Raw genomic sequence first — 235,000 nt, 5'->3', positions numbered from 1 at the left:
TGTGTGTGTGTTGTAGTTTTATATACAGTACCCAGACTGACTCTGACAGGTGACACCCGCCTTCAGAAACACACACGTACACACCCAGACCGACTCCGACAGGTGACACCCGCATTCAGACACACACACACGTACACACCCAGACCGACTCCGACAGGTGACACCCGCCTTCAGACACACACACGTACACACCCAGACTGACTCTGACAGGTGACACCCACCTTCAGAAACACACACGTACACACCCAGACTGACTCCGACAGGTGACACCCGCCTTCAGAAACACACACGTACACACCCAGACCGACTCCGACAGGTGACACCCGCCTTCAGAAACACACACACGTACACACCCAGACTGACTCCGACAGGTGACACCCGCCTTCAGAAACACACACACACGTACACACCCAGACTGACTCCGACAGGTGACACCCGCCTTCAGACACACACACACACACGTACACACCCAGACTGACTCCGACAGGTGACACCCGCCTTCAGAAACACACACGTACACACCCAGACCGACTCCGACAGGTGACACCCGCCTTCAGACACACACACACACGTACACACCCAGACTGACTCTGACAGGTGACACCTGCCTTCAGAAACACACACACGTACACACCCAGACCGACTCCGACACAGTGACACCCGCTTTCAGAACACACACACACGTACACACCAGACTGACTCTGACAGGTGACACCTGCCTTCAGACACACACACACACGTACACCCAGACCGACTCCGACAGGTGACACCCGCATTCAGACACACACACACGTACACACCCAGACCGACTCCGACAGGTGACACCCGCCTTCAGAAACACACACGTACACACCCAGACTGACTCTGACAGGTGACACCCGCCTTCAGAAACACACACGTACACACCCAGACCGACTCCGACAGGTGACACCCGCCTTCAGAAACACACACGTACACACCCAGACCGACTCCGACAGGTGACACCCGCCTTCAGAAACACACACGTACACACCCAGACTGACTCCGACAGGTGACACCCGCCTTCAGAAACACACACACGTACACACCCAGACCGACTCCGACAGGTGACACCCGCCTTCAGAAACACACACACGTACACACCCAGACTGACTCCGACAGGTGACACCCGCCTTCAGACACACACACACACACCTACACACCCAGACTGACTCCGACAGGTGACACCTGCCCTCAGAAACACACACGTACACACCCAGACCGACTCCGACAGGTGACACCCGCCTTCAGACACACACACACACGTACACACCCAGACTGACTCTGACAGGTGACACCTGCCTTCAGAAACACACACACGTACACACCCAGACCGACTCCGACAAGTGACACCCGCTTTCAGACACACACACACACGTACACACCCAGACTGACTCTGACAGGTGACACCTGCCTTCAGACACACACACACACGTACACACCCAGACTGACTCCGACAGGTGACACCCGCCTTCAGAAACACACACACGTACACACCCAGACTGACTCCGACAGGTGACACCCGCCTTCAGACACACACACACGTACACACCCAGACTGACTCCGACAGGTGACACCCGCCTTCAGAAACACACACACGTACACACCCAGACCGACTCCGACAGGTGACACCCGCCTTCAGAAACACACACACGTACACACCCAGACCGACTCCGACAGGTGACACCCGCCTTCAGAAACACACACACGTACACACCCAGACTGACTCCGACAGGTGACACCTGCCTTCAGACACACACACGTACACACCCAGACTGACTCCGACAGGTGACACCCGCCTTCAGAAACACACACGTACACACCCAGACCGACTCCGACAGGTGACACCCGCCTTCAGAAACACACACGTACACACCCAGACCGACTCCGACAGGTGACACCCGCCTTCAGAAACACACACGTACACACCCAGACTGACTCCGACAGGTGACACCCGCCTTCAGAAACACACACGTACACACCCAGACCGACTCCGACAGGTGACACCCGCCTTCAGACACACACACGTACACACCCAGACCGACTCCGACAGGTGACACCCGCCTTCAGAAACACACACGTACACACCCAGACCGACTCCGACAGGTGACACCCGCCTTCAGACACACACACGTACACACCCAGACCAACTCCGACAGGTGACACCCGCCTTCAGAAACACACACGTACACACCCAGACTGACCTAACCCCTAAAACCTCTAACCTCTAACCTTTACCCTAACCTTACTCTGTTTATAGCCATATAAACTAAATATTGATACTAAAACTAGTATTGAACAAGTACTGATAAAGGAGAAATCACATAAACAGTTGAGTAATAAACAAATACTTTTATTTAGTATTAGAAATTTTAAAATGATCATTTAGGTATCAAAATTGGTATTGAGTATATTCTTTAGAAATTGAGACTGAACTGTGTGTGTGTGTGTGTGCAGTTATGATGGGGAGAACGGCGTGTCCCCTGGCCACACCCCCATTGGCTGTCAGAGTCCCGGGCTCACCCTGCACCCCTCGTTCCCCCAGGGCCAGAGGAGGGAGTCCTTCTTGTACCGCTCCGACTCGGACTACGACATGTCTCCAAAGACTTCACGTAACTCCTCCCTCGCCAGTGAAGGGTGAGAGGGGCGGGGCTTTGCACCTGAGTGTGACAAAGAGATGGATCATTATTCTGAGTCTGACATGAGTGGAGCCGGAGCCTTTTCAGTCAGTTCTCTAGAAAAAACTGCTAGTACATTTGCTGTAATTATCATATGACAGATTTTCAGATGGAGTCACCTCAGAGAAAGTCCAAATACTTATTATGTTTGCTTTGCTTAAAGGCGCTGCACAGATTGTTTATGGTTTTAAAATGTAAAAAACTGTTTTAACCATTTGCAGTGCAGGCTCTGTCTCACTATAGACTAAAATAAAAGTATTCAAATACCAGTGCAGTGTACTATGAACTGGACTTCCAAAAGTCACTTGCTTTTTCCATAGAATATTTTCTGTGTAATACAGTGCAATAACGGGTGCAGTACACCCCGTGTACCTGTCCTGTCATGGTAATAAATGTGGGTTCTTTTGTTCCTCAGACACACAGCAGAGGACTTCATCGTCACTCCCTTTGCTCAGGTCAGTCCTCTCTTTCTCACTGGCACACTTCACACTGAAGGTACCCGCTGTACCACCTGGAGGGGTCAAGGAGCAGGAGATGGTCCTCCTGCAGGAGTCCACTGAATGTTCTGAATGAGCCTAAAGGAAAAGTGTGAGCTGTAGAACAGCTTTAGTCCAGAATCAGTGAAGAGAACACAGCTCATATTAAACCACATATAGCATTCTGCAAACACACTGTCTGGTGTTATTTTATATAAGACACACTGTGCGTTGTAGTTTTATATACAGTACACTGTGTGTGTTGTAGTTTTATATACAGTACTCTGTGTGTGTGTTGTAGTTTTGTATACAGTACTCTGTGTGTGTGTTGTAGTTTTATATACAGTACTCTGTGTGTGTGTTGTAGTTTTGTATACAGTACTCTGTGTGTGTGTTGTAGTTTTGTATACAGTACTCTGTGTGTGTGTTGTAGTTTTATATACAGTACTGTGTGTGTGTTGTAGTTTTATATACAGTACTCTGTGTGTGTTGTAGTTTTATATACAGTACTCTGTGTGTGTGTTGTAGTTTTATATACAGTACTCTGTGTGTGTGTTGTAATACAGTACTTGTGTGTGTTGTAGTTTTAGTATACAGTACTCTGTGTGTGTGTTGTAGTTTTATATACAGTACTCTGTGTGTGTGTTTTTAGTTTTGTATACAGTACTCTGTGTGTGTGTTTGTAGTTTTTATATACAGTACTCTGTGTGTGTGTTGTAGTTTTGTATACAGTACTCTGTGTGTGTGTTGTAGTTTTGATATACAGTACTCTGTGTGTGTGTTGTAGTTTTATATACAGTACTCTGTGTGTGTGTGTTGTAGTTTTATATACAGTACTCTGTGTGTGTGTGTTGTAGTTTTATATACAGTACTCTGTGTGTGTTGTAGTTTTGTATACAGTACTCTGTGTGTGTGTACTCTGTGTGTGTAGTTTTGTATACAGTACTCTGTGTGTGTGTTGTAGTTTTGTATACAGTACTCTGTGTGTGTGTGTGTAGTTTTGTATATACAGTACTCTGTGTGTGTGTTGTAGTTTGTAGTTTTATATACAGTACTCTGTGTGTGTGTGTGTTGTAGTTTTGTATACAGTACTCTGTGTGTGTGTTGTAGTTTTATATACAGTACTCTGTGTGTGTGTTGTAGTTTTATATACAGTACTCTGTGTGTGTTGTAGTTTTATATACAGTACTCTGTGTGTGTGTTGTAGTTTTATATACAGTACTCTGTGTGTGTGTTGTAGTTTTGTATACAGTACTCTGTGTGTGTGTTGTAGTTTTATATACAGTACTCTGTGTGTGTGTGTAGTTTTATATACAGTACTCTGTGTGTGTGTTGTAGTTTGTGTAGTACAGTACTCTGTGTGTGTGTAGTTTTGTATACAGTACTCTGTGTGTGTGTTGTAGTTGTGTGTGTGTAGTATACAGTACTCTGTGTGTGTGTTGTAGTTTTGTATACAGTACTCTGTGTGTGTGTTGTAGTTTTATATACAGTACTCTGTGTGTGTGTTGTAGTTTTTATTACAGTACTCTGTGTGTGTGTGTTGTAGTTTTGTATATACAGTACTCTGTGTGTGTGTTGTAGTTTTATATACAGTACTCTGTGTGTGTGTTGTAGTTTTGTATACAGTACTCTGTGTGTGTGTTGTAGTTTTATATACAGTACTCTGTGTGTGTGTTGTAGTTTTGTATACAGTACTCTGTGTGTGTGTGTTGTAGTTTTGTATACAGTACTCTGTGTGTGTGTGTTGTAGTTTTATATACAGTACTCTGTGTGTGTGTGTTGTAGTTTTATATACAGTACTCTGTGTGTGTGTTGTAGTTTTATATACAGTACTCTGTGTGTGTGTGTTGTAGTTTTGTATACAGTACTCTGTGTGTGTGTTGTAGTTTTATATACAGTACTCTGTGTGTGTGTTGTAGTTTTATATACAGTACTCTGTGTGTGTTGTAGGTTTTGGCCAGTCTGCGGTCAGTCCGGAGTAACTTCACCATCCTCGCCAACGTCTCCACACCACAAGTCAAGTCAGTGACATTCTGCCTTTTTATTTGTGTTTTTATCAAGATAATAATGCCTCATTTATAATGAATGAAAATATTCTTTATTGTTGACGAGTAACATTGATGGCAACATTTTAGTCTCATGGACTTTTACTTCCCTTGAGCAGTGAGTTCCTTCTACATTCTGTTAGAATCTAGAAGGTTCTGGATGCAGAATTCTGTCTCACAAATTCAGAAGACATCTCCTCACCAAAACACTCATCATTCAGAACAAAACTCATCACTTCTCTTATCTGAGATAAATACCAGTTTGGTGCTTCCATTGCTGATTCTGCAGAAATCTGCTCTGTTTCTCAGCACCTTTTTACGTGTAAGGAGCCATGTTTGTTCTGGTGTAAACGAAGAATGTGTCTCTCTGATTAGTTAATCAGTCCAATATGAATAGATCTTATTAAATAAAAAGAAACTCCAAGAACAAGAAATATCACAAACAAATGTATTCCATGACTGCGTTAAAAGAAGACAGGAGGAGTTTCTGCATTACATCTTCTACAGTTAACAAGTGAACACTCCTGGTCCTCACGTGACCCTCTCTGCTGTTTTGACCCTGCAGACGCTCTCCCATGGGTGGGGTGTGTGTGAGCCCGCGCCCCTCCCTCTCGGAGCAGCAGTACCAGCAGCTGGCCCTGGACACTCTGGAGGAGCTGGACTGGTGTCTGGACCAACTGGAGACCATCCAGACACACCGCTCGGTCAGCGAGATGGCCTCCAACAAGGTGCTCTTCCTCTGTCTTATGAGTCTTATCTCCAAAGCTCAAAATACTCTGTTCCACCTTCTGATGTCATGTAGTGGTAGTTTTCAAGTGAACAGTTTTACCTTTAGTTCAGTAGAGATTGTCACTATCCAATGATTCTACTGAAGGTGTGTGGATTTAAAAACACAGTGGAGCACTTGCTGTTGACATCACAAAGTAGAACAGAGTGTTTTCTGTTTCAGAGAACACAGCCTAAATATACTCTGTTTGTGATGAGGAAAGGACATTAGAACACAGGTTACACGTGAAGAAACGAGTCCTTCCTCCATAAATGCTGTAGACTCTGTGCTCCAGATCTGCTGAGGCTTGGAGAACATTGTGAATAAAATGTGCTGTTGTTCGTGTTCTTCCAGTTCAAGCGTCTGCTCAACCGGGAGCTGTCGCACCTGTCGGAGATGAGCCGCTCGGGGAACCAGGTGTCAGAGTACATCTCCAGCACCTTCCTCGGTCAGTTCTCCACACCTCCACACCTCCAGCACACCTCCACCACACCTCCGCATCTCCAGGACACCTCCACCACACCTCCACCATCTCTCCGCCACACCTCCTCAACACCTCCACCATCTCTCCAGCACACCTTCACCACATCTCTACCACACCTCCTCAACATCTCCTCCACACCTACACAACACCTCCTCCACACCTCCACCTCTCCACCACACCTCCTCAACACCTCCTCCACACCTCCACCTCTCCACCACACCTCCTCAACACCTCCACCTCTCCACCACACCATCTCCATACCTCCACCTCTCACCACCTCTCCACCACACCTCCTCAACACCTCCTCCTCACCTCCACCTCTCCACCACACCTCTTCCATACCTCCACATCTCCACCACACCTTCTAAACACCTCCATATCTCCAAAACTCCTCCACCGCACCTCCTCCTCACCTCCTCCACACATCCACCTCTCACCACCTCTCCACTATATCACCACATCTCCACCACTCCTTGACCACACCTCCTCAACACCTCCTTCACACCTCCACCTCTCCAGCACACCTCCTCCATAACACCACATCGCCACCACACCTTCTAAAAACCTCCACTTCTCCACCACACCTCCTCCACACCTCCACCTCTCCAGCACCCCATCTCCATACCTCCACCTCTCACCACCTCTCCAGCACACCATCTCCATACCTCCACCTCTCACCACCTCTCCAGCACCCATCTCCATACCTCCACCTCTCACCACCTCTCCAGCACACCTCCTCCATACCTGTACATCTCCACCACACCTCTTCCACACCTCCTCAACACCTCCTACTCACCTCCACCTCTCTACCACACATCCTCCACATCTCCACCTCTCCACCACCACACCTCCTCAACATCTCCACCTCTCCAACACCTCTCCACCACCCCGCCACCACATCTTTTCCACAGCTCCACGTCTCCACCAGGGACAGGGTCTGGAGGTGTGTCTAGCATTATCCACATTTCAGACTCCGCCCCTGCAGCCAGATGTTTGTATCATAAACACGTGTCTGTAATCAGGGCAGCTCTGTGTGATGTCACCAAGCGCTTAAACTTGCAGTGGCTACTGGAGACACAGTACATGCACTTTTATAAATGTTTGACCAGAAAGCTGCCAATGTAACTAGTTTGTCAAAAAAACAACAACAAAAAACAAAACAAAACAAAAAAATAATTTATTCTCCAGCAAAGTAAAGGAAGTTCATGTAATGCCTCCACAAAGCATGGAGAACCTAACATGTGTGTGTGTGTGTGTGTGTGTGTGTGTGTGTGTGTGTGTGGTGTGTGTGTGTGTGTGTGTGTGTGTGTGTGTGTGTGTGTGTGTGTGTGTGTGTGTGTGTGTGTGTGTGTGTGTGTGTGTGTGTGTGTGTGTGTGTGTGTGTGTGCGTGTGTGTGTGTGTGGGTGTGCAGACAAGCAGAACGAGGTGGAGATCCCGTCCCCCACGCTGAAGGACAAACCCATGAGTCACATCAGTGGAGTGAGGAAACTGTCCCACAGCTCCAGCCTGTCCAGCACCTCCATGCCCCGCTTCGGAGTGACCACAGACCAGGAGGACCAGCTCGCCAAGGTGCAGACCTGACTCATACGCACGCACACCAAGAAATGAAGCCAAGAAACCTTTCCCGAAAGTCTTTAGAATAATGTTGAGCTGTATCAGAACAAGTACAAGAGCACATAGACTAATATACACACACAGTGTTTTTGGAGTAACAGATTACATGTACTGGAGTTACGTAATCAGAGTACAAATTATGAGTAACTGTAACTGTATTCAGTTACAGTTACTGTTTCTATGTGTGGTAATTGGATTAGTTACTTTGTTGAAATAAATGGATTACATGGTGGTATTTTCCTGTTTTCACATTTTGGGCTATTCCCTTTTTTTTCCCCCTCTGTAATTTCAGTCATTACCAGACACTAAACCAGGTCTAAACCAGGTCTAAACCAGGACTAAACCAGGTCTAAACCAGGATTTAACTGCACTAAACCATACCATGCGGGCCATGTCTCCTCCTCTTCTATCAATAATATTTTTAATTTGGTTAAGTAAAATCTGGGCTTTTTATTTTGTTTTAGCAGACAAAACATCTTATGTGAAGATTTCTGAATCTTTGTTTCTCTACAGCAAATCAAGTAATCCAAAGTATTCAGATTACGTTACTCACTTTAAGTAATTTAATGGATTATGTTACAAACTACATTTTGGGATATGTAATCTGTAATCTGTAGGGGAATACATTTTAAAAGTCACCTTCCCAACACTGTACACACATGGACCAATATGAACCTACTAGACCACTGAGGATTACACACACATAAGGACACTTGTATGTATATCAAATGTAAAAGTAGTTAACCTAAAGGAAAATAAAAAAAAAAACACTGAATGAGATTGTGTGTTAGATGTTTGCCTGGTGGTGTAGGACAGAGGGACTGACTGTTGTGTGTCCCTCAGGAGCTGGAGAGCCTGGACAAGTGGAACTTCAACATCTTCAGAGTGGCAGACCTGACCAACAACCGGCCCCTCAGCTGCATCATGTACGCCATCTTCCAGGTACGCACCACTCTGCCCTCACGCCCCGCGGCGAGAGAGGGCGCCCCCTACTGGTGAGGGTCAGCTTGGTTTGAGGCCACAGCTGCCCTGGGGTAGACTGATGGAAGTGAAGAGCAGGAAATGATTACAATGAAATCACTTACTGTGATGTTCCTGGTGGAGTTGCTGTGATGTTCCTGGTGGAGTTGCTGTGATGTTCCTGGTGGAGTTGCTGTGATGTTCCTGGTGGAGCTGCTGTGATATCTTGGTGGAGATTGCTTTAAACACTAGAGTATGTTGTTCAGGAGAGGGAGCTGCTGAAGACCTTCCGGATCCCTGTGGAGACGTTTGTGACGTATGTGATGACCCTGGAGGACCATTACCATGGCAACGTGGCCTACCACAACAGCCTGCACGCTGCTGATGTCACCCAGTCCACACACGTGCTGCTGTCCACGCCTGCACTGGATGTAAGCTCTGTACACCTCCTCACTACAAAACCCTGTAGTACACATAGTCATGCAGTACACACTCAGGTAGTACACACAGTCCTGCAGTACACACTCATGTAGTACACAGAGTCATACAGTACACACTCATGTAGTACAGAGTCATGCAGTACCAAACATTATACACAAGTAAGAGTAACGTTACTTTACGATTAATCAAGCAGAAGTAGTGTTCCAAGAAAATACTTATATATACTTATAATTATAAATCCTCCACTCTTTCTTCTAGCCATTTCATCTCCCACCTTCCTCTGCTCCATCTCCACCGCAGCAGCAGAACCATGGGCCTTGTCAGCCTCTCCATCTCCTCCTCTCCCCCACCATTAGTATCCCATTCAGGTCTTAAAAAGGATGTAACTAGAACTTGTCTTTTAGAGCTACACCATCATTTCAGTGCCCTGGGGTCTTGCATGTGTCACTGTGTTGTACTGTATGTTTGTGGTGGTTTGGTAAACTTCACTTGGGCTGGACTGGACTGGACTGGACTACTCTCACCTCTGTCTGTGTCTTACAGTACTGTTGTGTTGTACATTTGCTCTGACGGATGATCTTCTGGTGTTCTTCTCCGTGTAGGCCGTGTTCACAGACCTGGAGATCCTGGCTGCTCTGTTCGCTGCAGCCATCCATGACGTGGACCACCCCGGAGTGTCCAACCAGTTCCTCATCAACACCAGTGAGACAGACATTCTGTTCTTTCTGATACACAGAGGACAAACTTGACATTATGCTCATTAATTTATGGAGACAAGCCAAGTTTCCACCAGCCCCATTTGGCCCTACTCGACTCTCTCCAGCCCGACTTGGCCTGGTTGTGTTTCCATTGCTCTGTAGAATCCAGGACTGTATCCATAGAAACTGATTTCACCAGCACTCTGACCAGTCTTGGCTGGTTAGAACCTGGGCTGAGCAGATACTCACAAAGTACCTGGTGCCAGTTAAGAAGGACCTACTCTATACATGCATCCTGAATTTTAGACTTCTGGTCATAGTGCAATTCATACTGGGAAGAATCCTCCGAAAAAGTGAGCATCAAATCTCCATGTTTGTTTCCCAGTGGGATGGGTCTATTGTCAAAGTCGATCTATTCTAGTCTTTTGAACCATATCACTTTTGTTTCTGGTTCTGATATTGTCATATTTTAGCTTTGAGATCGTAATCGTGTGGTTGGTCCTCACAGTGGAAAACGGAAGTTTGTGAACTCCCTAACTGCAAAAGGGAATCAGATGTGTGCAGTGTTGGGAAGGTGACTTTTCAAATGTAATCCCCTACAGATTACAGATTACAAACCCCAAAATGTAGTTTGTAACGTAATCCATTAAATTACTTAAAATGAGTAACGTAATCTGAATACTTTGGATTACTTGATTTGCTGTAGAGAAACAAAGACAAGGAAATCTTCACATAAGATGTTTTGTCTGATAAAAGAAAATAAAAAGCCCAGACTTTACTTAACCATATTAAAAATATCATTGATAGAAGAGGAGGAGGAGGAGACACGGTCCACACAGCACGTTCTGGTCCTGTTAAATCCTGTTAAATTCTGTTTTAGTCCTGGTTTAAATCTAGGTTAGACATGGTTATTCCTGGTTTAGATCTAGTTTAGACCTCATTTAGTCCTGGTTTAGATCTAGTTTAGACCTGGTTTTAGTCCTGGTCTAGTCCTGGTTTAGATCTAGTTTAGACCTGGTTTTAGTCCTGGTTTAGTCCTGGTTTAGACCTGATTTAGTGCTAGTTTAGACCTGGTTTAGTTTCCAGCAATGAAAAAAAAAAAGAAAAAAGCCCAAAATCAGAAAAACAGGAAAATACTGCCATGTAATCCATTTATTTTAACAAAGTAACTGTAATCCAATTACCACTCACTGAAACAGTAACTGTAACTGAATACAGTTACTCATAATTTGTACTCTGATTATGTAACTCCAGTACATGTAATCTGTTACTCCCCAACACTGGATGTGTGTGACTGCAAACCTCTGTTCAAACTGTTTCTCTTCCCAATGGAATTGAAAAATAGTGAAAGGTGAAGGTGATGAGCAGGACTGATCCACAGGAAAGACAAAAAAGGAAACATTTGACTGCCTAAATTATCCTGAGTTTGCAATGAACATTTTGTATGTGGAGCGACAACAAAGCAAAATCCCGTTTGTTAAGTGAGAGGAGCAGAAGACAAACAGACTGAGTTGCACTTTCTTGTTCTTGTGGTTTTACAGCAACATCACGTCTTGGTCTCTTTGCAGCTGAAGGTGTTTCTTGGTGAACAGTTGGTGCCTTTTGCTTTGGCATTGACTTTTTAAATTCGTAAACGAGGTTGAGCGAAGGATTGGGATTGTGCTTTGAAGGCGCTCCACATACAAAATGTTCTCTGCAAACACGGGATGATTTCTTAGGCAGCCAAAGCCAAAATCAATCCTGCCTATCACCTTCGCCTTTCACTATTTTTCAATTCCGTTGGGAAGAGAAAGAGTTTGAATGGAGGTTTGCAGTCTTACACATCTGACTCCCTTTTGCATTTATCGAGTTCGCAAACTTCCAAAGCCCATTTCTTGTGCCGCTTTCCGCTGTTAGGATCCAACAATCACACAATTACGATGTCCAAATCCCAAAGCTAAAATATGACGATATCAGAACCAGAAACAAAAGTGATATGGTTCAAAAGACTTTAAAAAATCAGCCCTGTCAATAGACGCATTCCAGTGGGAAAACAAACATGGTGATTTGATGCTCACTTTTTCGGAGGATCCTTCCCAGAATGGATTGCGCTATGACTGGAAGTCTGAAATTTGGGATGCATGTATACTGATTTGAAGTATTTCCACTAGTCCAAGAAAGGGTGGTAGAAATGCAGCAAAACAACAAAATGCTTTTTTCCTGAAGTATTTTTGAGATTCAAAAACACCTGCAACTAAATAAAGTTAAAACTAAAATATCCCTACTGTTGAACATTTCTGACAAACATCTCCATGGAAACAACAAGGTGACTATACCCCAAACAAAAAAGTTACATACTGACACTTTTAATTTTCCAGTGCTACCACAAAACTGCATTTTAATAAAACCATGAAAATAACAATCACATTTTTTACAAACACAAAAGGCAATAGCACATTTTCCTTCCTCGTACTGATGTGCGTGGTCTCCACAGACTCGGAGCTGGCCCTCATGTACAACGATGAGTCCGTGCTGGAGAACCATCACCTGGCCGTGGGCTTCAAACTGCTGCACCAGGACAACTGTGACATCTTCCAGAACCTGACGAAGAGGCAGCGCCAGAGCCTGAGGAAGCTGGTCATCGACATGGTGAGACGCGCAGGGGACGAGGGAGGACCAGACACAGCGTACGGTTAAAGAGGGGCTACTATGCAAAACAGATTTTTAAAAACTTGTTCCCTCATCAAAAACATGCCTGAAGAGGTTTTAGATGTCATCCATGCATGTTTGAGTAATCATCACATTAAATGATACGATATATTGATATTTTGATATTATTGTACACCCCTAATGGTTAGCCTCAAGATTCTGTGCAATTCTTCGCCCACAAACTAACGTCAGCCATGCTCCTACATGACAATTCTCCATAAATATACAAAAACATGATACAAACCTGTTCACAAGGAGAGCAAAGGGGGTGGGAAATGAATGTGAAAAATATATTACGTTGTTTTGGGTGAATATAAGCGAGTTTCCTTGTTGACAAAAGCGCGCGTTGCATGCTGGGAATTATTTTGGTATTGCGGCAAGAAACACTAATTCAACATGACAGACGGAGCGAGAAAGCACGTAAAGGGTATTGATCCCGGTTATTTATCCACTCTAACGGCAGAGGACCCAAGACCATTTGAACAGAAATTGGTCATAAACATCGACGGAGCCAAATCACCCTTTTCAACCCCGACAAAACCTTGTACCAAACTAAATTTCTGGTCAGAATCGCCAACTACCTGGACAAATATTCACTTTGGCGATATCCACAATGACTTGGTGGAAACTCCTGGGCCATTCACAGCAGAAAAGATGCAAACCTCCAAGAGTCTCGATGTGTTGTTGAACTTGTTGGAGTCTTTAACACGCTTTGTTAGGATCTTCTACATTGGCTCTGTGGATGTTTGAAAGACATTTAATTCACCGTTAGTGGTTCTTTTCACTCAGAATACGAAAAAGACATTTTCCTTCTTCCGTGCTTCTATTTGTGCATCCGATAATGCAGCAGGAATTTACCATTATCGGGGAGAAATACGCGAGGTTACGCACTGTGTTTGATGCTACCGTGTTTCTTGCCTCCGACCAAAATATTTCCCAGCAGCAACGCGGGCTTTTAATAACAATGACGTCAGCTGAAACTCGCCTATAACATTTTCAAAACAAAAGGTCACATAATGATCTAATTATGTTTAGAGAGAGCAGTAATGCCTCATAAGTAACTGTTGGCTTTAAACCACTGCAGCCCTATGCACACAATATATAATAGTAAAGTAAATAATACAAGTGCCAAAAAGAACACTGTAAACCCAAATAAGTTACCAGAACTTAAAATAATTGAGGCAATCGATTGAATCAATTACTTTGAGTTGATAAACTTAAAAGTCAGAAATTCGCCGTTAATATGACTCATAGGTTTCTGTTAAGGCAACTCAGTTATTTTCATTTATTATGACTTAAAAATAAATTAAAAATAATTATGTAAAATAAAATAATAAAATAAAATAATACATTCTGTCACAGACCTTGATCAAATTATGTTGTGTGATTGCAATTTATTTGTTATGATATATTTTAGTTCTTATTTGGTGAAGAGCTTTGAAATTTTATTGCATTTTAACATGTAGTGTATAAAGTAGGGATGATTTAAAAAATAAACCATCCCTATTTGAAACAATAGGAATAACAGGACTTCATCCCCAGCGTTTAATTACTTAAAGGTTGTATAGAGGATTTTCCAAGGAACAAGAAATCCAGCGACTGTTTGTCCTTTTTCAAATGTTGCGCATGCGTGAAACCACCCCCCCTCCCCTACAGCTCCCTACATAGAAACACCTCCTCCCGCCTCCTCTTTACGCCAGAAACAGGTTTGTTTACAGCCGGTGCGCTGCACATGACTTGTAAACAACTAACTACAGTGTTGGTTAGGCAAGACGGAGAAGTGAGGAGCGGGGGGAGCGAGTGCGCGGACATTTCGTGCGCAGACAAGAAGTGAGGAGCAGGGAGAAGAGCACAGCAGGGAGAGAGGAGAGAGGAGAGGAGAGAGGAGAGGGGAGCGGTGCGCCGAGATTCCGTGCCCGGAGAAGTGAGGAGCAGGGAGAAGAGCGGAACGGGCAGTGGGGACAGGAGCAGGAAAGGGGAGCAGAGAAGAGTGCGCGGAGATTCAGTGCGAATGAACTAGCTACAACACGCAGCAGCAAGCGGACTCTTTCTTTGCATTGAAAATTACGTTTTCAGACATAGGATATCGCTTTCGTGTCCTGAAAAACGTTTGTCTCGCTCTTGGAAATAAAGTACGTTTTCATAATAAGCAGAAGTGACCTGTCCAGGAGTAATTTGGCGACCAGTGCGTCAGTCTTTAAACCCTGCGTCTGCTTCAGTTGCACCATCGCTGGAATGAATCTTCAAGAATCACCTTAGTTTGGCTTCGCTGCTTTTCCCCTTGTCTTCTTCTTTCAGCAATCTCAAAAACGGACTTTCTTTTGCGGCTAACTGCTCCTGGATTCTTGTCTGCCATTGCAACAAACTTTGTGCGAACTGCGAGGAAGATATAGGTCAAAAAAAGCCGCTAAGAACTGTTGTGTTGGTGGAGTCTGTGCGTCTTGCGTCTGTGGACTGCGTGACAGACGTACGTAAACCACGTAACAGCAGCGCGCAGGCAAGTCAGTTACGCTAGAAACGTAGGGAGTTTGATTGACAGCCTGTCAGCTCACAGATAACGAGGCAGTGTCGTTATCTATTGGCAAATGTTTAGCCCCACCACGTCCAGAGTTGATGAATTTTTATTCTCTTTATTTTGGTCATCATAATTACAAGGCTACTGCATCTCTATAATGCTATCATTGACAATTTGAAACAAAAAAAATATCCTCCATACAACCTTTAATTCTACTAAGTTGTACCTCATCTATGTTTCTGAGTTATGCCTCACTTATACCCACAATAGTTTTCTTTAATAATAAAAAAAAAATAGGTAAAATTACTCAAAAAGAAGAACATGTTACAGCTACTTGACAAAATTAAGTTAGTCGGACTATTTCTAAAACTTTGAGTATACACAAGTTAATCTGTTTAATTACTTAAAATATTCTGGGTTTACAGTCAATGCTTGAGGAGAACCACACTAAAGACCAGGTCTAAACCAGGTCTAAACTACTTGAAAAGGAGGAAATTGTTCTTGGTGGCACAGAGGTTGGCACTCTCAACTCAGTGCTAGTAGGTTCCATGTGCAGTTGGCATGTTTATTCCTGTGTCCGGTTTCCTCCATCAACCCAAAACATGCACAATAGGTCAAATCGTATAAAAGTTTATTTGGTCGAATATGTTTCGCAGCTCATCCAAACTGCTTCTTCAGTCCTGAAACATATTCGACCAAATAAACTTTTGCCCAGCCAACAAATTGATTTTTTCCTTTTGCCATGGATTCTACCTGGACGACTGAGGGATTTTACACAATAGGTCACATCCTCCAGCTAAGGTAGTCCTGACCAAGACTGGCTTACGATCTGGAGACGGGTCCCACTGCTGGTCCAGAGACAAGGAGTCAAAGGACAATAAAGTGTACCTTAACCTTAATACAGACTGCAGATGTGTCCAAAATGACAAAAGGATGAAAAAGCTACAGATGTGTGTAGGACAAAACCACTGTCGATTTGAGCTCCCTAACTCTACTGTGCATGTGCGCATCCCCCAAGCGCTGTTCCAGTTTAAATGTCCGTCGATTTGAGCTCCCGAGGCAGCAGTGGAGTAACAAATCACATGTCAAAAGTGTATTGGTTTTATTGTCTGTTTTGACCAGTTAAGCATGTCAGCATCGCTGTGTGTGTTAGATTTGCGGCAGAATCCCTATGTTAGATGATTGAATAGTTTGAATTTAATATTTGATTTTATCCTTATCATTTTCATTACATCATATTTTATTTTGTTTCCATGTGTAGAAAACATTGTAACTTTGTTTAGAAAGTCACTATATAAATAAAATACCACAATATTATAATAGTAAATTCACACTGTAGCCTATGATATTTATTTAATATAAAGACTTTCTAATCATTTCTTTCTCTGATACAGTGGGAGTCTTATTTGATAGAAGATCTGGGCCTGTAGAAATAAGCTCTGCCCAAATTCATCTAAATGAGTGAATAATGGTGATTGTACAGTGGGAGCATTATTGGATGGTTAAATTGTCCTGTGGATATGTGCTCCCTTTAGTCAGAGCCCTGTTTGAGCAGAACATGACTGTCCAGATGAACTACGCACATTAAGATAAATGAGTTGAAATTTGGCATAACTAAGGTATAAAGTGTGATCAGTGTGTGCAAACAGAATCAAACCCGTGTCTCTAATCCAAAGAACTATGTTGTCAAAGGTCAGGGTTTGGCTTTATTGGATCTATACAACTGTAAATGAAAAAACGTAAGGTCTTTTATTTCAGTGGGGTAGTGTGAATTGTTAGACGTTACGAGTTAAGCTGCTGGGAGCTCCTTTTGCCCATTTCCACAAAACACTGGGACTAAAGCAGGACTGAGCTGTTGGAGAGGCAGAAGAGGCTGATGCTTCTGCTGTGACGGAGGACGGAGGAGGGTTGTGACTGTAACAGCAAAACAAACCTTTATATTTGACGAGCTTGACAGGTGATTGGTTGAGAGGAACTGTGATTGGCTGACAGTGACGGTGATGGTCCTGAGTGACAGTTGTGGTGTGTCCAGGTGCTGGCCACAGACATGTCCAAACACATGACCCTGCTGGCTGACCTGAAGACCATGGTGGAGACCAAAAAGGTGACCAGCTCTGGAGTGCTTCTGCTGGACCACTACACCGAGCGCATCCAGGTAACCCTACACGGACTGACCACTACACCAAGCACACTGACCCCTACACTGAACACACTGACCACTACACGGACTGACCACTACACCGAGCACACCCAGGTAACCCCTACACTGACTGACCACTACACCGTGTGCACTGACCACCACACTGAGAGCACTGACCTCTACACAGAGCACACTGAAAACCACACCAAGCACACTGACCACCACACAGAGCGCACTGAGCTCTACCCCGAGTGCACTGACCACTACACTGAGCACATCCAGGTAACCCCTACACCGACTGAACACAACACCGAGTGCACTGACCACTACACTGAGCACACTGACCACTACACCAAGCGCACTGACCTCTACACCGAGCGCACTTACCACTACACTGAGCACACTGACCTCTACACTGAGCACTGACACACACCAGGACACTGACACACTGACTACACTGACAGATACACACTGACACTGACTGACACTGACCACTACACTGAGCACACTGACCTCTACACCGAGCGCACTGACCTCTACACTGAGCGCACTGAACACTACACTGAGCACACTGACACTACACTGAGCACACATCCAGGTAACCCCTACACCGACTGACCTCTACACCGAACACACTGACCTCTATACCGAGCACACTGACTACTACACCGAACACTCTGACCCGTACACCGAGCACACTGACCACCACAACTAGCACATCCAGGTAACCCTTACACCGAACACACTGACCACTACACCGAACACACTGATCACTACACCGAACACACTAATCACTACACCGAGCGCACTGAGGTAACCCCTACACCGACTGACCACTACATCGAGCCCACTGATCCCTCCACCGAGCACACTGACCACTACAGCGAGCACACTGACCACTACACCGAGCACACTGACCATTACAGCGAGCACACTGACCACTACACCGAGCACACTGACCACTACACCGAGCACACTGACCACACGAGCACACTGACCACTACACCGAGCACACTGACCATTACAGCGAGCACACTGACCATTACAGCGAGCACACTGACCATTACAGCGAGCACACTGACCACTACACCGAGTACATCCAAATTCAGTGAGAATCCACAATGTAAAGAGTCCTACAAATAAAGCAGACATGTGTCCAGACTCTTGACCGCTGGTGTGTGTTTGAGTACATATTGTCCATGTGGTTGACGTAGGTGCTGCGTAACATGGTGCATTGTGCGGACCTGAGTAACCCCACCAAGCCCCTCCCCCTGTACCGCCAGTGGACCGAGCGCATCATGGAGGAGTTCTTCAGACAGGGGGACAAGGAGAGGGAGAGGGGCATGGAGATCAGCGCCATGTGTGACAAGCACACGGCCTCTGTGGAGAAGAGCCAGGTACATGCACACACACGCATGCACACACACGCATGCACACACACGCATGCACACACACGCATGCACACACACACATGCACACACACGCATGCACACACACGCATGCACACACACGCATACATCGACATCCACCATTGTTTCCTGTTTTAATTTTCTGCTAACAGCATAATTACTACTTGTGCAGCCTTAACCTAACCAGAACCTAAATGAACCCATGAGCCAATAAGTTTAAGTTAAGTGTAGGCCTGTAAAGATAATCAAGAAATCAGTTAATCGTAAGATAATTTTTCCGGCCATGATAATTTCTATTTTGCATTCTTGTTTGTTTTCCTCTTTTCTCTTTATGTCCATTTAAATACAGTCTATGTTTGCCAGTCACATGGTCATGTACCACTGAGTAGAGATCACCACGAGGAGTAGAAAGTCACAAGTTAGTTGAGATTTGAAAACAGATGGAATTAGTTTCAGAGCTGAACACGAAAGCTTTGGATTCCACCCGAATGAACGGGGTGAACCACTTAACCTGTGCAGGCCAGCATGTCACATTTATAGTAAAACAGCAAACATGCAATTGCACTTAAAACTAGTGCTGTTAAGAGATTTTTAAAAAAATGGAGAGATTAATTAATTATGATCTGTAATTAAATAATCTAATTAATCTCTTTTTTAATCTCACCTATAATTTGCTGAGAAACGCCTCAACATGAGGTATTTTCATTTAAATTCATTATTAAATTACTGTGGCCGATCAAAAGACTGATATATAACAAGAAAGTGACTTTATAAAGTCATTTATTGTTTAATGTTTCATTTATTGTTTTTATATAAGTATCATCATTACTATTACTATTACTAATCTGCATAAATAAATTCAACTTTACAACATATAACCCAAAACCACTCTAGAGCCACATCAACCTGTTTGACATTAGAATGTGTTTAATGCAGATTTGTGCAAGTCTCACAGAAACAAATCTTAAACCACATGGCTAATTTGCATAAACTAAGTGGAGAAAAGAAAAGAAATGCTCTTGTGTCGCTGATGTGATTCAGCTTCTGTCGGACTAAAGGACACGACTCAGTGGAATATGAGTGTTCTTTCTGTGACAGAGGGATGTTCTGCTGATGGTGAGTCTGTTCTGTGTCTGGGTCGTGATGTTTTCAGAGATCAGAGGTGTGCAGGTTTATCACAGATGCGGTCGAGAACGGGAATGAAAATTACAATTCTTTGCGGAGCAGGAGTGCACAGTGTCCCAACAACACATAAAAACAGATTTTAAGGCAACTCACATACAGAAACAGTAAAGTTAGAGACTAAAAATGAGATTAACGTGATTAAAAAACATAACATGCTAAATATGACTGTAATTAATTAATCACAATTAATGCAATAATTTGACACCCCTGCTTAAAACATTATCACCCGGTGTTTTCCCGGCCTGAGCCTAATGTTGAATCACCGTTAAGGGCAATTTTGTTACAAAGACATAATAATCCATTTTATTGTTGTTCTGGTTGTGTTTGGTTCAACAGTGGTTTATTCAAGTGCATTTTTTGATAATATGTGCTTGCTATAAGACACACTACACTGCACACTACAATGTTAACAATTGTTTTTGGTTGTCTTGAAGTTCCTTATGTTCTTTAGAAAGTAAAGTGTATTGGTCTTTGAAAGGGTGTATTTGGATATTTATTCTGTTATTAGTTGAAAATTGTCTCAAAATGTCAATATTAATCATCCAGGAAAATCTGTTATTATTACAGGCCTAGTTAAGTAAGTCACTCCCCCTTCAGAGCACTATCACAACACAATCAACATGCATCTAACTAATAAAACCACTGCACATCACATCAGGTTAGTGAAGTTATAGTGTAGTGTTTTGTATCATCATGTATAAATATACCTGATGATACAAAAGGGTCCGGTCAAGTGGTAACGGAGGGAAACGGGCAGATTTTTGACACTTTCAAATGTCTCTTATTCAGAAACTAGAGGGACTATTGAAATAAGTAAAGTATCAGAATGTAGGAAAGAGTTACACTCCAACAGGGTCAAGTTAAACCTGTGATATTCTTTCAAGTTGTTGACAAAAAATTTTAAAACTCATGTCGGTAACGGAGGGAAAGAAATATGCAGCACTTTTTGGGCAATAAATCCAAACAGTGATAACTCTTGGTTCTCACTTCCATATCCTTAACAAACTGGTTTGAATATTTACTTCATATAGTTTTCTACCATATGGTACAAGATTAGGTTGAAAAACCTCTGACTTTTTGAGTCATGAGATTTTTTATTAAGAAAGGTCATGGTAACGGAGGGAAAAGTAACGGAGGGAAAATTGTGCAAACAAGTAGAAGGTGCAGGATTTTACATCATTTATCGCTTTTTTCTTCTGAATACTTTAATATTACGTCAAAATGAAAGGAAACTATTTCTATAAAATATGTCAGTCCTTCCAAGCAAATTTTTATCATTTTAAATACTTAAAAAAAAAAAAATCATGTACCTTCATCAACAGTTCAAAGATGGAATAACACAAGATATGATGAAATACATTTATTTACATGATTTGCAGGTCTTTGAAATTTGGGAAATAATTTTTGTTCCATGTTTCATACATGGTCTGTTTAAAACATATGGAACTTTAGAACCAAAAATGGTAAGAAAAAAGGTCAACAGTTTCATAAACTAGAGTACATATGTATCTGTTCAATACATTTTTATATCAGATGCATTAACTTGAATTTTTGGCCTTGCTGTTTACTTCTGCTTGACCGGGCTCAAAACACTAAACTATAACATGTGAATGACATTTAAAAACTCTTCAGGCCTGTTTTTGATGAGGGAACAATGTTAGAACATGGGAGAACGCTCAGTCAATGGGCATAATACCTCCTGTTACAGTAGAAATGCTTACCCGTGCAGAAGTGTGCTCTGATTGTGTGTTTGCTGCTTTGCCTCTCACAGGTGGGCTTCATCGACTACATCGTGCACCCGCTGTGGGAGACGTGGGCTGACCTGGTGCACCCGGATGCTCAGGAGCTGCTGGACACTCTGGAGGAGAACCGGGACTGGTACCTGAACGCCATGCCCCAGTCGCCCTCTCCGCCCCCGGACAGGCACCTCCAGCACGACCGCTTCCAGTTTGAACTCACCCTGGAGGACCTGCAACACAATAACCACAACCATGTCCCAGTGAGGAGGCCCCGGGGCCGAAGGGGGAACTGTGGGGCCCCCGAGAGCAACGGGCAGCCAGAGACGGAGCCCGCCAGGGAGGACGAGGAGAACCATAACAGCCAACACAATGGACTGCAGGAGGACGAGCCGAGTGGAGACGCCGACAGGGAGGAGGGGCTTAAGGAGGAAGGGGAGGGGCTAGGGGAAGAAAAGGCGGTGCTAGAGGAGGAGAGGGAGGAGCTAGAAGAAGATAGAGAAGTGATGGAAGAATGTAAGGGAGAGGAGGTGTCAGAAGTAGAGACAGAAGAGCAAAACAGGGAGGAGGGGCTTAAGGAAGAAGGGGAGGGGTTAGAGGAGGAGAGGGAGGGGCTAGAAGAAGAGGGGGAGCCAGAAATGACAGAGGAGGAGGCAGTGGAGGAGGGAGACGGGGAGGAGCTGGGGGGTGAAGAGGAGGAGGAGCTTAGGGAAAAAGAGGTGGAGCAAGGTGAAGAGGGAGGAGGAGGAGCAGGAGGAGAGGAAGAAGAGCAAAAAGAGGGAGAGGATGCAGAAGGACAAATGGAAGAGAAGGAGGAAGAGGAGGAGAGAGAGGAAGAGGAGGAAGGGAGAGATGAGGAGGATGTAGATGTCACAGAGATGGACGGAGGAGAGGAGGAAAAGGAAGAGGGAGAAGAGGAACAAAAAGAGGAGGACACAGAAAGAGAAACTGAAGAGACTAAGACAAAGGAGGAAGAGGAGGAGAGGGAGGAAGAAGGTTAAGCTCGGACTCCCCCAGGTGGCGCGGTGGTCAGTTCAGTACCCCACAGGGCAGTACAGATGTAGCAGCGTCCGTCCCCTCTCACTCGTCCACAGTGTTGGTCTGCACACAAACCAATGCAATAACCATTCAACTCAGGTCCAGCTCATATGTGTATCTCATGTATCTGTGTTCAGCAGCTGCACCGTGAGGACCACACAGCAGAACTGCTCACTGTGTACTCATGTATCTGTATGTGAGGACCACAGAGTACTCATGTATCTGGATATGAGGACCACAGAGTACTCATGTATGTGTATATGAGGACCTCTGTGTACTCATGTATCTGTATATGAGGACCACAGATTACTCATGTATCTGGATATGAGGACCTCTGTGTACTCATGTATTTGTATATGAGGACCTCTGTGTACTCGTGTATCTGTATATGAGGACCACAGAGTACTCGTGTATCTGTATATGAGGACCACAGATTACTCATGTATCTGGATATGAGGACCTCTGTGTACTCATGTATTTGTATATGAGGACCTCTGTGTACTCATGTATCTGTATATGAGGACCACAGAGTACTCGTGTATCTGTATATGAGGACCACAGAGTACTCGTGTATCTGTATATGAGGACCACAGAGTACTCGTGTATCTGTATATGAGGACCTCTGTGTACTCGTGTATCTGTATATGAGGACCTCTGTGTACTCGTGTATCTGTATATGAGGACCAGAGTACTCGTGTATATGAGGACCTCTGTGTACTCGTGTATCTGTATATGAGGACCTCTGTGTACTCGTGTATCTGTATATGAGGACCAGAGTACTGTATCTGTGTATATGAGACCTCTGTGTACTCGTGTATCTGTATATGAGGACCTCTGAGTATCGTGTATCTGTATATGAGGACCACAGAGTACTCGTGTATCTGTATGATCTGTGTATCGTGTATCTGTATATGAGGACCACAGAGTACTCGTGTATCTGTATATGAGGACCTCTGTGTACTCGTGTATCTGTATATGAGGACCTCTGTGTACTCGTGTATCTGTATATGAGGACCTCTGTGTACTCGTGTATCTGTATATGAGGACCACAGAGTACTCGTGTATCTGTATATGAGGACCTCTGTGTACTCGTGTATCTGTATATGAGGACCACTGTATATGAGGACCACAGAGTACTCGTGTATCTGTATATGAGGACCTCTGTGTACTCGTGTATCTGTATATGAGGACCTCTGTGTACTCGTGTATCTGTATATGAGGACCTCTGTGTACTCGTGTACTGCTCTCATGTCCTGTGTCCAGGAAACAGAAAACATGATGTCATGGTTCCAGATGGAGGGCTTTGGTCATTATAAATAGGGATGCACCGATCCAGCTTTTTCTGTTCGATACTGATTTTGATATTGATACTGAAGCTTTAAGTATTTTCAGATAAATTGGTATTAACAGATCAAATAAGGCAGAACTGATGCAAAAGTGTTATGTAGCTGTTATGTTATTATGTAGTTCAAATATCACAAAACTCTCTGGGCCAACTACAACCAGGACCAGGCCGATTTCTTGGCCCGATCTGGATATCGGCTGAACCAATATTTGGAAAATGATATCTGATGTGGCACCAATATCCAACACCAGTATCGGATTGGTGCATCCCTAAAATCAAGTAACTCCAGAACAACTTTGGAAATATTATGAGGTATTTATCGACCAAAATGGATATTGACTGAGCCGATATCTTGGAACCGATATCTGATCTATCAAAATTTTCAACATTGGTGCAGATTTCTGATACCGGTGTTGTATCAGTGCATCCATAACTACTTGTGTAATTGTGAGGGAGATTTAAATTTAAAACAAGGAAAAACAGAAAGTTGAACCTTATCATTATTTTATGTCATTTTAGTTTTGTGTTTTGTGTCTTAGTCCTTTCAGATGAATACAGTGTCACCTCTCTGACTGAATCATCCTCAGTTTGAAGCGATTGTTCAGGAAACAGAAAAGAGTTGGTCCATTTGTGCGGACAGAGAAGACGTTGAACTTTGTGTCAGTTTCATGTGCGTAGGTCCAGTAGTTCCAGAGACATGAACCATAAAGCAGATGTGTTTGGACAGGTGAAAGGTCAATTCTTCCATACATGTCTGAGCTGTTACGTATGGACTCTTTACACTGCTGTGACGTCATACCTGTGGTGGGCGGGTCACACCTGTTTGTCATCATGTGATCTGTGGCCATTCCTCGATTTGGACCCTTACCTGATCTGGCACCGCTCCTCAAACTGAGCATGTCCACATAGTCTACATTCAGACTGGAGCCTGAAGTGACCCAAATTTGATCTTTTGACATGTGACTTCAGTCTGAATGACCAAAGTGCATTCATCCACCTACACGTTATCAACAAGCCACAAACGTCTCTATTCTGCACTGAAGTAGGCGAAAATTGTTAATGAACTCCGTGTCACTGAAGTGAAGCACATCACCACTCACCACTCTTGGCTCCGTCTCCACATCCACACATTCCTTTCAACTGACGTCGCTGCCGCTGCCCTACAAAACACCACGACCAAAAACCTCGTCCTTCTCAATCTCCTCCTTAAAACAAGTAAGTTGTTCATGTTCTGGCTCTGGTACGAGAGGAACTTTAAAATCTCCAGGTGCTCAATGCTCGCGTCCATGTTTGGACAAACACAGAGCACGCTCGCTGCGGTTGGCGTCGTCGTGTCTCCAGTGCACATGTGGGACACTTTTGGGCCGTTTAATGTTCGCACTGGAGACACATACAAATCGCATTTAATTGGAAATGTGAACGACCTCACAAAAAAATCGCATTTCACAAAAAAATCTTGAATTGATCGTTAAGCCCTGCAGTCTGAACGTAGCCATAGTTTGGTGCAGACTCTGAAGTTGCTGTAGAAACTTTGGACAAACCTCATTTTTGAGATTGGCTCGATCAAACTCTTGGAATATAAACTATTTTACTTATAAATACTCCCAGTCTGTGAAAATGTAGTATTGAAATATTTTAAGACAAAACAGAGCTGAATAAAGTCCGGTGTCCTGTCGATTTGAGCTCCCTAGTGCTACTGCCCTATATGACAGCAGAATACAACTGTAAAAATGAACTACCTCTGCCCAAATTCATATAAATGATTATTATTTGATGGCTATATTGGCCTTTTGATATGTGCTGCCTTTAGTCTGAGCCCTGTTTGATAGCAGAATATGACTGTCGAAATGAGCTACCTATGCATATTCATTCAAGTGAGTTGAAACTTGGCATAACTAAGAAAACAGAAACAGCAGCAAACCTACGTCTCTAAACCAAAGAAATGTGTTGTCAGACTGGGGAGGTCAGGGTCAGAGTTTGGCTTTACTGGATTTAAACTGTAAACGGAAAAACGTACGGAGAATGCAGCGTGAATCGATAGATGTCACTGTCGATTTTAGGCTGCGGGGAGCTCATTTCGATGGGGCAGCCCATTTCCAAAATGGGTTACTTTGATGACTATGATGAAATGCGATTGTTTTTCTTTATATTTCTAAGAATAAACTCTTAATCCTCTTAAACAAATGACAGAATCCCACATAAACACTTCTAAAAGAGTTCAACACGTTCAATTCAAAAGGTGCCAAATCAGGGAATGACAGAGTACGAGTGTTTGTCATGTGACCCGTGGTGGGCGTGGTCATAAACTCACCTATATGTAAACAGCGGTGGGCGGGGTTACACTTGTTTGCTGTCATGTGATCTGTGGTGGGCGGGGTTACACTTGTTTGTGTGTGATGAGGAAATGCCAAAAACTCCTGAGTTGGTCCATCCTCCGTGTGTGTGTGCTGTACGTGTGTCGTGCCCAGGGAAGCCGCTTTGGATCTCCTGTAGCTGCACCTGTCCTCCGCACCTGTCCACTCCTCCTCTTTATTCTACACCATCCCAGCGTCTGTTACTGCCTCTGTACTGTCCTCGAGTGTCCGCTGTTTGTCAAAAAAAGCAAAAAAAAACTCTACTAAACTGGAGTGAATTTCAATAAAGACTCTGCAGACTTCCTTCACGTGGGAGCGGGCTCTGGTCTGGTCCTGGCGTATACTAACCCGACCGTGGATTTGTCCCCTTGTCCCCTCTGTGGACACACTGTTGTCTGTGTCCCCCGTCTGTCCACATGCGTCCTAACACTTGTCTTAGATTGGACACAGCGCCCACTCTCTTTCTCTAAAGCAATGACCAGTGGGACCAGACCACTCGGAGGGGCTTCCACACCACATCTCCTCTTTGGTTTTGTACAATGTCTTTGGCACTTTAACTCCAGCGTGACACGTGTACATAGCAAACCTGTATTTTACTCTGCTGATGTCACAATAAATATGATCTGTAATGTTCACTCTGGTGGTTTCTTAAAGAGATGAGAAGATAGTTGTATTAGTAGTAGATATGTTATTATATTGTTATTTTCATCCCTGACAGTTTGTTCTGCTCCCTGTGCTCGTCCTCAGAGTCACGTGATGTTGCTGTGACGTGTCTGTTCATCTGATTTAAATACGTTTTGGCGCTGTCTTCCTACCGGTGAACACAGGACGACAGTGACAAAGAAAACTTACTCATCCACCCAAAAGACAAAATAGAACCAGAGCATAAATGTAATGTCATATACGAAACACCTGCATGTTCTGCTGTAAAACACATCAGGGAAACAGGGAGGATGTTCAGTTCACGAAAAAAGGAACATAGGACAGAATGTGGGAAGGAAACAGCGAAGATGAAACACGAGCAACAAAACACAAAACAGAACAGGAACAACTCAAATCATCGGTTTGTGACAGTGTAAAAGAGAGAAGCAAAATCTGGACTGAGACGGAGCAAACATCACTGGGACGGAGGAAAACATACAAAAGTGAAAAAATGCATAGCACACTAAGATTGCCGATGTCCAAAAGCTTATTTATTTACAAAATAATGTTTCTGCCAAAAAATTCTTCATCAGATATTTTTCTTGTCTTGGACCACAGCACACAAAATGCTTGCCAGCCCAAGTGCCCATATACCCCCTCAATGAATGGGAGGTCCCAAAGTGAGGTCACCCAGTGAGGTCACCCACTCTACAACAAGAAACAACAGTTTAGATATTTACATAAAAAACATTCTATAAAATACAGAAATAGTATATCACAAAAAGCATCTTCGATCAAACTCCACAGTCAGTCCATGAGGAGTTAGAGTCTTAAATTGGTGAATCCAGAAGTTTCTTTTTGACAGGATCATTTCTAGATTCCCACCTCTAGGGGGCAGCTCCACATGTCCAATGGATGGTTAAAACCAACAAAATGAGCCGCCACAGGATAGTTCATGTTTTTACATCTGATTGTGCTCCTATGCAACACTAAGTCTGTTATTTACATGATCACCTGTCCCTGTGGTAAAACCTCTGTGGGTAAAACAAGCAGGGCTTTAAAAACATGCATTGCAGAGCATAGGGATGTAAACCACATAATCCCTGCACGCCGGTGAGTCTGTTACACTAGAAATGTAGTGAGTTTGATTGACAACCTTACAGCCAATAGATAAAGAGGGAGCCTTGTTTTTTATTGGCTGATGTTTATGTCGCCTCAATATGTCCACAGTTGATAAATTTTCATTCTTTTTTTTTTTTTTTTTTTGGTCATCATAATTACAAGGCTGCTGCGTCTCTGTAATGATATTTTAAATTTTCATTGACAATTTGAAACAAACAAACAAAAAAAATCCTCCATACAACCTTTAATGTGCCTTATAGTCCGGTGGGGTTTATATGTGAAAAAAGTTTGAAAATAGACCATTCAATGACAGTGTGCCGTATAATCCAGAGCGCCGTGTAGTGCAGAAAATACGGTAACAAAGGGGTCCATCGGAATTAGACTGGAATCTGTTCCACTACTTAGGAGAACGACTTTAGCTTTATACCTTTCTAAAGACACCTGATGTAACGAGCTGGTGATTTTGGACAGTTTTATGTTGTTTGTGCTGTTTAAAGTTGCCACGATGATATTGTAAACTGAATAACACCAACCCGAATCTTTACCTCCAGTATGGCTGTCAAAACATTAAATCACGTGACTGACACATCACACTCAAATCCTCAATAGGGAATACCCTGCATGTCTTATAATAAAACATACATGGGAAACAGAGGGCTTTCAGTGCACGGAAAAAAGAACATAGGACAAAATGTGAGTAGGAGACAGCGAGGGCGCAACACCAGCAACAAAACACAAAACAAAACAGGAGCCACTCAAACCGGCCATTTGTGACCAGTGTAAAAGAGAGACCCACGGGACTGTGAACCTTAATGATAGGATGACCCGGAGAGGAAGAGCGCAGCAAAATCTGTGTACATCAGCTGAGCAGACGCATCACAGGAACATCATGTGACCACGATGATGAAGACAAGTGACAAGTCCAAACTGTCAGGTGTAAAAACTAAACATTGCTCTGCCGTAATCCCTCAGTCATCCAGGTATGACCCAGTTGACATATTTAGTTTTTTCGTTTGTTATAAATGTTGATCTGAAAAAGAATCAACTAGAACTAGGAAGGTGGATTTAAGACTTGAAAAGAAGTAAACATGACAAACAAACATGAACCCAGACAAAGTACAGGTTGGCTTTTTTTTTAGCAAGTTTATTTCTTCTCGGCTCAGTGGCTCAGATGACAGTTCATAAAAGCACATGTAAAAAGTGTAGAAAAGACCAAGGAACCTTCACTTCAAAATAAATATAATAAAAACATGTGTATCATGTCACAACAAGGCACTGCGGGTTTGGAAAGGCACAGCTCCACAAAACAAAACCATTTCTACAGCATACAGAGCCCTCCACTAATACTGCCTGTGTTCACACGCACGCTCAAGTCTGATCATGATCAGATTTCTGGAGTGATCAGACTACTGAAATGTCATAAACAGTTCTAGCTAATGTGAGTGATATGATTTGTTCTCGCCTGTGCAGGTTTGTCTTATATTACAGAAGAGTGACTCTTGTGAGTGTTAAGACACATGAGAATGTTGTTACCTTCTCAAAAACAGACCTGGAGCTGTGTTTTGTTTCATTCACACATTTCAGTAATGTTGATTTATTGGTTTATTATTTTGTCTACATCTCCAAAGCTCAAAATGCTTTGTTCAACCTTGTGATGTCATGAAGTGGTAGTTTTCAAGTTAACAGCTGTGGGGATAAGTGAACAAAGTGATTTTTCTGCCTGTTTGTGGTTCATTTACATTCAGAGATTTGATTCTGAGCCTGTTTACACTGAAGCTCATCTCTGATGGACTGCCATAATACTGTTTGAATATTGTCACTGGAATGATAAAAAGTGTACTCTGACTGACTGGTGCGTAGGATGAGAGGTAGAAACAGAACCTGTGTGCAGCCCACCAGCAGGTCTGTGCTCCAGCGCTGGTTCAGACTCGTAGTATGAGCGACAACAGGTTCACTGACCAATCATACGTCTCCACTCGGGGAAGGTGCTGATCTCTCCGCTCTCGTTCACCTGCTGCTCTCCGTGAGTCAGGGTCAGTTTGTAGCGCAGACGCACCGCTTTCTGACAGGGAGGACATGGATATTAGACATTTGACTGGAACTGTATGTAGTCTGTCTTACGAAGGCACTTTGATCACAAGTGAACAGGGGTTGTCAGTAGGGTTGGCAAAATATAGAAAATCAGATACGATAGAAATGTTTGCATATTTAATGTAGAAAATCACATTCTGTTACTAAAGAAAGACGGGTTTTTTATTATCATTGTAGTATTGGAATCGGAATTGAGTATCAGTATTATAGAAATTTGACATTTTACTATCATGACAAAACTAGTTGCCAGTGCCTTAACCTGCAGATAAAGAACACAAGTTCTCCTTGTGTAAAAAACCAGAAGTACTTCTGATCAACAAGTTATATTTGATTCGAACATGTTTATCTCATATTAGAGGACACAGTTAGACAGATACATGCAGTATATACATACTTTACTAATTCCAAAGGAAATTCATAATGATCAACCTACTGCTGCTACTACTACTACTACTACTACTACTACTACTACTACTACTACTACTACTACTACTAATAATAATAATAATAATAATAATAATAATAATAATAATAATAATAATAATAATAATAATAATAATAATAATAATAATAATAATAATAATAATAATATTATGTGCAGACTATTGCTGAGAGAGTATTTTGATTGTGGGCAAAAATGATCAAAAATAAGAAAGATGCAGAAACAGGTGATTAAAAATAAAACAAATCTATGCACACCTAAAAAACATGGTATTTGTGTATTTTCTACTTAATCCTACAGCCTTCTGGTGTAACACTTTCAAAGGCACATGTAAGCCTGTTTCTCAATGTTTTATTAAATATTCTGTAACAGAATAAAAAATTCAAAAAGCCACTTCAGCTAAAATAAGAGACTTATTATGCACTAGAAGTACAAACATACAGTACTGTCCTCCAACAGGCCTCAGTGAAATCCTCCTCCACACAGAGCCCTGGGCTTGAGCTGTGTCTCACCTGTTGTGGGTTGTCCAGCAGCAGGACCTGGGAGAGGGCAGCAGGGGGCAGCAGAGGGCTGTAGGGGGGGAGCTCTGAGCCAGAGGCAGGCTGCAGCTTCACACACATGCTCTGAAACACAAACAGCATATGTGACGGAAAAGGACACAACCATGAAACTATAACACAAAAAATCTAGTTATTTATTATAGAAGAAGTGTCACTATGACAGAATAGTTTCAGATGACACAATCTGATGCTCAAGTAAAGAGCACATGGAGAGGCCCAGCCCCATCACCAGCCAATGCCTACACAGGCCTCTCAGAGGGAGGCATTATTCAGTCACTCCTTGGTGGTGGTAAGCTACTACTGTAGCCACAGCTGCCCTGGGGCAAGCTGATGCAAGTGCAGCTGCCAATCTGCACCATCGGCCCCTCCCACACCACCAGCACTCACACACCACATTCATATTAGGCTAAGGACAAAATGACTGAACATGGTCAGAGTGGGGATTGATCCTCTGACCTCCAGGTTGGGAGACTGCTGCCTAACCACCAAGGTTAAAGCACTTTAAAAACACAGAGAAACATGGATTCCCTCTTGATAAGACCAGAGACACTGACTCTATCCTGACCCTTGAGGTTGGAGCAGTGGGAGTTTATAGATTATCCCCAACAAATAGCTGAGTGCATTTTTGTTGATCTGATGTGATTCCTATCCCCATACCTGATACCTGATACCTGATACTCGATACCCGATACCGGTGCCTGTACTGGTGCATGTGGACCTAATCCCTGTTAAATAAGATACTCATGTAAAATAATAGAGCTTTAAATATCTATGACACTTATATACGCATCTTTCATCTACACACTTTTATATAAATACCTTCCTGCAGAAGTGTTTGAAAGGTTTGCTGACTGTGTTCACCTTTGGGACAGCAGCCTGGAAGCAGAAGCTCGAGACCCTGAGTGCAGAAGTGTTGACAGTGGATAGGACCAGCACAGCTACAGAAGGACGTCCCACTGGAGGGTCTCTGGAGAAGTGCAGGGACACGTGCACCCCTGCCCTGTCCAGCACCGGGACAGGCTCCAGGTGACCTACACAACAGAAAACACACAACCCAGTGATCAGAGTGATCAACCCAGTGTCATAATCATCATCTAAGCACTGATACAACAAGTGTCATGAAGGTGTACAGACTTTAGGAGCTTCATGGATCAACTCTAGCTCTTCCTCTACCAGTGAGACCGACTCTGTTGTATTCAATGTATTTCAGTTCAATTTAAGACCGATTTTTGTATTGCTTTTCATCTTGCTGCTGTTCTTTAGTGGGCTGGGGTCCAAACCTCTCATGTGTGTCTGCAAAGATATTCAGAACTAATAATAAACTACAACAACAAGTGTGTCATACTTTGACATGACTTGCTTTATATAGAGCTTTACAGAGTATTATTCACTTTACAAATCTGAGCACCTCTTCGCAGGTCAAATTAGATTAACCCGTGGGTCTCACTTTAGGAACCAGTTATAAACATAAATATACAATATTCAGAGTGATTTCTGCATGTTTCAATACTCCTGTGTCCTCCTCCATCTGAGGCTTGAGCGCTCAGAAAATGTGTGTTCACCTACCCCCCATCCCCAGCACCAGCCAAAAATAACAATCACAGCATCACAGAACATGCCTCTGTGTTATGTGTGTTACATGTGTGTGTGGTATATGTATGGTATGTGTGCGTGCGTGTGTGTGTGTGGTGTGCAGTATGTGTGTGTGGTACGTGTGTGTGGTACGTGTGTGTGTGGTACATGTGTGTGTGTGTGGGGGGGGGTATGTGTGTGTGTGGTATGTGTGTGTGTGTGTACGTGTGTGTGTGTGTGTGTGTGTGTGGGTGGTATGTGTGTGTGTGTGGTACATGTGTCTGTGTGTGTGTGGTGTGTGGGGGGTGGTACATGTGTGTGTGTGTGTGGGGGGTACGTGTGTGTGTGTGGTACGTGTGTGTGTGTGTGTGTGTGTGTGGGTGTACGTGTGTGTGTGTGTGTGTGTACATGTGTGTGTGTGTGTGTGTGGGGGTATGTGTGTGTGTGTGTGTGTGTGTGTGTATGTGTGTGTGTGTACGTGTGTGTGTGTGGGGGGTACGTGTGTGTGTGTGTGTGTGACGTGTGTGTGTGTGTGTGTGTGTACGTGTGTGTGTGTGTGTGTGTACGTGTGTGTGTGTGTGTGTGGGGGGGTATGTGTGTGTGTGTGTGTGTGTACGTGTGTGTGTGTGTGTGTACGTGTGTGTGTGTACATGTGTGTGTGTGTGTGTGTGTGTGTGTGTGTGTGTGTACATGTGTGTGTGTGTGTGTGTGTGGGGGGGGGTACGTGTGTGTGTACGTGTGTGTGTGTGTGTGTGTGTGTGTGTGTACGTGTGTGTGTGGTACGTGTGTGTGTGTGTGTGTGTGTGTGTGTGGGGGGGTGTACGTGTGTGTGTGTGGTACATGTGTGTGTGTGTGTGTGGGGGTATGTGTGTGTGTGTGTGTGTGGTACGTGTGTGTGTGTGTGTACGTGTGTGTGTGTGTGTGTGTGTGTGTGTACGTGTGTGTGTGGTACGTGTGTGTGTGTGTGTGTGTGTGTGTGTGTGTGTGTGTGTGTGTGTGTGTATGTGTGTGTGTGTGTGTGTGTACGTGTGTGTGTGTGTGTGTACGTGTGTGTGTGTGTGTGTGTACGTGTGTGTGTGTGTGTGTGTGGGGGTGGTATGTGTGTGTGTGTGTGTGTGTGTGTGTGTGTGTGTGTGTGTGTGTGTGTGTGTGTGTGTGTGACGTGTGTGTGTGTACGTGTGTGTGTGTGTACGTGTGTGTGTGTGTGTGTGTGTGTGTGTGTGTGTGACGTGTGTGTGTGTGTGTGTACGTGTGTGTGTGTGTGTGTGTGTGTGTGTGTGTGTGTACGTGTGTGTGTGGTGTGTGTGTGTGTGTGTGTGTACGTGTGTGTGTGTGGTGTGTGTGTGTACGTGTGTGTGTGGTACGTGTGTGTGTGTGTGTGTACGTGTGTGTGTGTGTGTGTACGTGTGTGTGTGTGTGTGTACGTGTGTGTGTGTGGTACGTGTGTGTGTGTGTGTGTGTGTGTGGTACGTGTGTGTGTGGTCCGTACTGGCTCGTATGGAGTGGACGGGCACAAAGACGTTCTGCAGTGAAGGTTCCTCTGTTCTCACTGGAGATGAGCTCTTCTCTGAGAACATGGAGGTCTCCAGCTCCAGATAAGGACGACTGTGGGACTGTGACCTGAGGAGAAGAAGAGAACGGAGAGGAGGGAAGAGGAGGGAAGAGGAGGGCAGAGGGGGAGATAAGAGGAGGGGGGTATTTTACTGGGACTTACGGTAACATGGGGTCATGCACAGTCATACATCAGTCTAAAGCCTGTTTATTAAGCGTCATCCAGATATCTTTATGATAACAGTTTTTTACGGAGCTTTTCCCAGGACCCTGGAGGCACTCACTGAGGAAAAGTCATCATAAATAAAACTCAAAACGTGACGAAGGTCTTGGGAAGTGACCACCTGACTGTAGGAGAGGTCTGCTCCATCAGCTTTAACCCACCACAAGATGAGATCTTTTTTATATGGATCTGATCAAAATGTGTCTTGCCCCAGTATATATATATATATGTATATATATATATATATATATATATATATATATGGGTGTCAAATTATCGCGTTAATTGCGATTAATTAATTACAGTCATATTTAGCGCATTGTTTTTTAATCGCGTTAATCTCATTTTGAATCTCTAACTTTACTGTTTCTGTATGCGAGTTGCTTTATTATAAAACCTGTTTTTATGTGTTGTTGGGACAACAGCACACACACACACACACACACAAAAAAAAAACACATTTATAAATTTTTTTATTTCGGTAATTCCACTCATTGTCGGAAACCCACACAAACCGCGCGCAGTAAGAGCGATGTAAACGTCACGTTGGCGGCGTCAGTCGCACAATGGACGAGGTCGAACAGCCAGTAGAACAGAGCAGCAGTGCACAGGTAAAAACGCATTCGTGTTTTGGAAATTATTCTCCCGACGTGAAATATAAAAGAAAATAACAAATATAAAATCGCCTACAACTTAAATGTCACTGGTGAAAACAACCTGCATAGACTCATGATGTCTGCACTACTGTCCTATAGTGACCTGCCACACACAAACACACACAAACACACACAACAACACACACACAAACACAAACACACACAAACACAACACACAAACACACACCTTCATCATCGTCATTAACCTGAGAACGCGCGGACCACGTTTCCTTCCGTAGACACTGCGTGGACACCGACCTGCTCCCGTGAGCCGCGTGTGGATCGTGTTTTCTCGCGTACGCTGCGTAAACCGCGCTTCCTCCTGTGCGCCTCTAAACCAGAACTAACACCAAGACTAAAACCAGGACTAACCCAGTCCAGGACTAAACCAGAACTAAACCAGAACTAAACCAGAACTAAAACCAGGACTAAACCAGGACTAAACCAGGACTAAACCAGAAACTAAACCAGGTCTAAACCAGGACTAAACCAGAACTAAACCAGGACTAAACCAGGACTAAACCAGGTCTAAACCAGGACTAAACCAGGTCTAAACCAGAACTAAAACCAGGTCTAAACCAGAACTAAACCAGGTCTAAACCAGACTAAACCAGGAACTAAACCAGGACTAAACCAGGTCTAAACCAGGACTAAACCAGAACTAAACCAGGTCTAAACCAGGACTAAACCAGGACTAAACCAGGTCTAAACCAGGACTAAACCAGGACTAAACCAGAACTAAAACCAGAACTAAAACCAGGTCTAAACCAGGACTAAACCAGAACTAAACCAGAACTAAAACCAGAACTAAAACCAGAACTAAAACCAGGACTAAAACCAGGATTAATCCATTCCAGGACTAAACTAGGACTAAAGTAGGACTAAACCAGGTCTAAACCAGGACTAAAACCAGTGATCTCATATATAAAGCATTTCTCTATCAATAATATTTTTAATCTGGTTAAAGAAAGATTGGACTTTTTATTGTCTTTAAGTAGACAAAAGTTATTATGTTCAGATTTCCTCACCTTTGCTACTTTACAGCAAACAGTTTCTTATTCTTGGGCTCAACAGCCAATTTGGAGAGATTTGTTAAACAATAAATGACTTTATAAAGTCACTTTTTTTGTTCTATATCAGTCTTTTGATCTGCCACAATAATGTAATAATGAATTTAAATGAAAATACCTCAAATTGAAGCTTTTCTCAGCAATTTTTAGATGAGATTAAAATGAGATTAATTAGATTAATTAATTACAGATCATAATTAATTAATCTCTCAATTTTTTTAATCGCATGACAGCACTAATTGTCCAATAGTTAGGGAGTGAACTTTAGCATGCTAGTTGTTTTGTTTATCACAGCAAACTCCAGTCTGGTCTCTAAGAGTTGTGATAAGCACTCATAAACTGATCGTGGTGGATGATTAGGATGGTCTGAATGCAGAAGGTAAGTGGGGAATAACTCTGGACCAACTGTTTAAAATAAACTAGTCCTGTTTTTCTCATTTTTAAACCCAGTATAAACCAGGTACTTTAATCCTATTTTAGACAGTCCTGTTTTAGACCTAGTTTAAACCTGTGGTACCAGAAACACAGGCTGTAGTACTGAGAAGGGATGTAACATAAACCAAAATATCGTGATACTGTAACGTAAAATAATCAAAATTATCTAACAATAAATAATTACAATAATATCATGGGCCATCACAAATTATCGAATTACAAATCTCTCCGGTTAAATTAATAGTTATAGTGCAGCAATACAGCTAAAAAAGAGAGAGAACTACTTAGACCATGATCCTTTGCTCCGTTTCTGTACAAAAAAAACTATTAACCACTTTTAAATCTTAATTCTTTGGATTATGCCAGAACAAAAGGTATCAAGGTATTTTAAAAGAAAAATGTCGAGTATTCACAGTTTGGTTAGCCTCCACAAAATATCACAATAAATATCATATCGTGAGATGTAGTATATCATGAAAGTATCGTACAAAGAGATTTGGATATTGTTACACCCCTACTACTGAGCGTACACTGTGAAATATGTCCTCACCATCAGCTGAACAGGATGTGACTCTGAGGTATCAGGTCAAAGAATACAGATCACATGAGCACAGAGAGCTGTACAGTTGTATTTTTCACTGTTTAATCTGTGATTTGTGTAAAATCACTATGAGCTCACATGGGCCTGAGCGTAGAGATGTCATTAGACCATGTTTCCCTCCATTTACAAGGTCCTATATTATGCAAAACTGACTCTTGAGAGCTCATGTTAGAATGTTGTTATCTCCTCAAAAACAGACCTGGAGTTGTGTTTTGTTTCATTCACACATTTGAGTAACACTTTATTGGTAAATGGTCACATTTTTATACAGCACTTTTCCACCTTTAAGGCGCTCAAAGCGCTTTACATCAAGGAACCCCCAACTAGTGTCGTCGTACTCGAGACTGTCAGCAGTAAACTTCTTACTGTGACATGTGGCTGAAGTTTGCCTAATAAAAGTGCACAAAAGCATCTGTATTTGTCACAGCGTGCGTTTGGTAAATGTGCAGAGGCTAACTCCCACTGTAAAAAACACTTTCTTCAGAGTTTTCTGTAAAGTGCCAGTGGAAATTCTCTTAAAGAAGGGGTTCTCAAACTGTGGATGAGGGTCTAAAAAAGAGACGCAGAGTGTTTCAGTGCAGTACAGTTAGCTTGACTAATTAGGCCTTAGGCCTCAATTTGGGCCTTAGGCCTCAATTTGGTCTCGATGGGCCGTGGTCTTGGTCTTGTCTTGGTCTTCACCTTTAAAAGTCTTGGTCTTGTCTCAGTCTCGGGACTCTGTGGTCTCGGACTGGTTTTGGTCTCGATAAGTGCGGTCTTGACTACAACACTACCACCCACCCATTCACACAAACATTCACACACCAGTGTACACAGACACTAGGGGCAAGGTGGGTTCAGTGTCTTGCTCAAGGATACAACAAGAGCATTCATCTGTAGGAGCTGGAATTGCACCGCCAACCTGTAGGTCAGTGGATCTGACCCTTCAACCAATGATGTTTTATGTCAAAGGCAGGATTCAAACCGCCAACCTTCTGATCAGTGGGCAAACACTTTTACCTGTTGCCCTGTAACCATTTATTATTAGTCTGTCAACATCTCCAAAGCTCAAAATGCTCTGTTCCACATTGTGAACAGCTCCTTTTACATTTTACCATCTTTTGCGATGACAGGTTCCATCACAAAAGAACATGCTGTAAACTGGTCGTGAATTAACATTAAAAATAAATAAAAGAACATGTTTCACCATGTAGCTTCATCAGTTTTGACAGGGTTCTGCAAATGATGACATAGGTGACAGTTCACACCTTAGGGCACTTCAATGGACTTCTCCACTCCTGACTGTAGAGCTCAGTAGAGGTTGGTAATTCCAGGACTGAGGACATCCAGATGATTCTAGTGACGGTGTATGGAGTTTAAAAACACAGTGGAGCAGTTTCTGGATTTCTGTTTAAGAACTCAGCCTAAATATAAAGGGTTCGTGTGAGACGTGCAAAAGAAACAAACCACAACTCCAGGTCTGTTTGTGATGAGGAAATAACCTCAGAACACAGATCAGAAAGTGTGAAGCTGTGAAAAACTACAAACTAAATATATATATATATATGATATATTAAGATATATCTGTCCTTCAGCCATCCTACAGGTTTCTGTTTCTGAACCATCTCCCCGTCACTCACAACTACATGCTCAGACGAGTCATAGAACCAGTCAGACCAATAAGATGACAAACTGCAAACAGTGAGCTGAGACAGGTTCAGGGGCGTCGGTAGGTTCCATTGCAAAAGAAAATTATGTAAACTGATCTTAAGCAACAAAAAACATTAAAAAGATATGTTTCACCATTTACCTTCTTCAGTTTTTCAGCTACTTTATATTGTAAACAACTAGGGTGTGTTTGTTTCAGTGTAGTCAAACAAAAGGCAGTGACATGTAGAACCCTGTCAGAACTGAAGAAGCTACTTGGATAAATGTTGAAAAGTTATTGTCTATCCCTTGGTGATCAAAACTGAGTGAATCCATGACATAACACATGTCCAGAATTTTCCTGGTCATTTCTTGTTCAGTGCAGATGAATGTCTCTCCAGTACTAACCAAATGAACTCAAACTGAAACTAACTAACCAAAATTACAACATGCTGGTTGCCTAGTTACCAGTGCTGTGTCCCGTTGGTGGTAGGCTCACTCTGGCTCCTCCCCTCCCAGGACTCATCAGAATCCAAGACGTCATCCAGCTGTCAACAACACACAACACGTTACACACACTCTGCAACATTTTTACACTATAACATGTAACCGCCTCTAAACCACACCTGGATCAACTCCTCCAGGTAAGACGCCTTCTGAGAGGGACACTCTGAAGGGACCAGCCCCTCTGTGTGACCTCTGACCGGCCCTGACCCCTCCCCTTGTACAGGTGAACGCTGTGGCTCCTCCCCCCGCACAGGTGAGTTTGGTCTGAGCTCAGGGTCCAGAGAGGAGAGGTCTATCAGGTGGTATGACTTCACTTCTCTGGGGCTGGACACTGGAAAACAACATTTTAAAGCAGGGGCATTACTCTTCTATGAACTTTAACACTAAACATATTTAGATCACCATGTTATGTTTTATTGCTCTGAAACTATTTACCCAAAACAACATCATTAAAATGTGTATTAGTTTAGTTAGTATTAGTTTCAGTTTAGTTTTTGATGCTTTGAATTCTGCCTGGGAATGACTAAAGTCCCAAACTAACTAAATATAACTATGGTTCTATGAATCTCAGATGACGCCAGGTAAAACTAAATTGGGATGGGGCTTAATATGAGAATAGATGTGACTGTCATTGTTAGCCAGTTGCAGCCTTAGTGTTGCCTCTCGACCAGAGGAAATGCAGTGTTTATGGTTCATGTTTAATTTGAGCTTGACTGTTCATACGTCCTGTTCTCCAGCAGAGTCTGACCTGGGCTCCGGTGCACAGTCTTCCCCTCTGCTGCTTCACTTGGTGTGCTCACATGGGCTCTGTAAGCCTTTATGGCTAGTGTTAGCTCGTCGTTAGCCTCCAGGACCTGAGACAGCGCCACGTCATCCTCCGCCGTCTCACTGGCCAATCGGAACAGAGTGGGGCGGAGCCGGTCACAGCGCTCAAACACGCCCTGCACAGAGACACATGCACAGAGTCACATTTTAAATCCTGGTGTAATGTTTGCACCTCATCTGTGATTTTAAAGTCAGTGTTTCAGTGTTTACATTAACACCACAAAGCAGCTTGGCAACTTCTGAAGTTCTTAAAACTGCTCCATGTGACAACAGTGGCACTGCTAGTGCCCTCTAAAGATCCCCTGGATGCATTTCTATACACATAAAAAGGTTAGGGGTGTAACTATGGTTCTATGAATTCCTTTTTACTAGTATAAAATAAATGTCATTGTTGGAATAGCCATAGAACAGAGTTCAAATATATGTTTACATGTACACATGTACATATACATGAAGTTATAAAAGGTCCAATGTGAAGGTGCTTCATGTGTCACAGAAAGCATTAAAAGTTGTGTATGAGTAAGGAGTATGCAGTATGGAGTATAGAGTATGGAGTATGCAGTATAGAGTATGGCAGTATGACAGTATGCAGTATGGCAGTACCTGGATGTCCTGGCTGGGCTTCTTGCTCTGTGCCTCTCTCTCTAACATCTCCTGGAGCTGTCTGCTGGTGCTGTGGGCCTCCTTCAGAAGATCCTCCCTCCTCTTCACTTTGGCGGCTCGCTCCTGCTCCTGTACAAACACAAGAATACAGGATATTTTAGAAGATATTAAGATATACTCTTTTGTCCTGGTAGAGGACAATGCAGTCCTACAATGGCCCTGGGGTCTGATTTTGGGTTCATGGGGGAAACTGGAGGACCCAAAAGACACTGGGAGCACAGTCCACAAAAAAGCACACAAGCATAAACCTTCTGTCTGTGTGGTTGAGACAAGCCACTATACAATACCTGTGTTGTGTAGTTTGATGATCTGTCACAGTACCAGGCACAATTCCCTTTGACTCTGAAATGTTGTACTCTATACTTTGACCTCTTTTCCATCTGACTGTGACACTGTTCACACTGTGTGGTTGTGACACTCACTGTTTACACTGTGTGTGACTGTGACACTGTTTACACTGTGTGGCTATAACACTGTGTGTGACTTTGACACTGTGTGTGACTTTGACACTGTGTGTGACTGTGACACTGTGTGTGACTGTGACACTGTGTGTGACTGTGACACTCACAGCTTGCATGGCGCTCTTGATGAGTCGGTTTGCAGTCTCCAGATCTTCAGGTCGTCCGCTCTTCAACAGTCTGTCCAGCAGCTACAGTGAAAAACACTGTTAGGATTTCAAGCTTTCACATGAGCTGCATGCAGAGGCCGTACCTTGGTGGTGTCGTCCTGATCAAATATGGAGGCGGAGCTTCTGTTGGGGGCGGGGGGCATGATCAGGGTGCTGGACAGCTTGGGGTCTTTCTTCACTATATCTGTACAACATGTGCCATGTCAGAGTCAAGAAAATGTGTAGCAAAAGTGGCTGTTCATCGTCCATATGTGGACCATAGCTTTGATGTCTTCAGTAAAATAATAATAATGAAAATAATAATAATAATAAACATGAAAATAAAGAACAAACATGAATGAAAAAGTGTGTCCAAACTTTTGACTGCTGGTGTATGTACGAGATGAAGCCCTTGCACCACATTTTCAGAACAATCGATATCAGTAAAATCTATTCAAATCCTGATCCATATGTTGAAAGACACAGACATAGAGTCTAATCGGCTGTGCATACTGGTGGCTCTTATGGACAGACTCAGGCCTACCCTGTGTCGACAGCAGGAGGGGGGCAATTATTTTTTTTCCATGGGGCAACATGAGAAACAAAAAATACTGTGGAGGCCAAAACGCTTAACACAGTTCTGCATAATATGAATTGTATTTCTTTATAAAAAGTAGTAGATAGAATTGTTCTGAAAAGCTGGTCAGGCTGGTAAGAGTTTATGTTATAACTGAGCAATGAAAAGTGAGGCTGCCTTAATAACATGGCTGCACTTGGTCCAGCAGGGGACAAAAGATGGAAATTAGCTTTGGCTACAGTCCTGTGTTTTTACAAGTATGTGTGTGCCTCTTGCATTATCTTGCTTTTAATATGCATTGTCCCTTGAATAAATAAATATAAATATCAATACAAATACAAATAATTTCATTTAAAAAACTAAAAAAATCTAAAATAAAAGCAGTGCAGCTTAAACAAGGAAAAACAGTAATCAGTGTTTCCCTCAAAAAGTCAATTAGGCAAGGCGGTGCTGCCGAAAAAGTCAAGAGTGTAGATTCCATGCATGTCCCACCTGAGGGTCATGACCCAGTCTTTGGGAAACAATGGTCTAGCATGTGGTCAAGGCCTACCCTGCTTCTTGAGCATGTCGTAGGCCTCCTGGATCTTGGGTTGGTCTCGGAGCCACAGGGTCCACCCATACAGCACCTCCACCAGACGCTCCTTCACTTTCTCTGGACTCCACGCTCCATAGTACTGCACACACAGATACACACACACACACACGCACACACACACACACACACACACACGCACACACGCACACGCACACACGCACGCACACACACACGCACACACACACGCACACACACACACACACACACACGCACACACACACACACACACACACTAGGGCTGTCAGGTTCATCACAATCAAATCTACCCAATAAGGTTCATTAAGTCTACTGTAATGATTATTCTTTAGATTCTTACATAAGCCATAAGCTCACCAAGAACAACTTGAGTCTGCAATATCAGATCACAGACCACATAAGAATCTAAAGTAGAATCATCCCAGTCTAATCAAGAGGACTGGTGAAGAGGTGAATGTTTGGAAGTGGAAAACAGCAATAGTACTCTTGAAATAGTTTAGTTAGTTTAGTTAATTGTTTGAGCAGGTCTCTAATGACTTCTCTTAGCCCTGGACTTAAGGGGGTATGGCATGTTTATGGGATACTTTTTATTAAAACAGAAGTTACTGAGTAGAAATACCTTTAGCAGAGTCATATTTAGCATTAGAATCCAGAGACAGATACCTGGATTAGTAAATCTGGGTAAGAGAAAAGTATCCAGGATAAATTCAGCCAGTGTTGTGGTACAGGCATCAGGTTTGTGCAGTTGTAGTATATTGTTTTGTATCCTACTTTTGTATATATATATTTTTATAAGACAGTTTTGCATAATGCCCCCTGTTTAATAAAACATGAATCAGACTGTCTCTCTGATGCAAGTCTCTGAAGTGGAGGTAACACTGGCTGTTGGTCAGTGTCTTCTGTGTGTAAAGTTACAAAAGTGTGTGCTTCTGTTGCAGCCAGAGGAAGTGTAAGAAATTGTGTGGTTAGACTTACACACAGTTACACAGACTGTCACAGAGTCTGTAGGCTCTCGAGGTCCACAGCAGAGGAGGAAACCCTCAGCCAATGTGCTTTATTATGTAATAAAGACTGTTAGCTTCAGGGATGTGTCAAGAGCTGCTTTACTGCATAACCCAGGTTATTTGGACTTGTTGTCATTTCAGTTTCATAAAGCAGGCTGAGGCTCACCCAGACTCTGGGTCACTCACTGGAAACTGAAACTTATCTGGTCAAACACTGAGAGTGCGTGCTGCCTTCAGTGGCCACTTCAATTTTAAGTACTATGTGACATCACACTACAGAGTTTAGCAGCTCTGTTTGAAATGTAGTTGTGTGTACTTTTGGAGACATACTGTAGTATCTGCAGTACCTTTGGAGAGAGCACTTTGATGAGCTCATTGAGGAACCTGAACTTGGCCACCTCACAGTGGAACTTCTGCCCACACTCATTCATGCATGCCTCCAGGACCTGAAGATGAGGGTGAGAAGAAGAGGGTCAGAGTGTTTTTATGTATAAAGCAGATTGAAGGTGATTTTCACGTTCCTGTCTCTGTGAAGCAGCTTCATTGAGTTAGTATTAGAATATTAAGTTGGTCCAAATGTCCTTGTCAGACAAACACGTGAAACAGCAGCTCTGCAGAGCCCAAGCACACAAGTAAAACTTTTTTACCCAATTCCACTTTTACGTCACCATAGACTGTGTAGGTCAGCCCCATGTCAGCTGTGTCCTTCACACACACCACACACACCCTGCTACAGAGACAAAGAGACAGACAGACAGACAGACAGACAGAGACAAAGAGAGAGACAGACAGAGACAGACAGACAGAGAGAGACAGACAGAAAGAGAGACAGACAGACAGAGAGACAGACAGAGAGAGCGGAACCACTCAAAAGAGAGAGAGAAGCCGCTGCCTAGACAGAGAGAGGAGCCATTCCAGAGACGAGCTGCTCTGATACGTGGTGTTTCTCTGGGAGCGTGTGTTCACTGTGGAGCAGAACGTGCTGGTTGGGGTCACAGTGGGCGAGCGATCACACAGAATGCTCTTTTACATCCACCCAACTAGTGACAGTGTGAAAACCACTTGTAAAAACCCCCGATGACTAAAGTGCTCTGAATAAACTGCATAAATAAAAATGAAAAATGATCACATAGATTATAGTGTCACATGAGAGGGGGCAGAGTGTCACATGACCAAAGAGGCTTGTCTGATTGGACACGCTCCGTCACAAACAACGAGCACAGGAGACGTGAATGAAGCAGCGTGTTTCTCAGAGCTTCATAAGAATCACACTTACACACACTCACTCACACTCACACACACACACACAGTTTAACAGCTCTGCTCTCACTGCTGAGGTCAGTCACACAGAGCTTGGACACACGGCTCATGTCAGCACCTCTGGATGTTCAAACAGTGAACACAGTAAAACACAAGGAAAGCAACACAAAAACAGTGACACACCTTCATCTTCAAATTTTCTTCACAATTTATGATTGAGAGAAACAAAAATGGTATGCTAGTGCTGGACTTATTTACCATCAAATGTAAATAGATGGTTTTGATCGCAAAAACAGAGTCCACATGAGCACAGCTGAAACCTTCACTGAAACACTCTTGAATGAAAAAGGGTTTACAACAGGGGTGTCAAACATCTGGCCCTCCAAGACCTTTAATCTGGCCCTCGGCTGATTTTCTACTAAAATATTTCAATTATATTTTCTATTAAAATCTTGTTAATTTTCTGTGTTGTTTATCACAGCAGAGTCTCCAGCGTCTCTGTACGTGGCCCCTCCCACCAGAGCAGCACAAATGAAGACTTGTCTCTTTCCAAACGCTCTTAAAGGACGATCGTTTTGACTGTTGACCGTGACACCCTCATCAGAAAAATGTCCAACATGAGAAAAGTGGAGCCGAGTGCAGGATTTTCCAACAGAAATTGACTTATTCCTGAACATTAATAAAACAAAGCCACACTCAAAGCTAAAACACACAACACACAAGCACTTGAATGACATTCTGAAGACAGAAGGTCCTCAGGACATGGGGCCTGATATTGATGCACTTGTGCAGGCTAAAAAATGACAAGTTTCAAGAGCAAAAAGAAAGCATGACTAAACTGTATGAGATGCAATCAAGTTAATGTTAAAACATTGTGTTGTAAAAAATTTTATTTTTCTTAAAGTTTCAGTTTGTTCATAATATTATAATATTTTGTAAAAGAAAGAGTTCATCAATTCAAAAAGATTTCTGTAATAGATTTGTGTTTCTCTGCATAAATATTTGAACTTATTGTTATTTTTGGGGTTTATGTGACATGAGTTTTCTGATCCTGCCCCTTTGGGATCAAAGTAGGTTGGATACGGCCCCTGGAACAACATGAGTTTGACACCCCTGGTTTACAGTCTCTACACACATGTTCTGAAAGGCATAAGGCAATTACAATATAAAGCTGTGGAACCTGATTTTCAAACCATGAAAAAGGGAAGTATGAATCTGAATCTATCTGACTCATCCTTCATTCTCACAAACCCTTTATGCGGATTATTGGGCCAATATTATAGCTTTAGAACAGATTTTTTTTTTGGACACAGAGGTGAAGCAAGGTACAAGTTGAATCTTCATATTACCGTATTCTCCGCACTATTAGGAGCTCTGGATTATAAGACGCACTGTCATTAAATGGTCTATTTTGGAACTTTTTTCACAAATAAACCGTGTGGGACTTTAAAGGAAACACAACAGTGTGATGGGTGAGTGGTTTTGTTTGTTTGTTCGTTCACGGTGACTCTGGGCTTTGTTCAGTTGTGGCGTGTAGGGAGGGTCTGTCTGGGACCAACAGATTGTTGACGTGTTCGCAGTGACTCAGTTGTTCAGTTGTGTCTAGAAGTGGCACATTGCACTCGCTTTTTCGGTTTGTTCCTCCGTTCCGTTCCTCGTCGGCGTGGAGTGATGAGTGTGTCTGTGGGTGTGTTTCTCTGTGTGGTCGCTGTCTGCTCCGTGTGTGTTTGCGTGCGCTGCAGGTGGTGAGGCTTTGTAGTTTACTGAAGTCGTGTTGGGACACCTGAGTGGATTCATGTATAGGGCGCTCTGGATTGTGTTTATGCGGTTGGATTCTTAAGAGCGCGTCTAATAGCCCGGAAAATACGGTAAATACACTGTTTCCTAGTTCTTTTTTCTGCCTAAATAGTAGTTTTTGCCTGAACTCCTCCTGCAGGTGTAGTCTGGGTAGTGGAGTTTGGGTCAGATACACACGTACAGAATAGTTTTAAGAGCTTTTTTGGTTATTTCTTACAAGTTTGTGAGTGATGTTTTAATATTACATTCATTATTAAAGTACTGGTTGTGTTAGTGCAATACCGACTCACCGTGAGCGCCTTGAGGGCCTCTCGCTCCTGAGGGGACTGGATCTTATGAGCCAGGAGCCGCAGCGCCACCTGTGGACTGCAGACAGACAGCACAGCGTCAATGTACACATGAGTGGACTTCTACAGTATTATTTTAGTCCTTTAACTTTAGATTTTGTTCATTTAAAAAGGCGTTATTACACTTTGATGAGGTATTAACATATTTAGACCTCCATGTCACCTTTTATTTTTCTGCTATACTCACCAAAAACAATGTAATAACATGTTTTATAAGTATGACTCTTGTTTTTGACAACTTTGACATCTGACTCACCCCTTCCTGCTGCTCCCTATGTTAAGTCACTACCCTTTCAGAGCGCTATCACAACCCGCTAACTACTGCTCATCACATCAGCTTTATCAAGTTGCTGTATACAGTTTTGTGTGTTTTGGTATATTTCTGTACAATTGTTATGTCTTAAAGAGGGTCCAGGAGAGATCGCTAGATCACTGTATTTTTCAGACTATAAGTTGCACTTTTTTCATGGTTTAGGTGTTTCCTGTGACTTATACTCTGGTGCAACTTATATATTAAAATGTTCACACTGACAGCCTCGTGAGGTTCTAGTCTTGTGTGTGAGTATGTGCTGCTCCTGTTCCTCCTGTACCACTGTCACTTCACTCTACTGCACATGTCTCCTGCAGAAACAGCCTCTGTTCTGTCTGTATCATGTCAGTCGATCGCACCATTACTTCTGCACCACTCAACAAGTTAACATTTAAACAAATGTATAAAGACACTGAGAAAACTGAACACAAATGTTCCCAAAAACAAAATCAGGGTCAGTCCATGTGAAATCAGCCACTTTCAAGGAATCTCCCCTATGAGCCATCTCAGATTTGGCAGAAAAATGTTTAAAAATGTTCTAAAATTAGCAAATGAAAGAATCTCAAATTTCAGCTCAATCCCTTGAGTGGTTCCTGAGTTATGGGCCGTTGAAATTTTGGGGCCATGCTCACTTTTTCAGTAGCCTTAATTTATAAACATGTCTGAGAGACCAGAACTTCATTAAAAATAGAGCTAGGAAATGAAAATGTGTATTATTGTAGATTCTTGGTCATAGATTCTGAATCAAATATTGTGTATCTTTATTGGGGGGCGCTGTGGGCCCCAAAATCTCACATTTGGTTTCAATTTTTAAGGTCCAAGATCTATTTACTCCAATCAGATATTTACAAACTAATTGTTGAACCTGAATATTTGAGCGAATGACCATTTCTGACACAAATCTCACACTTTTCTGAGCTTTCATGTGGATGGTGTAGAGTCCCAAATCTGGTCACAGACCAAATGTGATCTTTTTGGCCCCTTCTTTGGAGCCTTGGTTCCCCATGTGGCACAGTTAGATGTTGATCAAATTTTTACCAGAGAAACTTTGGCATATTCTGATTAGTTTAAAGTAATAAAGACATCTACTATTAACTTCTTTCATTTCAAACTGAATTTTTGAAAATGAGCTCTCATGGGTCATTTTTGGTGGAGTTTAGGGACTTTTCCACCTAACAGAAAGTTTCAATTCTCTTTAATAGACTTAAACATTATTTGCTTGTTTTAACGGAAGACAATACAATAATGCACATTTTCAGCTTCCTAGCTCTATTTTTGATGAAGTTCTGGTCTCTCAAACATGTTTATAAATTAAGACTTCTGAAAAAGTGAGCATGGCCCCAAAATTTCAACGGGCCATAACTCAGGAACGAATGAACTGAGCTAAAAATGTAGATTCTTTCATTTGGACATTTTAGAAATTTTCAGAAAAATTTTCAGCCAAATCTGAGATGGTTCATAGGGGAGGGCAGCTGATTTCATATGGACTGACCCATCATATTTTGCAGATTACAGGATACCGTTGTGAAGTTGTGAAATCTGCAGCTGAAAACAATTATCGAGCAGCAGAATGAAAGTTTGGAGTGAGAGAGAAACTTGTGACTCCAGGAGGATGCAAAATGAAACATTCCTGAAGTCACTGGATGGATGGACAAAGTCTGGACTTCAGTGACACTGAAACCATCCTGTCGGGATTCAGAAAGACCCGAATAATTCTAACTGGAACTGATGCTGAGTCTGACGACAGCGACACAGAAGAGTTTGCGGCGCTCTGTTTACCTCCGGAGGTCGAGTTGTTCAGAAGTGACACCGAGGATGAAGAATTGAATGGATTTAGTGATTTGGAGTGAGATGGAGAGTTTGTTAAACTTGTTCTGTTCTGTTGTTTATGTTATTGCTATCTGAAGAATTGTGAAATATGTGACGTTAACAGTCTGTTCTTCTATTGTTTTTACTACAACTTGACTTTTACACAGGAAATGTCTGTTCCTGGTCACTGATTTTATAAAATAAATTTACCACAAAAAGTGTGACTTATTACGTTTTTTTCTTCATTACCCATTTTTTGGCTGGTGCAACTTACTACTTACTCCGGAGCGACTTATAGTCCGAAAAATGTGGTAGTCAAACCTCTTCAGGCATGTTTTGTATGAGGGCACAGTGCTAGAGCATGGGAAACTTTAAACTTTAAAACTATAAAAAAAAAAAACTGATAAATTGCTTTCCCAGATGCTCAAAGTCACTTTACCATTTCATGCATTATTCACTTATTCATTCACTTTCAGTTTGATGCTGGTAAAGATATTGTAGCCACAGGTGCCCTGGGGTAGACTGACAGAAGTGTGACCATTAATGTGAGTCATCAGTTCCTCTAACTACCGCCATCACACACACTCGCACTCGCACACACACACACACACACACACAGCACAATTTGTCGCTATCAAATCAAAATCACAAACTGAAAGGAGACAATTAGCAAATCTCAAATGTGGTAATTTTTCAAGTACCACAATTTCCTCCACAAACAACCACATCTTCAGCCTTATTCTGCAAAAAAGCTGCTAACCCTGTAGGTTTATTTGCACAAGCATGTTCTGAAATGTCACTGTGTGTCAGAAGTCCTCCCCGTGTGTCAGGTGTCCACCCTGTGAGTCAGATAGGGCCCTCCCCGTGTGTCCATGGGCCCTTGTATTCTGCATGAAAACTGTTATCAATGTTAAGATCTGCACAAACATGTTCTGAAACGTGGTTCTTGTTTTAATTTGTCAGATTTCAGTCTATTTTTTCTGGACGTGTTTCAAATGTGAACTTTGAACAGAATTCTAGTATTAAAACATGAACTGCAAATCTAATCACAATGCAGCAGTGCAGCTCTAACACACACCAGCAGAGCAGATGAAGTGTCTTGTGGTGTGTGCAGTCCAGTGTAGCGGTGAGTGTGGTGCTTACCCGTCCGGCTGCTGCTTGACTGTCTGGTAAAAGGCCTGGATGCCCTCCCACCTCTCCTCAGGGTGCTGTGGGTCTGTGGCCTGGTCTGAGCACAGGTACAGGTACATTTAGTCAGTTACACTTGAGTTATTAAAAAAAAAAAAAAAAAAAACTCTCACATGACAAGAGCATTTAGTTTTCTTTTAGTTTCAAAACTATTCTTCCCGTAGTGAGCATTAGACACAGGTCAGAATATAAGTGTACATACTAACTGTGGATAACTGACTTATGCGCTGAAGGTGTGATGCATGTATTACTATGGCAGAATGTTCAGCAGTTACCATGGTGACACAATGCATACATTACCAAAACATTTTAAGTCTGAAAACTCCATAAAAAATGTTAAAAAATAGATTCAAATAAAACATTTTCAGGCGTCTGTGATCAGTCTAAATGTTCTTTGGTCCAGTTTAAGAGTTTGATTTTCAACAAAAACGTGAGAGTGACAAACTGAAAAACTGTTAGCTGATGCCAACGAGGTTATTTGAGAGTCTGACTTGTTTAACAGCTCTAATCAGCTCATCTGTTGTAGTTCCTTCTAAGTTTTTCTTGTCAGATTGTGATCAAATGAAGATCAGATTAAAGTTAGACAGAGCAGTGCTCACAGTTAGCATCACACTCTCAGGGAATGTTGATGACATCAGTTACAAAGTGTCAATAAAACATCAATAATCCATGTCCAGGTCAATAACAGATATGTGACAGACGTGTGCAAATGGACAAAGTAACACCAGTGTACACCAGGCTCATTCAGCTCAACTAAAGCCCAGACAGAAATACTTCTACTACAGTGCTGACTGAGTACTGTATACTGTGTGTGGTAGTACTGTATACTGTAGTACTGTATACTGTAAGGCAGTACTGTATACTGTGAGGCAGTACTGTATACTGTAGTACTGTATACTGTATATATTGTATAGAACATATGTGATTATTACAGCAGTACTCAAAGACTACTGAGGTGTACTTCCAAATCATTTACTCACAACCCAGAGACATTACGGCATTAAACTTATCTCCAAGGAGACAAGAGGCAGTGTCAGATCTGCGAGAAGGCAAGTCTCTCCCAGTAAGAATGTTTTTCCAGAAATCTTTTAAGCAATAAAACACCAGTAATTGAATACATGAGAAAAGGTAATTGTACTCGAGTACATATTTGAATAGGCTCTCCTCCTCCCACCTCTGTGTGTCACTTCAGCTTTAGTGAGCGTTTCTCTGAAGGCTTCAGTCACATCTGCCCATCACATGAGACACATGTTCCACCATCACAAATTGTTACAGGTCAATATTTGTGAATAAACCTATTAGATAATTTTTATGAGCGCAGAATGAATTCATAAGGAAATCAAACTATTGTATTGTATCTGAAAAACACCAGTACAGAGGAGTTCAGTCTTGTTTAGAAAGTTACTCAAGTAAATACAGGCAGTTCTGTAGTGTTCAGAAGGCTACATGTAACCTAGTACTACCCACCTCCATCTATAAATATAACATGCAATATACTCTAATAGAATCTTATAGAAATGTTTTTAGAAGACGTGATTTCAAAATAAAACTTTCCAACTCCGTGGATCAGTCAGCTGTGACGCTGCGCCAAAACAAAACAGCGCGTCATATTCATCGTGTTGAGTCAAAGAAGACATCTGTGCAATTTGTTCAGTGTTTTTATGCAAAAGATGTGCACGAAAGATAAGCGTGCAAAATCACCTAAAAGCACGCGCATCAGTCCCACAACAACTTCCTGTTACTACTTTTATGCACAATTACGCACGTACGTGAGTCAATGCAAGTCACAAGAAACGAGTTAGAAAGCGCAAAGCTATGCCCGTTTCCTCTGGCGTTTAAAATCGTGGTTGTGTTTGTTTCTGAAAGTTACTGAAAGTTCTGAAGACACTTACTGAGCAGGGTCTCCAGAGAAGCAGGACTGTCCGCGCTCGCCATTGCCGTGGACTCCACTCGAAGTGCGTCTGGACTCGGGTGCCGCCGGGCCGGGGTGTCGCTTATAGGGGGAGACGCAGCAGGGGCAGTGACAGGGGCTGAAGTGTCAAACTGTCACCGGGACATGTGACAGTCACGCCCCGCCCGTCAGCAGCACCCTGCCCCCCCTCCCGTCCCTCACCGCGGGGGAGTCACGTGCTTCTCTTTTACGCGCAACTAACTCGGGGACAATTTGAAAACAATTTGAAGACTTGGAATCGAAAAAAGAATGCAGTTGACTATGGTTTTAAATACATACTTAGAATATCAGAAAGGTGTTTTTAATGTTGTTTGTCTAGTTTATCACTGATACTTTTAACAGTGAATTCAAACTTGTCATAAGACCCAATTTGTCCAAAATGTCACTGGAGCCCTTTAGACTGTAGGAGCCTGGGCATCCTGCATAAATAAACTCAATTTACTTAAACTTTTTTTTTTTCCATCTTAATGATCTTGGTCGTTTTGCTCGGAAGGCAGAGGAGTGACACACTGTTCAACTGGACAAAGCACTGACCTCACTGCGGTCTGCGGCATCTCAGGTTTAGTTGTTTAGTTCACAGGTTTAATTCACACTTGACCACAAATGATCTGCAGAAATGTCACACATCATTTCTGTATCCCACACATCACAGACAATACAGCTGTGGAACCCTTTAACCCTTTGCCCTGGATTACATAAAACAGTTTCCTTGGCCATATATGGACATGCTATACATTGTAGTTCCCCCCCCCCAAATGAACAGTGGCTCTTGTTCTTTGAATTTAATTGTGAAAATTGTAATTGTAATGATCAGACATTTTACATTTTGAAAATACATTTTTAATATAAAAGATAAAGATTGAAGTGTCCAGAGAGTGTGTGTCCAGAGTCGAGTCAGGTGTGTGCAGGCTGCAGCAGCCTGTGGAGTCTGTGGACTGTCTCAGACGCTCCTAAACACACGATCATCTCCGCCACACTGGGGCCCTGCTGTGGCACAACACAGGGAACTGTTAGCATGTGAGTATTAGCATGGACAGAGGAAGTGGCTCTTGTCACTGCCTCACACAGCGCTCTGTTTAGAGCGCTCTTCTGATTCACTTCTTTACTCAGCTAAAGAAAGAATACTGAGCTATTTAAGGAGACAGGACTAAAAAAATACAAATACTTTGGAGAGTTGTTGGACATGGATTTTTGATTTTCTCATTTTAAAGTATGTATGGAAACTAAAAATGGCAAATGTTTCCAGGTCTCAGTGTGTAATCTGAGTTAAAACAGGCATTAGCAGGTTCAAATTAGTAATAATGTTTGGTGTTCTGGACTGAAGTATACATGGGTGTGGGCTATGGCAAAGCCTGTCTGGGTGGATGTGTACTTGACTTGAGTGTGTAGTTACCTGCAGGCCGCTGAGAGCCAGCCGCAGCAGCCTCATCACCTCTCTGTACTGAGTGCACTGACTCTGTTTGGCCACAGCCTTCAGCTCAGAGTTCACACGCTCCACTGTCAGCTCTCCGCTCTGCTCCAGCAGCCTGCACACACAAGCATGGATGGGACTTGTAATATTCAGATGAAGTAACAATCAATGTCGTATGATAAGAGCTAGAGATAATGGATGCTATCCATGCCATCACACTATTCATCTAAAACAACTACAAAACAAGTCCTCTGACTTCTGCGTTAGAAAACTACGGTGCCCAATGGGAGCTGACGCTGTAAATGTCGTCATAACAAAGCCAAAATGACTACACTGCCTAAAAAACAAAACTGAAGAACAAAGTAAGTAGAGAGCTTTGTGTACTGATGGTGGTGAAAATGGGTTGATCAGAAAATCTTGTTTTGAAAATACGCAATTAAACATTTACGAATCACGCCAAAGACAAGTTTGAAAGAGAAAATGAAAAAGGGAAAAAACTATAACATGGATAAAGATCTGAAAAGTCCTTTTAGCACCATAGGCCTGCTTTAATGCAGTATGGTAACACATGGGTATTAGATCAAGTAAATAAAGTCATACAAAAAGCTCAGTCACTTTAGATAAAGTTGATATTAAACAACCAACTCCCCATTCGGCTGGAAGAGTTCTTACAGTCAGAACATGGCTGCTACAACTGGATATTACTATGATGTTACTAGAGGTTCCCATGAGGATGATGTCTTGAGCCTTTATAAAACCTCAGTGCTAACTGTACCTGATGACTAGAGAGGCGATGTGGGGGGCCTCACTAGTGACTGCTGCCACCTGCTGGGGGGTGTAGGAAGGTCGGATCCACAGGTAAGAGTACTGTGGGCTGAGCAGCTCCTTCACAGAGGAGATGTGTCCCTACAGACAGACGAGACAAGAGCCTGGTTAGAACTTCGATGGGAGACACTGGGAAAATCAGGAGCCACAGGAGGGCGCCAGTGGCAAAAACTTGTTGTATCCATAGGCACACTTCACCCATGTTGCCTGGTATGAAAGTGGTGTGCGTGTGAGTGATGGTGGTCTGAGTGGCTGATGGCGCAAATTGGCAGCCTTGCTTCCTTCAGTCTGCCCCAGGGCAGCTGTGGCTACAGTAGTTTACAGCACCGGGTGTGGAGTGAATGAATAATGATCTGTAAAGAGTCTTTGAGTGTCCAGATAAATGCTGTATAAAACTGATGCACTGTTATTATTATTATTATTAAGTGCAAAACACATGCACTAAACACTGTATTTTCAACATTAATGAGCTTAATAAATCTTTTATTCACTAAACCAGGAACTCTTATGTAATACAAGGAGAATAAATCTGAACAATGTATGTAGCTTGTATGGAGGTCACAATTATTTTAGTAGTAGAACACAAATCAGCTATTCTTTATCATTCTATCAAGTCAGTTATTTATTTTGGTGATTTTTAAATACATTAGTAAATAATGGTTGAAAGATGGTGACTGAAGGTTCCTAGATCCACTTTATTCATAAATATTCTCTATTATTAAAGAAAGTCTGAAATTGCATATGACATTTTTTTTATTTTGATTTTATAATGCTACAGTCTTAGTCCTAAAAAGTCTTTTGGCATGGATTTTAGATTCAGTATAGTGACTAATAATAAATAATGACTTTGATTAAATATGATTATTTTAATTATTCTGTTTAATAGTTGTAGCCCTTATGTCTTAAATATCCCTTTGTTGAAGCTGAAACAAATAAAAACTATTTGTGAAACAAGATGAGAAAAAAATTTTAATCTAAAGGAGACTGTTAAGCTACAACAACCTGATATATTTGCTTCATTTCAACACAGCAAACAAAGACAGGACTCTTACACAATGTCAGTGTAATTCCTCATTCAGTCAAGAGAGGTCCACAGAGAGTATGCTGCTGTTCAGGGTAGAGCCCTCAGACTAGTGAGCCCTCTTACCACAGTCAAAACATCTTCAACTTCAAACCTGCTCAGCAGACTAACTCTGAAGTACTTGCACACACTTTGTGCCACTTGTCAATGGAACATTTTGAAATGATCATGAATTTGCTTATCAGCCATTATGAGGTCAAACTCAATTCAGCATTAACATACAAGTGCCAAGAATTCCAGGAAATATGTGTTGTTCAGAGGTTGTGTTGATGTTCTAGAATTTAATGATGTGAGAGTTTCCAGGGCCAGGAGCCTGACCAGCCTGTGACCATTCACTGCTTTTCAAAGAAATATCAGAAAGTATACATATGTTGAACCTTATCATTATTTGTTTGGGATTGGCTCTACAAACTTGTCATATTAATCTTATGACTTAAAGTCCTTTCAAATGAAAGCAGACACACCTCTGGAGTTAAATAACACCAGCCTTCTGAAGATGTTGTGAAAACATCTTATTCAGTTTGTTCATGAGGTGGGTTGTTACATTTACTTATGTAACTTTTTGAAGAAATGTTATTTTTACAGCATAATTTTCTACTGTTCCTATAATATTTTATTGAAGTAACAGTACTGTACTAGTCTATAAAGGAATTCAACAGTAAAAAAGTATATGGGAAAACTACCACTCAAGTTGTGAGTAATATTTTGAAGTAACATTATTCTTACTTAAGTAAAATGTTTGCTTTCTCTACGCACCACTGCTGTAAGCCTCTTTATGCACTACTATACACTACTGAAAACTACCTATACACTACAGTGTATATACACTACAGTGTGTGTATATACTACAGTGTGTATACACTACAGTGTATACATTACAGTGTATATACACTACAGTGTGTGTATATACTACAGTGTGTGTGTATACACACAGTGTGTGTATATACTACAGTGTGTGTATACACTACAGTGTGTGTACATACTACAGTGTGTGTACATACTACAGTGTGTACATACTACAGTGTATATATACTACAGTGTGTATATACTACATATAATACTGTATATACTACAGTGTATATATACGTATATATATACTACGTGTGTATATACTACAGTGTGTATATATACTACAGTGTTTGTATATACTACAGTGTATATATACTACAGTGTGTATATATACTACAGTGTGTATAATACTGTATATACTACAGTGTATATATACTACAGTGTGTATATATACTACAGTGTGTATAATACTATATACTACAGTGTATATATACTACAGTGTATATATACTACAGTGTGTATAATACTGTATATACTACAGTGTATATATATACAGTATGTATATACTACAGTGTGTATAATACTGTATATACTACAGTGTATATATACTACAGTGTGTATATACTACAGTGTGTATAATACTGTATATACTACAGTGTATATACGACACTTAGTTTTCACATTCTACACTGTGATGATGTCATACTCCCATACGGGGGCAAGAGACAGATTTTCCTTTAGATGACATTGTACTTTACCATGAAATCTCCAAAATGTAAATTCACTAATGTTGAACCTGATCATTTCTATCAGTGTCTAGACACAAGAACTCACTGTAGTACAACAAAAGTCTGAATTTTAACCATTTTAATTTTAGCTGCCTTCATCTGTATTAAATAACACTGGTGTACAGGATGCTGTGACGTCATCTGATACCCAGCAATAGTGTACAGACTCCCCGTGTGTCTGTGTGTGTGCATGTGTGTGTGTGCGTGTGTGTGTGCATGTGTGTGTATGTGTGTCTCACCTTCCTGTGATGCAGCACTCGTGTGATGTAGTCAGGCTGCAGGACATCCTGGTCCAGACTCAGCTCGGAGTACTGCAGCTGGAGCAGGCTCTGGAGATGTTCCACCAGAGAAGAGCAGAGGAGAGGGTGGTCCACACGCCGCTGCAGGTGGATCCTACACACACACATACACACACACACACAGAACTACTGTTAGGCCTGTCATTATAACAGATTTGTGAGACACATTGCTGAAGTTAATGCAGACAATGAATAATATTTATATTAATGTATGCGTCTGTCTCTAAAGAAGAATTATCCTCAAAGTATTCTAAAAATACCTCATAGTTAAACAAAAACATGAGCTGCTTTAAATAAATAGCAGAATGAAACAGTCCTTAGCCTGTATCTATAATGAGTCATAGAAGTGATTTATTCCACCCTCTACATCTCGAATGCTATTGCAGTTAGGCCCGTCACCAAAATGACTTTACTGACTTCTCTTTCAGTACATGACAGATGGAACAATATCCTTCAGCTCAATATTTATTGTGGGGGCATTTTCTTTACACTAGTGGAAAACTTTATTATTTTTCTGTTCTACAATAAGAACTGAGGCTGAACTTCTATGACTCATTACAGATACAAACTACTACTAAAATGTTGCAGTCTGTTATTTATTGCAATTTGTGTTATAAACATTATAGAATTTTTATTTGAAGATAATCCTGTTTTAGGGTTTTAGTGTCAGCAGCATACATTATCGTTTACCATCTATATTTACTTCAACTATAGATTGTACTTCAAAATGTGTTATTGTGGCAGACCTCACTGTAGTACCACAAAATAACAAAAAGTTCCCCACTAGTACATCCATTCCATCGCTCATATGTTGAACGTAAGTTGGCATGGTATTTATCGTGACAGGCCTACTGCTCGACACATGGGCTGTACAAACACCAGCAGGGGGCGCACCGGTTAAACTCAGGCAGCTTGTCCAGGTCCATGAGAGCAGAGTGAGTGGTGATCTTTGACGGGTTGAACTCTGCGATCAGCTCATCCAGACTGCGGCCCATGCGATTAGCTGCACGACACACATGGATGAGTTGGACTGTTAAGAAATATCACTTGTTCAGTGCACTTAAGTTGACAGTAATTGTCTGCTCTTGTTTTGTCTTGCTAGTTTTAAAATGATACATTTAAACAAAACTGGCCCCCTGATTATCCACAGTATTGATCAAAAACAACTCCATAAAACGAGTTAATAAGTTTGGCCTTTTTACACTACGTCACTGTCAAACATCATAGCAACAAAGCACCACGCCCACAGCCCCACTATGTCTAACTGGAGTTTAAAGTAATGAGCAGCAGAAATAAAGATCTGTGAAGTGGCTGTGTAATCAATGACGTCTTGAATGAAAGAGAATAATGCTTACTCAAGCATGCATAAATCACACTAAATACAACTTCAAGTGGGAAAACAATCATGACATTGCTAGATTTTGCATAAAATGTCTTATGTTTTATGTGCCAAATTGCAAAGCCCTTCCTACCTGACTCACACCAGACTGATATACAGATGTGGGCAAAATTGTTGGTACTCTTCTGGTAATTTAAGAAAAATTAACAATGGTCACTGAAATACCTTGAAATTAAGAAAAACAATAATAAATAAACATTTCCTGAAAAATCAGACACAGTTTTTGAATTGTTGTTCAACAGAATTATTAAAAAACAAACTAATGAAACTGGCCTGGACAAAAATGATGGTTCCCCTAAAAAGATTGTAAATAACTGAACAACAGGGACATGTTAAACTTCGGTGTGTCTCTAATCTGCATCACAGGTTCTTCAAACTTGTCCTCAGTCAGTCTGTCTGTTTAAAGGGGACATGTGTCATTGTGCTGTTTGGAGACATGATGGACACAACACTGAACATGGACCAGAGAAAGAGAAGAAGAGAACTGTGTCAGGAGACTAGAAAGAAAATGATAGACAAGCAGGATAAAGATAAAGACAATAAGACCATCTCCAAGCAGCTTGATGTTCCTGTGATTACAGTTACACATGTTCTTCACAAGTTTAAGGTCCACAGGACTGAAGCCAACCTCCCTGGATGTGGCTACAAGAGGAAAATTGATGACAAACTGAAGAGACGGATCATACAAATGGAACCAAAGTGCCCAGAACAACCTCCAAACAAATTAAATGTGAACTTGAAGGCGAGGTACATCAGTGTCAGATCACACCAGTCATCAGTGTTTGAGCCAAAGTGGACTTCATGTGAGGACACCACTGCTGAGAACAAATCATAAAAAAGTGAGACTGGAATTTGCCACGATGCATATTGACAAGTCACAAAGCTTCTGGGAGAATGTTCTTTGGACAGATGAGACAAAACTGGAGCTCTTTGGCAAGACACATCAGCTCTATGTTCACAGATGCAAACATGAAACAGACCAAGAAAAGAACACTGTCCCTACTGTGAAACATGGAGGAGGCTTGGTTTTGTTCTGGGGCTGTTTTGCCGCATCTGGCACAGGGCGTCTTGAATCTGTGCAAAATACAATGGAATCTCAAAACTATCAATGTATTTTGGACCGAAATGTGTTGCCTATTGTCAGAAAGCTCAGGCTCAGTCTTAGGTTATTGGTCTTCCAACAGGATAATGACCCAAAACACACAGCTAAAAACACCCAAGAATGGCTGAGAACAAAACATTGGACTGTTCTGGAGTGTTTTTCTGTGAGCTCAGATCACAGTCCTATTGAACATCTGTGAAATGAGCTGAAACATGCACCTGGAGAATACCTGTTGACCAGGGCAGAAGTTACATAAATCGTTTGTTTGCAGAGTTTGCCTCAAAAGTTTGTGCAACAAAATATTAAGTTAAGGGAACCATCATTTTTGTCCAGGCCAGTTTCATTATTTAGTTTTTTCTAATGATTCTGTTTAACCACAGGTGAAAAACAATGTTTGATTTATGGACCATTTTCAGTAAATTTTTATTTATTATTGCTTTTATCAGTTTGAAGTTATTTCAGTGATGAATTGTCGATTTTTCTTTCATTATAAGAGGGGTATGGACAATTTTGCCCAATCTGTCTATGTGTCACTCATATTATCAATCTGGAGCGACTCACTGAAAACGTTCAGAAAAATGCAGAACGTTAAGACAGCTATTTGAATTTGATTGGTCAAAGTGTCACAAGAGCAGAACAATGCAAAAAGTCTAACTTTTGTTATATGCAGTTGAGAGAAAAGCACAGACATCTTCTCTGTCCACAAATGCACAAAGCTCTTACCTTCTGCATGTTTTTCACAAACTAAACACTCTGTGTTTTCACTGAAATAGATATCTGTCAATGTCGCCATGTTTCTTTTTCTGCTTTACCTTTGGCTTCTGTATAAACCATAAACCATATGTAAAGAGGGAGTTTATGAACTCACAAATATTGCGAGAAACCATCGTACTGCACAAGATTAAAGCCATACCACATCCACCAGATCAGTCCAAAGTTTTGGTGTCTGAGTGTCACACTCACAGTCGAAGCCTGAGCCACAGTTGGTGGTGATGTCCAGCAGAGCCTCGGGCAGGACCCCCTCTGCTCTGAACCTCTGGATGAAGATGTGACCCTGACGCTTGGACAGCTTGGAGCCGTCCTTGTTGGTGAGCAGGGGCAGGTGTCCGAAGGCCGGGGGGGTCCAGCCCAGGGCGCGGTACAGCAGCAGGTGTTTGGAGGTGGAAATGAGCCACTCAGAGCCGCGCAGCACGTGGCTCACGCCCATGTGGTGGTCGTCCACGATGTTGGCCAGGTGATACGTGGGGAAACCGTCTGCCTTCAGGATCACTGGGTCTCCCTCCACCTGCACAGTACACACAGCAAACAGAACACTCCCATCACTCCCATCACTCCCATCACTCCCATCACTCCCATCACTCCCATCACTCCCATCACTCCCATCACTCCCGTTTGGAAATATCACTAACTAGTTTTAGCCTTTGTCAACACTACATCCTCTCTTGGCTGACAGAATTCACACACAGAACTCAACTGAACTTTATTTTAGTGCTTTACTCTGAAAGGTGGATTTCTGTGGTTTACATGTTCTCCCACATGTCTGGGTGTTTTTTTTTTTCCAGGCACTCCAAATTCCCACATATAAAAGAGCAGAAGTTAAAAAAAATGTTCCAGATGTTTAAGAGTGCGGTACCTGTGCCACATCATGACGAGTCCATCCAAAGACCAGGTCCTGGAAAGGCTCCGCCCCCTCCTGCAGACGGAAGCGGACCACATGACTGAGGCCCTGCTCCAGCCTCTGCTGCACCTGTGCAGGCTCCAGGTGCCGGCACCGGTTATCATACCTGCACACACCATTATTATGCAGAGAAAACACTTCTCTATGAGGCGGCACAACACACTAAAGAGGTGTCTATTCACTAGAAACAAAAGACGGTTTGTGCCACTGATGCTAAGATTTAGAAAGTCATATTTATAAAAACTAAAATGGTCCGAGTTGTAACATGATACATTATTCAGCTTTAAAAACTGAACTGTGACTAACAGTGATTTCATTCTAATTCAACCTTCTGTTTTTAAATCAGCTACTACAGTTTGTTAGAAATTGAAACAGCTTTGACAACTAATGCTTAAAAAATATTATAGTTTCAATTGAAATGATAGGTGCATGTAAGTTTTCCTCATATTCTGCAGCCTCAGGAGTCCTTGAGTACATACAATGATAAGTATTAATAAAGTGGTCTTTGGAGGGGGTTACCTGGGTGTGTGACCGCTGCGCAGAGCCTCCTTCTTGAGCAGCTCCAATCTTTGGGGGCTGCAGAAGCAGTGGTAGGCGTGTCCAGACTGGAGCAGGCGCTGGGCTGTGGAGGAGTACAGCTGCAGCCTCTGGGACTGGAGGTAGGGCCCCACAGGTCCGCCACGCTGGGGGCTCTCGTCTGGAGGAATGCCTGAGTCACACACACAAGTGCTATGTCAGGAAAACATAAAAATATGGTACCGAGATGAATTATTACTCGTAACTAACTCAATTTACAAATTATTATTTTTTTATTAATGTACATTATCTCTGTTAAACCAATAATAAAGTAATAATATAATAAAAATGGTGAGTGTATGGAGTGAGAGTACTCTGCTGTGGTGAATACCTGCCCAGTCCAGCATGTCCTCTATGGCTTGGGCGGCCCCTGGGACCAGGCGGCTCTGGTCAGTGTCCTCCAGGCGCAGGATGAAGGTGCCTCTGTACTTCTTGGCAAACAGGTAGTTGTACAAAGCCGTGCGCAGGCCTCCCAAGTGTAAGAACCCTGCCATGCCAGAGCACACACACCGAGTTACACACCGAGTTACACACCGAGTTACACACCGAGTTACACACCGAGTTACACACCGCGGGGTGCTACACTTGTATTTGGCCTATGGCATTTAACAGGGCAGAAGTGTCTATAGGCCACAATAGGTGTTAGTTCAATTTGCATAAGTGGTGTCACTGAAGATGTGCCTGTGCTCTCTGACACCTGCAGTAGATCCTGTTTCTGATCTTCATTCTTTGTTTGGCTGCAGTTAAAATCTTGAATAAGCTGCATCCCCTTTCAGCAACATCATTGATATCTTTCCTGGAATGCACAGTTTGAGCACCTTCTGAAAGTCTCATCATCAGCCCAGTCTGCTGCAGGGGATCTGCTCAAAATGTTTTTGGCAGATCAAGAGCTTCGAAGAAATGCATCAAAATCACTGATCTGCTTCATAATAAAGCATCACATGGCTTAGCTGGAACCTCTGAACCTTCCTTTTCCATCATATTGTGAATCATCAGCTTCTTCTGTTCTTCTGTCACACTGGAGTGGAAGAATGCCAGGCCAAACATTTCTTCACTCAAGTACCAAAGATGTCGGCCCAAAGCTGTTAAGGCAACTTTCTTGATAACTGAATTTTCAGACTGTGACAGCTTCTTAAGGAAAACCAAATCATTTAAAGGAGCTTCAAAACTTCACACAGAAACTTCATGCAGTTGAGCAACCTCTAAAACATCTAATTTTTCTGCCAAATTTCTTCTTAAACCAACTTTTGGATGCTAAAACCTAATGCAGGGTTCTAATCGAGGTTATCTGAAACTTTTTTTTTTTTTAACATGCTTTGATGGACCAGCCTAGTACACACAGTCTATGATCAGTGTTGGGGAGTAACAGATTACATGTACCGGAGTTACGTAATCAGTGTACAAATTTTGAGTAACTGTATTCAGTTACAGTTACTGTTTCAGTGAGTGGTAATTGGATAACAGTTACTTGGTTGAAATAAGTGGATTACATGGCGGATTGATTTCCTTGTCTTTGCTTCTCTACAGCAAATCAAGTAATCCAAAGTATTCAGATTACGTTACTCACTTTAAGTAATTTAATAGATTACGTTACAAACTACATTTTGGTGTATGTAATCTGTAATCTGTAGGGGAATACATTTTAAAAGTAACCTTCTCAACACTGTATATAGGGCTGGGTATCATTAAGAAGTTGGCGATACGATACACACCTCGATACACAGGCCACGATACGATACATATCTCGATACGCTGCACTTTCGATTTGTTATGATATATTTCAAATCGATTCGATACGGTTCAATAAAAAATAAAGGCTAAATCATGGCTGTTATACTAAAAGTCTTTGTTAAACCACTTTTTGTGCAAAGTTCATAAGAAACACAAACATTTTAATAATCAAAACAGTAAAAATATCAAATGTGTTGAATAAATGAGTTTCCTTTCACTCCACAAGCAACAAAACTGTAGCTCTGTAACAAAATAATTTAGTAAAACACACCTAAAAATACTCTTGGTGATATATCGATACAGTAGCCCATGATATCGATACTGTATCATCACATTAAACGATACGATATATCGATATTCCGATATTTTTGCACACCCCTAACTGTATATGATACTACTGCGTCCAGAGGCACGTACTCACCTGTGGGGCTTGGGGCAAAACGCACTCGGACCCCTGCGCCCTCCTGCACCTGCCCCGGAGCCGCGGAGCCCCCGGACCCAGCCTGTCCAGGACCCGCGGAGAACCCGGATCCAGCCTGTCCCGGAGCCGTGGAGCACCTCCGGAAAGCAACCGTGCAGCCTCCACCCACAGCCCGGCGAACACGGATCCGCAGAAAGAAGGACATGTCCCCGGAACCGGCTCTGCTGCGGCGGGTCACCGGGACACCTTTCACGGGCACAGCTTCGACATCATTCAGCAAGACACTCGGACATGCTCGTTTAGCTAGCTGCCATTTTCTGTGGCCGGTCTGTTAAATAATTGTCTTTTGAGTGTGTCAGTTATATTTTAAAGATGTCAAAACGCTGTGTTTTCAGACAAAACGTGCAGCCATGAAGTATACACTTCCTCCAGACATAAACATCCCGGTGAAAGTCGCTACCCGATTAGCGTCAGTCATGCCTCCGCGGGGCCGCCATCTTGAGTACGGTAACTGCACGTGGACAATAAGTACTAACCGACTTGAATTGAAAAACGTTAAATGACACACACGCACGCACGCACACACACACACACACACACACACGCACACACACACACACACACACAAAAACAAAAACAATACTGTCCACGGTCCATGGAATTATTGTATACGCGTCGAAAACGAACCTTTAAGATGTAAAGTGTAATATGCATTTAAAAAAAAAATAACTTTATTTACAGACTCAGAGTTCAAAGTGTACACAGTAGAACACACCCCCACAATCATATATAAACCCACAAACACACACAGACACACACTCTTACCCCCCACCCACCCACCCACCCACACACACACACACACACACACACACACACACACACACACACACACACACACACACACACACACACACACACACACACACATAAAAGTGACACGAGCACGAGCACTTTCCCACCTTGGAGTCTTTAGCAGAATTCTGAGAGCATCATTATTTGCCACCTTAATCTTCTTCATCTTTGCTTTGCTGTAATGACACCGTAGGTGAGCTGTGTATCCTGGGGTACAGTATGATCTAAAAAGAGCATTTTAACATCATTTGTACAGATATGGAATTTGTATGCCAGCATATTCGCTTGTAAATAGAGTTTGCAGCACTGACGCTGGATGTCATCATCATCACATGAGTCATTTCTAATAATATGGCCTAAGTGTTTTGTTTTTGTTACATTAGCCAGCTAATTCTCATTTAAATAAAAAGAGGGGAAGCTTAACTCTTGATCTTTCTTAGTCCTGGCAATCATGACAACACTCTAAATCATTTTAAATCATTTTAAATCATTTTTTAAATGTATTTATTTATTTATTTTATTACATTGTAGTGACTATTTGTGAACGAAAACTAACAAACAAAAGTAGTGAGCAAACTCAGAACTAAACATAACTCAAATAATCACTTTTGTGGTTGAAAAAACTAAATCAATGTCCATGTCCAGAGCTGCATTTTCCAGGATTAACAGACAGATTAAACCAAATACAGAAAAGGTGCTAAGGTAAGTAAGGCAAATTAGACTAAACACATGAGCAAATATAATATTAACATAGAAAAAATGTATATTAAATTAGTACTAACTACTGTTGACAAACAAAAATAGTGAACTCATCTTAGAATAAATAAAATAAACAAATAGCTCCTACATATATATTATACATGTTTATTGTGTATTATTCATTTGTGTATCATCAAAACCAACATTTGTTTAAAAATGCATTATATATTATATGAAATTGATGTATAGCAGTTTTATCATTGGCTTTCCTGGAATTTATATAGATAGATCAGAAAATAAGCGAAACTGGTTGGACTTGATGTTTTTGTTAGAGTCATATACGTGTCCCGCCCACATGTAGGTAGTGACAACAGAATCCCATTGTCTCCTGCCTTTGTAAAGCATTGTAAAGACTTCAGCACTTTACATTGATGTTTAATGGAAATACCAGCTTTGACTTTGGAGTAGTTTAGCTTGTTCAGTCAGAATCAATTTCCTCTTCCTTCTCTTTTCTCTGTATTGTTTTATATATGAACTTTTACATATTTATTTCCCCCCAAATAAATCAATAGTAAAACTTACAAATGCATATCACCTACATACATCTCTTATAAGGCAGTAATAGTGCTGTGTAAATTGCTGTTTGTGTTTTCCAGGCTGCTTCATCTCACTGGAGGACTCTAACAGCTCTGCTCCCTATTGGCCCCAGCAGGGAAGAGCCTTCCCCCGGGAGCGCTGCCACACCACGCCCCGGAGCTGGAGGTAGGCTGGAGGTAGGCTTGAAGTAGGCTCGCACAGCACCTGAGGCTCTTTCACACACTCTTAGCAGTCAGCACAACACGGCTCTACGCTGATGACAGGTAAGACATTCACTTTAATACCACAGATTTGTACTACTAGAATAATAGAAATATAGACTGGTGTTAACAGTTACCAGTAAGACAAATATTGGTATAGATTTTTCTACTAACAGACATGTTTATTTTCTGGGCTAATTTGTCCTTTTTTGTCAGTGTAATATTTTTGCTGGTAAAAACTAAACAAATGAAACAGTCACTATGATTTTTGTACAGAAAAAATCTAATTCCTTGTCTAAATGAACGCTGATACTTGCCAACTCAGGTTTGCTACATTTATTTAACCCTAATTGCCACTATGTCAAAATGTTAGTAAAATATCAGTAAAGAAAATTAACTAGATACAAGATAAATAGGAATTAAAAAAAAAAAAAAAAACAAAATAATATAATATGATTTCCCATGGTCATTGTTAAATTTGTGGTAATATCGTCATGCGGGTCCCTTTTATCACAGGACCATAAGTCTTGAAATAAATGTAAGTTTATATCTGTTTATTTTAGGGAAGACTGAAAGGTGAAAGCTGTATGTTCTTCTTTAGATGCAGAGGAAAGTGTAGTGTGACCATGTCGTACTGTTGTACTGTTGCATTAGCACTGTGGGACATGTGCTGTGATTTAAGAGGAGGATCCTTAGAAGATGCTGCTAATGCCGGTGTAGAACTGAGTGTTTTATTTAATCATTTTTATATGTGTGTGTGTGTGTGTGTGTGTGTGTAGTTTTTTTCCATCCTCAGTACTTGTTTTAGTTTTATCTGAATATTGTAATAATTCGCTTTTAGTTTTACTTGTACTCAAGTAACTTCATGTAACAGATCTTTGTTCAGTGTACACAGGCTGGTGGTCTGGTAATCCTTGGAATAGGGTTTAGATTAAAACTGAATTGTGATCTGCTGCGACAATGTGCAGAAAGCAGATGACTTTTTTTTATACTTGAATTGTGACATACTCAAAATCATGATCCGTCTCCAAGAAAATCGTGTTTTTGTTTGATTGTGGCTACCAGAAAAAAAGTCTTTAATCTTTAAAGATTCATCTGACATGGACCTGGTTTAGATCTGGGATAGTCCTGAGATAGTCCTGGTTGAGGGAGCCTGTTTTAGTACTGGACACTGGAGATGGTGGTGATGATGAATAATAAAATGTTAAAGGCACAACTGTGCAAATGCTGGAATATTTCATTGTGTGGCATTAACATTATCTATCTCCATGGAGACATAGATATTACTATTATTGTTCAATAAATAATAGGTGAAATTATGTTTTGAAGTCAGTGTACTGTATTTTGTGGGTACTATGATTTGAGCTGTAAAAACATGAAAAATAATATTCATGAGCAAGTTACGTCACCAGGCCAACTTACCAGTCAGGTCTTTGAGGAGACCACCCCCACTCTCAGGTGTTTTTCAAGGTATTTAAAAAAAAAAATCCATAATGAAATGAATGCTAGACACATACATTAATCTGTCACTCAATCAATCAAACTATATTTATCCTCAATGACAAATGAAACATGTGGAGCAGAAGGCACTTCTGAACTTATAGCAGTGATTTATTAGAATACCACAGGAATACTTTAGGTATGTGAAGAATACTTATGGACTGCTGCAAACTGTTTAAAATGAACTACTTTTTACTTTTTTCTCTTAATATGAAAATGTTTTGTAATCTGTAAATATTAGGACCATAGTTGATCCGGTTATGATGTGAAAGTGCAGACAGAGCTTTCAGGCACCAGGCCTATGTATGTCTCATCTATTGTGAATGTTTCCTTGACAAATATAGAGATATAGCCCAAGCAAAGGCCCAAATATGAAGCAATAGACACACATACTTCTCTTGCCTGGATAAACAATCTAAGGAAGTTTAGTGTGAGGTGTGTGTATAAGTGTGAGGGCTGGTATAAGAAAATAAAGTTAAGTATGTAAAGTCCCAGTTCTTATTATTTGCACATACTATTTGACATTTTTGGAAATCCAGTTATTCATCAGCTTATCATTGCCTACATTTGAACTGAAAAGTGTACATTTCAAATAGTACCACTGCCATAAACTCTGTCAGACTTTTCCCATGAGCCTCACTCTCTCAGTACTAACAATAGGATGCAGGTTACTGAGTTCTCAAACCATTGGCCCAGCGAATCATACTGGGGCTCCACATGTGAATACTGTCACTGTGTCCTTCAGCAAGACACTAAACCTGCTTTGGCCCCCCCCCCCGTCCGTGTACATGATGTGTGAATGTGTGTGTGTGAATGGTGAGTGGCTCTTTCATGTAAAGTACTTTAAGTCTTCTTCTGTCTAATGACCTGCATAACTGATCACAGCATTAGGAATGGATGATGGACAGTGTTTATAAGTATGGAGGGTATGGATATATGGAGTGTATAAGTGTATGGATATATAGAGAGTATAAATATACGGAGTGTATAAGTGTATGGATATATAGAGAGTATAAATATACGGAGTGTATAAGTGTATGGATATATAGAGAGTATAAATATACGGAGTGTATAAGTGTATGGATATATAGAGAGTATAAATATATGGAGTGTATAAGTGTATGGATATATAGAGAGTATAAATATATGGAGTGTATAAGTGTATGGATATATAGAGAGTATAAATATACGGAGTGTATAAGTGTATGGATATATAGAGAGTATAAATATACGGAGTGTATAAGTGTATGGATATATAGAGAGTATAAATATACGGAGTGTATAAGTGTATGGATATATAGAGAGTATAAATATACGGAGTGTATAAGTGTATGGATATATAGAGAGTATAAATATACGGAGTGTATAAGTGTATGGATATATAGAGAGTATAAATATATGGAGTGTATAAGTGTATGGATATATAGAGAGTATAAATATACGGAGTGTATAAGTGTATGGATATATAGAGAGCATAAATATATGGAGTGTATAAGTGTATGGAGTGTATGGATATATGGAGTCTATTTGTAAATAACATAAACATTTAACAGATTTGACCAGTACATTTCAAGCCATATGTTTGGATTTGTGTTGCTAAGTTATATGCTTTTTTTACTCCTTTAAAGTAAATAAAAGGCTCTACCCGTGTGTCTTGAGTTTAACCTGACTCTATCTGTACATGGATGAATAGAACTCAAACAGGTTCACACCGAGCTGATGATCCCATAGGGGTCTGCTGAGTGTGTAGCTCTCTCTCAGATGTAGGACGACACACTTTGAGCACTAACTCTGAACTATTTTATTGTATTGGCCTAACCTTAGCGTTTAGTCCATAAAGATATCTGGGCAAATGCAAACATTGATTTTCTGACTCCAACCTTTCCAAAAATATATAGTTTAGCAAATCCCCCAAAAATTCCCACTAAGGTTAAAAAATGAATATAAGGAACCGGACTATTTAGCCTGGTTCGCCCATTTAGTATGACTGAATGATTTGGAGGATATTTAGTTGTTTAAGGCAGAAATTATATAATGATAATAATAATTTACATTTATAATGTGCTTGACAGACTGTTGAAGCGCCTCAGAATGCTGCCCTGTGTCATTCTTCATTTAGTTACTACAGGCTCCAGTCACCCTTTTGTCACAAACCAGGAAGATGTTGGGAAAGACGTGATTACAACTTCCTGGGTAGTTCCCAACAATGGGCTCACCTAACTGGATCTGGATCTATTAAAACCCACTGTGATCAAAGGCACTGAAGTAAATGCAATGTAGTTTGTAACGGAAATCCATTAAATTACTTAAAGTGAGTAACGTAATCTTAATATTTTGGATTACTTGGTTTGCTGTAGAGAAGCAAAGACTAGGATATCATAACATAAGATGTTTTGTCTGCTAAAGACAATAAAAAGCCGAAAAAAATATTACTGATAGAAGAGGAGGAGACACGGTCCATACAGCATGGTTTAGTCCTGTTAAATCCTGTTAAATCCTGGTTTAGTCCTGGTTTAGTGTTGGTTTAGTCCTGGTTTTAGTCCCGTTTTAGTCCTGTTTTTGTCCTGTTTTAGTCCTGGTTTAGTCCTGTTTTAGTCCTGTTTTAGTCCTGTTTTTGTCCTGTTTTAGTCCTGTTTTAGTCCTGTTTTAGTTCTGGTTTTAGTCCTGTTTTAGTCCTGGTTTAGTCCTGTTTTAGTTCTGGTTTTAGTTCTGGTTTTAGTCCTGTTTTAGTCCTGGTTTAGTCCTGTTTTAGTTCTGGTTTTAGTTCTGGTTTTAGTCCTGGTTTAGTCCTGTTTTAGTCCTGGTTTAGTCCTGGTTTAGTCCTGGTTTAATCCTGGTTTAGACCTGGTTTGAGTGGAATTACTGAAAAAAAAAGAAAAAAAGGGATATAGCCCAAAATGTGAAAACAGGAAAATCCCGCCGTGTAATCCATTTATTTCAACAAAGTAACTGTAATCCAACTACCACTCACTGAAACAGTAACTGTAACTGAATACAGTTACTCATCATTTGTACTCGGAATTTGGCGCCTGGTTGTAATTGTGTTTGTAATTGTTGATTAGCCGAACATAACAGAGCACTACAATGACATTTAGATGAAGAAATTAGATGAAGACATTTAGATTGACCTGGGAAGTTTTGTTTTTTTTTGGCCTGAGAAGTTGTCATCTCATCTTTCCAAACATCTTCCTGGTTTGTGACGTAAGTGTGAATAGAGCCAATTTTAGCCACAGACGCCCTGGGACACTTCAATAATTGTCGCCTTTGTGATTTGCTAATTACAATGAACGATGATTGGATTGCAACAAATTGTGCAGCTCGATCACTTAGTATAAGTGTCCAGAGGGCAGAGATCATTCCGGGGGAACTTGGTGTGAGCCTTACAATCCGTTCTGCTCCCTGTACGAGGAGCATAGAGCACAAATCTGCTGCATCACCGGCTCATGTGAGTGCGGAGAATCTGAGGACGCAGTCACGGACCCAGCCCTAATACCCAGCCCTAATGCCCTTCTGAATGAATCATGTTAAATCAATCAGCGTGAATAATCAGTCAATATTAGTCGTGTTTTTGATGCTTTCTTTGGTGGTGCTGATGTTTGCTGTGGCATGTGTGCACAGTCACCCAAAGCAAACTCACTGTGTTGACTCTGACTGAGGAGTGTGTGTGTGTGTGTGTGTGTGTGCGTGTGGGGAAAATCAGACTGGGCCGGGGGAAAGTGAAGCAATGCTAGCATGTGTTTAAATCTCACAGGTATGTAATAATTTGTCAGGAAGCTCCTATAGTGTTTCTCATAAACACTGGAATGGTGCTTTGTGTCCTTCATTCTGCATGTCTAGTCCGCCTCTCTCTTGACTCTGATCTGGATCTGCGCCGTGTCTTGGCCTTAAAGTGGAACGAAGCACCAAAAGCACTTTTCATGACCAAACTGTGTATATGGCACTTAATAGCATTATACTGTATACTGTTCCTGGTCATTTGTTTGGCAACTTTAGTGCAAACCAGGTACTTCTGCAGCTTTCTGGTCACAAACACATCCTCCTTCTCCTCCACCATATCTATGACATAGATGTCCAATCAGGTTTGTCTATTTCAAAATAACGCTTCCTCCACTGATTCTGCAGAAATGTGTGATGTGTTTCAGTCCTGTGTAGTTTATTTTGGACTTTTTTTTTTCCTTATAAGCAGCTTGTTTGTGAATGCACCATGCAAGTCCCTGACTAGCTAATCTATCTGTCAATCTCCCCCGTCTGAAGGGAGATAAACGGGTCTTTCAGAAGCATTAGAGGAGCGTGTATGCTCAGCTGGTCACATGAGTCCTTCGTGCTCTCCTGTGCTCTGTCCTCTCTTATATTATTTGACTGCTTTGTTCTTTGATTGATCAAACTTGAATCATTTGAGTTACAGTTCACTTCCTCATGTGTCTGAACCCGTCAGACCACTCCACATGTGTGCTCTTCCTGCTGCACGTACAGCATGTGTCACCCTCTGACTTCAAGGTGACACAGCATGTTTAGGCTCATTATCATATAATGATCATCTGGGGTGGGTAGTACTCAGTTACATTTAAAACAGAAACTTTTACTCATACTCTCTAAGGTTTATTCTATAGTGGCTTTTTGTGAACAACACAAAAGAATTCAACATTTGAGCTTCTTACACCTTATTGTCATAAATCAGATTAGAATTATGTTCAAACAGTTAGTTAGTACTAGGGTTGTCAAACGTACTTAAGGATAAAGCTATATTAAAACTTATCTAAACTAAATTTTCATGTGAGCAGGTATTGATATTCATATCCACAGAACAGAAATGAGCCTTTCCTGAATGTCTTTAGAATGAAGCTGAGCTGTATCAGAACAAGTAAAAGGGCACATAGACTAATACACACACATGGACCAACATGAACCTACTGCACCACGCAGAGTTTACACACATATAAAACACATGGGAATAGAAAAGAAAGAACCACCGTTTAATGTTGAAAATCACATTCTATTGTCTAAAGAAAGAGGATTTTTTATTATCATTGTGGCATCAGAATTGGTATCGAGCATTAGTATTAGTACTGAAATTGAGTTTGAAATGTTTGTATTGTGACAACACTACAGTACTCAAGTTGTACTTTTTATCATCTTACTTGAGTAATTATTTCTTCTTGAGTAGTATTATTTTAAAGTACTTTTTCTCTTACTCGAAAACAAACCCCCCTCTGCTCTGATGATGGTATAATGAAAGTATTGTAACAGGTCTGACAGCCACATTCTTCCACCGTATTGACAGTAAATATGAAATAATCCAGTGCAGTACTCTGTCTGCTGTACAGGATTGTGATCTGCTGCATTTTTGTGTCAGGCTCATTTTTCATGTTCACACAATAGTTGTGTAAAGTGTCCTGGCCCCTCCTCAGTCTTGGCTTCTCATGTGAATAGAGCACTTACTGCTTTGACTCGAGGAGGTGCACAGTTTCTGCTCTTCTCCTAGAATTCTTTTCACTCTATTCTTTGCCATCTTTGAAACACTGAACCAAAGGTCATTTGTGCCAGTACAATGTGATGGAGCCACACCCTGATGCAGATCAGTCTGCACTCAGGAGCTGTCCCCACACTACCCTGGTGCTCAGGGCAGTGGGACACCATGTGGGCAGAATAAGATCTGGAAGATGAATCAAAGATGCTGTTGCATTGTTTTCAATGGTCTGTACTCACATGGGCCACGTCCACAGACCGTATATGAAAGGACATAGCTAAGTTCTCCAGGAGGCTCTTATGGCTCCTTCTGACGCTGACTCCAATTGAAGTGAAGGGTCAAGAGACTTGAGCTGTCCCCCATACTCCAGGAGTCACTCAGTCCATACTCCATATGGCCTGTGGCTAAATGGCAAAGTCAGACATCCGGTATGTAGCGACAGCCATTGTTGATTATTTTGATTCTAAACACAAAAGGAGATGTGTCCTCCACCTCCTGTTGGACCTGTTTGTTAGCAAAGGGCAAATTCTGTAAGATGATGCCGGACATAGAAATGATTTTAAAGTGTTATTTCTGAATGATGATGATTGGACTGACTGCACAGTGTGGCTTAAACTGATCTCTTACACATTTACTCAATAACTTGTTTTTAATGGCTAAAATATAACTTGCATTCTTACAGTGAGCTGTGCCTCCTCCTCGCAGATCTAACCTGTAAATGGCCCACTGGCCTCACCTGCTGTCTTGATGGACATAGAGAAGTTTAATACCATACTGTGGAACATTCCAGTCAAAGCAATAACATCTCCATGGAGATGGGCAGCTCCTGAATTTTCCACCAGGAAGTTGCATAGTGTAGCTTTAAGTTGATTTGGGGTGATGGTGGAATATTAACGTGTGTGTGTGTGTGTGTATGTGTATGTGTATGTGTGTGTGTGTGTGTGTGTGTGTATGTGTGTGTGTATGTGTGTGTGTGTGTGTGTGTGTGTATGTGTGTGTGTGTGTGTGTGTGTATGTGTATGTGTGTGTGTGTGTGTGTGTGTGTGTGATGGGCCTCTGCTGCTCACAGCTGGAGGTCAGGTGCACTCAAGTCACATGGTGTAGTACAGGAAATGTACAACTGTACCTCTAAATATTCTGCCAAATATGGATCTTTTACACCAGCAGTAGGCAACTTCAGGCCTGGGGGCCAAATGTGGCTGCACTGCAAATAACTCTGGTCCCTCTGGCAAGTTTCACTAAATCACAGCTCACGACAGGGATCAATACCTGATTAAATCTTCTCTTATCAGTTTAATGACTTCAGTCTGCCTCCAGAAACATGCCCACCCAAGTTCTACTGTAATGTTTTCCTCTTAATGATGCTAGAATGAATAATGCACAGTAAAACATTCACAGTACACAACACTTGAGCTTATCAGTGAGCGTCATGTTTGTGTTGGCTTGATGTTTTGTGATGCGATTGTGTAGGTAACAAGGTGTGTCTCTCTCCACAGCCCATGAGAGCAGTCACATGACCCGCTGTCACATGATGAGATCACATGGCCTGTTCCTCCTGCTCTACCTCCTGTGGCTCTGCTGGGGTATGACACACACACACACACACACACAAGCACACACACGCACGCACACACGCAGACACACACACACACACACACACACATTGATGTATATCTCTCCATAAATCTTTCAGTCATCACTTTCTGAGGATTTTCATCATCACTGCTGACGGTTTTCATCTAAAATCATATAGTTGGAGTCTTCACCGCTCGTCTATATCAGTGTTCACAAACTGTATGATCTATTTAATAATAAAAAGAGTAAAATGCCTTATAGATAGCAAAAATCACATTTAAAATTGTTACTATACACCTTTTATACATATTGTATATTCCAAAGTCCAAATTTGGTATGGGGCCAAAATGAAATATTACACACATCAACAGAGAAAAACAACCATAGAGCTAACTAACTTAAAGGGGTTATAACAGATTTTTACTGTCTTCAGAAAAAAAAGCAGACCTAGTGTATTTGCAGTTTGCAGACACCTCACACACACACACACACACACACACACACACACACACACATACACACACACACACACACACACACACACACACATATCCACACACACACACACACACACACACACACATCACACACACACACACACACACACACACACACACACACACACACACACACACACACACACACACACACACACACATAGAAAGTCGACTGAGAGGATACATATTGTGTACATTCTAAGAACATATATTATAATGAAAAATCTCCAGGTAACAACTATACGATAGATTCAGATCTCAGTTTGATCAATAGATTGGACCAGCAAGAAATGTTTTTGGTTTTTGCTCCGTGCATTCGAGCAGCAGAAAACTCCAGTTGAACGATTTCTCTGAAAGATAAGAGCCATTCTGTCACAGTCAGAGGTTGAACTGATTTCCATCAGCATATTACCATTTTTTTGGCAGCTGTAAAACCTGCTAGTAATATACAACAATCGTTAATTGTCAGATTTAGTTTGGCCATGTCGTTTAGCAAAAGAAACCTCTGAGTGAAAGGTATGGTTATTCCTGTTAATTTAGACATTGTCTTTGTGACGTTTTCCCAAAATTGTGCCACCTCCGGGCACTCCCATATCATATGTACAAGGGCTCAGAGTTTTTTCTGTGCAAAAATTGCAGCATGGATTGTCTTTTATTTTCATTTGGTGTAATTTTCTAGGGTATAAATAAGATCTAGGAATAATTTTGTAATGAATCATCTGGTGATTGGGATTCCTTGATGAAGCCAAAATGTTGGACCAAATCTGGTTCCAATCCCACTCCGAGTGATCCCTCAATTCAACTGCATTCCGAGCATTTTAATTGTTCATGTTTGCAGTGATGGTAAAGCTGACTTTAGACATTATGGGGCAGTGAAAGGCTTTTTAATTAGATGCAGACAGCACACAGCAGACTTATTTTGACCTGCTTATACATTATATCAACTCCACGGAGAAAAACGAGTGCAGGAATAAGCACGAGGAAGAATCACTGTACTTGTGTAACATTTCGTGTCACTCTGGGCTGACATGTGACTGTACTTGTCCATCTGTCCACAGGGACGTCAGAAGCTCTGAGGTAAGACGACTATTATGGCTGTAACAACAAAAAGCATAGTTAAACGCTGTGTGTTCTGAACGCTCCTCTCATCACCCTTTTGTCTCTGCATTTGTGAACAGTCATGGATCCTGCCCAACTGGAGTCACATGTGCGCAGGTGAGCAGCCCCTCCACTAAAAGCCTCTCCAAACTATTATGCATCTCTATTATCTATTATGCATCTATAAGAAAATGTACTTGTAAACAATGTATATTTACGTATATTAGTACAGTATGGCCGTCTGAAGGGGAGTGGTAAAAGCTCTCAAAACTATCTCTAACTAACTGTATCTGACCCAAACTGCACTCACAAGACTACAGAAAAGTACTAGGAATTTAGAAAACAATATAAAGACAGATTAAACTTCAAGATCATCAGTTTAATTTGCCTTTTTACAGAGAAACCAACTCTTCAGCTCACTCACTTCTCCTTCCTGCTGTTGTCCCATGCAAATCCTGATCATCTCCATAAAATAATGAGTCCACTAATACAAACATTGGTCACCAAAGACATAAAACAGACATAAAACATAGAGTCACTCAATGTTAAAATATCATATGATGATAAAGATCTCATCCATCATATCTGAAATGACAGTAGAAATCTTCATCTAATCTGTCACAGAATGTCAGATAATGTTGAAGGTGTCCAAATAGAAAATGTAAATGAAAATAAATTCTTGGGAGATATAATAGACACTAAATGCCACATGAGACACATAAAAACAAACATTTCCAGAAGTCTTGCTGTAGTAAACAAAGTGAAATATGACCTTGATCAAAATGCCCTTCCTACATTCTACTGTTCATTGGTCCTCCCTTATTTCAGACACTGTGCTGAAGTGTGAGGGACACTTACTAACAGTGTTGGGAAGGTGACTTTTAAAATGTAATCCCCTACAGATTACAGATTACATACCCCAAAATGTAGTTTGTAACATAATCCCAAATCTCCATGAACAGACTTTTATTTACTGTAGAGAAGCAAAGACGAGGATCTGAACATAAGCTGTTTTGTTTTATCTGATAAAAGAAAATCAAAAGCCCAGTTTTTACTTAAACATATTAAAAATATTTCTGATAGAAAAATGATTTTCATATGAGATCATTGCTGCTTTAAATTATGTCCACCTACTGTTAGTGTCATACTGTTTAGACCTGGTTTAGTCCTGGTTTAGTCCTGGTTTAGTCCTGGTTTAGACCTGGTTTAGACCTGGTTTTAGTCCTAGTTTTAGTCCTGGTTTAGTCCTGCTTTAGATTTGGTTTTAGTCCTGGTTTAGTCCTGGTTTTAGTCCTGGTTTTTGTCCTGGTTTTAGACCTGTTTTAGTCCTGTTTTAATCCTGGTTTAGACCTGATATTAGTCCTGGTTTAGTCCTGGTTTAGACCTGGTTTAGACCTGGCTTTAGTCCTGATTTTAGTTCTGGTTTTAGTCATGGTTTAATCCTGGTTTAGACCTGATATTAGTCCTGGTTTAGTCCTGATTTTAGACCTGGTTTTAGTCCTGGTTTAGTCCTGGTTTTAGTCCTAGTTTTAGTCCTGGTTTAGTCCTGGTTTTAGTCCTAGTTTTAGTCCTGGTTTAGTCCTGCTTTAGATTTGGTTTTAGTCCTGGTTTAGTCCTGGTTTTTGTCCTGGTTTTAGACCTGTTTTAGTCCTGGTTTTAGTCCTGGTTTTTGTCCTGGTTTTAGACCTGTTTTAGTCCTGTTTTAATCCTGGTTTAGACCTGGTTTTAGTCCTGGTTTAGTCCTGGTTTAGTCCTGGTTTAGTTTTAGACCTGGTTTTAGTCCTGGTTTAGTCCTGGTTTTAGTCCTAGTTTTAGTCCTGGTTTAGTCCTGCTTTAGATTTGGTTTTAGTCCTGGTTTAGTCCTGGTTTTTGTCCTGGTTTTAGACCTGTTTTAGTCCTGGTTTTTGTCCTGCTTTTAGACCTGTTTTAATCCTGTTTTAATCCTGGTTTAGACCTGATATTAGTCCTGGTTTAGTCCTGGTTTAGACCTGATATTAGTCCTGGTTTAGTCCTGGTTTAGACCTGGCTTTAGTCCTGATTTTAGACCTGGTTTTAGTCCTGGTTTAGTCCTGGTTTCGTCCAAAATGTGAAAACATTAAAATACCGCCATGTAATCCACTTATTTTGACAAAGTAACTGTAATCCAATTACCACTCATTAAAACAGTAACTGTAACTGAATACAGTTACTCATAATTTGTACTCTGATTACATAATGCTGGTACAAGTAATCTGTTACTCCCCAACACTGCTTACTAATGAACACTTCATCCATTCATTATATTACAGAAACGAGCTTTGCCAATCATCCATAAAGTTGGATTTTTAGAACACACTCATAATCTTTTTATTCAATTCAAGCTCCTAAAGATTCCTGATCTTGTCAAATATTATCCACTGGTAATTTTATTCAGAGCATGCAACGATTTACTACCAAGTCACAAAAGCTTGTTCAAAATGAGAGCGAGAACTTATCATTTTAGAGGATATGGAAATTTCAAATTGCCCAATGTTTGAACCACTCGTAAAAGTTTGTGTGTGTCTGTATGTGGTGTAAAACTCTGGAACAGTCTGGATACACATCCAAAGCAACGCCAAAATATCCATAAATTCAAGTTGTTCTATAAACATATGGTCTGGTCACAATATATACAGAGTGTGTCTTAATATCAGAATAATACTTCTGTCTGTAGCGCTGGTTTATACTTGTTGTTTTCTTACCATTGCTGGTTTGTGCCGTCCATTACATGACTTGTATCTGTTGTCTGTTCCTCTCTTCCTTCTCCTTGATTCCTCTCCTCAATCCTCCATTTTTCAGTTGTCAATCAAATGCACCATATTAAGCTTGTCCCAAAGCTCAGAGGAGGTGAGGGAAGGAAAGCACAGAGGAAACCTGAGTGAGAGTTCAAGAGGCGCACATCAGATACAATCATCAAAGTGGATTTGTCTCACAGTGAAGAGTTTGTGTTGTCATAACTACACAAGATCAGGGACAGAAGCAAAGCGGGTTTCACGTGTTACATCATCCTCAATCTGACATTTAAACAAATAAACACACATATTTTAAAATAAAGACATTGGTCTGACTTTGATTTAATAGTCCTGGACTAATAATCTAAATGAACTTCAGTGTAGTCCTCATTATAGGTTCATTTTGACAGAACCAGCACCTGAGGAAAGACTGTCCCATTCACCCTCCTCCTGCCTCTGCTCCTCTGCTCCTCTCTCCTCTCTCCTCTGCTCCTCTCTCCTCTGCTCCTCTCTCCTCTCTCTCTCTCCTCTGCTCCTCTCTCCTCTGCTCTCTCTCTCTCTCTCTCTCTCCTCTGCTCCTCTCTCCTCTGACTCTCTCTCTCCTCTGCTCCTCTCTCCTCTCTCTCCTCTGCTCCTCTCTCCTCTGCTCCTCTCTCCTCTCTCCTCTCTCCTCTGCTCCTCTCTCCTCCTCTGCTCCTCTCTCCTCTCTCTCTGCTCCTCTCTCCTCTCTCCTCTCTCTCTCTCTCGCTCCTCTCTCCTCTCTCCTCTGCTCCTCTCTCCTCTCTCCTCTCTCCTCTGCTCCTCTCTCCTCTCTCCTCTCTCCTCTCTCCTCTCTCCTCTGCTCCTCTCTCCTCTGCTCCTCTCTCCTCTGCTCCTCTCTCCTCTCTCCTCTCTCCTCTCTCCTCTCTCCTCTCTCCTCTCTCCTCTGCTCCTCTCTCCTCTGCTCCTCTCTCCTCTCTCCTCTGCTCCTCTCTCCTCTGCTCCTCTCTCCTCTGCTCCTCTCTCCTCTCTCTCTGCTCCTCTCTCCTCTGCTCCTCTCTCTGCTCCTGTCAAATAAGACATAATTATATAAATGTAAATGTACAAGTCAAAATAAAATAGAAAAAGACGATTGACAGGACACAGGGTTATCTGTTCCATAAGGGTGAGTTGTACAGTTGTAGGGAGTATGAATCCTTGTATATTGTTGGTCTGCTTGTGTTATACTACCAAACTATAACAGTGACTCATTATCCACACTTGTAAATAGTTCATATAGTTTACTGCAAAATGTCTGAAAATGCAAAAGAAAGCTCATTGTGTAAGATTAGAAAAGTGGAAGTGGGATTAAATACATTTTCTTCTCCCCACTCCTTTTTGGGCAAACCTTTTGTTGTGGCTATTTTTATTTCTATTATGATTTCACTTATGTTGTATGTTCCATTCTATAAAGAATGTAAATCTGTACTTGCCCAAAATAAATAAATAAATTAATAATACTGTTATGAAATGAAAAATGACACTATTTGTCCCCTAACAGCAGAGTGCTCTTTAGATGTTATTGTGAACTTTTGCCAATATTAGTCATCTGGGAGAGGCCCTGTGCCCTCTGACCCACAATCACACTGGCATCCACACCCCGAGGCAATCCAGTCAGTCCAGCTGCTTTTATACAATCCAAAATATGAGCGACATGTCATTGGAATGGTGAAGAACACTCAAATCATTAGATCTCAAGAACTTTGGGTCTGAAGCAATGTACCACTCTTCCCCGACATGATGGTACTTTATATTACCACACAGGAGGAGCCTGTTAATCAGCAGTGCCATTGTTATGCAAATACTTGTGCAAGTAGTTTTTTTTTTTCTTTTTCAAAAGTATAGTTTAAATGTGTTATATAGGTTATTATGTAGAGTCAAATATAGAATCACACTTTGTAGGGTGTCTAATGCTCAACTTTATTCACAGATTAAAATGTTTTTACACATAAATTTCCATTGACTTAAAAAAAAAAAAAAAAAATCGCCTACTCCACCATAATTTTCTTTTTTTTTTTTTTTTTTTTTACTTTAGTGACACTTAAGTGCATTTTTAAAAATATAATACTTTTACTTCCTGGTTGAACTTTCTGGTTGTTTTAGAACTCGGTATTCCTTCCTGCATTTTTGTTCTTTTCTTCTAAACTTTTCTCTTTACAAACTGCCACTTAACTGATGTAAACTTAAATTTTTGTTTCAACAGGGGTGAAAAACTGTCACGTGCACTTTGACTTGTAGTTGAGCTGTTGTTGCTGTTGTTTCAGATGGAGCCTGCAGAGAAGTTCCTGCAGTGTGTAGGGCTGCCCCCCACAGACACCGGCTCTGACCACCTGCACAGGCTGCACTCCATCATGGAGGCTCTCATGGACATCTACACCTTCATGGTATCTCACTGCTTTACTGGGGAAGCTTCACATAACGACAGGTTGCATGGTGGCAGAGTGGTTAGCATCCCATATGATAGATGTATGAGTGGACATGAGCAGGGGCAGCAGTGGCTTTACTGCCTCAGTGACATGACAGTGTTGTTTATGTCTGTAATGTCAAGTGGAGATGAGCACAGGTAATGTTTTGATTGATGATATGTTATTATAAGCGACAGTAGATCAGGTGACTCATTGTTTGTCCTCTGATCCAAAGCTTAGTGTCTGTGTACACTGTGTCAGTGTGTGAGTGTGTGTGTGTGTGTGTGCACGCGCGTGTGTGTGTGTTTGTGTGTGTGAATGGGTGAGTGGTTAATTGATATAAAGCGCTTTGAGCCTTGAGTGTGGAAAAGTACTATATAAAACGTGACCATTTACCATTTACCACAGTATATATAGTGAGATCAAACCAGGGTAAAGTTTCTTATGATAATTGGACAATTTTTATTTGAAAGAGAATTAGATAGACTTGAGTTGTCTGAAAGTGTAGGTAGAGTATTTGCACTCTGACCTGAAGATCTCCTCCTCTGTTCTATGAGTTCATGGTGTGAGTTTCTTCTTGGAAAGGAATGCTGTTATGATTCCACTCAAACCAGTCCTGTACAATTCCTTATATGTTAGTGTTTCATTTGCAGAGGCCCACTAAAAAGGAAAATATTAACAACTAGAAAAGCACTCAGAGAGCACAGACCTCCGCCAAGGACTACAGTCCCCCTCATATTAATTGTGTTTTCCATAAATATTTGTCTCATATCTTTCAATTTGGAATATGAAAGAGGATCCCATTGTCCATCGCTGAGTCAAATTTCATGGGGTTTGGTCAATAATTAACCGAGATATTGAGAACAAAATTTTTGGTCCCATTTACCACAATGTTAACTAAAATTTCAAAGTGATCCAGAATCCAGGATTTCTTCCGGATCATCCCCAAAATGAAATCAGTTCTTCCTTTTCACATTTCCAACAAATCCTGAAAATTTCATCAAAATCGGTCCATAACTTTTTGAGTTATGTTGCTAACAGACAAACAAACAGACAAACAAACAAACAAACAAACAAACGCCGGCAAAAACATAACCTCCTTGGCGGAGGTAATAAACATGCTCAAGCTCAATGCAATTTGTTAAAAACTGAAAATTCCATGATAGAATTGTGACCTGACCTCCTGCTCTGCTTTACCTTAGGCATTTTAGAAAATTGGGATGTCATGTGAGCCCAGTCTATTCAGTTCCTCAAATCACCCATCACAAACTGACAATGGCCCTTTGAGTGACTCACATCTGACACATCTAACAGAAAGGTTAGAATCGAGCTGATAATAAAAGGCCTTCAGAGAATTACAAGACAATGAGAACAATCCTTGTTCCATGTTAACTGGTCCCAGTGGATTTAAGTAGGTTTGGCTTCACCGCTGAACAAACAACATGTACTATATAACCTAAAGTCATTATATACATATATACAGCTTCTTTTGAAAAGGAAAATAAAAGACTTTTCTGTCTTCAAAATGTGAAAAACAGAACTAATTCATTTTAAAGAAGACCTGTGGTGCTTGTGTTTGTTATAATCTAGTTATAATCTATAACACTCATAGCTCATTATGTGGACATTTTAAATCACAATATTCTTCTAAAAAGACTTAAGAAAAGAAACAAGTCCACTCACTTCCACATTAAAAAACTGTGGTGCCCAGTGGAAGCTGAATTATGGTATGGGCATCACACTAGTAAGACTTATTATTTTATTTTTTTTATGTTGATTTTGCAGAACAGGTCTACTTTAAAGGATTTGCAGTGGTCCAAAGTTATTCCTTACTTCCTTCATTCCTTCTGCATTCTGAGCATCCTAATTATTCAGCACCATGAGTTTAGAACATGTAGAGTACATATATTAGATGCAGATGGGTCTGGTTATGGGGAAAACACAGACTTAACTCGCTGATCTTGATCGGGTCTGCTTTGTGCATGGATGGGAGACCGCAGGGAATGTCAGATGCCACAGTAGGACTGTTGTTGTGTCATCATGCAAGGCACCTCACGCAGATTGTCTAGTGTGAAAGTGCTGTGTGCGTAGGTGTTTGTGGTGGTGGGAGGGGCCGCGTCACTTCTGTCAGTCTGTCCCAGGACAATAGTATGTTACTGCCTGTGAGTGTGGAGTGAAGGAGGAATGCACTGTAAAGCTTTGGGTGTCATGGAAGGTGTTATATAAATCCAATGATTAATTAATGAATTCATTTATGTGTAACTGGCTTCAGACCATCGTAAAACCATGGCTCAGCTAAAAGACTAAAGCAGATTTTAGAGTGGTCAAATCTAGTGATGTCCAATCCAGCCTTTCCATTTCCAATACCAATTTCTATACTAAAGTATCTGCCAATCCCCAATATCAACCCACACCAGTGCAGAGAGTGAAACCAGCCTATTTCATTCATATATCTAACCTGGATATCGGCTGAACGAATCTTTGGAAACTGATCTCTGATCCAGCAAATTTTTCAGCATTAATTTCAGCAACTAATGAATTGCATATTGTGCCAAGAAGAACAGCAATATGACAATATCTCCTGCTGGAAAATGTCTGAACCCTGTCACTTTAAAGCAATGACCACAACAATGATTTGCTAATTCAGTATTTTTTGACATTCACTGTGATATTTGGAAGAAAGCACCACCAGATCCTCTGGACTCATCGCTTTTGATATTTGCGCTTCCATCTCCAGTGTTCCTTCCTTTGTTCAGACTCAGGATCCTGCAGATCTTTGAATGCTGTTGGTTGAACATCACCATGTTGTTTATTTTTAGACCTTAAGCTTAGATTTTAAAAGACACCAGTACTTCAAAACCTGTCTGTGTCATGCACAAATATTTGAAAACATTGATGCTCTTTCAAAGGCCAAAATTCCTTAAAATGCCGCTGGTCGTGGTAAAGTGGGGTCATGACAGGCTTCAGTATTTAAACATGTAAGCCATTTCTTCTTATTATTCTCTTTCTTTTTTCTTTGGGGTTGGGTTTAAATATCTATCTAAAAAAATCATCATCCCCATCACTGTTCATGTGCTCGCAAAGAAGCTTTGAAAATGCTTTGAAAAGATGTGTCTCTAAAATGTGCTTCTCCTTGGGTTCAGTTTAAAGTTATCTGTGTCTTCCATCGGCCCATCACTGGTTCTTTGACTTTGGGCAGATCTTGTGTTTTCTTGCTGTTCTTGTGTCCCTGTTTTCCAGTGTTAGTGGTTGAACTGCCACCTTGGTTCTAACTGAAGGCTCCTCAGGTTTGTGAGCTTGTGTGTTGTTTGTTCTATCTGCTCTGCAGTTATAGTGCGGAGAAGACTTCTCTTGGACATTTTTGTTCAAATGGAGAGTCATCAGTTTTCAGTGCATCTTCACTGCACTCCAAAATGCTACGTTTGTCAAAGCTCTTCTTTTTCCTAATTTACCTTTTTGTATTTTGTTGCCTTTTCCCATTAGCCTGGTCAGGTTGGGGCATTTTGGGCAAGCGTAAAACAGTTGAAATCACCTTGGACATCATGTCTCACCTGTAGATCTAATTCAGTATCTCAGACATTTTGCAGAGACAGATGGTAAGACCTTGAGACAATATGGACAAGAGCCTGGTGCTGAAGTTGGATGCAGCTGGTCACTCTAAACCCAGACAAACCCAATCTTATCTTATTGACGTCCCCAAGCCAGGACTGGTCACGACCAAGACCAGCTGGAGTCAACTCAGCCTGGAGATTACAATAGTGACAGGCTCCCCAAGACCCAACCCCTCGCAGCCTCGTAACCCCGGCCTGGTGGGCAAGTCTGGTGTATCCAGAGACAATGACTGCAGGATCCAAACGTTGGATTATTTCCATTCCCTTCCCAAACCCGGCTGCTATGTGGAAATGTTTGTACTGTTTTTGACTGTGTGCTGATGTCGTGTAGGTGTTGTTTTTTTGTGTACTCATACCATACTATGACGATTGGAGCTTGGTCTGGGGGCGGTTCTCTCTTTTTTTGATTCCTTTGTATGTCCAGTACATGTGAAGAAACTGACAATAAAGGCCATTATTCATAAGGTGCTCAGGTCATTAGACACCTTTTAATTCAAGATTCTTGGGTGCAGCTGGTGCAGATGAACTGTGAGAACAGTGAGTAAGAAGTCACGAGCCTGACTTTGTCCTGTTTATTGTTCCACAACAGACACGACTAAAAGTAAAGGCAAAGATGTCACTCACCTACACAACAGAAGTGCACTTTGAATTGTCTGCACTCAAGGACCCACAGAGATCAGAGGATCACTTCTCTGATCATTTTTTAAAAGAAATATCAAAACTTGAGATTGTGACTGGGTGTCATTAAGAATTTGCCGATATATACCTCGATACATATAGGCCACGATGCGATACATATCTCGAAACTGTGAACTTTCGATTCGATGCAATATATTTCAAATCGATTTGATACAGTTCAATAAAAATAAATGCTAGATCATGTGTGTGCTACTAAAAGTTTTTGTTAAACCATTTCTTGTGCAAATAAAAAAAGTTCATTTGAAACACAAACATTTTGATCATCAAAACAGTGAAAATGTCAAATAAACAAGTTTCCTTCCTCTAAACCAGCAATAAAATTGTAGCAATCTAACAAAATAATTTAGTAAAATATACCAAAAAATACTCTTGGCAATGTATCGATACAGCAGCTCAAGATATCGATACTATATCATCACATTTAATTTATTTTGCACACCCCTACTTATGATCCACAAACATTAAAAACATAATTATTTGTTTGTCATATTAATCTCAACTAACAACAGTCATGTGCTTGGGGTTGCATAATGGCACCACTTTGTGAAGATGTTGAACTTTGTGCCAGTGTTTGTTTGATGTGAACAGGCCCGGGAATTACAGACATGTGAATCATAAACCAAGTCAACAGATCTGCATGTGACACTTTATTCACAGCAAATTCCACCATAGAATTCGGGCTCAGGTTAAACTAGAGGGATTGGAGAAGTTGTGACGTCACATGAACACAGCCTGTTGTGTCCCCAGCGCACCAGCGTGAGGGGAGTGCCCGTGCTGAGCCTGCAGGGGGCGCTGGACGTGAGCCTGACAGCAGAGCCTCTCCAGAACGACGCGCTGGTGCACATGTGGCTGCAGGTCAAGATCAAGCCCCTGCTCCACTCTGTGTCCAAACAGCTGCTCTCCTGCCTCAGCGTCAAGAACTTCAGCTGCTCCACCTACCAACTCATGTAAGCACTCACACTCACACCAGCTCATGTACGCACTCACACTCACACCAGCTCATGTACGCACTCACACTCACACCAACTCATGTACGCACTCACACTCACACCAGCTCATGTACGCACTCACACTCACACCAGCTCATGTAAGCACTCACACTCACACCAACTCATGTACGCACTCACACTCACACCAGCTCATGTACGCACTCACACTCACACTCACACTCAGCTCATGTACGCACTCACACTCACACCATCATGTACGCACTCACACTCACAGCAACTCATGTACGCACTCACACTCACACCAGCTCATGTAACACCACACTCACACTCACACTCACACTCACACCAACTCATGTACGCACTCACACCACACTCATGTAAGCACTCACACTCACACCAACTCATGTAAACGCACTCAACACTCACACCAGCTCATGTACGCACTCACACCCACACTCATGTACGCAGCACTCACACTCACACCAACTCATATACGCACTCACACCAACTCATGTAAGCACTCACACTCACAGCAACTCATGTACGCACTCACGCCAACTCATGTACGCACTCACACTCACACCAACTCATGTAAGCACTCACACCAACTCATGTACGCACTCACACAACTCATGTAAGCACTCACACTCACACCAACTCATGTACGCACTCACACTCACACCAACTCATGTAAGCACTCACACTCACACCAACTCATGTACGCACTCACACCAACTCATGTACGCACTCACACTCACACCAACTCATGTACGCACTCACACCAACTCATGTAAGCACTCATACTCACACCAACTCATGTACGCACTCACACCAACTCATGTACGCACTCACACTCACACCAACTCATGTAAGCACTCACACCAACTCATGTACGCACTCACACCAACTCATGTAGCACTCACACCAACTCATGTACGCACTCACACCAACTCATGTAAGCACTCATACTCACACCAACTCATGTACGCACTCACACCAGCTCATGTAAACACTCATACTCACACCAACTCATGTAAGCACTCACACCAACTCATGTACGCACTCACACCAACTCATGTAAGCACTCACATCAGCTCATGTAAGCACTCACACTCACACCAACTCATGTACGCACTCACACCAACTCATGTAAGCACTCACACTCACACCAACTCATGTAAGCACTCACACTCACACGCAACTCATGTACACTCACACTCACACCAACTCATGTACGCACTCACACTCACAGCAACTCATGTAAGCACTCACACCAACTCATGTAAGCACTCACACTCACAGCATCACACTCACTCATGTAAGCACTCACACCACTCAGTAAGCACTCATACTCACACCAACTCATGTACGCACTCACACTCACTCATGTAAGCACTCACACACACACTCATTAAGCACTCACACCAACTCATGTACGCACTCACACCAACTCATGTAAGCACTCACACTCACAGCTCATGTAAGCACTCACACTCACACCAACTCATGTACGCACTCACACTCACACCAACTCATGTACGCACTCACACTCACACCAACTCATGTACGCACTCACACCAACTCATGTACGCACTCACACCAACTCATGTAAGCACTCACATCAGCTCATGTAAGCACTCACACTCACACCAACTCATGTACGCACTCACACTCACACCAACTCATGTACGCACTCACTCACAGCAACTCATGTAAGCACTCACACTCACACCAACTCATGTACGCACTCACACCAACTCATGTAAGCACTCACACTCACACCAACTCATGTACGCACTCACACCAACTCATGTAAGCACTCATACTCACACCAACTCATGTACGCACTCACACCAGCTCATGTAAGCACTCATACTCACACCAACTCATGTAAGCACTCACACTCACACCAACTCATGTACGCACTCACACCACCTCATGTAAGCACTCACATCAGCTCATGTAAGCACTCACACTCACACCAACTCATGTACGCACTCACACTCACACCAACTCATGTATGCACTCACACTCACACCAACTCATGTACGCACTCACACCAACTCATGTACGCACTCACACCAACTCATGTACGCACTCACACCAACTCATGTAAGCACTCACATCAGCTCATGTAAGCACTCACACTCACACCAACTCATGTAAGCACTCATACTCACACCAACTCATGTACGCACTCACACTCACACAACTCATGTAAGCACTCACACTCACACCAACTCATGTACGCACTCACACCAACTCATGTAAGCACTCATACTCACACCAACTCATGTAAGCACTCACATCAGCTCATGTAAGCACTCACACTCACACCAACTCATGTAAGCACTCACACTCACACCAACTCATGTACGCACTCACACCAACTCATGTAAGCACTCATACTCACACCAACTCATGTAAGCACTCACATCAGCTCATGTAAGCACTCACACTCACACCAACTCATGTACGCACTCACACCAACTCATGTAAGCACTCATACTCACACCAACTCATGTATGCACTCACACTCACAGCAACTCATGTACGCACTCACACTCACACCAATGCATGTACGCACTCACACCAACTCATGTAAGCACTCATACTCACACCAACTCATGTATGCACTCACACTCACAGCAACTCATGTAAGCACTCATACTCACACCAACTCATGTACGCACTCACACCAACTCATGTAAACACTCACAGCAACTCATGTAAGCACTCACAGTCACACCTCACACCTACGAAGACACTGCCTAAACTAAATAAAATGTGCGCTGTGCTGTCCAGGGTGCAGGAGCTGAGTGTGCACTTCTCCGACATGGACCCAGTGCGACAGAGGTGGATCTACGACTTCTTCATGTACCCCTTCCTGTCCCGGGATGACGTGGCAGGTGCGGCCCTGTCATACTTTTAAACTAAGTGCTGTTTGTTTGATTGGCACCTGCTGACACGTCTGTGATGTGTTCAGGCTGTGTGGACCCGCAGCAGAACAACATGGAGTGGCTCATGAAGAACTTTGGTGCGTTCAAGGCCATGGCCCAAATGAAGGACTTCTCCACTCTCAACATGTACTTCAGTGGAGTAAGTGTGTTTAACTCTCCTTCTGAACGTCCACATTTAACAAGATTATTTCAGATCTGATCGATACAAATGGTGGGGTCTGGAGGACTAAAGGGGAGAATGAGAGGGAGGCGGGGTCGTCGTGAGGAAGACTAAAAGGGAGAGGAACAGACAGACATAAACATTATAGTTTGTGAACCATGAAAAGGCAAAAAAAAAGCACAAGCCATTAGCAGCTGACAGTAGATGCTACTTAGTAAAGACACTTTAAGCTTGAGTTGACATGATTCACATTATTCAAACAAGAATGAAACAAAAACGTTTTCACTTTTATTTAGGTGGTATTAAAATGATCAGAGCTCTGAAGTCAGTTTATCAGAATATGTCCCTTTAAGCAGAGCTGATAGTGTTATAAACTTGCTGAATGACTGTGTGTCAGTTGGAGGTTCTGGATCTCCTGACCCCAGAGCAGAAGGCTGGGCTCCTGCTTAGTCCAGAGGTGGCTGGGCTGGACAACGGGACCCTGCACCTGGTGTTCAACAGTATGATGGGACGTCCACACCCCACCTCCACCAGCAGCCCCGGGACCCACTCCATGAGGACCACTTCTGGATACAGCTACACTACAGCACCTTCATTCGAATGGTATCAGAAGAGCACCACCCAGCCCTCTATCAGCCAGGTACTCTTTACTGTCAGGCAGGAAGTGCACCTGCTAGTACTTCTCACAGTCTAATTTAGAGTACACCACAAGTGTTCAGAGGAAACATCTGATCAGTAGAAACAAAATTAACAAAATGTACTATAAAAGCCTATAAAAGTCTACACATGCTGTGAAAAAGCCAGAAACTCTTAACCTAGTGATTTACTGGAAACTGTCAGTTATGAAAACAAACTAAACCTTGGCCTGAAAAAAGAATCTAATAAAGTAAATGATCTGAAAACCAAATGAACTTCATTGGACTATTTAGAATTGTACTTGTCTGTGTTTGGAGCTAAAAACAATGATACGTTCTTTTGAATGTTCCTTGTTGTACTTGACTCCTTCTTTGGACAAAGACAGTTTCTTAGCAGAAGCCTGCACAGAGGCAGAGCTAAGCAGAACAACCGGCCATTATTGCTAAAATGAAAATATAAATTTATTATTTGCATTCTCCGATAATAATCAGATTATATTTTAGAATCAGAAATGTACTAAAGCACGTGTGTAAATGTCTTGATCAATCACATAAATGTTGACTAATAAGGGTGCAAATATTTTCAGTCATTTTTGTCGTTCATTATTAATTTAAATATTAAGCTTTTAATATAAACCATGCAGATGATTTTTCTGGGATTTCCAGGTGGTGAAAGGATTCATGGGAGCATTCAAGCCCATCAGCAGCTTTGTCCATGAGTTTGTGTCCTTCACCAATCAGGTATCCACACCACACTCCCTCACACCCTCACAGACAGACCGATGGTGCAGACTAACCCCCAGACTTCTGCTGCTCCTCCAGAGGGACGTGTCCCAGATCCGGAGCACCTCTCTTGCTCAGTTCCTGTTAAACTTCACGATATCGGAGGTAGCCTCCATGTTCAAGGCCCCCACCCCAGAGTCTGCTCCAGTCTTCAACCTGACCAGTGTGGAGGACTGGTACCTGCAGGTGGTGGTGCCAGTGCTGAACAGGTTTCTCCCCAAAGAGGTCATCACACAGACCAACGTGTCCATGGCCTTCTACTCTCTCTTGTAAGTTTAGGAGTGCTGTTATGGATGAGGTCTTTGAGTCTTGTTTAGTTGTGATAGAAACTCCACTTCCAGAGCAGTCCGGAGTTAACTGTGTGACATTTGATCCTTGCTGTCCATGTGTTTGTGTGCAGTTACCTGGAGCATGGCATGAATGAAACCGCCTCTGAGCTGGAGGACGTGTGCAGTCTGATCTTGGACCAGGGCCAGTGTGGGGTGAGCTTTAGACTAGAGCATTAGACCTTAGCTCTGTATTATAACAGTCATTCTAAATGTGTGCATGTGTGCAGCTCACAGACGTGGTGCAGGATGTGGCCCAGGTCCTACACTGTGCTGCTCAGACAGATTTCACCATGACGGAGGAGAACGTCCTGAGTCTGTTGACCGGACTGGCCCACAGGTCCTCCTCTCTGCTGCAGGAGCTCTCCTCTATGGTGAGACCAGCCCCCAGCACACACACTGATACACATACTGCTGCACACATACTTGTACACACACCATCACACACCAGTACACACACCATCACACACCTGTACACACACCATCACACACCTGTACACACACCATCACACACCTGTACACACACACCTGTACACACCAGTACACACACCATCACACACCTGTACACACACTATCACACACCAGTACACACACCATCACACACCTGTACACACACCATCACACACCTGTACACACACACCTGTACACACACCATCACACACCTGTACACACACCATCACACACCTGTACACACACCAGTACACACACCATCATACACCAGTACACACACCATCACACACCTGTACACACACCATCACACACCTGTACACACACACCTGTACACACACCATCACACACCTGTACACACACCATCACACACCTGTACACACACCATCACACACCTGTACACACACCAGTACACACACCATCATACACCAGTACACACACCATCATACACCAGTACACACACACACACTGTACACACACCATACACACACCATCACACACCTGTACACACACCATCACACACCAGTACACACACCATCACACACCAGTACACACACCATCGCACACCAGTACACACACCATCACAAACCAGTACACACACCATCGCACACCAGTACACACACCATCACAAACCAGTACACACACCATCGCACCCCAGTACACACACCATCGCACACTAGTACACACACCATCGTACACATACCACTAACCACACTGTCATACACACTAGTACACACACCATCACACACCTGTACACACACCATCAGACACCAGTACACACACCATCACACACCTGTACACACACCATCAGACACCAGTACACACACCAGTGCACACATCTTCACAGACACCAGTACACACACCAGTACACACATCTTCACAGACAGCAGTACACACACCGGTACACACATCTTCACAGACAGCAGTACACACACCGGTACACACATCTTCACAGACAGCAGTACACACACCGGTACACACATCTTCACAGACAGCAGTACACACACCGGTACACACATCTTCACAGACAGCAGTACACAGGGCCTTTCAGTACTCTGCTGTTGTCCTTGTCCTGGAGAAAGTCATATGAGCTGTCTCTGGATCAGTAGTTCTAGTGTTCAGTGAAGTCCAGGTTCTCTGTGGAGCTGTGAAACTCCTGATTTTGTTCACACACAGCATCTGAACTAAGAGCACCTGCGGCACATGCACATGCACATGTAATATATGTTCAAATCTTACCACATGTTTCATGTGTGATCAGGCAGTAGGTCTTTCACCTAGACCTCTGTCGCCCAAACAGGCTTCAAATATCACAGAGTCACACAGTGTGTCCATGTTGTGATTTTTTCTTGTTCACATTCTGTTCAAGTGCACACACGTGTTCTCTCCTCACTTGACAGCTATTTTAACATTGACTTATATAAGCATGCACATGCATCAGCCATTAGCCTAAAATCACATTTCTTTATTTTTTAGTAGGTATTACCACAGCAATAACTGCGTGTATACGTGTGTGCATGTGTGTGCAGGACCTCCGTGTTGTGTCTGCAAACATCAGGCAGATCTTCAGTGGTACCACCTCTCCAGCTCTGATGCAGAAGCACATGTCTGATCCCGCCTTCATCCAGACTTGGTTCCAAGTCAAACTGCTGCCCCTCCTGCCGGACGTGTCCCCAGAGCTGCTGTCCTGTCTGAGCCGAAAGAACTTCTCGTGCCCTGTCTACTACACCATGTGAGGCCTCCCTCTGCTCTGTGCACTCTACTGTAGAGCAGCGACACTTACAAACCATTACACTTACATTCCAAAATCATCTGCTGCTTCATCAAGGTTTTTGGTGACACTTTTTAAAAACTACACATTCATTGGTCTTTGGAAAGCCTGAACAAAACTGAATTCATAATGAAGAAATAGATAATAAATCATCATTCAGGCTTGATTTTAATATCCTAACTCCTAACGTCTTAACTGGGTGGTTTGGGCCATTCCGAAAGTCCCAAAGTAGATTTTTTGGAGCTTCCTACCATGTTATTCTGTCATCAAAAACATGTCTGAAGAGGCTTTAAATGTCCTCCATTCATGTTTGAGTAACCTCATGTTTAGCAGAACAAAACTGTCCAATACTCCGCTCACAAGCTTGCGTCACACTTGTTCTGGTCATTATTCATAAATGTTAGGGATGTAACTGAAAAAACTGAAATATCCTGATATCGTATCTTCAAAGGTCTCACAATAACATCGGAGGCCATCACACTATATTGATTTACAAGTCTCTTTGCCTATCTGAATAGTTATGGTGACACCAATGTCTTTATATATGATTTTATAGTGCATTTCTTATTCTGTAATTACTTACTGAAATAAACTTCCTATGCCTTATCGTGGTGCAGCAATAGAAAAACACAGAGGGAACTACATAGACCATGATCCTTTGGTGTTGTCAGTGCAGACTCAGTGCAGATTGAAAAATGTTATGAAACATTTTTCAATCTTAATTCTTCATATTATAACATTACCAAAGACTTTTAAAAGGAAAAAGTTGCATATTTGTAAGTTTACATAAAATATCCCAATAAATATTGAACCATGAAATGCGTATCGTGAAAATATTGTATCGAGGGATTTTGATATTGTTACACCCCTAAAAAATTTACAAAAACATGATACAAAACAATACACTACAATTGTGTTGTGATAGTCCTCTGAAGGGAGGGAAGGAAAACAAAACTGAAATTTATTAAATATTTTAATATAGCATTTTCAAAACAATAAAATGTAACATGGTGATCTAAATATTTAAGGAGTTAACAATGAATACCTGTAATAAAGAAATCTATAAAAACAAACACAAAATAGATTAATATTGTAGGTCTAAAATGCACATAATTCCAAACTGTAAAAAAGTTCAGATACTGTTTCACTTCCAAAGATCAGTGTTAGAAAAATCATGCACGTTTTCAGTCAGTCAGAATGCCAAAAGACAATGACAAATGAGTTGTAAATGTTATTTCCCGTTATTACCACATACACGTTTTGAACAGTGAAAGTGTGAGATGTGACTGTGGTGTTTTGTGGTGTGCAGTGTGCGGGCCCTCAGTGAGCACATGGACATGATGGAGGCCAGTCCTGAGGCTGGTCAGAACATCTACGATAACTTCATCTACCCCTTCCTCATGCTCCACAACTCCTCTGGTACGCAACCGCACAGCCTTTTACCAGCTTTTACCAACAATGATAGTTGTAGGGAGTATTATCTGTTACATAAGGGAGAGTTATTGTACAGTTGTAGGGAGTATTATATGTAATAGTATGTGTGTATGTGCTGTTTTGGTGTATAATGCTTGTGTATGTGTGTGTGTGTTGTTTTTGTGTATAATGTATGTGTATATGTGTGTGTGTGTTGTTTTGCTGTATAATGCATGCGTGTGTGTGTTGTTTTGCTGTATAATGCGTGTGTGTGTGTGTGTGTGTGTTGTTATGGTGTATAATGCATGTGTATATGTGTGTGTGTGTTGTTTTGGTATATAATGCTTCTGTATGTCCGTGTGTGTGTGTGTTGTTTTGGTGTATAATGTGTGTGTGTGTTGTTTTGGTGTATAATGTGTGTGTGTGTGTTGTTTTGGTGTATAATGTGTGTGTATGTGTGTGTGTGTTGTTTTGGTGTATAATGTGTGTGTGTGTGTTGTTTTGGTGTATAATGTGTGTGTGTGTGTTGTTTTGGTGTATAATGCATGTGTGTTGTGTTGTTTTGGTGTATAATGTGTGTGTGTGTGTGTTGTTTTGGTGTATAATGTGTGTGCGTGTGTGTTGTTTTGGTGTATAATGTGTGTATGTGTGTGTGTTGTTTTGGTGTATAATGTGTGTGTGTGTGTGTTGTTTTGGTGTATAATGTGTGTATGTGTGTGTGTTGTTTTGGTGTATAATGTGTGCGTGTGTGTTGTTTTGGTGTATAATGTGTGTGTTGTTTTGGTGTATAATGTGTGTATGTGTGTGTGTTGTTTTGGTGTATAATGTGTGCGTGTGTGTTGTTTTGGTGTATAATGTGTGTGTTGTTTTGGTGTATAATGTGTGTGTGTGTGTTTTGGTGTATAATGTGTGTGTGTGTGTTGTTTTGGTGTATAATGCGTGTGTGTGTGTTGTTTTGGTGTATAATGTGCGTGTGTGTGTTGTTTTGGTGTATAATGTGTGTGTTGTTTTGGTGTATAATGCATGTGTGTGTTGTTTTGGTGTATAATGTGTGTGTGTGTGTTGTTTTTGTGTATAATGTGTGTGTTGTTTTGGTGTATAATGTGTGTGTGTGTGTGTTGTTTTGGTGTATAATGTGTGTGTTGTTTTGGTGTATAATGTGCGTGTGTGTTGTTTTAGTGTATAATGTGTGTGTGTGTGTTGTTTTGGTGTATAATGTGTGTGTGTGTGTTGTTTTGGTGTATAATGTGTGTGTGTGTGTTGTGTTGTTTTGGTGTATAATGTGTGTGTGTGTTGTTTTGGTGTATAATGTGTGTGTGTGTGTTGTGTTGTTTTGGTGTATAATGTGTGTGTGTTGTTTTGGTGTATAATGTGTGTGTGTGTGTTGTTTTGGTGTATAATATGTGTGTGTGTTGTTTTGGTGTATAATGTGTGCGTGTGTGTTGTTTTGGTGTATAATGTGTGTGTGTGTGTTGTTTTGGTGTATAATGTGTGTGTGTGTGTTGTGTTGTTTTGGTGTATAATGTGTGTGTGTGTGTTGTGTTGTTTTGGTGTATAATGTGTGTGTGTGTGTTGTTTTGGTGTATAATGTGTGTGTGTGTGTTGTTTTGGTGTATAATGTGTGTGTGTGTGTGTTGTGTTGTTTTGGTGTATAATGTGTGTGTGTGTGTGTGTTGTTTTGGTGTATAATGTGTGTGTGTGTGTTGTTTTGGTGTATAATGTGTGTGTGTGTTGTTTTGGTGTATAATGCTTGTGTATGTGTGTGTGTGTTGTTTTGGTGTATAATGTGTGCGTGAGTGTGTGTTGTTTTGTGGTGTATAATGTGTGTGTGTGTTGTTTTGGTGTATAATGCTTGTGTATGCGTGTGTGTGTGTTGTTTTGGTGTATAATGTGTGTGTGTGTGTTGTTTTGGTGTATAATGTGTGTGTGTGTGTGTTGTTTTGGTGTATAATGTGTGTGTGTGTGTTGTTTTGGTGTGTATAATGTGTGTGTGTGTTGTTTTGGTGTAATGTTGTGTATGTGTGTGTGTGTGTTGTTTTGGTGTATAATGTGTGTGCGTGTGTGTTGTTTGGTGTATAATGTGTGTGTGTGTGTTTGTTTTGGTGTATAATGTGTGTGTGTGTGTGTGTTGTTGTTTGTGTGTATAATGTGTGTGTGTGTTGTTTTTGGTGTATAATGTGTGTGTGTGTTGTTTTGGTGTATAATGTGTGTGTGTGTGTGTGTGTTGTTTGGTGTATAATGTGTGTGTGTGTGTTTGTTTTGGTGTATAATGTGTGTGTGTGTGTGTTGTTTTGGTGTATAATGTGTGTGTGTGTGTGTTGTTTTGGTGTATAATGTGTGTGTGTGTGTTGTTTGTTTTTGGTGTATAATGTGTGTGTGTGTGTTGTGTTTGGTGTATATGTGTGTGTGTGTGTGTTGTTTTGGTGTATAATGTGTGTGTGTGTTGTTTTGGTGTATAATGTGTGTGTGTGTGTTGTGTTGTGGTGTATAATGTGTGTGTGTGTGTGTGTGTTTTGGTGTATAATGTGTGTGTGTGTGTGTGTGTTGTGTTTGTGTGTATAATGTGTGTGTGTGTTGTTTTGGTGTATAATGTGTGTGTGTGTGTGTGTTGTTTTGTGGTGTATAATGTGTGTGTGTGTGTGTTGTTTTGGTGTATAATGTGTGTGTGTGTGTGTGTGTGTGTTGTTGTGTGTGTATAATGTGTGTGTGTGTGTGTGTGTTGTTTTGGTGTATAATGTGTGCATGTGTGTTGTTTTGGTGTATAATGTGTGTGTATGTGTGTGTGTGTTGTTTTGGTGTATAATGTGTGCGTGAGTGTTGTTTTGGTGTATAATGTGTGTGTGTGTGTTGTTTTGGCGTATAATGTGTGTGTGTGTGTTGTTTTGGTGTATAATGCTTGTGTATGCGTGTGTGTGTGTTGTTTTGGTGTATAATGTGTGCGTGTGTGTTGTTTTGGTGTATAATGTGTGTGTGTGTGTGTGTGTGTGTGTTGTTTTGGTGTATAATGTGTGTGTGTGTGTGTGTGTTGTTGTGTGGTGTATAATGTGTGTGTGTGTTGTTTTGGTGTATAATGTGTGTGTGTGTGTGTTTGTTTGGTGTATAATGTGGTGTGTGTGTTGTTTTGGTGTATAATGTGTGTGTGTGTGTTGTTTTGGTGTATAATGTGTGTGTGTGTGTGTTGTTTTGGTGTATAATGTGTGTGTGTGTGTGTTTGTTTTGGTGTATAATGTGTGTGTGTGTGTGTGTTTTGGTGTATAATGTGTGTGTGTGTGTGTGTGTGTTGTTGTGTGGTGTATAATGTGTGTGTGTGTTGTTTGTGTATAATGTGTGTGTGTGTGTGTGTGTTGTTTTGGTGTATAATGTGTGTGTGTGTGTGTGTGTTTTGTGTGTATAATGTGTGTGTGTGTTGTTTTGGTGTATAATGTGTGTGTGTGTGTGTTGTTTTGGTGTATAATGTGTGTGTGTGTGTTGTTTTGGTGTATAATGTGTGTGTGTGTGTTGTTTTGGTGTATAATGTGTGTGTGTGTGTGTTGTTTTGGTGTATAATGTGTGTGTGTGTGTGTTGTTTTGGTGTATAATGTGTGTGTGTGTGTTGTTTTGGTGTATAATGTGTGTGTGTGTGTGTGTTGTTTTGGTGTATAATGTGTGCGTGTGTGTTGTTTTGGTGTATAATGTGTGTGTGTGTGTGTGTGTGTTGTTTTGGTGTATAATGTGTGTGTGTGTGTGTGTTTTGGTGTATAATGTGTGTGTGTGTTGTTTGGTGTATAATGTGTGTGTGTGTGTGTGTGTTGTTTTGGTGTATAATGTGTGTGTGTGTGTTTGTTTTGGTGTATAATGTGTGTGTGTGTGTGTTGTTTTGGTGTATAATGTGTGTGTGTGTTGTGTTGTTTTGGTGTAATAATGTGTGTGTGTGTGTGTTGTTTTTGGTGTATAATGTGTGTGTGTGTGTTGTTTTGGTGTATAATGTGTGTGTGTGTGTGTGTTGTTTTGGTGTATAATGTGTGTGTGTGTGTGTTGTTTTGGTGTGTATAATGTGTGTGTGTGTGTGTGTTTTGGTGTGTATAATGTGTGTGTGTGTGTTTTGGTGTATAATGTGTGTGTGTGTGTGTGTGTTGTTTTGGTGTATAATGTGTGTGTGTGTGTTGTTTTGGTGTATAATGTGTGTTGTGTGTGTGTGTTTTGGTGTATAATGTGTGTGTGTTGTTTTTTGGTGTATAATGTGTGTGTGTGTGTTGTTTTGGTGTATAATGTGTGTGTGTGTGTGTGTGTGTGTGTGTGTTTTGGTGTATAATGTGTGTGTGTGTGTGTTGTTTTGGTGTATAATGTGTGTGCATGTGTGTTTGTTTTGGTGTATAATGTGTGTGTGTGTGTGTGTGTTTGTTTTTGGTGTATAATTTGTGTATGTGTTGTGTGTTGTTTTGGTGTATAATGTGTGCATGTGTGTTGTTTTGGTGTATAATGTGTGTGTGTGTGTTGTTTGGTGTATAATGTGTGTGTGTGTGTGTTGTGTATAATGTGTGTGTGTGTTGTTTTGGTGTATAATGTGTGTGTGTGTGTGTGTGTTTTGGTGTATAATGTGTGTGTGTGTGTGTTGTTTTGGTGTATAATGTGTGTGCATGTGTGTTGTTTTGGTGTATAATGTGTGTGTTGTGTTGTGTGTTGTTTTGGTGTATAATGTGTGTGAGTGTTGTTTTGTGTATAATGTGTGTGTGTGTGTGTTGTTTTTGGTGTATAATGTGTGTGTGTGTGTGTGTGTTGTTTTGGTGTATAATGCTTGTGTATGTGTGTGTGTTGTTTTGGTGTATAATGTGTGTGTGTGTGTTGTGTTGTTTTGGTGTATAATGCTTGTGTATGTGTGTTGTTTTGGTGTATAATGTGTGTGTTGTGTTGTTTTGGTGTATAATGTGTGTGTGTGTGTGTGTGTGTTGTTTTGGTGTATAATGTGTGTGTGTGTGTTGTTTTGGTGTATAATGTGTGTGTGTGTGTGTTGTTTTGGTGTATAATGTGTGTGTGTGTGTTGTTTTGGTGTATAATGTGTGTGTGTGTGTTGTTTTGGTGTATAATGTGTGTGTGTGTGTGTGTGTGTTGTTTTGGTGTATAATGCTTGTGTATGTGTGTGTGTGTGTTGTTTTGGTGTATAATGCTTGTGTATGTGTGTGTGTTGTTTTGGTGTATAATGTGTGTGTGTGTTGTTTTGGTGTATAATGTGTGTGTGTGTTGTTTTGGTGTATAATGCTTGTGTATGTGTGTGTTGTTTTGGTGTATAATGTGTGTGTGTGTTGTTTTGGTGTATAATGCTTGTGTATGTGTGTGTGTTGTTTTGGTGTATAATGTGTGTGTGTGTTGTTTTGGTGTATAATGCTTGTGTATGTGTGTGTGTGTGTGTTGTTTTGGTGTATAATGTGTGTGTGTGTGTTGTTTTGGTGTATAATGTGTGTGTGTGTGTTGTTTTGGTGTATAATGCTTGTGTATGTGTGTGTGTGTGTTGTTTTGGTGTATAATGCTTGTGTATGTGTGTGTGTGTGTGTGTGTTGTTTTGGTGTATAATGTGTGTGTGTGTGTTGTTTTGGTGTATAATGCTTGTGTATGTGTGTGTGTGTGTTGTTTTGGTGTATAATGTGTGTGTGTGTGTTGTTTTGGTGTATAATGCTTGTGTGTATGTGTGTGTGTGTGTGTTGTTTTGGTGTATAATGCTTGTGTATGTGTGTGTGTGTGTGTGTGTTGTTTTGGTGTATAATGTGTGTGTGTGTGTTGTTTTGGTGTATAATGCTTGTGTATGTGTGTGTGTGTGTTGTTTTGGTGTATAATGTGTGTGTGTGTGTTGTTTTGGTGTATAATGTGTGTGTATGTGTGTGTGTGTTTTCAGATGCTCAGTGTATGTCCAACAGCAGTGTCTTGTGGCTCCAGCAGAACTTTGGCTTCTTCTCACGCTTCGCCTCCATCACAGACTTCTACCTACTCAACCCATTCTTCTCTGAGGTACACTCACACTGCATTTGTACGAAGCCTCAACCATTTGTTGTGAATTCTGACTGATTACTAGTATATGTATATTGTACCCAGTACAGTAAATACAAGTACAGATTTAAAAAGGTACTACTGTGATTACCCTGAAGCACTGTTTCAGTTACACTAACATGAGTTTTTGTAAGTACTTTCCACCTATGAAAATGTTTGTAAAAGTCTAAACTACAGGGTTAGCTGCTTCCACACAGAGTGAGACCCCATGGACATGCAGGGAGGGCATCTGACACACAGGGACATTTCAGAATTTCGAATTTCAAAAGTCTATGTGGTCGTTTTTACATAGGCTGAACAAAACCCAAACTGAAAAACAGACTGGCTGAACACAAACAGGCTGTAAGGGCCTGTGACCCTAATGTGATCCTATGGCCATGCATTACAAAGAGGCCAACCATGGCAGCTGTCAAAGCCTAGAAATCTGTGCAACTGAACATATCAAACAATAAGCTACTACAGAGAGAGTCCTACTGGATTTACACTCTCAAGGCTGCCCAGTTTCAATGGAGAGTTAGATTTCTTCCCCTTCCTTTAAAACCACAAGCTTTAAATGTGCAGTCAATTCCTATTTTTTGAACATCTTTGTCTCCATGAAACGGTTTAAGTCTAACCCTGTAATATATTATACATTATACATGTTGTACCTGTAGCACTTTTGTATTTTTTGCACTATATATTTTTATACTATGTATTTTTCTATATATTTCTTGTTGGGAATTTGACTATTTATAGCTTGCATCTTGTTTTTTATCTGATCTTAAATAGCTTGTAACTAAAATCTGTTCAGCCTACATGTCCCATCATGCACCAGGGGACTGTGGACAAGCCCACTGTCAACATGTGACATACACCTATGACTTTATATGTGCACAGTGTTGGCATCTGGAGTTTGTCCTGATGAGGCTGAGAGGCTGAAACATGTTGGTGTGATTTTAACTTGATCTGCCATGTGCTATGAAAGACTTTTCATTATTCTGTTCTCTTTGGGTGTTTCAGTTTTTTCAACTTTGTATTTGAGATTGGTCCCTACACTGAAGAGCACCAAAAGGACAATTTTGTACAATCTCTGTACATCCAAGTAGCTCCCTAAAGTTTTGCACATTTCAGAATGTTTGTAGAGCTCTAAACTACAGGGTTAGCAGCTTTTACACAGAATGAGACCCCACAGACACACAGGGACCTTTAGTTGTCAAGGAGGAAATAATATCACTTTAATGATAATGCTTTCAGTCTAAGTATTCAAATGGTGTTTCAGTCTGATGTGAGCACTGATCCTGTGTGCACCCTGTGATGTTGTGTGTTTTTGTCTTCCAGCTGGAGGTACTGTTCTTCTTGAGTCCTGCGCAGACGGCCCAGCTGCTGCTCCTGCCTCTGCCCTCTCTCGCAGACAAAGCCCAGGTGGTGGAGGAGGTTTTTGACTTCCTCCTCTCAGCCCCAGCCTCACACTTCAGAGAGGTGATGAAGGCCGTGCTCACACTGGCCTCACAGGTGAGGATCAATGGTGCTTTTTTCCTCACAAAGCCACTTAATAATAGGGATGCACTGATACTGATACTATTGAATATCGACACTAAAATCCTGACTGAACATATACTAGTAAATGAATGTAATAAGACTATTTGCTGTTCACTCTTAAATGTGTGAACTTTTATTTAGAAAGATGCAGAGGCACTGACTGAATATATTTAATGTCCTTTATTGCATGAAGGGACACCAACGCGTTTCAACCAGCGAGATGCCCTGACGAAGACCATCTCGCTGGTCGAAACACGCTGGCATCCCTTCATGCAATAAAGGACTTTTAATATGTTCGGTCAGAGTGCCTCGGGTTTGTACCTTATCCACGTTTACATTTTCCAGTAAGGGCACTTTTCTGTTCAAGACCTCGAGTTGTCTTTGTCATTCACAACAAAACATACAGGAAATGCTCCACTCTCCAATTTCTAAAGATAGAAGAAAGCTGTTCATATGAAAACTACCACGTCATGACATCACAAGGTGGAACAGAGCATTTTGAGGTTTGGAGAGGTAGACAGACCAAAAATGCAGCACATGGTGTATTTTTGTGGAGGTAACATTATAACATGGCTTAGAGCTCACAAGAGTTCATTTTCTGTAATATAGAGCCTTTAAATCTCTCGTATCGGAGTCTGTATCTGTGCAATATCGACACATCCATACTTAATAACTGTAACTTGTTTTCCATACATACAGATTATTTTAGGCAGGAAAATGTGAAATTCTAAAACCAATTCATCTCAAAGCATGTTGCAAAGGCCTGAATAATGCATAATATGAGATGTTTATAGATTAAAGTGCATTTTCTGCTTGTCTCCTATCGTTAGTTTCTTGCAATTATTCAAAAACAGGTTTCTTTATTGTTAGTGGGGTCACCTCTCCACAGATCTACCTTCACTGAAAAAAATAACTATAAGATTTACTAGAAAAAATCCTCATAACAATTTGCACTTTTAAAGTAAATTTTACTTTAGTGTCATACAAAAGATGAATAAGTAAAAGCTACTTATTTGTGGCTGGGGTGGCAGTAGCTCAGTTGGAAAGAGCGTTTGTCCAATGATCCGAAGGTTTACAATTTGAATCCCACTCTAGATATAAAAAAACCCAAAACCCTGGTGTATGAACGTGTGTGTGAATGGGTGAGTGGTTCTGTGATGTAAAGTGCTTCGAACCTTGACAGTGGAAAAGCTCTATAAAACCATTTATTATACATCAGTAAATACTAGACATATAATAATGATTTATTTATTTCATCACAGCAATGCAATTAATTCTGACAATATTTTATATTTTTTATTTGTATTGTATTTACACAAATATGACTTCTAACTTAAAAAAAAAAAAGAGTAAATTCATGACTGTTCATCATGGTGGTAAGTACATTTTAGCTCGTGCATTTTTAACTAAGTTGTTATTGATCACTATTTTGGGTAACACAACAATTTGAATAGAACGTTCCTTTATACAACATTCACACTTAGTATGAGAGAACAGCAGGACTTTCCTATGAAGATGAATGTGTTAAGTCTGTGTTATGAGCAAGTGTTGAAATGTCTGACATCATTGTACCATTGTGTGTTTTTAGGTGGACGTGCCATGTCCTCTCTACACACAAATGTGAGTTGTAAACCTGTCACCAGTGTAACATGTTATGATGACTGTTGTAGTGAACAGTGGGTGACAGTGTGTTGGTAACATGGTGTTTGTGATGCAGGTTAGTGCGTCTGTACGGCTCTGTCCCCTCTGTGTCCCCGGATCTGGAGCCTGAGGTGTGGGCTTCTATAGAGGAAGTCATGAACATCGCACCACAGGGTTTGTATCTGTGTCCATCTCACCATTCAGAAACAGGAATACCATGGTTTATTATTGTGAGAATGTGGAACTAACTCCATTTGTGTCTCGATTTATGTCTCTTTCCTCCTGACAGAATGTGTTCCAGAAAACATGACGGTAGGTTTTCATCTGTTTCTTTTATATTTCTGATATAACCACATACAGATCAGTGGGTCATTTCTTTAATTGTCTCCATTTTCCCCACAGTGCCCAGTCACACAATTCAACAGTAAGTCTGTCCACTGTATCAAAACTTACTTTGAATGCATGTGGTGTTCTTCTAACTGAACAAACTGACCCGGGACAGTCCCAGTTTTGAGCCCTGTGTCCCATGTTCCAGCAGAGTTATACAAATCCTGTGATTTGTCCCGGTTTTATACAAGCAACGTCCCAGGTGTCCCTATTTTTTGACCAATTTGATCTGAACGAGGACTAAACTAAGACTAAACCAGGACTGGTTTAGTCAGGACTATCACAATTTTTGACTGATCTGATCCCTGCTAACAGTAAAGAGGAGCATAAATTGTCATTTGTTTAGCCAAAACACTAAAAACCGTGACCATTAAGCAAAAAAATGTAGCAACAGAAGTCTCTCAGATCATGACTGACATGAGAATGCACAATGTTACACACTCTTTTCATCGTGCTCTTTTCACCATTCCAGGTGTGTCCCAGTTTTGAATTTAGAAAATCTGGTCACCTTACAATAGATGCACAAGGGAAATGATTTGTTCACAGTACCTCAGGTGATGCTTTACAGTGATACTGGGCTGGGAGTGTTTTACATGCATGTGTATGGTGGAATGTTCAGCAGTTACCATGAAGACACAATGCACACAAACACTGTCAAAAAGCTTTTAAGATTGTCTCACAACTCAAGAAAAAATACAAAATAGATTTAAACAGCACATTTTCAGGAACCTGTGATCAGTTCATTGTCCTGTTTAGGTGTTTGAGTTTGTAGTTCCAGCTAAACCAGCTCTTTATGGTCATATTGTGTTAAAACTTTGACAGAGTAGTGCCCACAGTCAGTACCACACTCCCAGGGATTGTTTTCCCATGTTTGTTTAACATTAATTGGAAAGAATCAATTAAAAATAATCTAATGTTAAATGTTAAATGTTAAGTCTAAATGTTAAAACTTTAGCAAAAATCTAATACAAACTTGAAAAATGCAGTAAAATGACCATTCTCCTGATGTTGGACTGTTGCAGGTACAGAAGTGTGTGGACGTCTCAATGTGTAAGTCCATCCTGTCTAAACTGCATACACACACATGATGTTGTAGAGAAGCTCTGAGCTCCTGTGTTGTCCTCCACAGGTCCTGGACCTTCTCCAACTTCTCTGTGGACACTATGTGTGACTTCCCTCTAGAGCAGTACGCCTGTCCTCAGGTCAGCACAGCTCCTCTGGAACTTTCACTCACCTGACTGGGACTTGAGTTGCATTTTTCTTACACTTTAATATGTCGTCTTCAAACCTTAAAGTTAAGGGTTAATAGACAGTGTGGAGATACAGCACTTGAATTTTGAACCATTCAAACCTGTGCATGGCCTGTACCTGATTTTTTTCTCATGTACACTACCTGTCAAAAGTTTTAGAACACTTTAATTACTACAGTTTTTTTATTGCATTGCAAGTCGTGCAAATTAAATGAAGAGCTTGAAATGGCACAAAGGTAAGAACTGAACAGACAGAGGTAAAAAAAAAAAAAAGATAAAAGATACAAAACACAAGTCCAAACTCTGCCAAAACTACCTCAGGAAAATAGAACAAGATGGTAAAGCTTGAAAACATCAAGTGTCCAGCAGCAGCACAGTGTCCAGACTTAAACCCATGGAGCTGGTTTGGGATGAACTGGACAAAAGAGTGAAGCAACCTACAAGTGCCACACATTTATGGAAATTCTGCAACAGACTTGGGTAGAACTTTCTCAAGAATATTTGATTTCTGTTGTAAAAAGAACGAGCCACGAGTGTGTTCAGCTGTTATATCTACCAAAGGTGGACACACACATCAATCAAAAGTTTAGAATATGTTTTGGTCAACAGTAAAAAACTGGAAAAAGTGTGATGTTCTAAAACTTTTGATCAGTGGTATATTTGAGCAAAATGTGTCTTGCCCAGTACGGATATACTGTATAAGCAGCTCTTGAGATCAGAATGAGTCTGCTGTGTACTGTAAGTGTGGAGGAAGTAGCTCTGGGCTCAAAGGAATCCATCCATTCCATTCATGTGAAACCAGGAAGTACAACTGTAAACTTCATTAAACACTGTCAAACCAGGAAAATCCTTTAAGATGTTTTAGATGTTTCAAAGCTCACACATCTGTAATGCAGTGCTAACTTGTCCGTGCTTGTGTTGTGTCACAGCTGGAGAACTTCACTGCGGCTCACCTGGCCTCCCTGCTCTCCTGTGACCTGGATGTGAACAGCAGTCACTCCACCGTGCTCTGGAAGCTTCTACTCACCAGGCTCTCCTCCATCTTAGACCCTGCTCTGGACCTGCTGGCTGCTAAGGTCCGGACTCACTCCACTCTCCCTCCAACACAAGCTCTTTAGATCAGAATCCTGCTCATTTAAGTGCACACTGATGTTGTGTCCTGGGGCAAGACACTTCATCCTCCTTGAATCTAGTGTGTTGTATTGATTGATGTTAAAGTGCACTGTTTTCATCTTTTATAGCAGAGGTGTCAAACTCATTTTGGTCTGGGGGCCGTATCTAACCCGCTTTGATCCCAAAGGGGCCGGATCAGAAAACTCATGGCATTTATGCCCTAAAAATAACAATAAGTTCAAAAATTTGTGCAGAGAAACAGAAATCTGTTACAGAAATCCTTTTTAATTGATGAACTCTTTCATTTACAAAATATTATAATATTATGAACAACCTGAAACTTTAAGAAAAATACAATTTCAACACAATGTTTTTTTAACATGAACTTGTTTGCAAATAGGAATAAGTAAATTTTTCTTGGAAAATCCTGCACTCGGCTCCACTTTTCTCATGTTGAACATTTTTCTGATGAGGGTGTCACGGTCAACAGTCAAAATGATCATCCTTTAAGAGCGTTTGGAAAGAGACAAGTCTTCATTTGCGCTACTTTGGTGGGAGGGGCCACGTACAGAGACACTGGAGACGCTGCTGTGATAAACACCACAGAAAATTAACAAGATTTTAATAGAAAATATAATTAAAATATTTTTGTAGAAAATCAGCCAAGGGCCAGATTAAAGGTCTTGGAGGGCCTGATCTGGCCCCCGGGCCGTTTTATAGTATTATCTGGAGTTGTGTTTGTTTCATTCACAAATGGGTCCAGTCAAGCGGTAATGGAGGGAAACGGGGGCAGATTTTTTTTTACATTCAAATGTCTCTTATTCAGAAACTAGAGGGACTATTGAAATAAGTCAAGTATCAGAATGTAGGAAAGAGTTACACTCCAACAGGGTCAAGTTAAACCTGTGATATTCTTTCAAGTTAATGATAAAAAATGTAAAAACCCATGTCGGTAACGGAGGGAATGAAATATGCAGCACTTTTTGGGCAATAAATCCAAACAGTGATAACTCTTGGTTCTCACTTCCATATCCTTAACAAACTGGTTTGAATATTTACTTCATATAGTTTTCTACCATATGGTACAAGATTAGGTTGAAAAACCTCTTACTTTTTGAGTCATGAGATTTTTTATTAAGAAAGGTCATGGTAACGGAGGGAAAAGTAACGGAGGGAAAATTGTACAAACAAGTAGAAGGTGCAGGATTTTACATCATTTGTCTCTTTTTTCTTCCGAATACTTTAATATTACTTCAAAATGAAAGGAAACTATTTCTATAAAATATGTCAGTCCTTCCAAGCAAATTTTTATCATTTTAAATACTTTTTTTTTTTTTTTTTTAAATCATGTCCCTTCGTCAACAGTTCAAAGATGGAATAACACAAGATAAATGAAATGAAATGAAATACATCCATTTATTGACATGATTTGCAGGTCTTTGAAATTTGGGAAATAATTTTTGTTCCATGTTTCATACATGGTCTGTTTAAAACGGATGGAACTTTAGAACCAAAAATGGTACAGAAAAAAGGTCAACAGTTTCATAAACTAGAGTACATATGTATCTGTTCAATACATTTTTATATCAGATGCATTAACTTGAATTTTTGGCCTTGCTGTTTACTTCTGCTTGACCGGGCTCAAATGTTTAACTCACAAAGGTGGCATATTTTGGCTGTGTTCTTTTCTCAAACTGAAAACACTCTGCTTCACATTGTGATGTCATGAAAAAAATCCACTGTGTTTTTAAACTTCATACTCCTTCACGAGAATCATTTTGATCCTTTTAGGCCTGGATTTGACAAACTTGAAGTTACAGCTATTGTTTTAGCTTAATTGAAACTGCTGTTAGAGACTTTCTACTGACAATCTCAACTGTATAAAAGGTAAAACTAAAATATTCAGAAATAAAAGCAACAACTTAAGGTTAATGAAGAGCAAATCAGTTCAATTAAGGCTAAAAATAGTTGTCAACCTTAAAACTACTACTAAATGACATCATAATGTGAACTAGATAATTTTGAGTTTTGGGGATTATTCAGACATGTGTGAAAAAAACAAAACACAACCCCAGATCTGTTTTTGAGGAGATAACACATTCTAACAGAGCGAAACACACACACAAGTCAGTTTATTACAGAATTACTTTTGCTCACTTACTGATTATGTCTGTGTTCTCCAACAGAACAAACCAGTCAGAATTTGGTGGCAAAATCTTTCTCAAATTCTCCATTGATATGATTGGGACTTCTGATTAACTACAGTCCCTGACAAAAGTCTTGTCACTTATCCATTTTGTAGAAACAAAAGCTTATAACTTGACTTTAAATTAATCGATTGGTTTTAGAAATGTCTCATATGAAAGCTAAAACCCTCCCAAATTATGCTCAATATACTAAAATAAATTTGCTTCACTGAAGAAAGATTGATCATTTAATGAACACAGAAAGGTCAGATTTTGGCAAGACAAAAGTTTTGTCACCTACAGAAAATTTTACAAATAATTTACTTCAAATACAAAAATATGTTGCATAACTTCAGTGAATTAAGTAGTGGTGCTGTGAGATCCATATTTAATATCTTGTATGACTCCATGAACTTGAAGGACGCATCCATGTGGTTCAACAATGATTCATACAATTTGTTGATGAAGTCATCAGGAATAGCAAAGAAAGCGTCTTACATGCCTCCCAGAGTTCATCAAGATTCTTTGGTTTTGTCTTCCATGCTTCCTCTTTCATTCTACCCCAGACATGCTCAATGATGTTCATGTCTGGTGACTGGGCTGGCCAGTCCTGGACCACCTTGATCTTCTTCACCTTGAGAAACTTTGATGTAGAGATAGAAGTATGTGATGGAGCACCATCCTGCTGCAAAATTTGACCCTTTTATGTTTGGGAATGTAAGAGGAGCTAATACTTCTTGATATTTTAGGATATTGATATGCCTTCCACCCTGCAAATGTCTCGCACACCCCCAGACTGGATGGAACCCCAGACCAGGATTATTCCTCCACCAAACTTAACTGTTTTCTGGGTGAATCTTGGATCCATGTAGGCTCCAGTAGGTCTTCTGCAATATTTGCGGCAGCTGTGATGTAATTCATCTGAGAAATCCACCTTCTGCCACTTTTCCAGTGTCCATCCTTTTAACAGGCTGTGGGCCTTGGCAAATGCCACACGGTTTTTTAATTGCCTTTTGTTTAGTGCTGGTTTCTGTGCACTGATTCGACCATGGAGGCCATTTCGAGACAGAATTCTACAAACTGTTGTGGTTGACACAGGGACTTGAGGTGACCAGGCCTGGTGGAGTCTGCTGCAGTGGAAAAGGGGCCTTGGATTTTCCAATCAACAAACGGTCCTCCCGAGCAGTTGTCTTGCGGGGTCTGCTGGACCTGGGCTTGTCAAAAACATCTCCAGTCATTTCAGATCTTTTTCTTATTCTTTGTACTTGACGCTGAGACACATTGAAGGTGTCACCACCTCAGCAGTGGATCTGGTCTTCAGCCTCTTGATAATTAAGGCTTTGGTCTCAGGGTGGATCTTAGGCATGTTGTCAGAGGTCAAGTTGCAGTTGATGTGAAGGTCTGGTGTGCTGAGGTTCTTTTTATACACACCCACTAATTGATTGATCAGTAACTGATCACAGGTGAGGCTGTAATCTAGGATTGGGTGCATCATATGACAAGGCCACAAGACTTTTGTCTTGCCAAAATCTGACCTTTCTGTGTTCATTAAATGATCAATCTTTCTTCAGTGAAGCAAATTTATTTTAGTATATTGAGCATAATTTGGGAGGGTTTTAGCTTTCATATGAGACATTTCTAAAACCAATCGATTAATTTAAAGTCAGGTTATAAGCTTTTGTTTCTACAAAATGGATAAGCGACAAGACTTTTGTCAGGGACTGTAGAAGTATGAAGGTAAATCTGTTGCAAAATGGGAGAGCGTGTAAACTTGATTTGAGAACTTGTAGAATATAATGTGAGAATGTGTAGAACAAAATTTTGAACTTGTAATTACCTATTTTCATATATGTGTGTGTTGAATTTGCAGTTACGGTGAAAAAAAAACACACCAGTGCTTGAAAAAAATGTGTGCACTTGTGGATTGAAATTTTCACTTGTGGAAAATATTTACACACAGGAGACAAATATGAATAAATGTGTAAATTTATATTTGCATGAACAGAGTGACATGTGCATCCATTATGACAGATACAACCACAATTCAGCAACTGCAACTTCTCAAATGTGTCCCAGCAGGTTCAAATCTGCGCTCCTTGGCAACACATTTTGCGATGTGCATGTGGCAAAACTGATTTGCACTTGTAGAGAGCTGGGGGGAGGAGTGGGGAGGGGAAGGAGGAGGGACTGACCAGTCAGAAAGGGGGAAGATGAAGAATCCGTGTATCATTCGTTCATTCATTTTTCAAAATAAAACCAAAAATAAGAAAACGGAAAAAAAAAACAGCTATTTTCTTCATTATTTGTCTCCAAAACCAAAATGAAAAAACGAATAACAGCCAAAATTTCCCTGGGACACATTTGAGAAGTTGCAGTCACTGAGTTGTGGTTGTATTTGTCATAATGGATGCACATGTCACTCTGTTCATGCAAATATCAATCTACACATTTATTCATATTTTTCTCCCATTTCAGTCCACAAGTGCACACATTTTTTTCAAGCACTCGTGTGGTTTTTTTCACCGTGAGTGCAAATTCAACACACACGTATATGAAAATAGGTAATTACAAGTTCAAAGTTTTGTTCTACACATTCTTACATTATATTCTACAAGTTCTCAAATCAAGTTTACACGCTCTGTCATTTTGCAACATATTTACCTTCATAAGAATTGCCACCACAAAGACAGTGTGATTTAGAGCATTTAGAGGCAAAAGTGGCCGGGACAAAATAAAGTCATTTGGGATTCAGTGTTGTTACTGTTGACCTATTTACACTCTATGTCTCACAAAATTCTTGAATGAAAATGAAAGCTGTTGTTAAGTGTAATTCATGATGTAACTGTGCACGTGTGCTGACAGCAGATGGCCAGTGTGTGTTCTTCTGCCCCTGAGATCCTGGACGTTCTGGGGGAGATCAGATTGTCCATGCTGACGGACCAGGAGCTCCAGAACCCCAGCCTGCTCCACACGTGGTTCTCCCAGCGCCTCCGAGGCTTCCTCCCACACGCCTCCGGAAGGTTCCTACGCTGTCTGAGCCAACGCAACCTCAGCTGCTCCTCCTACCAGACCATGTACGCACACAAACACTATCCCAGGGGGTTTCAAATACATTAGTCTGAGGGACACATGTTTCAGAGGGTCATGGATTCACCTTCACCACTTTTTACACATCTAACACATCTGTTTCTATAATAACAATATGACAACAGCTTCTATATCAGATGTTTGTGAAATAGAGAATAGAAAAGGATTCACCATCATTGTTCTAGTCTAAAGCAGAATTAAACAAGAACTAAACTGAGATCAACCCAGTACTAAACTAGTACTAGCCCAGAATAAAACCAGACAAATCCTGGAAACAGGAGAGAATATTGTAATATTTGTAAAATAGGTTGGATAAGCTTGTTTGGAGGGCCTAACAAGTTGAATAGGCCTGTACTATTAGAGCAGACTGTGTGCAGGTGTTTGCTGTGGCACATGTTTATGAACAGCTCCATTCCACTGATGCACTGGGCATGTCACCATAGAAAAGTGTTGAGTGTTCTGAAACAGTTTGAAATGACACAAAGATTGAACCATTATGACTGAACCACAGTGAAATGAGCTGCTTTATCAAATCAAACTCTCTGAAGGATACACAGGAGATGATATGAACAGACACATAAAAAGGACTTTACTTTTAATGAGTTTTCCTTTTTGGAGAGTAGACTGAATAGAAATGACTTTGTTTGCTTCTAAAATTCTCACAATTCTTACCATATGTTTTAGTTCAGATAATTCTACTGTGACCTGAATCATCATGTTTATCAATGAACCAAATCATCTCTGAAAGTCTGAGCTGCATCCATAGACAGTATATATCTTTTATACTGTCTATGGCTGCATCAAACTGTTGTATAAGCTCGTGTACTTCTCTCAGTCTGCAGACCTTCAGTCAGGACTTTGAGCAGATGTCTCTACAGCAGCAGCGCGTGGTCCTCAAGAACTATATCATCCGCTTCCTCTATAACCCCCTCTCAGGTACACACCACACTAGTACTGTAGTATAACACTAGTACGTACCGCATACTGTGTACCACTAGTACTTACCACATACTGTGTACCACTAGTACTTACCACATACTGTGTGCCACTAGTACTTACCACATACTGTGTACCACTAGTACTTACCACATACTGTGTACCACTAGTACTTACCACATACTGTGTGCCACTAGTATGTTGCCTCAGGTACACAGCACATACTGTGACATGTACTTTGAGTTGTTTTGTGACATGGCTGTGCTGTACTTTGTAGGTCACAGACACCTGGAGCTTGTATAGGCCCTGAACAAGCACTGAATATGAGTCTTGTGATGCTCCAGAGGGAATCATAGAACCACAGTTACATTTGTTTCAGAGTTAATATTTAGAGACACAAACCAATTAAACAAATGGCATTTCAAAGATTATTACAGACAACTATTTAAAAGTAGTTATCTGAAGGCTTTGTCATAGATTTTCTTAGTTAATGCAGTTTAGTCAGTTAAATTTACAGTGGGGATGTTGGAGTATATGATTTGTGTGTGTGAGTGCGTGTGTGTGCATGCGTGTGTGTGTGTGTGACTCCCTTGTGCTGTGAGGACAGTACTCTTAGTGTTCTTGTCCTTCTCCAGGTCCCAGTTGTGTGTCTATGAACAGCTCTGAGTGGCTTCTTTTGAACTTGGGGCCCTTCGCTGGGCTCCTGCCTCTCCAACACCTGCTGCAGCTCAACCCAACGCTCAACCCAGTAAGTCTCTCTCTCTCTCTCTCTCTCTCTCTCTCTCTCTCTCTCTCTCTCTCTCTCTCTCTCTCTCTCTCTCTCTAAGCTCCTCACTAAACCATGTTTGTAATGTCAAAGAGCAATAATGAAGAAAATCTGATCCAAATGTGAATAATGACAGAATTTTCCAGACTGAAACTAGACTAAAAACAAAATGACTGATGATGTTTGACAGCTGATTTAAAGGCCTGTATTACCATGTTGACATGTGGGTGCGGTGTGTCCTCTCTCTGCTCACAGCTGGACGTCCTGTCTCTGCTGACGCCCGAGCAGAGTGCACAGATGCTGACCCTGCCTCTGCCCACAGACAAAGAGACCATCATCAACACACTCTTTGACTTCTACACACAGGGCCCTGCCAAACAGCACCTGCCCCTGCTCCTGTCTGCCCTCACACTCTTCGTCCCACAGGTAACAGCTGCACGAACATTCAACACAAATTCAACACAATTCAACATGTCACAGTACCATGTTTTATAGTTTGTACATTTGAAACATCTCTGTAGTTGAGGTTTGTTCTTGCATGTTTCAGTTTTCCTTTGTGTTACACTGTCATTTGTGACGCTCCTCTGTGTTCAGACACCCTCACCAACTTGCTTAAAGAGGGGATTGTTCCTCATCCAAAACATATCTGAAGATGTTATCCATGCATGTTTGAATAATCTAGTGATCTCTCCCAGGCTCTATTCAAACCCTCCTTACTGTTAGCTGTAAGATTCTTTCCAGAGCTCAGCCCACAAGCCTACGCTCCCACATGAATATTCACACATTACAATTACAGTAATAAATCTCTATGCACATAAATAGGACATAATTACCTTAAAAAAATAAAATAAAATAAATAAACAAATAATTTTTCTGTTGCCTCATTTTCCCACAAAACGTTTTTATTAAATTAAATGCACACACATTCATTATAATGTCATTTTACTGCAAACAAATCTCAATATTTTGTCTCTTCTGGATGTTTCATAAAGTATATTTATTCATCTGGGGTCTCTAAAATTTTGATTTAACAATTCACAAGCTCATATCTGTTATTTTTTATTTAGTTTTATACACCTTTTAGAAGTGATTTATTGAGCATTTGAGTTAATTTAAAATCCTGGTGGAATTTGAAGAGCACAGTTTGTATAAAAGTCTATAACATAATTGAATAATCCTAAAATGACACTGGAATATGCAGAAAAGTAAAAGTATGCTCTGTGCACTTGTTCTACGGCAGGTCACAGTGTCTGTAAAAATGTTAATTATTAATTCACTGAATCACTGAATGGTTCTTTTTTGTTTTGCCTAAAGGGAAACCTGTCATGCTCCGACTACAGGACTCTGTAAGTGCCTCCCTCCTCTCCCCTCCTCTCTCCTCCCGCTTCTCTTCCTCTCCTCCTCCTCTCCTCCTCTCCTCCTCTCCTCTCTCCTCCTCTCCTCCTCCCCTCCTCTCCTCTCCTCTCCCCCTACTCTCCTCTCCTCCTCCCTTCCTCTCCTCTCCGCCCTTCTCTCCTCTTTTCTCCTCTCCTCCTCCCTCTTCTCTTCCTCTCCTCCTCCTCTCCTCCTCTCCTCCTCTCCTCTCCCCTTCTCTCCTCCTCCCCTCCTCTCCTCTCCCCTACTCTCCTCTCCCCTACTCTCCTCTCCTCCTCCCTTCCTCTCCTCTCCGCCCTTCTCTCCTCTTTTCTCCTCTCTTCTCCTCTCCTCCTCCCCTTCTCTCCTCTCCCCTCCTCTCCTCTCCCCTCCTCTCCTCTCCTCTCCCCTTCTCTCCTCTCCCCTCTCCTCTCTCCTCCTCTCCCTTCCTCTTTTCCTCTCTCCTCCTCCTCTTCATGTTGGTGTGGGACAGATGATTGACAGCTGTGGCGTTGGTGTCACAGGTTCAACAGGCTGGACTTGGCCATCGTCTCCGTTTCCCTGGCGACTGAATCCGCCATCATCAGAACCAAGATGGCGCTGGCCCCACACGTGCCACATGGTAAGAATGAGGAGCTTAAAGTGCGTATGTCAGGATTTGATGTTTCTAATTCTGAAGGAAGTAGCGCTGAAACAGAATCCCTCTGCGCGTGTCATCAACCCGGAAATCTCCATCCAAAATGCAGAGACAATTCCCACGCAAAAACACATTTTTATTTTGTTTATTTAACAAAATAAAATGCTGTCATATATGTTTATTTGTCTAATCATAACTATTGTATAATTTAAACTTGGACTTTTAGAAGTTTTGGCCCTTGTTTTCATTATGGTTGCTAAGTAACAGTTATGGCATTATCTCTACACATCTGTTCATAGAACACGTTCACTGCCCATGTCCAGGAAGTAACATGATACAATTCACCAAAATAAAAAGATCTTTAGTAAAATCAATGTTTTAAAAATAGTAGTAGTCTACCCTGTCATACTCAGCATCACAAACTTTTACATCTGTTCTGGGATTGTGACGTTTGTCTTTTGTCGTTTCAGGATGTATCATTTACGAGGGAGAGGTAAGTTCTTAGCATTAACTTTGTATGGAAGCCCATTTCCTTTAAACTCATAATTTTGAGTTTTAAAGTCATAATTAGTGCTTTATATATATATGTATATATATATATATATATATATATATATATATATATATATATCCGAAACAGATGCCCGAGCCACCTCAACTGGCTCCTCTCGACGTGGAGGAGCAGCGGCTCTACTCCGAGCTCCTCCCGTGTGACTGAGCTCCTCACCCTATCTCTAAGGGAGCGCCCAGCCACCCTGCGGAGGAAACTCATTTCAAACGCTTGTATCTGCAATCTCGTCCTTTCGGTCATTACCCAGAGCTCATGACCATAGGTGAGAGTAGGAACGAAGACTGACTGGTAAATCGAGAGCTTCGCCTTTCAGCTCAGCTCCTCTTCACCACAACGGTCCGATACAGCGACCGCATCACTGCCGAAGCTGCACCGATCCGCCTGTCAATCTCACGTTCCGTCCTTCCCTCACTCGTGAACAAGACCCCGAGATACTTGAACTCCTCCACTTGAGGCAAGGACTCTCCACCCACCTGGAGAGGGCAAGCCAGCTTTTTCCGGTCGAGAACCATGGCCTCGGACTTAGAAGAGCTGATCTTCATCCCAGCCGCTTCACACTCGGCTGCAAACCGCCCCAGTGCACATTGCAGGTCCTGGTTCAATGAAGCCATCAGGACAACATCATCCGGAAACAGCAGAGATGAAATCCTGTGGTCCCCAAACCGGACCCCCTCCGGCCCCTGACTGCGCCTATAAATTCTGTCCATAAATACAATGAACAGAACCGGTGACAAAGGGCAGCCCTGGCGGAGTCCAACATGCACCGGGAACAGGTCTGACTTACTGCCGGCAATGCAAACACAGCTCCTGCTCCGGTCATACAGGGACCGGACAGCCCTTAGCAAAGGGCCCCGGACCCCATACTCCCAGAGCACCCCCCACAGGACACCACGAGGGACACGGTCGAATGCCTTCTCCAAGTCCACAAAACACATGTGGACTGGTTGGGCAAACTCCCATGAACCCTCGAGCGCCTGATGGAGAGTGTAGAGCTGGTCCAGTGTTCCACGACCAGGACGAAAACCACACTGCTCCTCGTGGATCCGAGGTTCGACTATCGGCCGGATTCTCCTCTCCAGTACCCTGGCATAGACCTTACCGGGAAGGCTGAGGAGTGTGATTCCCCTGTAATTGGAACACACCCTCCGGTCCCCCTTCTTATACAGAGGGACCACCACCCCGGTTTGCCAGTCCAGAGGTACTGTTCCCGACCGCCACGCGATGTTGAAGAGGCGTGTCAGCCAAGACAGCCCCACATCATCCAGAGACTTAAGGTACTCAGGACGGATCTCATCCAACCCCGGAGCCTTGCCACCAAGGAGCTTTCCAACCACCTCGTGACTTCAGCCAGGGTGATGGATGAGTCCGCCTCTGAGTCTCAGCCTCTGCTTCCTCCTCGGAAGACGTGACGGTGGGATTGAGGAGATCCTCAAAGTATTCCTTCCACCGCCGGACAACGTCCCCAGTCGAGGTCAGCAGCTCTCCCCCCGCACTGTAAACAGTGTTGGCGAAGAACTTCTTCCCCCTCCTGAGGCGCCGGACGGTTTGCCAGAATCTCTTTGAGGCCATCAGATAGTCCTCCTCCATGGCCTCCCCGAACTCCTCCCAGCTCCGAGTTTTTGCCTCCGCGACCACACGGGCTGCAGCACGCTTGGCCCACCGGTACCCGTCAGCTGCTTCAGGAGTCCCCCGAGCCAGCAAGGCCCTATAGGACTCCTTCTTCAGCTTGACGGCATCCCTTACTTCCGGTGTCCACCACCGGGTTCGGGGATTGCCGCCGCGACAGGCACCACAGACCTTACGCCCACAGCTACGAGCGGCCGCATTGACAATAGAGGCCGAGAATGAAGCCCACTCGGACTCCATATCTCCAGCCTCCCCCGGAATCCGGAAGAAGTCCTCCCGGAGGTGCGAGTTGAAGATCCCCCTGACAGAGGGCTCCGCCAGACGTTCCCAACAGACCCTCACTACACGCTTGGGCCTGCCAGGTCCCTCCGGCTTCCTCCTCCACCAGCGAACCCAACTCACAACCAGGTGGTGATCAGTTGACAGCTCAGCCCCTCTCTTCACCGGAGTGTCCAAGACACGCGGCCGGAGATCAGATGACACGACTACAAAGTCGATCATCGACCTCCGGCCTAGGGTGTCCTGGTGCCACGTGCACTTATGGGCACCCTTGTGCTTGAAGATGGTGTTCGTTATGGACAAACTGTGACTAGCACAGAAGTCCAATAACAAAACACCGCTCGGGTTCAGATCGGGGAGGCCGTTCCTCCCAATCACCCCTCTCCAAGTGTCACTGTTGTTGCCCACGTGGGCGTTGAAGTCCCCCAGGAGAACAACGGAGACCCCAGTCGGTGCACTGTCTAGTACCCCTCCCTAGGACTCCAAGAAGGCCGGGTACTCAGCACTGCTGTTCGGCCCGTAGGCTGACACCACAGTGAGAGACCTGTCCCCGACCCGAAGGCGCAGGGACGCGACCCTCTCGTTCACCGGGGTGAACTCCAACACACAGCGGCTGAGCTGTGGGGCAATGAGCCACACCAGCCCGCCGCCGCTCCCCGCGGCCAACGCCAGAGAAATGGAGAGTCCAGCCCCTCTCAAGGAGTTGGGATCCAGAGCCCAAACTGTGCGTGGAGGTGAGGCCGACTATATCTAGTCGGTAACGCTCAACCTCCCGCACAAGCTCAGGCTCCTTCCCCCCCAGCGAGGTCACATTCCATGTCCCCAGAGCTAGTTTCCATGTCCGGAGATCCGGTCGCCGAGGCCCCCGCCGTCGACTGCCGCCCAGATCTCTCTGCACCGGCCCCATATGGATCCTCCCGCGGGTGGTGGGCCCACGTGAGGATGGCCCCACGTCGCTTCTTCGGGCTAAGCCCGGCCGGGCCCCGTGGGAGAGGGCCCGGCCACCAGGCGCTCGCTGACGAGCACCCACCCCAGGCCTGGCTCCAGGGTGAGGCCCCGGTGACGCCATTCCGGGCGACGTAACTGGCCTCTGTGTGTTGCTCATCATGTGGGGCTTCTGAACCGTTCTTCGTCTGACCCGTCCCCCTTCACCTGTTTGCCTTGGGTGACCCTACCAGGGGCATGAAGCCCCCGACAACATAGCTCCTGGGATCATTCGGGCACTCAAACCCCTCCACCACGATAAGGTGACGGTTCAAGGAGGGGCCACTTTTTAGCATTCTTTTTAAAAGCAGAGAATGAGGGAGATGTTCTGACGGCTTCAGGCACAGAGTTCCACTGATGAGACGCTCTGACGGAGAAAACACACTGACCAAATACAGTTTTCCTATGAGGAATAATGCAGTCTTCCCTCACTGCTCCTCTGGTCACTCTGCCCTCACTAGATCTGAAATTTACAAAGTCATTCAGCGAAGGGGGGCCGAGCCATGTTTAATCTTGTTAATATTATGAACAACCTGAAACTTTAACCTTTTTTTCTCATGTTGGACATTTTTCTGATGAGGGTGTCACGGTCAACAGTCAAAACGATCGTCCTTTAAGAGCGTTTGGAAAGAGACATGTCTTCATTTGTACTGCTCTGGTGGGAGGGGGCATGTACAGAGGCACTGGAGACTCTGCTCTGCTCAGCACCACAGAAAATTACCAATATTTTAATAGAAATGATAATTTATATTATATATTTTAGTAGAAAATCAGTCGAGGGTTAGATTAAAGGTCTTGTGCATGTTTGACACCCCTGGTATATGTAGTTCTCTCTGGTTTTAGCTGTTGCTGCACCATAACTATGAATTTAAGCAAAAAGACGTGAGATTCGATATATTGCAATGGTCCATGATGTTATTGTGAGACCTTTGACAATACGATATCATGATATTTCAGTTATAGTTACATCCCTATTAGCTAAAGCACATGACATGATGGACTACAGTAACAGCTAATTCTCTTTGTCTTTCAGTGCACAGTGACACTTCGGAATGGTGAGTCCTGCTTGTTTTGTGTACACATGTGTAAATGTACTGTATGTTTAACTTGTATATTTTAGAAAGCCATATTTATTTCCATCGTATTTGAATTATTTGAGTAAATGTATGTATTAGGGATGGGCATGATTAGTCGATTAATTGATAATTGATCATTAAGAATTTCATCGATTACGTTCATTTTAATCGACAAACCGAATGTAGGTTGCTGTGTGTAGAGTGACCAAACAGGGTCAGTACATGTGTCTCTCTGCACTCAGAAGGAGCGAGACACAAACAGTCGGTCAGTCTGCAACGTACTGAAGTGTAAATGTGAATGATGTGCAACGATGACTTGTACAAGAAAGTCCACGCTTTCCATTCGGGACAAGTGTGAGTCCATGTGCACAGTGTATAAAGCAGCACATATGTTTCGGTGTCCAGTGGGAAAAAGTTTTGCCAGGTGAGAGTCGCTCAATGTCGATGACGAGTCCCCACCTCCCTCCCCCCGTACGGTGTCCTGGTTTCCACTGAGTCATGTCTTTTAATCTGACAGAAATGGACTGCATCAGCGACACAAGAGCTGTAGTTTTATCTTTGCTTAGTTTATGCAAATTAGTGATGTGGTTTTAAGTTTTGTTTCTGTGAGAGTTGCGCAAAACTGAATTAAACACATTATAATGTCAAACAGCTGATGTGGCTCTAGAGTGGTTACGGTTTATATGTCGTAAAGTTGAATTTATTTATGCAGATTAGTAGCGCAGATAGTAATAATAATGATGACCATTTTAATATAAAAACGTTGATGATTAATCGATAATCGATCGTTAATTCTTCCGACGATCGATTAAGAAAATTTCACTGAATGCCCATCCCTAGTATGTATACCTCATATTAGACTTAGACTCAGACTTCGATTGATCCACAAGGGAAGTGACTCAGTAGATCACACATCACAATATAATATTATAACTAAGAGCAAAAATATAAACAGTAGGAATGGGACGAAACACAATTTCCACAAGACGAGAGGAAATATAAAATCGGGTCCACGAGAACAAGACAAGGCGAGATTTTAACATAAATCCTTATATATAAAGTTTCCAATTTTTTCACAATTTCATATTAATTTGATTTCATATTTTTATTTCCATTCTAGTACTGCTTTTTGGAACTGTAACTCACCAACATGTAACCAATGTCCAATCCAATCTCACAAGATCATTTTTCTCATGTGTGCACGATCTTGTGGCAGTTTTGTTTCGCAAGATCTTGTGGCACGAGATCTTGTACCATCCCTACTGAACTGTAACAATAAATTCAAAATAAGTATAAAAAATAGCAAGACTGGTGTCAAATAAAGCATAATTATAATGTATAAATGTAAAAATAATCAAATATAGAAATATTGTGATACAAATATATGTCTGTATACAAGAGTCAAGAGTCTTTTATGTGTTACAATTTGGTTACTTGCATTTCTTAATATGTTTGTATGTACCCGACCCACACCATATACTCACACAGCCCCAAAACACCGCACATTTTTACATAACACATCATAGCACAGGAGCTGTACAAGGTGTTCAGTTTGACAGTAACGTTTGTGTGTTTGCAGAGACAGAGATCTGTGCTGAGGTGAACAGGTGAGAGCTGCTCTACACCAGCAGGAGGTTCAGAGCCAACACAAGCTCAGGACTCTGCTCTTGTATTTCTGTCATTGTCACTGTTATTGTTTACATGTGTGAGGGTTTATTAAGCAAAATTCACTTTTTGGAGCTTGCTACTACCATCTTGTCACATCGCGTGATCAGAAACATGCCTGAAGAAGAAGATTTTAGATGTCACACATGCATGTTTGAGTAAGCTAGAGATCTTTCCTGGGCCCTGTTTGAACCCTCATTATGGTTAGCTGTAAAATTTGTCCAGTGCTCCACCCACAAGCCTAAGTCACCCATGCTCCCACACGACAGTTCTCCAGAAATACACAAAAAAATATGTTAGAAAACAATACACTGCAGCTTCACAAATCTAGTGTGATGTGCAGTAGTTTTATTGTGTTAGCGCTGTGACAAAACATCTTAATATGTTGTTTTCAGCAAATATAGCATTTTCAAAACTAGAGATGCACCGATCCAGCTTACACCGATCCACCGATATCGATACTTTGGCTTTAAGTATCTGCCAGTATCTATCAGGTATAAACTGATACCAGTGAAGTGAGGGAAAATTACTCTTATTTCCTTAAAACATGATTAACTTGTTACACAAGACATTCAGTTGTGTTATATACCTGTTATTTAAGCTTCACAACATTACTGAAGAACGTCATATGAAGAAAACATTATGACACGTTCTGGACCAAAATCTGATCCAGCTACATTTTTCAGTATCTGTTCAGTACCAATAATTGATTTCAGTATCGGTATTCCAAACAATAAAAGGTAATATCGTGATGTAAATGTGTTACCAGTTAATACCCCGTAGAAGTAAAAGAATGAGAACTTTGCACATCAGTTTCTTGAAATGGGTGTGTTGGAGAAGAGGAAGCAGCCCAAAAAACATGAACAGAGAAGGACATTGGGACGTTTCGGCACTAGGTCTATTTGCCTGCTGAAGAGCTTGTGCTGAAACCTTGTTGATGTCCTAATAAAATTCACAAGTTTCATGTGAGACAGTGTGCAGGATTCTCCTCTGTTCATCTTTACCCCATAGAAGTAAAACACTCCCTCTTTAAAGCATGTGTGAGCATTGTCTCTGGTCCACAGCACGTCTCTGCAGCTCCTCATTGACCAGGGGAAGATGGGCGGACTCCTCTGTGACTTCACTGTGGAACAACTGGCCTGTGCCACGGTACTTGCCCTTCATAACTGACACTTTGCATTAGCTTGTGACTGTAATTTTATATGTAAGAGACTTGTTTAATAGCACAAATCAGAACAGCTGTTGTAGTTCCAACTTAATCCATTCTTTATGGTCAGATTGTGTTAAAAGCACAGATCAACGTCTAATTAAGCTTCAAACAGAGAAGAGCCTACAGTTAGCATCACATCTCCAGGGAATGTTGTTGACAGTAGCTAAAAAGTATCAATAGTGCAGTCATATGCTGTATTTGTGATGTGTAATGTAACAGTGTGTGTCTGTCCTCTCAGCTGTCAACGCTCAACGTCTCAAACGTGGTGGAAATCCTGACCTGCACACGCCCTCAGAACTCCAGTGGGTCCCGGGCCTCCTGGAAGCTCCTGCTCAGTAAAGTGCCCCAGGCCCTGGACCAGGCTTTGGACATTCTGGCAAACATAGTGAGCACCGCTCTGCTCTCAGGTACTGCATAAGTGACCTCTATGTTAATGTCCTTTTGTGTTTGTAGACCCTGGATCCAACACAAGCCGCGATCCCTCTCATTCTGGACGCCATCCGAGAAATCCGACTGGACACTTTCCCCATGGATCAGATCAACCATCCACTGGTCGTCAAACTGTGGTTCAACAACAGGCTCCTCCCCTTCCTGTCCTTTGTGTCCATGGACTTTCTGCACTGTCTCACGACCAAACACCTGAACTGTTCCACCTTTGAGCACATGTGAGTGTGGACCTCCAGTCCCTCCTGCCTTAGCCATAGTTTGGCCTATATTTATTTGAACGCTGTTACCTCCTCAAAAACATACTAGAGTCGTGTTTTGGATCATTCACACATATCTGCTCTTATGGTTGGGAGATGGGCAAAAACTGAAGAAAGGGTGGGAGGGGTTTAAGTTGGCCAGGCGTGCTATTGGCTGAGAGCAGAGGATATGTTATGCATTGCAATAGCCCCAAAAAGTGTCAGAGAAAAGTTACTAACAACCAGAAAACATGCAAGAAATTTGAGCGTTGATATGGATCATGGGTAATATGAGCTCCAGGAGCTTAGGATCCCTCCACAGCTCTCTGCTAATCCACCTCGTGTGAAGTTCTGACCTGTGTGTGTTCTTACAGTGTGCATGTGTTAGGCACTGTGTGTGTTGTTACAGATTGTGTGTAGTTGTGACCTGTGTGTGTTGTTACAGATTGTGTGTAGTTGTGACCTGTGTGTGTTGTTACAGATTGTGTGTAGTTGTGACCTGTGTGTATGTCGTTAAAGTGTGAACGCCCTGAGCCTGCAGCAGCAGCACATGGCCCTGCCCACACAGATGTACATCTACACTCACTTCATCAGGGTGTACCTCAGCAGGAACAATACTCAGGGTAAGTGTTCACACATCACTATCACACACCTCACTATCACACACACTCACCTCACACACACCTCACACACATCACACTCACTATCACTATCACACTATCACACACCTCACTATCACACACCTCACTATCACACACCTCACTATCACACACCTCACTATCACACATTTCACTATCACACACCTCACTATCACACACATCACTATCACACACACCTCACTATCACACACCTCACTATCACACATATTCACACACTCACATCACACACACCTCACTATCACACACACTCACACACACACTATCACACACCTCACTATCACACTCACTATCACACCTCACTATCACACACCTCACTATCACACACACTCACTCACACACACTCACTATCACACACACCTCACTATCACACACACCTCACTATCACACACACCTCACTATCACACACCTCACTATCACACACACCTCACTATCACACACACCTCACTATCACACACCTCACTATCACACACACTCACTATCACACACACCTCACTATCACACACACTCACTATCACACACCTCACTATCACACACACCTCACTATCACACACACCTCACTATCACACACCTCACTATCACACACACTCACTATCACACACACCTCACTATCACACACCTCACTATCACACACCTCACTATCACACACCTCACTATCACACACACCTCACTATCACACACACCTCACTACACATCACACACACACCTCACTATCACACACACTCACACACACACACTCACTATCACACACACCTCACACTATCACACACACTCACTATCACACACCTCACTATCACACACACCTCACTATCACACACACCTCACTATCACACATTTCACTATCACACACCTCACTATCACACACACCTCACTATCACACACTATCACACACACACTACACTCACTATCACACACACACTCACTATCACACACACCTCACTATCACTCACACACACACACACACACTCACTATCACACACCTCACTATCACACACACCTCACTATCACACACCTCACACACACATCACTATCACACACACTCACTATCACACACACCTCACTATCACACACCTTATTATCACACACCTCACTCACACATCTCACTATCACACACACCTCACTATCACACACACCTCACTATCACACACCTTACTATCACACACCTATTATCACACACCTCACTTTTCTTTGCCAAACTTAGTGTCCACGAGGACAAATATCAGTTCAGACATGTGTTAAAATAGCTTTGGGTTTGGATTAAGGTTAAAGTTTAGGTTATGATTTAAATTTGGGCAAGTCGTGGCTAGAAGTGAATAGAATCCAGTATCCCCAATGAGCATGAAAAGTTAAGCTGTGTGCTGTGTTATTTGTTTTGGTGCAGACCCCAGCTGCTCCGCCAAAACCAACAGCAGCGTGGCCTGGCTCCGTGCCAACCTGGGAGCCTTCTCTGGGATGGCATCCTTCAAAGACCTGCGCACTCTAAACCCCTCCTTCTCCGCTGTACGTCTCCTCTCACACACAGTCTGAGCTACGGTTGGCAAAACTACAGATAATCAGATACTAAAAACATCCCAATGACAGGAATGTTCATTGAATGTCTTTAGAATGATGTTGAGCTGTATCAGTATATAAGAGCACATAGACTAGTATACACACATGGAGCACTATGGAACCTACTGCACCACTGAGGGATTACACATATATAGAGAGTGTCTTTTATTATCATCATGCTATCAGAATCTGCATTTAGTATTGAATTTATGCCTTAGTACTGAAATTGCGTTACTTAGTTATGTTAATATCGTGACACTAGTGTGATCATGTGTCACGTCTGGTGTTTACAGAACCTCCTAGTGGGACAGCAGTTTAACACAGCTGCATATTTTGTTCTGATTTTGTACTCCTGTGGGAGCAAAAATGGCTAACACAGTGAAAAGTAAGGAGGAAACTCAACAGCATTTGAATGATCAAACATAGGCGCTGATTTTTACTGTGTTCAAAATATGAAAAACACAGCTAGTTCATTTTAAAACTGTTAACAGCAGTTCAAAGTTATTTCTGACAGCTTCACAGCTCTCAGGAGCCAGATCAGATCAGAGATGCTGACTGCCTCTAGTATTCTAACAGAGTACAGAGTTCTTATGATTATCATGGACAAAGGGCTTAATTATTATTTATTTATTATTTATTGAAAGAGTTGTACAAGAGATTTACCAAATTTGCAGTTTGATAAGATTTGAGCCATTTGACTTTGAGTGTGATTCTGACCCACCAGACCAGTGGATTTAGAAAGTCTATTGTAATTTAGTTTCATCAGGAAAAAAGAAAATAATTGTGATGCCTTGGGGCTTCTTCTGACTCCCGTTTCCTTCCCCTCTCTCTCCCCCCTCAGATGGAAACTCTGGCCATCCTCACCGTGCGGCAGCTGGCAGAGGTCAGTTCCACCCCAGGACAACTCTCGTCTCCTGCTCAAGTCGCCATGGTGATGAGATACGTGCCCAACCAGCTCCTCCTATCCTTCTTTGAAGACTATTCTTCTACAGTTTTGGTAAGTGCACTCTTACATACGAAAGCAAGGGGGCCCAAGCTTTGTCCATGGGCTGTTGCTCAATACAGTGAATCATTTTTAGATTACAGTAGAAAATTACAGTAGAAAATACTTCTTTTAATCACCTGAGGGACAAGAAAAAATGTTCTAAGAGGCACTTTTGGCCTCCAGGCCAAGATGGACATGCCTGCTCTAAAATTTATACTGTGTATTTGTGGGTCTGATTCTACTTACAAAGCTTTTCTTTAAAGTGACTGGGTTTCACAGATCATAAGCATTAATATCTTCAGACTGTCACCTTTTTGGTGAGATGTTCTGCAGACTCTTTTCTAGCCTAACAGCCATTTACTTCATGAACACACTTTTTCTCTATGAATGTGAAATATAAATAAAATATAAATAAATCCTATTGTCTCCTTTGAGTTCTTGAATCAGTCTTTCCTCTGGTCTGTTCTGACAGGGTTCTGAGAGCCAGTACCCCGCACCTGTCCGCTCCGCCATGTTACAGGTGGTATTTGACAGGGCCAACCTGTCCCAGCCCTCTGTCCCAGACTCTGAGCTCCTGTATTGGCTGGATCTACTGCCTCCCCTGCTGGTCAATCTGTCCCCTGCACATGTGGGGCCCTTCTTCAGCATCCTGTCAGGGAGAGCCTGCAGCCTCGAGCAGCGCGGGTAAGTCCTCTGATAACATCAAGCACTCAGAGATCGAGATTTTATTTCCATTTATATTCTGATTATTAAGCTTTGAAAATGAAGGACTGGTGCAGGTGCTGAGGTTCAGGTAGTGACAATTCAGACTAGACACAGGCATTTTAGGTTAAACACACTGGATTTAGCAGCAGAAACTGGCAACCTAAATGAGAGAGTCACGTGAGGCTCATTTTGCTTTATGATTGGATAATTGTCTTGAACTAAGACTTTAAATTATATTATTTGATAAACGACTTTTTGTGATTAAGAAGAAATCCACAGTACAATTGTTATCAGTAAAAGTAGGAAAGTACTGACACTGATACTGAATATCAGTAAATCCATTTACTGGAATCAATTCTGTCCATGTCCTGGTTGGATATGTACATATGTACAATCTATTTACAGTTTGTTGTTGCTCCAGAAAGTCTCAGAATGTTTGAACTTGTATTTACATAAAGCTGTTGTGTAGTTACTTGAGGAGCAAATAACAGCTACATAACACATTTTGTCCTACGAGGAGAAGGAAAATAAAGTCCGTTTTGAGTCTTTGCACTGGTAGGGGTCGATATTGGGTATGTGCAGATACTTAAACCGATGGTATTGAAATCAGTATCAGAACTGAAAAAGCTGGATTGGGGAATCCCAAATTAAAAAGCTCTGTTTGATTTGAACATGTTGACCTCATATCTCGGGACACATATAAGTGTATGAAATCTGAAATAATAATTCTATATTCCTTCCCTTTAAATGAATGTCATATTTATTAACAAAGTGATTCTAAACTTGTCCTAAATGTGTTCCAGAGTGGAGGACCTGAACATGACCATCTCCAGCCTGAGTGAGCAGACTCAGAGAGACATCTACCAGCACATCATGCTCAGCCTCCAAGGTAAGATGGAGGTTAAGGTTCCCTTTATTATCCCCACAGGGACATTTGTACCACCACGCGGAGCCCTCACAAACGCTCCTCTGGTTCCACCTAATCCTTAAAAAAGCACACTCCCTACAAAGGCCCAGACAACGAGTCAACCAGGCCCTAACATTTTTGATGAAATTCATTTAAAGATTAATGGTGTAACTTTTCTGATGGGATCCTGTGACACCTCCTTGTCTCCATGGAGTCTTATTATAAGTGGTGATCTCCTCTCCAGAGACCTCACCCGTAACTTGTCCTGGTGCAGTCACCTGCTTGTCTCCATGGAGATGGATAGGTTTAATACTGTACTGTGGAACATCCCAGGCAAAGCAAGAACTACTTCACAGAGACAAACAGGTTTCAGAAAAGTTACATAGTGCACCTTTACAAATAATAAAATATACTTATTATAATATTTTATTATATATAAAAAACAAGTTCTTTTCAGTGTCAGGGGACACAGCCGCCTTTAGGCTGACTACTCAGATTGTTGAAATGTCTTTTTAACTTACTCTTCTAGTATTACTCAGTTTTATAATGTTCTTTTCAGGCCCTGCAGCCCTGCGTTGCTATGGAAACAACTACAACCACAGCTTCTACCGCTTTTTGGAAAGCACCTTCATGGGCTTCCAATTCCCCAACCTGACCTCCATCCTGTCCCTGATGCCCCAAGACCAGATGCTCCAGGTCTGTGCTCCCCTCACCACTGCCCTCACCCCTCACCGCTGCCCTCACCACTGCCCTCACCACTGCCCTCACCACTGCCCTCACCCTGCTCACCGCCCTCACCGCTGCCCTCACCGCTGCCTCACCACTGCCCTCACCGCTGCCCTCACCACTGCCCTCACCCCTCACCGCTGCCCTCACCACTGCCCTCACCCGCTGCCCTCACCGCTGCCCTCACCACTGCCCTCACCCCTCACCGCTGCCCTCACCACTGCCCTCACCGCTGCCCTCACCGCTGCCCTCACGCTGCCCTCACCACTGCCCTCACCCTCACCGCTGCCTCACCGCTGCCCTCACCACTGCCCTCACCGCTGCCCTCACCGCTGCCCTCACCACTGCCCTCACCCCTCACCGCTGCCCTCACCGCTGCCCTCACCACTGCCCTCACCCCTCACCGCCCCCTCACCGCTGCCCTCATCGCTGCCCTCATCGCTGCCCTAACTACTGCCCTAACTACTGCCCTAACTACTGCCCTCACCACTGCCCTCACTACTGCCCTAACTACTGCCCTCACCACTGCCCTCACTACTGCCCTAACTACTGCCCTCACCACTGCCCTCACTACTGCCCTAACTACTGCCCTCACCGCTGCCCTCACCACTGCCCTCACCGCTGCCCTAACTACTGCCCTCACCGCTGCCCTCACCGCTGCCCTAACTACTACCCTCACTACTGCCCTCACTACAGTATTTTAGATCCCAGATAAATACAGTTTGTTATTATTTTTACAAAAGTGAAAAGTTGATTTGTGAAAGTTGATTTGTGATTTTTTAGCTAAATATCGGAATCTGTTAATGCTGATAATCGGCCACAGTAGAAGGCCAAATATTGGATATCGGATCAAAACTCTCTACTGATCCTTCCTGAGTACATATGAACATACTGTCTCTTTCACATGTGTTTGTGTGTATCCTCCTTCATATTTACAGCTGCTCGTTATATTAGATAGTATTTCATGAAACTGCTTATTGCAGTATTGACATTTTTCTTTGCAGAATGCCACATGTAAATGTGTGTTATGATAAGTGACTGTGTTTTGCAGCTCCTGAACTCCATGTCTGCCTCAGAGCTGGGCCAGCTGCTGTGGAGACCTGCTGTTGTGGACAGTGAAGCAGCTCTGTGTCAGGTCTACAGCAGCTACACGGACCTGCCCCTGTTCCTCTTGAATGTGAGTGCCTTTCTGAACATTTACATAACTAACACACATTTAGAAACCTTCATACACATGCTTCAGCTGGATTTACTTTTATTATCACAGTTAAAGCACATTTTGGAAGGTGGAAACACATTTACTGACAGTGACAGTTACTGACTTAAGGCTCTGTAACTAAAGTGATAGTATGTAACTTTCTGGAGGTGGAAAGTCAACAGCATGATTCCATGGAAATATAAAGTTAAAACCATACTTTGGAACATTCTCCATTGAGACAGATATGTTTTATAGCCAAAGGAAGAACAGCCCACTCACAGTAAGTACACGTTTTTTAGAGCAAACTTCCAAAATTAAACAACCTGCATTTATTTTGGTCTCTTACATGCTGTGAGCCCATGTTACTCTATTTTCTGATCTGTGTTGTATGTAGTTTAGTCCTTCTCTCAAACATCCTATTACATGACATGAAAAATGTAATAGTCAGATTTTGTTTATGCCCAAAACAACGATACAGTGTTAGAAATGTTCTGCTGCAGCTGGCTCCTCCTGATTCACACGTGTTTTGTGCTGTTGCAGGAGCCCCTCCCCCTCAGCGTCCAGCAGATGACTCTGTCCTGTGTGTGGCCATGGGCCCTCAGGTCGACCACTCCCGCTGAGGCTGACATGTGGTTTGATCAGAGCCTCCACAACTACCTGCACCTCCTGACCAAGAAAGACTTCAGCCCCAGCGTCACCTACAACTCCTCCTGTGTGGCCTTCCAAAAGCTGTAGGCTACACCACTTTACTCTCTCATATTGTTCTGGGTTTCACATTTCTGTAGGACCATTTTATTTTAAGGGCCTTTATTACACTCTTATCTGATCTATTCCCTAATGTAGTTTCCTCATCACAAACAGAACTGGAGTTGTGTTTTGTCTCAAACAGAAAACACTTGCTCCACCTTGCAATGTCACATGGTACAGGAAGTGCTCCACTTTCTTTTTAATCTCCATTTCACTTGGATGGAATTGCCGGTCTCTACTGAACTAAAGCTAAAAACAAGTGTTAACCTGAAAACTACATGACAGCACAAGGTGGAACATTCTGAGCTTTGGAGATGTAGACAGACTAATAATAACAGGTTATTCAAACATGTAAATAAAACAAAACATAACTCCAGGTCTGATTTTGTTGAGGTAACATTCTAACATGGCTTAAAGCTCACAAGAATCTATTTTGTGTGATATAGGACCTTTTTTTTACAGATGGGGCAGCTAAAATGAATACTGTAAAAATGCAGTTTTTTTTTTTTTTGCTGTAATACAGTAAGTTCTTGGCTCTAATCAGCAATAGAGATGATCTAGTTCAACATTGGGGCATTTACCTTTTGGAGATTTCATGGCAAAGTACAGTGCGTTTAATAAGGAAAACCGGCTCTTGCATGACATCACATTCTAGAAGTGTCAATATACGCCTGTTATGAATATTTAAGTTGTACTGTGTGTTCTCAGTGTGGCAGTAATGGGACAGTACAACTACAGCGGCACAGGCGTGGACAGAAGAGACGTGTTCACCAGCATCCGGGTGTTCCTCACTTCAGGTCTGTGCTCCAGGCGACAGCGCTGACACTGTATGAACACAAAGGATTAGAGCAGGTCAAGTTGTGATATTTAGGCCTGTACACAGCAAAAAGTGAGTGTTAAAAGTGACTCTCACAGAATCAATTTGAACATTTTCTCAGGGTTTAAATGACTCCAATTTATTCTAATGTAACATTTTTGGAATTTTAATTATAAGTAACACTGGTCCAAAGTTCATGTTTAACCCCAAAATCAAGAGTTATAGTAATGTTTTAAGAGTAAACTTTGTAGGGTTATCCTAATTTAGCTAAACAACACACAGAGGTGTTTTATTTTTACACTTTATTTTTGTTATTTTAAGTTATGTACACTTCTGTATTTATGTACAGTATTGCTTCAAAGTGCTCTTCTCTCTCGGGAGTTTGAAGTGGTGGGTGGGAGGTGCCAAATTAACACTAAGGGAAGTTGAATGAACTTCAGCCAGATCAACTCTGGCAAATAACTCCAACTCAAAACCCCAATTTAACTTTCAAACTGTTAAAATAACACTTTTGTGTTAAAAACAACTCTGAAATTTTAACCTTACAGTTTTTACTGTGTAGTCGGCTGAAGAAGAAATGATTTTAATCTATTTACATATGTCTTCATCTCACTCTTCCTTTCTTGTACTAAAGGTGAATGTGTGTCACTATTGGCTCACAGTTTATCTTTTTTTTGCCATTAAAAATCTGAACACTAGAATAATCAGACAGCCCAGTGTTAGATCTGATTTCTGGGATGTGTTACAGCAGAAATCTGATCAGCAAAACAGACTTGTTAGTTAATTTGTGGACTTTTAGAGTAACTGTTTTATTTGTAAGACAACATTTAATTAATTTCAAAATAAGTCTATCTTAAAGAGTGGGGATTTCTGCAAAACTGACTTTATGGAGCTTTCTACCGTATTATAAAGTTGTTCCCCCATCAAAAACATGCTGAAGTGGTTTTAGATGTTACCCACACATGTACAACAATAAAAAGTAACATGGTGATCTAAATATGACTCCAGAAATCAGCTCATAATCAGGTTTGTGGTGTGCATGTAACTGACCCCATGTGATGTAGTGTGTGTTGTGTAGCGTCTGCCCCCAGGTGCTACAGCCCCACAGACCCGCTCCTGAACTCCACAGCCTGGTTCGCTCAGTACATCGGGCCCTTCTTCAGCTTCATGACTCTGGAGGACTTCCTCATGTTTGGATCAGTTCAGGTACCACACTGTTTCCATAGACATTTTACTGGCCAATAATTACTACTGTGTGATTTGAAGAGGCCAACTAGATGCAGAGATAGTCTATAAGAGTTCATTGATTATTCCCTCTAAAAGATCAATTTTTCATACCTGGCCATATAGACCACTCACTGAGTCTGAAGAAGACTGAGCCCTCAGACTCTGGTCTCTTCTCACATCTACTACTTCACTAAACTTCACCATTGTTCTTAAATATAATTGTGGTAAAGGTAAAGTATGTAACTTTCTGGAGATGGCACATCACCTGCATGATTAGAAATAGAACGGTAAAACCATACTATGGAACATTCTTCATGGAGATAGATACATTTTATATCACACTGTTCCAATGGAAACAAGCAGGAGGAGGCGTTCCTCTAGACCAGGGGTCTCCAACCTGTAGCTTGGGAGCTACCAGTAGCTCTTCATTCCCTTCAAGTAGCTCGCCGAGAGATTTCTGAATTATATTTGTGGTGCTGAATAACTAAAATTTGATTAATTAAATTCCTATTAGCATTGTAAAAGTGTCATTTTGATGCCCAAGTTTGTGCTCTAATAACTGGATAATGGTTTATGTTTTATAGACGATTAAATGTACCCCATCTACAGCTTGCCGGGGCTTTGTGACCACAAAAATGAGTAGTCTCATTTTAGAATTTTTGGTTTTGTAAAAGTAGCTCACCAGTGGAAAATGGTTGGAGACCCTTGTTCTCACTAAGATTCAGGAAATGCAAAGCCCACTCACAGTTATTGATGTTTTTCAGTGCAACATAAACAACCAAAAAAAAAACATACATACATAGTGTTACTTTAACTATTAGTATGTTGGATGAAATGTGTAGCATAACCTCAGCATTCCCCTTTTTTACTCAAGGTGAAAGCTGAAGCTCAAAATAAACCCAATCTAAACATGGCAACAAAAGAACACAAGTCTTAACTGATGGAGTTGTCTAGGTGACAAGCCTAAATAAAACTGTATCTGTGGTATGTAACCTTAAATCATGGTTCTCTTCTCTCCTGTGTGTGTCCAGAGCCTGCAGGTGTTCACGGTGAACCCTCAGAACATCGCCCTCCTGAACCACTCAGCTCTGCCTCAGAACCTCACAGACTACTACACCGAGCTGGTGTACGAGCAGGACAGCACCTTCAACCCCCTGCTGTGAGTCTGCTGTGGACCTCTGCCTCATACACTGTGTTACTGAGTGAAGCTCTAACTGTAACCCCTCCCCCCACAGCCTGCCCCTCCTGTGCCGCTGTGTGGCTCCTGGCCCCGCCTTCACCCAGCTCACCACAAGCCAAAGCATCATCATCCTCCACAACCTCACCACACTGTGCACCGACCTCGACCCACAGGTAACAAGGTTTAACTGTGCTTCAATTATTGGGATATTTGTGAGTTTTCTAACCCTTTATTGGGTTAATAAAGGTCCATATGTTTCCAAAAGTCCACAGCTGACTATTTTTCACTTTAAGCACTCTACTAAATCCAGAGGAGCTTCCACCACCTAAAGCTCCCGCACGCCACCTTAGACTGCTATTTCATTCAAAATAAAAACTGAACTCAGAATATACAAATGGATAGTAAATTAACATTAGCTATTTTTTAAGAATATAATTTCAAATGCATTCTACATGATCCCAAACTCTTGTCACATTTTGTGCTTGCTCTTTGTAGGTGGCGGCTGCTCTGGCTCAGAACTTTGGGAACAAAATAGATGCCAGCACTCTGGAGACTCTGGGGAAGGAGAACATCGGACTGTCCATGGGGCAGATCAAAGTTATCGCAGCCAAAGACCTGGTGCAGGCCCTGGGCACGCTCAGTGAAGTGTCTGGCTGGAACCAGGGTCAAGCCAGAGCCATCGTCCAGTCTATGATGTCCTCTGGGGTCATGAAGGTACAGCACACAGCACACATGCATGGAGACTCACTCAGGGGGGTTCTGATTCTCCAACAAGATACAGACTGTACACAGTGGACTTATTTGGACTCCAGAGATGCTTATATAATATATCTGTACTGGGGCAAGACACATTCAGAAGTAGTTTGTGAAACGTGGCCTATATGACCCTGTGCTCTGTACCCTCTCTCAGTTCAGCAGTGCCTCGTCCCTCATAACGCTGGGCACTCTGCTGGTGGGTGTGCCCTCCTCTGTGATTGGCAACATCAACGGCAACGAGCTCCTGACGGCGTCCAAGAACCCCACCTTCCTCCAGAACATGATGTCTGCCTCCACAGTCACCCAGGAGACCTTCGTCCTACAGGTACTGCACTGTGCCGTCACCTGCAGGAGGAACTTGTGTACTTGTATGCCAATGTTTTTCTTAAAGGGGACATACTATGCAAAAGGGGCATATAACTGTGGCATAATTTTGTTCTCTCATCAAAAGAACATACCTGTTGGAAACTGAGACATTACTTTAAGGTAGAAAACATGAAATATTAATGTCATGATGATTACAAACATTTATATACAACTACAGCCACAATAATGCATGTTACCATTATTGTTAACTATTGTAATCCTGAGTTATTCTTAATTACAAAGACATTGGACATGGTAATCAAGTTGTTCATATCATGTCTGGAGATTTAAAGTTTTCACATGAGACAGGCCTTGTCCAAATACTGAGAATGAGGAAAACTTGGCTGTGGCACTGACACTGGTTCCTTTAAGAGTGTGGGTTACATACAGTTCCTTTAAGCCCCCTTGAAAATAAATAAAACAAGCTCAATGAGAGACATCAACCTGGTCCCATGAGGCATCAGTGGGTCAGTTCATCAGCACAGAAGCAGTTTATGAGGAGCTCAGCCCATATGACATGATCATTATATCCACAATACAATGTGTGTATGTGTACAGGCCCATGAACATGTGTGTGATGTTGGTCACACATGAGAATGTCTGTGTTTACTAGTGTGGAACCAAAATGTCATTTTTCATGAGTTGTGTGTTGTTAGTTGTGTGACTGTAGATCAGTGTGTTGTGTTTCACCAGAAAAACAAGAAATGGAAATTATTTTCATTCCAATTAGAAATTTAACATCTACACTGAAAGAGAAAGGAACTGTTAGAATTAGTGATTATCTTGAAAACTATGAATGTTTGACTATACATATAGAATTATAAATAGATAATAATTTTTCTGAGATTTTGAGACACTCCCGTTGTTTTAGCTCCATCCTTCGCGAAGTTATGACCAAAAAAATTTGGCCTTGGTTACCTTGACCTTCAAGTGACCTTGACCGGTTTCAACCTGTAACATCCAGTGTGCCCCGGTTATGTGTGTGCCAACTTGTGTGATGATTGGGTGAATATTTTAGGCCGCAGATGGTTCAGAAATTGCCAAAATTGCAGATCCTTTATAATGGCGTGACCTTTCAATTGACCCGTGTGACCTCAAATGACCTCGGATTGTCACCAAACTTTTTTTTGCGGCATCGGGCATGGGGTTTGATCCACATACCAAATTTGGTGACAATCGGTCCATAAATGGCAGAATTATCGTGGGTGGACACACACACACAGACACACAAGGTGAATACAAAACCTGGTCAACCCTTCAGGGACCAGGTAATCAAATTAGATGCAGTTCTTAGGCAAGCTCCTTTTTATCTCATAAAAAATAAATATGGTCTTCAATCCTAATGTCACCACATTACCAAAACCTTTAATCCTCCTGTGCTATTTATTACTATTCTGGTATGTTTTGTGTCAGCTCCAAACAACATGCTTATACTGACAAAAAGAGCTCTGCTGATCTGGAGCCTTTGAAGTGATTTAGTCTCAGTTTGATGAAACGTTGATACAGTCCGATAGTGATTATGTTTATGATTATGATTATTACATTCTATGCCCTGTATCCTGTGATGTAGGACTGAATGTTTTGGGAAAATATCTCATTGCAATTTTTTTGACAAATGTTGCTTTTGTGTCCCATGTTTAAAGGGCCCATATTACTCTTATCAGGATTCCCACAGTTGTGGAAATCCTGGAAAAGTAATGGAAATTGAAAATGTAATTTTCCAGGCCTAGAAAATTAAATTTTGTAAATTCAATGAAAAAAAAGTCATGGAATTTTAGTATTTCTTTTACACAACTAGTAGTTTTCCTCTTCACAAACAGACCTGGAGTTGTGTTTTGTTTCTTTCACACAAACCCTGCACATTTAGGCTGAGTTCTTCTCTCATACTGTAAACCCTCTGTTCCAACTTGTGATGTCATGTGGTAATAAAGTGTTCCATTGCATTTTTAAACTCCATACACCTTCACTAGAATAATTTTTATAATTTCAGCCCTAAAATGGCAAATCTTTACTAAACAAAAAACAAAAGGTCGCTGTTAACGTGGAAACTACACTGCTTTACCACATCATAAGGTGGAACAGAGAATTTTGAGTTTGGGAGATGTAGACAGACTAATGATGCAGCGTTTCTCAAACATGTGTGAATGTCTGTTTTTGAGGAGGTAACAATATTGTAACTATGTCTTAAAGCTCACAAGAGTCAGTTTGGTGTAAGACAGGACCTTTAAAACGCACTGACATTTGGTAGAAGACAGACAAAGCTGTAAACTAACCTTGTGGTGTGCTTTTCAGCTGATTGGGTTGAACAGCAGCAGTGAGGCCATTGTGGACAATGTCCCAGATGACTTGGCCGATCAGGTTCCCAGGTTTCTGCTGGTGACCATGTCCAGCAGCTCCACGGTCTTGAAGGAGGTCAACAAGAAGAAGTGGAAAAGCTCACAGGTGACGCACAACACTTCTGAGGTCTAATGTCTCTCATCACTTTCAGATGAAAAAGTAATAGTCCCTTCTTGGTTTTGTCCTGTAGGTGGAGCTGTTCTTTAATGTTGTGGCTGTGGACACCGCCACTATTCTTCTGGGTGGGACAGATAAGTAAGCCTCTTGTCTCTTTGGTCCTAAGTCCTAAACCTGTCTCTTCTGTCCACTGTCCTAACCCTGTCCTCTTGTCCTGTGTCCAGCCTGTCGTCCTCAGTGCTTCAGGGCTTCAGCTGTACGAGTGTCAGAACCTTCCAGAAGACTCACATCAACAAACTGATCAAAGCGTGTCGCCGGAAGGGCCAGGAGAAGGTCACTCTGGTGGAGTCTCAGGTCAGACCTTACTCACTATGTTTACATGCAACTCAAGTCAAATGGTCTTCACCCCAAAACCTGTCAGAGCACGACAGGTGTGAACAGAGCTACGAGGCGTGCAGACACTTAGGAATTTAGCATTTGATTTTCAGACAAGCTAACAACTGTGTGACTCACAAGTGATTTTTCTTCCTCAACACATATTTCATTTTAACATAGCACAATAAAACAAATCAACACACAAACATGTAAACAAATGTAAACATGGTCAAGGACCAGGGCATCTGGTCTACTCCCAAACAGACACACAGTACAGAGTGATGTTAATAATGGTCACATCATATTAGCATGTCACTAACATGTGTCAAAAGATGGATGATAGATGATAGATGGGTGGATGATAGATGATAGATGGGTGGATGATAGATGATAGATGGGTGGATGATAGATGATAGATGGGTGGATGATAGATGATAGATGGGTGGATGATAGATGATAGATGGGTGGATGATAGATGATAGATGGGTAGATAGAATTTTTTCTACTACAAGCATTGAAACTAGACACTTATTTGAAGGACTTGATCCTGACAACATTTACAAAGAGTGCAAATGTGGAGTTTTGTACACACATAGATAAGACCACAGGGTCCCGAGAGCAGGACAACACCAAGACCTCTGAGGGTCGAGACCAAAACAAGACCGAGACCACGGCCCATCAAGGCCAGATCAAGGTCATGTCTGTCATTTTCTATATTTATTTGTCTTTTATAGTTATTTTGGTACATATCTATCACTGTTTTTATAAATCTCCATTTGATCTGGTTCATGCACGCCCGTTTTTGGACCCTCACCCACAGTTTGAGAACCCTTTCTTTAAGCCAACTTCCACTGGCTCTTCACAGAAAGTTAAGGATTTGAGTAGGATTTTTTTTTTCAAGTTCCTCTCTGAAGTTTCATTCTCTTACTGGTTTTGCAGTGTGTTTATCAGTCTCTGCACATTTACCAAACCAACGCACAATGTTGCAAACACAGATGGATTTTATTAAGTAAACTTCAGCCACAAGTTGTAGTTCGTCTTGTTCTTCTAATCAGCATTGATGAGGGAGACTGTGTACGTCACACTGTCCTCTGGCTCTAAACAAGACCAAGACCGCTCTCAAATACTAAGACACTCCAAACTCGTATAAGAGCATATATTGTGTCAAACTCTTTGTTGGTATTAAAATGTCCATATTGCTACACATGTTGTTGTATGTTTCCACAGCTCACGTGCATGTCGTACTACATGCAGAACTCTTCTGACGTCACAGACTTCTCCCTGATCCCCCCGGATGTGCTGCTCTACTACCAGTACGTGTCTGCAGGCTGACACAGCGCAGTATTTGATACTTTACAGTTGATGTCCTCAACATTCTCAGATTGTGTGACACTAACTGTAGGCACTGCTCTGTCTGAAACTTGGTTACTCAAATTAGATTTATAATCTGAGCTTTACTTCACCACAGTCTGACCAGAAAGATCTGATTTAGTTAAAACTACAACAGGTGAGCTGATTTGTACTGTTAAACAAGTCTCTTACACATAAAATTACAATCCCAGAATTTGAACTTTGTCACATTGTTACTCTCATTAAACAGAACCATGAACACTCATGTTAATCACAAACTCCTGAAAATGTCTTATTTAAATCCAGTTTGTTTTGTGGAAGTGTTTCCTACTGTGTGCACTGTGTCACCATGGTACCTGCCGAACATTCCATCATAAAGATACATGTAGATCACCCCCAGCATGATGTCACTGCAAAATAGGAAAGGACACACTGATGGTTAGTGTGTTTATGTCATGTCCACAGATACTCCTCAGTGCCCGCCTCCAGATGCAGGGATTATTTTGAGCAGCTGGCGGAGGCAGACTTCACTGTCTTCTCCTCGGATCTGAGCTACATCAAAGTCCAGCTCTTTACCAACGCCAGGAGCTGCCTGGTAACTCACTCACATGTTCACTTTCTATCATTTGAAGGAACATTACATGAGTGTCTGAGACTGACTCTGCCATAATCACTGCTTGCTTAACCTTAAAGAACCATATGACACTATTTTCTGATCTATGTTCTAATGTAGTTTCCTCATCACAAACACACCTGGAGTTGTGTTTTTCATTCACATGTAACACACAACCCTGCAGATTTAAGATGAGTTCTTCTCTCAAACAGAAAACACTCTCTTCCACCTCGTGACATCATATAGTAATACAGGAAGTGCTCCATTGTGTGTTAAACTCCATACACCTTCACTAGAATCACTGAAGAATTTCAAACTCTGAAATTGCCGAACATTACTTAAGAGATAGCTCTTAACTCGAAAACTACCACTTCATGACATCACAAGGTGGAACAGAGTTTTCTGAGCTTTAGAGATATAGCCACACTAATAAAGGGTTACTCAAACAAGTGTGAATAAAATAACACACAACTCCAGGTCTGTTTTTGAGGTAACAGCATTATAACATGGCTAAAAGCTCACAAGAGTCAAGTTTGTGTATATAGAACCCTTAAACTTAACAACACCTAACCAAAAATAAATAATGTGAATGCGATGTGAAACGTAAGTAACTTGTGTCTTTCCCTTCCCCTGTCAGGGCATAAACAGCACCAGACTGACCCAGGAGCAGGTGTCTGTGCTGGGGAACATGTGCTGCACTCTGCAGGGCTCCTACATCCAGGACTCAGACCCCTCCATCCTGGAGAAGCTCAAGAACTGCCCCGACCTCACTGAAGATCAGGCAGCTGCTGTGCAGACTCTGCTGCAGAGCGGGAACACTCCATACGGGTCAGCAAACTGTCACCAATAACAAGCTCATTAGCATAAACGCTTTATTGCAACATATGATAAGCCTCAACAGTCTCGGGCTCTGTGTCCCTGGTCATGTTGTCATGATACAGTCCAGTGGAGTGTGTGGTAGCTGCTGTTGTTCAACTGTGTTTGTGTGTGTGCAGGGCTCCCTCCACCTGGGACATACAGACGCTGAAGGACCTGGGCATGCTGCCTCTGTACCTCCAGACCTCCTTCTATGAGAACTTTGATAAGGTCAGCTCCTGTCGGCTCCTGTCTGCTCCTGTCTGCTCCTGTCTGCTCCTGTCTGCTCCTGCCTCATTCTGCTAGATATAATCACATAGCAGGTTTAAACATAGATTTAAATTGTTTTCCTTTTTTAAATTCATATGTAAGTGTAAAAATAGTAAATCAAGTAAACTAAGAGTGAAGAGTTTTTCTTTCACCAAGAGGCGTGTGTAGTCCAGAAGCAGCTTGGATGAGGGGACTGGTTTAACACTGCTCTTACATTCCTGACAAAGAAATAATATTTTCATGAGAAAAGCAGGTGATGGACTCCACCAAAAAAAAAGAGCTAGGACCTAGGAACAGTAGAGAATACGATTAAAACAGAAAAAAGTTGTATTTATTTAGTATTTAGTCCCACTTTAAAACCTAATCCAGCTGACTACTGGGCAACAGAGGCTCAAGTGGTAGAACATTTGTCCACTGATCTGAAGGTTGGTGGTTCAGATCCCGCTCTTGTCAGATCCACTGATCCGCAGGTTGGCGGTGTGATTCCAGCTCCCACTGATTAATACTGTCATTGTGTCCTTGGGAAAGACACTTGACCTACCTCACCCCCAGTGTCTGTGTACACTGTAGTACGTGTGTGTGTGTGTGTGTGTGTGTGTGTGTGAATGGTTCCTTCTTGATGTAAAGAACTCTGAGTGTCTTGAAGGTGGAAAAGTGCTGTATAAAAATGTGACCACTTAGCATTTATCTATGAAACCTTTGTCAGTGTTTCCTCTTAACCTGCGACATTTATACAGGCTTGAAGAGTGAGCAGAGACATTAGACATCAGCCTCAAATCAGTCTCTCTAAGGATGGATGCGTTGTGTATATTATGAGTATTTTATGCATATGTCTTTATACAGATAACACAGTATACACAGCGCCTCCATCCCTGTAGCTGACGAGTGTGAGGACACACTGCTAACTTTTACTATCTTTTCGTTGTTGCTGGCGAATGCTGAATTTCCCTCGGGATCAATAAAGTATCTATCTCTATATATATATCTAACCATTAGCTTCTGTGTAACTGCTCTGTGTGTAGCTGCTTTTTGTGTGATTGCTGTGTGTGTAACTGCTGTTGTGCATAACTGCTCTGTGTGTAACTGCTCTGTGTATAGAGATGTGGACAAAATAGTTGGTACCCCTCTGGCAATGAAAGAAAAATCAACAATAATCACTGAAATAGCTTGAAACTGACAAAAGCAATAATAAATAAAAATTTACTGAAAATCCCCCAACGTAAATCAAACATTGTTTTTCAACTGTGATTCAACAGAATTATTACAAAAAACAAAATAATGAAACTGGTCTGGACAAAAATGATGGTTCCCTTAACTTAATATTTTGTTTCACAACCTTTTGAGGCAAACTCTGCAAACAAATGATTTCTGTAACTGTCAGTGAGACTTCTGCACTGATCAACAAGTATTTTGACCCACTCCACATGAGCAAACTGCTCTAGTGGTCTCAGGTTTGAATGGTTCCTTCTTACAGTTTTTCAGTCAATTTGGTATTTATTATTGCTTTTCTTATTTTCAAGTTATTTTAGTGATGACTGTTGATGACTGTTGATTGTGTGTAACTGCTATTGTGTGTAACTGCTGTGTGTTGTGTATAACTGCTATTGTGTGAAACTGCTGTGTGTTGTGTATAACTGCTATTGTGTGAAACTGCTGTGTGTTGTGTGTAACTGCTGCGTGTTGTGTGTAACTGCTCTGTGTTGTGTGTAACTGCTCTGTGTTGTGTGTAACTGCTGTGTGTTGTGTGTAACTGCTCTGTGTTGTGTGTAACTGCTCTGTGTTGTGTGTAACTGCTCTGTGTTGTGTGAACAGAAAACCAAGAAGAGCTTCCTCAAGTACTTCCTCAAAGTGCTGAAAGTTCAAAAAGTGTCCAGAAGCAAGAGGAGGGTCCTGAAGAAGCACATCCGAGAGTCTCTGAAGGGCCGCAGCAGGCGCGCAACCGGTGACTACTGCACTCTACTCTACTCTACTCTACTCTACTGCACTCTACTCTACTCTACTGCACTCTACTGCACTCTACTGTACTCTACTGTACTCTACTGCACTCTACTGTACTCTACTGCACTCTAATGTACTCTACTGCACTCTACTCTCTAACTGTACTCTACTGCACTCTACTGCACTCTACTGCACTCTACTGCACTCTACTGCACTCTACTGCACTACTCTACTGCACTCTAATGTACTCTACTGCACTCTACTGCACTCTACTGTACTCTACTGTACTCTACTGCACTCTACTGTACTCTACTGTACTCTACTGTACTCTACTGCACTCTACTGCACTCTACTGCACTCTACTGTACTCTACTGTACTCTACTGCACTCTACTGTACTCTACTGTACTCTACTGTACTCTACTGCACTCTACTGCACTCTACTGCACCCTACTCCACTCTAATGTACTCTACTGCACTCTACTGTACTCTACTGTACTCTACTGCACTCTACTGCACTCTACTGCACCCTACTCCACTCTAATGTACTCTACTGCACTCTACTGCACTCTACTGCACTCTACTGTACTCTACTGTACTCTACTGTACTCTACTGCACCCTACTGCACTCTACTGCACCCTAATGCACTCTAATGTACTCTACTGCACTCTACTGCACTCTACTGCACTCTACTGCACCCTAATGCACTCTAATGTACTCTACTGCACTCTACTGTACTCTACTGCACTCTACTCTACTGCACTCTACTGCACTCTATTGTACTCTACTGCACTCTATTGTACTCTACTGCACCCTACTGCACTCTACTGCACCCTACTGCACTCTATTGTACTCTACTGCACTCTACTCTCCTCTACTGCACTGTACTGTACAGTTCTGCACTCTACTGTACCACACTCTACTCTACTGTACTACACTCTACTGCACTGCACTGTACTGCACTCTACTTTACTGTACTGCACTCTACTTTACTGTACTCTACTCTACTCTACTGCACTCTACAGGACTGTACTGCACTGTACTGCACTGCACTCTACTCTACTCTATTGCACTGTACTGTACTGCACTGTACTCTACTGTACTACACTCTACTGCAGTCTACTGCACTGTACTTGAGTATTGCACTGTACTTGAGTATTGCACTGTACTTGAGTATTGGACTGTACTTGAGTATTGGACTGTACTGGAGTATTGGACTGTACTGGAGTATTGGACTGTACTTGACTATTGGACTGTACTGGAGTATTGGACTGTACTTGAGTATTGGACTGTACTGATATTATTGGAGTGTACTGGACTGTGTGGTCTTGTATCTTTCAGTCCAGTCCATTGTGCAGGACTGTAGATCATGGAGATTAACTGAACTGATCAAATGTGTGAGGGTTTAGTGTGTGGGGGGTGATGATGGTTCAGGTCTTCAGGAAATGAATGTAAATCAATGTATTATCCCCACAAAGCCTGTAAACGTGTGTGTGTGTGTGTGTGTGTGTGTGTGCGCGTCAGGCTGCACCGTGGGGGAGATCACTCAGGTGACCATCAGCGATGAGACGTTCCCCTTCGACTACACTGACGTCCAGCAGTTCAACAGCTGCCTGAGCGCCCCCACAGTGAAGGACAACCTGGACGCCCTGACCACCAAGGTGGATGACGAGGACTACCTCAGAGTGGTGCTGGACAAGCTCAACGAGGTGAGGACACAGTCACAGTGCAGAGCTGCAGCCACTTTCACTCAACTCTTACTGACGACTTTTACACTTATTGAAACTCTCAAAATAAGTCCCACACGTTCTGAAAGGCACATGTAGTGCTTGTGTGATCTACAGCATTGTCACGACCCTCAGGTGGGTCACAAGACAGTTTATTTGGGTTGAATTGTCACGATCTGCCTGTAGGTCGTCAGAATCTCCTGTCCTCAGTGGGGCCAGTGTTTCTCTGTTTATTCCTTTCACTTCTACATTTGTGTGAATTGGGATTTTCTATCCTCACAAAAATGAAGCCAAAGCACAGAAACAAACTGAACACTGCGTCTGATCTGCTGCTGCGTCTCCTCCTGCACCTGGACTGAACACACCACAAAAACACATACAGACCCACCTATCTCATTAGAAATGTTGAAATACTAAGACGTGGTTTGTATCATTTCTAAAAGTTTTGGAATTATTTTATTGACTATTGTGTTCCAATATTGCTTTTTCAACTGAATGTTGAAAAGAAAAAGAAACGGGAGACATTTAAACAGGCGACATATGGATCCTTTTATTGCTGCTTCAATTTCTGTTTTTCATTGTTTCAAACTTGAGTAATACTAATTGTTCAGAGACACGATCACTCAGTCAACAATAAAATATCCTCATTAATGATCAATAACCTTTATTTTGAGATTTATGAATAATGTCTGTTGACTTGGGTCATTAAGGTTTGTGATTTAAAATATTGGTCCCCAGAAAAAAAGGGAGACACTGCTTTATATTTATAATCTGTGACACTGGTGGATCATAATGTTATAATGTACCCATTTTAAATCACAATATTCATCTAAAACAACTTAAAAGAAACAAGTCCTCTGCCTTCTGGGTTAGAAAACAGTGTTGCTCAGTGGGAGCTGACGTCGCCCTAAACGTAGCGCCGCAAGCTGTGGGCCCCTCCTATGGATATCTGCACATCACACTAGAGATTTTTTATTATTTTTATTTATTTTTACATAAAGTATACAGTGGTGCTGAATCCTATGTGCATTACAGATTCAAAATAAAAGTAGAGAACAAAGGACAGAGCGGTGGGTGTGTACCGCTGGTGTTTTTTTTTTTTATCTGAAAAATGGCTTCTTGAACATAAGTGATTAAAGACTGTTCATATATACACGCACCACTCACTTCAAGTACACTGCAATAAAGCTTGACCAAAATGTAAAATATAACACTTAAATCTATCAGAAAATGACTTAAAGTAGTAGTTCTCTTAAAATAAACAACCTCTAGACTAGAATGAAGCATCTCAGAACTGGTAGTAGATAATAATAGATAGTGTAGATAATAAATCTGAAAACAAGATGAATAACCTGATATAAGTTTTAAAATCTTGGCCAGATGAGAGAAATTAGCAGTGTGCGACTGTGAGTGAGTAAAAAGTGAGAGGAAATAACTGATGGCAGCAGCTCTGAAAAGTGGATGTTGCTTTAAATGTAGTGTCCGTTAGCGGTCTTGTTCTGTGGTTTGTGACCGTGCTGTGTGGCAGGCGTACGCGTCCAGCTCTCCCCCGGACATCCCCGAGGACCAGGTGCAGCTGCTGGGCCCCGCCTCTCGACTGGCCACAGCGCAGGACATCAACCTCTGGACTGTCACTCAACTGGACACACTGTCTGCTCTCATGAACCCCTCTGATGGACAATGGAACTCCAGCCTGGTCAGTCGCACACACACACACACACACACACACACACATACACACGCACACGAATGCACACGCACACACACACACACACACACACACACATACACACGCACACACACACACACTCACACTACACACAAAGTTTAAACCCTCATCTCTGTTCTAATGTTGTTTCCTCGTCACAGTCTGAACTGGAGGTGTTTTGTTCATTCACATGTTTAACACACAAACTCCACACACCTTCAGTAGAATCATTTGGACAATTTCTGACTTGAAATTGCCCATCTCTGTTGAACTAAAGGTAAAAGGAGCTGTCAACTTGAAAAAGCATTTTGACTTTTTGAGGTGTAGACAGACCAATAATGCAGAGTTACTCAAACATGTGTGAAGGAAGCAAAACACAACTCCAGGTGTGTTTTTGAGGAGGCAACAAGACTGTAACATGGCTTAAAGCTCACAAGTGTCAGTTGTGTGTAATATAGGACCTTTAAGTAAATAGATTTAAAGTGAAAACAATCTGATCATGAACTCACTGCCAAAACATTACAACATTAGTGTTAGTATTGGAGTGCATGCTTTGGTTTTAAATGGATTATCAAGAGCCTTTTGAACGTTTGAAAATTGAATCAGGACACGTGTTCCAGTATTGTCACTAATGCTGTACGTGTGTGTACGTGTGTGTGTGTGTGCATGCGCTGTGTGCAGGCTCAGCAGGTGATCAGCAGGTACCTGTCCACATCGGGGAACAGTCTGGGCAGTGCAGAGCTCAACGCTGTGGGAGGAGACAACCTGTGCTCTCTGGAGCCTCAGGTCCTGAAGAACATCTCCCCCCAGAGCCTCAGGTCAGTCGTGTGCACACGTCCACACTCAGCAGCACACTCCTTCTTCTTCTGCTGTGATTATAATACAGTGTGCTCTCGGCCATGGGAACAAAAACACTATGAAACAGCAGTGTTGTTTATGCATATGTTAAAGAGAGGTGCAGCATGGTGATAGTTGAATATAATGTCCACAGGAAAGTCATTTGTTTATTTGTCTATTTATATTTTTTGTTATTAGAATTGTTTTAGGGTTTGTTTGTTTTTTCAATTGGTTGCTTGCCTTTTTGTTAGGGAAACTACAGAAAACTGGACTAAACCCAGGTCTAAACCAGGTCTAACCCAGGTCTAACCCAGGACTAAAATCAGGACAAAAAACAGGACTAAAACCAGGACTAAGCCAGAACTAAAACCAGGAATTAAACCAGGACTAAACCAGGACTAAAATCAGGTCTAAAAACCAGCTCTATACCAGGTCTAAACTAGGTCTAAACCAGGACTAAAATCAGGACTAAACAAGACTAAAACCAGGACCAAACCAGGACTAAAATCAGGTCTAAAAACCAGCTCTAAACCAGATCGAAACTAGGTCTAACCATGATTAAAATCTGGACTAAAATCAGGACTAAACCAGGTCTAAATCAGGACTATAAACCAGCTCTAAACCAGGTCTAAACTAAGTCTAAACTAAGTCTAAATCATGACTAAAATCTGGACTAAAACCAGCTCTAAACTAGGTCTAAATCATGACTAAAATCAGGACTAAAACCAGGTCTAAACCAGGTCTGGGGGGAGGGTCTAGAGCAATATTGATTCAGCGCTCACAGTCTGAGCTTTTGTCCCAGTTCTGATCTGAATAAAACCATGTGGGTCAGTGAGTGTTTGTAAAGATGTGGTGCAGACGCCCTGCTCACACGCCGCTCTCTTTGTGTGTGCAGAGACGCTGATAAGCTCAATGTGTCCGTCTGCTCCACTCCGAAGAAACAGGCTCTGTTCAGTGTGGCCCTCCAAGCCTTCAGCTCCTCCTCCAGCTCCTCCTCCAGCTCCTCCAGCCGCTCCTCTGCGCCCGTCAGCACGTACCAGCTCATGCAGCCCTACCTTGGTACTACTCACAGCTCCACACTGTTCTGTATCTTAGCAACCACTTCAGAAAGGAAGTAAACCCTGTATGTCTGATTTCATTGTTTGTGGCCTGCAGGGGGAGCTAATGAGTCATATGTGAAGAGCCTGGTCAACTCTGATGTGAACATGGACGTGCCAACCTTCACCGCTCTGGACTCTAGCGTAGTGCAGGTGTGCTCCCATGATGCATTCTGCTCAACACAGACAGGAGAGGAGCAGTGTGTGTGTGTCTGAGTGTGCTCTCAGTGTGTGTGTGTGTGTGTGTGTGTCTGAGTGTGCTCTCAGTGTGTGTGTGTGTCTGAGTGTGAGTGTGCTCTCAGTGTGTGTGTGTCTGAGTGTGTCTGAGTGTGCTCTCAGTGTGTGTGTGTGTGTCTGAGTGTGTGTGCTCTCAGTGTGTGTGTGTCTGAGTGTGAGTGTGCTCTCAGTGTGTGTGTGTCTGAGTGTGCTCTCAGTGTGTGTGTGTGTGTCTGAGTGTGCTCTCAGTGTGTGTGTGTGTGTGTCTGAGTGTGAGTGTGCTCTCAGTGTGTGTGTGTCTGAGTGTGAGTGTGCTCTCAGTGTGTGTGTGTCTGAGTGTGAGTGTGCTCTCAGTGTGTGTGTGCCTGAGTGTGAGTGTGCTCTCAGTGTGTGTGTGTCTGAGTGTGAGTGTGCTCTCAGTGTGTGTGTGTCTGAGTGTGAGTGTGCTCTCAGTGTGTGTGTGTCTGAGTGTGAGTGTGCTCTCAGTGTGTGTGTGTCTGAGTGTGAGTGTGCTCTCAGTGTGTGTGTGTCTGAGTGTGAGTGTGCTCTCAGTGTGTGTGTGTCTGAGTGTGAGTGTGCTCTCAGTGTGTGTGTGTGTCTGAGTGTGAGTGTGCTCTCAGTGTGTGTGTGTCTGAGTGTGAGTGTGCTTTCACTCACATTAGTTTAAGAGCTTCAGTCTGTACTGATCCCTCAGGTCTGCTTCTGCCTCCTCATCCACTTTCACATGGTTCTGGGCTAAAGCCTCACAGTCCTGACAAAACGTGGCCTTATTGTTATTGTATTATTCACATCACATATCTATGTCTATACTTTTTAAATCAAATGTTGGTCAAATCCATAGAACAGATCCCAGATGAACTTCCTCAAGGACACCAGCACTTTCTCCTGTCCACACTGGTGTGCCACATGAGCTTTAGTTGTGTGTATAGAACCCTTCTAATGAGTGCACTTGTGTCCCTCAGAGCCTGAGTGTGAATAACGTCAGGAACCTCCTGGGGTCCAACCTGAACGAGCTCAAGTCCTACGAGAACACGAGCACAGTGCAGGACTGGATCAGAGTGCAGTACCAGTCTGACCTAAACACACTGGGCATCGGGCTAACAGGGGGCTTAAAATCCTCCCTCACAAACACCACCACCACCGCTGCTACAGGGGCCTCCACCACCACCGCTGCTCCAGGGTCCTCCACCACCACCGCTGCTCCAGGGTCCTCCACCACCACCGCTGGTCCAGGGGCCTCCACCACCACCGCTGGTCCAGGGGCCTCCACCACCACCGCTGGTCCAGGGGCCTCCACCACCACCGCTGGTCCAGGGGCCTCCACAACTCGCCCTGGGGCCACAGTGGCACCCTCTGCAGGCACCAGCACTACTCAGCCCTCCAACACAGTGTCTACCACAGGTCAGTGTCTTGCCCAACAGCACCACACCTCAGCCACTACAGTCACAGTGTAGACCAGGGGTGGGCAATTCTTTTGTCCATGGGGCCACATGAGAAACTGAAAATACTGTGGAGGCTAAAATGCGTAACACAATTCTGCACAATCTGAATTGTATTTCTTTATAAAAAGCAGTAAATATCAGTGTTCTGACGAGCTGCTCAGACTCGTGACACTTTATGTTATGACTGAGCAATGAAAAAGTGAGGCTGCCTTACAAAAAAGTCATTAAGAAAACACCTAAAATAAAAGCAGGGCAGCTTTCGTCCATGCATGAGGTCAAATGATAAAATATGTTTATTTTGTAATTCCAAATGAACATAAACAGGCCGGTCTGAGTCAAACAAACTGCCAGATGTGGCCCGGGAGCTGGGCAGTGCCCAGGTCTGCTGTAAACTGTTGTCCAGGGGCCACTGTGGCAGAGCACCTGTAAGGGTTCCATACAGACAACAGTTCAACTGGCAGGGGAGCAACCATTTATAAGAAAGTTATCTCAGTTAGATTTGAAATCATCACAGAGCAGTCTACTGTATCATGTATAAAGCTGGATATATTCAATAGAATTTTAATCAAAGAATTCATGCACAACATTCAATGGAAGAGCCGAGTGCAGCTGACCATGTTCATATACTGCTCTAGTCATCTGAATGATGTGTTTGTGTTGCCTCACAGCAGGTGGGTCCACAGCTGAAGTGATCTCATTCACAAGGACTAAATGTAGCTTTTAGTCTATTCCAGCTAAAACAAAGAGAATACACAAACACGAGACCAGAACAAAGAGCCGTCCAACTGTTTAGTGTCTTTTATTTATGTCCACTGAGCAGTGCAGTATTAAATACATTTGAATACACATCCACGTTCAAATTCTACATTGGTGACTATTCCATTTGTCTCCTGCAGCCAAACCAAGCCACGGCGTGTCCCTGAGCGCCCCCGGTGGACTGTGCCTGGTACTGCTCCTGCTCCTCTGCTCCTCTCAGCACATGTTCAGCTGAAGGACGTCTCAGAATTCATCTCAAATTGTACTAACTTTTACTATTGAATGTTTCTAAATCTGAACTCTGTAAAAAAATCGCTCTTATATTTATTATGACAGCAAACATTTTTTCACCTTTTGTATGAAATGAAGGATTTATTTAGAAGTATCGTGGGATTCTCATTCTGTATCACTGTAACCTATGTGCAATGATGTATATAATTGAACAGATCAAACACGTTTTTTGCACAAATTGTCTTAAATATAATTTTATTTTTGCATTTTTTTTTGCCTTTTTGGTTTACATGGCTGATTAGTCACTTCATGGATGTGCCTTATAACAGAACAAGTATAATAATAATAATAATAATAAATGTTTGGAGCTTTGAACCTTGCACTGCACTTTTCCACGTTTCGATGGTATCACAGGCTCCTTCACCATTACATTTGAATTCACATGCATCACATTTTCCTACAGATCATCTTTGTTAAAGCTCTACCTGCACAAGCCGTTTAGGAACTACATCTTATTCACCAAAAACATGTGTTACATGAACCACAAAATACTAAATAATCATGGAATATGCTGCTCATTTGTACACATTTATCACATTCACGTTATTTTGATGTTTTTGTCCAAAAGCATTTCAAAATCCAGTGTAAAGCAGAATACCACAGGCTGCCAATCTGAAGAGCACAAGTGACAGGCGCAGGAGGAACTCGCAGGTGTTCAGAGGAGGAACTCGCAGGTGTTCAGAGGATGGAGTCACAGGTGTTCACTGGAGGGACTCGCAGGCGTTCAGAAGAGGAACTCGCGGGTGTTCAGAGGAGGGACTCGCGGGTGTTCACAGGGGGGACTCGCGGGTGTTCAATGGAGGGACTCTCGGGTGTCCAGAGGGGGGATTCGAGGGTGTTCACTGGAGGGACTTGCAGGTGTTCAATGGAGGGACTCGCGGGTGTTCAATGGAGGGACTCGCGGGTGTTCAGAAGAGGGATACACAGGTGTTCAAAGGGGGGACTCGCAGGTGTTCAGAAGAGGGATACGCAGGTGTTCACTGGAGGGACTCGCGGGTGTTCACTGGAGGGACTTGCAGGTGTTCAGAGGGGGGATACGTGTGTGTTCACTGAAGGGACTCGCAGGTGTTCAGAGGAGGTACTCGCAGGTATTCAGAGGTGTTCACAGGAGGGACTTGCAGGTGGTCAGAGATGTTCAGAAGAGGAACTTGCAGGTGTTCACAGGAGGGAATCACAGGTGTTCAGAGGTGTTCACTGGAGGCACTCGCAGGTGTTCAGAGGTGTTCACTGGAGGCACTCGCAGGTGTTCAGAGGTGTTCACTGGAGGCACTCGCAGGTGTTCATTGGAGGCACTCGCAGGTGTTCAGAGGTGTTCACTGGAGGCACTCGCATGTGTTCAGAGGTGTTCACTGGAGGCACTCGCAGGTGTTCAGAGGTGTTCACTGGAGGGACTCGCAGGTGTTCATTGGAGGCACTCGCAGGTGTTCAGAGGTGTTCACTGGAGGCACTCGCAGGTGTTCAGAGGTGTTCACTGGAGGGACTCGCAGGTGTTCAGAGGTGTTCACTGGAGGCACTCGCAGGTGTTCAGAGGTGTTCACTGGAGGGATTCTCAGGCGTTCAGAAGAGGGATTCGCAGGTGTTCAGAGGTGTTTAGAGGCGCTTGTAGACCCCCAGCGGGCTCTTGCAGGTGGGACATGAGTGTTGGGCGTTCTTGAGGCGGTTCACACAGAAGGGAATGAGGCAGCAGCCCAGGACACAGCTGAGGAGCACACAGCAGCACGTTTCTACATGTCACATTCACTACACTCCATAACGACCTGGTTCTGATGATGCAGTTGAACAACAGGTGTATATGACAGGTGTATATGACAGGTGCCTAGTTTTTTCTATATTCTTTTAAACTTTTGGTCAGATTTATATTGTTACTTCCTGGTTGGACATGAGCAGCAGTGACTGATGTAGAGGTAATGCCATAACCGTTACCTAGCAACCATAATGTTGAAGAGGGGGTGCTTCCATGATTCACCACAAACAACACATTCAAATGTGTAATAATTTCACTTTAGTTTCTAATGTGTTGTTTTGTGTCATGCTTTTGTAAATTTATGGAGAATTGTCGTGTGGGAGCATGAGTGGTGTTAGGCTTGTGGGCGGAGTCTTGTACATAATCTTACATCTGACCATAAGGAGGGTTTAAATAGGGCGACATGTAGATGACATCGATAATCTCTGTTGAAGGAACATTATAACAGCAAAATGAAAAAAGCAATAATTAAATGTGCATAATAGTCCCTCTTTAACAAGGGCCAAATGACACAATAGTTAATATTAAACTAATAAAAATTAATTACAACACTTTTATTCTGAAGGTTTGAACTGCCCAAAAAAGTGACTTTGGATGGAGTTTTGTGTGTTGATGACGTAGGTGACAGAGGGGCTGCGTCTCATTTCTCTTTCCTCGTTTCCTTCTACTTGATTCCTCTTCTCAAGCCTCCATCAAATGTGTCAAAAAAAAAAAAAGTTAAGGAGTAAACTTGAGGGAGGCTTCAGAAGCAGACACCAGAGAAAAAAATAACTCAAACTTTATTGTTCTCAGTGAGGAGTTTAGATCCACTTTCTTCCTGTGTCTCCTCTGTGGGCGGGACTTCCTCACCCGTTTCCTGCAGAATCAAGGAGAGGAATCATGAGAAGGAAGCGAGGAAAGAGAAATGAGACGCAGCCAGGGATTCCTATGACTACTATTTTAAAACTCAGCACTACTTTCTGTATTTTTGTACTGTTCATTTTCCCCAAACTGTCACAGGATGTAAAACTACGATACATATTGAGCACAGGCGCGATCACCAAACCAGGTTGGAATTAGAAACACGAAAACCCGTCACATGCACTTTAAAGGTGAGCCAACTGTCTGACCCGCAGAGGAAGAGGCCTCCGCAGAAGAGGTAGGTGAGCAGGCCCGCGGTGTAGTCCACTTTAGACAGCACCACCTGCTGGCAGCGAGGGCACAGCAGCTGCACGGGGCCGTCAGAGGGGGGCGCTGTGGCCACTGAGGAGGACACGTAGGAGGTTAGCGTAGTCATCCACACATGTAACAAACATAACACAAGCAGACTCACCCACTGCCACCTGTGTGCTGCTGGCCATCGTGCCTACAAGCAAACACACCAAGTTAAGGGCGCGACTCTGCACACTAGATTTGTGTCGTATTTCCAAAGCTAAAACACTCTGTGGAGAACACTGCACAGGGACATTGTACACATGGATTTGGATTAGACATCTGCACACAGGCTTCAGAGCGGTGGCAGAGTCGTTTGCAGACTCACCCACAGCCACAAGGTCCAAGGTTCAATTCCCAGCACAAAAGTGTCTAATTGCAAGTTTCTGTGATTTGGTTCATTTTTAAAGACACATTATGCAGGTTGAGGATCCATGTGCTTTTCCTCATGGATATAAAACTGCCTTAAATGGAATGTTCCACAATATGGCATTAATATGCATTTATAGATGCATCAAGAATCTTGGACTTCTAGTTATTGCACATTTCATACTGGGAAGGATTTTCCAAAAAAGTGAACATCAAAACTCCATGTTTGTTTTCCCAGTGGGATGTGTCTATTGACAAAGTCGATCTTTTCAAGTCTTTTGAATCATATTGCTTTTGTTTCTGGTTCTGATGTTGTCATATTTTAGTTTTGGGATTCGGACATCATTGCGTGGCTGTTGAATGTCCTAACAGCGGAAAACGGCTCGAGAACTTTGTTTGCGAAGTAAGTAAGTAAGTCTTTATTTATATAGTGCATTTCACAGACATTTTTGTCACAAAGACACTTTACAGAGCATTACATTCAGCATTATTCATTCACTCTATACCTGGTGGTGGTAAACTACTGTTTTGTCTGCCCTGGGGCAGACTGACAAAAGCGCAGCTGCCATTCCAATCGGCGCCAACGGTCCCTCCGACCACCATCATCTCACACACACGCACACACACACACACACACACACACACACACACACACACACACACACACACACACACACACACACACACACACACACACACACACACACACACACACACACACACACACACCTGTCGTCCCAGGGCAGGTTCATTGATTGTATTTAACTGACCTTGACGATCAACTGTTCTTGGAGACCTGTAGCATGTTTGGGTTGAACTCCATAAATGCAAAAGGGAATCAGATCTGTGCGACTGCAAACCTCAAACATTCTGTATGTGGAGCGCCAACAAAGCAGAATCCCGATCCCTCACTCGGCCTCGGTTACGCCAAAGCAAAAGGCACCAACTGTTCACCAAGAAACTACTGCAACTGCAAAGCGAGCCGTTTTCAGCTGTTAGGATCCAACAACCACACAGTTATGATGTCTGAATCCCAAAACTAAAATATGACAATATCAGAACCAGAAACAAAAGTGATATGGTTCAAAAGACTTGAAAAGATCGACTTTGTCAATAGACACATCCCACTGGGAAACAAACATGGAGGTTTGATGCTCACTCACTGAGAGATCCAGTATGAAACTTAAAGTGGCATGTCACCTGCATGATTCCATAGAAATAGAAATTTAGGAGCGAGACACTTCATACTAGATTTGTGTGGTATTTTCAAAGCTCATTACACTGATCTCTCGCAGCAAACACCTCTGCACCTACAGGTTTTACTCTTCAAACCAATCACACACACACACAGCCCAGAAGACACTTAATCAGCACATGGGATTATTTTGTACAGTATCAGAGGGATGTGAGCATCAAATCAGATACAAATCAATACTAAAAGTAGATACTCATTTGATTTGGTATCGATACTAAAGTCCCATTGACAGGAAAGAGCAGAACCTTTCCTGAATGTCTTTATCTTGAGCTGTATCAGAACAAATATAAGAGCACATAGACTAGTACACACACGGACATTATGAACCTATTGCACCACTGAGTTACAAACACAAGACAAGTTATTCTCCACAAGAAATAGCAGCTTATTGTTACACAGTCACAACTGAATCTAAAGAAAAAGTCTTATCCTTGTACACTACAGGAGAATGTGTTTAGCATTTTGAAGAAAAAAACATTCAAACTATTGAAATTCTGAACTTTAGAGCTGCAGTGTTTGATACTTACAGAGATGTGGAGTGTTCAGGTCAGCAAACTGTGTCTCAGGGCTCACCTCTCCCAGCTTCCTCTTCACTCTGTAGTCTTTCTCCTCCCTCTCTCCTTCGTATCCTCCCTCTCTCCTCCCTCCTAGTTTACTTGCACCCTCTTCTCTTTCCTCATCTCCTCACCTCCTTGCTCGCCTCCTCACCTAATTTCTCTCCCCGTTCCTTGTTTCCACACTCTTCTTCCTTCCTTCCTCGTCTCGTCTCGTCTCCTCCTCTGAGCCGTCCCATGAGCCCATGTCTAAACCCTGAGAAAAACAGCCGAACTTTTAATGCAAATGGTTCATTCTACACATTAGTTTGCGCTGGAATTATCTAGTTCTTTATGAACATTCTGACACTTTACAGAGCATCATTCATTCTCTCCACACTCATGGTGCTGGTGAACTACTACTGTAGCCACAGCTGCCCTGCTGAGCAAGACCAGGCCCAGTCTGCTCAGCGTCAGAGATGTGAGAGATCAGACTTTGAGCAGGAGCTATGGACACAATCAAAGGGCTTCTATTACTCTCTTGCCTGATCTTCGTTAAGGCAGCTGTTAACTTTTAGCATTTTGAGCTTTGGAGACTAATAATGCAGGATAACTCCATGCGGTGTATGTCTTGATGAGGTAAGAGACCAGGTCGTCTTCACACTGAATGTATAAAGGTGGTTTGCATGTTCCTCCTGGTGAGTTTCCTCTGGGCACTCTGGTGTCCCTCATCAACCCAAAACATGTACTTCAGGTCAAACCCTCCAGCTGAGGCACGGGGGCTGAGTGGTCTCCAGGAAGAACAGCTGAAAGCTCAGGTCAATTAAATACGATTAGTCAATGATCGGAGACGACAGGTGGAAATGAGCACTGATGCTCCAACCTGCTACAAACACCTCTTCTGTTAAAGTTCATGTAGATTGTTCTCTGTCCTTGTCTCATTAAATAAATACACTAACTAAAAAAAGCAGTCCTGACCAAGACGAGCTCCTGAGCTGGAGATGGGTCCCTCCTGATGACACCCCCCTGTGCCACTGAAGGATGAGTCAAACGCAGAGCACAAAATTCTCTACTAGCACAATAAAGTGGACCTTAACATTAACCAAACTGTAAAGTGGTGATTCAGCTTTTCCTCCAGATGCCCTCCCAGTGTTCCTGGTCGTTGGATCTGTAGTCTTTATGTGTGACCTTATTTGTTTGAGATGAAAGTCTTAGGCAACGACGCAAAAAGAAATCCACCATCTCCTCTTAAAGTGTCATGTGAATCCAAGTGTTTGTGTTGAGATCTGAGTGACAAACATCCGTACAAACTGCACTGGCTCATTCTCCAGTCAAAACATAAAACACACACATGTATGTTTTCAGGTGGGCACTCTGCCCCCTGCTGCCTCCAGAGAGATTAGGGACGCACCAATACTGGTACTGGTTACATACAGTATCAATATCAGTATTGGAGGTGAAAAAGTGGTGTAGTGTGTCTGTGTGTTATGATTTTGCAGAATGTTTCATCAGAATTTGTTCACGGCAAGAACGCATGTTTCCATGCTATTTTTCTAGCAACAAAATCATAAAGATAAGACATTCCAAGCAGTGCAAAAACATCTCCATGGAGACGAGCAGGTGGCATGAGAAAAGTGACATAGTGCATTTTTCTATCATGAATGGCAAGATGTTCTATTATGGTTTGTTTGCAGTTTCCATGTGAAGTGTGAATGTGGCGTGTGAGAATGAGCAGAGTGTGAGTGGACGTACCAGAGTCTGGACATAAACAGCTCCCACACTTTAAATGGATGCACATGCTTCTGCATCTCCCGTAATACGATTAGTCCCTGAATGCAGCGCGGTCACCTGCTCCCAATCGCACACACTGACTCTCTGTGGAGAACACTGCACAGGGACATTGTACACACTCATTTGGATCTGACATCTACGCACAGGTTTCAGAGACAGAGACAGACTGGCAGAGTTGTTAGCAGACTCACCTCACACCCTCAAGGTACAGGGTTCAATTCCTGTAGGATCAAACAATTCTGGAAAGTGTCTAATAGTAATATTTCTAACATGACAACTGTGATTTGGTTCATTTTTTAAAGACACATTATGCAGCTTGAGGGTTTGCCCTGTGCTTTTCCTCATGGATATAAAAACTGCCATAAATGGAATGTTCCACAGTATGGCATTAAACAGATCTTGCATTTATTCCGTTAGGTTTTTATGCTGAGAGGTTCAGTATGAAACCTGGAGGTGACACGTCACCTGCATGATTCCATAGAAATAGAACTTAAAAACCAAACTTCATAAAAATACACATTTTAGGCTCTACATTCTAGCCAAAAACATTTCCATGGAAACAAGCAGCAGTTCAGGTCTGTGGAAATGCAAATGTCACAGTAAGTTTTGTGTTTTTCAGTGCAGTAAACACACTTTTACTTCAGTCTATTTCTTTACTGAAAACAGACTGTAGTTTTAAAGAGGACTCTTTGACTTCTCTGGAATATTAACTGTAACACATCACATGTCTACATCACCATGTGACACTGGATTGTTTTAAAAATACTATTTTCACACATTTTTTAAATTTTGCTTTCTTTTTTGATACTCATTTTGACAAGTCAAAAGTCACTCCCCCTTCAGAGCATCATATTGCAGTTGCTGTGCTAATGAAACTACTGCACATTGCTTCAGGTTTGTGAAGCTGTAGTGTTTTGTTCTGTATCGTGCTTGTAGATTTATGGAAAGTTTTTGTGTTGGAGCATGGGTGACTTAGGCTTGTGGGAGCATTTGACAGGAGGAGGGTTTGAATAGGACCCAGAAGAGATCGCAGAAGAGATCGCTGGATTAAGCAAACATGCATAAATGACATCTAAAACCTCTTCAGGCATGATCTTGTTGTGGTAACAACACACACACCACACACACACACACACACAACCTGCAACTTCACCTGTGGAACATTCCCATCAAAGCAGAAACAAAGACAAGCATGTGGCAGATCCTCCACCAGAAATGTTACATAGAGCAGCTTTAAATTCCAGTCTTTGCGACGTGCTCATGACAACCATTCAAACTGCGATTTCTGGAGGACAGATTTCACTACAGGGACAAAGTGAACAAAGATCTTTTTTAATCAGTATAAATGTTTCACTTGTAAACAGTTCGCAGCATTTACAAAACCTGAAGACTTCAAAATCAAAATGGTTTATAACTTCACAAGTCTCGCAAAAATAGATTCTTTTTTTCTTTTTGCATTTCAAAATTAAGTGTTCTTTGTTTAATTAAATAGTTGAACAGCCCTGCTCCGGTCTGCTCTGGGAGCGTTTCAACAGCACTGGAAAGCCCGCAGTCTCAGGAGGACAGTGAACGCACCGTGCACTGGAAGCATAGTCTTGGTCATTTGGCACAGAATTCGTCTGAAATCAACACAAACATGTAACTTGGGTTTTGCGCGCTGGGACCTGGTTTAGAGTTGGTTTAGTACTGAATGAGTCCAAGGTTAGTCCTGGATTAGACCCAGTTTAGTGCTAGTTTGGATTTACGCTAGTGCTGATTTTGACCTGGCTGGGAGCGTTTTAGTGGAGGTTTAGTCCCGTTTTACTCCGGCCCTCCAAAGATGATGTCCAACTTAAATTTAAAGGTCCTATATTGCAAAGAATTGCCTTTACTTTACATCTCCAAAGCTCAGAATGCTCTGTTCCACCTTGTGATGTTATGATGCAGTAGTTTTCAAATGAACAACTACTTTTACCTTTAGTTCAGTACAGATGAGAAATCCCAGAGCTCAAATCATCCAACTGATTCTAGTGAAGGCATTTGGAGTTTAAAAACACAGAGGAGCACTTCCTGTATGACATCACAAGGTGGAACAGAGTGTTTTCTGTTTGAGAGAAAAAGCCTGAATCTGCAGGGTTTGTGTGTTAAACATGTGTGAATGAATCAAAACAGAGGAGAGAGTGTAATATGGGACCTTTAAAGTGCACGCACATTAGACTCATTTCATATTTTAATCTTAGTTTTATTCTGAGGAGACAATAAACTAGTGTAGTTCATTGATTTGATGTAGTGGTGTCATCCTTAAGTGTTTTGGGTTTTTTCACAATTTCATACTTAATATTTTTAACTCCCCCAGAATTGGCTTCTCATAAGCTTTGGCTCATTCTGGTTCGTTTAGGTAAGTTGTTGAACTTTCCAGATGACCTTGTATTTAAGTGTCAGACCAAATGATCTTGGTAGAAAAGGTAGCGTGACCAAGTTGGAGCAGGAGAAGTGGGCTGGACTCTGAGCGTGGCCTGGTCACCGTCTCTGAAGACTGATTTGAAATGCAGACATGAGAGACATAAAAATAAATAAATAAAAATCAGGTAAGAAAAATGACAGATTCCTGTTGAATAATTGTGCATCTTGCGTTTGGAGATGGAGGTAGACATCTTGGATGACTACAGGCCAGAACAGAGCTGCTCCAGGACCTACACACAGAGAGCAGCCTCTAGTGGTGAAGAGTGGAACTGACTGGACCACACAGACTGGAATGAGCTTCCAAAGAGGGCTGGAGATCTGGAAATGTGACATGACTTAATGGTGGCTGCAGGTGATCTCTGTAGGTCAGTGCTTCTGTTTGAGCAGAACAACAAACTCAGACTTCTCCTACTCAAACTCGCTCCACTCAGAGAGGAATATATCAAGTCAAATCAAATTTCAAATACAGGTCAAACAAAGAGTCAATTTTGCTGATTTTATGCATAAAATATAATTATCCATTCCAAAAGGGAATCAGTGAGGGTGCTCCTTCAGACAGCAGGAGACTAGGTCAGACTGAGTCAGACTGGGTCAGACTGGGTCAGAGCTCTGAGTTCTTTCAGTCTGAGTTTGAACAAACCTGCTTTTTAAAAATGAAGCTCCTACAGCAGAGCTCCAGGCTTCATCTCCCTGGTTCCTATTCACTCCTCGTCATCACAGTCTAATAGAACCAGTGCTAGGAGGTCACAAGTGCACGCTTCTGTTCAGAGTGCCTGTTCTCTGTGTGGTCCTGCTCCTCCCCCTGGCCTGAGAGCTCCTCCCCCTGGCCTGAGAGCTCCTCCCCCTGGCCTGAGAGCTCCTCCCCCTGGCCTGAGAGCTCCTCCCCCTCTGCGTGCTGCTCCTCAGTGGTGTCCCTGAGCAGCGTGAGGAGCAGTCTGAGCAGAGTGTTGTGGTGCAGTAGAGTGTGTGAGGTGCGTGTGAGCTGGTGCAGTCTGTGGACGGCCTGGCTCAGCTGCTGGCTCTTGTGGCGGTGCTGCTGCTCCAGACTGCGGCGCTCCTGCTGGAGCTCGTGGTTGTGGGTCTGCAGAGCGCGGGTGTCCTGGCTCAGTCTGTGGTGCTCTCTCCAGAGGTGGGCCAGCTGCTGGGACAGGCGCTCACAGGCCCTGTGCAGCTGTCCCACCTCCTCCTGTAGGGCCTGCACCTGGGCCCGGAGCAGAGGGCCGGGGACCCCCTCTCCTCCAGGGGCCCTATGGGGGGCCCGAACAGAGTCTGAGTGCTGCAGGACGAAGCGCAGCAGGTTGGGCAGAGTGAGGGGCTGCTCCTCTGGGAACTTAACGCTCTGATGCTTCCTGAGAGAAGAATAAGAGAGTCAAGACTTGTCTGAAGAGGGCGCAAGGTGTGTGTGCACTGGTTAACTCTGGCTCATTCTTAAGATTTACTGGTCGCTTGTACAAATCACAATTTTCCTTTATTACATGGTTTACATTCTCAGCAGTTGTTTAATCAGAAATGACATTCAAAAGAACTAACCTGAAAAGACAAGACAGGTTCCCAAATTGACAAAAAGTAGTGCTTCAGTTTAGCCCTGATATTTTCAGTTTGAAGTTAAACACTAGTGCTGTGTTTGGACACTGGCACTGAGGATTTTTACATTCTGAGGTCTCAGGTCTGTGCTCTGTGGTCGGGGGGGTCGGTGGTCGGGTGGTCTGTGGTCGGGTGGTCTGTGGTCGGGGGTCTGTGGTCGGGGGTCTGTGGTCCGGGGGTGTGGTCGGGGGGTCTGTGGTCGGGGGTCTGGGTCGTCTGTGGTCGGGGTGTCTGTGGTCGGGGTGTCTGTGGTCGGGGTGTCTGTGGTCGGGGTCTGTGGTCGGTCGGGGGGTCTGTGGTCGGGGGGTCTGTGGTCGGGGGTCTGTGGTCGGGGGTGTGGTCGGGGTCGGGTCTGTGGTCGGGTCTGGGTCGGGTGTCTGTGGTCGGTGGGTCTGTGGGTCGGGGTGTCTGTGGTCGGGGGTCTGGTCGGGTGTCGGGTCGGGTGTCTGTGGTCGGGTCTGTGGTCGGGGGGTCTGTGGTCGGGGGGTCTGTGGTCGGGGGTCTGTGGTCGGGGGTGTCTGTGGTCGGGGGTCTGTGGTCGGGGTGTCGGGTGTCTGTGGGGGGTGTCTGTGGTCGGGGGTGTCTGTGTCGGTCGGGGGTTGTGGTCGGGGGGTCTGTGGTCGGGGGGTCGGTCGGGTCGGGTGGTCGGGGTCGTGGTCGGGGTGTCTGTGTCGGGGTGTCTGGGTCGGGTGTCTGTGGTCGGTCTCTGTGGTCGGGGGTCGGGTGTCTGTGGGGTGTCTGGTCGGGGGGTCTGTGGTCGGGTGGTCTGTGTGTCGGTGTCTGGTCGGGTGGTCTGTGGTCGGGTGGTCTGTGGTCGCGTGGTCTGTGGTCCGGTGGTCTGTGGTCCGGTGGTCTGTGGTCCGGTGGTCTGTGGTCCGGTGTCTGTGGTCCGACCTGTATCTGGGGTAGAGCAGGACACTGGGCACTCGGTCCGTCATGAACTCCCAGGGCAGGTCGTTGAGAGCGACGTTCACCCTGACACACACAGAGCGCACGTGTCACATGTCTTATGAGGACATTTCATTCATCTCCTGGAGACCGAGCCGAACCTGAACCATAGTCACTACTAACTAAACTAAACTTAACCAAAACCCAAACTTTCAAGCCAAGGCAAATATATTTGTGTAGCACATTTAAATACAGCAATTGCAGAACATAGAGCAGTTTAAAGCCCAATACACAAAATTAAAGAATAAAGAATACAACCTTAACCTATTTGAACCCAGAGTGAGAACTTTAAACCCCGTTGTTGAGAAATACAGAATTCACGTCATGTGGCCCTGATGTTTGTCCCCAAACTCAAACTAAGGCAGTACTCCTGTTGTACTCAGACTAAGGCAGTAGAAGTACATGGGTCCGGTCAAGCGGTAACAGAGGGAAACGGGCAGATTTTTACCTCTGCCAAGGAGGTTATGTTTTTGCCGGCGTTTGTCTGTCTGTTTGTTTGTTTGTTTGTTTGTTTGTTTGTCTGTCTGTTAGCAACATAACTCAAAAAGTTATGGACCGATTTTGATGAAATTTTCAGGATTTGTTGGAAATGTGAAAAGGAAGAACTGATTTCATTTTGGGGGTGATCCGGAAGAAATCCTGGATTCTGGATCACTTTGAAATTTTTGTTAACATTGTGGTAAATGGGGCCAAAAATTTTGTTTCTCAATATGTTGGTTAATTATTGACCAAACCCCATGAAATTTGACTCAGGGATGGACAATGGGATCCTCTTTCATATTCCAAAGGCTGATCCGGATCTGATCCAGAAGACAGATTTTATCGCAATTTATATAAAAAATGGGGGTAGTCCTTGGTGGAGGTCTGCGCTCTCTGAGTGCTTTTCTAGTTTACATTCAAATAGCTCTTATTCAGAATGTAGGAAAGAGTTAACTCTCCAACAGGGTAAAGTTAAACCTGTGATATTCTTTCAAGTTGTTGATAAAAAAAAAAAAAACTCATGTCGGTAACAGAGGGAATGAAATATGCTGCACTTTTTGGGCAATAAATCCAAACAGTGATAACTCTTGGTTCTCACTTACATATCCTTAACAAACTGGTTTGAATATTTGCTTCATATAGTTTTCTACCATATGGTACAAGATTAGGTTGAAAAACCTCTATCATTTTAAATACATAAAAAAAAAAAAATCATGTACATTCATCCACAGTTCAAAGATGGAATAACACAAGATATGATGAAATACATCCATTTATTTACATGATTTGCAGGTCTTTGAAATTTGGGAAATAATTTTTGTTCCATGTTTCATACATGGTCTGTTTAAAACGGATGGAACTTTAGAACCAAAAATGGTATAGAAAAAAGGTCAACAGTTTCATAAACTAGAGTTTATTTTTTATATCAGATGCATTAACTTGAATTTTTGGCCTTGCTGTTTACTTCTGCTTGACTGGGCTCACATGTAGCAGTAGGTGAGTGCAGTAGCGTACCTGGCCACAGTGAGGGCGCTGTGGGGCTGCAGCAGGCGAGCCAGTTGGATGAAGATGTGGTGGAGCATCGTGCAGAAGCCACACCACTGAGTGTAGTAGAGCAGCAGCACGTCCTGCAACACAGCAGCACACCGGGGTTAGTCCTGATTCAGACCGCTTTAGTCCTAATGACTTTACACTTGTATTGGCCTCGTTCAGGTTTTGTCCCAGGTTCAGTCTCAATAAATGATCCACAGGGGAAATGGAAGAAGCTCCAATGCCCAGGAAAAAAAAAAGTACTGTACAAATACACACAACTACAGACAGAGCACGAGTCAGGGAGGAGCAACTGAAACATGCACTTCACTATAAAGACTCTCTGCTCCTTAAAGCCCCATTGTGGAATTTCAGCTAAGAAATCTGCTTGTTTCTATGGAGATCCTATTTGCCTGGAATGTTCCACAGTACGGAATCAAACTTAACTTTCCATCTCCATGAATTCATGCAGGTGGTGTGCCCACAACCAGAAATGTTACATAGTGCTGCTTTACATTCATTTACAAAACATTTGAAATGGTTTCCGGTCATTCTGTTCATTAACTAAAAACATGATCCAGCTCAGTGTCTCTCAACCTGGATAATCCAAGACACACACACACACACACACACACACACACACACACACACACACACACACACACACACACACACACAGACACACACACACACACACAGACACACACACACACACACACACGACACAGACACACACACACACACACACACACACACACACACAGACGACACACACACACACACACACACACACACACACACACACACACAGACACACACACACACACACACACACACACACACACACACACACACACACACACACACACACACACATAGACACACACACACACAGACACACACACAGACACACACACACACACACATAGACACACACACACACAGACACACACATACACACACACACAGAGACACACACAGACACACAGACACACACACACAGAGACACACACACACACAGACACACACACACAGACACACACACACACACACACACACAGACAAACACACACACAGACAAACACACACACACAGACAAACACACACACAGACACACACACAGACACACACACACACACACACAGAGACACACACACACACAGAGACACACACACACACAGAAAAACACACAGACACACACAGAGACACACACACACACACAGACACACACACACACACACAGACACACACACACACACACACACACACACACACACACACACAGACACACACACAGACACACACACAGACACACACAGAGACACACACACACACACACACACACACACAGACAAACACACACACACAGACAAACACACACACAGACACACACACACAGACACACACACACACACACAGACAGTGCTGTAGCTGCCACAGCTCCAGAGCAGGTACCTGGTGCACGTCCAGCACCGTGTGGCTGAAGGAAGAGCTGGTGACCTCTGTGATCAGGGCTGGAGGAGGAGAGCGGCTCTGCTCCTGTCCCACCAGGTGTCTGTGCAGTCTGCTGTAGGGGGCGCTGAAGTTCATGATGAAGCCCTCTGCAACACAACACAGAGGACATCACGACATGTGCCGCGACCACAGTCACAGATGGATCAGGCAGAGGAACTCGAGGTAATATGAGCCTGAGACAGTGTTCACGTAACAGCACTCCTCCGCAGCAGACATCATGGACTTTTGAATAGGAAAATTGATGCAAAAAGACACAGAGCTCTGAACTCCAACACACAAATGGTACGAGGTGGAACAAGAAATTAAAGACAAGTCCATGTGAGGGATTAGCTAGAGTGTTTTTGTGTGAGGTCCCAGGATCCACGCCATGAGGGAGACCCTTATGTCCCTCACAGGACCCCCATGGAGAATAATACTACATATAGAATGTTTGGACACTCAAAGACATTTTAAGGTGCAGAATTTATTCACTCAACACTGGTGGTAAACATCATTTCAGTAGCCACAGCTGCCCTGGGGCAGGCTGATGGAAGTGAGACTGCCACTCTGCGACATCACCCTCTCTAACCACCACCGACACTTAAACACACAACACTCATACTAGTCAGTTTGGATGAAGTGTTTTGCCTAAAGACACAAGGACAGATGAGTGTGATGGTGTCGTACCCAGGTCCTGTGTGAGGGTGGCTCGGTGAAGGGGCTGGAGAACATAGTGCACCTCGTCCTTCAGGTCGACAATGGCAGCGAATGAGTGCTCAGGGGCCCCGAGCTCCTGAGGCTCCTGAGGCTCTACACTGCTCCTGTTGTGTGGGGCCCCCAGCCTTACTGCCAGAGGCCAGTTGAGCTCTGCATCCAGCAGGTAGAAGTGCAAGGTCTTATTGGTGAGACAGTGCAGGCCGGTGACACCCATAGCTCCAGTGACACCCACAGATCCAGGGCCAGGGGTGGGAGGGGCCTGTTTTTGTGAAGGGTCCTCTTTGGCAGGAGGGGTCCCTGGGGCTAGGTCCCTGAGGGGTAGGGTCCGGCAGCAGGCCCTGTACTGTCCCAGGGCACTGTAGTCTGTCAGGAAGCAGCTGCAGGACACAGGAGATGGGGGGTGGAGGCAGCAGTGAAGCAGGGCTGAGGGGCCCACAGAGGGGAGAGGGCAGCCTGAAGAGGCTCCGGGGCCCGTCCCATCCAGGCACAGCTCACACACTGCAGTGGACTGAGGCACAGGTACAGAGTGGCAGCAGGCAGCGCCTCTGCTGGGACAGGAGTGGTACCGCACTGCCAAGTCTTCAACCTGAAGAAGAGAAACCATTCACTGTAACACAGAAGTGCTCCATGAGCAAGCACCAAGAACAAGTCCACAGAGCTCGACTTAAGACCCTGTGTCCAATTTTGTATGCATGTATGTGCACCCAAATTGTATAAGCAGTTCTTGAGGTCAAAGGAAGTGTGCTGTGTACTGTTTTATTATCTGAGAATCAGAAGTTCATTTTTTCCCGTGTAAGACTGTGGTACAGCACACAGTAGAACTGTAGCATATGGAGGGACTATAGAGAAGTCCCTCCTCTCCCCTATAGAGTGCCCCCTACAGGGGAGAGGAGGGACTGCAGCTCTGACCTGCTGTTGCAGAGCACTAGGCTGAGGGCCCAGAGGGTCATGAGGAAGGAACAGGAGCAGGGCAGGCCCTTTGAGAAGCTCCCTCTCCAGGAGGCGGGACTTGGTGCCAGGTGGCTGCAGCCATTGGAGGACGCTCTCGTAGTGTTGAAAGACCCAGCTGCAGATGGCCTCAGAGGTGAAGTTGAGCTGAGCCCGAGGAAAAACCTGCCACACACAGAAACATGACTGCATGTGAAACGAGACATCTGAGCTGTGTCATGTGCGCCTCTGTAGACCATCCACACTGTGCATGACATCAAACATGTATCTCCACATGTGCTGCAAATGCCACAGCAGTATGCCATCAACTCTCAACTATTTACACAAGGAAGGATTTTTTTTTTCTGACAGTCTTCATTGATTTAACTACATAAAGACAGGGTCATTTTTCTTTGTCAAAATCATAGTTAGATTTTGGCCTGGGGTCGTGGTTGCTAGGTAACATACCTCTATGCACACCATACATAATGATGAAGATATTAAGTAAAATAAAATCATGTTAACTATGTTTAAGTCAATGAAGTTTAACATGTCCTGTATTCTTTAAAAAGAGGAAGAATACTTTTTTCTGGAATGAGCAATAATATGTGTGCATCATCCTTTTGTACAGTGCTCATTTTGAAGTGGAATACTGATCATAAAGTGTGTCTTAAAATGTGTCTTAAAGTGTGTCTTAAAGTAGTTATGGGCCTGTGTGCCTCACCAGTGAGGAGTTGAACCTTCTGTGGAGGTAGACGCTGCCCTCCTCTGGCAGTGGGAGGCTCTGGGCCACGTGTCTGCTGGTCACCACGCCAAAGCGCACAGCCCCACGGAAATCTGACACACACCACACACAACAGTAACTCCTATAGTCCATTATTAAAAGTATCAAAACTTAGACACTAATCAATACTAAAACTCGCCAGGACACAAATGAACCTTTCCTGAATAGCTTTAGAATGATGTTGAGCAGTATGAGAACAAGTAGAAGAGCACAGAGACTAGTATACACACGGACACTATCAACCTACTGGACCACTGAGAGATCACACACATAAGACACATGGGAATAGAAAAGTACTACCATTTAATGATGAAATCACATTCTATTGTCTAAAGAAAGAGGTTTTTCACCATCATTGTTGTATCAGAATTGGTATGGAGCATTGAGTCTATTCTTTAATATTGAAATTGAGTTTAAATGTTAATATCTTAACAACACTAGATTGTGATAGGACTTCAAGGTACTTATCTGTCTGTGTGTGTTTTTGTCCTATTCCTTTCATTTTTTTAAATTTTGTTTTATGGATGTGTGTCTAGTATCAAAGGTGAGTGTGAGCTGGTTTGCCATAGACATAGAAATAAAAAATAAAACAGTGTTGTCTCACCCCTGCGGAGGGCGTGCAGGGCAGAGAGCACGTAGGTCAGGTACCCTGGTGGCTGTGGAGACGAGTGAAACTGGAAGAAGCCCACCACCCGAGGCTGTGGACACAGTACAGATTTTACACACACATGCGCACACACACACACGTCCAGGTCAGGAGGACCAGCCTACCTCGTGATAAGAAAGGAAGTCCCTGAGCACAGCCTCTGAGGGTAGGTATGTGAATGGACTCAGGACTCTAAGGACAAAGCTCTCCACGTACGGGGCTACAAACGGACCCTTGTACTCGATCGGCCCAAATCTGGAACAAAATATTAGCATCATCTGTGCTGAGAGTAGCCTTTATAAAATAATGTGGTATTCACCTATGGAAGGAGTAAGACAGTTTGACTGTCAGTTTGGCATCGTTCAGTGCTACAGGTCACCCTGTCAGTTTACACTTCCACACACTGGTTATGCTCTGTGTGGAGTTTTTTTTTTTTTTTGCTTTCCTCCCACTGACCCAAAATATGCTCAATAAGCAAGATGTCCAGCCAGACACTCCTGACCAAGATTAGCTCATGATCTTCTGATGGGTCTCCAGATTAAGGATGGACATGTAAATAGATCTCAAACCTAACCACAGTGCTCCAGGGAAGACCCACCTCCTGTAGAAGAGCTGGATGCTGGGGTACTGGTACAAGCGCTTCTGTTTACGACAGCGACCATGGCTCCACCAGCAGTTCACCGCCACAAACTGCACCTGCACAGGGCGATGGGGAGGTGAGCTGGCTCACATCAGCCAGGGCACACAGAGGGCACACAGAGGGCACACAGAGGGCACACAGATGGGCACACAGATGGGGACACAGATGGGGACACAGATGGGGACACAGAGGGGACACAGAGGGCACACAGATGGGCACACAGAGGGCACACAGAGGGCACACAGAGGGCACACAGAGGGCACACAGAGGGCACAGAGGGCACTCAGAGGGCACTCAGAGGGCACTCAGAGGGTTTTATGTGACGGTCCTACCTGCTTGGCTAGCTTGTGTGCCACCAGCTGCAGCTCGTGACGTGCGGCCATGGAGTGGGCACACCAAGGGGCATACAGGAAGAGCAGAGACACGTCTGCCACACTCCTCAGACGCTCCACCTGAGGCACAGAACAAGAGTGCACGCACACACATGCACACACACCCACATACACACATGCACACACACCCACATACACACACACACACACACAAACAAGCACACCCACACACACACTACTAGGGTGAGTAGAAGGTCAGATCAGCTTTAGCTTTGAAACATATTTACAATAAAGACCATGTAATGGAGCTCAACAGTTCCACCTGCTCCTGTCCTGGGTTCATTTTGCATTCATTTTTCTTGTAGACTTTTCCAAAAATAATAATATTAAAAGACACTGCAGAGGCTAACCAACTATGTTAAAACTAATATTCAGAACACAGTTGTTTAAATCCAAAAAGCTCATTAAAAAGACAAGACTTTGTGAAATATTTTAATAACTTAGCAGTAAATAAAGTTTCAGAAACAAAACATGTAGATAATTAGCCCTGAGCAAGCTTTCAGACTTGATTTATTTATTTATTTTTTGGAAAGTCTATGGGAAAAATGACTGAGAAATGAGAAATCTGAGCAGGTGGTTGCTGTCGAGCTCCATATGCAAATGCCCATTATAAATGCATTATATTACTGTAAATGACTACATCAGTCTATATTACTGTAATACTTCATCATTGGAAACTAAATGAAGAAGGTCATATTTCAGACACATACTGTGTTAAGTTAAATATGTCTAACTTTATTATCTACATCCATTAACTTAGTCAAGTATTTTTACTGCCAGGACAATTCAGCAGTCTTTACCCGTGACAGGTCCAAGTGTACTTCTAATATGGACTGTTGTACTTACTGTATACGAGTGACAGGTTAGTGAGTCTCACCTGATCGATCTGTCCCAGGTACAGATCCACCACAGGGGCCTCAGAGGAGAAGAAGCGCACTGGGGGCCGGGCCGGGGCCACCACGTTCTTAGCTCGGCTGCAACCACAGACAGCACACACATTAGCAGTGTACTTGAGGGTTTCCTACACACTACCGGTCAAAAGTTTGAGAACACCACACTTTTTCCACACCAAAACATATTCTAAACTTTTAATTGATGTGTGTGTCCATCTTTGACAGATATAACAGCTCAACACACTCGTGACTTGTTCTTTCTACAAAAGAAATCAAATATTCTTCAGAAAGTTCTTCCCAAGTCTGTTGCAGAAGTTCTATAAATGTGTGGCACTTGTTCTTTTTCCTGAGGTAGTTTTGGCAGAGCTTGGACTTGTGTTTTGTATCTTTTATCTTTTTTTTAACCTCTGTCTGTTCACTTCTTACCTTTGTACCATTTCAAGCTCTTCATTGGACTTGCACGACCTTAGTTGCAATAAATAACTGGAAAAATGAGGGTGTTCTAAAACTTTTGACCGGTAGTGTAGATTTGACGATCACTCAAATCTATAGGAATTTAATCTTCAGTTTGTGGAGTATAAATGTCATTTAGGGTCTAGTTTAATCTTTCGACAGTGATTTTTGAGCAGTGTCCTCGTTTTAGAAGATCATGATAAGTTAACAATAATGAGCAACAAAGTCTAATTATGTTATGCGAATATATAGTCCAGGTATTTTAGACTATTATACTTTACTGTTATTCTACATAAAAGCTGCTAACCCTGTAGTTTAGATCTGCACCAACATGTTCTGAAATGTGTTTCTTGTATTAGTTTGCCAGGTCAGATTTCAGTCTTTCAATTCTCCTGGATGTGTTTACAATGTGAACTCTGAACAGAATCCCACTAAAACAGAAATTGCATACCTAAATTGCTGCTTGTCAGAAAAATTGCAAATAAGATTTAGCGGTCTTCTTCTTTTTTTTTTTTTTGCTTAGATTTTTTTGTTTAGTTTTACTTATTAAAAGGGACAATGCATATTCATGAAAATATACTTGTAAATATGCCAGAATTAACCCGATAGTACTTTTCATCTGTAGTCCCTGGCAGGTCAGAGAGACGGAGACATAAAACATAAGAACACAAAACAGGTCACAATAGACAAACACACAAGCATGACATACAACACTGACATTTACACAGGAGCAGAACATTAGTGGTTACAGATCTGGTTTCTCTTAAGCCATCGTTTCAGATTAGTTTTAAATGAAATGAATGTAGTAGAGTCTCTTATTGTAGCTGAGATGTTGTTCCAGATTTCTGTTCCTTGACACAGTCTTCTCTGGTAGAGGCTCTTGTTCCTCGATCACTAGTACTGGACTTGGGCTTAATGAACTCACCCAGAGGTGGTGGAGCGAGTCCATTTAAGAACTTGTATACTGAGCAGGCCAGTTTAAATTTTTGAAAATTTCCAAACAGTTTTTTTTTAGTGTTCAGTAAGAGATTTGACTTGGTAAATGCTGATGTGAACTTCTGAGTTTTCTGTGACAGATTTTGTTTTTGTAAAACTGACAGCATCATCTGCATACAACACAATACTAAGGTCTGTAAAAACATTCAGCAGATCATTAATGTATAATTAAAATAAAATAGGTCCAAGTATGGAGCCTTGTGGTACTCCAACCTGACAATCGAGATATGGGGATTTGACGGACACACAAAGGGTTCCTTTGTGGACCTTTAATACAGTGTAACATGGTAAGATTTAAAAAATGTCTTTCTCATTTTATGCAAACAAACTGGTTCAACGACATTTTTATGGAGTAAACCAAACGGGAGCATTATACTCTGGAGATCCCCTGACATATAAGATTACAAGCCTAACAATTTTATTGTTCAAGGCATAAAGATCTTAAAAAGTGATCTAGTTTCTTTGATTTATTCTTGATACTTAACCACACTAGGCACGTACGTATGAGTCTTTGCCCTTGTTACAGCCTCACTGTTCACCGACAGTGGCAGTGCTTCATATTGTGATTCTGAAAGACTAGAAGAAGACGACATGACTCAAGTTGTGGTTGGCATTATTTGCATAAAAGACATCTGTTAATGCAGCAGTCTCCTCACGGGACACTGGGACACATGCGCACGCTTCCAATGACCCAAACAACAACGTTACTGGACTTTCATCTGCTCCTAAGTCATAACCTGCATGGTTCAACTACATAAACACGACGTGTGGAGCTTATCTGCTGCGTTAGCAGAGGGACACAGCGCTTTAGGACCAGCTAATCCTGTCCAGTGAGACCCAAGCCAATGGCAAAGGTGAGGTCCACAGTCCCCGGTCCCAGGTCTGTATTCCTGGTGTGACACCTCACCTGAGCGCAGGGGCTGCACACTGACCCCTCACCTGCCCTTACCTGCATGTGAACTTGACAGCCAGGATGAGCAGCACACCGAGCAGGATGGCCCCGCAGAGGAGGTCGGGTCTCCGGGCCATCAGGAACACGACCTGCCGGAGGGACTGCCGCACCCGCACCCGGCGCAGCATTACCGCCTCTGGTCCGCTCCTCGTCCCATTTATACGGCCCTCCCGGCGGCTCTGTGCGCGACCATTTGCATGCCGGGGGAGGGATGAGGCGCTGGGCAGCCACACACGACGCTAGCGGGGATGGGGCATGTGTGCGTGGGGAGCGGGCACGGGTGCGTGGAGCGGAGAGGGCTGTAGAACGCGGCCGGACCAGACCAACCTTTCTTCCCCACGTCGACTTTCTACTTCCGCAACAATGACTCCGGGGACTGGGCGCTAATCTGTGGCGTTTTTACAAACGAAGACTTTCAGGCAGAATAACATTAATTCAAGCACATTTTACAAAAGACAACTTAACTACAGTCAAGCGGAAATACGATAAGACAAACTAATATCACTTCTGCATTCTAGAAATCCACTTTAGTCATAATTTCGTGTAGTTTACTATGCGCACTTTGACCACGGTCCCTTGCCAAGGCTAACGTTGCCGTGACGATGACTGAACACCAGATGGCGGTCTCATTTAAAAGTTCCCCACGCTACAGACGCACTGATGATATTACACTTCTGAAACTGTATAAGATATAATGTCATTTCTAATCATACATACACATAGAGAGGCTCTGATTTATAAAATGCTTTGATTTCAACATTTGAAAGAAATGCAAAGTGTGCAACAGTGCAATTAACAATGCAAAAAAAGACAACATTAGAAAGTGCAACTTTAAGATTAAGAACTGAAGGAACATGGAACTTTTTCTAGTGGAGGCTCCACCACCTGCTTCTTTCATGGGTATGTTTTTGCTTTGCCTGGAATGCTCTACAGTATTTAAACATATTGATCTTTCTTGTACTCAATTAAAGCTGTTTTTATTGCTAACAGTTGGTTTGGTGGTGTCACCTGCTTGGATACATTTTATGCCATTATATTTAACATTTCAGACAAAAGACCAACATCTCCATACATAGATAGATTGTAGAAGGTTTCAGACCCTCCACCAGAAAATGTACATAGTGCACCTTTAAATTTGAGACAATAAATGATTCCATGTTGTAGGTGGTTTCCAGTAAAAGAGGTAGGTGCAACTACATGTCTGGAAATGTAAAAGTACATTTAAATGAAAAACTTTTCCTCTACATACAAATACCTGACTGTGAGCACTAATTACTGTAGAAATGAAAAACTTTAACATGCAATCAGCAGAATTCAGGCAACTGTGTATCTCCACAACAGGAGACATGCACAATGCAATAACCAACCCAGTTTCTGATTTTAAAATCATACATTTTAGTCATTGAACTGACTAAGACAGTAGACCTCTGCTGGTCTTTTTTATACCAAGCCAGAGGCCTCAGGGAAAGGCCAGCAGTGCCATAAGCATGGTCACATCCTCCAGGCAACATGTGAATCAACTGCAGAGAGCCACAGTCGGTAAGCGTTTGCTTTATTGTGCACCCACGGGGCTGCTCTCTGGTGCTTGTGCACACTGCTCACAGAGCGTGTGTGTCAGGGTGCAAGAGCTGCCGTACCACTCGGTCCATGTTGACGATGGGGCTGAAGTACAGGCCCCAGTAGAACAGACAGCTGCAGAGGAACTGAGGGGTGATGGGCCACAGCAGCAGCAGGAACAGCCCCTGAGAGAGCAGCTCCCAAAGGTGGCTCCACAGGTCCCCAGGCATGGCCCTGCCACACGCGAGCGCACACACAAACACACACACACAGGCACACACACACACATACAGACACACACACAGACACACAAGTCAGTGACCCTTTTTTGTCATTGTAGAAAATGTCCTGAAGTAATACTTGTGGGACATTAAACTATTCCACATTACCTGAAGCCCGCTCTGGCCCACAGCCTCCAGAGGGCGCTCACATCCAGCACAGACAGCAACATGGCGTTGACTATGATAAAGCGAGAGGTCCAGTAATGCACGGACAGCCAGTCCCAGGCAAACTCTGCCATCAGCTGGTACGGCAGGAGCGCATACTTCACCAGGAACTCTGCCCACTGCCTCCAGCTGGGCTCCACCTGAACCAAAATACCAACAACGTGTGAAGACACCACCACATGGAAAGTCTTAAAGTCAAACATTTACAAAAAGTCATTCCACCAGTGCTGAGCCTGATCATGCATTATTCTACAATTATCCATACCACAGAGTGTGACATGCTGCTCCAGTCTGTACCTGTGAATGTGTGAGCGTGCTTTCCTCCAGCTGGTCCCTTGGAGCCATGGCCGGACAGCAGGTGTGCAGGAAAGGCAGGAATATGTCCGAGTACTCAAACAGGTACAGGTAGAGCAGTGTAAGGCGAGGAGAGCGCCTAAGTGAGTACAGGAGGAACAGGGATGTGCCCGGGTACGCTGCCTGTACAACAGGAAAAGTAAAGATGTTCTTTACAACAACTATAATTTGATCAAATGTCACAAGTCAGTCATTTAAGATTTGGACTCTCACATGATATAATGTAAACATAACACACCCAAACAAGAAGTCCTCAGTCTTAAACATGCACTAAATTTCTGGTGAAAGGTCCATCACCCGCTTAGGTAAGGAAAATGTTCTGTTTATGTAATTGCCATAGTGTCGTATCAACCAAAATCTTTCCCATGAGTTGATTTACTCATGGGTTCAAAGCAAAATAATATATCTTTTGAATGGTCAGCCATATAAACAGAAGCTGAAACCCATAGAAATACACAGAAGCAGCATCAGTGTACTGAGTCTATGGAGCACGTTCCACCATAGAGACACAGGACACTTCTACTATTAGAATCAATGCAGTTAGAGCTCCACCTAACATCATGTTTCATGAACTTTTCCACATATTTTAGCTTCTATGTATATCTTTTATACAATAGTGTTGGTTTGGATTTTAATGTTAAAAAAATAAGATTTTTATAGCAACAAGTTAAATACATGGAGCTGTGGTAGTGCGCCCTCAGGTGGCCACTAACATTTACTACACTTTACAGTTATGACAGATGAGGACTGAAATTAATGGTAGTTTAAATATCTTTATTACCAGTATAAACATTTATTTTTAGTTTATGTTCTTGGGAACTGGACTTTAACTGTACATTTACTGGCTGCCAGCTAAGCTAACACATTTACAGCAGTAAATTACTTTAACTAAAACCAGTAACAAGTAAACAAGTAACTGAACTTTACTTACTTACTAAAAACTGATCCCTTTATCCTGTTTATTGTTTATAAAAATAAAGCCACCAAATAAAGAAAGTAAAGTCTCTTGCTTTACGTCTGGCTGAAGTGGCAGCCATTTTGGGAGCACATCTGTTGCTGTTGTTCAAAGTCACATCTGACCAGCCTTTATGATTTCTATAGTTAAAGTATGAAGAGCTCTATGACAAGTATTTTTGATTCCTTTGTGGAATAATCAAGGAGACCCGTTTTAAAAAAGAAGCTTCTATTTCATCTCTATTACAATCTGGGATTCATGAAACCATAGTTACATACCCAGCTCTTGTTTTAACCCTCCACCTAAAAGCTTACTAAATTTAGTTTTGGGTAATCGTCATGGAGACGGCATCACATGTGACACAACCACCTCTAACTGAATTAATTAAAGACACGTGAGTTACTGTGGATCATTTAAGGCAAAGTAGAGTAACTTTTTCATGACAGTAACATTAACCTGACTCACACCAGACTGATATGTGTCACTCTGAATGAAGTTTGATGCATTATCAGTCTGGACTGGCTCTCACTGAAAGCGACGGGAAAATACGTCAGGATTATTATCTGAATGTGAAATGCTTTGGGCTTGTGTCCATAGCACAGTGCTGCCCTGTGACTGGTCCAGTCTCCTTACCTTGTACTCCCACAGATTCTGTGGTGGTTTGACTCCCAGAGTTCTGACTTTGTCCATTTCGGCCAAGACAGTGCGTCTGTGAGCGGGGTTCTGGATGCTGTAGGGGGCGCTCAGGAGCTCCTCCTCCCCCAGCATCAAGAGGAGCCTGAAGAGCACATATCACATCTACAGTCAGTACACAGAGGACACACAAAGGACACAGAGAGGACATACAGAGGACACACAAAGGACTTACAAAGGACACACAGAGGACACACAGAGGACACACAAAGGACACACAGAGGACTTACAGAGGACACACAAGGACACACAGGACACACAGACACAGAGGACACACAGAGGACATACAGAGGACACACAAAGGACACACAGAGGACACACAGAGGACACACAGGGAGGACACACAGAGGACACACAGAGGACACAGAGGATACAGAGGACACAGAGAGGACACACAAAGGACACACAGAGGATACAGAGGACACACAAAGGACACAGAGAGGACACAGAGGACACACACAGCACTTAGAAACCACACAGAGGACACACACAGAGAGGACACACAGAGGACACAAAGAGGAGACACACAGAGGACACACAGAGGAGACACACAGAGGAGACACACAGAGGAGACACACAGAGGAGACACACAGAGGAGACACACAGAGAGACACACAGAGGAGACACACAGAGGAGACACACAGAGGAGACACACAGAGGACACACAGAGGACACAGCAGCTTTTGGACCTTCCATTGACGTTTTCGTGCAGGAAAGACTCTGTGTACAGGTGAGCCCACGGCCCCAGACTCTGCAGCCAGGTCAGGACCTCCTGAGGACTCCAGTGGGACACGGGTTTAGAGAGGAGAAGGTCTGAGGACTCCACACCTCCCGTGCTCCAGTGATACGCCAGCAAAGGAACCTGCACATGAGGACAAAGACCAGAGCAAAAACACACTCAAATCCCACAGCTTTTGAAGTACAAACAAAATATTGCATCCAGAATATATCTTCTTCTGGATGCATTTAAAATGTGAACTTTGAACAGAATCTTATTATCAAGACATAAACTGCGATGATTTTCCCGAATACTTCAGCCAAACTGTCCTCCCCTCCCTGTACGTTCAGTGTAAAATTTTATTGTTCATATACGTGTGAGGAATGAACAAAGAATCCTTCACATGGACAGACACAATAATGCCTTAAAAGTGCACGGGTAGAGAGACTGCCTCCTGCTTGTCTCCATGGCGATGTTATTGCTTTGCCTGGAATGTTCCACTAATAGCATTAAACTTGTATCCATGGAGACAAGCGGCTCACGGTAAGAATGCGTGTTTTTTCAGGGTATTTTTAGAAATAATTTTTAAAAAAGTAATTGGATAAATGCAAGTTCAGTGCACATCGCTTGCTTGTCTCTATAATAGGTGGATATGTTTAATGCCATTCTAGTAAAAACTCTAGGCAATGCAGTAATGCTACCATGGCAACAGGCAGGTGGCAGAAACCCTTCCAGTTACATAGTGCACGTTTAAATCAGACAAATCCCCATACGACTGAATAAACTAATACAAGGATCACATTTCAGAACATGTTTGTACAGATCGACACTACAGGGTTCGGTGTTTTTATGCAGAATAAGACAGGAGATTTTGTCATTTGTGGAGGAAATGATGGTACTTCAACAAAATGAAATTGCAGTTTGAACGTTTTTGAAGAGGGGATATTTTAATTTTCTGGGGTATTAACTGCTAACACACAACACGTTTAGAACACAATGTTACCTTTGAATGTTGTGAAAATTCTATATTAGCTGAAAACAGTGTATGTTTTATTTTGTTTGTTTTTGAGGTTCTGAATCCCCCCTCCCTTGTGTCCACACTATGTCACTCCCCCTTCAGAGCACTATCACAACACAATCAGGGTGCATCCTGCTACTGAAACCACTGCACATTGCATCAGGTTTGTCAAGTTGCTCTGTACAGTTTTGTATGCTTTTGTATATTTATGGAGAATTGTCATGTGGGAGCATGCGTGGCGTAGGCTTGTGGGCGGAGCATTGCACAGAATCTTACAGCTAACTGTAAGGAGTGTTCAAATAGTTCCTGGGAGAGATCGTTAAATTCCTCAAACATGCATGGATGAAATCTAAAACCTCTTCAGGGATGTTTTTGATGAGGGAACACTGGTAGAAACCAAAAAATAAATACAAGATTTTGCATAATACCCCCTCTTTAACTGTTAATTATGCAGCCCTATATGCTGTATATTGATGTATATGGCCATACTGTGATCGAACGTGGTATTGTGAGGGACCTCGTGATTCCAGGTTCTGTTTGACTTTATCATGCAGAAAGTTGGATTTCATAAAGCTGGTCACATAGGGCACAAGAGGAATCATGTCATGTATTAGACATGTGAATGAAAAGGAATGAAGAAGGATTTCACCGTTTGGTAAGTGTGTGTGAGTATTCATGAAATAGTGATATTTCAGAACACTAAAATGTGACGGTGACAGCACATCTTTTGGGACACTTGTGCTTGCAGACTGTGATAGGGATAAGACAGGTGCCACGTGGAAGGCCAGAGAACAGTGATCCCTCTGCCAAATGGACTCAACAAATAACACTATCAACCACTGTCAGTGCCCAAACACAAACGCACACACACATTCTGAGTCTGAGAACATTTGCAATCTATGGTTTCAGAACACAGGCATCTGACATCGGATTAAATGTCTACAATATGCAACCAACAACAGCAATCGAGAAGAAAACAGTTGAAGCTTTTCAGTATACAATTACCCATAAAGATAAAAGAGGACAAAGGTCCTGTATTACGCTAAAGTGACTCTAGTGAGCTTCAAGACATGCTATAATGTTGTTACCTCATCACAAACAGACCTGGAGTTGTGTTTTGTTTATTTCACACATGTTTGAGTAACCCCGTCTATATCTCCAAAGCTCTGTTCCACCTTGTGATGTCATGAAGCAGTAGTTTTCAAGATAACAGTTCCTTTTATCTTTAGTTCAGTAGAGATTGGTAATTCCATGTCTGAAACTTCCCAAATGATTTTACTGAAGGTGTGAATGAAACTTCAGGTATGTTTTTTTATGAATAAACAATATTATAACATAGATCAAAGTGGGAAAAGGGAAAAGTGGCCAAGTCAGGATTAGCTATACAATGTTTAAATTGTAAAAAATCTAAGTGGTGGTTTTGGCAAAAGAAAGTCACTCCACTACATGTGACCTCACACAAACTAAGTGTTCACCATGTTGAGCTAATATTAATTTAAATGGGACCAACTGGATCACTTATCTTAAATACAAAATCATTGCAACTGAGTTACAACAAGTTGTGTATGTTTAAGGTACATTTTATTATATATATTATTCATTAGTTTTATGCATTTGACCCATCTTTCAGTGTCACTGGGTTAAACCAGGAGCAGTGGGACCCATCTTCAGATCTTGAGCTAATCTTGGCCAGGAGGACCACCTTAGCTGGAGGATGTGACCTATGGTGCATGTTGTGGGCTGGTGGTTAGTGTTTTGCGTCTCAAGTCAATTATCCAATCAAAAAGCAGAATGAGCCCGTTTCATTTGTGTTGCCAGGTTCAGTGTGTTTAAATCTAAAATGCCTCTCTCTGATCTGAACGGACACTCCCTAAACCCCAGCACCTGCATCAGTCATGAGTCAGTGCTAGTGCAGCCTCTGCAGCTCAGGGAGAGAATTCTGGAGGTTCTGAGCTTTCACATGAGACATGGCCTGTCCATCTACAGGCAATGGACAAACTTGGCTGTGTCTCATTCTGCAGGTTAAGGTACTGGCAACTGTAAGAGCGCAGGCTACATATAGTTCCTTTAAATGCTATGGCAACCGTGCTCAGTTTCTGTCACTGTGAAACCCATAGATAAGTGGAGTAAGACATCCACACTAATAGCCTGTTGTGTGGGAAAAGACTTACAGTTACCACAGTGAGGGCAGTGAGGACTCCTGAGAAGAAGAAGCCTGCTCCTTTGTTCTCCACTCTCCTGGGCCGGTCCCTGTTGTTCCCATACCTGCACAAAGCACAGGGCACAACACCTGAAAACACTGTCCAAGACCATGTGTGCTTGGAGCTCCATGGCCAGGCCAGGGGCGCGTACCTTTGGAAGGCCAGCAGAGAGTGCCTTATCTGGGGGTCAGCCTCCACCGCAGCCTTCCTGCTCCGCACAGTGTCACCAAACAGCTTCTCTGTTGCATCTCTGAGAAAAGATTCAAATATCACAAGTGTTTTATTTAATTTATTTTTAATCAAATCTAGAACCAATTGTTTCAAATTGTAAATGATCATCTTAAATCTTTTGAATGAAGAAATCTACAGCAATTCTCAGTATAAGCATTTGGTTTGGAGCAGATGCAAGAAAGAAATGTACAGGGTGTCCCTAAAGATTTGACATAATTCTTGTTTAAATAACCTGAAATTCTCACCGATTGTAAAGAAACAGGTTGAGCCATGCTGTTCACTTCCAAAGAGAAGTCTTTTTGCATCTTGGAATCTGCTGCACACACTCACCCAAGACTGTGCACCGAACTCTGCACATTTTCGGTACCAAGTTCAAATTTCCCAGTTGGAGAAGTTTTTCCATGTTGCATTGAAGCTGCACAGTGTTGGGTGAGTGTGTGCAGTAGATTCAAAGATGCAAAAAGATTTCTCTTTGAGATGAACGGCTCAACCTGAAAGCAGAACAAAAACTAGAAAAGCACTCAGAGAGCGCAGACCTCCGCCAAGGACTACCCCCATTTTTTATATAAATTGCGATAAAATCTGTCTTCTGGATCAGATCCGGATCAGCCTTTGGAATATGAAAGAGGATCCCATTGTCCATCCCTGAGTCACATTTCATGGGGTTTGGTCAATAATTAACCGAGATATTGAGAAACAAAATATTTGGCCCCATTTACCACAATGTTAACTAAAATTTCAAAGTGATCCAGAATCCAGGATTTCTTCCGGATCACCCCCAAAATGAAATCAGTTCTTCCTTTTCACATTTCCAACAAATCCTGAAAATTTCATCAAAATCGGTCCATAACTTTTTGAGTTATGTTGCTAACAGACAAACAAACAAACAAACAAACAAACGCCGGCAAAAACATAACGTCCTTGGCGGAGGTAAATATAAAATCTTGATCTGTTTCTATACATTCTGAGAAGATCTGAGGTTATTTCAATAAGAATTGCCCAAATTATTGGTCTGTGAAAGTATGACAAATTTTTTTGGGACACCCTTTATTTAATTTGTAAATGTATTTTTGTGTTAAATGGCACAGATTAAAAGTGTGTCTCAGTTATATTTATGAAATTAAGATTGACAGCTGCTTTTAAAAAGACAAATAAAACTGAAAATTGTGAACAATAAGGAATATTGTTGCCATTTTGCCCAGGCCTGTAATTTGCAAACATTACTGTAACAGACTGATTGCTCAACTCCTCTAAACACAAATGTAGAGCATATAAATCCAATATTGATACTGCAGCTGATGTCATCAACATTCCCTGGGCAGTAAAGCTAACTAGAGGCACTGTTCTGTCTGAAGCTCTGTTACTCAAGTAAGACTCAAGAAAGCACTGACTTAGTACTATGAATAGGCTCGCTCCATTTTGTATAATTTCTTGAGTTTTCAGTCTTAGATAAACTTATTGGACAGTGTTTGCCAATATGTGCACTGTGTAACCATGGCAACTGCTGAACATTACGCCATAGATATACATACAGTACAACCCCAGCATGATGTCACTGTAGTGAAGTATAAAAAGAACAGCAGTATCTCCTAGTCAAACCTGAGCAGGATGTTGATCTTGGGGAAGCCCACCCACTTCTCGCGACACTCGGGACACTCGTTCTTCTTGGAAGAGTGCCACCACATGGCCAGGCAGTGTCGGCACACGCTGTGCCCGCAGGTCAGAGTAGTGGGATCCAGCAGGATGTTGTAGCAGCAGTGACATGAGAGCTCGCTCTCAGAGATGTGCCCGGTCTCAGAAATATACTCGCTCTCAGAGATGTGCCCGGTCTCAGAGATGTGCCCGGTCTCAGAGATGTGCCCGGTCTCAGAGATGTGCCCGGTCTCAGAGATGTGCCCGGTCTCAGAGATGTGCCCGGTCAAAGGCGCTGGGTCTGGAACACTCAGGGACCCGTCCATCAGCTCTTCCAAGGTCCCCCCCGCAAACTCACCACTGTCAGTCAGCATGTCTGTAGACACAACAACATGGCAGGACAGTGAGAGACATTGCACATTTTAGAATCGTCACCACTCTATTACAACAAAATATCATACTGTAGATCATTAGGCAGCTTCATTCAAGTATACGAGACAGGTTTACCGAGAGTGATCTAAATCTGTTATGTGCTAACACCCCGTAAAAGTAAATGATAAGGGTTTGTGGCCATACAGACTTGTCAGATCCTCATCCTGTCAGATCTCAGAAGCTAAGCAGGGTCAGGCCTGGTCAGTACTTAGAGGGGAGACCACTGGGAAAATCCCACAGGGGGCGCCGGTCTCAAAGACTGTTGTTATGTCCTTAAGTAAGGCATTTTACCATGGATCTATTAGTATGAAAGTGGTGTGTGTGAGTGGTCGTGGTCACAGGGGCTGATAGTGCAGATTGGCAGCCTCTCTTCCATCAGTCTGTCCCAGGGCAGGTTTGGCTGCAATAGTAGCTTACCACCAATGAATGAATGAATGAATAATGCTCTGTAAAGTTGTAAAGTGTCTTTGAGTGTCCAGAAATGTGCAATATAAAACTGATGCATTATTATTATTATTATTATTATTATTATTAAGGGAGCCTGTTATTCAATGAAACGTGATGTAGCTTAGTTGTCTCCATGGAAACGCAGGTGTCTGTCTCCAGCTCCAGGTGAGGTGGGAGTCAGAGGGAGAACAGTGAAGAAGCTCGCTCTTTAAGGTACTCAATTTTGCTTGCATTTTCAATTAACATTCTTTACTGGATGAAATGTTCCGCAACGAGGCTTTAAAAGTTTGAGCCCAAGAGTAGTGGTGCGCGTTTGTAAAACTGCATAGCCGTTACGCAGTAGTGACACTGACTAGAGGAGGTTTGATGTGCTCTGGAGAAGCTCAACTCCAAACACTTGTGAAGTTCTACACTTGGCTGCTGGGCGCGCATTAGCATGTCAGTGTGTGCTAGCAGAGTTAGCTCTGGGCTAATCCGCTCCTCCTGACGGATGGAGACACAAACAAAACACAAAAGCACATTATATCTTCAGTTCATAACATGCTGTCCGTGTGTGGCCTCCGTGACGGCCGGACATGTACCGTTCTGAGCGGGGCTCAGCGTGCGCCCTGGAGCAGCGGGTGACAGCGGTGACCGCGGGGAGAGGATGCCGGGGGAGGTGTGCGTACCTCGGTCCGTGTCAAGAGTCGAACCGTGGGACTCTCGCGCCGGTGCTACGTCCATGTGTCGCGGATCATCTCACCAGGGGCAGCTCCGTCCAGCTCAAAGCAAAACCAAAAGAGAAAGAAATACCGTCGTCATGACTCCGAGCCGAGCTGTTGTGGAATGCCGCACGCGCGCGCGCACGCACACACAAACCCCTATGCACCTACACACACACCCCCACACACACACCCACACAAACACACACACACAGACACACACAGACACACACAGGCATAGAGCCCAGCGCCGCTGTCTCTGTCCCCGGCACAGTGCAGGAGCCTCGGCAGTCAGGCACACATGAACCCGCCTATGTGGCTCTGGGAGGCGGCTCCAGACCAAAGTTCAGCTGCGCTCTGAGGGATGACCTAGAGCCGACACGCTGACCCGGGCCCCTGAGTGACACCTGCATGATCTGACCAAGCACTGCGTAACTCACTAACTTACATTTTTGCAAATCAGTTCTCTAAGTCCTAAATGTTGTCAAAGACAGTCAAGACAGTTGCATTAAAATAAATTCAGAATGCTGTTTGCTTAATGTTAAAGGGTAAGGTTTACGGTCTGACATCGAGTGACAGGTCACAGCCCACTCTTTGAAGGCCACAGGTTGTGTACAGGACAGGTTAAAATATGAGTATGGACAGCCACTTGAATAGTAAATGTTTCTGTGAGGGAGGGAAGGGGTGGGGCTGACCTCTCTGCTTTGTCACTAGAGGGCGGTATTCCGTTTGTCATACAAACCTCAGTTCTCAGTGGCCGTGCTGAGCAGAGGAAGAAGGGCCTGCGAGAGGTGGTGGGGGTTCGACAAGAACCGTCCGATCGGGCCAGCTCCTGCTCTGCTCCTGCCCATCCAGGCCTCCCGGGCCCTCACACAGCCGATCATGGACGCCTTCGGCCGGTTTGGTGGCTCCTCGCTGTACGAGGTGAGTCCCTCTGTCCTGTCTCTTGTGTTCTGTACTCCACACCGACCGCCTCACCAGCTCAGCTGCTGCCAGCTAGGCTACTGTAGCAAGGAAATATGTGACAGCTGAAAGTTCAAAGCAAAATGTGATAAGACTCCGCGTAAAAGCATTGTAAACGTGCTGGGGCCGTGCGTGCTCAAGGCTACTGTCTGTGCTCACGTGTGTTAAAGGAAGACTGTGGAACTTTGTGGTGGGGGGTTCACCTCCTACAGTTTCCATGCAGATGTTATTGCTTTTCCTGGAATGTTCCCCTGTATGTCATTGTACTATCTCGCAGTTATTCAGTTACAGGTGTGTTACTGCTAAACGTATAGGAAAAGCATGCATTCTTACTGTGATCTGCCTGTCTCCATGGAAATAGTAAAGTATAATGCCTTTCTGTGTAACATTCCAGACAAAGAAATAACATCTCCATGGAAACAAGGTGCCGAACCCTCCCCCAGAGCAGTTACACAGTGTACCTTTAAAGCCCCACTGCTCCACATTCCTGTCCGCGGGCCATCTGCTTGTCTCCATGGAAATGTTTTGCTTTGCGTGGAATGTTCCACAGTTGGGCTTTCACTTATATGTATATATATATATATATTTCCATAGAGACAAGCAGGTGGTGTGCCTGCAACAAACCCAGTTAGTCAGGTCAGCGGAGAGGCAATCCTGCTCACAGCTAGAATACTGTTTCACCAGGTATTTTTGAATAGTGACCTGGACTTAAGCAGATGCTTTTTTGCAGTGGTGCTTTAAAACAATACAATATATATGATGACAATGTATTGTGAATAAATAATTATTATTGTTGTTTTAAAAGGTAGGTCTAAGCAATAGATTTCTGAATCCCTTAGATTGGCCTGTTGCTTACACATGTGTAATAATGACAGGTAATATTGGGATAATATTGACAAATAAACAATAAATCAGGTTTAGATGTGTTCGGGGAGTATTTCAGTAACAATACTGTGTGTGCTCTGTGTTCATCAGTAATGCGCTTTAAGGTGCACTTTATGTCATTTGAGGGTCTGCCACCGACTTGTCTCCATGGAGATTTTATTGCTTTTCCTGGAATGTTCCACTGAATGGCATTTAACATATTTATCTCCATGGAGACAAGCAGCTCACGGCAAGAATGCATGTACTTCAAGCTTTTCAAAAATACCTGTAACTGAAGAAACGCAAGCCAGATTTATAGATGTAGATAAGGGAATCTTTATTTGTAACACAGTGGGGAAATTCAAGTGTTGCAAGGCACAGTCCAAGAAGTGCATAGATGCAATCAAAACTATAGATGAATGACTATTAAAATAATGCAAAATCAACTTTAATTTAACCATTTAAAGGTACAGCATGTAACTTCATTTAGGTGACACATCATATGATTCCATGGAAATAGAAAGTTAAAACCATTTCGGAACATTCTCTGTGGAGATACATGTGTTTCATGTCATACTGTGGAAGATTATAGCGAATGGAACTACATTTCCATGGAAACAGGCTGCCCTCCTCCCAGCCAAAAAAGAGTCAGTTTTGTGGAGATGCAAGCCTGCTCACAGTAAGGATGCATGGTTTTGTAAGTTTTTCCAGTGCAATAAAAACCTCCAGAATGGAAAAAAAAAACAAAAAACTTGCTATTACTTTAGTCCATTTTCCAGCTAAAAGTTAGATTATTTTGCTCTAACTACAAACAGTGTTAGAATATTCAAAACATATAAAAAATAAAATGGCAGCCGATACAGTATTGTGTGCAATAAGGCTGAGCGGTATGGTGAAAAAATATGATTTTCTTGCAGCCAGATTGCAATTTAGATTTTATTACAATATGTTGAATTTTCCAATTACCTTTTAAGAGGTAAATAAAGTCATGCTCTTTCTGAAAGTTCACACTTCACTGTGATTGGTTAAATCCAGCTGTCACTCAGAGCCCAAAGGTTGGCCAGTAGGAGAAGTGGAAGAGAAAGTGTGTTTTTAAGGTGGCAGTAAATAGAGAAATGTGAATCACTAAAGATGATATGACCAAAATAGCAGGTTGTCTCAGGGATCAGATCATGATTACATTTTTATCACCAGCTCTGCAACTAGAATAAAACAAGGCTACAAAATAATCTTGTACAATAAGTGGCTATGACTCTGGTTATACAGGATAAATGACATGTAGTGGCTTGAGTGAATTGTATCAGTGATGTACGGTTGTTAAAAATATTGGAAATCAGATGCTAATCAATACAAAAACTAGCATCACAGGACAGAAATGAACCTTTCCTGAAGTTTAAGAGCACATAGACTAGTATACACCCATGGACCACGGTTGACCCTACCTGGACCTCTGAGGGACTACACACATATAACACATTTACACAGACAGAATAGAAAAGAAAGTAGTACAATTTAATGTTGAAAATCACATTCTATTGTCTAACAAAAGAGTTTTAATTATCATCGTGTTAACAGAATCTGTATTGAGTATCATGTCTGTTCCTTATTGATGTTGAGTTTGAATGATAGTATTGTGACAACACTACATTGACAATTCACATTCTGTTTCAGTATTGCTACTCTGCGGTGACATCAGGCTGGGGGTCTTCTACATGCATCTCTTTTGGTAGAATGTTCAGCAGTTACCATGGTGACACTTTGCACACATCAGCAAACACAAACAAATGTTTTAAGATAGTTGGAAAGCTCTAGAAAAGAGACTTCTGTAACTGCACAAATAAGCTGGATGATATTCCCTATGGGTGCGATGCTAACTGTAGGCATGCTCTGTCTGAAGCTTTGTTAGACTTTAATCTGAGTTTTATTTTAACACAATCTGACCAGGAAGAATTGTCTTATTTGGAATTACAATGGGTGATCTGACTTGTGTTGTTAAACAAGTTTCTCTCAAATAATATTACAGTCACAAGCTAGCTACCATTAACCAACTGTTTTTCAGTTAGTCACTCTCACCTTTTAGTTGAGATTGAAGCACCTAAACAAGACCATGAACGCTCGGACTGATCACAGGCTCCTGAAAATGATCCATTTTGTATTTTGTATAAACTTCTCAGCCTATGTTTGCCAATGTGTACATTTTGTCACCATGTTAATGTTGATCATTCTACCATACACATGCATGAAGAACACCTCCATGATGTTGGAAATGAGCCATGTCATTGGCTATAATCTCTTTACAAATATATAAAATAAGAAATGATGTGATCTAATGGTTGTGATTTTGTGTTTGTGCAGGAGCCGGAGCTCTCGTACCAGCTTTCTGTTTCTTTAGACCCACAGCTGTTCAAACCCATTGATGGCATAGAAGTAAGCAAGTCCCGTTTTCTACTACTGGCCATTTTAGTCTCATATGACCCCTAATAGTTCAAAGATTAGGCCTAAATGTTACCCATCTGTTGCAGATGTCCCCTGAGCGCCCCCTTGTGTCTCCAGAGCCACAATACATCTCTGTACCACAGTACAATCCACAACCACTCTACATCCCACGACCCCCAGCTGTGAGGAGCCCAATGGAGGAGACCTGCCAAGATGAAGGTAGGGTCTTCTCCATCTTCTCTCAGAATTGAAGATGACTAGAGATAGATACATTATTGACCCTGAGGGAAATTCAAGTTTAGCTACAGCTAACATTTCCACTGTGCATCTCAGTCGCCTTTGTATCTCAGTCAGAGGTCTCAGTGCAGTTTAACAGGAGGACTGGTCAGGGAGGGTCAGCAGCTTGAGCAGAGCCCCCCCCCCTTTATGTACACTGTCACGACCTGACCATGGGTCTTCCTGATTGTTTAATTTGCTTGTCAGTCATGTCCAACAGAAATTTGGGTCAGGTCATGATTGGAGACCCACACATCTTTGTCAAGTTTTGTTATAGCATGTGATTTTGGGCTGGCAACCAGACATGTAGCCACAAAAGCAGCTAACCACTATTGCCATGGTAATAAAGGTGCATTATGTAACTTTTGTGGCTGGGTCGTCAGGTGGTTACCTGCTTGTCTCCTTGGTGATTGTGCTGTTTTGCTAGACAATCTATACAGTATGCAAGATGTAGTGCTATATGCCATATGGCATTACATCTTTCTATCTTGCATTTGTTTTTTTAGATTTTTTATTGCTAAAAGTATCTCCATGGAGATGGGTATGTTTCATTACGACATTCCAGACAAAGCAGTAACATCTCCATAGAGACAGAAGGTGATGGATCCTCCACCCATAGACGTACAAACACTTGCTACATTACAGATTTTTGACTACCCAGACCTTTACTGTTTACTCCCATTCTAATCTCCACTGGCATATTCTTAGATTTACTGAAAAGGTAAATCTATCACGGATCCATGTTGTGATGTGAACTGTGATGTAGTCTGTGCAGAGGAGGAGGAGGCAGAGGAGGAGGAGGTGGTGGTGGAGGAGGAGGAGGTGGTGGAGAGGATCCCTCACGTGCAGATGAGTCCTCTCCCATTGGCCGCCCCCCCAGAACCCCCAAAGTACAGCTGTGATGTATGCGGCCGCTCCTTTCCCAGCGGCGGCGGACTCAAGCGTCACTCCCGCACGCACACAGGTGAGCGGCCCTTCGTCTGCTCCATCTGCGGCCGCGGCTTCAACCAGATCGGAAACCTCAAAACACACTACAAAGTCCATCTGGGTGAGTGAATTTACACTCAGTGGTGTTAACATCACACATTATGCATATCGTGCTCTTATGAGCTTTCATCATTAAAAAAATCTTCCTGGAGTAGAGAGCTGTTAATCCCTCAGCTGTCCAGGTAGGTTTTATTGCAAACTGGTCTAGGTTTTAAGATACATACGTACATTTTGCCACTCATCCAAAACTAGCATAACCTAGTTATTTATAGTAAGGAGTATCTGATCTCAAGTCCATTGAACTACCCTAAAGTCTAGAAAATATGTGCGTTCTCCCCTTATGGCAGTTCATTGGATGTAATTAATGCCACATACCTTTTACTGTAAACAGCAAACCCTTCAGACAAGTAAAAGGCAGTGATTTGCAGAACCCTGTAAGAAGATATTTAGATGAGAGTTGAAAAAGATGAACTTTTGTCCAGTTGACAGAGTTCTACACTAGGTATTACTAGAAAAAGTTACATTTGGATTATGTAATCCCTGCGGATAACAAAAATGCTGTAATTATATTATTTCTTCTTATTTAAAATAACATTTTAAATTAGTTGTTTAGAAAGACAACAACACAACACAAGCGTGAAGTGTTTGATGATTGCTCACACATACAGTTGTGGACAAAATTGGTAATGAAAGAAAAATAAATTTTCACTGAAATAACTGAAACTAAGAAAAGCAATAATAAATAAAATGTTCCTAAAAAATACCCAATGAAAATCAGACACAGTTTTTGAATTGTTGTTCAACAGAATTATTTAAATAAACAAACTAATAAAACTGGCCTGTACAAAAATGATGGTTCCCCTAGAAAAGATTGTAAATAACTGAGCAACAGGGACATGTTAAACTTAGGAGCATCTCTAATATGCATCACAGGTTCTTCAAACTTGTCCTCAGTGTTTAAAGGGCGACATGTGTCATTGTGCTCTTTGGAGACATGATGGACACAACACTGAACATGGACCAGAGAAAGAGAAGAAGAAAACTGTGTCAGGAGACTAGAAAGAAAATGATAGACAAGCAGGATAAAGATAAAGACAATAAGACCATCTCCAAGCAGCTTGATGTTCCTGTGATTACAGTTACACATGTTCTTCACAAGTTTAAGGTCCACAGGACTGAAGCCAACCTCCCTGGACACAGCTGCAAGAGGAAAACTGATGACAAATTGAAGAGATGGATCATACGAATGGAACCAAAGAGCCCAGAACAACCTCCAAACAAATTAAATGTGAACTTGAAGGCGAGGTACATCAGTGTCAGTTCACACCATCCATCAGTGTTTGAGCCAAAGTAGACTTCATGTGAGGACACCACTGCTGAGAACAAATCATAAAGTGAGACTGGAATTTCTCACAATGTAGATTGAAAAGCCACAAAGCTTCTGGGAGAATGTCCTTTGGACAGATTGGACAAAACTGGAGCTCTTTGGCAAGACACATCAGCTCTATGTTCACAGACGCAAACATGAAGCAGACCAAGAAAAGAACACTGTCCCTACTGTGAAACATGGAGGAGGCTTGGTTTTGTTCTGGGGCTGTTTTGCTGCATCTGGCACAGGGCGTCTTGAATCTGTGCAAAATACAATGGAATCTCAAAACTATCAATGTATTTTGGACCGAAATGTGTTGACTAGTATCAGAGAGCTTGGTCTCAGTTGTAGATCATGGGACTTCCAAAAGGATAATGACCCAAAACACACAGCAAAAAACATCCAAGAATGACTAAGAACAAAACATTGGACTGTTCTGGAGTGTTCTTCTGTGAGCCCAGATCTCAGTCCTATTGAACATCTGTGAAATGAGCTGAAACATGCGTCTGGAGAAGGAACCCTTCAAACCTGAGACAACTAGAGCACGTGGAGTGGGTCAAAATACCTGTTGATCAGAGCAGAAGTCTCATTCACAGTGACTGAAATTGTTTGTTTTCAACAATTGTTTGTTTTTTGTTTGCCTCAAAAGGTTGTGCAACTAAATATTAATTTAAGGGTACCATCATTGATTTTCACTGGGCAATTTTCAGTATTTATTTATTTATTTTAATTTATTATCGCTTTTATCAGTTTCAAGTTATTTCAGTGATGATTGTAGATTTTTCTTTCATTATAAGAGGGGTACGAACAATTTTGTTCACGACTGTATTTGCACATGCACCAATATACACAAATAGGCCATGGACATAGACTGTGTAAATCTAGACAGAAATAGTTTATTACACAATAAAAAACATTTAGATTAGGTGTTTGATTTTCAAAAAAAAGTTGAGTTTGACTAACTGAAAAACTGTTGGGAAATGTGACTTGTGACTATATTTTTATGTGTTAGAGACTTGTTTGACAGCACAAATCTGCTCACCTGTTGTATTTCCAACTAATACAGTGTGTAAAAATAAAGCTCAGATTAAAGTCTAATTTGCTTCAAACAGAGCGGTGCCTCAAGTTAGCATAACACCCCCAGGGAATGTTGATGACATCAGCTGCAAAGTATTCTAAAATATTCTAGTCTGTATTTGCAGGTAAGAAAGCCTCCGTAGACTTTGGCAGCGTGAGTGCCATCATGAACATGTCTGCGCTCCCGAAGCCCTCCCCTCCCACACCCAAGCCCCCACACACACCCTCCACTCTGGACGCAGAGATCTTCTTCTGCCGCCGCTGCTCCATCGAGTTCGAGGAAAAGGACCAACTGGAAGCACACATGAGGATCCACATCAAGCCCAAGCCCTATTCCTGCCCGGACTGCGGCAAGAAGTTCATCACAGAAAAGTATGTGGCGGTACACCGGAGGATCCACACGGGCGAGCGGCCGTACCAGTGCTCCGAGTGTGACCACGCCTTCACTACCATGAACAACCTGAAGACCCACATGACCCTGCACACCGGGGAGAGGCCCTTCAGGTATCACACCTCTCCTTAATTAGAGATGTATTGATTCTAGTGTCGGCCTCAGCTGATATCAATACCAGTTTGTCATTATCAGACAATATTTTTGCACTGCCTCATTCTCTGAGTGCCCTTTTTGAACAGACTAAAAATACATATATATATATATTCTAGATAAATACTAGTACATTTTTTTATTAGTCCAAAAGGAAAAAAAATTGATTTTAACTTCAAATTGAGATAAGTGTGGGTCATACTATGAATTATAAACACTATATAACCAATATTTCCCAAAACTGGTATTGGCCACAGCAGCACGACAAATATTGGATATCTGTATTGGCTCAAAAAATTAATAAATAAGTAAAAAAAATGTAAATCCATATCGGCCCATCCCTATCCTTTATCACCATATCAAAGGGAATGTTATGGTATTCACATTTTTTAAGGAGCACATTCTCTGATCCACTTAGTAAGTAAGTCTTTATTTATATAGCGCTTTTCACAGACATATGTCACAAAGACGCTTTACAGAGCATTTTATAGATTCATTATTCTTTTTCTCCACACCCGGTGTGGTAAGCTACTATTGTAGCCACAGCTGCCCTGGGGCATACTGACGGAAGCACGGCTGCCATGCCAATCGGCACCATCGGTCTCTCCGACCACCACCATTACTCACACACACACACCACTTTCGTACTAGGCAATGTGGGTGAAGTGTCTTGCCTAAGGACACAACGACTGCGACTGGCGCCCCACTGTGGCACCTGATTTTTCCAGTGTCTCCCGTCCAAGTACTAACCAGGCCCGGCCTTGCTGAGCTTCTGAGGTCTGACGGGATCAGGCTTTGACAAGCCGCTATGGCCACCTTATAATGATGTAGCCTCCTCAAAAACAGAGTTGTTTTGTTTCATTCACATATGTTTAACTCACAGACCCTGAATATTTATTCTGAGTTCTTCTCTCAAACGGAAAACACTATGTTCCTCCTCTGTGCTCCTCTGTTTTTTAAACTCTATATTCCTTCAATAGAATGATTTGAATGATTCCACCCTTGGAATTGCCAATCTCTACTGAACTAAAGGTCAAAGGTAGGTAAATAGGTAAATTACCCCTACATGACATCACAAGGTGGAACAGAGCATTTTGAGCTTTGGAGATGTAGACAGACTAATAATGCAGAATTACTCAAACTAGTGTGAATGAAACAGACACAATCCAGGTCTGTTTTTGAGGAGGTAACATTATAACATGGTTTAAAGCTCACAAGAATCAGTTTGTGTAATAGATGACCTTTTAATTCTACTCTCTACTTTATTAGTCACTTTGAGAGTTTACTTTATTGTGATTGGATGAGTACTTCTGTGACTCAAATGAATGGGAGAACTTTAGTTGGTAAATGTAGTTATTCACCAATAGAGTATATTGTAAAATCAGCACCGTGTGACCAAATCAGCCGCCTGTGCACTGTCTGAATCTAATAATGAAGGATAAAACATTTGAACATAGCTCAAAAATGTGGCCAATACAGGCCCTTTAATCTCTGTTCATGGGGAACCCTGGCTGTCAGCAGTCCACAGTTCTGCTTCTCCTCAGTGAATAAAAGCTGTTCTGAGGACATGCTGTGTTGTAAGAGCTGGGAAGTAGTTTCATTTAAAACACTCACTTCCTGGTTTCATGGTTTGAAAATCAGGTAATGCAGCTTTCAAGGACCCACATTAGGAGAAACTGCCTTTTAGAGTGTTTCACCCTGTTGATATAACATACTAGAGGAGTGTTTGACTTCATTCATGCATATTCAGATTGGTTGGTCTTCCACGTGCTCATTTTTTATGTGAAGTCGGCACTTGGTGCCCAATCACAGCCACACACGTTAAGCGATAGAGAAAGTAGAGCCTATTTAAATATCATTCATCGATATACATGGAATAAGTGTCAATGTGCTTAAGTCATCAAACGACAATGACAACATCACACAGCACCATGGACTGAATGAACGGCTTTTTGTGTGAAGCAATGTGTAAAGATGCACACCTCATAAAACATTTTAGAACTTTAAAACTACTTGATGACATCACAAGGTGGACCAGAGCTTTTTGAACAGACTAATAATAAAGAATTACTCAAACAAAACACAACTCCAAGTATGGTCCTGGTTTAGTCCTGGTTTAGTCCTGGTTTAGTCCTGGTTTAGTCCTGGTTTAGTCCTGGTTCCACTACAGATGCATTTTGCTGCTTTGGCTGGTTCTCTCTCTGACTGTCCAATCACGGCTCTGAATCCGGTGACGTCGTTCGCTGCTAGAAGGCCCTGGTGACACCAACTCAAAATCTGACTGGTTGAAGCAACAGTTTCATGGACATTTATTTTGTGTTCGAGTTCCTGCAGAACAGATTGTGAAGGCCTCAGGGACACTTCTTTGACTTTGACTCTGTCTGGCAACAAGTGACAGCTGAAATGTGATTGGTCAAATGCTTTAATATGAAAATACATGTGTGGAAGCAGCACAACCATCAGAAAAGCTCTGAAAGTAAGAGGACAGACCATTTGGAATTATTTAATTATAATATAATTAACATCAGTCTGTGATTCAGATATTTTTTTAGGCCAGCATAGAAGGCCTTGCAGGCACTGACGGCCCACCACTGATTTTGCGTAATATACTATCTTATTAAAGTTACTTTATAAAGGTCCTATATTGTATGTCATTGCTTTATAAAAGTGCAATATGGCATTTAAAATAATAAAAAAATCTGATTCTAATGTTTTTTCTCCTTACAGCTGCTCCTTCTGTGACAAGAGCTTTCGGGTAAAGACCCATCTGAACAAGCACTATGAGGTTCACCTGAAGACACGGCCGTACATCTGCTCTGTGTGTGGGAAAGCCTACACCCGCGCCGAGGGCCTAACTGAGCACTTCAGGCTGCACACTGGAGAGAGGCCCTATGTGTGCGCCCAGTGCGGCAAGAGCTTCAGCTACCGCCAGGGCCTGCTGCAACACAACCGCACCCACGCAGGCAAACGCATGGGCCCACACCGCCAACTTGGCCGGCCCAAGGAGCAGCCCAGCCCTGACCCATGAACTACTGACAGCACTTGGATCTGTCACTCTCATATGGAAAAGACATGTAAACGGTCCTATAGAATACTCTGCCTGGCCAAAAAGGACGCACTGTACAAAAGAATATTCACGTGAGTTAAAGGTCCCACATTACGCAAAACTGTCAACTGACAAAATTGACGTTGTTATAATGCTGTTAACTCCTCATAAACATTCCCGGAGTTGTGCCAAGCTCAAAATGCTCTGTTCTCCCTTGTGGTGTCATGAAGCTGTAGTTTTCAAGAGCTGCTACCTCGGCAATTCCAGACCTGAAATTATCCAAATGATTCTAGTGAATGTGTATGTGGAGTTTAAAAACACAGTGGTGCACTGTATCACCAGAATGACATCACAAGGTGGGGTGTTTTCCATTTGAGAGAAGAACTCTGCAGTATTTGTGTGTAAAACATGTGTGAACGAAACAAAACACAACTCCAGGTACATTTGAGATGAGGAAACTATATGAACAGATCAGACAAAAGCGTAAAATGGGCTCTTTAAGATTGCTTTAATTTAGAATGGTAATCTTTTGTTGTCATTTTGACTAGTTTGCATTTGTTAAGTGAGTCTGATTTTAAATATTTTTATCTAATTTTAAGAAGAAAAAAGTGGAGTATGACTGTCACTGAAACGGTTAACTGTATAAGTCAAACATGTGTAGATCTCAGACTTTGCAGAGCACCTCCTGATGTAACAAAACAAATGGATGAGAAATTCCCAATAGAAAGTGAGTTCTATTATTTATTCAAAATGGATTCATGGAATAACTTGGTCCCAGTATATTCAGGTGACCAGCTGACCTCGTTCCAATGGGAGTCTTACCTATTTGCTCAGTTAACCCCTGTGCCTTGTTTATATGCTGTTATTATTGTCATATTAATGTGCAACATATAACTTTGTTTTATTGGTTAAAAAAAAAGTTAGATAAGCCTTATCTTTATTAACAGTGTATGTTTGTCCATGTGTATTTTCTGTTGATTATTTATAAACACATAAACACCTCTTATCTTCACCCAGTGTCTTTTACTGCAGTTTGATTGGCTTAGAAATAGAAAGACGGAGTTAGAATAGAACCAGAAGTCGTGTTCATAGTGACAGCATTTACTGGGTCTTCACCTGTCATCCACACAGGAGAACAAGCATTTGTCTGGGTCTACACAGAAGCACGGCACTATCAGATCAAAAATGATAGGACTGTAATAATTAACCCAGTTCATTACATTACATTCCGACTTTAAAATGACCTATAAAATTTTCATTTTAAATTTCATAAACTTAACCTGTGTGTCCCAAGATATGTTAAAACAAGTTAAAATCAAATACTTTTTTATGTATAGCAATTCTATTGCTGATGTATTCTTAATTACAAAAACTTCAGACATGTATTTATGTTATAATTTGGTGTTTTGGTACTCAAGCTGATTATCCAATCAGAAAGCAGAATGAGCCTAAACCCCAGCACCTGCACCAGTCATGAGTCTGTGCTAGTGCAGCTTCTGCAGCAGGGAATTCTGGAGGTTCTGAGCTTTTATGGGAGAAATGGCCTGTCCACACACTGAGAATGAGACACACTTATATACGTGCTTGTCTGTAATATTCTCAATATGCAGGTTAAGGCTCACGCAACCATAGACTCTGAAATTTGATTTCACATTAAAACCACGTGTGAATCCATTATTATTTTATATTACAATTCATCAGTGTTCATTAATAAACACAAGCACTATGACCGTGAGATGAATGACGGCTAAAATAATAATACAAGAACAGCCAGAATAATAAAGCTCTTGTGTATAGTTGGGGAGCCGGAAGTAGTTGGAGTCACACGCGTGGACTTTACAGAGGCACAAAGGTGCTCGGTGGTCTGCCCGCTGCGCACCTGCCGTCCTCCCCGGTCCTCCCCCGGTCCTCCGCGGTCCTCACCCGGCCCTCCCGTGGGACACCTGCACACTGGTCACCGTCCGGGCTGGAGCAGTTCGCTGGCTCGGGTTCGGTCTGGGTGTTTAGGCTGGTAATGTGGGTGATGTGGCGTCGCTGCTGCGCCTCCAGAGGTCAGTGCTGAGGTTGGTCCGAGCCCATTGTCTGAGCAGCGCTAGCCCCGAGCTGTCCACTCTCCACACGGTCACTGTGCGCTTGTCTCCCGGGGTTTAGTGCACCGCTCCGGCCTCTGTCCCTCTCCGTCCAGGGCTCCTCATTAGCTCTAATAGCTGCGAAGCTAGCTGTGGGCTAACGGCTAACGAGCACTGAGCCATGTCCGGGCTAACAGGCTAAGCCCAGTGCACAGCCCGAGCTGGTCCAGAGCTGGTCCCGCCGCTAGTCCCTCTGCGGACCGTCCAGCTGCTCCGGCCCGGGCCCCGGCTCCAGGACCCGGCTACAGGTCCGACTCCGCGCCGCTGGAGCCGTGTGCGATGAAAAAGAGCTCACCTGAAGCGCACAACAGGTTCGTACAGGCGCTGGCCCTTCTCTTCTGTCAAAGCCAACAGGGCTAATAAACACAATCTAGCCATTCGGGCTAATTACAATTGTAGAGTGTTTTGTGTAACAGTGTGTTCCCCTCCATTCTTTCCACACCCCCGCCCTAGCGTGGGCTTTCATTCTTCAGCCTAAGTGTGCCATTCCAGCTCTGCCGTAGTGTCCTTGAGCAGGACATCAGGGCCCTCGGGCTGCTGCTCTGAATGGGTTGTGTGCACAGAAAGCAGACTGTGACCGGGTTACACGCCATACACTTGTTATGAGTGCAGCAGCGCGCACAGCACTGTATGAGGCTGCATCATGTGGCTCACTGGATGCTTAACTGTATTGTTCAGTACATTCAGGAGATGCATGTTTACAGGGTACACTTTGTGTATGTGTGTGTGTGTGTGAGAGAGAGAGAGAGAGATCCTTTTCACCTCCGACACATTTTGTACATGACATTCTAATAATATATTTGTTGTTTACCAGATGTGAAATAAATTTTTGGTTCTTTTCAGGAAGTGGAAAGATGGGTTCTGAAAATCCCGATGAGCACGGGCCGGCGATCGACTTGGGTCAGGATGAGCTACACGTCGGAGGTCTGATCAACTCCGATGGAGAAGAGATGGACTTTAATGAGCCCAGTCAGTCCTCTACTTCACATTTGCTTGTAATGACAGTACTAGGCCAGTCACAATAACTACTTATTGTTCATTATATGAAAGCTGGAACAATATAATTTGGGGCTCAATATTTATCATATGTACAATTTATTTGTCAAAATGGGGAGATTTGGAGTGTTTTTTGTTATATAACTAAATACCTTAACTAACTTTGCCTTATTATTGGTCTAGTCTGCTGTTTAGTTGTTGCAGCTCAGGCCTTGTGAATGATACTGTCTATTTAAAAATGGTTTATTGGGATGATCGTACATTAGTGTTATTGTATCAGTGGTATAAAGTAATTTCAATGTAATTTTACACTAAGTATTTCTCTGTAACAATACACTGAGCTTCAGAATGTAACAAATGACAGTGCTGAGTTTGTTATGGTCACTATGTTCTTGTGGCTCCCCCAGAAGACGGCGGTGAGTCCATGTTTCTCCAGGGCCAGGATGAGCGGCCTCAGTCTGACACCCTGTGCCCTGTGTGTGGGAAAGACTTCCAGTACGCGTCCAAACTGCAGCGCCACCTCCGCACACACTCTGGAGAGAGGCCCTTCCCCTGCTCCTATTGCGGCAAACCCTTCACTGAGAAGGGCCTGCTCATGGTGCACGAGCGCCTGCACACGGGAGAGAAGCCCTTCCCCTGCAGCTTCTGTGACAAGAGGTCGGTCTCAAACATGTTTACTTAGGCTGAGCTCTTCTCTCAAACAGAAAACACTATTCCACCTTATGATGTCATGTGGTAATACAGAAAGTGCTCCACTGTGTTTTTAAACTCCATATACCCTCATTTGCTGATCTTTAAAGGTCCTATATTTAGCATAATGGATTCTTGTGAACTTTTAGCCATGTTATAATGTTGTTACCTCCTTAAAAGTCAAAATGCTTGAGTGATCCAGGATTATTAGTCTGTCGACTGTATCTCTCAAAGCTCAAAGTACTCTGTTCCACCTTGTGATGTCATGTAGTAGTAGTTTTTAGATTAAAAGCTCCTTTTACCTTTTATTTCATTAGAGATTGAGAGTAGAGAATTCCAGGGCTGAATTCAGCTAAATGTTTCTGGTGAAGATGTATGGAGTTTAAAAACACAGTGGAGCACTTTCTGTATTACCGCATGGTTTCACAAGGTGGAAGGTGGAGTATTTTCTGAGAAGAATTTAGCCTAAGTATGAAGGGTTTGTGTTTCAAATGTGTTTGGGTTTGTTTGTGATGAGGAAACATTGTAATGGATGAGAAAATACTTAGGCCCTTTTAAGTTACCAGCTACCTTTTTTACCTTTTGTTCTGTAAGTTACACATCACAATGTGGAACAGAGCATTTTGAGTTTTGGAGATGTAGACAGACTAATCCAGGATTACTCAAACATGTGTGAATCAAATAAAACACAACAGGTGTGGTTTTGTGAAGGTAACAACATTCTAACATGGGTAAAAGATCAGAGGAGTCAATTTAGCATAATATAGAACCTTTTAACCTAGAAAACGTGTTTCATAAGGTTTGACATTGTTTATTTAAATAGGGATTAGATGTAATTTCATTAAAAGATCCTGTTTAATACAAACATGTGATAAATAAAGTGTGATAATTAGTTAATTGTATCTTGAAATCTCCTTGATCCCCAGGCATACACTGTATGCCATACACTCTGGCTTCAGTTCACTTTCTGTTGAAAAAATGGTGTCCCTCTCTCTGTAACTGCTGCTGTCAGGCTGTTTTTAAATTATTCTGATTTTTTTTTTTTTTTTTTTTTTGCTATTTTGTCCATAATTCAAAATGTGAACATTTAATAACAGATCACTCCTATTAGTTTTAGCTACAAATTTGATTGACAACGTTGGTAAGTGCTTGCCCCCTGCTAAAGCACACTGTACCTTCAACACCCTCCCTCCTGACTGGCTCTTTGGTTACTACAATACTAGTGGTCGGAATTCTAAATATGTAACTCTGCTGCAAATTAGCCACTGTAGCCTCTGCTAGCCTCAATTGACTTTATGACTGGAGCCAAAGGCTGTGAGTGACGTCACACTCCCTCAGCCCTCTTCTTTTTAGTCTATGCCTTCGGCTCTCGAACACCCAGGGGTTAATACAGTGGTTCCTACTTTAGGAACTTCCTACTTTTCCTACTTTAGGAACCACTGTACTTAGGCTCAAAGTTCTGGGACAAATCTTACAGCCTGCTGCTTAGGTGTGTGCTGCAGACAGTGACCAACCCTGTGCGTGTGCGTGTGCGTGCATGTGTGTGCAGGTTCACCAGTCAGGGGGAGATGAAGCTCCATGAGCGCACCCACACAGGGGAGCGGCCCTACAGCTGCCGTCTGTGTGTTAAGAGCTTCTCCAGGCACTGGCACCTGAAGAGTCACCTGGAGGCCATGCATGCCCACGTGGTGGAGGGCTTCATCCGCAAGAAGTTTCCCTGCTCCCAGTGCGATAAGAGCTGTAACTCTGCAGCCGAGCTCCGGGACCACCAGAGGACCCACACCGGGGAGCGCCCATACCAGTGCTCCTTCTGTGACAAGGCCTTTGCTTTGGCAGGTGGGCGCGCAACTACTTTCCAGTGTCCACATCCATTGCCTCTTAAGAATGGCTCTCTCCAAGAAACTCCACCACAACACCCACATTTTATGTCCCTCCTCAGTCTGTACTGTCACTGGAGAGGAAAAGATTAAAGCTTGTGTCCCTATGCAGACTCAGGAGCAAAAGGATTCTATAGACCAATGGTTACTACTGCCTCTCAGACTCATCACACATGCAGGGGCATTTACACTGAAATGTGAACTGCTAGTCTAATACAAGAATCTCATGCATTTTCAGAACTTGTTGTCATAAACTATAGATTTAGCAGGTTCTGTGTATTGGAAATTATATATTGCTGCAGTTGTTATTGGGTTTTAGAACTCTCACACGTTCCTCCCCCTGGCTCTCTAGGAACCTTGGTTCGACATGAGCGTCTGCACACGGGCATCACGCCGTACCACTGCACAGAGTGTGGGAAGACCTTCTCTCAGCAGTGGACCCTCACCACCCACATGCGCACCCACAATGGGGACCGGCCCTACAAATGCTCCCACTGCGACAAGTCCTTTGTGACCCCCGGTGAGCTGCGCAGGCACAGCCACATCCACTCGGACGACCGCCCACACGAGTGCCCTGAGTGTGGGAGGCACTTCAAACTGGCACAGACCCTCCGCAACCACATCAGGACCTGCCACCGCAAGCCTGGCCAGGACAGTGCTCAGGAGAGGGGGCACAACTCAGGGCGACTCCCCACAACTGGAGGACCAACCGCTAACCGCAAAACTGCTAACCAGCCTACAGCTAACAGGGCTGCATCTAACAGGGCTGCAGATGTCCGTCCTACTGCTGCTGACCAGGTGAGCCTGACCACACTGTGACCACACAGATCAATCATCCATTATAGAAAGTCTTTATGGATAGGCCTGACTCAGCCAGGCACATGATGTTCTGAGGTCTAAAAATAGGTCGAAGGTCAGAGAATTGATCCAACTCTGACTAAATTCTGTCCTTAGACAAGACACTCCCATTGCCTATGAATATGGTGTGAGTGAGCAGTGGTGGTTGGAGGGTAGGTTGGCGTTGGATTGGCAGCCTTGCTTCTTTTTTTTTTAAGTTTTAGAGGCCACAAGAAACTGAATAAATATGAGAGCCACAGTGAGCTTTAAATGAGATGCAGTTGAAACCTAAAAAAACATAAACCATTATTAATTTATTATGGTACAAAGTTAGGCATCAGAATGATACATGTATGATGGTAATAGGCATTTAATTAATAATTTTACTTATTCAGCACTTTACATGCAATTTATTTGTCGAGTTTCTTGAAAGGGGGTGGAGAGCTACTGGTAGCTCCCGAGCTACAGGTTGGAGACCCCTGCGTTAGACAGTGGGACACTTGCGGCCTATACTGATCCACTCCAACTGGTGGAAATCAGGCTAAAGATCTCTCCTGTTCTGTGTTTGTCCAGCCTCTCCACCGTCCAAGGGTTCCACAGACCCCCACTCCAGCACCAGGCCCCCCCCACACTGACCCCCAGAATGAGGAGGAGTCCCTGGAGCACTTGGACCACAGCTCCAGCCCTGTCAGTGTGGTAGTGAAGGAGGAAGAGGAGGAGACGCCTCTCTGTGGTAACATGCACTTCATATAACCCAGACTACAGTCTGTACTTCAGAAACATGCCTGGAGTGTTGTTTAGTTTCAGTAATCCTGCATGTTCATTCACTTTACTTCTTCAGAGATTAGACTGGTCATTTTTTAAGCTCTAATCATAAATGACCACATTAAATTGTCCCGTCATCAAAAACATACCTTAGGTCAATTTGAACAAGAGTTTGACATCATTTATAGTAAATAAATAATGCTACCTAGGTCACAGAAGTTGTAGTTGCTTTTGGTAACTACATCTTTTCAAGAAATGTAAGTCAGTACTTAAGATCATTCTTATCTTGTGACATGAGGTCTTGTCCCATCCCTTCTAATGCCTCATTGGAAATGGAGATGATGTTCATAAAAGTATATTATCCAAATGCAGACATTATTTTAAGTTAGAAATGTGAAATACTTATCCCAAAGTGACCAAAGCGTATTTCGAAGGGAATTAAAGAATCCATAATGTGTTCTTTCGGTGGCCATATGTGTGGTGTATGTCTGGTGGTTACTGCTGGATGTTTCTTTTAATAATACTCTAGTATTATGACATGATTGAAAATGAAGTGGTATTGTGCCCCCATTCTTCACATGAACTTTATTTTGGAAATGAAAGTAGAGCATGTGATTGTTCTCCAGCTGTAGGAGCGTCCAGGAGGGAGGAGCAGCCCCAGAGGGACAATCCACGTGAAGCTGTGAGGAAGCCTCCAAAGAAACGCAAAGTCAAGGTCCGAGTGAAGGAGGAGGAAGAGGAGCCTATGAACTGTGAGTCTGCAGCTCAGGCCAAATGTTTAGATCCACTACAAGGATTTGTACATTTTATTATGTGAGTTAACGCTAAGGCAAATTATATTCAAATCAAATAGGAATTCTTAGCTTGAGACCCAAAGACACAGGACTATGCTAGCTTTGCCAAAAGAACACTGACTCACGAGGAGGGGTGTTTTGCCGCGTTCAGACTGCGGTGTCAGGGGTCTAAGGGGGTCACGTGTATCGGCCAGTCCAACGCTTCTGCGGCACATTTCCAGCGTTCACGCTTTGCGTCTTGAGCGTCAGCGCCACAGGCGTCATATGAGTTGAAAAATCTGAATTTTCGGGAAACTTTTCCACGCGTCAACACGTTTGAAGCGTCTGCCCTGAAATGCAAATGCGTCCAACTAGAGGTGTTGGGTGCGCTTTTGACGCCGCGGTCTGAACGAAGCTTTAGAGTGAGACCTGACCGGCTCTGTGCTCCCTCTGTAGTGTCCTTGGTGAACTCTGCTAAAGTGAAAAGGGGGAGGTGCCCGGGCATGCCCTCACAGCACGAGGAGCTGGATGACCCGTCCAAGAGCCCGTTCTGCTGTGGTCTGTGTGGGCGAGACTGTCGGAAGATGTCCGCTCTGCAGGTGCACATGCGCATCCACTCAGGAGAAAAGCCCTACTGCTGTTCCTACTGCGGCAAACAGTTCACCCAGAGAGGCCAGCTCACCGGGCACCTGAAGATCCACACGGGGGAGCGGCCCTTCACCTGCCCCGACTGTGGAAAGAGCTTTGCTCACTCTGGAGCCATGAACCGCCACCGGCTCACCCACACAGGAGAGAGGCCCTACCACTGCCAAGTGTGCCCACGCACCTTCAACCAGTCCGGCCGCCTGCGCGAGCACGAGAAGATCCACAGTGGGGAGAAGTTTGACTGCCCACAGTGTGGTAAGGACTGGCTGATTTCACATCTCAGAGGGGGGCACGAGCCGGTGTTTTACAATAGGCATGATTTGTTAGCACACTGAACAACAGAACATGCGATCCTTAGTGTCCTTCCCTTCCTTTCCAGATTGGGATCATCCATCATAAAGTGAACCTATTGGGGGATATCATCATGTATGTGACTGTGAGCACTACCACATCATACTGGTGATACACCACACATAGAGCAGCCCACTCAACTGGCAGCCTGCACCAAATCTGGCCCAACTTTGATTGGGCTGTGACCACTTTTTCTGACCTAAATGTCCCAGTATCTGCACGAGTGCAGAGGTGCATCATCCACTTTGCATTTTGCTGCAAACACACATCACTGAGTGTGGCTTGTTTTCCTGGTTAACACTTCATGGAATAATAAGAACACATCTCCTAGAAGTCGCCCCCCTCTCTCCTGCCATCCTCCACAAAGGACATACCCACGCGCCCCCACACACAAGCTCATACATGAGCTTCACGCTGCTGACCTGACAGCCCGGTTTAGTCTACGCTGCACTGTTCAGAGGCTCTAAGGCACAGGAGCTCCCCTTTACCCAGGGCCTCTCGCCCCTCCCAGTGGACAGTCCTGTGTATGCTACTGTGGTCTGGATCTCCCTTGTATTCACTGCATATATAACACCATTTAAGTGTGGCCATTTGGAGACGAGAGAGATGAGGGGTCACATTACACAGGGGGAGGCAGGGGAAAGTAAGGGCAGAGCTTATCGTCTGCACAGAGCTTAGAGCCCATCATTTCATGCTTTGTCAGAAGCATGCTTATGCCTCATTGTAGCGCTTAGTAGCATAGTAGTTTGGTAATTGCTTGTTAACTGCTTATTATGCTGTGATGTCACCGTGATGTATAATACAGTTTTCCTGTTTAACCATACATATGGGTTGTGTATAGGTTGTGTGTAAATAAAACCATATTGCCTATTTATAGCCCACATTATGCCCATTTGTGAATCATGACATTTGCCAATCTGCCCCCCGGAAAAGGAAGTTGAAAAGCTCTGCAGTCAGTATTCTTTTGAGTGAATGCTTATTTATACTAGTAACGGACTAGTTGTCACAACCATTTTTAAAATCTATTTAATTCTTGAGTGACGTTTCTATCCTTGTACTTGTGACTTGCCTAGGTAAGACGTTCACGCGCGCATCCAGCCTGAAGAACCACGTGCGCCTGCACACAGGGGAGCGGCCCTACATGTGTGACCTCTGTGGAATGGGCTTCACCCGCTCACAGAGCCTCCGCCTGCACCGCCGCAAGCACCTCGGCCTCCAGCCCAAAGAGGAGCCCGGAGAGCCCGACGAGCTGGATGAGAGTATGTTTGACGACTTCTACAGTGACCACAATTCTCCCATCAACATGTGTATAGCTGACCAACAGGACTGTGTCAACGGGAGGGTCAGTGATGAGCAGAAGGACCAGTGGTTTATAGGACACAAACTGTTTGATTCAGCTCCTCCTCACACCTCCAACCTGAACCGCACGTAACACTGGGGCTGGCCTCCTACATTCCTTTACCTCGGCTCCATCTTCTACAGAGCTATCCTCCTCTAGCTCTGCTACTTTTACTGCTACTGTTCTCCACACCTGTCTTTCACCTCTGGACCTCTACTCAGTCTTCTACACCCCTGTCCTCCTCTGGGCCTCTGCTCCATCTTTTACACCCCTGTCCTCCTCTGGACCTCTGCTCCATCTTTTACACCCCTGTCCTCCTCTGGACCTCTGCTCCATCTTCTACTCCCCTGTCCTCCTCTGGACCTCTGCTCCAACTTCTACACCCCTGTCCTCCTCTGGACCTCTGCTCCATCTTCTACTCCCCTGTCCTCCTCTGGACCTCTGCTCCATCTTCTACTCCCCTGTCCTCCTCTGGACCTCTGCTCCAACTTCTACACCCCTGTCCTCCTCTGGACCTCTGCTCCAACTTCTACAGCCCTGTCCTCCTCTGGACCTCTGCTCCAACTTCTACACGCCTGTCCTCCTCTGGACCTCTGCTCCAACTTCTATACCCCTGTCCTCTGGACCTGAGGACCAGGCTGTGCGCAGTGCGCCCATCACTACCTAAAACTCATATTTATTTGGTGCACATGTGAATACAGCAGGTTCTTCCCGGTCTCCTCCTCCTGGATGATGGATGGATCCTCTGTGTGTTCTCAGTTCAATAGTGGATTCACACTATTTACTTTATGTTCGTGCCCTTGAGGCATCAGAATGTCCAGTGATGTGTTTACCTCTGCTGGTCACAGCACATCTACTGGCCCAGCTGATACACTACAAATGATGTAGTAATATCTTTTTTTTACTTTACTCAACACAGCATTAATGGCTGTAACAGGAACAGGATACAACATAGTTTTTCTACTAAACTGCAGGTTCAAAGCAGTGCTCTGGTGCATAAACCAATGTGTGGGCCTTACCACCACCTCCTCCTCATTCTTGTTTCTGACAGTTTTAGATTTCCAGTCCTTAGGTTCATGCAGTATATGGCTGTGGAAGGTGACGTTCACTCACCAGTCTAACCATGGAGACTTTTTTTTTTTTTTCTTTCAGTCTGATCAGAACAAGACCAGAACAATCTACCTGAAATCACTTTTGACCAATCAGTATTTAGTCCCAGCAGAGCTTTTGTTGACGATTCCGTTCACCTTTACATGTATATACGTTCAGATGTATTCAATGATTAGAATGATGAATATGGGGCTTGTGATGTCAGTGTAAGTCATTTGTTTTCATGTGTAAAATGATTACTGTAAGCAACACTCACTTTCAATAAGTGCAATTGATATTTGGGCTTTAAAGCGAGACTTTAGCAGACTGTTACCGTTAGCCAAAATGTACAGTGTGAAATGTCTTAATAATCAATGTGTCTTGTGTCAGAACCCCCAGATGTAGAGGACACCTGTTGTCAGTGCTGCCTCTAAATGTGTACATTTATATCCAAAGCTCTCCAGTAACCATTTCAATAAAACATGAAAATGGATTGTTGCTTTTTTATTCCAAAATGTGTGTCGAAGTTACATATTATTGATGTACTAATACAGACAATAAATTGAAAAAGGTGATTTAATTTTGTTGTGGTTATAATGGTTTTGTTCACGATAAAGTCATGTCTTTGTAGTCAAATTTGAGGAAGCCAGAGTTATTTTGTCTTTTGGAAACATGCTACTCAAGTGTAAGAGACCTTAAAGAGTAACTGGCACATAGTATTGTCACATAAAACTTTTGTCACTGGGAAGAGGAAGCACTACTTTTACTCAAGTAAGAGTAGTCTGTTACTTCAGTGACAATAAGGAGTAAAACTAATTGCTAGAATAATACTCTTTATAGTGGAAAGTACAATTTCTTTAAAAAGTTACTCAAGTAAATATAATGTAATGTGCCGAAGGACCGTGAAGGTCTCTTAAACAGCGGTCTCGCTGTACACAGTCTATTGTCCGAGGGGCCGTGAACACCTCCCAGAGATAAACACGTCCCGCGTGCGCACATGCGTGCGCAGCTTTAGCAGCGTTTAGCTTCCGTAAACTCCGACTGTTCCTCCAAATGTGCCGCTGTGAGTCACCGGGCAGATCTGCCCTTGGATAACGCTGTAAATACGCTTCAGGTACGTTTTAAACCACCTCTTTCTGCCTATTCTGTCTTGTATTCACAGTGGAAGGAATCAACACCGGAGCTAAGCTAAGCTAGCTAGACGCTGCAGTGTTTGGGACTACGGCTTTATTGTATTCTCCCTTTAGATGAATTTATTCGCCCTTTAGATGACATATTGAAGTTAATATTCACACATCTGTGGTTCTTAGTCACAAAACAAGAGTATGCATGAGGTTACGCGCTCAGTCTTGTGATGAATTGCCTTATTTCTGAACATTCTTGTGTGGCCGCAGCAGCACATGGACTTTGAATAGAATAGTGCGTGTTTCACATGATAGTGGACAAAGGTGACCAGAAGTGAAGAAGCAGCCTGGACGAGCTGCGAAACCAGACAGAACTGAATGTCTCCTTTGCTGAAGGTGGCTGGAGTTTACACGTGTTATTAGGCCTATGTGATGATGTAAATATAAATTCATTCATTCCACTGAGATGATAACCCTGAAGTAGGATTATCCACAAAAACTAGTCTAAATTGTTAAAATGTATGAGCGGTAAAAAAAGAAATATCTGAATTAATCTCTTTAGTAGTGAGTTTGTATCTGTAGTTAATCATAGAAGTCAGTAATTCAATCCTCTACAGCTCAAATCTTTGTATTGTAAAAAACATAATAAACCAAAAACATCTCACTTGTGCGAAGAAAAGAACAATGATAAATATTAACCCCTAAAAATAATGCTCTATCTAACATACTGGATGATAAGTTGATACGGTAATTATTGACAGGCCTACGTGTTATGCAGCTGTTTTCTGTGGTATTGGTTTAATGTGATTGGGCAACAGGTCATTTCCACATTAATAAAGCACTGATAAACCAGCACAATGTCTTTCAGAACGTGCAGGTCTGAACCAGTAGGTGTTATTCACTGTAAAACCACTCAGACACACAGATTCTAAAGAGTTTGAGCTAATGTTCTTAAAGATCTTAAAGGTATAGAGCTTAGATATATTTGGGCTGATTTGTAGGGCATATTTTGATCATTTTCCCCAAATGTTGCAGTTTAAATTTACTGCACATTCACCCACAGCCCCCCTTTTACCACAAACCTTTAAGAGAGCTGTGCAGTCATGTTGCGTGCTTTTATTTCTTTCCATGTGTTCAAATGAAGCTTTGTGAGCCGTTTTTAGGCATCAGATCGACCAAAACATCACCTTGTGCTTGAAATTTAAGGCTGATAACCAATGCGCTAAAAAGTCCAAATATCGGCCAACCAATATATCAGTCCATCTTTAAAACGAAAGTATTTACCATATTTTTCTAGCTACAAGTCGCCCGGGAGTATAAGTCGCACCAGCCAAAAATTAGTAATGAAGATGAAAAAACATATATATGTTGTTTTTTTGGGGGAAAATTAATTTTATAAAATCAGAGACCAGGAACTGACATTTCATGTTGAAAGACAAGTTCTAGTAATAACAGTAGAAGAGAGAACAACATACTGTTAATGTCACATATGAACAGCATAAACAACAGAACAGAACAAGTTTACCAAATTCTTCATCTCACTCACATATCACTAAACCTATTCAGTTATTCATCCTCGGTGTCACTTCTGACCAACTGCGTGACCTCCGGAGGTAAACAGAGCGCCGCTTCCTCTTCTGTGTAGCTGTAGTCAAACTCAGCATCAGTTACAGTTAGAATTATTCTGGCCTTTCTGAATCTCAACTGGATGGTTTCGGTGTCACTGAAGTCCAGGCTTCATTGCCATCCAATGACTTCCAAGAAAGTTGCACGGCACACCCATCCGTTTACTGTGAAGCTGTGTTCTCCATCCCCGCTTTCCGGCAGTCCCTCACAAGTTTCTCGCTCACTCCAAACTTTCTTTTTGTTCCTCGATTACCATTTTCATGCATATTTCACTACTTTCAGCAGGACAGAGGCTCTTTCTGCAGGAGACATGCACAGTAGAGTGAAGTGACAGTGGTACAGAGTAATAGGAGCAGCAGATACTGGCACACAAGCCTAGGGCGCCCTCTTGTGGCTGTCAGTGAGAAAATCTTAATATAGAAGTTGCACCGGAGTATAAGTCGCAGGAAACACTCAAATCATGAAAAAAGTGCGACTTATATTCTGAAAAAATATGGTAATTCTTAAAACACAAGTTATTACACAAAAGATCCAATGGTGTTATTTATCCATTCCTAAAATAAAAAATAAAACAGGCTTTTATTTGAGTCTACTTTTGGGCTAATACTGTGGCTTTAAATGAAATGATTAATATTGCACTTTCACTTCAGTTTTGATGTTTCCGCTATGAATGAGGAACAGAGACTGGTGACTCCTGTGTGTCCAGGCTGCTGTGGTCTGCTCCAGGCCAGTCACCATAAACACTATGCCGTTCAATACGTGACAGATGTGTCCACATTATTTCCCTTGTGGTCAGGTTTATCGTGAGGACTTTTTCTTTGTTCTAGTGGGATGGTTTATGTTGTTGTCCTGTCACGATAACACATTTACACAATAATGAAACTAATTTATGACACTGACACAACAACCCAAGAGCAGATTTAAACCACAAAACTCTTCTAAATCTACAATATTGTAAAAACATCGTGAGCATGAACAGCAGAATCATTCTTAGTTTGCATCTCTAATGAGTCATAGTAGTTATTATTAATTTAACCTTTTATTATGGGTATTAAAATTTTATCGTACAAATTACTAAAAATTTCCCAGTTTTGAAAAAACGTCCCCAGAATAAACACTGATCCCAAAAATACATTGTTCCATCTGTCCTGTACTGAACGAGAATAATATATCTCAATATCGTGACTGTGGTGAGCCGACATGCTAAGATCAGATTTGAGCTTTAGAGGGTTAAATACATAACTGTTTTAACGATGTTGCACATTAGGGTTGCCCTGTCAGAATAAATTAGATTCAGTATTATTGTTTAGCGTCCATATTTTCTGTAGCCATATATTGCACTTCAAAATGTGTTCCCGTGACAGGCCTAGTGTGGTCGCAGAGGAGGATGGTGTCATACAAGCGTCTGGACCCAGAGCAGGTGCGCTTCTCTGGGGGGGCCTTCAGCGATGAGAGGCCACCGGTTTACGAGGAGACTGCCGTGAGTACAGCTAAGCACCCACACTGCACCAACCAGTTCAGTTCAGCAATTCACTAATGTTACTACTAGAGCTGGGTATCATTAAGAAGTTGCCGATACGATACATACCACGATACATATCTCGATACAGTAAGCTTTCGATTCAGTATGATGTATTTCAAATCGATTTGATACAGTTCAATAAAAATAAAGGCTAAATCATGTCTGTGATATTAAAAGTCTTTGTTAAACCAGTAAACTATACCAAAAAATACTCTTGGCAATATATTGATACAGCAGCCCACGATATTGATACAGTATCATTAAACAATACTATATATCGATATTTTGATATTTTTTACACCCCTAGTTACTACAGTATAATACTGATGATTAGTGTCATCACAATACTGAAAGTGGATTTCAATACTAAGGAAAAGACTTGATACTCAATAATACTGATTCCAATACCACAAAGATAATGAAAACACTCTTTAGACCATATACTGTGATTTTCAACATTAAATGGTAGTACATTTTTTTTTCTGTTCTCATGTGTCCTTACATTTGTGTAATCCTCAGTGGTCCAGATAGGTTCCACAGTGCTCTGTGTGTGTACTAGACTATGTGCTCTTATCTTAGTATCTGATTTTCAATATTTTTGACATCACATCACATCATGATCAGTGATATTACAAACATACTGATTTAAAAGTAGATTGTTCCTGCTTTTTTTTTTTTTAATGTGGCATGGTCACATTTAAACTAACTGGATTAACTGCACCTATTTCAGTAGTTCATTGCACTGACCTCAGTTCTATGGCTTTCCACTGGCCCTCTGCCAAGTCTGTGTTTCATTATGTGGCTCTTGATGATCAAAGACTGGGCTTCACAGGACCTCACCTGATTTTAACACCTACATATCTTCATGGTGACATGTTGACAATAGCCATGCTGCTATTTTGAAATGGATTTCTCAGTTCAAATGTATAATATCAAAAGGTTGTCAAAGGTATTTAAAATCAGATACAACTGATACAACACAACTACTATGGAAACTACTACAATACTCATTAGAGCAGGTATCAATACTACAAAGGTCCCACTGACAGGACAGAAATGAGCCTTTCCTGAATAGCTTTAGAATGATCTTGAGCTGAGAAATAAGTATAAGAGCACAGACTCTACAAAATCTATGGGAAATACTGTAATTAAAGAGTGTGTTTTATTATCATTGTATTAATGGAATGGGTATTGAGTATTGGGTTTATTTCTTAGTCTGGCAGTCAAGTTTGAAGTTTTAGTATCATGGCCACACTGGTAGTATATTCCATGTGTAGTGCACAGTGAAAGACAAAGAGCACATGTCCCTTTGGTGTTGCTAGCTCATGTGTTGTGTGTAGGTCCCAGAGCAAGAGGAGGCCCCTCTGATGCACTGGACTCGCCGCTGCTCCGTCACTAGAAGCCTGTTTGTGATTGGATGTCTGCTGCTGCTCCTGTTGGGGGGCTGGCTCCTGGGAACCAGATACTGGCTCCTCTCCTCCCCCTCCTCCTCACTCCCCCACCATCCCCCTGCTCCCGCTCCAGGCAGAGGCTCTAACCCTAACTCCACAGCCCCCTCCAGTGCCCCTGCTCCCCCCAGAGAAGGCTGCACGGTGGTGCCAGAGACCTGGAGGTTTGACTGTTACCCGGAGAGAGGGGCAATCGTGACCCAGGAGATTTGTGAGTCCCGGAACTGCTGCTTTGTCCCTGGGCGCACCGGGCAAGACGGGGTGCCCTGGTGCTTCTACCCCCCAGACTTCCCCTCGTACTCCCTGGTGTCCATGCAGCCCACCCCCCTGGGGCAGAAGGGCGTCCTGCAGAGGCAGCACAAGACCTACTACCCAGGAGACATCATGAGGCTGCAGCTGGAGGTGTTTGAAGAGACCAACTCACGCTTACATGTCAAGGTATATTGCTCTGGTGCTCCATAAAGTTACAAATGGCCAATTCTTCCATTATGAGCAGAACAGTCTGCTCTGGGGGTATAAGGAACAGTGTGATTGGTCTAACAGGTATCCACAGTTTAAACTTCACCATTGCAGCCAGTGTTTGTATTAGAAACACTTGGTGACATCTGTCATGATGTGTACATATGTACATATACTAGTACACAGTTTAGTAACAAAAAGGTATTCCACTTCAAAAACTGGAGTCTTTGTGATTTTCTGTTTGCTATTTAAAATACCACAATTTCCTCCACAAACAACAAAATCTCCTGTCTTGTTCTGCATAAAAATGTCTGTGAGCCTGTGTCCACTGAAGGAAGGCCATGCTGGGCCCAAACACATAGGTGTGATGTCAACAGTGTGCCTTGGATTTTTGTCACTAGTCCAGGATTATTCTCTTGCTGTACTAAGTGCACTGCTGCTGTGTTCCTTCCAGATCACGGATGCTTCCAGCCCCAGGTATGAGGTCCCCATAGAGGTCCCCTCTGCCACAGAGAGGGCCCAGACTCCAGAGTATGTGCTGGAGCTGTCCAAAGAGCCGTTTGGAGTCATCGTGAGCCGAAGATCCACTGGAGCCGTTCTGTGAGTCCCCGTTGGACACAGCCAAACACAGCACTGCACTCTGTCATGCACATCTGTAGGGGCTTTAGTCCTAAGTTTGTTGTGAAAAAATGTAATCTAACCGTTGAATGAAATGAAGGTCTGAGTCAAAGACTTGTCTTTGTGGTGGATTTTAATGGTTTTCAAAAGGGGACAACACATAAGGAATGTTCAATGATGTCCAGAGGGGGGTGCTCCCAGACTGGCCTTTTACAGAGAAATTCCAAGGTCAAATATAGATGCCTCAGCAGTGACTATTACAACACAGTCCAGGATCTGATGTGAAGAGAGAAAATAAACAATAAACCAAATTGAATGTACTAAAATGAGCTAAGAAAACCAAACCAAATATAACTAAAATCTATATAAGTACAAATAATACAGTAATAATTAAGCAAAAGATTCCAGAGGAATCCTCTTACTATCATGTACAACAGGACACAATGGCACTTTTCCTGGTAACTCAAAGACGCTGAATATAAGACAAGGACAAGACAAATGAACAACGAGTAGGCTAATGAGGGACAGCAGTGAGAAAAAATATGAGCCGTTTTAGGTTAGCCCTGGCTTATGCCTTATTTAAAAACCTGGTTTACTACATTTGTTAAGTCATAGTTAACAGGTGTAGTCCTGGTTTAGTCCTGATTTAATCTTGATTTAGTACAAGGTTTAGTCCTGGTCTAGTACAAGGTTTGGTTCTAGTTTAGCTCATGAATCCCTGTTGGAGAACTGCAAGTCAAACCTCACTCTCCTCTCGGTGTGGGACACTGTATGTTTGTGTATGTTTGTGTCTCTTGTGTTGGTTCCATTGTTTTCACTGTGGGTCTTGTGTCCGGTGTGTCCAGTGTGAACACCAGCGTGGCTCCTCTCCTGTACACAGACCAGTACCTGCAGATGTCCAGCTCTCTGACCTCTCAGTACATCTACGGCCTGGGAGAGCACCGCTCCTCCTTCCAACACGACCTCCAATGGAACACACTGACCATGTGGGCGCGCGATGTGCCTCCTACGGTAACTGTCCATGCTACTGCGACTACTGCTACTGCTACTGCGACTACTGCGACTGCTATGAACTACTTCACCTACTAACTACTGCTGATTACAATTACTAAGTAATTATGAATTCTACTGCAACTGCTACTGACTGCTAAAGGCTAACACACACCAAAACAGGTGCACCTCAATGTGTCATTTGTCATTTATCAAACCCCTGTGTCACACACACTGAACACTGCGGGTTATAGCTTTTTAAAAGGCTATAACATAAATGAGCATTTGCAGATTACTTATAAAATAAGAGACACAGTGCAAGGCTGTGAGAGGAGAGGAAAGGCGCTGGTTTGAGCAGGTTACAGTGAGTTTAGAGAGGTGAGAATTTCTTGCATGGAGAGAAGCGGGACAGGAGCCAGTCTTCTGCTGTGTTGAACACCAGGGCTTTCTCTGTCTCTCCTGCAGCTCTGTGCATCTGCTCACACTTTACGGCTCCGTTTGTGGGTCACAGAGCACAGACATGTCTGTACTCAATGCACATGTGCAAAATATCTCATGTGTCTCAGACATGGTGCCACATTTCAATTCAACAAACCCCAATGGTGGCGCAGGGTCGAGTGCTTGTGTGTTTAGCTCATTGAAAATAATGTAGGTGGCAATTTTGCTGCGTGTCAAAGCGTACCTGTGTACACTAGCCTTAAGACTGCTACTAACTACTACTACTATGAATATGAACTACTACTAACTAATGCATCTACTAACTTCTACCATGACTTCTACAGGTACGATGACTGCATTACTAAGTAATACTGCTCCTAACTGCTGCTATATCTACTGTTATGACTGCTATGAACTGCTCATGTACTACTACAACTATGACTGCTATGAACTACTCTTATATTAATTCGAGTATCTAGCGCTACTGCTACTACTATCTATACTAATACAGTGGTGTACTGTGTAAACAGGAGAAGACCAACTTGTACGGCGTGCACCCGTTCTACCTGGGCCTGGAGGAGGGAGGGCTGGCTCATGGATTCTTCCTGCTCAACTCCAACGCCATGGGTCAGTCTACCTCTCCACACACTGTTTCATCATGTGTACAACACACACCTGACCCTGTGTTACAGAGGGCCCTGTGCACTGTGACCTGATACTGGTTTAGTCTCTGTTTAGACCTAGTTTAGTCTCCATTTAGACCTGGTTTAGTCTCATTTAGACCTGAATTCAGATCAAGTGATGTGAAAACTCTGAGACTCACTGGTCTAATAGCCAGTTGCATTTTTAATGATGAATCAGGGTTCACGTTTAGAATAAATCATTCAATTATTAAATATTGTAGAATGTTTTGAGGATTGCTAGATTAGTCAATATGGCAGAAAATTTACATTCAATCATTTTCTTTGTAACAAATCACAATTCAAGTTTTTTATCACGACTTTACAGCTGTAGAGTCCATGTTATTTGTAACTAAAGCTGTTTGCACACGTGATTATAATGAGGCCAAATGTGAACGCATTCTCATAACAGAAAAGATGCTTTACACCAGATTAATATAAAATGACCCATAGGAGGAGCATGTGAAACAGAAGGTAGTATGCCTCAGTCTGTGTCAGACAGTGATGTGCCCACCTCTTTCCATACATATGATGTAATGTTGTTTTGGTCAGATGTGGTGCTGCAGCCTGCTCCTGCAATCACCTGGAGGACCATCGGAGGGGTGCTGGACTTTTACCTGTTCCTGGGCCCGGAGCCAGCCTCAGTGGTGCAGCAGTACCTGGAGGTTGTTGGTGAGGAACACATTGTGGAAAGAACATGCTTTTCTAATCATGTGCTCCTGCAAATGGTGTAACACATGTACATATGTATTTACACAGGACGCCCAGCCATGCCCATATACTGGGCCTTGGGCTTCCATCTCTGCCGCTGGGGCTACAAGACCAGCAACGCTACCTGGGAGGTGGTCAAGAGCATGAGGGACTATGGTATACCTCAGGTTAGTATGGGTTTGAAAAAACAGTTATGAGGACAGGCCATGCATCATGTGAAAGCTCAGAATTCCTGCTAGAGCTGCAGAGGCTGCACTAGCATTGACTCGTGACTAGTGCAGGTGCTGGGGTTTAGGGAGAGACTATTCAGATCAGAGAGACATTTTAGGTTTAAACACACTGGATGTCAGCTTTGAAACCTGCAACACAAATGAGAGACTTGTAAGGCATTCTTATTGGATAATCGTCTTAAACCACATATAATTTGGTTCAAGTATATAAATTTACATTTTATCCAGGGTTTTTGTAATTAAGAATGAATCAGCATTACAATTGTTATCAGTAATAGTTATATTTGATTTGAGCACCCAGTTCAAAATAACACTTAATTAAAATGCTTCATACTGTTTTATAGTGAAATATTCTGGTGAAATACACAATCTCAGCTTAGAGTGAAGTAGAATGGGAAAGTGCAGAGCACACCTGTTTGTATACTGACACATAAAGCCTTTATTCTGTGTGAGCAGGACGTCCAGTGGAATGACATAGACTACATGGAGCGCTGCCTGGACTTTACCTATGACCCAGTGAACTTTAACACTCTACCCGAGCTGGTGAAAGACCTGCACGCCCATGACCAGCGCTACGTCCTCATACTGGTACACACACACACACACACACACGACCAGCACTACGTCCTCACACTGGTACTGGTACTAGAGAGGTACTAGGTACTAGAGATGGGCTATTTTTTCATCCACAACCGCGACACAAAACTCATCATTCGCCCGCTGTCCATCTGCACCCAAGGTTTTGACCAATTTTCAAAACCGCACTCACCCGCCATCCGCTCATTGATTTTAGATTTTAGAACAATCATATAGGAAACAAACTAAGGAGCCTCGATAAAAATGCTAACTCTATAACTCATTCATTCCAAAATTTGCTCAACGTGCATGTTCACATTCTTAATTGTTTGTAACAAAACGCCGCTCGTTGCTCAGGGTTTAACTTCCTGTTCAGAACCTCACTGAGAGTGCGTGGGCTCAATAAACGCGCCAGTTCGTTGCTCAAGAATCGTGGCTTTATTTGCCATGATGCACTAAATAACAGGGCAATTGCTTTCTGACTCACTTCGGTCGCTTTCCTACCGTTCATTTCACATACAGTAAAACATAGACACCCATACACTTCACGGGCCCATTCAAGAAGCGCGTGCCTCAGGGTTGCGCACACAGTCACTCACTCAGTCATGCTCACGCCACACGCCACTCTAAACACTGCACATAGGAGTAAAGATGCATATCTCATAACACTTAACAATATAGGCTATAATATATATATATATTTTTTATTTGAGTAGTGAAACCGCCACCCGCCCGAATTTAATTAAAATATTATTTTCCGTCACGTCATCCGCCCGACCCGCGGTTTAGCCGCAGACACCGCGGCTGTAACCACAATCCGCGCATCTCTATGGTACACACAAACACACACACGCCCATGACCAGCACTTCGTCCTCATACTGGTACACACACACAAACACACACACAAACACACACACCCCCATGACCAGCACTTCGTCCTCATACTGGTACACACACACAAACACACACACGCCCATGACCAGCACTTCGTCCTCATACTGGTACACACACACAAACACACACACGCCCATGACCAGCACTTCGTCCTCATACTGGTACACACACACACAATCACACACACGCCCATGACCAGCACTTCGTCCTCATACTGGTACACACACACACAATCACACACACGCCCATGACCAGCACTTCGTCCTCATACTGGTACACACACACAAACACACACACGCCCCATGACCAGCACTTCGTCCTCATACTGGTACACACACACAACACACAAACACACACACGCCCATGACCAGCACTTCGTCCTCATACTGGTACACACACACAAACACACACACGCCCATGACCAGCACTTCGTCCTCATACTGGTACGTACACACAAACACACACACGCCCATGACCAGCGCTACGTCCTCATACTGGTACACACACACAAACACACACACTCCGATGACCAGCACTACGTCCTCATACTGGTACACACACACAAACACATGCACACTCCGATGACCAGCACTACGTCCTCATACTGGTACACACACACAAACACACACACACGCGCCCATGACCAGCGCTACGTCCTCATACTGGTATAGACGATGACAACAAGATAATGAAAACCAAGGCTTCAAAAATGTTTTCAGTTTTCTTTTGAGGAAGATTTTGTGCAACATTTGTTTCAGTACACGGGGGGCTGTAGAGATTATCCATTTGTGACCCATTCATATACCAATACATTAAGCGTGTGCACCCATAGGACCCAGGCATCAGCAGCACCCAACCCCCGGGAGAATACTGGCCCTACGATGAAGGCCAAAAGAGAGCAGTGTTCATCAGAGATGCAGATGGGAATACACTCATCGGGAAGGTAAGGATTAGTGCAAGTACTAGGGCAAGTACTAGTACAAAGTAATAATACAATGAAATTTCTCACAATAAAAAAGCTGTTTGAGTAAGACTGATTAGAATTTTATGGAACAACAAAACATCATACAAAATCTGGTATTTTCAAAGGACAGACACAAAAATTAGACAAAGTAGATCGTACCTGAAGGAGTATTGCAAGGAACACAAATGCTCAAATCTTGTCATATTGTCACATAAAGCTTTTGTTACTTTAGACTTACTCAGTGAGAAAAGGAAGCACAAGCTTTACTCAAGTGAGAGTACTGTTACACTGTACAGTACTCAAGGGCAGTGCCTGAAAACCACTAAGATGTATCTTTGTATTCAATTTGTCTCCATGTTCTGTATGTGAGCAAAATGTGTCTTTCCCAGTACAGATATATTGTATAAGCAGCTCCTGAGGTTAAAATAATCTAAATAAAGAATCTACAGCAGACAAAAGTCTACATCTAATTATAAAGCATTTTATTGTCTGATCATCAGAAAGTGCATGTTGGCATGCTGGTTGTTGTTAGCTCTACTATGATTGCAAAACTCCCTCTGGTCTCTGAGAGTTGTGTAAAGTTCTTATAAACTCATCGTGGTGAATAATTAGGACACTCTGAATGCATAAGGTAAGTGAGAAAGAACTTTGGACCACTGCAAACCATTTTAAATGAACACATTCTGTTTTTCACATTTTAAGGTAGTGAAAATGAGGTAAGATGATCTGCCCTCCCTGCCCTCCCTGCCCTCCCTGCCCTCCCTGCCCTCCCTGTCCTCCCTGTCCTCCCTGTCCTCCCTGTCCTCCCTGTCCTCCCTGTCCTCCCTGTCCTCCCTGTCCTCCCGTCTCTCCTGTCTCTCCTGTCTCTCCAGGTGTGGCCTGGTCTCACAGCATACCCAGACTTCTCAGATGAGGCCACACATGAGTGGTGGTTCGAGAACATCCAGCGTTTCTACAGGAAGGTCCCCTTTGACGGCTTGTGGATCGTGAGTCCTCTTACACTGTACCAGCACACTGTGCCGTGTGTATGGACCATGTCTATGCCACACTGTACCAGCACACTGTACTATCTGTGATTACTGAACCAGTGTCTCTGTCAGGACATGAATGAACCCTCCAACTTCCTGGATGGCTCTACAAATGGCTGCCCCTCCAACAGCTTAGAGAACCCTCCATACACACCAGGTAGGTGCATTTCCATTACCATCTCACTTCTGATCGGTTCCAAAAATCTGCTGTGATAAATTGTTTTGAGATGGTGTTGGCTTTGATAGTTTCCAGACTTTTCATGAAGGATGATGTTTATGAGTGATTTATTTGCTGGTGTGGCCTTCAAAACTGCACTCCCAGTTTAATTTCTATACATACGTTAAAGAGGCAATATTTTACTTCTACGAGGTATTAACTGCTAGCTCATAGTATATTTAGATCACCATGTTACCGCTGATGTTTATATTCATTGAAAACAACGCATTAACAACTTGTTTTACATGTTTGATGTTGATGTAGCATACTCTCCCCTCTTTAATACCTGCCCCAGCCTTTGGTTCACAGGATGCTGTAATAATTCGAGTGCTCTCCCTGCTTGTGCTGCAGGTGTGCTCGGAGGTCTGCTGCGCTCCAAAACAGTGTGTGCCAGCGCCCAGCAGAAGCTCTCCTCTCACTACAACCTGCACAGCTTGTACGGCCTGCAGGAGGCCAGGGCTACCTCTAGGTCTGTGTTTGTGTGTGTGTGTATGGACCGTGTCTGTGTGTGTGTGGATGTGTAGTAGATGAATCATTCAAACAGACACATGTGTATTGTGTGTACAGCGCACTGAGGCGGCTCCTGGGGAAGCGTCCCTTTGTCATCTCGCGCTCATCCTTCCCTGGACAGGGACAGTACTCTGGACACTGGCTCGGAGACAACCGCAGTAACTGGAAGGACATGGCGGCCTCCATCGCAGGTCAGACTCTGCTGGGCCTTATCACAGAAGCACATCTGTTTCTTAGACCATTAGCCTATTAAGTGAAAATATGCGAAGTAAAAGATCCAGTAAAGTTCCATCAGGAGGAACTTTTTGAAGGAATATATCCACAATCAGGACAAGTTTAAAATAGTGTGTGCACAAATGACTGGAATTCCATTTGTTTTATCTATTTACGTTTCAGTCTGTTTAAGGAATTGTGTTTGTTTAGTTGTGTTTAAACATGTACAGATGTAATTATAACCTTTATTTCTCCCATAGTTGGGGCTAAAATGCGCGTGTGTGTGCGGGTGCGTGTGTGGGTGTGTGGGTGTGTGTGTGTGTGTGTGTGTGTGTGTGTGTGTGTGTGTGTGTGTGCGTGTGCGTGTGCGTGTGCGGGTGCGTGTGCGGGTGGGTGTGTGGGTGTGTGGGTGTGTGGGTGTGTGTGCGCAGGTATCCTGAGCTTTAACCTGCTGGGCGTGCCTCTGGTGGGGGCAGACGTGTGCGGCTTCAGTGAGCAGACAGACGAGGAGCTGTGTGTGCGCTGGACCCAGCTCGGAGCACTGTACCCCTTCAGCCGCAACCACAATGCCATGGACAGCCCAGTGACTATACAACACACACAAACACAACGCACACAAACACACACAACCACAACACCATGGACAGCCTGGTGACTATACACAACGCACACACACGCACACACACACACACAACCAAGGGTGTAGTACAAAATTATGGCCCCTGGGTACAGATGATCTTGATGGACATGTATTTGATGTTTTCTGTACAAAAATTGCATATTACAGATTTTGTGAAGGGCCTGATAAACGTGACTCTTTACCCCCTCACTCCGGCAACCTGGACCCCTCAGCCTTCACCCCTCTGCTCTACACTGTTCCACATCTACACTCATACTGATTGTGTTGTTGTGTTGTTGTGTTGTTGTGTAGGCTCAGGACCCCTCACATCTACATTCATACTGATTGTGTTGTTGTGTTGTTGTGTTGTTGTGTAGGCTCAGGACCCCTCACATCTACACTCATACTGATTGTGTTGTTGTGTTGTTGTGTTGTTGTGTAGGCTCAGGACCCCTCACATCTACATTCATACTGATTGTGTTGTTGTGTTGTTGTGTTGTGTAGGCTCAGGACCCCTCACATCTACATTCATACTGATTGTGTTGTTGTGTTGTGTAGGCTCAGGACCCCTCAGCCTTCAGCCCCTCTGCTCGCGCTGCCATGAGATCAGCCCTGCTCCTGAGATACTCCCTGTTTCCTCTGCTGTACACGCTGTTCCACCAGGCTCACGCACACGGGCACACAGTGGCCCGCCCCCTGCTGTTCGAGTCAGTACTACTCATCATGACATTACAACATTCTATAGGCCAGGATTATTTCAGATCACCTTTTGTAGTTCATTTCTTTCTGATAGATTGTGTTTAAACAAAAATCTAATTGAAGTCTAACTTGAGGAATGGAGCTCCAGATAGAGCAGTGCCTACAGCTAGCATCACAAGCCCAGGGAATATTGATTGCCAAGTGTCAATAATAGTATTATAACTGTCTGAATCATTTATCTTACTTATAAATGGAAATGTTCACAATAATGTTCAACAGAATGATAATTTTCTGTACTCATCTCTCATTCAAAATACAAAAAACATATATATTGATAAATGATCATTGAAATATCTTTGTCAAATCATTAGGGATGTAATTATTTTCTCCACATGTTTCAGACCTGATCACACAGATGGAAGCGATAGTATTGTCATTTTAGGCTGCATATCAAGAAGATGATCATCATTTATTGAATGAAATAAAAAAAAAATATGAAAAAAAAAATATATATATATTATCTTATGGCATCTTATTGTTCAGGGTGTCCCAAAAAAAATGACATAATTTCGCAGGCCAATAATTTCAGCAATTCTTGTTGAAATAACCTCAAATTTTTCAGAATGTATTGAAACAGATCAAGATTTTATATTTAATCTTTTGTTTTTGTTGTTTTCAGGTTGAGCCGTTCACTCCCAAAGAGAAGTCATTTTGTGTCTTGGAATCTGCTGCACACACACACCCAAGACTGTGCAGCTTCAATGTAAAATATGGAAAAACTTCACCAACTGGCAAACATAAGTATAGTATCCATGAGCCTTCCTCTTTAAATATTTGGTTCCAAGTTCACTTTTGTTTCACAGTTGGTGAAGTTTGTATTCCAAGACGCAAAATGACTTCTCTTTGGGAGTGAATAGCTCAACCTGAAAACAACAAAAAGAAAAGATTAAATATAAAATCTTGATCTTTTTCTATACATTCTGTGAAACTTTGAGGTTATTTCAACAAGAATTGCCAAAGGTTTTAGCCCATGAAATGATGTGACCCTGACACCCTGAATATGGTGAAGCACAGTGAGCACTGATGAAAACATGTATGTATGTATATATGTTTGTGTGTATGTATTCTACTCATCCTTGTCATTTGCCTTATGAGTCTGACTGTCCACACACAGGTTTCCCCATGACCCACACACCTATGGGATCGACCAGCAGTTTCTTTGGGGGCGGGGCTTACTGGTCACCCCAGTGCTACTTCCTGGTGTGGACTCTGTGCAGGGGTACTTCCCAGCTGGCCACTGGTACGATTTCTACACGGTAAGATACTCTGTAACACTCTTTAAACACTCCTGTTTGAATGAATACTTGAATTACCTGATTACCTGTTTATGCTGGAGTCATTGCACACGTTGGTAGTATATTGACTAGATTTCCTGCACTAACCTTTTAAAGAACCTTTCTAGCAGCAGTACTTTTACTCCTTCTTGAGTAATATTTTTATTGAAGAAACGGTACTCTTACTACTAAAAATTTTGGTTATGACTTAGACACAAATATGAAAAAAACGAATTATTAAATAATGCACAAAATCTGGAATTTTAAATTGACAGTTTATAAATCAGATTTTCTTCATTCCTTTTTGAATATTTTTTATTATTATTTCGTACTTCTGCTTGAGTGATTATTATTTTGAAGTAACACTAGCCAAACATTTTACCCAATTAAGAGTAATTTACTCAGCTCCCCCAGAGCCTTTCAGGCTGCATGTGGAGTGCCCTGTCTCTCCACCTGAGGGCGCCACAGGCAGCGTGAACTATTACCTGCAAACACATATGCGACTGCTGATTTTTCTCCCTGTGTTTGCACTGCTTTATGGTGTATGAATTGAACTTACTGTTTTTCGTTTCCAAATGTAAAGAGTTATAATATATGAAATCTGTTTTTATAATTATTACCTTTTTTAAGGTAAAGACATGAAAAAGCATAAATTCTGATACTGATGGACCATTTTGTGCCCACAGGGGAACAGCTTCCTCAGTGCTGGAGAGGAGAGGAGTCTACCTGCTCCTCTGGACAAGATCAACCTCCACCTGAGAGAGGGCACCATCACCCCCACACAGGTCTGCACACCCACACACCCATACACCACACACCCACACACCCACACACCCACACACCCACACACCCATACACCCATACACCCACACACCCACACACCCACACACCCACACACCCATACACCCACACACCCACACACCCATACACCCACACACCCACACACCCACACACCCACACACCCACACACCCACACACCCATACACCCACACACCCACACACCCACACACCCACACACCCATACACCCACACACCACACCCCTACAGAAGTCTGCTCACTCATCCATACACATTACCTGTCAACTGGCGTCACGGTGGCTGAGTGTTTAGCACTCATGCCTCACAGCAAGAAGGTTCTGGGTTCGATCCCCGGGTCGCCCGGGCCTTTCTGTGTGGAGTTTGCATGTTTCTCCCCGTGTCTGGATGGGTTTCCTCCTGGTGCTCCGGTTTCCCCCATCAACCCAAAACATGCTCCAGGTCTCCAGAACAGTTAATAGTCAAGATCAAGTTAAATACAATCAATTAAATCATTGTGTCCTTAGGCAAGACACTTCACCCACATTGCCTAGTATGAAAGTGGTGTGTGAGTGATGATGGTGGTCGGAGGGACTGATGGCATGGCAGCTGCGCTTCTGTCAGTGTGCCCCAGGGCAGCTGTGGCTACAATAGTAGCCAGGGTATAGAGTGAATGAATAATGCTGAATAATGCTCTGTAAAGCATCTTTGGGGACAGAAAATGTCTGTGAAAGCGCTATATAAATAAAGACTTACTTACTTAACTCTATAGTCCAAGTTTGTTTGTTGTATAGCAGCTATCAACCTGGGCTGTGGTCCTTCAGTCATTTAGTTGATTACTTGGTGGATGGTGCCTTACTCATTTTGCTTTTGGTTTAGTCGACTGCAGTCCTTTTATCAACACAAGACCACTTAACAAAGTTTATGAAATAACCTCAACTCCACCTGAGCAGCCCACTCTCTTCCTCTTCCTCACAAACTCATGACTGTGACATTACTGTGGGTCACTCTCACTAATGCTCACAGGAAGTGGTCCTAGTTTTGCCCTAAAACACCAGAATTTGTTGAATGCTGTCCAGAGTTGTGCAGCACAATGAGCTGGCACAGCCAGGAAATGTGTGACTGTTGAGTCGTGTGCATAAACAGGAGAGATAAAGACTACTGGCAGAATACACTGGTCATACTTCACTCCTCCACCGTGGCAGCAGGGTATTCCAGTCTCACATGTTTGTGCCCCGTTGGTAAGATCTCTTACCCTGATCTTGTGAAGCTCCACCCATCAGAGGCCATAGAGCTGTTTCACTGTTCCATGACAAGAATGGCATTGTTCCTCCTCCACTCTGTCCTGGTGTGTCCTCTCCCTGTAGGAGAGCCTGAGGCACCCATCCACCTCTGCCTCTGCATCCACAACAGAGAACTGCAGTCTGCAGCTCAGTTACAGAACGCAGCTTTACTCTGGATCACAGTTTCACAGAAGAACTTTGATACTATGTAGTGTGTAATGCTGTGTCCCTGTGTCCTCATGTCTTTGTGTGTGCAGAGGCCTACCCTGTCCTCATGTCCTTCTGTCTTTGTGTGTGCAGAGGCCTACCCTGTCCTCATGTCCTTCTGTCTTTGTGTGTGCAGAGGCCTACCCTGTCCTCATGTCCTTCTGTCTTTGTGTGTGCAGAGGCCTACCCTGTCCTCATGTCCTTCTGTCTTTGTGTGTGCAGAGGCCTACCCTGTCCTCATGTCCTTCTGTCTTTGTGTGTGCAGAGGCCTAACCTGACACTGTGGGTGAGCAGTGGGCAGCCCCTGCACCTGCTCTGTGCTCTGTCTGAGGAGGGAGACGCCTCTGGAGAGATGTTTTGGGACGACGGGGAGAGCCTGGACACATATGAGAATGAGCAGTACGCCTATGTGCTCTTCAACATTTCCAAGGTAACCACCCTTCTGTCTCCATACACACCACCCCATCTGTGTCTACTGCTGCTCTCTTCTCCTCTTCCAACCTCTGTCTCTGTCCCATCTGTATGTATGTGTGTGTGTGTGTTCACATGGAGGCATCTTAAGTCTCTCTCCTCTTCTCTCTGTCTCTTTCTCTCTAACCCCAGTATACGTGTGTGTGTGTGCGTGTGTGTGTGTTTGTGTGTACTTCCAGAACGTCCTGCGCTCTTCGGTGGTGCATGCTCATGTGGAGGCCTCTTACATCACAGTAGAATCCTCTTCGTTCTATGGAGTTCAGATCAGACCTGAGCAGGTCCTGGTCAACGGCCTGGAGGCCTCCTTCACCTATGAGGACAACAAGGTACACACTACTCTTCTACTACAAGTACACACTACTGCACTGTGACATCACACTGTTCTACTACAAGTACACACTACTGCACTGTGACATCACACTGTTCTACTATAAGTACACACTACTGCACTGTGACATCACACTGTTCTACTATAAGTACACACTACTGCACTGTGACATCACACTGTTCTACTACAAGTACACACTACTGCACTGTGACATCACACTGTTCTACTACAAGTACACACTACTGCACTGTGACATCACACTGTTCTACTACAAGTACACACTACTGCACTGTGACATCACACTGTTCTAGTACAAGTACACACTACTGTACTGTGCCCTCACACTGTTCTAGTACAAGTACACACTACTGTACTGTGCCCTCACACTGTTCTACTACAAGTACACACTACTGCACTGTGACATCACACTGTTCTACTATAAGTACACACTACTGCACTGTGACATCACACTGTTCTAGTACAAGTACACACTACTGCACTGTGACATCACACTGTTCTACTACAAGTACACACTACTGCACTGTGACATCACACTGTTCTACTATAAGTACACACTACTGCACTGTGACATCACACTGTTCTAGTACAAGTACACACTACTGCACTGTGACATCACACTGTTCTACTATAAGTACACACTACTGCACTGTGACATCACACTGTTCTACTACAAGTACACACTACTGCACTGTGACATCACACTGTTCTAGTACAAGTACACACTACTGCACTGTGACATCACACTGTTCTACTACAAGTACACACTACTGCACTGTGACATCACACTGTTCTAGTACAAGTACACACTACTGCACTGTGCCCTCACACTGTTCTAGTACAAGTACACACTACTGTACTGTGATCTTGTTGTGTAGAGTTCTGTCCTAAACGTCCATGCAGTGGACCGCAGACTTCACACAGCCTTCTCTGTTGTTACTGTCCAGTATTAAAGATGCTTTTAGTAATTTTTCTCTGTGGTTTCATCACACATTTATTCAATTACCAGTGTGAGAACTGCTAAAAAACGTACATCTAATTCTTCCTGAGAGGCCTCGCCTCTCCACAGAGCTCCACTTGACCTGGTGGAACGTCAATGAGAAAAGTTCTTAGAGCACTTCTGACACAAAATTATTACTATTATTATTTGAGTCTTTAGCTTTAAAAGATTCGGATGTTTCTGGAGGATGTTGGTGTAATTTGAACTTCAAAAATACTAAATGATTAAAAGTCTTTATTACCATATGGCAGATTGAGTACCATCCTTCTTTTGTTTTCACCTTTGTACTTGAGACTGTGCCATGGAGCGTTTACTGACTCGAGCGTGTCTTCTGTGTGTGTCCAGGTTCTGACTGTAGCAGACCTGGGACTGAACCTCAACCAGAACTTCACCATCAGCTGGAGCTAACTGCAGACCACATACTCCACATACTCACAGACTGACATGGAAACAAGCAAACAGGAGGGGGCGCTCTACACTTTACCACACCATCCGCTGGAGCTAGCCAGAGGAGCACATACACGCAGGCTTCCATGGACATGAGCAACCAGGAGGGGGCGCTCTACACTGTACCGTACCATCAGCTGGAGTGAACGTGCCTGTACAGGGTTTTAAGCAGTTTGTTCTGCTGTGATATTGCACCATGACCCACAAACTACTGTCTGGGAACGTGTTTCCTCTTTACTGAGTATGATTAGTCCTTTTGGTCACTTTTTAAAATGCAATGTGACAGAGAATCATGTGTCCGGGATTGTGTCAGATAGTTGATTTCTCATGATTCTTAGTAACAATGTGCCTGATTGGATGATAAATGTGACGCTGTCAGTAGCTTCTGCATTAATCACTACTTGAGTAAATATTCATAACTGAATCGATTATACTTTACACTAATCTTTTTCCAAACGATGAATGATGGAAAGAGCGTTCAAATTAGGTACAGTAGCGCTTTAAGCAGAGATGTCATGGATACAACCAGCCAGGAGGGGGCGCTCTTACACTTTTACACATGTTTGACAAATACTTAAAGTGCATATGGCAGGTTAAAGTGCTTTTCACTAAACATAGTTAACATCATTTTATTTAAGATTTCACTTCAAATGACCTAGTTTCATCTAGTTTTTATAATTTGATTTTAGAGAGCAGATGTAACATACGAGGTCATTCTGTAACTGTTACCTGGCAACTGTAATGTAACCAAGGGCCAAAATGTGTCCAAATTACACAATGTAGTACACAGTGATTAAACTCACACAAATAGAGGACATCCTTTATTTTGTTTAAACTGTCAAAGTGTTTTTGTGCGTGAATTGCCTTTTTTTTTGCCATAAATTGTCACTTAACTGATGTAAAACTATGATAAACATTTAACGCAGGTACTATCTATGAAACCAAGTCAGAATTTAAAACTTGAAAACCAGTCACATGCATTTTAAAGGGTCTATATTACATAACAGTGACTCTTGTGAGCTTTTAGTCATGTTAAAATGCCGTTACCTCCTCAAAAACAGACCTGGAGTAATCCTTTTTTATTAGTCCGTCTACATCTCCAAAGCTCAAAATTCTCTTCCACCTTGCGATGTCATGTAGTGGTATTTTCCAAGTCGGCATCTACACTTTTACCTTTTGTTTAGCAGAGACTCGAAACTCCAGGGTTGAAATTCGAGTGTATGGAGTAAAAATAAGTTGAGAGATGAACTAAATGTGCAGGTTTGTGTGTTAAACATGTGAATGAAACAAACACAACTCCAGGTGTGTTTGTGATGAGGAAACGACATTCAGACACAGATCAGAAAAGAGCTTAAAGTGTTCCCTTTAATGGTTGCGCCTGGTTGTTGTTTTCATTAGTTTTGCTGATAAGTGCAATATACCAAAATGTGTTTCATGTTTGAAGTATGAGTTGAATTTGTGTTCGCACTGATCACACATGTAGCTTTAACTGTCCCAGAGCCCAGCCCTGTGAGAGGAGGTCCTGTGACGTCCCCGTGAAGCTCACAGGCCTATTTTTATAACAGGGACTGCTTTTCTGGATGATTTGAGTGAGACACACTGCTGCTGCTCCTTCTGCTGCTGCTGCTTCAAATGCCTTCGTACATATCCATGTTTTACGGTGTGCATGTCCCTGTACGACTCATGTTTGAAACTTTGTGTTGCTGATGATTTGCTCAAATGTTGAAAGTTTTAATTTGTGTTTAAAATAAAGTTTAATTTTTAACATGTTTTCGAGAGCGGTCAAATGGTGAATCATTTGTACAGTGGAATGTTGCTGTGAAAAAAATAAATAAACATTTGCTCTCAACTCAAACCACTTCAAAACAATGTTGTACTTATACTTACTTTATACTACACTTTTATAGTCTTATGGTAATGACGTAGTAAAAATACTACTGTGTTATTCGTAGAAGTCCAGCATGAGCCTGAGTGGACGTGACAGGGCATGAGGGTGTGTGTCACGCACACATCTAACACAACAAGTGTGACGAAACCTGGACTAGAACAGAACTGAACCAGATCTACATCAGGTCTCAGGAGGAGGTTCTTGTCAGTGTGGAGTAGTTTCTCTGAGTGACACTTCACCATCTTCATGTTTCGTCTGCACTTCCTGTCCTGTCATGTCCCTGATGGACGACAAACCCCATTTCCTGTTCAGTCCTGCTGGAGTTACACAAACAGTAGAGAGCGAGACGTTTCACCACAACTGGAGCTAAACAGACGAGACTGTGAGAGAAGCAGATCAAATCCTCAGCTGAGACAGACCTGGGCATTGTCCAGCGTCCGGAGCCACATACGGCTCTTTGGTCGACTTAAGCTCATTTGGAATTATAAAATAAACATATTTTATCATTTGACCTCATGCCTGGACTAAAGCTGCTTTTATTGATTTTTTTTTTTTTTTTTTTTTTTTTTAGAGGTGTTTTGTTAAAATGACTTTTTTGTAAGGCAACCAGAACTAAACCAGGACTAAACCAGGTCTAAACCAGAACTAAACCAGGTCTAAACCAGGTCTAAACCAGAACTAAACCAGGTCTAAACCAGAACAAAACCAGGTCTAAACCAGGACTAAACCAGGTCTAAACCAGAACTAAACCAGAACTAAACCAGGTCTAAACCAGGACTAAACCAGGTCTAAACCAGGTCTAAACCAGAACTAAACCAGGTCTAAACCAGGTAAACCAGGTCTAAACCAGACTAAACCAGAACTAAACCAGGTCTAAACCAGGTCAAACCAGTAAACTAAACCAGGTCTAAACCAGAACTAAACCAGGTCTAAACCAGGTCTAAACCAGAACTAAACCAGGTCTAAACCAGGACTAAACCAGGTCTAAACCAGAACTAAACCAGAACTAAACCAGGTCTAAACCAGGACTAAACCAGGTCTAAACCAGGTCTAAACCAGAACTAAACCAGGTCTAAACCAGGACTAAACCAGGTCTAAACCAGACTAAACCAGAACTAAACCAGGTCTAAACCAGGTCTAAACCAGAACTAAACCAGGTCTAAACCAGGTCTAAACCAGAACTAAACCAGGTCTAAACCAGGACTAAACCAGGTCTAAACCAGAACTAAACCAGAACTAAACCAGGTCTAAACCAGGACTAAACCAGGTCTAAACCAGGTCTAAACCAGAACTAAACCAGGTCTAAACCAGACTAAACCAGGTCTAAACCAGGACTAAACCAGAACTAAACCAGGTCTAAACCAGGTCTAAACCAGAACTAAACCAGGTCTAAACCAGAACTAAACCAGGTCTAAACCAGGTCTAAACCAGAACTAAACCAGGTCTAAACCAGAAATAAACCAGGTCTAAACCAGAAATAAACCAGGTCTAAACCAGAACTAAACCAGGTCTAAACCAGGACTAAACCAGAACTAAACCAGAACTAAACCAGAAATAAACCAGAAATAAACCAGGTCTAAACCAGAACTAAACCAGGTCTAAACCAGGACTAAACCAGGACTAAACCAGGTCTAAACCAGGTCTAAACCAGAAATAAACCAGAACTAAACCAGGTCTAAACTGGATGTAAACCAGGACTAAACCAGAACTAAACCAGGTCTAAACTAAGACTAAACGGCTTTAGTGATTTACTGCTTTTTTTTTAATTTTTTTTTATTTTTTACTAAATACAATTATTATTCTGCAGAATTGTGTTCAACATTTTAGCTCCACAATATTTTCTGTTTCTCATGAGTCCCCATGGAAAAAAGAACTGCCCACTCCTGATGTAATCTGACCAAGACTAAAGATGTGGAGACACTGAAGGACGCCTCAAACACAGACACTTTTCCATACAGGACCAATAAAGTGACCCTTATCCTTATCTTGAGGAATTTGGACATCAATACATTCATCACAAATGTCAGACTTCTGGTTATCGCACAATTCATACTGAGAAGCATCAAACCTCCATGTTTGTTTTCCCAGTGGGATGTGTCTATTGACAAACTCGATCT

The 235,000-nt window shown here is 42.6% G+C and overlaps 8 protein-coding genes across 12 annotated transcripts in view; 4 read left to right on the top strand and 4 right to left on the bottom strand.

Annotated features, from left to right (window-relative positions):
- Window positions 1-22,982, top strand: part of LOC110157770 (cAMP-specific 3',5'-cyclic phosphodiesterase 4B-like) — a 28,173-nt gene extending 5,191 nt beyond the window's left edge. The window contains exons 5-19 of the mRNA XM_055158105.1: window positions 2,476-2,655; window positions 3,112-3,151; window positions 5,123-5,193; window positions 5,783-5,945; window positions 6,338-6,431; window positions 7,880-8,037; window positions 8,926-9,024; window positions 9,309-9,473; window positions 10,086-10,185; window positions 12,655-12,809; window positions 17,417-17,539; window positions 18,739-18,921; window positions 21,890-22,250; window positions 22,440-22,573; window positions 22,616-22,982. Of these exons, the coding sequence (XP_055014080.1) occupies window positions 2,476-2,655; window positions 3,112-3,151; window positions 5,123-5,193; window positions 5,783-5,945; window positions 6,338-6,431; window positions 7,880-8,037; window positions 8,926-9,024; window positions 9,309-9,473; window positions 10,086-10,185; window positions 12,655-12,809; window positions 17,417-17,539; window positions 18,739-18,921; window positions 21,890-22,250; window positions 22,440-22,573; window positions 22,616-22,855 (2,266 nt within the window). The 3' untranslated portion in view covers window positions 22,856-22,982. The remainder of the gene's footprint in view (window positions 1-2,475; window positions 2,656-3,111; window positions 3,152-5,122; window positions 5,194-5,782; window positions 5,946-6,337; window positions 6,432-7,879; window positions 8,038-8,925; window positions 9,025-9,308; window positions 9,474-10,085; window positions 10,186-12,654; window positions 12,810-17,416; window positions 17,540-18,738; window positions 18,922-21,889; window positions 22,251-22,439; window positions 22,574-22,615) is intronic.
- Window positions 22,983-29,478: 6,496 nt separating this feature from the next.
- LOC110157768 (ADP-ribosylation factor-binding protein GGA3-like) lies at window positions 29,479-52,699 on the bottom strand. 2 transcript variants are annotated; one of them, XM_055158120.1, is made up of 15 exons: window positions 52,540-52,699; window positions 50,603-50,687; window positions 47,284-47,359; window positions 44,284-44,382; window positions 42,912-43,035; window positions 41,889-41,989; window positions 41,746-41,826; window positions 41,118-41,246; window positions 40,438-40,630; window positions 39,809-40,020; window positions 39,651-39,730; window positions 34,510-34,640; window positions 32,310-32,479; window positions 31,401-31,511; window positions 29,479-30,417 (listed from the first exon to the last, which is right to left on the bottom strand). In XM_055158120.1, the coding sequence occupies exons 1-15, from the start codon at window positions 52,580-52,582 to the stop codon at window positions 30,307-30,309; spliced, it is 1,746 nt and encodes a 581-aa protein (XP_055014095.1). In that variant the 5' UTR covers window positions 52,583-52,699; the 3' UTR covers window positions 29,479-30,306. The 2 variants fall into 2 exon arrangements, with proteins under 2 accessions (XP_055014095.1, XP_055014096.1); XM_055158121.1 differs by lacking the exons at window positions 29,479-30,417; window positions 31,401-31,511 and adding an exon at window positions 31,545-32,173 and having other exon boundaries at window positions 32,268-32,479.
- A 666-nt stretch (window positions 52,700-53,365) lies between these two features.
- On the bottom strand, window positions 53,366-65,209 carry ears2 (glutamyl-tRNA synthetase 2, mitochondrial). Of its 2 annotated transcripts, none has more exons than XM_020922129.2 (10): window positions 64,699-65,209; window positions 62,878-63,033; window positions 62,490-62,679; window positions 61,926-62,076; window positions 61,256-61,577; window positions 58,686-58,794; window positions 57,732-57,885; window positions 54,785-54,915; window positions 53,992-54,124; window positions 53,366-53,585 (listed from the first exon to the last, which is right to left on the bottom strand). In XM_020922129.2, exons 1-10 carry the CDS (start codon window positions 64,901-64,903, stop codon window positions 53,493-53,495), a joined length of 1,644 nt encoding a protein of 547 aa, XP_020777788.1. In that variant the 5' UTR covers window positions 64,904-65,209; the 3' UTR covers window positions 53,366-53,492. The 2 variants fall into 2 exon arrangements, with proteins under 2 accessions (XP_020777788.1, XP_020777789.1); XM_020922130.2 differs by having other exon boundaries at window positions 53,366-53,582.
- Window positions 65,210-67,057: 1,848 nt separating this feature from the next.
- Window positions 67,058-153,055, top strand: LOC110157767 (uncharacterized). 2 transcript variants are annotated; one of them, XM_055158154.1, is made up of 65 exons: window positions 67,058-67,109; window positions 75,510-75,596; window positions 77,144-77,162; window positions 77,264-77,300; window positions 82,216-82,335; window positions 87,414-87,613; window positions 90,422-90,525; window positions 90,603-90,715; window positions 91,134-91,376; window positions 92,038-92,112; window positions 92,194-92,423; window positions 92,555-92,636; window positions 92,711-92,854; window positions 94,457-94,659; window positions 96,008-96,117; window positions 101,978-102,090; window positions 103,447-103,620; window positions 105,236-105,267; window positions 105,365-105,462; window positions 105,578-105,600; window positions 105,691-105,712; window positions 106,698-106,725; window positions 106,805-106,877; window positions 107,855-108,001; window positions 113,090-113,298; window positions 114,147-114,247; window positions 114,883-114,995; window positions 115,269-115,439; window positions 116,328-116,359; window positions 116,891-116,988; window positions 117,474-117,496; window positions 121,497-121,518; window positions 123,119-123,146; window positions 124,269-124,353; window positions 124,653-124,799; window positions 124,868-125,079; window positions 125,617-125,720; window positions 127,135-127,253; window positions 128,146-128,301; window positions 128,762-128,973; window positions 129,798-129,883; window positions 130,461-130,597; window positions 131,679-131,804; window positions 132,366-132,556; window positions 133,281-133,369; window positions 134,468-134,595; window positions 135,648-135,775; window positions 135,852-135,969; window positions 136,292-136,510; window positions 136,707-136,877; window positions 139,211-139,360; window positions 139,446-139,510; window positions 139,597-139,726; window positions 140,975-141,060; window positions 141,563-141,692; window positions 142,348-142,538; window positions 142,706-142,796; window positions 144,648-144,777; window positions 146,298-146,482; window positions 148,029-148,196; window positions 148,890-149,026; window positions 149,941-150,104; window positions 150,201-150,295; window positions 151,321-151,759; window positions 152,697-153,055. In XM_055158154.1, the coding sequence occupies exons 1-65, from the start codon at window positions 67,103-67,105 to the stop codon at window positions 152,789-152,791; spliced, it is 7,965 nt and encodes a 2,654-aa protein (XP_055014129.1). In that variant the 5' UTR covers window positions 67,058-67,102; the 3' UTR covers window positions 152,792-153,055. The 2 variants fall into 2 exon arrangements, with proteins under 2 accessions (XP_055014129.1, XP_055014128.1); XM_055158153.1 differs by having other exon boundaries at window positions 113,087-113,298.
- A 7,991-nt stretch (window positions 153,056-161,046) lies between these two features.
- Window positions 161,047-175,709, bottom strand: txndc11 (thioredoxin domain containing 11). Its single transcript, XM_055158086.1, has 13 exons — window positions 175,105-175,709; window positions 172,691-172,787; window positions 171,754-171,873; window positions 171,380-171,477; window positions 170,907-171,036; window positions 170,740-170,833; window positions 170,076-170,188; window positions 169,334-169,537; window positions 168,395-169,010; window positions 167,669-167,814; window positions 166,199-166,311; window positions 164,651-164,731; window positions 161,047-163,521 (listed from the first exon to the last, which is right to left on the bottom strand). The coding sequence occupies exons 1-13, from the start codon at window positions 175,233-175,235 to the stop codon at window positions 162,909-162,911; spliced, it is 2,556 nt and encodes an 851-aa protein (XP_055014061.1). The 5' UTR covers window positions 175,236-175,709; the 3' UTR covers window positions 161,047-162,908.
- Window positions 175,710-175,836: 127 nt separating this feature from the next.
- LOC110157752 (bifunctional apoptosis regulator) lies at window positions 175,837-186,826 on the bottom strand. Of its 2 annotated transcripts, none has more exons than XM_020922124.2 (9): window positions 186,373-186,826; window positions 184,880-185,288; window positions 183,201-183,299; window positions 183,020-183,113; window positions 179,802-179,974; window positions 179,053-179,197; window positions 177,408-177,587; window positions 177,054-177,250; window positions 175,837-176,898 (listed from the first exon to the last, which is right to left on the bottom strand). In XM_020922124.2, the coding sequence occupies exons 1-9, from the start codon at window positions 186,512-186,514 to the stop codon at window positions 176,706-176,708; spliced, it is 1,632 nt and encodes a 543-aa protein (XP_020777783.2). In that variant the 5' UTR covers window positions 186,515-186,826; the 3' UTR covers window positions 175,837-176,705. The 2 variants fall into 2 exon arrangements, with proteins under 2 accessions (XP_020777783.2, XP_020777782.2); XM_020922123.2 differs by having other exon boundaries at window positions 186,460-186,822.
- A 398-nt stretch (window positions 186,827-187,224) lies between these two features.
- LOC110157765 (zinc finger protein 184-like) lies at window positions 187,225-210,038 on the top strand. The gene is made up of 14 exons (XM_055157961.1): window positions 187,225-187,416; window positions 190,675-190,746; window positions 190,842-190,974; window positions 191,798-192,079; window positions 194,590-194,968; window positions 197,736-198,031; window positions 201,027-201,152; window positions 201,587-201,836; window positions 203,419-203,705; window positions 204,099-204,544; window positions 205,157-205,316; window positions 205,975-206,100; window positions 206,578-207,021; window positions 208,191-210,038. Exons 1-14 carry the CDS (start codon window positions 187,375-187,377, stop codon window positions 208,547-208,549), a joined length of 3,402 nt encoding a protein of 1,133 aa, XP_055013936.1. The 5' UTR covers window positions 187,225-187,374; the 3' UTR covers window positions 208,550-210,038.
- Window positions 210,039-210,531: 493 nt separating this feature from the next.
- gaa2 (alpha glucosidase 2) lies at window positions 210,532-232,764 on the top strand. Its single transcript, XM_020922115.2, has 21 exons — window positions 210,532-210,659; window positions 213,660-213,775; window positions 215,158-215,703; window positions 216,179-216,324; window positions 217,188-217,353; window positions 218,301-218,397; window positions 219,003-219,122; window positions 219,210-219,328; window positions 219,848-219,979; window positions 221,695-221,805; window positions 222,699-222,812; window positions 222,927-223,011; window positions 223,423-223,540; window positions 223,639-223,772; window positions 224,226-224,377; window positions 224,972-225,120; window positions 226,287-226,428; window positions 227,133-227,231; window positions 228,997-229,161; window positions 229,382-229,528; window positions 230,894-232,764. The coding sequence occupies exons 2-21, from the start codon at window positions 213,683-213,685 to the stop codon at window positions 230,954-230,956; spliced, it is 2,898 nt and encodes a 965-aa protein (XP_020777774.2). The 5' UTR covers window positions 210,532-210,659; window positions 213,660-213,682; the 3' UTR covers window positions 230,957-232,764.
- The last annotated feature ends 2,236 nt before the right edge of the window (window positions 232,765-235,000 follow it).

Source organism: Boleophthalmus pectinirostris, unplaced genomic scaffold (assembly GCF_026225935.1).
Source record: "Boleophthalmus pectinirostris isolate CB_2022bp ecotype Guang Dong unplaced genomic scaffold, ASM2622593v1 HiC_scaffold_22, whole genome shotgun sequence".
Taxonomy (NCBI): domain Eukaryota; kingdom Metazoa; phylum Chordata; class Actinopteri; order Gobiiformes; family Gobiidae; genus Boleophthalmus; species Boleophthalmus pectinirostris.
The sequence above is the reverse complement of the archived record's forward strand: the minus strand, read 5'-3'. Positions and strand labels throughout refer to the sequence as shown.

Coding starts and splice junctions, on each gene's coding strand:
- LOC110157768 (XM_055158120.1), bottom strand. CDS start 52,582: ATGGCGAGCGCGGACAGTCCTGCTTCTCTGGAGACCCTGCTCA. Junction 34,641..39,650: donor ACCAACGGGACACAGCACTG/GTAACTAGGCAA, acceptor TCTTCTCCTCAG/GTCACAGTCCCACAGTCGTC. Junction 30,418..31,400: donor TGCTGGACAACCCACAACAG/GTGAGACACAGC, acceptor CCTCCCTGTCAG/AAAGCGGTGCGTCTGCGCTA.
- ears2 (XM_020922129.2), bottom strand. CDS start 64,903: ATGTCCTTCTTTCTGCGGATCCGTGTTCGCCGGGCTGTGGGTGGAGGC. Junction 62,680..62,877: donor GGACATGCTGGACTGGGCAG/GTATTCACCACA, acceptor TGTGTGACTCAG/GCATTCCTCCAGACGAGAGC. Junction 61,578..61,925: donor CTCGTCATGATGTGGCACAG/GTACCGCACTCT, acceptor TGTACTGTGCAG/GTGGAGGGAGACCCAGTGAT.
- LOC110157767 (XM_055158153.1), top strand. Junction 124,354..124,652: donor AACAACTGGCCTGTGCCACG/GTACTTGCCCTT, acceptor CTGTCCTCTCAG/CTGTCAACGCTCAACGTCTC. Junction 142,797..144,647: donor TCTATGAGAACTTTGATAAG/GTCAGCTCCTGT, acceptor TTGTGTGAACAG/AAAACCAAGAAGAGCTTCCT.
- txndc11 (XM_055158086.1), bottom strand. CDS start 175,235: ATGCTGCGCCGGGTGCGGGTGCGGCAGTCCCTCCGGCAGGTCGTGTTC. Junction 169,538..170,075: donor GAAGGTTCAACTCCTCACTG/GTGAGGCACACA, acceptor TGTGTGTGGCAG/GTTTTTCCTCGGGCTCAGCT. Junction 167,815..168,394: donor CACCCTCACACAGGACCTGG/GTACGACACCAT, acceptor GTTGTGTTGCAG/AGGGCTTCATCATGAACTTC.
- LOC110157752 (XM_020922124.2), bottom strand. CDS start 186,514: ATGGACGTAGCACCGGCGCGAGAGTCCCACGGTTCGACTCTTGACACG. Junction 177,251..177,407: donor GCACGCTCACACATTCACAG/GTACAGACTGGA, acceptor ATTTTGGTTCAG/GTGGAGCCCAGCTGGAGGCA. Junction 176,899..177,053: donor TGGGCCAGAGCGGGCTTCAG/GTAATGTGGAAT, acceptor CGCGTGTGGCAG/GGCCATGCCTGGGGACCTGT.
- LOC110157765 (XM_055157961.1), top strand. CDS start 187,375: ATGGACGCCTTCGGCCGGTTTGGTGGCTCCTCGCTGTACGAG. Junction 190,747..190,841: donor AACCCATTGATGGCATAGAA/GTAAGCAAGTCC, acceptor CATCTGTTGCAG/ATGTCCCCTGAGCGCCCCCT. Junction 205,317..205,974: donor GGAGGAGACGCCTCTCTGTG/GTAACATGCACT, acceptor ATTGTTCTCCAG/CTGTAGGAGCGTCCAGGAGG.
- gaa2 (XM_020922115.2), top strand. CDS start 213,683: ATGGTGTCATACAAGCGTCTGGACCCAGAGCAGGTGCGCTTCTCTGGG. Junction 216,325..217,187: donor AGATCCACTGGAGCCGTTCT/GTGAGTCCCCGT, acceptor CGGTGTGTCCAG/TGTGAACACCAGCGTGGCTC. Junction 225,121..226,286: donor GCCCGCCCCCTGCTGTTCGA/GTCAGTACTACT, acceptor GTCCACACACAG/GTTTCCCCATGACCCACACA.